Source organism: Lepisma saccharinum, chromosome 9 (assembly GCF_977018435.1).
Source record: "Lepisma saccharinum chromosome 9, izLepSacc3.1, whole genome shotgun sequence".
Classification (NCBI taxonomy): domain Eukaryota; kingdom Metazoa; phylum Arthropoda; class Insecta; order Zygentoma; family Lepismatidae; genus Lepisma; species Lepisma saccharinum.
The window spans coordinates 1178918-1456526 of NC_139237.1; the positions used below are offsets into that span (position 1 = coordinate 1178918).

The 277609-nt window shown below is 38.6% G+C and overlaps 2 protein-coding genes across 3 annotated transcripts; both read right to left on the minus strand.

Annotated features, from left to right (window-relative positions):
• Positions 1 to 62902: 62902 nt before the first annotated feature.
• Positions 62903 to 63355, minus strand: LOC145992303 (uncharacterized). The gene has a single exon (XM_083128686.1). It carries the CDS (start codon positions 63353 to 63355, stop codon positions 62903 to 62905), a length of 453 nt encoding a protein of 150 aa, XP_082984812.1.
• Positions 63356 to 72868: 9513 nt separating this feature from the next.
• On the minus strand, positions 72869 to 242796 carry LOC145991974 (uncharacterized). 2 transcript variants are annotated; one of them, XM_083127967.1, is made up of 4 exons: positions 242504 to 242796; positions 222529 to 222690; positions 172918 to 173366; positions 72869 to 73724 (listed from the first exon to the last, which is right to left on the minus strand). In XM_083127967.1, the coding sequence occupies exons 1-4, from the start codon at positions 242672 to 242674 to the stop codon at positions 73193 to 73195; spliced, it is 1314 nt and encodes a 437-aa protein (XP_082984093.1). In that variant the 5' UTR covers positions 242675 to 242796; the 3' UTR covers positions 72869 to 73192. The 2 variants fall into 2 exon arrangements, with proteins under 2 accessions (XP_082984093.1, XP_082984092.1); XM_083127966.1 differs by lacking the exon at positions 72869 to 73724 and adding an exon at positions 139978 to 142105.
• Positions 242797 to 277609: the final 34813 nt, after the last annotated feature.

Here is a 277609-nt window from a genome sequence, read left to right on the forward strand (position 1 = left end):
TGGAACATGAAATTACGTACATGTACGGTCAGAACCGTATAGTTGGTAACGATGCCGCTGCCCAAAGGATAGACCGTCTAGTCTGGTGCACGGAACGTGGTATTTGGTCAGAAGAGCAGTGAGGCTGTGTTTTCTTCTCAGACGATTCCAGGTTTTGTCTGCAAAGTGATTCACATCCTCTCTTCGTCCAGAGAGAACCTGGCATTCAGGCCAACATCATTGAAATGGACCATTTTTACGGAGGTGATGGTGTCACGGAATGGAGTGGCATCATATTGGGGCATGTATGTCTGTCTCTCTTCATACGTTCGAAAGAGTACCTTTAACCCTGCGTTGGTCGACATGTTAGCTATGCATTAACATTGAAATTAATCTGCTTATACATCTGTTGTAAAATACGAAAGCTCTTTGAGATGCAGTGTAGCTGTCTTTTGTTTTGTTAAGGGTGGAGTGTTCCCTTCCGTTATTAGAAGCTGTGCTCTGATATTGTCAACAATTGTCAGATGTTAGCGTGATGCTCACGTGTCGACCAACCGCGGGACCTTTTTTTTCTCGTGGATTTTATTGGTCTTCTTGTGTTTAAGTAACTTTTTTCATGATGGGCAATACTCATATATTGCAATGGTTAATGGACGATAGAGACTATAAAGGTGTAGATGAAGAACAGTGCGATATTCTTGATGCAGAAGATAGTGATGTAGAGCAGCCTGGCTTAAGTGATCATGAGAGCAATAGTGAAGTATCAGCCGACGAAGATAAGGATCAAACTCAAGGAATGGTTCATGGGCCACAGTACACTTGACCTGACGAAACATCAATGTGGAATATTCGCATAATTAACAAGAAAAGATATTGAGAACCCCTCCCAAAAAAAAAATCAATGAAATTTGAAAAAAAAATGGAGGTGCTAGCGTCGTGCTAACATGTCGACCATCGATGTTACTCAGACATCAGTTGACCAATGCCTGGTTAATAGCTCTGCCATAGCGGGAGATCAGTCTGCAACAATACGTTCGATTGTTCATGCATACAGCGGAAGCAGGATTCCTGTTTATTGATGACAACACATGACCACATCGAGTCGATGACTATCTGGAAACAGAAGATATCAAGCGTTTTGAATGGCAGTCTGTTTCCTTGCTTATTCAGAAGCACATACTTGGACGACGCATTGCTGGATGTCAGCCAACTCCGCGGACTATTTAAGGGTGCAGGACTGCTTTCGTGGAAGAATGGAATTCCATACGACAAAACAGCGAGCAGTACGCCTACACTCTGTACTGCATGGCTTACCATTCGGGGTTACCACAGCATTTTAGTACCACCGAAACTCTGCAATGTGGCATGTGGTGTTTATTGTTCATTAGCTCTATGCCATTGTTTCTGTTCATTGTTATTACCATTATAGAAGGTTGTATGGTGATAGCTTTGTTAATGTTTCTCTACGCATTTGGAACAGTTTTATTTTACACACAAAAAAACGTTGCGAAAACATCCTTAATATTTGGACTACAGTCTACAGCAGTATGATTTTTTAATGATAATGTAATACACAATTAGCCAAGTAATGGCTGATAGTGTATGTACAGGGTTTTTTGAAAACGGGCACCGTTCAAAATCGGAAATATATGTTCGGTGCTTTGATTTGATGGACTGTTTGCTAATATGAATACTCTGCATTATAAAATTATTCTTTATGTATTATACATATTTATGGCACACACATCATAACTATAACGTTGTTCTATTTAATTATTTTACTTCCGTTGTTTGAATTTTGAAATAATAAATAACCGCTCAATATACCATAATGTTAAATATCCAACAGAACACAAAAGTAAATAATTCCAAATACGCATTTTGAACTTCTTCTGGCAAAACCTTTTTTTTTCGTTTTTTTAAAAATATAAATCAGACATATTTGATATTACATTGTATTCATTTAGCTACAAATTTCTATTACAGTCCCATTTGTGTCATGAATGTCTAATTCCGGTGTTGTGGAGAATATCGTTTTTGCCCCCACTCAAGGTAATATGGTAGTTTGTGTACATTGAAAGACAAGGGCGGCGCCAGAGGTATGCGAAGGGCTGTTTGTGCACCCCTCAATTTTATTCCGCACCTCATTTTCAAAATCTATTTCCAGCCTAAAATAATGTTTACTTTTTACAGAGAAGAAACTTTGGGATAACCAAAATATCTTCTTGTAACGAAACATTTGTTTAAAGAGGCGATAAACTAATGATTGTTCATGAGTACTAAATGCTGTTTAGTGAACCAAAGAATTTCTTTGTTAAAAATTATTAACTTTAGTAAATGCTGCTATGTTTCTTTTTGTATACTAGCTTGACCAAACGTGTTTTGTTAATTCAACCAAATCATCTATTTCTGTGTTGCAGTATCATTTACCGGTAGGTTTTGACTTATGCAAACCTTTGAGAGTATAATATTAAGTATTCAAGATTGATTGATTGATTGTTTTTCTTTATTTTACGTCCCTCTTTGTGCCACCTTTGGCTAATTTGCGAAGATGGGGATGAGTGAGGACATGATGAAATTGATGAATGGACATTTACAAACATCCATGCCCAGGCCAGGAAAGGAACCCGGGACTCCTGGCATCGTAGCGTGATGTGCTAACCACTCTGCCACGTTGTCCGACAAGTATTCAGGAGACTCTACTGTGATTGTATACTACAGCCATTGCTATAAATCTGAAGCGGAGGCCACATGTACTTCTGTGTACATGTTGAGGTCAAAGCATGCAAGCAAAAAGGAATCAAGTCATTAGCATATTTTCATATGTTCCTAATGAAAGTTGATTGGTAATTGATGTAGTGGCTAAAGCATACATGTATGTTTCATTTTTCTTTTATCTTGAACATGGCACCCCCTAAATTTCATTCCGCACCCCCTCAGCACCCTTAGTTGGTTAATCCTGGCCAGTGACGGCGCCAGGGAAATGTGACTGTGGGGGGCGAAAGAATATTGTAGGGAGGCAGTACATTAAAATGCCAAAAACACTACATATATGTATTATATATATATATTACTTAATTTTTTATTATTATTATTATTCAACCATTCCAGTTAATCGTGTAGCTGCTCGCAATGCTGCCAATGAAAATATGGAAATAAATAGCAAAAATAATGAAGAAGTGGAAATACATAGTGATAATAGTGATGAAGATGATATTGATCAAGAACATCAACTTGGAGGACAAAAGCCAGGTAATGTAAACTGTTTCAGTTGCTGCCATGTTAAAGACATTATGTCAACATTGATCTCGACAGTGCAGAATTTAAGTGATCAAATTCAATCTCTTAAAGCCGAAGTGATTGTATTGAAGGAACAGAATGAAGAACTAATGAAAACAGAAGAAAAAAGGATTCTACAAAACACTTATACACACGTAATTCAAACGAATCTTCCGAAAGAAAAACAAAACACAATTGGAATGCCCTGCAGTACTCCTTTTTTACCTTTATGTAGCTCACAAAACTCACACAGATAAGGGATCCGATGTACCAAAAACACTCCTCAAGCTTCGACCTTGGAAATTGTAAACAAACAGGTGAACATGAAAAAATCAGTGCAAGGTCAGAATCCATCTACTAGGTTAGCAGTGCAACGCAATGCTTTTCCTCAGAGAGCTCTATTTGTAACTTGACTTCATCCTGAAGTTTTAAATACTGACCTTCAGCAATACATTGCTGAAACTTCTTCCGTAAACAAAATGGTATGTACAAGGCTGAAAACTAAATGCGACTCTTCTTTTCATGTAGCTATTTCCCAGAATGACTATGATGTACTATTCGATGAAAATATCTGGCCTAAAGGGGTATTAGTAACAAGGTTTTATGGCGAATTGAAAAATGACAATATAGTTGCCAACAAAAATAATAATGTATCTGTTACAAATAGTAACAGTAAGTCTGGAGAAAACTCAACTTCAAAAAACTAAGCGGTACTTCAGTTAGTAAGTGTTTTTATCAGAATGCTAGAGGAATTAACACCAAATTTGAAACATTAGTAAATAATATAAATATTGAAAATTATGATATAATTTTTCTTATAGAGAGTTGGTGTAAACAAGATAGAGATTATTTTATAGATTTAGATCCAATGTATAGAAAAGATAGAAATCTGGATTTAAACAAACAGAAATGTGGTGGTGGTGGTGGTGGTGGTTGTCTTTTATTTATTAAAAACAAGGTTCAGTTTATGATTTTGGAATCACCTTTTACAGAATTAGATGTAATATGGGTAAAATTACTGTCTAATAATTCTGATCCAACCATAATAGGATTGCATTACTTGCATCAAGAGATGTTAATGAAACACAATATTTTTAGTTGGAGATTTTAATGCTGGTGGAATTGACTGGGCTACTGGAAATTTGTATTGCTCTAATTATTATATTAAAAGGAAGGCTGAAAAAAATTGTTGAAATCGCAACTTTCAAATCTAGTTCAGCACAATGTATCGTATGAACCTTCACTATAGACTGATGGGGGAGGAAGATCATAATCTACACACACAAATATATATGTATAATTTTTATGATATGGATATTTTTTATTATGTATAAGCTTTTGTTTAGTTTTTGATCTATATTATAATAAATCAAATAGAATTTATAATTTTATTTGACTTGCATTCTTGTTTTAGTTATCTTGTGTGCATATTGCTATTAGTGTAGATATGTTAATGAAATAATTATTTCTGTGTTTTCGATATTATTCTTATTAAAGTACATAAGAAGTCAATACTAATTGCTTATATTTTGTTATAACAACAACTCTGCCCCCAATAAATTTTTGGTGGGGGATTTTTGAAGCCAAGATTGCTGGTGGGGGAGGAATCCCCCTGTCCCCACCAGGATTTCGCAATCTGCCCGGCACATGCACTGTGTTAAACCTTATCTATGAGGCGCATGTAAAAATAAAGGAGCCGATAATTTTTTACGTGGGGTTGGCAACACTGATGAAGTTGGGCATGCGCAGGAGCATGCCCCAGTATTCAATCAGTGCTTTCAACAGAGATAGAATCGTCAGAGTGGGGTTGCATACGTGCGAGTAGTAGTAAGGTGAAATGGCTGTTGTAATACAAAATCCCCGCAAAATGTGAAGTGAGATCTGTCATATGATTTCTGAATGCCAAAGGACAGAATGCAGCTCACATCTATTGGGAGTTGTGTGCCATTTATGGACTGACAGTGATGAGAGTAGTAGATAGTAAATGTATGTCCCACCGCAACCCTGATTTTTTGACCTCTAAGAAAACCGCACCAAAACCTCAAAAACTCACTTTCTCTCCACGTTCCGCGCCTCATTTATTGCGCTGACGATGTTTCACAGCGCAGAAAAGCAGTGATGAGTAAATGCACTTTCTCATCCTTGAAGGATGAATGAACCTTATTGTAATTTTCCAAGTCCGGGACCAATGTTTATATATCGTGAGCTTTGTAAACCTCTCGGGAACGATGTGATCTCTCTGCCACACGCGCGCGCGCGTGCCTCTCATTATTTCTGTATTGTGACGCAAACAAACAAATAATAATTGTTTTTTTTTAGGATTCCTGGCCCCTATAACCCCGCCAGGGTGCGTGGTGCCCAACCCAAAAAGGTTCTAACGGCTGCGGTTAGATAACCACACCTCTGTAGAGTTTCACGTGTTTTTTTTTTCTCTCCATGAAACTCTACAGAGGACCTCCGTAATGCATGCAACGTGTACTAACGACTCTAGTGTTATTTGATGTTGTATTTTTGATATAGAGTTTTATTTGTGAGATAGATAAAAAAATTATGTTTATTATAATATTTTCTTGATGAAGATGGAGAATATGTGTGTGTGTGTTACAAATAAAGTTGCATGCTTTTTTTTCTAGTGTGTGTATGTGTATGTGTGTTTTGATGTTCGACAGCATCTGAAACGATAAAGTTAAAAAAAAAGTATTTTATTGTTAATTTTCTCATGTAAAAAAACAACAACAAATTTTGTGCAAATTCTGATTGTCTCGTGCTATAGTGCAAAAAAAAAAAAACTGATGAAAAAAGACATTGTAACTGATCTGAAGTGGTGAAATTGATATTGTAACTGATCTGAACTAGTGAAATTCGTATTATCATTGTGCTAGTACAAATTCTTATTGTAACTGATTATGCAAGAAAAAAATGTTAAACCTGTTAAAACTGCTCTGTGACCCTCTCGTTCTTCACGTCGTGGATGAAAGGCTTCTCTGCAATCAGGATGACGCTGCAGACGGTGTCCTCGGGCAGGGCGTCGTGGAACTCGCAGACGACCTTGATGTTGGTGCGATCATTGACCACGACCTGCTTCCGCTTCGTCGTGTTGATGACGGTCATGGGTCTGTGGGTTTTGAATTCGCTGGGCGTGTAGTACATGTCCACGCTTCCCTCGGTCACGCGCTTGTAAGCAGAGTACGCTTCGTAAAGTTTGAGGTAATCGTCTTTGGTCATGTCGAGGATGTAATTCTCGCGCGGGAACACTTCGTTCCTACCATTCTTGAGATAAACGTTCTTGATCTTGCAGTCGTCGAATTTGCTGGAATCTTTTTCCTGATTCTTGTCCCTCCCGGTCTGAAAGAGCACTACGACGAAATCTGGCATGTCGAACTGTATGTTGTTGAACTGCGTCGTCACGTCGAATTCCATGTGACTTCCAGACGCTAATTTTTGCACGCACTGGTAACCGTGAAAGTGAATCGGCACCTGCGGACTCTTCAAGATCTCCGCTTTGTACTTGAGGGCGTAATTCGTCTCGTATTCCACCACCGGCATTCTCAACTCCATGCTCCGGATGACGCACTTGGCTGCTTCGGGTAAAGTGTTGGCTATCGGCGTACCGTCTGCATTCAAGTTGGTGTATCGCATCAGTGCGTCGTTGTCGTTGGCAGATCTTCGAAAGCTGATCCTCAGTCCTCCCTTCCACATGATCTCCTTGTAGTCAGAGAAGAATCCCGGAAACAGACGCATGGGAAAGAGCACCGTGTGACTTCTCGTCGATATTTTGGTCCCCGCTTCGAATCCTCCCGCTTGATAGTATGCTGCCTCACCTCCACCTGCGAGAACAGGTGAGGTACGAAGTTGTCCACGAGTATCAAATTTGCTGCTGCGGGGAACGCGTCTCCGCTTTCCTTCTTCACCACGTCGAATTGAAGGTAAAGGTCCGCTCTGTGAGGATGAACGAACCCATCGCCTACGTCCACGTCGTATTCGATCTCCCGGTTCGCTTCGTTCAAATTGGCGAACGTGCGACGGTTGGGAGGAAAAGATTGCAATTCGTAACTTTCGATTTGTTCCATTTTTTTTTCACTATGTGTGTTATTTATTATACGTTGATCTCCAGGACGGCCGTCGTCGTTGCACCTGCGACATCCACCACCTCTCCTTTCTCGTTCGTCACCACCAACTCTATGTTGTCTATGCGGTTGCGACATACTGGAAAATAGATCGGCGAAGAGGGTGTGTAGATGATCGGTTCCATGAATTCGGAACTGGGTTTGAACGTGGCTATGATTCCCGTCTGCTTGTGACTTCCCAACAATCCGTCCGAGGATTTCGTGATCATGCCTTCCGCTACGTTGCAGTGAACGTTCAGAGTCTCTATGGCTAGAAATTTAGGAATGTTTGCTGCCGTGTGCTTGATGCCAGCTTCGAGTTTTGTGTCGTTCTCGAAACCTAAAAGTTCTCCCATGGTGCCCAGATCCACGGTCTCCGTAGCCGATACGATTTCCACTCTGTGCGTGACCGAATTTTGAGAAAGGTACGTGCCTTTGGGTAATTGAGCATGCAAAGTAGAAAGATTGTATTGACCTGGCGTGACGACGATCTGTTCGCTTCCGACGCTAATTTTGTTGTTGTGCTGCGTGACGTTAGGTATGAGATACATGCTGTAGAATGCACGCAGAGCTATGGATTTAGGATAGACGATGTCGTCGTGCAGCGCGAGTTTCAAGATCGAAGATTCGCTCGTGAGATGGAACACGCCCATCGTGATGCTGTTTCAGGTTCCACAGTGCTTTCTGGAAATCTTCCACCTGCGGCTTATTTATTTTAGAGAGAAACGCGAGCATGTAGAGGCAGAGATGACCGCAGTTCACGTCTCCGAAATTTTGAATGCGTTCGTCGTTGTAGTATATAGGTTTGTTCGTTTTCAGATAATGGACTAAATTTGTAGGTGGAACACCTCCGAAAGAATCGAAAACGAATGCTTTATTATTTGCGTTGTGGTAACATATCCAATGCGTGCCTGGATTTTCTTGACTGTCCAAGTTGACTACGCCGCATTCTCTTCTTTTAACGGTTGAAGGTAACGAGTCGGACATGAAAACTCCCCTGAAGTGTTTGATATGTAACGGTTTGATCAGAGATTCAATGTCTCGGTTGGTGAGTGCTGTTTCTTTTTTTTAAACTTCCTCAAGACGCCCTTCCCCCCTTTCTTCTCCATGGCCAGGTTGTGACGTTTCTGTTCTTCCAATTCCGCCTTGTTCTTCTTCGAGTCGATGACGGTTTTCGCGATGGCGGCGCTACCCCCAGCCAAACTTCCAACGGCCCCCAATGCTGCCAGGATGGCCGGGATGCTGAATATGAAATCTCCGATCTTTTGCTGTTTCCGCGAACGCTGCAACCGTCTCAATTGTGGTGTGCTGAGAAGTAATTTCATTCCGTGTCCTTTCGTCAAGCAAGAACGTTTCTTCTCGCGTTGTTTCTTGGTGAGTAAGCCATCCAGGGTACCTAGATTTTTTAGATTGGAGTATGGTATCTGGTACACGACACCCTTGGGCTTCATTTTTTTTTGATGCTATATGTTATCTGGGAAAGAGAACAACTTTTTTTTCCGTTAGGTTTACGATGTGTGTTATTTATATCGTCTCACTCAGAATAGGTGGCGATGTGTTATTTATATATATGTATTCTGGGAAAGAAAAAAAGTTTTTGCTTCGCCTAATGCTATCATGTGGTTTACAAGATCGACAGTTTCAATATTCGACGCGTACCAGTCTTCGGTAAATCTTCTTCTCCCCTGCCTCCACTCGTACAGCTCGTCTAACCTATCGTCAATTTTTTTGTTTGCGGCTCGAAAGAGAGTCTGTGGGGATCGGAACATTTTTTTCATTCCGCTTATTTCTCGGAGGTGATCCATTAAAATCATTTTGCACGGTGAACGAAATTCTGGCGTTACTTTACACAAGTCTATGAGTTTAGTTACATCCCAGTCGAACGTGAACGTAAATATTTTGTGCAACACTTCGGGAGGAAGTTGAGTTATACAAGTTGTCATATTTTTCATGGTATGTTATTTTATATATATATTCCGGGGGTGGGTGTCTGTGATTAAACAAATTCTATTACGTGCTTCGTTTTCTTACCAAGAAGTTCCTTTGTCCCCTTGTACACGATTTGAGTTTTGTTCTCGATTAAAATAGCTAGCTTCTCGTCGGATAACATGATAGCGTATCGATCTGGTAAAAATAGACTGTATTGTCCGTTGAGCAACAGACGCACCTTGGGACCATACTGGGTAGAAACAATTGAACCGGAAGTTATCGTGTAAGGTTTGTCGACTTCCAATTCCTGAATTTTTACATATTTGACTGATGAATTTAGCATTTGTTTTAATGCTTGGGCGTCTAGTGATTGTTTACTCATTTTATTTTTATTATAAGATGACAAACACAACTGGAGAGTTTTTTCACGTAGTGTTATTTATATACCGAAGAAAATTTTTTTTCACGGTTCGAGAATTTTTTTCATTTCTACACACCCCATCCAAATTCTTGTTTCGTGTTCATGGCGATGGTGGTGCAGAGTGCTGCAACTCTTTCACCCAAAGAAGCGTCTCTGCTGACGAATCTTTCGAAAGCGGCATGTTCCAATTTCTTGTCTGCTTCGTGACGTGCATCCAGATCGGTGCGAGTGTTGTTGTAAGCGATGTCGTAATTCATTGCATGCGGCGTCCAACGGATTCACACCCTTGTCTCCTCTCTCCAATCTTTTCTCGAGTTTGGTACCCGGTCCGCAGTACTGGTAGCCAGGTAAATGCATCTCGAAAGGTAACTTGTTGATGATGTCGTTCACGAGTCCCTTTCCTTCGGCCACGTTCCAGAATCTCGGAGGCAGCGTGTTGATAATTTTGATCAGGTAACCTATGCCCTTGTCGTCGTTCACGATGAAGTTGGAAAGTTTGGTGCTGATCATGTCCACGATGCCAACCTTCTCGTTATAAAAATTACGATTGCCTGCATTCTCTTCACCGGCTATCACCAACAATCGGTCTACGAGTTTCCTCACGTCGTCCACCCAAACGAATTCTTTGGGTAACGTGTTGTAGCGTTTGACGCCGCTTCCACTCTTCACCTCGTTCCAAATCGGTTTGATGAGATTCCTGTACTTCTCACCGCTGCTCGATTTCACCCTATTCTGCGAGGCATCGTTGTTCTGGTACATGGCATCCGTCATGGTTAGAATTTCCCTGTAACTCTGGTAATCTTCGTCGGTGTAATCTTTCGGCTGCTTTTTGGCAACGAGTTCCCACAGTCCCACCGTACCCGAATACCTGGTCCAACTATTCTTATCGCCTAAATTAACTTTAATGTCGTTGCCTTCGAAGGTGACTTTCGATTTCCCAATCTTCCAAACCACACCCTCGTTGGTTTCCATGCTCGGATACAATCCGAACACTTCATCCTTGTCGAATTTCCCCGTGCTCAGGTAGTCTCGTGCCAAAGGTCCCAACTCGATCTTATCCGAAGACGAAGAGGTACTGCTTATGGCTTGACGTCGTGCCGGTACGTCCTTCAGTTCGAACGGCGTCGAAGGAATGCTCGAAATGGGCGTGGGTACAGCGTAACTTTTAGCTGCAAGTGGTACGAGTTCGTTGATCAAATTTTTATTTTGTTCCGTGACACTTTTAATTTCTTTACCTAGACCGCTGATGGCATCGATCACAGGTTGATCCTGACGTTTCTTCTCTTCGTAGGATCCGCGATTCTCGGATTTCCAACCTTTGAATCGCTTCACTAGATATTCCCGCAACTTGAGATTGTCCTCTTCTTGAAATTGACGTTTCGACATTTTTCTATATACGTTGAAACGTTTCTGAAACGTCGAATTCTCAGCCTATACGTTCGGTTCTCGTAGTTTTCTTGCTGTCACCCGCTTGAGACTATCCACTTTTTCTAACACTCACTTTTTGTTGTAATGGTTATTTTATATATGCTTGTCAGACGTTTGAAAAAAAAGAACGTTTTTTCAAATTTTATTTTTTAGATTCTCGACCTTTGATTTTTTTTGGATTTTTTTCTTCTTGTTGCAAATCTGAAATTGTCCTCTTGTTAGCCTTTGAGACGTCTAGATAAACGTTTATTTTATTCCTATATTTTCCATGGTTTGCTTTTAGAGTCATGTCAATGGTCACGAATCCGAAATCGTCACTGTTCCAACAGTGGGAGCAGAATTTAGAAAATAGATTGTAATTCATGTCAGCCCCTACGTAATCATCGTGTGCGTGTTTTAAATTGGTGTGGTCTTGTCGAAACAAGCAAATAAAATTAGCATTATCGCGTAGCAGTTGTTTCGGAACCTTGGAAAAAGTTTGTGCCAGGTAGAAACAATCTAATCCTTTGTGACGTCCTCGAGTGAAAAAATTACGAATCTCGTTTTGATTTTCCAAGATCATGTCGTCGAACACCACAACGGAATTCTCGAGACAATCGTCCAGTGGAATGATTTCAGATGCGAAAGTTGCAATGCCCAGTCACTCGTACAGTTTCATAAGTTGCTGGTATTTCGGTTGTTCGAGACTTTTCGAAAATACGTAGAGGTGTCTGTTTTTACAGTCTAACCAATTGGGTGCGAGGATAAAATTATCAATGAGCAGTGTCGTCTTTCCGCACCCCGAAGGTCCTACGATCAGACACCGTATGCTGTCGGGGAGCAATTCGCCGTTCCTTTTTTCGTTCGATTTTCCGAATCAGGTAAACGTTTCACGACATTCCACGTAGTCATAGAATCACCTCGTTCGAATCGATCCAACTTGTGTCCGGAAGTCCCAGCCATTTCACCAAAAGTTTGTCACCTCTCTTACGCAAAACTTTTTCGATAAGGTACGTGTCGGGGTATTTAGTTTTAGAGAGTTCCTCCTCGTAGAAGCGCCCCAATAAAATTTCACCGCCACTGTCCTTTATTATATACGTGTGACGGTTCCCGGGTAAAACTCGAAACACGGTAAAAAGTTCCGTGCTCCAGTTTCGTGTGAAACCCCTGTCGAACGTTCGCTTCAATTTATTGATCCTCACCTGGTCTCCAATTTTGTATTTAGGTCTTTTTGTTGTGGGTGTGTACTTTGGACAGTAAACGGTAGAAATTAATCGCTGCTCGTCGGACTTGGTAACGTCAGCTGGCTTCATGCCTATCGTTCTGTGCACCGTGTGATTATAGTCGTTAACGAGTTCCGGAAGAATGGTGACCCACTTGTAGCTACCCTGAAGCGTGAAGCGTGACCACATGCGCGATTTCAGAGTCCGATTGAATCTTTCCACGATGCTGGCTTTGACGTCACTGAAGGTCGAGTAATGTTGAACGTCGTGTTTCCGAATAAACTTTTGGAATACGGCATTGTAGAATTCCTTCCCCTTGTCCGTGTGCAGAAACCGAGGTCGTCTGCCGCTTTCGCGAAAAATTAATTTGAATGCTTCCGTGACTAACGTTCCTGTTTTCGCCTTCAAAGGTAGAGCCCATGCGAATTTCGAAAATGTGTCTATGACGGTGAGGAGGTACTTGTTGCCCTTGTTCAATTTATGTACGTTTTTTAACTTGCCGCTACTCATCTCCACGAGGTCACTTTCCCAGAGGTCATCGATGCCCTTGGTTACCACCGCTAAACGTTCGTAGTTGCGGCGTGCAGGTTTATGCAATTCTTCGACGATGGCTTGCCTAGACATTTTTTAGAGATTACGTTTGAAGAGAAGCATGAGCGTGATGGGATTCAAAGAGGGTGGCACCTCGCTCGTGTTTTGAATGATGAATATTTTTAATTTCTTCGTTGATCAATTCCAAAGACGCCTGAAGCGTAGCGATGGTGGTTTGAATGTGTTCGAAATCTTGATAGGCCTCCAATTGAATTTTTATGTTCGCGACGCTTTTACTGATGACCTGCAGTTCGTCTGACGATGGTAGGTTCGTCATTGTATCTTCCAAAGTCTGTAACTTGGATTTAATTTCTTCCAACGTGCCGGTGAATTCTTCTTGTAATTTGGAAACGACGACATGCAAGCGTTCTACATCGATATCGTTCACGACGGTTTGAAGTTCAGAGAAATTCTTTTCAATTGAGGAAGTTCGTTCTTCGATTTCGAGTTTCAATTTTTCCAAATCTTCATTTTTCGATTGAAATTGCTGTAATTTGGCCAAATCATTTTGAAGCGAATCCACGCTCAACTGTATATTTTGAACGTTGTCGTAAGAAGGTACGTCAACCTAATTTTTTATGAGTGTTTTCAGTTCGGAATCAATTTTCAGAATAGGATCGAGACATTGCGTTTGGAGCGTAGCGATCTCCGACTCTAAACTTTTGTTTAAGGTCTCCTGCAAAGCGATCAAATCACTCCTCAACTTTTTAACTCGAATATCCAACATGAGAATTTCTTCTGCGTGGTCTACACGCTTGGTGTGGCCGAAAATGTCGTTAGGCATTTTGTTAACGGTTATTTATTATAGGATAGACGATTCGTAATTCTATGAAGAGAGGAATGAGTTTGTCGTAATCTCCTAGGAGTTCCACGTATAAACAATCTCCTGCAGACACATCGTAGGCCATGTTAGAAAGTACCTTGTCGTGCTTCATTCGAAAACTATTCTTGCCGGTAGAAATTTTGATTTTTCGCCCTTCGTTGTCCTGATTCACGGTGATCCGAAGTTTCCCGTCGATCGGAATTTCGTAAAAATGTAAATTGTTATTGAAGACGTAAAACATCTTGCCCACATCGTCATCCAATTTCGTCCATATGCTGTTGAGGTGAACGATCAGTAGACCGTTGAGTTTAGATAACACGGAAGGTAGATCTATCGTCGTGCGGTGTACAATTTTCATATTGGTTTGCTTTCGAAAGTCAAAAAGATTCATTGTCCCTTTGGTAGTTATTTTAAATAGAATTTCTATGGTGTGCCCCCCCTTGTAGATCGCAGCCATGCAATTCGAAAAAGACTCGAACATGTAATTATGTCATTAGATCACGATGAAGGAAAAAAAGTAAGAGTTGGATTTAATGAGCCTCGTTTAGAGCGAGCTTAACGACATAATAACAACTTCCAACTTTTCATCGCCCGAGGGCTTCCCTTTTCCTCTTTTCCTCCGTATGTTTTTGGAGAAAAGACAACGGACTTCATGGCTATGCGGTTACAGTTAACACACGTCACATTCGTTGCTTCCATTGCAGTGGCCCCACTCTCTCGTGTGGATTTGACAATCGAGAACACGTAACTTGTTGTCTCTGGCATCCAGTGCTACCTTGGTTACACGCGTCGTGTACAATTCGTGTAATTTATTCGCAATGCGATGATCGGTGCTAAGTTTTCTTTTACCTTGAAACAGGCATTCTTTGTAATCTTGCATAGTAAATTTGCTGGTACTTATTTTTCCTACCCCCTTCGCTTTCCTAATCTCCTCTTTTTCTGCAATCTTGAGGCAGTACATTTTGGCACGAAGCCCCGCAAATTCGCTGATGTAATTACCAGCCGCTTCGTCTTTGAACTTTCCTATGGTCATTTTATTTTCTGTCGAATGCAGGTGATGGCCTGATGGTAAGTAGCTAAAATCAAAAAGATGCTTCATCGAACTCAGATCATGTTCGAGGCTTGGTGTTTGGATTAGAAAAACGAAGCTATCCGTGTCAATGTAACATATTTCAATGTTATCTCCATAAAAGGCTTGAAACTGATCGTAATAGGATTGGTACATGTGCAATTTTGATAGTTCAAGGACGGTGGCACCTATGGCAATCGGCTTGTTGAGCATCACTTGCTTCTTGTTCTTCTCGACGAATATCAGATTCTCGTCGAAAATGGTGAAGTTTTTGAAGTAGGGGGACGCGACAATTTTCTCGAATTTATTTTCGTCCGTGACCAACGTTGCGTCGATGTAATTGCGCACGTTCTCCATCGTCTTGGCGTAGATGGCGTTATTGAATAGTTTGTACAGATCCTTGTCTGCAGGCGATGTTGATTGCGCTCTGCGTTGCGTGTTCTCTGCTATGTAGGGTTCGAGCCACTTGCTCTGTCGGAACTTTAATCCTCTATGTATTTTCTTCAGCTGCAAGCCGTGACTCACGTAAAATTGAAGGAGCCGGTAGTGCAAAACGTAATTCCTCTTGTTCTCCTCGCTTAGTATCAGTTTTGGCTCCTGTCCTCCAGGTGGCTTCTCTTTGGTGGGGGCCAGGGCCAATCCGTGATGTTTCTCGTGAAGCGTTTCGGGATAATCGAGATCCACTTCCAAGAAACAGCCCCATTCGTTATTTTCGCTCCAGTTGAGAAAATCCTCGCAGGAGAGTTCCTCTTCGGTCATCCACACGTAGTCGCTGATGGGAAGACACTGCGACATGGAATGCCCATACAAGTTGTTGACATCCCAGTAGACAATGTAGGTGTTGGGCTTCGATGCATCGTAACCAGGCGTATGAGGATTATTTGCGAGAGCATGGCGTCGGGGACATTGGACGATGCCACCGCGTATCGCACTCTCCATGAAGGCATACTGTTCCTTCTCTGCGATGAGTCCTAGTTCCACGTTGGTGTATTTCATCATAGATTCCCAAGTCAATCCCGGCGTCGTGAAGAAATACGCAGGATCCAACTTGTAGATCGCGATGCATCTCTTGCGAAACGACTCGAAAATGTCCATGAGAAGTGTCACGTCCAATTTGAGATAGAGATCGTGATAGTCGCGAAAAGTTTGGCAATTGAAGGCCGTCCACACACTACGAGCGTGTTCGTAGTCCTCTTCGGAACAGACGTCCTCCGTGAGATGAGAATAAAATGCCTCCCGGGGTGGAAGTTCCGTCTCGTCAAATTTGTCGAAATCGTTGACGTACTCGTAGGGGTAGACGCCCTTGCGACGCAACAGATTCAAATTCTCATCCCCCGAAAACATTTGCTTGGTGGCCACAAGATCTTCGTCGCCAAGTTGACTTGCAAGGGTGGCGAGGCTGGAGGACAGGAAATTGTAAGAGTCCAGGATTCTAACTTCCACACTTCCTCCTTCTTCGAGAGGGATCCACACTCTCACTGCAATATACTTCTCGCTCGTTCTAGGGATGATGCTGATTCGAGTCGTGATATTGTACAACTCTTTGATGAACAGATGCGTATCGTATTTTTCCGTGTAATGCAGATACACGGCAACGAAATGCGACTCCTTAATTTTAAGATTACACGAATTACAGATGGTGCTCAGGAATAATCCATTCTGATGGTCATGGTGTACGACCTTGTGATTTTCGGGGGTGAAAGCCTGGTTACACTCCGCGCATCTTGTCGCCGTGTCATGTCTCCGCTGTTGTTCCGTTGTCAGAGCAGGTGGAGAAACGTAAGGACCTTTCAGGCTGGGTACAAGTTCTCTCGCGCATTCCGCTATCTTCTTAACAAAATGTTTTGCCGCATCAGGTCCACAATACAAGATGACATCATTTAATTTTTCTCCGTAAATGGAGAAACTGCAAGGCTCGTGGTGAAAAATTTGTATTGTGCTTGAGGTAGAGGGATCAGGGTTGCAAGACGTCATGGGAATTTGGAAGCTTTCAAAGTCGGCATAAAGGACAACGGGATGGTGGAGAAGAGCCTGGTATTTCTGAAATTTCATCTTGGTTCCGGGTTCCGGCATGACATCTTCGGGTTCTGCATTCACGGAGCCAAAACACTTGTGCTGTTCTTTCATCTTCTTTCCCACGCGAAAAATTCTCAAACACCGATCGCAAATTTCGATCTTATCGCAATGCTTGCTCATCTGTCTTCCTACTAATCGTGAGAAATTCCGTATCAAACTATAACGGCCATCTACAAGCAAGAGTCGAATTACATTATTCTGGCTTCTAGCAGGTCTTAACACACAAATGTTGTCGCAATCGTCAACCCCAAACACAGAAATATCGAGATCTTCTCCTTTTTCCTCTCTATAGTTTTTTAAAAATTGATTGATCTTATTCAGGGGCACAGGATAGGAAATTCCTCTCATGACATTCTTGTATTTCTTCTCGTATCGTTTGTAATTGGACAGACGTTGGGGGTCATTATTATTAGCTGGGTGTAATGCGGCGATGACAGACCATAAGAAACTCTTCGCATCATTACTTTCTATGTTTAACACGCCTTTTTTTTTTAATGTCTGGTGCAACATTTTTTGTTTTTGTTTTTTGTGTGCTGCGTAACGGTTTGAAATTGCAGACTCGAAGCTGTAACATGTGGCTGCGACCGCAAAGACTCCATCCACTCCCACGTCCTTCAAAATCTTCTTGTTTTTGTCCCAGGTGCTCAAATAGCCGTGTCACAATCTCGTCAAGATCGTCGTGATTGCTCTCATGTAAGCCTTCGCACCCTACGTAAAAGCTGAAAGTGCTTGTCTCGGACGAGACAACTTTCTCATACAGCAGGGTCAAGACGAGATGAATTTTAACTGCAACATTAATGAGACAATCACGTAATTTATCAACTACCAGAGATTTCACATTGTCGAGGAAGGTGCTCGAGTCACATTTTTCGTCACTTCCAGATTTATACGTCATGATGCGTGCACTTTTATTCAAAGCACCGCCTTCATGCACATCAGTGCAAGATTTCTTTGCCGGGGGGACGACATCATGTTCCGGTAGACGACATTTTTTCAAATGCCTAGCAATATTAGGTTTAGAAACCAGCTTCGCACAGTTCCGACATGCCACTTTCCCGCAAAGACCGGAGGGGCCTGCTTGCGATTCCATATTTCTCTGTATATATACTCTGTTATTTATATACGTGAAATTTTTTGGGGTTTGTGGTGGTAGGGGAAAGCGCACTGAAACAGAAGGAAAAAAAAGCTGAAAAAATTGCTAGACATTTTTCCTTCCACAAAAATGCATATATGTATTAGACGCGAACAGCGTGTGTGTGTGTGTGTGTGTGTGTGTGTGTGTGTGTGTGTGTGCACTGTTGTAGGAGGTAAAAATATACGGCATGTGTGTGTGTGTGTCAATTTTTATGACTCCTCTGAATATGTGTGTGTGTGTCAGACGCGAAACAAAAAATAAATATATATATCATAAAAAAATAAAAACACACTTGAAAAACAACTTACCTTTCAAGAGAGAGACAGAATTAAAAAAAAACTTGTAGCTCACTGAAACTTCCACGATGGTATATGTATACTGTCAGACAAAACAATTAAGAATACTGAACTGCCACGATTGACGTTCACTATGATAATGATGTACAAAAGGAGAAACTGGTACGTTATATAGGAACCCCACCCACGCGACCCCTTGGTTAAAACACAATGTCCTAGCAATAAACCCCCGTTTTGACCGATTCACTCATGCATGTGTGTGTTGCCCTGGTACAAACGAACAATGCCATACTTCCTATTTTTTTTCAACAAAAGACTTTTTGATGCGCACAATATCCTGTGGGGGACAAAAATGGCAAATGAACAGGCGTTGACAGTTCCACCCATGCATGTTGTCGATCATTTCCTCAGACTCTTCCACGCCCGTCAGGGGTGATGTGGTTTTAAAAATTCCAAAACAGCAAGTTGACGAGCGTTTTTTGTTTCGATCCCAAAGGTTTTTGGCCAAACTCTAATTGCGTGAAACGGATGGCTCCGCTCTGTGAGAACCAACACGAAACTCAACCATGCTTGAAACGAGGCGTCCACCGGTTTCGTGCTTGTGATTCCATAAAAAAATAATACGCGAAAAGGTTAGAAAATTCCACATGCAGCAATGCAGCTTTTTTTTTTTTTTTTTTTTTGGTCGAGCACAATGTGGATAGATAATCTTCTAAAGCGGATGTTGTTGCTGTGCTCGCTTCCGCCGCATCCTTCTCTGATTGGATCGTTATCGCGGATGTGGATTCTTCGTTCATGACCGTGGAGGTGGAAGAAATAGATTCCCTTCTGGCGGAAGCGGATGCGAGCTGAATGGGTTCGGGGAGGAGTTGCCGTTGTTGTTCTAGCATTGGAGGGGTTGCCGAGGTGGGGTCGTTTGCTGCGGAAGCGGGTAGCATGGGCAATGCTGACGAAACAATCATTTCTTGCGCCCTCGAAAAAATAACATTGTCCTCCAATCGAGCGCACACGCTTGCAAGAAAGCCATAGCTTGCGAGCGAAACTGCGAATCGGTCCAGTATGCAGGTTCGGAGCAGAAAAAGCGAGTGATGTTTCGAAGCCACGAACGTTCGATTTCCGCATCACCCGCACACATCGCCTCCAAAAAGTTGCATCGTTCAACGACGACGATAGTTTCGGAAACGGTTGCAAGATGCTTCGCAGGTTGCGCGAAAACAATTCCATCTCGGACGACGGACTTTCTGGTTCTTGCCGTGCAAGCCCCGGAAAGGTCAACGTTTGGGGCGATGCTCTCAACCTATCGAAAATCGATTTCAATTTTTCTCTCCCACTCTCGAGCGACATTCGATATTTTTGGGATTCTTTCTTCTCGAACGTTTTGCAGAAAATTTGGATCGCTTTGAAAAAGCGTTTGGTCCGTGATGAAGACGTTGCGTTGAGCGATGGAACACAATTTCTCTATAGGGGTTGAAAGATTCGTTCGACCTAGCGTGGCTATCCACGCAAACGTCAAAAATTGCGTGAACGCTTTGGGAGCTTCGCACAGGATTATCGATTTGTTTTTCATGGAATAATCTACGTAAGATTCCAGCATCGAGAACGAACAACGTTGATTAAATTTCTGGCAGCATTCGCAAATGGTTGGTGGGTTGGGCACCACGCACCCTGGCGGTGTTATAGGGGCCAGGAATCCTAAAAAAAAAACAATTATTATTTGTTTGTTTGCGTCACAATACAGAAATAATGAGAGGCACGCGCGCGCGCGTGTGGCAGAGAGATCACATCGTTCCCGAGAGGTTTACAAAGCTCACGATATAAACATTGGTCCCGGACTTGGAAAATTACGATAAGGTGCATTCATCCTTGAAGGATGAGAAAGTGCATTTACTCATCACTGCTTTTCTGCGCTGTGAAACATCGTCAGCGCAATAAATGAGGCGCGGAACGTGGAGAGAAAGTGAGTTTTTGAGGTTTTGGTGCGGTTTTCTTAGAGGTCAAAAAATCAGGGTTGCGGTGGGACATACATTTACTATCTACTGATGAGTGAAGGGAAAGTCAGGCAATGGTGCAGAGAGTTTTGGGAAGGGCATTCAAATGTCCTTGACGATGAGCGTAGCGGAAGGCCTAATGTTCAGATGGACGATCTGGTGGAACACGTTAACAAGAAAGTGTGTTCCAATCGCCAGTTCACAATATCTGAACTCGCCAAAGAGTTTCCAGAAGTGTCTGCGAAAACAGTGCATCGAATTGTGACTGACAACCTGGGGTATCACAAACTGTGTGCGAGGTGGGTACCAAAAATGCTGACAGACGCTCAGAAAGAACAAAGAAGGACAGCTGCACATGTTTTTTTGGCCCGCTGGGGGGAGGATGGGGATGATCTGTTTTCGCACATAGTGGTGGGGGATGAAACGTGGATATTTTACATCACTGGGGAGTCGAAGCAGCAATGAATGCAATGGCGGCACTCTGGTTCTCCTAAAGCGAAGAAATTCAAACAAACACCATCAGTTCACAAAATCATGAATCATGGCAACCGTGTTTTGGTACCAAAAGGGTGTGATTTTTGTGGAATTCTTGGAACCAGGATGAACAATTACAGCAGAGGTGTATTGCGAAACAGTGAATAATCTGCAACGTGCCATTCAAAATCGGCGGAGAGGAATGCTACGCTTTGGAATTTTTCTGATCCATGACAACGCCAGCCCACACATAGCTGCTCGTACTGTTGAAACAATTGAAAGATTTCGATGGGAACTATTCAATCATCCCCCTTACAGCCCCGACCTTGCCCCAGCGATTTCTTTCTTTTTCTTAACCTGAAAAAGTGGCTTGCATCGAAATGTTTCAGAGACAGTGACGTGCTCAAGACATCAGTTCTGGACTGGCTGCACTCTCAGGCGGCAGATATTTACGCAGAGGGTATACGGAAGCTTGTGCCACGCTATTAGAAATGTCTGGAGGTTAATGGTGACTACGTCGAAAAATAGCCAAGGTATGTACTTGTTTATCAATCACAATAAATTTCTTCTTCTATCATTTTCTTGTTTTTTAAATAATGTCGGTCCTTTTTTTTTTTTGACATATGCATTGTATAAAGGGAAAGTAAACTGTCCCTGCCCCCACCATCCCCTAGTTTTAGAACCCAATTGCCGCCACTAACTGCATATTCACAATTGCCTCTAACGAATTAGCTTTGCAATTACTAATATAACAAAATATATGGAATTATGTGGAAATACTCTTGATTACAAGCTAGCAATGAATAACATTTGTTACCAGTTTGTGCAGTTAATAACATAACTTTATTTCGAAAACACATTAAGCCTTGTTTCCATGATAACCAAAAATTCAATATGCTGACCAAGGCAGAATTTATTTTAAAATATAAATTCTGCCTTGGTTAGCATATTGAGTTATTGTTTATTTTGAATGTTAGCAGATGAACTAGAATATAGAAGTCCTATTGTTTCAGGTGACGTCTCTCAAAGCTGAGAAAGTGCTTAAATGCAATGGCTTTCAAATTGTGGATCAGCAGCAGCAGTTTCTAGTAATACCTGGTGATTCATTTGCAGAGAATAGAATGTTGAATGAGGAACCATATCAGGATTCATATTTATGGCATTTTTATAAGTTTGAATCTGGCACAGGAAATAGAGAAGGTGAATTACTAATAGAATAGTAGATTGAAAGGAAACTAGTTTATATTTCAAGACTGCAGCCATTCATTCTTAGCCTCCCCCCGCCCCATACCACCATCATAATGTATTAAATTGTGGCTACTAACCAGGAATTCCTTGAATTCTGGGAAATCTTGAGTGAATCGTGCTTGAATTTTTCTCCGTAGACTTGAAAAATGACAACTTTTATTAATTAAAATCCCATTGAATTTATGCATATTTAAAAATGGCCAGAAGTAAGTTTTCAGTTTAGCTTTCATTTTTATCGATGAAGGAAAAGCAAGCTGCATGGAAAATAAAACCAAATTCTCCCAATTCGTTTACGTAATGTCCTTTGCAGAACAATATATCTGACAAACGGAGGATTATTGCAAGATAAGATACCTTGAAATCCATTAGCATAATTAGTTTCAAATTCTTATACAATTAACAATTAATTGTAGATATCCTGTAACATTGTTACTTTTTTTTGTAGATGTGTTTCGAGTCTGAGTATGTGAATGGCAAATATAAACTTCGCACCTTAAATTAAATATTTTAAATATATATACCCCTTTCATTGAATTGAATTAGATCTTTTGGATACATTGAGATTACACAGAGCCTTTATATTATTAATTTTGTGTGTGTGTGTTTGTTGGGGTGGGGGGTGATAGACAGTAATATGTAAGGTTGAAATAAAAAAGACATCTGCTTGTACCCTTGAATTTTTTAAACTTGGACTTGAAAGCCAGGAATTATACAGGGACCGGCAGAAAAAGCTGACTGTTTTCATATGTGTATATAAATAAAACAATTAATGTAGTGCAAGGTTTAATAATCAAAATTGCTACAAGATAATTGCCATTTACAGTGCTTACATAATTTTTCTTTGTTTTGCAAATTGTGTCTGATAAATGATCACCATTCCTTATACATTCATAAAGCCTTGCCCTCATTCGGAATTGCTGCTGTTTTGTTGCGAATAGCAAATAGCTAACTTGAGATCACCAATTGTTATTCAAATGTTTCAAAAATGGTATTTACCTTTAACACAATTGGATTTTTGTGTAAATTCTTTGAACTGCAGATTGGGGGGAATGCTCATTGGCTTCGTCGCTCAATGCCATTTCAGTTAAGATGGAGCAGTGGACTGCGTGACGCCGTGCTTTTGTGTTAGAAGCATATTTTAAAAATTGTGAGTCCGTTGCCCAAACCCAATGATGGTTTCAAAGGGAGTTCCATGTCGATCCTCATGGCTGTGTACCCAGTCAGAATACGATATTGCTTTGGGTCAGAACTTTTTGAGATACAGGGTCAAGCCTGAAAAACAATCTCAATGGGCATGGTCCAGGAAATGTTTCTGGATCTGACGATGTGTGATTATTTCCTCTGGGGCTACTTCAAATCAAAAGTGTTTGTTGAAAGACCTCACACAATTGGTGATATCAAGTTAGCTATTCGCAACAAAATAGCGGCATTTCCAAATGAAATGCTCGTGAGGGCAACTTCCAACTTAAAGGCAAGGCTTCATGAATGTGTAAGGAATGGAGGTTTATGATTTATTGGACACAATTTTCAAAACAAAGAAAAATTAATGTAAGCACTGTAAATGGCAATTATTTTTGTAGCAATTTTGATTATTAAACCTTGAATTACATCAATTGTTTTATATATACACATATTTCAAAACCATCAGCGTTTTCTGCCGGTCCTTGTACTTGAATTTTATCATGATCACATGGTCCTAGAGTAGCCACACTGTTAATCTAAACATTTCTTTCTTACATCTTTTATTTTAGTTTTGTTTAATGTATGTACTTGTCACAAGTGTGTTAGCAATTTGTGCAAAATGAGGTAGTTCAACTTTTACTCTGTCCTGGGAATCTGTGGAGAGTGAACGAAAAAAATTCTCCGTGCCAGTTGTGACTCGAGATGGCTTGACCAATGAATACGGGCAAGGGGAGAATAACGACTGCAGTTACCAGCCTTTGCAGGAGCATGTACTGCTTCAGCTCCACCCATTTGCTCTTTGCCCTTGTGCATAGCCTTGCTCCAGAGATTCCTGGGATGGAGCATGACTGTTGGGAATTCTGATGCATATGATTTGGGAGATTAAGATGAAGCACAAATGTATATATAACCATCAAAATAAAGTGAGAACAAAATCAATTGAGCACATTACAATCAACAAATATTAGTGAAATTCATGAAGCAGATACATGAATGGATTCACCTATGCAACAACCAGATGAGTTTATGAAATGCCTCAGGGTTTGAGATCTGACATCACTCTGAAATGTTTGGTAAAAAAAAAAAAATCCTAAACAGTATACAAGATATGGTTACATAGAACGATTATTATTTTATGTATACGGATAAAAGTAGTCAAACTACTTTCGGAGGTATGCGTTTATGCCCTGGTACCTGAAAATTAACCCAGGGCGTCAGTTCCGCGAATTTTCTATGGATTCCCTCACTTTTCTTTGATTCATCCTTTATTTACCATTTTTTATTACAATAATTCACTGTGACATAGGCAAGAATGCTCCAGTGTGAAGAACCAAATTTGTTCGATTTTCCTGAACAAAGTTGGTTTTACATCATTCTACAAGGTAAGAAGATTAAGATAAAGGTTAGAAATAGTAGGAAGTAAATAAGTGTTAGTGTTTAACATTAATATTATTTATGATCACAGATACGAAATTACATAAGTGTGTAATTGGGTGGGTAATGTTTTCTTAGGATAAGTTTTATTGTGTGTCGTGTGCATTAGTGTTGATGGATGAGATGAGGAATAGACATTAACACGATTTTATGAATGTTAAGCAGGGTCTATGTTCTAGCATGTTATGTTTGAGATAGTGAGAATATTATTGGCTTTGAGATGTAAGTATTAATACTAGGAAGGGATATGAAAGAGCGATTGGTGCTTGATACAGGATACTTGGTAACTCTCAAATTGCCACAAGTTGCAACACAGGATATAAATATTTACTCTGTACTCTACCAGCAAGGATACTGGTTCAGTGGGAGGGGCCCAGTTGATATGCAGAAGTAACTTACTTGCCAGCATTACTTTGAATACAACAATCTTCTTTCAAAGCATTATATATACACTTACAGAGCATAAATGTCTGTGGTGATGGTGACAGATTGTACACCCTCAAGAACCTTGAAAGTATTTGTTGAATGGGAAGATTGTGATTCATATGTTACTTGTGGTTTCCGCATGTTTAATTAACTTTTAGGCATCTCAAAACATCAAAATCTTTAGATTGGAAAAAAAAATAGAAATTTTCGAGAGTGTTCACTTGGTCACTAGTCCCATATTATCCACGCTGAAGAAGCTAGGGTTTGTTTTTATAAGTTTTTATTTATTACATTTAATGTTACAAATTTTTCTTTGAATAGTTTTTTTTTTACAAAATGAAAAGAGGATTGGGGTGGGGGGCAGCAAACTTTTCCAGATTCAACAAAGGTTTTACGAAATTAGATGTTTGGTTTTGTCAGATGTTGCATGACTTAGTTAAACTGAGTTCAAAGTAGCCCAAATATCTTGCATGAGGTGTGTCCCAAGGGGCAGTCAAGGCAGTTGACCCCTTGCCCTAAGGGCCAGAATGAACTGTAGTACCAGTATTGCAAACCTCCAGTTATTGTTTTAGGTTTACAAGACAGGTTTACACTACTCAATTGTAGCTCCCCAATTCATCATCATGATGGTGGGTGACCACCGATCCCATACACAGCCCAAATTCTCAGGAGAAAATGTTTTACCTTACACTGCACAGCATAGTGCAGAACATATTTGCCTTTTTTAGTTGTTTTTACCATACAATAGTAATGGTCATTGTGTTACAAAGGTGAAACAAGAAAAAAATTAGTTTCCGTTGATGTAGTTAAATGGAGATGTAACAAAGATGCCTTTAACACATGCCACCACACACTTCACAGGAGGAATAGCTGGGGGAATATAAAGAAGTGAAGCCCATCACCTCTATACACTACAAAAGAGATGCTCGTGCAGCCTTCTGTGCACCAATATTGCTTGCTGGAAACACTATCATGTCACATATCATGGCATTCCTATGAAAATATTCTAGCACAGTGGTTCCCAAGTGTGCCCCATGGCGTACAAAATATTTCTGAAATGAAAATATGTGTTAATTTTTTAACTTAAGCCAAGCAACCTAATCACACTAACAGAGTGTTGCAAGTGTTGGATAGGCCCACATTCTGACTTGGGCACAGTGGAAAAATCTTGAAACACTAAGGGCGCTGTGAAATGAAAAAGTTCTAGCATCTTTTTAGCCGATTCATATTGATGTATTAGTTTATCAGAAAATTGCCAATCCTTTTACAGAATTTATATGAATAATCATGGACGTCCACAGAATTTTTGCCATGGAGGGGCAAGCAAGGTATTTTTTTCCAGGGGAGGGAACGAGTAGGGTTACCAGGGGAATGTAAGACATGCTGTCCCAAAATGTAGGACGTTAAGTCAAAATGTAGGACACAAAACATTCTCAATAAATAATACACATTTCTATGGAGCACGTTAGAAAGTAGTTGAAAAATTACACTTTTCAGTTTTAAAAAAAATAATTCTTAATGAATTTTTAAATGCAAAATTTCAAGACTTGCAATCATACTAATCAATGCACCTCTTACTACATGATTTAAGTGGTACTTCTCTGAGGATACAATTTTTATCAAAATTTCAGGTTTAGTCAAACTATATTTGTGTTAGAGTGGACAGTCAAACTCTTTGAAATTATAGGGACCAGTAACAGACATTTAGACTTTATGAAAAAATAATTTCTCTCGTTAGTCTGTTGGGCTGATGGTAATAAAGTACTCTCTGAACATTTAAATTATGACCTGTAATGGCAAACAAATATTCAGCAATTACCGTAATTTAAAATTCGAGAAGTTTCATCTTGGGTAGTCTAAGTTCAATAACAGGGTGTCTACCAAAATAACACATCCAGAATTCTTGATGTCTTCTGGACTTTTCTAGACATTTTTCTCGTCTTTCTTAACGTTTATTTATCCAACCCCTACTTAGGTAAAATTGGAAATTAGTAATTAAGAAAATAAATATTTATTTATTGAAAACCCCTACCAAAGGGGCAGTTAAGATGAAAGCTGTAGCTGAATTTAAGAAGAGCATTAGATCTGCTGTCTCGTATTAATGCATCCTCAACTGTGTTCGGCAGACGAGCAAAGGCTTTGGCGTCTGTACTCAAGCCAGCATAATCTTATGTGGGGCTTGTGTCGGATGTCCCTATATGTTTGTGACTGTCCCTTCATCCATCTTATCTTACCGCCATTCATTATCATTTTCACGATTAACCAAAGGAACAGAAAAAAGTTAAGTAAAATAAACTAAATCAACCAATCAGTCATTATGATAACAAAAATTCTTGACCACAAAAATAATGTATTTCCTTTGTATTGACTTTTTGACCTATTTGTTGATTTCTTTACTTTTTCTTGACTACCATGACTTTCTTGACTGGTAGACACCCTGAATAACTTTGTTCTCTATACCCTGCTTTACAATCAAATTATATTGATTAAGAATGGCAACATCTTGTTCCATCAGTATAATCCCTAAGGCAAGAGATTCTGCTCAGGTATTATTTAACAGTGACATTATCAAAATGAGGTCCCAAAACTTTGTTCATTAAGTGCTTCCATTTTTCCGTATTTTTAATAGCAGGACAAACTTTTTTCTTTTTTGGGCAATGACTGAATCAAAATAAATTTCACCATTGAGTTTGGAAGCGCAGTCCATAGACTTGTGACTTGCATGATTTTTTTTCTGTTACCTACTTTCCTAATTAATATTATGTGACGCTCAAAATGTAGGACATTTATGATATTTTTCAAATTCCTCCAGGACGCCGGACATAAGGCTAAAATGTAGGACATGTCCGGGAAAATCCGGACGTCTGGTAACCCTAGGAACGAGGCACATTTTGACCCATAATAATATTGTCCCCTCTCCCCTCAAGAAACATTGCTTCAGTTTGAAGTTATCACGTTCCTGCAACACCCATGCAATATTTAACGTTGAATACTATGACTGAAATGAAATTATGTGTGAAATATGTACTTTTTGGTTGACTTTCATTTTCCAGTGGTGGTGTAGAGGCATGGCCCCTTCTTGCACCCCCTTCTGGACGTCCATGTGGATAGCCTTTCTTGGTTTTGCAATGGAAATATCTAAATTAATTTTTTGTCGGGTAAAAATTAGTCCTCAAGAGGGCAAATTAGGATTTCTTGCAAAACATTTGAAATTTTATGAGATCACTGTAATATTGGTTGTAGGTAAATTTTATATTGGTACTAGATTGGTTTTGATTAAATTTAATCCCTAAGAAATAATTCAGATATATAAAACTCATATTTTTTTTACTTTTTGCTTCATACACAATTCCATTGGAAGTTCTTATCATGTATAAGATTAGAAATAATGAATAGTTGAAAAATTATATTCATTAATATGCAAAATGATTGCAAATAAATATTCTATTCAAATTTCTTATGGTGTGAATTAAATTTAAAATGCCATCTCTTGAAATGAATACATGAAATTGTAACTAACATTGCATTATTTCCTCTCAGAGCTAAAATTGACTGGATTTAACAAAGTTGATTTTGAATGTGGTGCTGGAGTAACCAAATGGAAGACTCAGACAGTTGGTGGCACAGTCCATGTGGTTGCTCTCACCAAAGAAGTTCTTCAACTATGCAGCTATGTACCTGCAGAAGCTGATGATTACAAAACAAGTGAACTCTATGAAGGCAAGATATGATAAGAAGGTAAGATATGATAAGATTTATTTCATTCTGTTGACCATTGTATGGTGGTGGTTCTTTCACACATGGTATGGAACATGTCAGTACATTAGATTATAAATAAACAATTATTTTCAAATAGATACGAGGATATACAGTGCGTTTGTTTTGGCTCTGGGCCAAAATAGCATGTGACATGGCACAGACGCCAGCATTTTTGTCCTGTAACGTCTCTCTTATGTACCGTGCTTTCTCAGCCCAGAGTGAAAACAATCGCACTGCATGTATGGGAAGATATTATACGTAGCATTCAAATACAATTATTACATTATGCGAGGGTCACTATTTATATTTTGAGCCTAACAATGAAGAAACAGGAATTTGGCATTGAAAACTGCTTTATTGTTTTTCGAAGTATTCTCCTTTATGGTCAATACACTTTTGCATTCGTTCAAACCATTTGTCAAAGCAGTTTTCTCAATCTTCTTGAGACACCTCCATAATATGGTTTTTGAACACATCAAGGGCGTCTTCCGCCGACGAAAATCGTTGTCCACGCAATTTATTCTTGACATTCGGGAACAAGAAGAAGTCATTGGGTGCCAAATCAGGACTGTACGGCGGATGACCCATCAATTCGATTTTTTGACTGTTCATAAATTCGGTTGTTAGACGAGATGTGTGACAGCTGGCATTGTCTTCATGAAGAATGATCCGACGGCGTTTGTTTGTTTTCCGTATTTGACCGAAGACCTCTGGCAAACAAATTGTTGTGTTCCATTCAGAGTTGACCGTTCTACATTCCTCTAAAGGCACAGTTGCCACATGACCAGTTTTCCCAAAAAAACAGGCGACCATTTGTTTTGATGTGCTTCGAGCGCGAACAACTTTTGTTGGATTGGGTTCATCTTGAAACACCCATACAGTCGACTGCTGTTTCCGTTCCGGCTCATATGCATATATCCATGATTCGTCACCTGTTACAATCTTTTGAAGCACCACGATTGTATTTATTGAGCATTTTTTGCACTAATTGACGCGAGCGTCTTTTTGAGTTTTTGTCAAATTGTGTGGGATCCAACGAGAACATACCTTTCTCACAGCTAAATGATCATGTAATATTTTATATATGCTGGTGGAACTAATGCCTATGGTTGCCTCAATCTCACAGTATGTCACATGACGATCTTGCAGTATTAGGTTTTGCACAGCATCAATGTTTTCTTGAACAACAAGTGATTTTGGACAACCTTCGCGAATCTCGTCGGTGAGCGAATGGCGGCCACGATTAAATTCGTTATACCAGCGTTTCACAGTGGCAAAGGATGGGGCTTCATCGCCAAATGTGGAAGTAAGTTGATTGATGCACTCTTGTCTTGATAATCCACGTCGAAAATCGTAAAAAATCATCGCACAAAAATGTTCATGAGTTAATTCCATTTTATTGTTGTCGCGCAATCTCCAAGGCAACATAAACAACACAAATCAAGCTATTGACAAAACATTTGAAGTACGTTATGGTCAATAATGCCAGACGATTCCGTGCAAACGTCAAATCGCGCCTAACTTCAATCAGTGTTGCCAAGGCTCAAAATATAAATAGTGACCCTCATAATTGGTCTGATTAAGGATTCTTGGAGTCTCCTTGATTTTTCTAATGTTAGTTATTATGGAATGTTTACATTAATTTACTTACACATAATAGATGAAAATAATACTTAAATAGCCATGTCCTAGGAGTTCATCAAGCATGGTGCCATTTGCAGTGTGTCAGGTGCTATATTACATAATAAAACAATGACCTAATTAGTATTCTTTCACAAGCATTTTAAATGAGGTAGCTGACTGCATTGTTTTTAAGTCACTTGGAAGGTTATTGAAATGGTGACAAGCTGTGTATTTTGGTTCTTTCTCAAATAATGTGGTGTTGTGCGATTGTATTGTAAGGTTGCTGCCATTCCTCGTATAGTATTTATGTGAGCAGTTGTTACATCATCATCATTGGTGAAATTTCATTTCTTAATATGCAACTTGCCTGGCATAGGGGCCCCTGAAGTGTGACTCTAGGATGAGTGCCCCCCTGGTGCCCTCAAAACTCTGATTAGCAGTTAATTTGAAATCAACTAAATTTCTTTGAAAGTATGCAGCATCTTCAATCTGTATTTGTGGCTATATGATTTCTACACCATCTAAAATTGTTTGTCATCCTGTGTAAAATCAGTGTTGGTAAATATAAGTACCCGATGGTGTACTGTTAACATTGTCACCTTGTAATAACGAGGTCCTGGGTTTGATACCCATTGCAGCCGCATTTACATTGCACCATGGTTTGTATCTCACTTTAAACTATAGGTCCAGTCCCGATTAGCCTACCTTTGCATGCAGTGGACTTAAAACAAAATTCAAACAAACATACTAGATTCTTCTTTGTAGCTGATCAGTGGTGATTCATTCATTCTTAGTTTTGGACTTTTAACCAATGTGCTATTTTTAAAATACTAATATCAGCCTCCGAAACGTTGGTATTTTAAAAATAAAACACAGTGGTTAAAAGTCCAAAACTAAGAATGAATACTAGAGATTATACAAATTGTTTCATTAGCTATATTTTAACTTATCTGACATTGAAGTAATCACATTTTTTGTTTCTTTTTTTAAATTTAAGCCATGCTATAAATTTAGAAAAATGAAACTTCATGATCTCATAGCTGAAAGTATATAAAATCTGCATTTGAAAAATCAGCAATTTCATTCTCGTGGTTCTTAAAAGTGCAATTTTGAAACTTAACATCTTAATTTCACAACTGTACTCATTTCATATAAGTAAAAATATTCAATCTATTAAAATAGTGTATCAATACTAAGCAGTTTTCTTATTTTATGTAAAAAAGTAATTTTGTGCTAAACTTTCCATGCTAGCTCAGTTGGTGGAGCTGAAGCAGTACATGCTCCTGCAAAGGCAGGTGATGTGGACCAGGAATTTTTCCAGTCATTTCCCTGTTTCTGCATGGCGCTGAGGTCCACCTAACCTCATAAATTGGTACCTGGGGATTAAGGGCAGCTGGGCCTGATGCTGATCACATCATCCCAACTATGGCGGAGATCAAGAATATGTGGAGCTCTACACCTCCAAATCACCCTACATGCCTTGACTTTGGCCTAGTATTATGCTAAATACATTTCAGTTCTTCATTTTACTATGAAATTGTTCTTGATTTATTGTGTTTTTGCCCATAATTTTCATTACATGTTAATTCTTTCTCTTCAGAAATGATTGTGGATGTATCATTCACCTTGTTCAAAAGATGGAATGCCACAATAAGGTCAATGGAAGTAGTGATTGTGGTTGCTTTAGCTACTTCCAATACAGATCTGTTATGGCACACCATCAGTGAAAATAAATTGGTAAGCTCTTGATGTATTAACCATTATCTCCTGTTAATCATGTAGGAGGCACATCCAGAAAGTAAGTTTCCCTATTTTTTTTAAAAAAAACAACAACACAGTTTCAGGAAACCATTTATTGGCAACTGATACAGCAAAGGTTCAGCAATTTTTCAACATAGCAACCACCAGAATTGAGACACTTGTCATATCATGGTATCAACTTCTGGATCCCACTGTCGTAGAACTCTGCCGCCTGTGAATGGAACCAGCATGTGACAGATGTCTTCAGCTCTTCGTCAATGACAAAACGCTCAACGGAGGACAGGAATTTCTTGAGGTGCAAGAAAACGTGAAAATCGCTGGGAGCCAGATCAGGACTGTAAGGTGGATGATCAAACAACTCCCAGCCAAATTCCGTCAAAACAGCTGCTGTGCGCCGAGCCGTATGTGGATGAGCATTGTCATGGAGGAGCACAACACCTGCAGTAAGCATGCCACGCCTCTTGTTTTGAATGGCATGTCGCAATTTCCTTAGTGTTTCACAGTAATGGTCAGCATTCACCGTTTCACCTCTGGGGAGGAAGTCAATGAGCAAAATGCCCTTCCTGTCCCAAAACACGGTGCACATCACTTTCTGTACCGACAGCGTCTTTTTGAATTTCTTCTTGACCGGAGATCCACTATGCCACCAATGCATTGACTGCTGCTTGGTTTCCGGGGTGAAGTGCGAAATCCACGCCTCATCGCCCGTGACGATCCTGTCGAGGAAATCATCATACCGTCATCATGGTACCATTGCAGGAATGTCAGTGCTGCTCCTGAACGTTTCATTTTGTGTTCGGGTGTCAGGTTTTTCGGCACCCACCTGGCACACAATTTTTTGAACAGAAGGTGCTGCGTGACAATCTCATGAAACACGGATCGCGATATCTGCGGAAAAAGGCTACTCAACTCCGTAATCGTGAAGCGATGATTCTCTACGATGCGCTGTCGCACCAGCTCAACCAGATCATCAGTGATGAGGGACGGACGCCCACTGCGCTCTTCATCATGGACACTTTGACGACCTTCCGAAAACTGCTGACACCAGCGACGCACCATCTGCTTACTCATAATGTTCGGCCCATAGACCTCACAGAGCTGACGATGAATGTCAATTGGCGCAATGCTTTGTGCATTCAGGAACTTTATCACCGATCGAACCTCGCATGCAGTGGGAGAAGGAATACGAGCTTCCATTTCGGACCACTGCTGCCTCGCTACTGGCATGCGGCGGGAGAAGGAATACGAGCTTCCACTTCGGACCACTGCTGCCTCACTACTGGCGCCGGGCGGGATCTGTCCGCCTGGCATATGATTGATACGTCTTAGCTCTGCTGCGCATGCGCAATTTACGCGGCTCATTATGTTTACTTTCACTGGAAACATATAGAGAAACTTACTTTCTGGATGCACCTCGTATATATGAATCAATGTTAGTCAAACTAGTAAAAATACTAAGTTAAAAAAAAATTCCATTCTTTCTGCATATTTAATCACCAGATATATTTTCAAAGGAGCTTAAATAAATACAGTGAAATCTATTATATATTTTATGAGGGACCGAAGGAAAAAACTGTGTAACTGAGAAAATTGTATTATTGACAGATAATTACAATGGTAAAATTAGGTACATAAAGAAAGAAAAGTGCACCAAAGTTTGTTATATTCCACTAATCTGTTCTAAATCATAATCATCATCCTTCGCAGTTTCCTGCCTCTGGCAGAAGTCCAGCCTCTCCATTTTTTCCTGGTTTTCCACAACTCCTCTCTTTCTATGGTGTTCAAATCTTGTCCTCTTCTCCTAACACTCTCCACTATCTGCTCTTTCCACCGACATCTTGGTGTCCCCCTTGGCCTTATTCCCACTCCTTGTGCATTGTAAGCTCTTACTGGTAGTCTTTCTGCATCCATCCTCTTCATGTGTCACAACCATCTCATTTGTGCCTGAAGCTTCAACACACCCACTGTCTGTCAGATCTGCTCATTCATTATTCTTTCCCTTCTAGTCTTCCCCAATATACTCCTAAAAAATTTCATCTCCGCTGTGTGCATCTTTCTTTTGTCTCTCTCTGTCATTGTCAAAGTCTCTGCTCCGTACATAATTATTGGCACATAGTATGTGTTATATAATACCTTCTTACATTTCATAGGTACGTCCCTGTTCCATATTAATTTTCGAACACTTTGATATAGTCCACCACCCATTTGTCCTCTTCTGTTTACCTCCTCATCTATTCTTCCACTTTATCAATTATGCTTCCTAGATATTTGAAGCTCTCCACTTCCCTCAACTCGTCCATGTCAATTTTTATTCTTGGTTCATTTCTGAATCTGTTTCTTGTTGTTATTAGCACCTTGCTCTTTTCTGCACTGAATTTCATTCCTGCTCTTCTGATTTGCTCATTGTTCTAAATCATTAATGTAAATTCACAAAATCACAAGAAATAGACAGTGAAGGGGGAAGCAAGGGGGGTGCAAGCAAAGTTTACCCACTTAATCATATCAGTCAATTCCCTGCAAAAGACCATGTTAGAGATCAAGATATTTATCTCGATCTTCTGTTTCCCGTAACTCTAGTTTCTCACTTTATATGTTTTTCGAACCCTGCTGATATTAAAATTTGCAGGTAGCCTGTTCCGTATACCAGGCGACCTCTCCCTCCCCTCTCCCTTGCTTTTGCAGCAGTCTCAATCATTCATGGGCCTCCCCGATGGCACAGTGATAGCGTCGTTGCCTTGTAATCAAGGGGTCCCGGGTTCGATTCCCGGTGGAGGCACATAGTAGTTCGGATCCCACTTTAAATTGTAGGTCCAGTCCCGATTAGCCTTACTGTGCATAAAGTGGACTTAAAGCAACAAATCAATCCAATCAATCCAAATCAATCATTCACCATGCCATCTTGAACTTCTGCCTTACAATCAGGAACAAGCACATTATTTCCAAACCGATAGTTACTAAATGCTGCTTTCTCTCAGGTTTTAAAAGTTTGACTGAGGTGTCTCTCTTCTCCCTCCCTCCCACAAAAGCATGTGGATAATTGAGAACATGGCTAGTCAAACTTCTTTACCAATGCTTTTACGTAATCCTTCCCAGTAGATGGGAGAGGGGAAACTTTAGCTTGTGGAAACTTTTCCTTTCTTTTTGTTTACCAGATTGGCAATGGGGGTAAAAGTATAAAGGACATTTTTACATAGTCATCACAAAACTTGCCAAACGTCAGGGTCAATCTTTCAACCAGGAGGGGTAGGGGCACAATTTTTCTCAATATTGCCAATATTAAATGTTAAAGCTCACTATAGTACCATAGACCTTACTATGACTAACTAACTAACTCTCTGGCCTTCTTGAACCCGAAGGTTCATGGCTGCAGCAACACAGGCCTTCCATCTGTCTCTATCCTGAGCAAATCTATATACTCTTTTCATTCCCTACTCATTTCCTTTAGGTCCATCTCAACATTATCTCTCCATCTTAGTCTTGATCTTCCTATTAGTCTCTTACCATCAGGTTTCCCAACAGAAATCCTGTAAACTCTTCTTTCTTCTCCCATTCGTGCCACATGGCCTGCCCACCTAAGTCTTACTTAGGCCTGCTCACCTTACTATGACAAAATTCAAATTATGCTATCCCATACAATGGGATATTATAATTTACTCTTCTCTCTTCACCATGACCAACTGTCAGTGCCCGTGAGAAAACTTGAGTTCATGTAGCTGTTTTGCGAGCAAACATTGAAAAATTGAGTGTGCATGCATATTTTATTTGTTAAAAATTGCACAGTTGATATTTTTTCTCAATTTTTCCATAAACTAGATTGTTGATTATGGTAAAACACTTGGTTTTTCTCTTTGATTCTAAGATGCTACTGAAATATTTATTTTTATATTCTTGCATGTAATTTCTTAAAGAACCAAAGAATTTAACTTACTTAATCTCTTTTCAGCATAAACTCAGTATGACATGGCCGTTATACAAAGAAGTAACCTACGTGCAAGTACTTCAAGTGGACGACCAGGACAAGCTGCTAGTTATTACATCACCAACAGAGTTCCCAATGCTTACCAATGCCTATGTGTACGATTTTATTTTGAGTGAAGATGATCGTTCCCAGTTTTGGTAAGTGAATGTTCATCTAGTTACGTTAAATGGTAATTATGGCAATAAGAAAGTAGACATACCTGTGGCTGAACGCCAGATATGGTTGTATATTATATTCATACTTATGTACAGTGATGTAGCATGGTGTGGGCGACCGCCCAGGGCCTCATGCCTGATTGGGCCTCGCATCCCATGCATGGCCGGATTAAGATGAAATTGGGCCTGATGCTGTTGAATAATAGTAACTGTATAATAAGTAACGCTGTGTCTAGGCGTCCGAAATTGGGGCTCTAAATTTCATTCTAAGATTTATTTTCAGGTTAATATAGCAAAAGAAAACTGTTCCGCTTTCGGAAAATTCTCGTCTGTTTTCATCTGGGTCTATTTCAGGAATGGGCCTAATGCTGCAGCATCAATAGCACCCACCTTAATCCGTGCCTGATCCCATGGGGTTGATATGAAAAATGTAATAAATAGAAGTGAGAAAAATACATGGAAAAGGCTAATGTTTGTGGGAAATAAAATTAAAACATTGTTTTATATCTGGCTGTAAATTGTAGTTTGTTATAATTTGAATGAATAAGTCAAATCAGAGCCGTAACATGCAGGCAGGCTGGACCCTAAGACTAAGGGGCCCAAAAAATGTAAAATGATTGTTGTATTTCTCATATGAAACATTTACTAAAAAAATCACGATAATTTGCTTGCACATTTTTTTCATTTATTCTTTTCTTGAATACAAAGTTCTCTGCCTTGTCTTTTCTTATTTTTCTTCACCTTGCACTTCCAATTTTAATATTTTAACAATAAAGCACTTATAACTGCCACGGGGAAAGGTGTGAGGCATTTCAGATTTGTTGATATTGTGTCGATAAGCCAGCCTCACAGCTAGATATTTTGGCAGGGTTGTGGTTTAGCACCTCCCTCTTCCCCCACTCTACTTGCATTACTGATTTAAATATAATTTTCATCAGTAATTTACTATTATTATCTAATATTTAAATATGATATTTTGCTGACGTATCTTTATGATTTTCCATCTATTCACATTGAGATTTCAAATTTAAAGAATGGATTGGGGCCTCGCATTCTAATCTTGCCCAGGGCTTTGCGATATGTTGTTATGCCACTGGCATCACAGGCTGACCAAGATCTTGTTTTAGGTCTCTGAAATCAATCAGTAGAACTTTCTTACATATTTTACTCGAGGGTCTGTTCCTTCTGAGGGTAGTACAGTTCTCTTTGATAACTCAGCTACAAATATGAAGTTCTTAAAGCAAGCATATAAATTTCATCACTGATATCATCTGAACTAAGTGATAACGAACATTAGGCAATTTCATAAATGCTGCACTGCTACACTTCCAACTTACTTGCTTTTTTAATCACACAATTTGAAAGTAACTCAGTTAACTCTTGCGTAAGACATTATATATGAGAATCCAGACCAACGGAAATGTTGCAAAATAGAATAATAGGGAACATAAATTAGAATTAATCTTGGTATAGGGAACATTGGTGGAAAAAAATGATTGAGAAGATGAAAATACCTTGCAGAAGTACATGAAGATGCATTGCTGAAATATACATTGCTTCAAGTTTATCAATTTTATGACTATGTCTATACAGCTGCTTCTATGGTTAAGTCTGTCATTTCTACCCTTCATAAAGGACAAACATATTTCCCTCCCATCCAGTCTCCAAGTCATGGGTGACACCCAAATAACAAGCTCTTCCATGTTGGGTTGCATTTTGCAAACTGAGGTAAAGGTCCCGTGCATATAGCACAGTGCCATGAAAGCACATTTAGGGTATGTGGGGGTAGGGCCCCACATATTTTCAATCTCTGTCATTTTGGAGGTGTGATCAGCACCATGCTCCAGCCACCTTTACCCCCAAAGGTTTGTCCCAAGCTATCCATTGACTTGAGGCTGGGTGAGCCCCAGAGCCACTTTCTGTGGAGGCGAAGACAGAAAAATTCAGACCTTTTATCACCCACCCTGAGAATCGAACCTGTGCCTCCTGTGGTGTAACCAGACACCCTACTGAGTAGACCACTGTGGCAAACTAATGAGGCTTTTGACATCTGGACCTGCATTCAGTAAAATTCTCTGAGAGACTTGTGTGTTGTCTATTTGTGTTTGTGACTGTCCGTTCATCAATTTCACTCGTCACCATTTATTCTGGTCATTTCAATTAGACAAAAGGCCCAGAAAAATGACATAAAATAATCAATCCAAATCATATTTTACAACTACAAAATATTGACAAAAACTAAAGGGGCAGAATTATCACTTTGCCTAGAATCAGCATTTGACCCTGCATCCAACATGAGGTGCTGATCCTAGGCAGTCTGATAATTCTGCCCACCTCTGGTTTTTGCTAATATTTTGTAATTGCACTTAGAACCACGGTGGTCTAGTCAATAGGGTGTTTTACTGCCATGCGGGAGACCCTGGTTCAATTCCAGGAGTGGGTGATTTAAGATCTAAATTTTTATGCCCTTGTCCCCTGCATAAAGTGACTCTTGGGCTCACCCAGTCTTGAATCAATGGGCACCTTGGTGTGTGTGTGGGGGGGTAAAGGCAGCAAGAGCATGGTGCTGATCACATCACCTCCAAAATAGGGAAGATTGAGAATTTGTGTGGCCCTACTCCCACATCCCCTAAATATACCTTCATGGCACATTGATATATGCACAGGGAACTTTACCTCTTTTTTATCAAACATGAGGAAACATACTTGCACAGGTATTAGCGGTCAAGGTGGATATTTACATTGTGCACCTATGTATGTATAATACATAATTTTTTTTTTCGTCCTTCTAAACAGGCTCTCTCAAAAGCTGCTTATCAGTGGAGCAGTTTCAGCCGGTGTGTGTAACCTAGGAGAAGATGTGTTCTTGGCTTTACCACAACGCACTGTAGGGTTTGTTCAGATATTGAGATAAAACTCTAACTTGAAAATGTTCAGGTTCCTTCAGTACATTATAAGTCCAGGTGTTGCTGACGTTCAAGCATTCAGAGTTGGCTTCAAAATGTACCTTGCGATTGGTGGGAATGACCCAGTAGTGTACTGCTACCACAATGGTGAATTCCTGAAGGAGGAAAGCCCCCTGGACAACATACCTCAAGTGGAAAGGCTGCACTTTTTCTATGTAAACAACTTCAGGGATGACGTTTTACTGCTGGTTGAAACTGGAGACTCCTCAAATCCTATATAATTGGAGCAAAATATTTACAGACACTAATTTTGATGAATATTTTGAGCAACTTTTTACTATTACAATTTTCAAGTATTGGCATCAGTATTAGTTCATTGCAATGTAAGTAAATACAGTGTAACCCTATTTTACAATCCTGGATTTAACATTTTCCTGTATTATACATTTGTTCTTGATGGTCCCAACATAGTAAAATGTTTTTAAAAATTCCTCAATTTTACATTTTCCTGCATTTTAAGTTCTTTCTGCCTGGTCCCCTAAAAAACATAAAATCGAGGTTCCACTGTATACTGCTACCATTGATAAGTTGTATATGTTTGGAATGTAATCATAAGAGGTTTCTCCAGAGCTCAACATATCTAACCAATGGGAATCCATCACCCAAGTGAGCCAATCAGACGCCTTTACCTGAATCAATATTGTGCATATGTTTTCTGCCATACAATTTTCCCTTCATTCCATTCTCTGAAAATAAGAGCTTTGTCAGTTCCCAAAATATTAACCAGAAAAGCTTCAATTGATAAAATAAGGTAGCAAAAATTTGAAAAATATAATCCATTATGAAGTTTTTGGAACAATTAAGTTGGACGAAGTATCTGAAGAAGTTTTACTTGACTGCACTGTCATCCCATTTTTATTGATTTCTCCTTGCAGGTGCAGTTTTCCTTGATATTGAAGAATCAAGAATAGAAGCAAAGAAATATTTTTCAGGCACTCTGAAAGTAATGGGGAAATTGCATTTTGACAATATTTACGTGGAAACTGTAAATGGTATTCCAGTTGATTCCCTGCTTCAATGTGCAGTCAGGTACTTATAAATACACATGCAAATTAAGAGTTCAGAATCTAAAGTTTTAGTAATGACTTTATTAAAATTAGATAGTAGGAAATTTTTGAAGAGAGATGAAAGTATATTGAAAATAATTTGTACGGTTATTTTTTTTTTCTGTATAGTTGGGAACTGCATGTTTGCATCCATGTTACTCATTTCTTGAACATGAAAATTTAATTGTCAAAATTCTGATTGTTGCACCAACATTCTGTTCAGATAGGATTATTGTTGTGTGTGCAACTTTATCTGAACACACTTGTACTTTAATGTGAAATGGCCATGTAATACCATAGACAGATTAAGGGGGTGCTTATAAAGCTAACCATACATCTTAAATTAACATTTGTTATTTGATGCTCCGCATTAAACATAAAAATAAATGAATTTAAACAGTTTGCAACAGCATTGCTACAATAATGTTGATAATCTAGATTACAATATAAATAATACGAGTAACAAAATAATACTGATTAATTGAGTTGGTGTTTTAAGTCCACTTTATGCACAGTAAGGATAATCCTCATCATTCTGGGAGATCAGAGAGAGAGTTCATTTTCAGGTGACTCCAGCAATTCTAGAAGGATTGGCAAAGCTTTCTTATCCTACTCTGGACAAAGCACAGTGGCTGTAGGGAAGTATAGCAACAGAACTGTCATTTACAAAAAATATAATTAGTATTTTATGTTAAGTGGAGTCTAAGAACAAGGTTTTTTTGTGATGTCTCTTCCAAGATAAGCTTTTAAACACAATTTACTAATAATGTGTGCGTGTAATGTAACATATTGTAACATATGTGTACTAGTGGCTGGGAACAGTGCAGTGTGCACAAGATGCCCACCCACAGTAAGCTGTGTTGCTGTACGCACTTAGTTAATAAATAGGTTATTCAATGAACCTTGTTTATATCTGGAATACAATATAAAACATGGCGCAGTCGTGGAAAACTGACGGATTGGTGAAGCAGACAGTTTCCGAATGAAGTAAGTTGTGCAGTTTTGATGCATCGTCTAGACTGTAAGTTCCTGGCTGGGTAAAATTTCAGTGATGCCTACGTGACTTGCAAAGGCTACGAACATGGAGTCTGCAAAAGTGCCGAAGGAATTGGTGCTCTCTGGTAATTTGTGTGAGAATTGGCATCGCTTTAAACAGGCATTTCAAATTTACATGTTGGCTGCAGGCCATGAAGCGAAACCCAATAATGTTAAAGTGGCTACATTACTTAATGTGATTGGCGATGACGCAGTTGAGTTATTCAACACGTTTCAGTTATCAGAGGAGGATCAACGTAATTTTGAGTGTGTGCTGCAACAGTTTGAAAATTACGCAAATCCAAAAAAGAACGTAGTGGTGGAATGCTATGTTTTTAATTCTCGTACACAGGAGGAAAGTGAAAGTTTTGACAGTTTTGTCACAGATCTGAAGAAACTAGTTAAGTCTTGTAACTTTGAAGATCAGACAGATAGTGTTCTTCGTGATCGCATAGTCCTTGGTGTGTCAGATAAAACCCTGCAAGAACGAATGTTGCATGTAGGAGAACTGACGTTAGAGAAGGCAATATAAATGGGTTGTACTTCTGAAATTAGCAAGCAACAGGCTAGTAAAATTCAAAATAGAAGTACAGTATCACCTTCAGTAGCAACGGTGAAATTGCGTCAGGACACTCGTTCCAGTGAAGTAAATGGCAAGGGAGCCCTGAAGAAATTCGGAAGAAAACAATTACAAGGAAAGGAACAAGAATTCCTCTGCGAGAAGTGCAAGAGAAAGCATAAAAACGCATCATGTCCAGCATATGGCAAGCAGTGCAGGCAGTGTGGTGGCTATAATCATTTTGCAGTGGGATGCAAAATTAAGCAAGTGAAAAATGTGCAAATGCAACAACGAGAATTGAGCATGTCTGATAGTGAAAGTGATGTGCTAGGTGTAACATATGTAGCGAGTATTGATGGTGGCACTAAAATGAGTGCTCAAAGTGACACCAGTAAAGAATGGTTAGAAAAAGTTAAGGTAGAAAATGAAAATGTAGTATTCAAGCTGGATACAGGTGCTAAGGTCAATGTAATGCCAGGGAGAATGTTGAAACAAATCAAACCTAAGTGTAAAATGAAGCCTACAAGGATTTGTCCACTTGGAATCATAAATTTAAAGTGTAGGACTATATCTGCTAGTAGCAATTTAGATTTCATAATAATTAGAGATGAATATCGTCAGTGTATACCAATCCTACGTGCAAAGGCATGTGTAACACTAAATTTGGTACAAAGAGTACAGGTAAATTTGGTGCGTAATAATGAAACACATGAGTTTATTCAGAGTAATCAACGTGTTTGAAGGTGTACGCAATATAGTGGCACATTAAATATAGAGGTGGATGAACAGGTAATACCAGTTGCCAGGCCCCCAAGTAAGTTCCTCATGCAATAAGACCCAAGCTGAAACAGAGTTTGGAAAAACTTGAAAAACAAGGTATAATTTGTAAAGAAGAAGATCCACAAAATTGGGTTAGTAACTTAGTAATTATAGAAAAGCCTAATGGTTCTCTTCGTTTGTGTTTAGATCCGTAAGATCTGAACAAAGCCATAAAAAGAAATTTTGCTTTGATACCAACACTTGAGGAAGTAAGTACAAGGTTAAATAATAAGTCAATGTATAATGTGCTTGACTTAAAGGATGGCTTTTATCATGTAGAACTAAATGAGAAATCAAGTAAACTGTGTACTTTTAGCACACCGTTTGGGTGTTATAGATTTAAAAGAGTGGCGTTTGGTTTGGCACTGGCACCTGAAGTGTTTCAAAGAATTAACGAAAAAAAAAATTGGTGACATTCCTGGGGTTACAGTGTACTTTGATGACCTACTAATTGCAACAGAAAATGAAGAAAATTATGAAACTGGTACTGAAAAGAACAAGGAAGTTAAATGTAAAGTTTAATCCGTCAAAGGTACAGTACAAATTAGGTGAAGTTAAGTATTTTGGTCATGTCTTTAGTAAGAATGATATAAAAGCGGATCAGGAACAGATAAAAGCAATTCCGAATATTGAAGATCGCACAAATAAAAAGGAATTGCAAAGAATACTTGGTATGGTAAATTATCTGCATCAGTTTATACCTGGCATGTCTACATTAACAGCACCTTTAAGAGAACTTCTTAAAAGCAATGTTGCATGGCAGTGGTTGCCAAAACACAGTAAAGCATTACAAGAGTTGAAAAATAAAGTGTCATCAATTCCAGTTTTGGCTATATGTGATGCTAGAAAAGAAATTGTTATTCAGTGTAATACGTCAAGTGAAGGTTTGGGGTCCTGCTTAATGCAAGAGGCAAACCAGTGGCATATGCTTCGCGTAGTCTCACCGAAGCAGAGAAATCTTATGCTCAGATTGAAAAAGAGATGTTGGCTATAATATTTTCGGTTGAAAAGTTCCATTATTATGTATATGGTAGGAAGGTAATATTACATACTGATCACAAACCATTAGTCTCAATAATGAAGAAACAGGTGGCAAGTGTGATGTCTAACAGATTACAAAGAATGAAAGTAAGATTATTAAAATACAGTCTTAATGTAATGTATCTTCCAAGGTAAAAACATGCATATAGCAGATTTATTGTCAAGGTCATATCTAAAGGGGAATAGCCCAAGTGATCCATTTTTGTCTGAAGTTGTACATACTGTAACTAAACACTTGCAAATAAGTGATTCAAGAAAGGAAGAATTTGTTGAGTTCACAAAAAGTGATCCAGTGTTATGTAAATTAATAGACTATCATGTAAATGGATGGCCTGAAGTTGTATTATAAGTTCCATAGTGAAATTCATGTGGAGGAAGGATTGGTGTTTTTAGGTCATAAGGTAATTGTTCCGCTGGGTTTAAGAAGCAAAATATTGTCATTGTTGCATGAAGGTCACTTTGAAATAGTCAAAACTAAATTGAAAGCCAGAAAAATAGTCTACTGGCCAGGATTCACATCAGACATTGAAAACTTAATTTTAAAATGTAAGGTATGTGAAAAGTTTCAAAGAGCTAATTGTAAAGAATCGCTGATATCACATTCAATTCCAGAAGTACCTCTTGAGAAAGTAGGTATAGATATTTTGGAGTTTGCAGGTACATCTTATTTAGCGCTTATGGACTATTTTTCTAAGTGGTTGGAAGTATTGAAACTCCAAAATAAAACTGCAGTCGAGGTAATTGATAAGCTGAAAGTTATATTCACAACACATGGAATCCCACAGGTAGTTTATCTGTGATAACATGCCATTTAGCTCATATGAATGCAAAACTTTTGCAAGGAGTTGGGATTTTAATTTTGTAACTAGTAGTCCAAGGTATCCTAGATCCAAAGGGGTTGGCAGAAAAGGCAGTTGGAATAGCAAAGAGTATGTTAAGGAGATGTCATGAGAAGGGCTCAGACATTCTGTTCGCTATAATGGAATATAGACATTCTCCTATTTTAGGGTTAGATGTAACACCAGCTCGATTGTTAATGAGCAGGAGAGTAAGAACACGTTTACCAATTAGCAAGGAGCTACTTAAGCCTGAGGTACAATCAAATGTTACAAAATTACTGGCACAAAAACAAAGTAAAGCTAAATTTTATTATGATCGATCTGCACATAACAGACCTAATGTTCATTCAAATGAAAATTGTTTGATTCGCAAAGATAAGGTATGGGTGCCAGGACAAGTGGTACATAGTCATGTATCTCCTAGGTCCTACGTCGTCAAGGATGAAAATAACCAGCTTCTTCGAAGAGACAAGTTGCATTTAAGAAAATCATGTAATCCACCCACATTTAGTAGTAAACAAAAATACGTTAGAGTATTCAAATTGGTCTACTTACGCAAGTGAGTATGTATTCTTATGTGGACGACGTTTCGGAAGCTTTACTGCTTCCTTCCTCAGGTTGTCGATTTCAGCTCGGAATATCAAGCCATGTCAGAGAAGTGTCATGTAAGGATACTGGGAGAAAGGTTCGGGTTAAAAACACTTCATAGTGCTTGACCTATACAGAATTAAAACCACTTTGCTAAAAACCCCTTAAAACTCACAATAAAACATGTAAAACCACCGCTACGGTAAACTGGAGTGGCCGTTGAGAGCCTAAACTCCCTGTCAAGGTGAAGCGAGCGGGCAGATGGCGCCGTGCAGCGGAGTGGTACTTCCCCTCCCACGAGAGATCCCTCCCCTCTCTTTTTCTTCCCCTCGTCACCAATCCAAGGAGAATTCCCGTTCCACCTCGGCTGCTTTCCTTACTTCCGATGTGACATGGAAGCCCATCGGGGCTCTTTTATTATTCAAATTGTCCCACTTCTTAAAAAAGCTAATCCATACGTCATCTAAATTGCCCTCGTCCCGGTTCAGTTTATTTCTGTGTCCCGCGCATATCAATGCCGTTTCGTACACGTTCCTATCCAATTTACTATTGCTTTTTTTGATAACCTCTCTTTTTATTATTCTATGCCCACTGTTTATTATATGCTCTGCAAGCCCCATTTTCGGGTCCCTTTCTTTGATGTTCTTATCATGTTCGCCCCATCTAATACGCATGCTCCGACCGGTTTGTCCAATATATTCCATCCCGCAATTGCATTCAATCCTATACACCCCTTTTTGTTCATCAGGGTTATCTCGAATTTTTACCCCCCTCTTATAATCCGTGAAATGCTTTTCAATATTTCTAGGTGCTCTCGTCCCGCATTTCACACCGTACTTTTTCACTGTTTTTTCAATTTTCTCAGTGAGCCCTTTACAGTAAGGTATCCCAACATAGTTAACTTTACTATCCAACCCTCCCTCCTCTTTTTCCTCCTTTTCTACTCTGCTATCAGAATCGGGGTTCCCCTTTGAAATACTCTTCCTTGCTCTCCTAGCTAACACGTTCATTTCATATTCGGAAAATCCATTCTTCATTCCTACCTCTATTATCCACGATATTTCCTTTTCTTTTTCTACCGCATTATTGCATAACCTCTCAGCCCTTATGAAAAAGTTTAAATAAACATTCGATTTGACCCTACTTGAATGTTCCGATGCCTTATTAATATAAAGACTGCCTGCCAGGGGTTTGTGAAACACCCCTGTCTTTATCCCCTTTTCAGTTTTGGTAATACTTAGGTCCAGGTAGTTGATTTTACCTTCCACCGAATTCTCCCTAGTGAAGCTTATTCTGTACTCTTGTTTTCCTAACTCCACAAAAACAGTGTTAAGATCTTTTTCTTTTCCAACTACAAGGATATCGTCCACATACCTACAGTAATATTTTATGTCTACTCCCACCCTTTCCATAACCGCTTTTTCTAAGTAATGCAAGAAAATGTTTGCCGCAAAACCCGATATCGGGTTGCCCATCGCTAACCCTTCTTTCTGTCGAAAAATCTTATCGTTTACGCGGAAATATATATAGGTCAAGCACTATGACGTGTTTTTAACCCGAACCTTTCTCCCAGTATCCTTACATGACACGTCTCTGACATGGCTTGATATTCCGAGCTGAAATCGACAACCTGAGGAAGGAAGCAGTAAAGCTTCCGAAACGTCGTCCACATAAGAATACATACTCACTTGCGTAAGTAGACCAATTTGAATACTCTAACGTATTTTTGTTTATAGATAGTGAGTAACACGCACGTAACCAATATGTTATTTAGTAGTAATATGTTAGATGGTGATTTGGAAAGTATCAACACTGAAACAAATGCAGGTACACAGAGAAATTCTGAATCACATAAAACAAATGAAAATACACAGAGAAATTCTGAATCACACAACTCAGTTGACAATAGAATAATTAATGTACAAAGTGAGTCTTACACAACAAGATCTGGTAGAAGAATAAATAAACCAAAAAAAATTAAGGACTATATCACATAAAATCTATAATGATTTATTTTATGTTTAGTCAGTATTGTAAAATAATAAAAAGGGAGATGTAACATATTGTAACATATGTACACCAGTGGCTGGCAACAGTGCAGTGTGCAAAAGTAAGCTGTGTTGCTGTACGTACTTAGTTAATAAATAGGTTATTCAATGAACCTTGTTTGTATCTGGAATACAATATAAAACTTGTAAGATGTATGAAATGTCAAAAATTTTTGTAAATTGTTAATTTTTTTATCTCATTTGACTTATTAGATTAGATAATCTCCAGAGAATTAGTGGTAGAAAAACACTGACTACATTAACAGAAGAACTACAAATGAACACAAGAAATGCAATTGATAGCAAGAAACTCTTGTTCAGTAATGAAGATTGTGAAATTTGTGGTAACATGGTCTACAAGAAATACTTGAACATGCAAGGAGACGTTGCCTTATTTGAGGGTGGAAAAATACAAGGCATGGGCACTTCACCAGATATACTTGGCCCAGATACAACGTTCAGTAAGTACATTGATTTTTCTATATTTTTAAATGTTGCACACTTTTCTTGGATATAAATTGAAATTGCACTAGCCTGCTCTTTTTGTTGTTTATTTACTTATTTATTTATTAGTTTAATTTATTTTGCTTCTCTGCCACTTTTGGCTAATCGTGAAGATGAGTGATGATATGATGAAATTGAATAAGGAACACAAACGCCACCCATGCCAAGGCTGGGATTTGAACCCAGGACCCTTGGCATCGTAGCATGCTGTGATAACCACTCCACTGCAGAGGCCAGCCCTCCTCTGTAAGCAGAGGCGTGGCATGTATGTGGCCAATGTTACCACAGGTAACAGCAAAATGTAAAGAATTAAAAAGTTGTTTCAATACGTTAACGAACTTTTTAGACCTCTGCAAAAATAATGAATGAATGTCATCATAAATTGTATGGAGGCTTTTGTACATTGTATCAAAAAGAATAAGGTTTCAGAAAGAGAAGAAGTACCTGAGACTCTAATAAACTATTTTTATGTTCTTTGGTACAACGAATTGATGATTGAAATATATATTCAAAACAATCTTGGTCACACATTGACATTTTAAATAAGTTCGGTTACTCCTTATGTATTTGATGTTGAAAACTACCTATTGTAATTGTAAATTTATTTCACATTGTAAATGAACCATTGTTATTTTTATGTATTGTAAGATAACCATTCTGATATTGTACACCTTATATATATATCCATATTATCAATTGTAAATAAAACATTTGTAAATTTTCAAAATCTTTTATTTCTTGTACTTATTACAATAGAAATTGTATATCTTCCAGACATATTCAACTGCACAGTTTTTTTTACATTTTGACATTTGCTATGTTCTTTGAATTTCTCTGAAGTCTTTTTCACACTATCCAACTTTGGACATTCAAGTTCTTCGATGTTACGTACAGATATTTTACCCATACGTTTATCTCCAAGTAATTTTTCCAACCATTTTACTTTCTCCGTACCTTTGACGTACATTTCCTGATTCACAAGAACAAAATATAAAAGGTCTCCTAATTTCTCATATGGTAGCTACCCATCTACCCCGTTGAGACTGTGTTTGTTGGTACAGAGCCAGTAATAATCTCAACTTCTTTCCACACAAATTCTCCTTCTGCTCCTCGAAGACCCTGAATGTCCAAAAACAAACATCAATTTTGTTCAACATATGTAAGCTTGTAAGCCAAAATAAGCTTTTACTAGAAATGTATGTGCATGTTGCTTACACACGATTACCAATCGCTGGTGATTTATGTATACATACATGTGAATGGTAGGCTAACTTCATGCACTGAAATTGTTTTTTCACTGGGAGATGGAACTGCTGCTGGCATGAAAACCAGGAAATCAAAAATAACACTTGGTTTTCTTTACTGCACTGCTATATGTACTGGAATATAACCTTGTAAAACACTGTTGATGTGTGACTGCATAGCACACAAAGTTCATAACCTTGACTGGTTTAGTTCCTGTTCTTGCAAGTGTCTAAAGGAGTGTTCTGGCTTTAGACATGAGAAATGATATTTCACACATAAAAAAGGAGTATCATGTATAAGAAGTGTTCTTATCATGCTAGCATAGCTGAGGTTGGTGTAAAATGTGCATGAAATGTTGTCACTTGGTGTGTTTCATCTTGGTGCAAATAAAATGAATGCTTGGATGCTCACATGATAAAAGGCTTGTATATGAGCATATGTGCATGAAAAGCACATTTACCAAAACGTGTTTAGGAATACTGTAGAATCAGACTGCTTATAAGAATTATTTGCTTGTAATTGAATATTCATATTGGTGCACTTTGTAACAACAGTAAAAACATGATCAATTTGGGAAGGGGGTCATGTATTTTCCTGAACAAAACCATATTTGTTCATTCTTCTTTTCTTGTTATTCTTGAGCAGTGATTGGGAAAGGGAACTGTAGAATTGTAGTCCGTTGTGGGAAATTTTCTTCTTCTTATGACAATGTGGAAAATATTTGTAGCTAGCACTTGGTGGTTGGCAAAACTGCTTTCATGTGTTGTAGTGCATGTTAATAAAAGCTATATGCATTCGTTTCTTCTTGCTGCTTGTGTGCATGATAAGAGAACTGGCTGGCATGCATCGTATGAAGCGTGACACATGGTGAAAGGCTAGCATATGTAAAAGTGTTCTTCTCCATGGTGCATGACCAGGTTACTGCAGAGACATGGCAAAATCCGGTCTCCAGTCAAAGTGCAGATGTTGAATGACTTAACATTATGGTTGCCGAGGAAACTGGTACATAATAAAATTATTTAGATTTTGCATACCTTTATTTATCATAACTTCTTTACTTTTAAATATCGTTCCAAGTCTTCGATCAGCATAATTATTGTTCATGTTGTAAAGTTGAGGTTGAGAAGATTTCCAAGAATAAAAGTTTCTTGATGTCCCTGATTCCTCATCTCTTAGATTGGCCAGCACCTCATATCTGTTACCTGTTGTAATTGCTGAACTTGGAGCTTGTACTAAGTATGATTTAAATAAGCAGGCATCAAGGCAAAAACAACAACACATGGAAATAACAATGTGTGGTTTCTATTTTAACAATTGTAAATCAATTTAGGAAGCAGAGGTTAGTGGTTCGTTCAAGCAATTTTCAGCGAAAAGCAGGGCCGCCGTTAGGGGTGTGCAACGTGTGCCACCGCACAGAGCCTTGCACTTTGAGGGGCCTTGCGCTTCCAAATCAGTTATTTGTTCATTTTTTGTGCAAGCGCAATTGCACTTGAATAGAAGGAAGAAAAACATAATAGTTGTAAAAATTTCGTCATAACAAAGTTGTATTTCTGGTAACAGACAACTCTATCCCCTCTTGTCAAGCCACCAGTGAAAATTTGCCAACAAGTAACAATGATCCATTTGTGACTCCACCTTTCCCTGATTTCCTGCCTGTGCCTAATGTTCGACAAGTAACCATCAAAAAATGGTTACTTGTCTGGAAACTGAGGGACAACAAATTTGAGGGGGTGCCGCTCCACAAAAAGACTAAAACAAGAGTCGGCATCAAAGCCTTGAAGGACTGCTGCGTTCTTTACTACAACCCCTTGTGTTTACAACCGCAGCTGGGTGTCTTTAACGGCAAGATGAAATCATCTACAAAGTGTCTGATACTCCTAGTGCAAAGCACGTAACGCTCTTGTTTTCGAGAATAATGAGTAGAGGTACGGATTTGTAGTCAGCAAAAAACTCTGAATCAAGTAGGAAAATAGGCACTCAAAGGATCAAAAATGCATTTCTCTGATTTTTTGTTTGATTGTGGTGACGATGATGAATGGTGGTTAGATGAAATTAGGAGAAAGTTATTTTATATTAAAGAAATAAATTTAAGAGTACCTATCATTGTGAAGAGGGCTCTCGCGAAGTCTACTGGTTAGCTCTTTAGATTTTGGTGTGAGTGGTCCCGGGTTCGATTCCCAGTACAAACTCTCAAAATTTCGGTGTTAACCCAGCATCGTGAGAACAATGAAGGGGTTACTTGAAAAGAAGCAGTAGTGGGCTCCAGTCTCAAAAGCCAGAGAATAGCGGCGATGGGAGGATTCAATGCACTCACCACGAGTCACACAAACAAAAGCTGATTGGCAGGCTGTGCTCCTAAGACATGGAGTTGTTTGTAGCAGCATTACTGTGAAGAATTTCAAAATTATAGATAAGTGCAATTCCTATGCTTCACTCCTATCATCCCATTTTTTAATTCCTACCATTCAAATATCTAATTCTCAAAATATGCACTCGCTCGAATCCTAGCGTGGGCTTAGATGTTCCTTTGTGAGTGTCCGTTCTTCAATTTTATATAACCGTCATTCATGCTCATTGTTACGATTTAACTAAAGAAACGTAGGCATAAATATTGTTTGAGAACAGTCCCATTGCTGGCACAATCAATAATTTGCATGTCAATTTTATGCACTGAAGTGTGACTGTTTACAAGAATTTATTTGATTTTAGCTTTTCTGCATGTATAGTAATTTCCCAATTTTTTAGGCAAGCAATTCGCAACACAGGATTGCGTTAATCTTTAGTCCCTTATTTGGTGATATTCCAAGCACTTCAGATTGTAAATAGTGCTTGTAAAACAATGAACGGCAAATTTGGAATTTGCCACGTCAAATTTCTTCTCAATAATTTTTTGAAACTTCTCATCAGAAGGAAACAGGAAAACATGTTTTTATGAGTACTTCATATTTATTGCCTCTCAAACCCTCCCAGAGATGGAACGTTTCCAGATTTTACAACCATGCCAAAGTGTCAACAAATTTCAAGTCATTCTTGTTTCAAAACAAGTTGTTTGACACAGTAGTGCATGCGGGTGTGTAGAATCGTGATTATAGGAATGTGTAGGGAATGGGACAAATTTCGTAAATTTGAATCTGGCTGGATTCTAAAAGGCTAAAAAAAGAAGGAAAAAAGGATGTGTTTTTAAAAAGTCAGAAGGAAGCCTTCGAGAAATTTTTGCTGCCTGCAAATACAGTTTCAATTTCAAATTTTGCCACGATAAACAGAAATAATGTAAATACACTTGACGTCAAGAGTCTTAGTGTTAGTGTTGATGGTGGTGTTACGGAGAGTGTTCGTGATATAGTCCAAGTCGTGTGTAGCAGGGGCAGCGGTGACCTTAAATGCAGCTTGTCTGTGAACCAGGTGCCAAAAATAGGAACTATTTGCAAGGAGGAGTACGTTTCATGTTCATCTTCTGAGCCAGATGACAGATTGCCTCTGCTTTTAGATCCAGGTGAGTGGCCGTCCGTTTTAAACAGTTCCGAATTTGATTCAATCATTCAAAAGGACCCTAATCACAACATAAATCATGATTACCCAATTAGTGGTGATAATCGACAATTTTCACCTGGACATTATAAGCATGTTATGCAAAATGGGGAAACGGTCGGCGGAAGGTGGTTGGTGTACTCGAAGAGGAAAGCTAAGATTTTCTGTTTTTGTTGTAAGCTATTTGGGTACAAGGGTGGGGGGTATGCTGGCAAATGAAGGCTTCGATGATTGGAGGCATTTATCTATCGACTACAAAACCATAAAATATCAGAAAGTCACATTTAATGCCTTGAAAAATGAACCGAATGTGAACTTAGACTGCATAAAAACATAACTATTGATGAGCAACAGGGTCTGTTGATTTCACAGTAAAAGTAGCACCAGCATGAGGTCTTGAAACGAATACTGTATGTCATTAAATATTTGGCAGAGCATAATCGTGCAATACGGGGCCTGGGGCATATAAACTATTCGCAGGTTGTATATTTTTTTCTTCTTCAATTTTTGTTCCTTAGTGTGAAGTACAGTTTCCCTTCAAAATCATAATGTAAACACTATTAAGTTACATTTTCATTTGGTTTTCATTCTGATGTATACAGCCTCCCCGATGGCACAGTGGTAGTGTTGTTGCCTTGTAATCAAGGGGTCGCAGGTTCGATACACTGTAGAGGCACATAGTGGTTCGGATCCCACTTTAAACTGTAGGTCCAGTCCTGATTAGCCTTACTGTGCATAAAGTGGACTTAAAACACCAAATCAATACATCAACAATAAACAATCAAATCATTCTGATGTATGTCGTTACCTTATAATCAAGAAGTCTTAGGTTTTATACCAGGTGGAGGCACATGGTACACTGGTTCGGATCCCACTTTAAACTGTAGGTCCAGTACCGATTAACTTCTCTGGGCATAAACTGGACTTAAAACAATAAATAAATGAATCTATCAATCTGATGTACCCCTAGTATGACGTTCATTATATTTAATTGCAAAAACTGATATGTTCAATATCATATTGTTATTTTAACTGAAAAGTAACAATATTTAATCATATCCAATAACATAATTGTTTTCTTTACTTTTCATTGATTTTGCATTGAACTTTAAACTCAACACTCAAAAATGTACCATGATGACCTTCTCCTGAAAGAAACACACATTTAATACTAAATACGTATTTCATAAAAAATAATTGTGTTCAAAGAGTTGCCACACAAAAGGACCTGGGCTTCATATTTGACGAGAAACTTTCCTTTTCTGAGCACATCTCTACAGTCACAAGGCATGCCCCTCAAATTCAGATAGACTAAATTCCGTCCTACATTTCTTCCTGGCCATTGTTCGACACCGAATTCCGTCCACAAAACACTTGCAAAAGTCCATCCTCCTGCAAATGTTAAATATCCAAACTCCTCAAGAGAGACATAGACTGGCGGACCATATATTTCTACATAAAATAGTGAATGGCAACATCAGAAGTGACCGCCTTCTTCAGGAAATTCACTTTCGTGTGCCTGCCCGCTCAACAAGAAGCACTCAACTTTTTGCTTCTCAGAAGCCGAGATTGTGCCTCATCCAGCACTCTCTGTTCCATAGACTACCTAGTAATCTAGGAAGCGAAATAGACATTTTTGAAAATCTGGACCGGTTTAGAAGAAAGTTAGCTAAAAGTATGTAAGTCTCTTAACCACATGTAATTTTTCTATGTTATTATTTTTGTTGTATTATGTTATTATTTTTTTGTCCTTATGTTTTATAAACTCGTTCCAATGTAAAATGGCTAACGCTGTATTTGGAATCTTCTATTAAATAAATAAATAAATAATAAATAAATTATATTTTCATATATTTCATTCTAAAAGTAAACAAACAATATATGTTAAGTATATTTCATACAAATATTGGGAACACAATCTTTATGTAGTAGCTACTTTCCTTATGATTTTAATAATTTTGGATATGTTTAAGTATGTTACATCAGATAAGTTACTTAATTGGGAGCAACAGTATCCTATAAACTCGTAAAAAAATGAACACAAACTATTATTTTTATTTAGCACAATATCCCCTGGAGCGCGGGCCCTTGGGCAAGTGCCTGAGTTGCCACCCCCTAAGGCCGGCTCTGGCTGTCATGATCCCATTTTCGTATTTAGTGTGTTTTCTCGCAGATGAAATAAATATCAGCAAGGAGGATATATTTACAGCACATGTCTGCAAACACACAGGATAAAATATTTCTTTTCTAGGACTTGTATTGCTAAAACAGCAAAAGTCATGAAGAAAAGTTGGTTGCCAAATTTTATATTTTATTGGTGCTAAACGGCAATACTGTGAACACGCGCTCGTGCTTAACAATATGCAATAATTACACAATTCTAAGAACCAGGCTGGCGTTAGAGAAGAATTTTACGAGAAACGGATGTTATCGATATTTTAACATTACATAATACAAGGGCCTCACGGATATATTTCACACAGGGCCTCGCGTTCCCTAATGGCGGCCCTGGTGAAAAGCATCAGATCACACCAAACCGACCTCTGGTATCCCCATAATTTTGATAACTTAGATCTCTACTATCTTTTTCCCTATTTACCTTGAGTTTCACTTTTAAATTCTCCTATCATAGCTATCCTTAGGTTAGCTATGCAAAATGTTGGAAACAGAATATATAGATCTCTGAAGTAACAGAATCTATAACTACATATGCACATGTATATATTTGCGTGGATGAAATTACACTGTTCAGATAAAAGAAACTCGAGCACAAATTATGTTTCACTCAATGTGGATTGTTTAACAGCACATTAAGTTTGGAAGTCAGCCAGTAATTTATTAAATGCAAGTAAAAAAAAATAGCATTATTCACTAGTTGTTTTGGGCTATTTTATGCTACATAGAGTTGTTGACAATGATAGTAGCATATGTTATACTGGAAAAAATTATTTGTGTCATCTTTGCAAGTAAATTTCACAAAAATGTTAAGTCAGAACTTGGGACATGTCACATTGCTTTGGACGTGGGGTATTTTCTAATACATTCTAAAAACTAGGCATATTTATCTAGTCAATGTCGAATGTGGGAATCAAATTAATTTTGTAAACACATGTACTTATGAATAAACAAGTGAAATGCTTGGTACTGCATAAAAAACAAAATTCAGAAACAATAACATAATCTTCGACGTGGAGTATATTTTACCCCAGCCCATACACAACCATGCAATGTTACAGTCAATAGTGAATAATCAACTGATAGGAAGGTACTCAGCAATGTTCCTTTGATGGTGACAGTGGAATTAATGTAGAATGTGAAAAAGGCTGTGGTACAACCTACCCCACATCCAAGCTTATGGGTTAATTATTCATTTCCCCCATACAACCCTGCAATTTAACACTCGCCCCCCCCCCCCTCCTCGGGCCATTATGTTATTCAGCAAATTACTTTTTTCCCCACAATTTTATAATGGAAGATTTCTCATCCTGCATCATTTTCAGATAACAGTAATCATTGTTTGGAATGACACAGCAGTATTAATCAATTGTTGCACCCTTCTGTAGGACTAGCAATACATCCAGCACCAACTTTGTTGCTTGAGAATAAGTACTACACTATGTGCTGTTTCTTATTTTATTTAAGAGAGGCATGTTCATGGCAACACTGTTTACCTAACTACATAATGTACGTTAACCATTCAATGCCACGATGGTCCACCTAACTGACAGACTCATATTTTTCATGGAAAATTCCTGGATGCACGCACCTATGCTTAAAACCACCGCCTGCTGGATTCCAGTTGCTCGCTCCCTCTAACATGCCTGGTTGTTCTTGCTGAAATCCATTGTCCAGAGCGTATACAGGTAGGGTCAAATTTAGCTGCTAGAAGGTTGTGGATAGAGTTGTAAACAATGGGAAACGATGCACGAGAAGTTTCGTTTTATTAATTTATAGGGCTGAAAATGCTATATTGTTGCATACCTTTGTGTAAGGCACAGCGTGGAGAACCTTATGATTTCACGAACACCATCGGACATTGAAGGAAGTGCATACCAAATGGTTGAAAGTCATGTTCAGAGAAAGAAGAAAGAGAGGAACAGAATGGATTCCTCCTGACCACACTGTTGTTAGCAGCTTGCATTTCACCAATAGGGAAGATTGCAAAATAAAGATGCTGAAGGCTGGTTCTGTGCTAAGAGTTTCCCCCCAATATCCATCATACAAGCAACCACCAAGGAAGAAAGCCAGTAGATCATTGAAATCGCCCTTCCTTGACGGCAAATCATCTCCCAATTTCAGTACAAAAATTGGTATATGCATAAATTCTAAATATTTGTATACAATTCTAGTGTAAATTAAATTCATATACAATAAAATTTACTTTCATCATGAACTAGTCATGAGCTTATAACTTGTTCCTAAACCACGTTCGATCCCAACCTCACTTATATAAATGTTTCGTTATTATCTTTCATCTATCTAATAAGTTCATGGCTTCTATTTCTATATTAGTTATTTTACGCTGCTTTCAGTCTAATCGCGACGACAAGGATGGATGATGGAGCAATGAAGTAGATAAGGGACGAACAGAAATCCATGCATTAACCAGGATTTGAACTCAGGACCCCCACTGTTGTAGAATGTTACGATCCCCACTCCGACACAGAGGCCGGCGTAATTTCATCATAATTGTTGGAAGTGGAAGATCCGTATTCATTTCACGGAGCGTATGTTTCTTGTGATTGTTTCGTCCATAAGAGTATTGCAATCCACAAGATTAAATTAAAAACCCACGGAAAATAAACAAATTAAAAACGAACTGATTTTGGTGCTTTCTGTTCCCTTATTTCACGTTGCTCTCCTGCCATTTTGACAATGAAGTGAATGATGATTACATGAAATTGATAAAGCAGCATTCAACTGATGAGGAAAGAAACCTTGATACAGCACAGCTCTCATTACAATCAGAACTACATGATTACGTTCACACAGGAACTCGCCATCTCAAGTCAGGTACATATCTAGAAATATATATATATCGAGAGGAATTTGAACCAAACGTCTCACATATTATTATAATAATAATAAAATTTATAACTAATAGCTTAACAAGATTAATATTCCATTAATATTATTATTGTTATCATTAAACAGGCCAATATATAACAATAGTTATTACTGTTATCAGTGTTTCTTTTTCTGCTGGAGATTTCTACTGTTTTCAAATGTCTTCTACTGTGTACTGTGAAATGTATTGAAATCCTATTTAACATCTACTGTACTCTACAGTAGGACGACTGTACTGAAAAAACAAAGTATATAATAATGCATAATGCTTGCTATAATATATTATAAAATCATTTACTGACTCCAAAAATAGACAAATTAATTCTTGACACCATATTTAAAGTGATTTTGAAGTGAATTAGAAAAAAAAAGTACATGAACTGAATTTCTGCTGTTTTTCTAATGAATACTACTGCAGTCAGATATATCTTAATGAATAAGTTACTATGATACTTTCTTAAGAAATAACTCAACGTTAATGCAGCTAGTAGTTTGGATCATATCAGTTGATTTTTTTTCCAGCATGAAATTTCCATGGTTATTATTATATCTATGTTATTCAATTGCAGAAAGGAGCCATCTTTTGATCAACGTAGTGAACAGTGTTTGCTTGTTTTGGTTTTTCAAGCATTGAGGGTCAGGTCTTCATTTAAACTAATTTGTTGCTGCTTTCCTGTGCATATAGGAAAAACAATATGTTAATTTATGTATAAAAGAGTATGTTTTCAATTTTCTACAAGTGCGTTAACCACAATGAAGCTACACACTTAAAAACGTGTTCACTATATTTGATTTCATTGTTGTGTGAACGCATTCCTAAGTAGCAAGTTTCACATGCTTTACCATACATTAATTTTAGTTGTTTATACGTTTTTTTCCATTGCATTTTCAGTTGTATAGATAAGAAAATTTTCATTACTGACAAGAATACTGTTTCAGACAGCAATATACTGACCAGAATAAAAGATTTTAGTTGTGCAAATATATTACTGAAAACATTATGAGTACAGTTCAACTACTTAAGATAGTTGGACTACCAAAACCAGTAGAAAACATTAGCAGTACAGTTCATCTACTGAAAACAGTAGAAACAGTTGGGCTACTAAAAACAGTAGAATACAACATTATAGTTCATCTACTGAAAACAGTAGATGTTTCAAAACACTCATTGATATACTGAAAACAGTAGACAGAATTTTCAGTAGGGAAGATTCCAATATTCTTCAAGTTGACTAATTAATATTTCTGTGTTGTTTTGTTATTGTGTTCATTACATGTGGTATGTTCATAAATCATGCATTCACACACACACACGCACCCCCACCCCCCACTTTTCTCATTAAAATAAGATATTTTTTTGTAAAAAGGTGTGGGTATGGCATACCATTGCGTATCTCCAGAAAGGGCACTGTTGTTGTTGTTATTATTATTATTATTATTATTATTATTGCATGAGAAGGTATTATTCATTATCTAGCTCTAAGGCCACTAAAATTTCTATAAAGCTAAAGCCTATAAACCCTACAAAAGAAAATAATATAAAAGATAAATGGATATTTATTATTATTATTTTATTGAAGTTTGATTAACACCTCTTAACCTTATTTAGTGTGCATTTTTTTGTAAACAAAGATAAGATTATTCATGAATCGCATACTGTGATAAATAATTGTTGAAAATGTTACAAACATACCAACTGTGGGCTCCCTATTGCAAAATATTGAGTTGCTATCTTTTATGTATTTAAGGCGACACCAAATTCTATTCTTGAATTGATCACTGCTGCCTTTCTATTTGAATGAAAGAAGTATATAATTTCAAATATATTATTATTACTTATGTTAAAGCCACATATTTAGTGTTAAAAGGCACAATTACCCTTTAAATTACTATGTCTCAAAAGTTCAGCAGCCGGACAGAGATAGCGTGGTAGTCTAGCATCTAGCAGCAAAATCTTGCGATGCTGTATACGCGATTTCCAGCTGAATGACCAGGCATGAAAAACAGTGATGAGCGAACAGGACCCAGCAGGCTGTGCTTAAAACAAATACAACTTTATTGAAGTTTTTGACATCTGACTTTCTTCCATTGCTCACCTTCTCTGCAACTATTTGGTTTGATTATAACCATAGGCATATATATGCGGGACATCTCGATCCTCATCAGAAACAAAACCTCATGTAAGACTATCAGTGTACAAAAAAAAAAATCCTGAGACCTCCAGCCTCAATGGATTACAGATTGAGAAAAAAATGAACCAAGAACGTACTTCATTTTTCAAGAGTTGTGGTTTGACCTATTGGGTTCCTCTCAAAATGTATATCACACAATTTAAATACAGGGTAAGTCAAAATGATGGATCCGATTTCAGACATTTATTCTGTGAAATATAATAAACAAATGTTATTGTGAGACATGTGCTAAGAAAGGTAAACTGTCAAAGTTTTTTTCAAACAAATCACAAGTGTTCTATGCGAGCACCTCGCGTAACACGACACACATCAAGCCGATAGTCTATCTCCTGCCAAACCTTGTGTAGCATTTTGCGGTCAATATCATCCATTGTTGTTGGAAGTGGTGGTACGTAAACATGATCCTCGACAAAACCCCACATGAAGAAATCAGATGGGGTCAAGTCGGGGGAACGAGGTGGCCAATAAAGGAGAGGTTGATCCTCCGGAGATGCACGGCCTATCCAACATTGTTCCAATGCCCCATTGAGATGGTCCCGAACGTTGCCATGGCAATGCGCAGGGGCATCATCCAATTGGAGAATGAAATCTGCGCTATCCTCTGCAAGCTGTGGAAGGAGCCATAGTTGCAGCATATCAAGGAAAACAAGTCCTGTCATGGTACGTTCATGGAAGAAAAAGTGCCCATAAATCTTTCCATGGTAAATGGCACAAAACGCATTCACTTTGGGAGAATCACTTTCGTGTTCCACAAATTCATGGGGGTTAGCAGTTCTCCAAATTCTTACATTGTGTCTATTCACTTTCCCTGAAAGGTAAAAAGTTGCTTTTCACTGTAAATTAACCTCTCAGAGAATCAATCCGTTTCCATTAATGTGGGGAAATGAGCACAGAAGGACGTGTGCAAAGCAAAATAAGTGTCTTTTAAGGCTTGAACTAGTTGCAAGCGGTAGGGTTTCATTTGTAAACGTTTCCGCAAAACTCGCCAGACAGTTTTGTGTGGAAGTTCAAGTTCTCTCGCTGCCCGGTAGGTGGACTTTTGTGGACTCCGCATGAAACATGTGCGCACTCGTTCCACTGTCTCTTCCTCAGTCGACGGACGGCCAGTCGATTTTCGTTTTCAGATGCAGCCTGAATCTCTGAAATGTTCATAACACTTACGAATGGCCTTCCCCATAGGTGGTTCTCTCTGATATTTGGTACGGAAATGCCGTTGCACACTAATCACAGACTTGTTCACATGATAATCAAGCACACAGAAAGATCTCTGTTCTCCAGTCAACGCCATTTTCCTGCTCGCTGCTGACTCCTAGTGGTAGAAAGTGGAAACACTTCGCGGAAACTAAACTTTGAAAGTTAACCTTTTGAAGCACATGTCTCACAATAACATATGTTTATTAGATTTCACAGAATAAATTTCTGTAATCGGGTCCATCATTTTGACTTACCCTGTATAAATAGTGCCAGTTACAATGAAAGGAAAACTTATATGTATTCTCCGCTTAAAGAGACCTATAGAATGACTTTAAAATTCTTAAGAAATGATCTAAAAATATTTTTTGCTCTGATAATGAAAGCTGGATTTTTCAAAAATCATAACGTTCTGCTAGGAACGTGGGATCAAACCAGGAACCTTAACCATCCTGGTGGGTGATGTAACTCAAGGTATCATTCCTCCTCTATAATATGATCACTCACCCCTTGCAGATAGCTTGATGGTAATGGGGGAGAGGTTAATTATACACACTTAGAAATGGCAAAATACAACCACTTGGATTCTATACCTTCAAGTCTGGATCGAACATGGTTGAAATAGGATAACACCTGTCTAATCACCAATGATGTAGATCCTTGCAGAAAAGCTCTCAGAGTAAGCCTGTACTTGATCGCTCAATCTCTCCTGTTGGTTCTTGTTCTAATACCAAAGACAAAATACCTCTCTCCACCCGTTGCTCTCTGTTTTGTTCCTTTCCCTGTCTCCCTGGTCATTGCCCTGCAATACTCGCTGATCAGCGACTTAATTGCCAATAATCCAGGAAGGTTTGTTAACTACTGACATGGCATTCCTTGAATGCCTGAGAGCGCAACGGCTGGTGATTGAGTTTATGAACTCTGGTTTGATACAATTCTCTATTTTAAGGAGATTAATAAGGAATTACAAGAGAGTAGTTAAATAATTTGATAAAACATAAAACCCATTGAAGTAAGACTTGAAGCTTTCCTCCTGGCGACGAATGACGAAAAGATTCTCTTGGGCTATCGACCAGGTGAGTTGTGGAAATGATTCCAAGCTTTCGAGAGCTAATGTCACTCTCATCTTCAGGGTAGAATTGCAGTTCTGAGCATCAATCCATGGAGGGGGATCCATGTCAAGATGGTGGAACAATTGGGTGGCATGTCTGCTGCATGCACTCTTTTGGTTAACTAACACTAACCAAGCTGGCTCCAGTTCGAGTCCCGTGTTGCGATTAAGATTATCTTTCTCTTCATGATTGGCTATTGCTTCCTTGATGTTTGAAGTTTTGGCTATGATTTCTGTGTTGTTGAAATCTGGTCTATGTCCCTCGTTGATTGAATGTTCTGCTAGTCCCGACTTTTCACGATGGAAATACTTGATGGAGCTTTGGTGTTCTTTACAGCACTGTTCTATTGTCCTACCCATTTGCCCAATGCATGCTTTCCTGCATTTACAGGTAATACGTAAACTCCCATGTTTTGAGCCCTAACTCGTCCTTGAGGTTGCATGGTAGGCTTCTGATCTTCAGAGGTGGTTTGTGAATGGTTTTTATGTCATTTTCTTGAGAATTCGGCTTATAACTCCGGAGAGATTTCTGATATAAGGAAGGATGGCTATCTTCTGTTCAGCCTTCTTCCGGTTCCCTGGAGTGTCTGTCCCCTGATGTGTCCAGATTCCCTGCTGTGTCTGAATTCCCTGATGTGTTGAGATTACCTGATGTGTCAGGATTCCCTGATGTGCTGGTCTTCTTGGACAGTACTCGTTTTAATGTTTTGTTAATGTTGTGTTCCGAGTACCCATTCTGTTTGAAAGCTGTGCAAAGATGCTATATTTGTTCTGGTAGATTCTCCGTGTCGCTGATGGAGATGGCCCAGTGAAATAAAGTAGAGAGTACTGTAGCTTGTTGAGCGGGTAGTGAAAACTGTTGGCATTGAGATATAGATCGGTGTGAGTAGGTTTCCAGTATACACTGTGTCCCAAGGATCCGTCTGGCTTGTGTTTGATGAGAATATCCAGGAATGGCAGGCTGTTGTTCTTCTGTCTCCATGGTGAACTTGATATTTGGCTGAAGAGTTTCTTTACTGTGCAGCCAGAGGATGAAGGTGTCGTTGACATATTTGTAGAAGGCGGCGGGTTTCAACGAAGCTGTGTGCAGGGCTTCGTGCTCAAAGTTTTCCATGAAAAAATTGGCTATGGCAGGCGAGAGTGGGGAGCCCATTGCCACACTATTGGTTTGTTCGTAGTACTGTCCACCATAGCTGAAGTAGGTAGAGGTCATTGTGTGTTTGAACAGCCTGATGGTTTCTGATGTGAAGTGGCATTCTAATAATTCCAGTGAATCTTGAGTGGTACTTTGGTGAAGAGTGACACTACGTCGAAGCTGACTAAGATGTCATCTGTAGGGATGGCCAGATCCGGATCCTGGCGGATCCGAAATCCGGATCCGGTTGGTTCCAGATCCTAAGGATCCGGATCCAAAAATTTTTCGGATCCGGATCCGGTATTTTCAGATCCAGATCCGGATCCGGTACTTTCTGATCCGGATCCAGAACTTTCGGATCCGGATCCAGAACTTTCGGATCAGGATCCAGAACTTTCGGATCAGGATCCAGAACTTTCGGATCCGGATCCGTTTTGCCATCCCAGATGCGCTTCTTTGGAAAGTAAGAATCTGCTTATACCATATTGTTACCTGCTAATACACACACACACACACACACACACACACACACACACACACACACACACACACACACACACATACATATATATATATATGGTGTGTGCGCGCGCGTGGGCGATTTGTAATTAATTAATACACTTACAAGGGAGGTCTAAGTCTCCCCCTCCGATTTCCATGAAATTTGACAGGTGTATAGAGAGGCCCTATGCCCCCTGTTTCTTCCTATGCCATATTTACGTGGTTTCGGGGTCACATCCCCATTTCAATTTCTCCTCATCTTGACATTTGAGTGGGTTTTGCCCTGTAAGACCGTTTTTTAGCTGAAACAAAAAATAAAACACGTATTTCTTCCTTTGGGCCCCACTATACACCTGCCAAGTTTCATGGAAATCGGAGGGGGACACATAGGTCAAATGCCCACTTAAATTTGTCCTCATATTGAAATTTGAAGGGGTGTTGCCCCCTAAAACAGTTTTTTAGCCGAAACAAAAAAAAACACGTATATCTTCATTTGGGCCCGTTTATACACACACCTGCCAAATATCATGGAAGTCGGAGGGGGACACAGGGGTCAGATCCTCATTTCATGACATTTGAGGGGGTTTTGCCCCCTAAAACAGTTTTTTAGCTGAAACAAAAAAAACACGTATTTCTTCCTTTGGGCCCCTCTATACACCTGCCAAGTTTCATGGAAATCGGAGGGGGACACAGGGGTCAGATCCCCACTTCAATTTGTCCTCATCTTGACATTTGAGGGGATTTTGCCCCCTAAAACCGTTTTTTAGCTGAAACAAAAAAAACACGTATTTCTTCCTTTGGGCCCGGTTATACACACACCTGCCAAGTATCATGGAAATCGGAAGGGGACACAGGGGTCAGATCCTCATTTCTTGACATTTGAGGGGGTTTTGCCCCCTAAAACAGTTTTTTAGCTGAAACAAAAAAACACGTATTTCTTCCTTTGGGCCCCTCTATACACCTGCCAAGTATCATGGAAATCGGAGGGACACAGGGGTCAGATCCTCACTTCAATTTGTCCTCATCATGACATTTGAGGGGGTTTTGCCCCCTAAAACCGTTTTTTAGCTGAAACAAAAAAAACACGTATTTCTTCCTTTGGGCCCGTTTATACACACACCTGCCAAGTATCATGGAAATCGGAGGGGGACACAGGGGTCAGATCCCCACTTCAATTTGTCCTCATCTTGACATTTAAGGGGGTATTGTCCCCTAAAACAGTTTTTTAGCTGAAACAAAAAACACATATTTCTTCCATTGGGCCCCACTATATACCTGCCAAGTTTCATGGAAATCGGAGGGACACAGGGGTCAGATCCCCACTTCAATTTGTCCTCATCTTGACATTTGAGGTGGTTTTAACCCTAAAACTGTTTTTTAGCTGAAACAAAAAAACACGTATTTCTTTCTTTGGGCCCGACTATATGCCTGCCAAGTTTCGTGGAAATCGGAGGGGGACACTTAGATAACCTCCCTTCTTAGTCTTACACTTTGCAATTATATAACACTGCATATATTATAATGTTTTATTTTAATTTGCAAAACTGTAACTGTAGAACCATTGCATAATTTTTGTATAACATTTCTATCTTGTTATATGTGTTAAAGGTTTCATCCTGGAATGGCATGTCTGACATTTATGTGTGTTTTCATTTCCAATACATTCGAATGAATACATATTCGTTTCAATGGCATTTACAAAATCACCTCTGACATTTTATGTTAAACAAGTAAGATTATTTTTGTGCACGAGTGTGTTAGCCGATGCGTAGCAAAATATTTTAGGAACAACACTTGAAAAAAAAAATTGTAGGACTAACTAATGAAAAATTTCTTTGTAATCTAAAATCATAATACCTTTTAAGGTGTGGTAATATTATAATGGGATTGAGATAGTTCCGATCCGAATTGGATCCGGATCCGAAACTTTCAGACCCGGATCTGGATCCGGAATTTTCGGATCCGGAACTCTCGGATCCGGATCCAGATCCAAAACTTTCAGACCCAGATCCGGATCCGAAACTTTCAGACCCGGATCCGGATCCGAGACTTTGAAACCTGGATCTGGATCCGGAATTTTCGGATCCGGATCCAGATCCGTAACTTTTGGATCCGGATCCATTTGGCCATCCCTAGTCATCTGGTGATGTTCTGATCTGCTGAAGCATCTTGATGAATTCTGTAGAGTTTTTCACATGGTGTTCACATTTCCGTATGAGTGGTTGAAGCTGGGCTGTCAGGAATTTGGCGAGTCTATACGTTGGGCATCCAATGGCGCTGATAATCAGTCTTAATGGCACTGCAGACTTATGTATTTTGGGGAGTCCGTTTAGTTGTGGCGGTATCGTTCGGTGTCAGTTTGTCCTGAATCAGTTTTGGAAAAGATGTTTTCTTCAAAAGTGCTCTGGTCCCCCTTTCAAGCACTGTCAAGTAAATTAAATTATGTAAATATGCATATAAATAGTGTTTCTGAGTGGGTTTATAAATCTCACAATTTGAGTATTTAACACAAATTGTAGAAAATTCAACCTTGGGAAACATAATAACATGCTCCAGCTGTATGGCCGATTCAATTATTGTTCCACGAGACATTACAGAACCCTAGCTAGAAATCCTTAAGCTAAGGGCGATAATATAATACGGTTAATTTTTCACTCACTCCTCCCCCCACTTTCTTGGGCTGAATATAATTATTTTAGTAACCCATAACAATAATAACATGGATTTTATCTTCAGTGCAAATTTAACTTGTTAAAGTAAAATTTATTTGTGACAAGAATTTAGAAATGCGGATTATATATATTTTTGTTCCCAATGATGCACCTGCTTTAAATTAAGCAGTATATCAACACTGAGCATTACATTTTAAGAAGTGATGTTATTTATGAATGTCGAGAATATCGCTTATGTCTTGTAATGCAGCTATAGTATAAAACTTCACATTCACCTCAGTAAACTGCTAAAGACATGTTCTTGCAACACATCATTGCAAGTAAAGCGAGGAAGAAAATTTTTTACATCTATTTCTTTACAGGCTTTCAAGAATATTAATCTAATGGGGTTTATTTTTTGTAATCGTATATCCAGCCAATACAATAGCAGTAACTCCCCCCCCCCCCACTTGAATAGTCTGCCCCTGGGCTCCCATGAAATTTGTTACGCCCCTGGTGCAACAAGAAGTTATCACAAGATTGATCACAGATAGTATGAAAATGGACGATAATCGCTACTACAAAGTAAGACCTATTTTTGAACTTTTTAATAAAAATTTAAAAACAATTGAAATGTCTAAATATCTCAGTATTGATGACAGCTTGATTCCCAACTATACGTTCAACAAAGCAGTTTATTCGCTGTAAGGCAATTCATTTTAGTTTCAAATTGTAGTGTTTGGCTACTTCAAAAGGGCATATTTTGCATACTGAGCCACACAGATTTGAACGCAACAGCTTTGAGTCAGAGACCTGATTTAGTTTTGGGTCTGACTGAAGATAGTGAAGTAAGAGTTGTACAGCATAGTATATGACAGTCTCTTACAAACATACATTTATTGGAAAAATCTGAAGAAGAAACTGCTGGTACAAACAATGGCAAAGATAATAGTAGACCTCACAGCGAAGTGGGTTAGAAACCCTGCATGCTTCAGGGCAGCTTTGATAAGCCACCTGAATTGTCTCGAGCTATACCAGGTTGTGGGCGATCTTTAATCCTCAAGGCCATTCTGCAAAGCGAATGCCAGAAGAGGTTGTGTGGATTTTCTGGGTGATGATAAATGGATGTTTTCTGTTTTCGTTATTTTAAGTTGCTTTGCTACCTTTGGAATTTGAATGACGAATAGAGTGATTTGATGAACTGAAAAACCAACCCCATGGCAAATTGGTTAGTGTAACATGCTTCAAAGTTGAATAGCTGGGTTTAGAGCCTTGTCTTCATCCCACCTCTACCTATCACATCTTTAATCTTTATCATCACAATTAAAGGAGACTGGTAGAACAATGGAGTGAAATAACAAAAATCTAACCTTTGGTGTAGGCTTCTGAGTTTGAAGCATTGTTGTTTCGTCAATCAATAGCAACGATAGACCGTGAGAGTGAAATGAAATAATTCCTATTTTCTAATGAATATTAACAAGAGAAGAGCAATAAGTATTTATCGTATTTTTAGCAAAAAACTAATTTCCAGTCTGTGGTGATAATGAACTCTATATAATGTCCGAAATATGTTTAAAATAAATTTATGTTAATCCATGCATGTAACCCATTACGGAGGGCCTTCACGATGATGTAGTGATAACGTCAAGCCTTGCAATCAAGGGGCCCTGGGTTCAATACCTGGTGGAGACACACAAAGGTTTGGATCCCATTTTATTCTGTAGGCCCAGTTCCAATTAGCCTATCTGTGCATAAAATGGACTTGCAACAAAAACCCAAACTAATTAAGAACTTATCGTAAAATGCTACCTATATCAAGAATGGTAACAAAGAAAATGATTTCGCAAAACAACAATATGCAAAGCACCTTAAATCCTCACTGGCTTACAACGTGATACTATTCGTCACATAATAATTATTATTTGAGACTTCAAACTCTGACATTTGCAGAAATTTGCAGTCTTGAAATTCATTGTTTCTCCCAATGATTAGGGCTTTTCTTTGCTTTGCATTGCTCTGGCTTGCTCAGTCGCTATCTTTGTGTGAGCTTAGATTAAATATATCTTACCTATCAGCTCTTAATTCACCTTTTTCACATATATATTTTTTTATTGTTTAGCGTCGCTTTTCTGCCACTTTTGGGCAATCGCAACAATGAAGATTAGTGAACATATGATAAATAGAACATTAAAAAATAACACCAATGACCAGGCTGGTATTCGAACCTGGAACCCCTGACGTAAATGCATCTAGTGCCACACAATTAGGTAATTTTCACATAGAAACTTACGTTTACACACCTCTTCCTTACATATGTATTTCGTTTTACCTGCTGCTCTTCTCTTATGGTCAATACTAACCCTCATTTCAGGTTTATCTCATGTTTGTATCTATTGCTTTATAGTGAATGATAATCCTATTAAGCCTCGTAAATCTTATTCTGAAGAAAACCCTGTTAGAGGATTATGTGTGTAGTGTTATTCATAATACAGCGTGAGCACAAAAACACTCCCTGGTTTCAAGATGTCATAAAATTAATAGTTACTTGAATATTTTGATAAAATTGATATCCAAAGCTCAGTTAATATCTTTCTTTTCAGAATCGCTAGTTGTGAATTAGGTACCTAGAGGGCAGTAACATCGAAAATGGCGTTCACTCCGCAGCAAAGAAGCTGGTGCATGTTAGAATTTGCCAAAACAAGCAGTGTTGTGAGAGTGCAGTGTGCATTTAAACAGAAGTTTAATGTTGATCCACCTACACACAAATCCATTCTGCAGTGGCATAAAACATTTGTTGAGAGAGGATGTATTTGTGATCAAAGAAAATAACATTCTGGCCGACCGTCCATCTCTGAGGAAATTGTGGAACGTGTGCGAGAAGCCTTTGTACGCAGTCCCAGAAAATCAACATGTCAAGCCAGCAGGCAGTTGCAGCTGCCACAAACTACCGTAAGCAAGATTTTACGGAAGCATTTGCATTTTCACCCATACCGGCTGCAATTGGTTCAAAAGATATCCACAAGACTAGGTAAAGCAACGTGAGTTTTGCGAGACTATCCACACTTTAATGGAGGACGATGAAACCTTTCTGACAAATATCATTTTTAGTCATGAGGCAACCTTCCATTTGAGTGGAAAAGTGAACAGGCATAATGTTAGGATCTGGGGAAGCAAGCATCTGCATGCCACTCTTGAAGTGGAATGTGACTCACCCAAGGCGAATGTTTTTTGTGTAGTGTCAGAGCGTCGAGCGTATGGTCCGTTCTTCTTTGAGGGGGCAACAATCACAGGTGAAAGCTACTTAACAATGCTACGTGACTGGTTAATTCCTCAACTTGCTGCAGAGAGACTACATTCTACAACAAGATGGAGGGCCCCCACACTGGTATCAATATGTATGCAGCTTTCTGAATGACAACCTCCCACACCGTTGGATAGGACGAGCTGGACCCAATGATCAAAATCTATGCAAGTGGCCCCCACGATCATCAGACATGACAGTTTGTGACTTTTTCCTTTGGGGGTTCGTGAAGGACCAGGTCTATGTACTTCCACTACCCACAACCTTGAATCATCTTCAGGAATGCATCAGTACAGCTGTCAACTTCATCACACTCGGATACGCTTGAGAAGGTGTGGTTGGAGCTGGATTATCGTCTCGATGTTTCCCACGTAACAGGTGACACGCACATTGAGCATTTGTAATTCCAATGAACACCACGAAAACTTTATGAGTTTTTACAACTACTGTGAACATTTCTGTAGAATACTACTTTTGGTATTAAAGTTATACCCTTTCAAAACCAGGGAGTGTTTTTGTGCTCACGCTGTATATAATAAAGTCTGCTTTGGACAGCATTTTTAATGTATTTAATGAGAATTGCATTTTCATTTCGTGTTGAGGCACATTTTCGTCACCCAGATTTTGCATTTAAAAAATGTAGGTCAAAAATATATTAGTCATTGTGAATTCGAGTCAATTAAAACATTTTGCGTTGTTGCGAGATTAACTATTAGGATAAAATTTGGACATAATGAATGTAAGTAGAGAAAATGCAACTTGTATATCAAATTTGTCATGTCCAAATGATCTCCGAAAGTAGTGATTAGTACATGCTGGCCACTGTGGCAGAGTGGTTAGCACATCGCGCTATGATGCCAGGGGTCTCGGGTTCAAATCATGGCCTGGGCATGAATGTTTGTGAGTGTCCATTCATCAATTTCATCATATCATCACTCATTCATCCTCATCCTAGCAAATTAGCCAAAAGTGGCACAAGAAGCAAAGTAAAATAAAGCAATTCAATCATTCAATTCAAGTATAGATCATGATTGTATCTGGTATATGAACGAGATGTGTCCCTCCTCTCAAACAATGCGTGGCTTGTCCCCACCGAATAAGTGTGGATTAATGTCACTTATTAATTAATTGTCCGGAAGCAGGTATTAGGCATGAACAGAACACAAAATACTCCTGAGGAATTACAAATGTTATAAGCCAGTTCATGGCAGGGAGTTATTGACGGTCTTCCCCAAGCTATCTGCTCTAGATTCCGGGTTCGAGTCCTGGTCTGGCAATTTGTTTTTTAAGTGTTCCTTCATTGATTTAATCTGATTATCATCAATCTTCGATGTTGCGATTAATTATAAAAGTGACATAAAAGCCAAGCAAAACAAGCCCAAATAAAAATAATTGTAAAATGACTACAATGTCAGAACTACATTTCAAGAATAAAATGCGAGCAAAAGATTCATCTTCAAACAGGCATTTGGGGAAAATTGTGTAGACAGACATCATGCTCCCGAAAGCTGCCAATCCACGTATAGCATGACCTTCGATACTGGAGTTGTGCTTTTCAGGAAAGTTTGCTCGACGCTCCTCAAGCATCTTATGAAGAGTGCTTCGGAGTTCACAGCATTGCCAACTTATTTTCCATCTGGAAAATCTTTTTCCTCCTATTTAATTTGCTGTTGGATGTACATGAACTTTCAAAGATAATTGTTTGCAGTTAGTACCAAATTATCATGGAAATGGATGCAAGAAAACATGAGGGAAAATGAAATTTGTGTGCACAGAGGATATTTTTCTGGTAAAGTGGAGGAATGACAAATCATTGACTGTCATCAACAATGAAATTGAAAAATTCCTATTCAAAAAGCACAGAGACAGAGTATCTGCTACCTGTTGAAGTATGTGCCGAATTATGGAACTTTGTATAAATTTGTTTAGAGCAAACTTCTTGGAACTTTGGCATGTTGTAGATAACAAGAGCTAGAAAGATTGTTTTGAAATGGGTGTATACAAACAAAATAATAAGAAAAATGAAAAAGTACAATTGTAATTAAAAATTTTATGGTTGCAGGAAAATCTGCCAGACTGTAATGAAGGTAAATAATCAATGTTTCAACAGATAATTGCTTTATTATCCTTATTTGGACCTCAACAATGACATTTCAAAAAAAGAATTTTGAAAAATAGACCAAAAGGTATTTTGGCGTTATGCTCATTCCCAATAAGCCAAAGCTGATAATCTGAAGTGATGAACCATTGAGTGAATTTAAAAACAAGTTTATTTGCTACCATACCTACATGATATCCACATCACAAGATCATTTTTCGAGTGTTGAATGCAAGTATTCAGCAACTTCCAATGGAAAAGGAGTTACGTGTGGTTGATGCCAAGTCTCAAGTGCCTGCAGAAGTAATAGCACGACGAGCCATTGTCCAAAATGCAGTTTACTCTGCTGCAGTAGCTGTATAGGTAGTTCCAAATGTGAATATAATTTCCACGATGCAAAGAAGATATAGGTCAAGTTCAGATTGAGTGGAATCTCGCTGCAGAAGCTAGAAGGCATATATGTCATGTTGAATTAATGGGTGTTCAGAAACCAAAGTCAATAACTCATTTAATAAAAAAAAAAAAAATATTCAAACCTTTACAACAGGGAGACAATGCTGAGACAATCAAGCTAGAATTTTGAAACATTTGGAATTCCTGAAACATGTGTAACAGTCTTCATTCTCAGAATTGCAGCTCACCCCCGAACCCTCCATTCACTTCTGCTGTCCTCTTTCCAGGGTTGTTCCTGGTTCAGCCTGAAAATTCCGTTACGATTTTCCAAAATTCATTTCAGGCCTTTAAATTCCCTGTTAGATAAGGGTTTAATTCTGCTTCACAGGAGTTCAAACATGGGACCTCCACTACTGTAGATGTTACGTTCACAATCCTCCACCCAGTCCCATAAAACACATGCATTTCAGAAAAGGAACTTCTTCATAAGCTCTTACCAATCATGTAAAATGTGTGCTATGTGGCCAGCAAAATACAGGAGTTAAGTTGCAAACATTTCATTTAAAGTGCTGTTGATTGCTCCACATATGATTTCACTGTCAAAGTTTCTGGAATTAATAAACAATCTGGAGATGTACACTTATCTGATTATTTCTTCAATGAATTTGTCTCTCTGGTCATCTTCATCATTACAATTCGCTTGCAGAAGTAGAAAATGCCATTAAATAAACAACATATAAACAAACAATATGTTTTGCAGAGATCATGCAGAACACTTAACCAATGCAGACATAGCTTTACCTGGACATTGCAATGAATATGAAAGCTCTACAACAGTGTTCATAAAATGCTATAGTGTAAACATCTGTGATATATTTTTTAAAAATAACATATACATTTACTGACATAAGCAAGTGAAATACGAGATAGAACTTTCTCATCACTACTTTTCTTGGCACAGAGGCTAAATCCTATGTTGCATGTGTTAGTCGAAAGTGCATGCTCAGTTCTTCTTCTTTAGCAAACGCTTTACTGCACACGTTGCACAAGAAAGGTTTCTGATCATGAATTTTCAAATGTACCTTCAAATCGGACCTCGTACGGAAAAGCTTATCACAAACTGAACACACATATGGTTTCTCTCCAGTGTGAATCCGAGAATGTATATTCAAGTGCCCTTTCTGTCTAAAAGCTTTGTTGCACGACGAACACACATACGGCTTTGCTCCACTGTGAACTCTTATGTGAACTTTAAGATTATAACTGGAAGCGAATGTTTTCTTGCATTCTCTGCAGTTGTAAGGCTGTTCGTAAATAGAGGAGATGATGGATTCTTTTGTTGCCGATTTTTTACAAGTTGTCCGATTTTTCACCCGAGAACTTCCAGAACTATTCGACTGAATGGTTTGTCTACTTTCACCTGAGGTTAGCGCTTCTCCAAACTGATTTCCATCAGGGACCATGGATCCTCCTAATATGGCTTCAACAGTCTCTAAAACACATCTGAAAAAGAAACGTAATAACTTATCAGAAACTGTATATTGCTTTTTGCTCACACGCATATAACTGAAAGCTGTTCATTAGTGAGAATTGAAGAGTTTCTTCTAAAATCAGGAGTGCATTAAAATATACAGTAATACACTCCACGGCAAAAAAGAATCGCCCCCTAGTAATGAAGTGTAAAAATTTTCTTGCACTGTTGGAACTGTTTCACTAAGCATTTTCATCCTTTATGCCAATTTAGTTTCCTTCAAAATATCAACTTTCTTTCTATTGTTTCAAGTACGTTTACAGAAGTTTGGGGGCATCCATCCTTATTTATTCTAAAACAATGAATTGTTGGCACCTTTTAACAATGGATTTTCACACTTGATCCAAATTTATTCTCCTTCTGACATTGTTAAAAGGTGCCAACAATAGTTGACCAAGCCTCATTGTTGGAAAATAAGTAAAGATGGATGCTCCCAAACTGCCGTAAACGTGGATGAAACAGTGCAGATAGTTGAGATTAGGAAGTTCAATAAATTTGGATGAAGTGTGAAAATCCATTGTTATAAGGTGCCAACAATGGAGGAGCAAGATTCATTGTTGGAGAACAAGTAAAGATGGATGCTCCCAAACTGGTTTCAACATACATCAAACAATGCAGAAAGTTGAGATTCAGAAGGAGAATAAATTTCGATACAGTGTGAAAATCCATTGTTAGAATATGCCAACAATGGAAGAGCTTCATTGTTTTAGAATAAGTAAAGAAGGATGCCCCCAAACTGCCGTAAACATACATGAAATAATAGAAAGTAAGCTGATATTTTGTAGGAAACTAAACAATAGTGGAAGGCAATAAAGGCCATAAAACTTAATTTAATCAACTAACCACTTTCTTTCTTGATTTCTTCAATATCACCTTCATTGTAAGTAAGCAAAATATCAGAATATCAGAAAATGTTAAAGTTACGTACAGTATGTACAATTGTCAAAATAATTACAAAACAAATAAAACATACTTCTTGAAAGAAAATATTAGGTTTTATCACTAAGGGGTGATTCATTTTTTTGCTGCGGAGTGTAGTAATAGTGTGGTGTGATACGTTTACAATCAACCCATCTTTACTATGACCATACTAACTTACTTCATAAATCTTGCATGCCCCTTAAAAATAAAGCATGTTCAACCAAACAAAAAAACAAAAACTTGGGTCTCCTAAAACTCCTAATCACACAATATTATGTGTCTGAAATAAACACAAATCTATACTATGGACTTGTGTACCCATACCTAGTATATTGCATAATAGCATGGGGAGGAGCTGCGCAGGAATACACTCAAAGATTGCTTATTCTACAGAAAAGAGCAATACAGTATATGTTCAAAATACCAATTGGAAACTCATGTAGAGATTTATTCAGAGAAAATAAAATTATGACCATATATTTCCTATATATTTATAAAGTAATTGAATATGTAGTAAAACACCGTAAATTAGATAAAAATTTGACCGTCCATCAGCACAACACACATCAAAAAGAGAACTTCCACATGCAAGCACACAGACTTGCTCTTTCAGACAAATCACCTCATGTTGCAAGAATAAAATACCATAAACTTCCCACACACATCAAACAAATTACAGAAACTCACAAGAAACTGAAAGCAATGAATCAGTATTTAACAGATATACTTCTATATAATCTCAATGAATTTCAATAGTTAAACTGGATTAGTAAATTGAAGAATTTAAATTCTTTTGATATTGTATGTCTCCTATATTTGGATTTTCTCTTTTACAAGTTTAGTATGTGACACTTATAACTGTTTATGTTTAACCCATATGATTTATTTGTATATTTGTGTTTGCATTTTGTTCTTTTCATTGTAATGCTACTCCATTTGTAATATTTAGTATTGTATGATGTTTTCCACACCTACAGAAATAAAGAATTTATTATTATTAAAAAATAAATACATAACGTTTTCCACTAAATAACATGACTTTGCCTGTGTTTCGGTCCCTTTAAACAATTTGTGAGCAAAAAACCGCCTCTTGTATGAAGAATAGCTCAGTAAAATTGAATAACCAGACACGTACTTCATACAAAATCTTTTGCGTAAACTAAAGGTAAGTTGCTAGTTAAATGGGCAGGTTTGACAAGCACATCAAACCATGGGATCAACGCAAGAAGCGTAATAACATAATATGGGACATGGTGAAGAGGAAGAGATACAGAATGCCAATCTAGAAAAATGAAGAGTATCTTCTTGACAACATTTGTTGTCTCATTATTGGCATGTCAGGCTGTGGCAAAACAAATAACTGTTCGACAAGAAACCTACTCCCTTCTCATTGGTTCGACTGGAAGAACAAAAATCTGTATGTAGGGGGGGGGGGTGGACTATGGGGAAAATGGGCATGTGGGAAATATGGGCACACAGTGTATGCTGTGTTTGGTGAAAAAAATCATTTGTAGGTTGGCAACATCGGTGGAGTCTTTATTGTCACTTGTAACTGCATACTCATCTGAGCTAGCGAATATAAGCATTCTGGACTTGTTGGAAGAGAAGTACTTCTCGAAAGTGCACTAAAAAATTCAGCTGATGTTATTGTTGACTACTAGGAGTTAAGATCTGAGCAGAATATTACTTGAGGTAATGATCTGTGTATGCAGTAACAAAAAGCTAGAACAATGGTTCACACATTACGAATTGGATCATAGTGTTGTGCCTCATCCTAATACAGTAGCAACTTACCAAAAAGTTCGCAATTCGGAGGAAATTGAGCACAGCAATTCAGTGTGATATGAGCACTTCAGAAAGATGATCTTCTGAGCCACGGAATCTTTTCGAAACCTCAGAAACTGCCAAAGCATTGTATTACTCATGTCCCTTCACAATCCATAACATAATCACATAGTATTCCATTAACAGATGCGTATAACGACTCAGTCAGTGCCCACCCTGTATGCAAACTTTGGTATTGTGGTGAGTGGATTTGTTGTCACCTTTGTTCCTTGTGGTACCATAATAATTGTGGTCAGTGCCCCTCCACTTTTTGTTACTTTTGCCCTCGCACTGTGCTAAACCATATCTATCAAGGGCAAGTAAAGTGTTCTTGCCCCCCCCCCCCCCATACTTTTGGCACCACTAATTGTATGGTACAGAAAGAATTGCATTTCATCTGCCCTACTTGTAAGGAAGATGAGGAAATTTGAGGTCTGGAGGACATGTTTATGACCATAGGCGTGCGCAGACCCTCTGATTAAGGGGGAAAAAACTTGAAAATTCAGTTGGAGAAAGAAAAACCTCATTCCCTCACTGTTTTATTGTATTGATGGGTACTAAAATAGGGATGTATATACTATGTGTCCGGAAACACCGAATATCACTCTATTAGAAGAATTCTAGCTTCTGTGGCACAAAAGTTTTCCCCTCCCCCTTGGTTCAGACTAATTTACATATAAACATAATTTCATACAGCAGATTCGAAACAACTACACATAATTTATTCACTTCCAATGTGTGACCAATTTATTCTGCGATCACACAGGTGTAACACAACTAGGTTAACGAATAAAATGCGGGAGTCTTAATAAGTAAATTTGCTGGAGAATGAAGTGAGATAGTGAAATCACATTGGGAATAAACCCGGTGTAGTTGCTGGGAACTTTAGTCATCTTGAAAATACTTTATTTTTCAAATAAGATAATATTGTTTAAGGGGAACAGTGTCAATTACGCACCAGTTGTGCATTTATTTCAATATCGTCGGAATGGGCACAACTACTAAAGAAACAAGAGAGTATGAATTTCTTAAGGTGATTATCAAGTTGGACAAGATGTTTGAAAAATATGATCAATAAGTATTTACATAACCCTATGTATTTATTCCTTATGGGAAATCAACTTCAATGACAAGTTATGGGTAATCAAAAGGAAGTTTCGACTTTTCCTATCACTAAAACATAGTTCAACGTGTACTTTTTCCGTCCATGTACTATTGTATGTCATTGGATGTTTGATATTCCCGACAGAACGAATAAAATAATGGTCCGATAAGCATTATGCATTGCCTCCTACAGCCATCCTGGCAGTGTTGCCAAACCTAATGTGTATAAAAAAGTTAAATTTAACTTTAAATAGAGCTAAAGTTGACATTCAAGGAACTAGATTAACGAAGTCTGCATAAAGTACCTCCTAGGGTAATATTAGGTGTCAGAGGGGTGGGTTGCTTTAACTTTAAAGTGATGACAATTTATTCTACGTTTTCACCGCCAAGATCTGGCAACATCACCTATCTCAATAATCCACCAATGGTTGCATGAAATTGGAAATAAAGGAATCCTGGATAACAATATTATGTCATCTTCACGTCACCTAGGGCACTATAAAAAAACAGTTGAGGAGGTAAGAGGGGGGTGGGGCAATGCAGCCAATATAACAATATCACATCATATGAGAAATATTTACTCATGGCAAAAGTTGGTCTTTGTGGGCCAGTGGGCCTGAGCCAGTGATGACATCATAGTGGTGCAGGGGGTGGTGACACAGTTCAAAGACAAGCAAGTGAATGAAAGAGCCAGATCTGGTTCCAAAAGAGCAAAGCTGGCAACAGTGCTTGGCAGCTGCTGCAGAGAGAATGACTTGGGGGAAATTGTTCCTCTCCCCCTTAATAACGATAATAAGATTTCTTTACACTAAATTTCCAAGTGAGAGTATTAATAGAGGCAACTGCCCCTTTTGCCCCCCCCCCCCCCCATGTGCACGGCTATGTTTATGATATGCATTCTTTCAGTGCTTTCCTGTGACTAATTGTTATGTGTAAATGTCTTTAAATGTATTTATCAAACATAATTGCCCATATTTCCCACCGGTGTGCTCACATTACCCCACCAGTAGGCGTAATATGGGTTTTGCAGTCTGTTGTTTGTGCATTTGTTGTTCCTTTACAGAAAGAGATACTACCAGAATTGGTTTCAATTAGAATGAATTGCTTTCTATTGGATGCTTAATAATAAAGGTATCAGAATGAATTCCAGATACAGTGTAAAGACTGATCTTCATTTTGCAATATGAAACTTATTTTTATTTCATTAAATATCTTAATTATTAGTAATTTTTCTTAAGGTGGTCGGTCATATTTCCCCACTTCCAATATTCCTTTAGAAGTTTAGAGCATTCCAAATACCAACAAACAATTGTTGAAATTGTAAGATGAGTTAGGCATCCGACTTACAAACTCTTCACGAATGTGTGGCAAACCTCGTTGTAGTGTTCAATGACATGATTTTAGAAAACAAAAACAAAATTCTTAACGCGTTTCTCTGCATTCAATTTAAGGCAAAATGAGACTTCCAAAGTTTCGAGGCTAGTGTTGCACTCAAAACACGATCCGCCATGTTAATATGTCATTATTTGAAGTGGGAGATAGTCATGAGCTAGAAGTTTGAGTTTTTTTTAGTTGAGTATACAGTCATGTACAATGAGCAACCCCCTGTCAATGCAGTGCAAGACATTGCAATATTTTCCATCAGACTGAAGTTCATGGCCTTCCCACCAGGTGGTAATCTCTGCAGTGATATTTTTGGATTAATTTATTCTCAAACACATACTTCTTTCTGCTGCCTCCAAACTTGTAAAAAAGCTTCCCAGCCGGAAATGTCTATTTGTTCCAATTGAAGTTTGAATTAGTTTAAATTAGAATGAATTGGATCCTATTGTATGTCCAATAGTAAAAGGTATCAGAATGAATTCGGATCAATCAGAATCTCAACTGTAGCCAAATGGAAATGCAGGACAGTTTCCAATTGGTGAATTGTATCCAATTGTAAGTTTGTGTATATTGTAAAATCAATATATTATAAATTAATTTATTGACTCAAGCATAGGTACTTTGATTCTTAACACTACATTTCCTGTGATTTAGAAGTTCATTGGAAAAACAGCACACTTGAAGTGAATGTCTTCTGAATTCTAATGCATACTACTAAAATCAGATTTATCTTAATGAATAAGCAAAAATAACTCTTTCTTAAGAACTAACTCAACCTTATAGGAGCTAGTAGTTGGAATTTTAGTAGTATTATTAGTAGTTCGTATTAGTTCTTGTTTTTTTTTCAATAAGGAATTACCATGGTTATTCTTATGTCTGTGCAATGCAATTGGAAAAATGAGCAATACTTTGATAAACTTAGTCAACCTCGACAGTGTCTTGTTTGTTTATAACTTTTTCAAGTGTTGTTCGTCAGATTCTTTGTTTAACCTAATTTTTTTGCTGTTTTCACATGTATATAGGAAGAAAAATATTTCAATTTGGAACTGAAACAGTATGTTTTTCAATTTTCAATAAGTGCGTTAAACACAATGAAGCTACAGACTTACAAAATTTGTTCATATATTTGAAAAAAAAAAATGTATGTGACAGTATTCCTAAGTAGGAAATTGCACATGCTTTAGCAGATATTTATTTTAGTTGCTTTATATAATTTCTCCATTGCATTTACAATTGTATAGATAAGAATTTTTAATTACTTATAACAGTAGTGTTTTTATATAGGAATATACTGAAATCAATAAAATACTTTCCAATAGAACACAATTCATTACATTTGACACATTGGTCGCGATAGAGTGTCTAAAAACTCATATTGGCTATCGGAACCAATTGGAAACATTTCCAGCTGGGAATTGCAATGAAGATATTTTACTTCTACTTATAATATCAAAGGTGAGCCACAGTAGCTCAGTCGTCACCATGCAAGATCCCCAGCGAGGTACAACTGGTACTTTTTCCAACTGTTCAAGTGGCTTCGGTGCTCACCCAGCGTCATATTAAGTTGGTACCTGGAGGAAACTCTGGGGGGTTCAGGTGGCCAAGGGCATGGTGCTGATCACATCAGTCCCACCTTGGGCCGTGATCAAGAAAATGTGAGGCCCTTACTCCACACCCCCTATACATTTTCATGGCATGGTGCAAAGCACAGGGGAACACTATACTTTTTTATATATATAATATCAAAGTCAACTGCATATCCCGAAAAATGCACTGATTTTGTAAAATCTGTACCTGTTGTCTGTATTTCAGATTTTCTAAAAACTTTCTCCAGTGCTATATTAAACAAAAGACAAGCGAATGCATCACTTTGCTTTACACCATGATTAGTACAGAAAAAGTCTGATATATCTGATTGTACTCTAACAACGCACAGAACTTTAGCCAAAGACACTTTGACTAGCCTTATTAACTTCTATGGATATTGAAATCAACCATTGCTTAAATAATTCCTCTCTGTTAATGCCATCATATGCTGCCCTAAAGTCAATGAGCAAATGATATGTGTGAACATGGAATTCCAGGCATTTCTCCAATATTTGTCTCAGAACAAATATTTGCTCTGATGATGAGGTTTTCTCTGGATATCAACCAGGTGATTTCCAGATAGGTTCCTGAGCTTTAAACAGCTAACATCACTCTCATCTACAGAGACAAAGTCTACGAGATGAGAGTGACGTTAGCTCTCAAAAGCTCAAAAGCCTCTATTTGGTAATCACCTGGTTGGTATCCAGAGAAAACCCCTTCATCATTTGCTGCCACGAAAGCTTTAAGAATTAAATATTTGCTCTGTTGTTGACTTTCCAGGCCATAATCCACACTGATGTCTTCCAATGTTACTTTCCACATAGGGCAGTAGTCTTTCATGTAAAATATTAGAGAAAATCTTCTATCCACTACTTAACAAATTAACACCCCTGTAATTCCCTTATTCCAGTCTTCTGGATTTTTTTTCTTCATTCCATACAGTGACTAACAGCTCATGTACCTTTCTTATCATGTCATTTCTGGCATTTTTTCACATCTCTGTTTGTGTACCTTATCTACCCAGGTGCCTTTACATTCCTTAGTTTCTTCACAGCTTTTTTAACCTTGTTTATTGTAGGTGATTCCACATCTTCCAGGTTAGTGTCTGTAAAGGGTATTGTGTCATCCTCTTCCAAAGGCAAATCATCAACTGCCTCCCCAGTATCTTTTTGTCCTCCTAATAATTCACAAAAAAAAGTCCACCCACCAGGTGCAGTTCTGCAATTAGGTGATGTTCCCCATATCCATTATGTATATAAAAAGAACAAATATAATGATATGCTCGTTTGCAATGCTTGTATTTGCTGTGCTGCAAGCAGGCTTCATCTGAGCTAAGATGGCTTTGGGTGAAACTCGGCAACATAGCAACAGTCACATTCTGGCTGCGGACTTCCTGCCTCACTGCTTTAACATCATCCCTACATTCAGAGCTGTGGGAGAGGTTGGGGGGGAGGGGGGTCATGGGTGTTTTCATTGCAAATGGTCACAATATCGCTGGGACCCAACACTTGGGGGTGCTGTTTTTGGTTTCCTGCTAGAAGGTGGTTGGGTCCATTTTCCGTAGCTTATCGAACAAAATGAATGGGAAGGAACTTGGGAAGGAGGCGGGGAAGTCTTGTCAAGGTTCGATGCACTTTGAAAAGTTTTTATGAACTAGTGTTACTTAGCGAGTTCTTTAATGACGAGTTACCGTGCGCGTGAAAATAAAGCAAAATGAATCAGGTCAGATATTGCAAAGTCAATTTTTAAATCACTAAGAACGATTGTTAGCCAAATAATTAGGCCAGCCAAGACCAGAGCTTTGCCTAAATTAAGTGTTCAAAGATTAAGATAAAGAAAAGAATGTACAACAGAAAATTTAATATAAATGAAAAGTGGGAATGGATATGCAGTGTCCTGTAGCAAATTCCCTTTTGTTAGTTTTCGGTGCATTTTATTCAATGCAAAAGACACATTGACTGAGAAATTTGCTACAGCCGAGAATAGAACTGATACACAAGAAATATTATAACAAGGTAAACTTTTCTAAAGTATTACATATTTTTAATTATATATTAAATGCCACTGGTATGACTTCCATTAGTTCTAAGATATAGCCTATATTTTGAATGTGCACTGCCCCTTGCAGACCCCACAAACTGCCACTGCCACCCACCTATTCAAAATTCTTGGCTGTTCATTTATTAAGGACCCGACCCATCTTTATCTTTACATGCATTCAATCTACATTTGAAACTTTTTGTTCAGAATTATTTTTGGTGTAGAATTTTTAAATATCCTGTTTACTTTTTTAAATTCTCCACTTTACCTAGTTACTTCTTCCTGAACACTCTTCTTTCTTTCCTTCATGAACAGTTTTCCCAAACCTTCGTTTAACTCCATATTCCTCTACAGAGCTCCTTGTAACACTTCTCTGAAACATTCTTCTCCTCTGTTACTTTCTCACATTACATTTCTCTTCCGGGATTGTTCCCATCTAAGAACGTTTTCTTTCTGACACATTCCCAATTCATTCTATACATTGCCTCCACTGCTCGTTTACATCACTTCCATGTCAACTTTCTGGTACTATTCCCAATCTCACATTTACCTCTTCTTTAAACTGATCTACTATTTCTTGTTTTTTCAGTCCTTCTACATTAAACATTCTTAACCTTTTCCCTTTACAATTTCTTACTCCCAACTCTTGCTAGAACAAGGAAGTGGTCAGAATCAATATTAGCTCCCCAATAACTCCTTACATCCAAACTGTGTCTTTTGTCTATTAAAACAGGATCTATCTGGTTATATGTATTGCGATCAGAGAATTTTCAGGTCATTCTATGAATCCTTTTGTGATTAAAAAATTCGAAGATACTACCATATTCCTAGATGCATCAAAATCAATCCCACACATTCAATTATCATTTGTTGCATCATGCAAACTAAATTTCGCAATCACTGGATGGTACTCCTTCTCATGGCCAAATTGTGCATTAAAATATCGAATTACAATTTTAGCATCATGCATCGGGCATTTATCACAAAATCTCTCAAGCTCTAAAAAGAAACCACTTTTTACTTTATCACTAGAAACAGCACAGTTAGAGCATGTATATTAATAATACTATAATTAAAAGAATGTCCTTTGATATGAAGATAGTATAATATGGGGTTAACACCTTTAAATCCTGTAACCAAATTTGTTATCCTCTTACTAACAACAAACCCAGTTTCAAACGTATGTTCCATTTCATGACAGCTATAGTATAGTGAACATGTTATTTTCTCAAAATACCATTTTCCAGCCCATCTGATCTCTTGTAATGCTGCCACATCAACATTTCATTTCTTTAGTTGGTCTGCTAAAGCATCCTGTACAATGACTGTACATTCCAAGATGCAATCCTCAAATCGTTCACCTTTCTACAGTTTCCAGGTCGATTCCAATTAGACAGTCCAGCTCTTATTTCTTGTGGCTTTTCAATGAAATCAGTTTAACACTAGGGCCAGGTAATTTGCTATCGAGGTTCTCTTCCCGTAGCCTTTGGGGTACCATTCCCACCTGCAAGGCACCAGTGCTGCTTTTTAGTGCCCCAGGTATTTTATTTCCCAGGTATATTTGCACCTTACCTGGTGGGTCCTCCCCTATCTACCACCTGGGGAGGCGACCAATGGGGGTTCCCAGCAACCCCACATGGAAGACATGAAACCTAACATCACAAATTTTAGATGTGCAAGAAACAAATCAAAATAAATAAATAAATAATAATTGGCACTCCAAGGCGGCCTCCATCCCCTCCCCAACAGAAATTTCTGGTTTCACCCTTGGACATGCTTGAGGCAAGGTTGTGTTTCGTTACCCTCTGCATTATTTGTTTTTCCATCATTTCTCACATCCTTGGTATACTTTCCATTGGGTCACTGAATGCTTATCTTGCAATGTTTTACAACATGTGATCACTTGGTGGTTTAGGAGATGTGTTCCTTGCAACACTGACACAAAACCATTTCATAGCAGGAAGAAATATCACAGATGGGATCAAATGTTATGTTGCATGGCCAGCATAGGTGGCAAAATGGGCTTTTGGAATGTTCGTAGTGGTAAAATGACACACAAATGATAAAAATGACCAAGTTGTCTGTTTTAATGTCCAATATATATTTCTATGGTCACCATTTTAATGACACCCTGTATTTTACCTAGTACTGACAGCATACTAAGTGTGGACCACTTAGGTACTCTAGAAAGATGAACATTTCCATACGAGGTGTCTTGCAAGTATTGTGTTCCAACCAAACATGGGTAATGGGTGAAGGGCATAAGAAATTGAAAGCAACTATAATTGCCTATTTCCCATGTAGATGGTGCTGCAAAACTGAGGATCCTTCGGATTTTATGCAGAGATAGTAGAAATGGTAGGAAAAAGTAATTTAAATTTTGTAGAAAATATAATTATTGGTTACCCTTGCATAATTCTTGTTTTTATTTGAAAACAAGAGTATTTTGGTGATGGTATTTCTTTTAAATTCTTTTGTGGTTAATCAATTCTTCTCACAAAGAACACCCAGGCCCAAGCATGGAAAGTAGTCAAGTGGTCAAAATTACTGGTTTAAATGAACAAAATAATAAACAACTGACCAAATACTGACAAATTATGGACCTATTTAATTACACCATATCATTATTCGTCATCCCAAATATAAAAGTGGGGATTTCATTTTTTGGAAACTATTATCTGCCCTCCACCATACCCATAGCCAGCCATAGCACATCTTTTTATTGATGGAAAGACAATGTTTTTATTGAAGTAATTCATGAAGCTTTCCTGGTGACGAATGATAAAAAGATTCTCTCGGGCAATCAACCAGGTGAGTTGTGGAAAGGATTCCAAGCTTTCAAGAGCTATGTCTCTGTCATCTTGAAGTAGCATTAGCTCTCGAAAGCTTGGAATCCTTTCCACAAGTCACCTGGTTGATAGCCCGAGAGAATCTTTTCATCAATGTTTTTATTATTGTACAAAATTTTTCAAGGGAAATAAAGCTTTGTTTAAAAAAATAGTGTATAGCAGATATTTCAAATAAAAACAAATGTATTTACTTTGTTTTTGGCTTCTTGTTGAAAAAATATTATTAATAAATTCTTTTGTTTCCCTATAGTTTTCTGAAATTCATCAGCATGCATTCTTTTCTTCTTCTCTTCTTTCATTTCTTTCTCTCCTCCTTCTAGTATGAACTGTGCCATTTAGACTCTCACCATAGCTGTTTCTTCAGCAGCCTTCTTCACTTAGAATGCTCTTCTCATTCTGTTCTTGCATCAAATTCTCCAGTTTCTTCCCTTCCCTTGAATACTTTTCTTTTCACTGCCTCTCCTCATCAGCCTTTTATAATTCCCTTGCCTTTTTCCTTTTGTTTCTTTCTTTCTCCCATGCTCCTTGTCTTTAATAGCACACCGTTTATCAAAATGCTGATCGTAATGAGCATGAGTTCCTCTTGCCATCTGCAAGAACTCCTGGGTGATATTAAATAAGTATTCCTTGATCTCACATACACAGGGACATATTTAGAGAGGGAGTCCAGGGGGAACAGAACCAATCCCCACCTCGAAAGACTTATGAAGTCCAAAGACAAATAAGCAAAATACACTTTTACTGACGTATAATATGAAGTTGGTATAATTGTGGAGAACTTTCATAAAGATGGATTAGATGGTGATTGTACACCTTTTGCATTGGAACTGCCTGTAAAAATTAATGCATACCACTACTAATCATAATGCACATAAAAGTATAGATAATTTTTTTTACTTATATCAGCTGAACCTACTAACAACCTTTCTAATATTAGATAAATAACCCATTTTTTAAAAAAAATTGACATTAATTTCTTTTGTAGGTAGGCTGTTTTTATACAAATGTTAGTGGCATGAAGTAGATAATGAATACATGGTGTTGCATCTCTATTCTTATATCGTCTTCTTACGTGTTCCTGTAATAATAGCTATAATTATTGTTTCTTGGCCTATTATAATATTATTAATAATAATACACACATTAATCTTATTAATTCTCTGAATGTTACTGACAATAGTTACCATTGTCTAGTATTTTTAACTATACTTATTCTAATATTACATTTCAAAAGAGCATTCTTTGCACATAGAATTCAATACAACAACAAAACAGTACTACACAATGAATCAAATTGAAATTGAGAAAAAATAATAATCAGCCTTCATAGCAATAGGCCAAAGACCCTATAAGTCATCTATCCCACGGTATTATTCAACCAAATATGGTTCCCTCTCCTCAAATATCAGAATTAGTAATATAAGTGGAGGAAAAAGTTGTACAGAAAAGAAATCATATCACTAGGATGTATTAATGGAGTGAGAAAATAAAAAAAAAATACAAATGTGAGTCATGCAACCAAAAATACTGACTTTACTGACCATTTAAAAAAAACAACAACTCAACTTTCAGATTGAGATGAAAAAACTGTCTTTCACTGACTTTACTGACCAATTTCCTCCCCTGGCCAGAACTTGAACCTGAGAACTTCAGTGGTGAAATCAAAAGCCTACCACTGAGCCAGCAAGTAGTGATGCACGACATGAGCAGCTCACATGTCTCTGCAAGAGATGTTACTAACTTTAGCGGTTTTCTTATAATATAGCCTATCTGAACCAACTATGTCAGTGATTCCTGATGTAGTCATCAACTAAGGAGCATTTATCCATTACTTTTCTCTGAAGATTTAATTAAATCAATCACACAAACAATGTTTTTCCAACAAAAAAACAAATTCCACAGAAGCAGCAAAACTGTTAGCCTTGTTGCTTTCTCTGATACGTCTTTATTCAGACACAAAGTTCCACAGTGCAGAAATTCTTCCATCTATATTCTAGAATTCAAAAACAATTTATTTCCAATTTAATGTCTCGGTCATCTCTTTCGTCACAACTGTTGGTTACAACATTGTTTGTGTGATTGATTTAATTGTGAAGAATGCTCAGGAGGGGGAAGATGGAAATATTATATCATGGATATATTTGTTTTTCTAATTTCTAAAAATGCTCGACAGTATGAAACGCATGTCCCATCTAGAAAAGACTCGGTGTCGCAAGAAAAGAGACCACTGCACAGTGGACAAAGATTCTTGTAAGGGAAATACTTTAGAAATATGGACTCAAGATGAAAAATTAGTAAATTCATTTGTACTTGAAGTTTGAAACTATGTAACCTTCAAAAGTGTATAATTAATATTATTTTTTCTTTTATCTCATGATTTAAGAAATGACACACATATTCAGCACTTGAAGTGAAAATTGTCAAGTGAAGGGGTCAGGGTTGGCCTGGGTGTGCCCAGCCCAGTTTTCACCATGTTTTTCTTTTCTTCAGAAAACCCCACCTTGAAAAACCCACCACAAAACCCACTCAAAATGTGTTTTTCTTTTCAGAAAATGTTATAAATTATTGCTTTAAATAATTGTGAGGTTCTAGAATTGTCAACAGTTTGAGAAAACTTGTAAAATAAAGTCAAGCTTATGGTACTCAAAATAATTAATGTGGTACAAATCACAGCAGGTTTTTCAGGATATTTTTCTCAAATCATGCTAGAAATGGACTTTTAACAGAAATAATAAGAACATATATCAAAGCAACAAAAAATCAAAAGGGTCTGAAATATTTAGATAAAACATTGAACGAACAAAGCTTATAATTTTGAAATGTGGTAGCACTTTAGATACCAGTCACTTCTGTATGTGGGCAAGCCACATAGTTTCGCCTGTGATGATCAACTTTTACAATAAATTTTTCCATGTATAAAACATTACAAAGGAGAATTGAATACATTTTATTGAAATGGTGTGAAAGTAGAATAAAGTTAACTGTGGTATAATTAAATCAAACTTTCAAATGATTTATTTCATTTCTCAAAATTTAGTATGTGTGCAAATGTTCTGTTTTCTTCCCAATGCCTTGCACTGAGACAGTGACCCCTCCCTCCAGTTAAGTGTATTGATTGAACATTATTGGTTGCTTGTACATGTAGTACACTGCTCGCCATTAAAATTGCAACACCCAGAAGGAAATGAGATAGAAACACGAAACTTGGCAAACATGTAGGTCATAATAAGATAAGAAAATGATTACAGTTAGAGCTCGGTGGTGTGACATGTGACACGTAGAACATGGTTGCATAACCCCAAGGAGCTAGTAGCGTGTACAGCCTCCACGGGCGGCAATAACTACTACAACACGGCGAGGCATGGACAGAATGAGTCTATCAATGTCTGCTTGCGGTATGGCGTCCCAAGCGGCTTCCACACGGTGCCAGAGGTCTTCAACATTACGTGCCGGAAACCTGAGTTGGGCCAGCCGGCGACCCACCATGGACCAGACATGTTCAATTGGCGACATATCCGGCGAACGTGCTGGCCAAGGAAGCAGGGGCACGTGCTTAGCTTCCATAAATGCGAGGACATTCATTGCAACATGGGGGCACACGTTATCCTGTTGAAAAGTGGCATTATGCAGTGCATAGATTAATGGGACAGCAACAGGGGTGAGAACCTGTGTGATGTACCGTTGGCTATTCAATGTCCCTTGAATGCGTACGAGACGCGAACGAACACCTATGGCAATGGCACCCCATACCATGATACCCAATGAAGGCCCTGTGTGATGATGCATGATGCAGGCATCATGAAGCCTAGTGCCATGGTGCCACCACACGCGTGTACATCCATCATGATGTTGTATACAGAAGCGGGATTCATCAGAGAACACTACAGCATTCCACTCCGCCATCCATGCACGACGGTCTTGGCACCATCTCAGACGCAAACGCCTATGCTCTAGTGTCAGAGGAATCATCAACAGTGGGCGCCGGGAAAACATTCCCCGGTTCGCCAAACGATGAAGCACGGTTCGTGGGGACACTGGACGTTGTAAAACATCCCGTACTTCATGCAGAATCCTCGTTGATGTGGCCATTCTGTCTGTAAGGGACATGCGTATCAGACGTCTGTCCTCTCGTTCCGTCGTCCAACGCGGACGTTGTGAACCTCTACGTCGCACTACAGTGCCTTCCTGGACCCACTGGTTTCATACACGGATCACTGTGGATGCATTCCGTCCTACACGGGCACCGATCTCACGGTAGGATAATCTGCATTCACGGTATGCAACAATTTGGCCACGATCGAACTGGGAAACCTGCTGGAATCGCTGCCGTATTCGACGACGTGGCATTGCTAACCGATTTTAACACACTACACTCACGACCATGCACTTTCACTGCTCTTCTGCACCTATCTGACCTGCTACAGGTACCACTTACCAGATGGCGTGGCAGGCGCACATGACGCATGACGGCCTTGAACACCTAATAATTTCCTTCTGCACCTCTCCTCTACACACTGTGCACATTTCGTCCGATTCTGATTACTCCTTCTGGGTGTTGCATTTTTAATGGCGAGCAGTTTATAAATGTTATTTGTGGTTAGGAGCTCTATAGCCAAGAAGTCGAGCACTCTCATAATCTACCAAAATTTCATTTTTCCTTAAAAATAGGGGGCATGGGGTACTCAAGTAAATAATCATAATCCTAATCTTTATTCATACGTTGATCCATTTTTTATGGGTATGGATGTTGTCAGATACATGAAAATACAAGATATGTTATACAAGCAATTACAGTAAAAGAACAAAAGATTTTTACATGATGCACATATGTGATGAGAAATAAAAAATAAATTGTACATTACATTCACAATACTAAAAACAATGATATATATATAAAGTACATGCATAACTTTCTTTTATTTTTTAAAAAATTAGGGTTACATTGTTCCTTCTATGGCATTATTACATTTATTTGTCTACTTGATATTTGTACCCAATCTAATTTATAGTTCATTAATGTCATACACTGCTCTATCTGTGAGGTATTTTTTTGATTAGCTGCAATTTTTTCTTTAAGGGAGTGATATTTTTTAGCCAAGAGGAAAGGTTGTTGTGGAATTTTATACCTGCAGAATGTGGTGGTCTGTCTGTCAGAGTTAATCTGTTAGTCTGGATATGGAAGTCTTGTCTTTGTCTTGTATTATGTCTATGAATTTCTTCATTTCTTAATTGTGTCTTGCCCGACCCTGTGGCCGAGTGGTTAGCACATCGCGCTGCGATGCCAAGGGTCCCGGGTTCGAATCCCAGTCGGGCTTGGTTGTTTGTGAATGTCCATTCATCAATTTCATCATTTCATCACTCATCCCCATCTTCACAAATTAGCCAAGAGGCACAAAACTGGAAGTAAAATAAACTAAATCAATCAATCAATCAATCAATTAATTGTGTCTTGTCATTAAGTACGTAGAAAATAGATTTATAAACATAGAGCGAGTATACAGTCATAATTTTGTATTTAAGTCTAACAGACCTTTTCTGTAGTGTGAACACTCTTTTTGTATGTCCATGAGCTGCCCCTCCCCAAGCTGTAATACAGTATTCTAAGTGAGGATAAATAAGACTATAATACAGGTTCATATTGATTTCCTTAATATTATACTGTGAAGGGATTTTCAAGAGATAAAGATTTTTTGTGAGTTTTTCACAGATATAGTCAATATGATATGCCCAATTTAATTTATGAATTTTACATGGTTAGCATAGTATAATATTTTATTCTCATCTAAATAAACCATCAAGTTATCAAATTTCTTCTTGTTGCCAGGGTTAAAAATCATGAAATTTGTTTTTTGATGGTTTACATTTAGGCTATTAGTGTTCAAGTACTGGGTTATTTGATTAATTGAGATGCAAGTCTAAATTTCTAATTGTTCTTTTGTTTTTGCCCTACATATTATGTTGGTGTCATCTGCATAGGTGATAGTTTGAGTCATGTTGTTCTTCGGTATGTCATTGATGTAAATAATAAATAATAATGGACCAAGTATAGATCCTTGAGGGACACCTAACTTTGACGATTTGTAGCTGGAGTATAAGGTTTTAATAGATTAATTATCTACGTGCTCAATTTGAGTGCATTGTATTCGATCAGAGAGAAATGATTAAATTAAGTTAAATGTGCCACCCTGGATACCTAAACTATACAGTTTATGCATAAGTGTGTTGTGGTTGAGAGAGTCAAATGCTTTGGACAGATCTAGAAATACTGTGCTTGGAGTTTCATTTTCCTCCAAGGCTTTAGTAATTATTTTTATAAACTGTACACTTGCAGAATTGGTTGATTTTTCTTTTTGAAAACCATGCCGATATTCATTTGCAATATTACATTTGGAGCAAAAATCATGGAATTTATTGGAGATTATTTTTTTGAGAATTTTGGAGAAGGGTGAATTAATTGCTATTGGTCTGTAATTTAAGGGGTCTGTTTTAAGCCCCTTTTTGTACATCGGTTTTATGACGCTCTTTTTAAGATCTTTGGGAATATACGATTTCTTATTGATTAGTTTATAGCAAATTGTAGAGGCAGGAGTAGACAGGGTGTACATTTTTTTACTATCTACTTATTTATTCTATCATAGAGTTTTGAATTGCATTAGTGTGTCGTCCCGAATTTTCACTATGTTTTGTTTCCAAACTAGTGTTGGGTTGTTATTCACAAGACAGTTATTGAATATTGTTGCTATGCTTTCTGGATCTTTTACCTCAGTTCCATTTATAGCTAGTGAGATATTTTCTTTATCTTTTTTGTTATTTTCCCCTCATTGCTTGTGCAGTATATCCCATATGATTTTAGATTTATTGCTATTGCCATTTTATTTTTTGTGATAAATGGCGGGCTTTCTCAGATTTGATTAATTTTTCATACTCTTTTTTTCTTACTTTTATAAGTTTTTTCTTTGGTAGCTATGAATTTGCCATGAATACTCTTTACTTCAAATTTTTTTTGCAGAATTTTGTTTGTGACCCAATTTTTATTTTATTTAAATATATATATTTCTTTTTTAGAGGACATGCAACATTTAGATAATACACGAGTGTGTTTATTAAATTTTCCCAATTTTTTTTCAGTAGTATCTGATTGGTACACATCTGTCCATTCTTCTTCTGTTAGAAGATAAAATAAATATCTGATATTATCTTCATTAATATTTCTGCATTCTATTGCATATCTTTTTGTTATACGTGTGTCTATAAAGTCACTTAACATTTGAATGAACTAAGGACAAATCTTTTCTTTTTTCCAAGTGATCTGATAGAATGAACTCTATAGAAGAGAGAATAGCTGTTGTTTGTGCTCGTCTGCGTGGAATGACGTATGAACAGGTGCGGACAGACTTCACTCAGAAATTCAGAAAACCAGGCTCCACCAGGCTGGCTATTAAGAACCTGGTCAACAAATTCAAGTGAATAGGTAGTGTCGAGGATGAAGAACGTCCTGGTAGGCCAGCCTTAACTCCACAAATTGTGGAAAATGTACAGGATGCGAATACGCGTAGCCCCACCGCATCGACCACGCGACTCAGTATCCATAATCCCAGCATCTACCAACTGTGGCTCATAGCACGGTGGATTGGGGCACAGCAAGCTTCTTAATGAAGCAACAGGATGGGGCACCACCTCATCTTGATATAATCGTTCATGATCACCTAAACGAAGTTTTCACCGGTAGATGGATTGGCCGTGTCTCGCAATGGGGAGTTGCCCCCCCTCCTCGATCTGACCCCATTTTATCAAGTGTAAGGCGTATGGGGCGAGGATCCACAGCATAGCCCAGTTGAAACATTGCTATGTTGGAGAAGGTGTTTCGGGCTGTGGTGGATTGTTAGCATATGTGCCTAGACTTGAGGGGTGGTCACATTGAGTTATACTGATTTTGTGTCCTACTGTCATATATGTTTCAGTAAGGTAAAAAGGTAAAGTGCTCCACTGTGCATAGCACCATGCCATGAAGGCGTATAGGGGGTGTGGGGGTAATGCCCCACACTTTCTTGATCCGGTCGTGAGTGGGGGTGATGTGATCAGCACCATGCCCCTGACTGCCTTTACCCCCCAGGGTTTCCCCCAGGTACCCATGTTATTCGACACTGGGTGGGCACAGGGGCCACTTCCGTTAGAAAAGTTCCCGGATTTGAACCGGCCGGGGATCGAACCCGGGACCTTTAGCATGGTAGTCAGACGCGTTACCGTTTCAGTACATATTGTATTTTGTACCATAAATCCTTATCATGCAAAAATGTTAAGTGACTTTATAGACACCTTGTATTATGGTTTGTGAGCAGGTTTATTTGCATTAGTTGTGCTGTGTGGTCGGATATTAGATTGTGGATCACCTCTGCTTTTATCATGTCAGTAGACATGTTAGTGCTAATGTGATCAAGGTGTAAAACTCTATAACAAGCTGCCAGAGGAATTCAAGAATCATAATCCAACCAAATTTAAAATAACAGTAAAAAGCTTGCTTATGAAGTATTTGTTTTATAGCACAGAGGAGTACTTGGATCATATTTTTCATTAATAGACATAACCTTTGATTTTTCTTCTATTTTTTAAGTTATTCTATACTCTTTTATACTTTTTAATATGCTTAAGTATGTGTTAATTCCTTTGTACTCAAAATCATACATGTAATTAACCTATCCCATATCATAGTGCTATTTGTACTTATAAGATAAAGTTAATGAAAAGGAATCATATCATATCCAGTGACGTGCAATGAGGAGTAGCTAGTCTAGCAGAGATAGATCAATCTATCTCACATCTCTAATTATTTTCAAATCACAATATTCATTATCTTGAAGTCTCAGTTCATATGCAACATTTCTTTCCACACGCTTCTCGTCCCTTGATGTGATCAGCTGGCAAGGCTGAATACCCTAGCTGGCTGGCTCTTCTTCCGCCTTACCAGTTCCAGGTATAGACAACCGGCTGAAGCAAAAGGGAAGATTTCTGCCTGTACCTCTCTTGCCCCCTAACCCCCCGCTCCCATGGTTGAAAGCCCGTGGTTTCAGGTCCTCCATCTATCTCCTATAGGACAGATAGGGGATTGGTTTCCCTTCGATTCCTTTGTAAATCCCTTAAAGAACTCAGGGGAAAATTTTCTGCAGTACTTATGTTCTCTGTATTTACACAACCTTTTAAACGTTGTACAATATTATGTATAATATGGGATGTAGTTTTATTTGTATATGAATGGGAACGTACTTGTATTATGTGCAGACAAAAATGTTATGGTTTCTTTTCTTTGTTTCAAATATGGAATATATAATGATTAAATAACAAATATTTGCTCATGCTCTCTCTCGCTCTTGTTTTAGTAGTGTTTTATTTAAATATTCTAATAAGTTGGCCTCCAATAAAAAAAAATTGGGTAAGTTAAACAGTCATGAATACGGATGTATTAATTTGGGCGAGAAAACACGCATTCTAATTGTTGTTGTTGGTTTGGTTTATCTTACTTCACCTTTCTGCCACATTTGGTTATCGCGAAAATGAGGATGAGTGATGATATAATGAAATTGATGAAGGGACCTCACAAAGAACAATTCAGGCCGGGATTCGAACCCGTGACGAGCGCGCATTCTTGTTCCTATGTGTTGTACTCTGCAGTGAATAATGAAATAATTTGGAATGTAAAGTGTATCCCAGAACTAAAAAAGCCAAATGAATATGGTTGAAGAAACTACAAAAAAGTGTGTTTTGTTACCTGTTCATCCCCTCTAATATATTTAATTTTTGCCACCTTCCATCACTTTTTTTAGCTGTATAGATTTAATGGCGATAAGTAGCTAATGAGCTTATGGAAGTCACGAGGGACAATCATAAACAGAGAACTCTGGACTCCTGATTTCACAGTGCCCTGCAGATGCACTGGGAGGAAATTATTTGTATTTTCTTTTTCCTTTCTTTATCGTTGCTTTTCCATCACTTTACCTAACTTCTGCCATGACGATGAACGTTGATTAAATTAAACGGATGAAAAGTGGTTACAAAGGAACACTCATGCACAGGCCAGGGCTCGATCCTGGATCCTTCAGTAACGAGATCGTGATATGAAGAAATTAGGGATATCAAGCAATGCAATTTTTTTGGAAAAACGTTAATCATATGCAAATATGGTGTTTCAAAAATCCAATTGAAATTTACGTCCCACTGAGTAAATACGCAGTTTGCTTTACCGATACCCAAGTATCCGAATAGTTAGAGCTTTCCACTCATCCTTGTTGTCGGCCGACCTATGTGGGGGAGTGCAAGTGGCCCCGGATTGGTACCAGGTGGACGCTCATAGTGGTTTGGATCCCACTTTAAACTGTGGGTACAGTTCTGATTAGCTTTTATGTACATAAAGTGAACTTAACACCAAATCAACCAACCGCGGGGTAGTGATTATCACTGCACGCTATGACACCAGGAGTTCCGGGTTCGAACACCGACCTCGGCATGGGTGTTTTTTGTGTTTGTCTCTTCATTAATTGTATTGTACCATCTTCGCGATTAACCAAATGTGACAGCGACACTAAGTAGCAGAAATCAAATCACTGATTGATTATTTCATTTGGTTTGTTTTACTTCGATTTTCCTACACTTTTAGCTAAGGTGGTACGATAAAATTGATGAAGGGACAAACACAAATAACACCCATGCCCAGGTCGTGGTTCGAACCCGGGATCTCTGACTTAATAGTCAAATCAACGTGTTTTGGATTTTCGAAAGAGGATGGGATTAACACGTGCTTCTTTTCAGTAGTCCTTCCTCATTTTGAAATCCTTTCCTTTCTTTGACGTTCTATTTTTAGGAATACTAGACCCTAAAGGGGGAGGGGGATTATGACCCACACCACCTCCCTTGGGCATGCCACTGATTGCTACCCCAAGTGTCGACATCACCCCACGTCACTGGTCATATCATATCATATCATATCATATCAGACTGTCTCGTGACTGTTAAACTAATGTAGTAGCAGTGTCATATTGTTTAATTGATTGAAATGAAAATTTTGTACATTTTCGGGGAGGGGACCCACATATATTCGAGGGTATGTGTTAATTCCTTTGTACTCAAAATTATACATGTAATTTTATTTTATACTCTTTATACTTTTTAATATGCTTAAGTATGTGTTAATTCCTTTGTACTCAAAATTACGCATGTACTGGACCTATCTCATATCATAGTGCTATTTGTACTAATATGATCAAGTGGATGGAAATAAATCCTATCTGATCTTATCTATAAGAGTTTCAATAGTGTGTGTTATCCTGGTGGGTTTTTTACAATTTGATTAAGCCCATGAGATTTAAGAAGATCTATATACACTTTACTTTTTGTGTTGCTTTGAAGGAGATCAATATTTATGTCACCTAGAATAATGATCTTGCAATTTGACAGTGTTAGCCCTTGTAACACAACATCTAATTTTGAGAGAAAATCATTGATATGCAGCTTGGGGATCTATATAATGTTATTATTGTATAAATATGATTACTTATATTAACTTCAATTCCAGCAGCTTCAAATACCATTTCGTTGCATAATGGTTGAAGCCACTTAATCTCTTTAGTCCTTGTCAGGCTAATTTTTGTATATAGGGCAATACCTCCACTTTTGTGTTCCTCCCTGGTAAATTTTGATACGAAGCTATATCCTTCTAGAGTGTAAAATTGTGATTCATCCTCGGTGAGACTAAATTCAATCAATGTCAGAATGTCAGGTTGGAATTCATGTAAGGATAATTCTATGAGATCTATTTTATTGGTGACAGATTGTACATTATTGTGCATAATTGTCAGAAGAGAGTTACTTGTCATTAGATTTTGCATATTTTCATTATTTACTTACTTGCAATATTGAGTCTGGGTGTGTTAGCATTTTTTGCATGTGATGGGGAGGTATTTGGTGTGGATTGTATTTGATTACGATGGTTGATTGGGTTATTTTTCACCTTTACAAATATTTTATCTTTTGCAATAAAAAATCATCATTAAATTTTTTTGGAATCCGCCTTTCCCTTGTTGATGTACGTGGAGTATTTTTCATTGAACTTTCGAGGTTAGGTTGGTTGATAACATTACAGAGCACATCACACAACTTTACTTTCCACTTTTCCTTTGAGAGACAGAATTGATTCACTTTCACAATCACTATTTGGGCAAGGCAAATCTGTAGACACTTTTTCTTTCTTCTTGAGACTATCATGTTCTCTGGCAATGGACACCTGTACTTCACTTTTTGGGGGATTATTGTCATTCCAGTGGAGGGGGATGGCCTCAAGGGTGAAGTGATTATTTTCTTTCCAACCTTGTTGAAGTACATGCCTCGATTTGTATGGAAGGCTCTATCCACTGTATGTAGTTCAAGAATTCTTGACTTTTGAAACTGCTTGGCCTTGATGGTTTTCTTTTTGTTAGTTCTATTTATTGCATTTATTGCTCAATGAGGTCATGGTGGTGGGGGATGGTTGCAACAATTACATACATGTTCTAGTTTGTCTGTGAGAGTTTTAATTACATTGTTTCCGTCATTCCTGGTGATGAGAAAATTACGACATGGTTGTTTGATCCTAGTTTTTTAGTGTCCTTCAGGAGAGTGCTTGTCACTTCAAGTGACATAGCACCAGGCTTCACACTACCACTACACAATTTATTTGAATCAAGTATACTGATAATTGGTGCTAGGTTTCATCCATGGCTGTCTCCAAATATAGCATTTTTTTCATTCTTGGGTCTGAAGCATTGCAGTTTTTTTCTCGTTGAGATTTCTGGAAGGAAGGACGAAAATTACTTTCAGTCACCGTGACCTGGCTTCTTGGATTTGTTCTCTTTCGTTTGTTTTCTTGCCTTTGTGTTGTATATCGTTTTGTATCGCATTGCTTCTTCTTATTTCTACGCTTTCATTTCTTAATATTCCAAAAAGGTTGGGATACTGAAACGAGTTGACTGGTGAGTAACTTGTGTCTCGGCTGAGTGCCGAATGGTTTCTAGTTTTCGCTTTGCGTGTTGATTTTACCACTTGGCTCCAGATAACTTCTCGTTGTGCAGCGTGTTGTGTGTACTGTCTCTTATTTTCAATGCATACTTATACTGTCATATTCTGACCATTTTTATTACATTTTTAATCCTTTTTATGGACTTCAATTTCGAGCTTTGTGTATAAAACTTTCAGGAGCTTTGTGACATTACTTGCACTGTAAATTCCCAATAAAATTATCGAAACATAATGCATGATTTAGGGAGAGCATGAGTGGGGTGGATGGGCAAAAAAAGAAAAGTCATCTATTTAGCGACCATGATAACATGTTTCCGCAGCTACAAAACTTGACAGACTACAATGGTATTTACACGTGAGTGAAACTGAACAATGTGTTTCAAGATGGTGAATGAAAAACTGATTTTCCTCATGTTGCATGCACGCTCTATACCATGTTCTCTTTCCCCACAGAACTCTCTACAATGCATTTTTGGAGTATAAGGAACTAAACTCAGTCATTGTAGATAATCTGTCGGTCTGCAATTTTAAAGTAAAACTTTTAAAATTATATTTCATAGTTTAGGAGAGGAGTGGTGTTAAAATCGCAAACATACATTTGGCCATAAATGTAAAGCTTTTGAGTTGCACTTTTTAGAGTTACAAGATAACTTAAAGGATTGTTGTCATATTGTATTTGAGAAAAGTTTGTCACCATGTTTAAAGATGGGGGATGACAGACTGATTTAACATGTTTTGCCAGAGCTTTAAGTTATGCAAATATTTGAGGTTGGATTTTCATAGATTAAGAAAACCAAGTCTCAGCTACGTTAGGACATTACTTGAGCTTGAAGTTCTTAATAAAAACTCTGTAATATAGCGTGTGTGGGTTAGGAAGAGTTGGGGAAAGTTGCCAAATTTGAGACCACGATATCTGTAGCAAATTTAGAGTTCTTAAGCTGAAATTCATGTCGCAAGTAGGTACACCCAGGGAATGATTTTATTTTGCATTTGCATTTGTTGAAAGCATTTGAAGATGGTGGATGAAAAATGATTTTTAATATTCTGAGATAGCTCCAAATTCTAATGCCACTTTCAAATATCTGCCTAAACTACATTTTTGGACATTAAGATAAGATACTTAAATATTTTAGGGCATTTCTTAAGCTATAGCTTGACAAATAATTTTTTTTAACAATATAGTGCATATATGTTGGGATCCAAATGGGGGCCACTAATGTTTTGTCCATGGAAACTGTTAGTTTCACAGCAACCAGATATTTTGGAGGATGGATACAGTATTCCATGTGGATGAAATCAGTCAAGACAATTAAATATGTCAGCCTTAAAATTTTTGCATGGCTAATACACGGAGGAGATATTTAAACTTGAAACATTCACAAAAATAATGGGAAAACACAACTGTGAAGAAACGTATTGAAGCAGATTTTAAAGTGTGTGTGCAGCTACCATATGTTGTATAGTAGGTAAGGGTAAAGTTTCCTGTGCATATAGCACCATGCCATGAAGGCACATACAGGGGATATGGGGAAAAGGCATGACATATTCTTCATCTTGGCCATTTTGGAGGTGATGTGATCACAACCAAACTCCGGCTGCCTTTACCCCTAAGATGCATTGATTTGAGACTGGGTGAGTTCCAGAGCTGCTTTATGCAGGAACAAGACTACAAAAATTCCGACCTTACATCACTCACCCCAAGATTCGAACCTGGGTTTTCTGCATGGCAGTCAGCCAGCCTGTCTACTTTTTTTTTTACATTTGTAATAAAAGTAATATAACTAAGCAGTAGTATCCCCTTTTATCATTCTATTTTCTCAATTTTCACACACATCAATTTTCTCTATTTTCTTTGTAATATCATTGAGACAAACACAAACATCCACATCTGAACCAGGATTCGAACCCGTGAGCCCTGGCATTGCAGAATGCTGTGCAGAGCTAACCACTCTACCACGGAGGTTGACTAAACCACCACAGCTATCAAGTATTATAGTATTGCAAATGCGCAACCCTGGGAACTGATCATAGATCTATTAACTGTTAAGCCATCCAGCAAGAGTAGAATCAAACAATTGGTCAAATTTTTCAGAACATAGAATTTTAGATGTATTAATCATTTGTCCTGCACTGCGGCTGTGTGGTCATGCTTTGGGCTCCGGCTATGGAACGTGTGCAGGTTTGAGTCTCCTGAGATTTCGTCTTGTGAATGAGACTGGTGAACACTCACCATCATGATTAAATTGGGGAGCTACGAATGAGTAGCGTAACCCGGTCATGAAAACCTACGACGATGACTGGTGGTTCATCGTGCTGACCACACTTCACCCCGTAACTGGTTGTATGATCTCCCACCTCAGAGTAGGATCAGGTGGGAGTGCGGCCGACTGTCGGTAGGTAGGCCTGGACCCTCAATGATCTGCTGCGGCACGGGTTATGTCTGTTTTTAGTTTCATCATTTCAAGGTGTGTGATCTTGATTGTAAATTCTTAACTATGTTAACAGAAAATATTAAATAGTTTTTGATTCAGTGAACTAAAACAATACAAATTGAATGTTCCAATATATTACTATCAGGAAAAAATGATTTCATTTTTAAAATATATGTATTTATAAACATAACCTGAAACACCCCAATAAAACAGTTTTGCCTGGGTTTCATCAGGTTTTATCTGGAAAAAAAAACCCACCTGGGTTGGGTTTTTCGAAAAAAACCAGGCAAAATGCCAACCTTGGAGGGGTGCTTTGATCTTTCTAGCTGGGGGATAACATCCCCTCTCACCTCAAGCACTCTTCGATTTTGATTTTAAGTCCATTTTATGCAAAGATATGCTAATAGGGACACAACGTACAGTTTAGAATTTAAAGTGGGGTCCAAACTACTATGTGTCTCCATGGGGTTAAGAAACCCAACATCCCATTGATTAAAAGCCAACAATGTTACCACCTTACCATTGGTGGTTATTATACAGGGTGTCCCTAAATATACTTTACAACTTTGATGTCATACAGCACATAAAGAAACATACCATGCCCCATTTGATTTACATGCATAAAGTTTTATTGCATATTAGTTAACTTCAACATGCGCACCTCTGATGGTACATACAACATGTAATCAAAATTCCAACTCTGTCTATACGCTATACAGCATATTCCTGTTAACTGTGGCAATGGCAGCTCTTATTCTAGCCTTCAAATCATCAAGATCAGTGACAGGAGTTCTGTACACTGTGTCTTTGACATAGTCCCACAAAAAGAAGACCAGGGGTGTAATTTCAGGGGATCTAGAAAGCCAAGCAATTGGACCATCTGTTCCAATCCTGTCCAGGACATCTCCCACTTCTAGACCCAGTGTGATGGTGCATCATCTTATTCAATACCTGACAACAACAACAACAAAACTTTAGGCGTTGGTGAATCATATTTCCCTATGACAATTACAAGTTGTGCTGTATGACATCAAAGTTGTAAAGTACAATTTGGGACACGATGTATTTATACATCATAACTATGAAATTTGTTATGCCCAGAAATGACATTTGGCTGAAAGATATAAACTAAATTATAGGTAGTAATATTGAATTCTTTACTTTCAAGAATAAATTCAGAATTTTTCAACTTCTTAGTTGATCATCCTAAAATTTTCTAAGTTCACACTTCATAAACTTAGCAACATGACACTTTAGCAGCAGTTGAGAGTAACTTGAGACAGGTTTCTCAAGTAGACGAAATATTCTGTGGTGAAAGATTTACAATCTCACACATTCAGTGAAATTATAAAATATAAACTGCTTATATTCTACACAACCAAACAGATATTGTAAATTGGATTAAGAATATTGGAGAATTTTTAAGATTCTGCATGCTTGATTTGAAATCAGATAAACATGTGAGGTTTTAGCAGATAGAGCCAAATTTCTAAGGAGTTTAGGCAACACATAATTTACAATATTACAATAATCTACAAAGGGGCAGGGAAATCAAAATATTTGGATTTCGGTTTGCTTATTTCACTTTGCATTTCTGCCACTTTTGGCTAATCGCGAAGTTGATGATGAGTGATAATATGATGAAAGGAACACTCACAAACACAAGACAGTCAATTCCATTCTTGTAGAAGGTTGTCAGCTGCTGAAAGATCCACAACCTGACCCAGTCACATATGTCCTTGTCCAAGTAAAACCAGTGTTCACTAATGTATATCTTCAGGCTGCCAAAAATATGAGAATAACATGGGGAAAGTTCTGTGCTCTAGGGGTAGATGTTGAAGTGTTTCCAAGTCAAATCCCAAATTCCTTATCAGATTGGAAGTGTGGGGATGGGTGTTGTCATGTAGAAGGATGATGACACACATTCTTCTTGGAATCTCTTGTACCACTCCAGCACATGTGAACTTGACGTGCAGTGTTTACCATGCACAATATTTATTTATTTATTTTTATTTATTTATTCCTTGTTTTGGATGGCGAAGTTAAGGCATAAGCCTTTTCTTCCACTTAACCATCTCCATTTTACATTTTATAAATTGATTTTTATAGCTAACTGTTTGCGACATATATAAAAACTAAGAATATTAAGATACCAAAACAAACAAAAAATGCAAGAAAAATAAGAGAAAAACATGCAAAAAAAAATAAAAACAGAAAAATACATACACACTACGAAAAGTAAAAAAAATTACACAAAACATAAACACACACACAACAAACATACTCAAATTACAGAAAACGTCGATGGGTGGTGGTCCTATAAGTTTACACGAAGGTTTAATTTTATTTCCCTGTTTTCAGTACTGGTAAGTTGACTCCAGAAGATGATTTTTTAATTTTGAATTGAATTGGCCGAGGGAAGAAGAGTTTCTTATGTCATTAGGGAGGTCGTTCCACGCTTTGGTGGCAGTGACCGTTAAGGAATTTCCATAAAACGTTGTCTTGTGGGAGGGGATGGCCAGCAGAGATTTGGCTCTAGAATGGGTGGCAAAGGTGTGTGCTGAACTTAGGGGTTGAAATCGATAAAGTAGGTAGTACGGCTCTCGTGAGTTTACTATTTTGTAGAGCGCTGTAAGAGCGTGAAAGCGGCGGCGAGTGGAAAGGTCGAACCAGCCTAGGTTCTTGAAAGCCGGGGTCAGGTGGTCAAAAAATTTGATATTATAAATGTAGCGCACACATGCATTTTGTATTCGCTGTAGACGTCTTGCTAGTTCACCGTTGAGGTCAAGTCACAGTAGTCTATTTGAGACAGAAGTAACAACTCTACGAGTGTTTTCTTTACCTCTTGCGGTAAAATGTTTTTAAGGCATTACAGCAAGTGTAATGCTGCATAGGATCTTTTGCATATGAGCTTCACATGGTAACTACAAGTGAGGTTCTCGTCTACAACGACTTCCAGGTCTTTGACCGAAACCGACAATGAAATGGGGTTTCCTTCGACAAGAATGTCAGGGATAGAGGACTTCTCTGTTGTGGAAATGAGCTGACATGAGCCAATTAAAATACATTTCGTTTTCTCAGCATTTACTCGCAGACCGTTTGCCTGAGACCTCTTGCGGACGTTCATAATATCAGCGTTTAGGCTTTTATGTATGAGATCTGACTCCACCATTCATTACTCTGGATTTATCGTTCCCTAAAACAAGCATACATCTTCTGAAAAAAATTCTGCCTCAATGGAGAATTAATATTGTAAGTATCTTTGATCAAAGCAAGCATGCTACTTCTACTCCAAGTAGCTCACATTAACATAAGCAGCCAGTATGAAAGACTCAAATGCACACACAATGTAACATCTACAATTTCATGGCAATCCTTACTTTGAAGACAGTCAGTAAAATGCTTGTTTGAGCCCTGGGGCTATGAGTGCTCCTATATTTAACATGGGGTCAATTGGACAGCTCGAGGAATGCTTTCATAATTCTTTCTACCTGGGGGATATCAACCCCCTGCATCCCCTTTTGTAATTGGTATTGGTGTGCATATTTCAAACTTTGATTAGAAAGTTTTTTCTTGGAGGTGGGAAGCAGTGCTCGAAGTGGAAATTGCTAGCTGAGGGATTTTTACTTGACCTTGAGGCTAGCTGGGGACATGATACTGTGTTTTAACTAGAGTCCCTGGATAATATCTGATAGCAGTCAACATTGCGGGACTCTAGTTTAAACATGGGGATAATGTGACTGCTGGGGAGAGTGAAGAAGGTGTTTGACACAGTATCCAGGTGCATTACTAATGTGTCAACACAGAATTATGACTTTGAAAAATGTATTACTTTATCCATTCCACAAAACTATATTGTGTTAATAGGAAGAACAAAAAAATATGAATGTATGTTAACAAATATGTGAAAATATGAACCTGATGTTTAAATAAATATAATTGAAGTGGGAGAATGCACTAGGAAAACAGTGGTATATTCTAAAAAATTGACCTAATTTACCACAATAATTCTTATTTATTGTATGTATTTCTTATGTATTGATTAGATATAAAAGAAATAAAACACCAAGTAGTATAATTGATGCTATAGCTGGGACAACAAATGATGAGCCCCTCTCAGGCAGAATTGGCCAAACTTAAAACAAGCTCAACATGCCCATATGAGCTTTTTGCTCAAGTGTAGCACCCTGTCTAATCCAAGATTTTTGTAAAAATGCCCTCGGGAATTTCCCGAAACTACAGTGTACAAATGATGAGCCCCCTCAGATTGATTTGCCTACACTTATAAAAGGCACTTCTGTGAGATTGTTGTCCATAAATTTGATAAAAATATGCCCCTCCTGATATTTTTTTTGGCTACATTTAAAACTAGGCCAAACGTATTAACACCCACACACACCCACACCCACCCACACATATTTACTTCCGGTCCACTTCCCGGTTCACTTCCGGTCCACTTCCGGTTTGCCTACTTCCGGTCCACTTCCGGCCCACTTGTGGCTTATTTCTGAGCACAGCTCTGTTAGAGATAGGGATATTATATAAATTTAAAAATTATTTTATTCTTCACAAACAAATCTCATCTAACAATTCCATAACAGTTCCATGCTCAGCTCTGTGTCTGTGTGAGGCAAGCACAGCTCTGTTAGAGATAGGGATATTAAGTATAAATTTAAAAATTCACAAACAAATGTCATCTAACAATTCCATAACAGTTCCATGCTCAGCTCTGTGTCTGTGTGAGGCAAGCACAGCTCTGTAGGAATATTAAGTATAGATTTTAAAATTATTTCATTCTTCACAAACAAATCTCATCTAACAATTCCATAACAGTTCCATGCTCAGCTCTGTGTCTGTGTGAGGCAAGCACAGCTCTGTTAGAGATAGGGATATTGAGTATTGAAACATCTAGAAATTATTTCATTCTTCTAGAGCTCAGCTCTGTGTCTGTGTGGGGATTTGTACCTAATAACATCAAAACAACACAGCTCTGTTAGAGACAGAATATTCAATTCCATATCTATAACATCTCTGTGTAATTCCATAACAGTTCCATGCTCAGCTCTGTGTCTATGTAGAGCAAAACAGCACAGCTCTGTTAGAGATAGGTATATTATATAAATTTAAAAATTATTTCATTCTTCACAAACAAATCTCATCTAACAATTCCATAACAGTTCCATGCTCAGCTCTGTGCCTGTGTGAGGCAAGCACAGCTCTGTTAGAGATAGGGATAATAAGTATAAATTTAAAAATTATTTCATTCTTCACAAACAAATCTCATCTAACAATTCCATAACAGTTCCACGCTCAGCTCTGTGTCTGTGTGAGGCAAGCACAGCTCTGTAGGAATATTAAGTATAGATTTAAAAATTATTTCATTCTTCACAACTAACAATTCTTTAACAGTTCCTTGCTCAGCTCTGTGTCTGTGTGGGATTTGTACAGCAACATAGCTTTGTTAGAGACAGAGTAGATGGGTATAAATATTATTTCATTCAATTCTTCACATTTATATCCATAACATCTTTGTGTCAGTACAGCACAGCTCTGTTAGATATTGAGTATAGATCTATTGGAAATTATTTCATTCTTCACAAACAAATCTCATCTAACAATTCCATGCTCAGCTCTGTGTCTGTGTGGGGATTTGTACCTAATAACATCAGTACAGCACAGCTCTGTTAGAGCTATAACATCTCTGTGTAATTCCATAACAGTTCAATGCTCAGCTCTGTGTCTGTGTGGGATTTGTACAGCAACATAGCTTTGTTAGAGACAGAGTAGATGGGTATAAATATTATTTCATTTAATTCTTCACCTCTATATCCATAACAGCTCTGTTAGAGATAGGGATATTAAGTATAAATTTAAAAATTCACAAACAAATCTTATCTAACAATTCCATAACAGTTCCATGCTCAGCTCTGTGTCTGTGTGAGGCAAGCACAGCTCTGAGGGAATATTAAGTATAGATTTTAAAATTATTTCATTCTTCACAAACAAATCTCATCTAATAATTCCATAACAGTTCCATGCTCAGCTCTGTGTCTGTGTGAGGCAAGCACAGCTCTGTTAGAGATAGGGATATTGAGTATTGAAACATCTAGAAATTATTTTATTCTTCTCAAGCTCAGCTCTGTGTCTGTGTGGGTATTTGTACCTAATAACATCAAAACAACACAGCTCTGTTAGAGACAGAATATTCAATTCCATATCTATAACATCTCTGTGTAATTCCATAACAGTTCCATGCTCAGCTCTGTGTCTATGTAGAGCAAAACAGCACAGCTCTGTTAGAGATAGGTATAGTATATAAATTTAAAAATTATTTCATTCTTCACAAACAAATCTCATCTAACAAATCCATAACAGTTCCATGCTCAGCTCTGTGTCTGCGTGAGGCAAGCACAGCTCTGTTAGAGATAGGGATATTAAGTATAAATTTAAAAATTATTTTATTCTTCACAAACAAATCTCATCTAACAATTCCATAACAGTTCCATGCTCAGCTCTGTGTCTGTGTGGGATTTGTACAGCAACATAGCTTTGTTAGAGATTCATTCAATTCTTCACCTTCATATCCATAACAGCTCTGTGTTTATAATAGAAAGGAATATTGAGTGCATCTAACAATTCCTGCCCATAACAGTTCCATGTTGTAGAAATATCAGCAAGGCTCTATGTCTGTGAGATTTGAAACCTTGTTCCCAATCAGTTCCAAGCTGTACAGCTCTGTGTCTGTGAGATTTGAAACCTGTTCCTGTACAGCTCTGAGAATTTTCATAGTGCCTAATAATATCAGCACAGCTCAGTTAGAATCGCATCTAACAAATATCAAGAATTTGTACCTAATTACAGTAGCACAGGGATAGGGATAATAAGTATAGACTATTGATATAGAAATTATTTTATTCTTCAATCTTATTCATAACAGTTCTATGCTCCTATGTGTCTGAGCAACATCAGTACAGCACAGCTCTGTTAATTAATATCTATTGAAACATGTGTCTGTGCGGGGATTTGTACCTAAGTATAGCTATTATTGAGTATAGAAATATTATATCTAGAACCATTTTCTGTGTCTGTGCAGGGATTTGTACTTAATAACATCAGTACAGCATTGCTCTGTTAGAGTATAGATTTATATTATTATTGAAACATCTCTTCACAAACAATCTCATCTAACAATTCTATAACAGTTCCGCTCAGCTCTGTGTCTGTGCGGGGATAAACGTCAGTACAGCACAGCTCTGTTGCTCATCTTTTCAGCTCTGTGTCTGTGCAGGGATTTGTACCTAATAACATCAGTACAGCACAGCTCTGTTAGAGTATAGATTTAATTATATTATTATTGAAACATCTAGAAATTATTCTTCAAACAAATATCATCTAACAATTCCATAACAATTCCATGCTCAGCTCTGTTGCTCATCTTTTCAGCTCTGTGTCTGTGCAGGGATTTGTACCTAATAACATCAGTACAGCACAGCTCTGTTAGAGTATAGATTTAATTATATTATTATTGAAACATCTAGAAATTATTCTTCCTAACAATTCCATAACAATTCCATGCTCAGCTCTGTGTCTGTGCGGGGATTTGTACCTAATAACATCAGTACAGCACAGCTCTGTTAGAGATAGGGATATTGAGTATAGATTTAATTATTGAAACATCTAGAAATTATTTCATTCTTCACAAACAAATCTCATCTAACAATTCCATGCTCAGGTCTGTGTCTGTGCGAGGATATGTACCTAATAACATAAGTACAGCATAGCTCTGTTAGAGACATTTAATTCTTCATATTTATATCCATAACAGCTCTGTATCTGTGTGAGGCAAGCACAGCTCTGTTAGAGATAGGGATATTGAGTATTGAAACATCTAGAAATTATTTCATTCTTCACAAACAAATCTCATCTAACAATTCCATGCTCAGCTCTGTGTCTGTGTGGGGATTTGTACCTAATAACATCAAAACAACACAGCTCTGTTAGAGACAGAATATTCAATTCTTCACATCCATATCCATAACATCTCTGTGTAATTCCATGACAGTTCCATGCTCAGCTCTGTGTCTATGTAGAGCAAAACTGTTAGAGATAGGGATATTAAGTATAAATTTAAAAATTATTTCATTCTTTACAAACAAATCTCATCTAATAGTTCCATAATAGTTCCATGCTCAGCTCTGTGTCTGTGTGAGGCAAGCACAGCTCTGTTACATGATAGGAATATTAAGTATAGATTTAAATTTCATTCTTCACAAAAAAATCTCATCTAATAATTCCATAACAGTTCCATGCTCAGCTCTGTGTCTGTGTGGGATTTGTACAGCAACATAGCTTTGTTAGAGACAGAGTAGATGGGTATAAATATTATTTCTTTCAATTCCTCACCTCCATATCCATAACAGCTCTGTGAAATTTATTCTTCACATCTAACAATTCCATAACAGTTCCATGCTCAGCTGTGTGTCTGTGTGGGATTTGTACAGCAACATAGCTTTGTTAGAGACAGAGTAGATGGGTATAAATATTATTTCATTCCATTCCTCACCTCCATATCCATAACAGCTCTGTGAAATTTATTCTTCACATCTAACAATTCCATAACAGTTCCATGCTCAGCTGTGTGTCTGTGTGGGATTTGTACAGCAACATAGCTTTGTTAGAGACAGAGTAGATGGGTATAAATTTTATTTCATTCAATTCTTCACCTCCATATCCATAACAGCTCTGTGAAATTTATTCTTCACATCTAACAATTCCCATAACAGTTTCATGCTCAGCAAGGCTCTGTGTCTGTGTAGATAGGGATAATAATATTTCATTCCTTCATAACAGTTCCTGTGTCTGTGTGGGATTTGTACAGAGCCCAGCTCTGAGATAGGGACTAACAGTTAGGGTATAATTAATTCTTCACATCTATTGAGTGTCTAGATGTTATTTCATCCCTATGCCATGACAGTTTCAACTCTGTATTTGTATGGAATTTAAAACTTGTCTGAAAAGTGGCAATCAATGCCCATTGTTTCTATATAAACGTTTCAACGTACTCTTTGTCCATGTCTCTAACAAAGCTATGTTGCTGTACAAATCCCACACAGACACAGAGCTGAGCATGGAACTGTTATGGAATTGTTAGATGAGATTTGTTTGTGAAGAATGAAATTTAAATCTATACTTAATATTGATATATTTAACAGAGCTGTGCTTGCCTTCAACGTACGTTGAAACGTTTATATAGAAACAATGGGCATTGATTGCCACTTTTCAGACAAGTTTTAAATTCCATACAAATACAGAGTTGAAACTGTCATGGCATAGGGATGAAATAACATCTAGACACTCAATAGATGTGAAGAATTAATTATACCCTAACTGTTAGTCCCTATCTCAGAGCTGTGCTCTGTACAAATCCCACACAGACACAGGAACTGTTATGAAGGAATGAAATATTATTATCCCTATCTACAGAGACACAGAGCCTTGCTGAGCATGAAACTGTTATGGGAATTGTTAGATGTGAAGAATAAATTTCACAGAGCTGTTATGGATATGGAGGTGAAGAATTGAAAGAAATAATATTTATACCCATCTACTCTGTCTCTAACAAAGCTATGTTGCTGTACAAATCCCACACAGACACAGAGCTGAGCATGGAACTGTTATGGAATTGTTAGATGAGATTTGTTTGTGAAGAATGAAATTTATATCTATACTTAATATTGATATATTTAACAGAGCTGTGCTTGCCTCACACAGACACAGAGCTGAGCATGGAACTGTTATGGAATTGTTAGATGAGATTTGTTTGTGAAGAATGAAATTTAAATCTATACTTAATATTCCTATCATGTAACAGAGCTGTGCTTGCCTCACACAGACACAGAGATGTTATGGATATGGATGTGAAGAATTGAATATTCTGTCTCTAACAGAGCTGTGCTGTTTTGATGTTATTAGGTACAAATCCCCACACAGACACAGAGCTGAGCATGGAACTGTTATGGAATTGTTAGATGAGATTTGTTTGTGAAGATCTTTAACAGAGCTGTGCTTGCCTTACACAGACACAGAGCTGAGCATGGAAGTGTTATGGAATTACACAGAGATGTTATGGATATGGATGTGAAGAATTGAATATTCTGTCTCTAACAGAGCTGTGTTGTTTTGATATTATTAGGTACAAATCCCCACACAGACACAGAGCTGAACATGGAACTGTTATGGAATTGTTAGATGAGATTTGTTTGTGAAGATCTTTAACAGAGCTGTGCTTGCCTCACACAGACACAGAGCTGAGCATGGAACTGTTATGGAATTGTTAGATGAGATTTGTTTGTGAAGAATGAAATTTAAATCTATACTTAATATTCCTATCATGTAACAGAGCTGTGCTTGCCTCACACAGACACAGAGCTGAGCATGGAACTGTTAGATGAGATTTGTTTGTGAAGAATGAAATAATTTTTAAATTTATACTTAATATCCCTATCTCTAACAGTTTTGCTCTACATAGACACAGAGCTGAACATGGAACTGTAATGGAATTACACAGAGATGTTATGGATATGGATGTGAAGAATTGAATATTCTGTCTCTAACAGAGCTGTGCTGTTTTGATGTTATTAGGTACAAATCCCCACACAGACACAGAGCTGAGCATGGAACTGTTATGGAATTGTTAGATGAGATTTGTTTGTGAAGATCTTTAACAGAGCTGTGCTTGCCTTACACAGACACAGAGCTGAGCATGGAACTGTTATGGAATTACACAGAGATGTTATGGATATGGGTGTGAAGAATTGAATATTCTGTCTCTAACAGAGCTGTGTTGTTTTGATATTATTAGGTACAAATCCCCACACAGACACAGAGCTGAACATGGAACTGTTATGGAATTGTTAGATGAGATTTGTTTGTGAAGATCTTTAACAGAGCTGTGCTTGCCTCACACAGACACAGAGCTGAGCATGGAACTGTTATGGAATTGTTAGATGAGATTTGTTTGTGAAGAATGAAATAATTTTTAAATTTATACTTAATATCCCTATCTCTAACAGAGCTGTGCTGTTTTGCTCTACATAGACACAGAGCTGAGCATGGAACTGTTATGGAATTGTGAAGAATTGAATATTCTGTCTCTAACAGAGCTGTGTTGTTTTGATGTTATTAGGTACAAATCCCCACACAGACACAGAGCTGAGCATGGAATTGTTAGATGAGATTTGTTTGTGAAGAATGAAATAATTTCTAGATGTTTCAATAATTAAATCTATACTCAATATCCCTATCTCTAACAGAGCTGTGCTGTACTGACACACAGACACAGAGATGTTATGGATATAAATATGAAGAATTAAATGTCTCTAACAGAGCTGTGCTGTACTGATGTTATTAGGTACAAATCCCCGCACAGACACAGAGCTGAGCATGGAATTGTTATGGAATTGTTAGATGATATTTGTTTGAAGAATAATTTCTAGATGTTTCAATAATTAAATCTATACTCAATATCCCTATCTCTAACAGAGCTGTGCTGTACTGATGTTATTAGGTACAAATCCCCGCACAGACACAGAGCTGAGCATGGAATTGTTATGGAATTGTTAGGAAGAATAATTTCTAGATGTTTCAATAATAATATAATTAAATCTATACTCTAACAGAGCTGTGCTGTACTGATGTTATTAGGTACAAATCCCTGCACAGACACAGAGCTGAAAAGATGAGCAACAGAGCTGAGCATGGAATTGTTATGGAATTGTTAGATGATATTTGTTTGAAGAATAATTTCTAGATGTTTCAATAATAATATAATTAAATCTATACTCTAACAGAGCTGTGCTGTACTGATGTTATTAGGTACAAATCCCTGCACAGACACAGAGCTGAAAAGATGAGCAACAGAGCTGTGCTGTACTGATGTTTATCCCCGCACAGACACAGAGCTGAGCGGAACTGTTATAGAATTGTTAGATGAGATTGTTTGTGAAGAGATGTTTCAATAATAATATAAATCTATACTCTAACAGAGCAATGCTGTACTGATGTTATTAAGTACAAATCCCTGCACAGACACAGAAAATGGTTCTAGATATAATAATTCTATACTCAATAATAGCTATACTAAGGTACAAATCCCCGCACAGACACATGTTTCAATAGATATTAATTAACAGAGCTGTGCTGTACTGATGTTGCTCAGACACATAGGAGCATAGAACTGTTATGAATAAGATTGAAAAATAAAATAATTTCTATATCAATAGTCTATACTTATTATCCCTATCCCTGTGCTACTGTAATTAGGTACAAATCCTTGATATTTGTTAGATGCGATCCTAACTGAGCTGTGCTGATATTATTAGGCACTATGAAAATTCTCACAGAGCTGTACAGGAACAGGTTTCAAATCTCACAGACACAGAGCTGTACAGCTTGGAACTGATTGGGAACAAGGTTTCAAATCTCACAGACACAGAGCCTTGCTGATATTTCTACAACATGGAACTGTTATGGGCAGGAATTGTTAGATGCACTCAATATTCCTATCTATTATAAACACAGAGCTGTTATGGATATGGAGGTGAAGAATTGAATGAATCTCTAACAAAGCTATGTTGCTGTACAAATCCCACACAGACACAGAGCTGAGCATGGAACTGTTATGGAATTGTTAGATGAGATTTGTTTGTGAAGAATAAAATAATTTTTAAATTTATACTTAATATCCCTATCTCTAACAGAGCTGTGCTTGCCTCACACAGACACAGAGCTGAGCATGGAACTGTTATGGATTTGTTAGATGAGATTTGTTTGTGAAGAATGAAATAATTTTTAAATTTATATAATATACCTATCTCTAACAGAGCTGAGCTGTTTTGCTCTACATAGACACAGAGCTGAGCATGGAACTGTTATGGAATTACACAGAGATGTTATAGATATGGAATTGAATATTCTGTCACCAGGCAATTAACAAGCACCACCACTTATTAAAGGACAAAGTAATGGTATCTAGTAATAGAAATTATCCCAATCTGCGATCGAACAACACCAACAGTATCCGAGTACCAAAATGTAACAAGACAAGATACGGATCAAAATCCCTGTCATCACTGGCAAGTAAAGCGTGGAATCAACTGCCTGTAAATTGCAGAAAGGAGAGAAATTTGGCCACATTTAAACAACAGATTAGGACATTAATTTATGAATACTGACACTGTGCCTATTCTACCTCATTTCTTCCTTCATAAAACGTAGCTGCAAAAAATGTTTATTTTAGTCTATTTCTTATATTTTTCAATTATATAAATTTATAATATTCCATTGTATGTATACTTATAAACAAATAGCATAACTGTATATTAATTCATGTAGGGCAAAAAGCTGTTTTTGTTGTTCGGAATCAATGTAAAAAAAATGTAAGCTTAATTGTAACCCTACTTTAATAATAATAAATAATAATAATAATAATAATAACAGAGCTGTGTTGTTTTGATGTTATTAGGTACAAATCCCCACACAGACACAGAGCTGAGCTTGAGAAGAATAAAATAATTTCTAGATGTTTCAATACTCAATATCCCTATCTCTAACAGAGCTGTGCTTGCCTCACACAGACACAGAGCTGAGCATGGAACTGTTATGGAATTGTTAGATGAGATTTGTTTGTGAAGAATGAAATAATTTTAAAATCTATACTTAATATTCCTACAGAGCTGTGCTTGCCTCACACAGACACAGAGCTGAGCATGGAACTGTTATGGAATTGTTAGATGACATTTGTTTGTGAATTTTTAAATTTATACTTAATATCCCTATCTCTAACAGAGCTGTGCTTGCCTCACACAGACACAGAGCTGAGCATGGAACTGTTATGGAATTGTTAGATGAGATTTGTTTGTGAAGAATAAAATAATTTTTAAATTTATATAATATCCCTATCTCTAACAGAGCTGTGCTCAGAAATAAGCCACAAGTGGGCCGGAAGTGGACCGGAAGTAGGCAAACCGGAAGTGGACCGGAAGTGAACCGGAAGTGGACCGGAAGTGGACCAGAAGTAAATATGTGTGGGTGTGGGTGGGTGTGGGTGTGTGTGGGTGTTAATACGTTTGGCCTAGTTTTAAGTGTAGCCAAAAAAAATATCAAGAGGGGCATATTTTTATCAAATTTATGGACAACAATCTCACAGAAGTGCCTTTTATAAGTGTAGGCAAATCAATCTGAGGGGGCTCATCGTTTGTACACTGTAGTTTCGGGAAATTCCCGAGGGCATTTTTACAAAAATCTTGGATTAGACAGGGTGCTACACTTGAGCAAAAAGCTCATATGGGCATGTTGAGCTTGTTTTAAGTGTGGTCAATTCTGCCTGAGAGGGGCTCATCATTTGTTGTCCCAGCTATAGCATTAATTATACTACTCAGTCATGAAAGTAAAGCAAACACAGAAGTCCGACAACTTAAAATTTTCCGGTAATATCTACATACATGAAAAAAGGTGGTTTACCAGCAGTTTAGTTTAGTTTAGTTAAGTTAAGTTTATTTGTGTCCAAGGACTACCGGTGTGTACAAATTACTGTACATGGTAATATAGGACATGTCAATACTTACATTACAATGCAATACTACATTAAGAGATTTTACAAATACAAAATACATAGCCAAAAATTGTAAAAAATTGGGTCTTACTGTGGTATTATATCAAAATCATATTACATGAGAAGATATAGAACATTACAGCCTACTTCTAGGTGATACTAATTATCCACCCTCATTTGACATTTAAATTTACAAGAATAATATGTGATTATACTACATTATATACATTTTGTCTTATGTAATAGTCGCTTCCATGTATTCAGGTATAGAATAAAAAAACATGCTTCAGAAGCATTGACTTTATCTTGTGCTTGAATATCAATAATTTTGGTTCTTTCCTCACATCTTGTGGTAGTTTATTGTAGAGATCTATGGAAGAGTTTAAGGGACCTTTCTTACATAAGTTAAGGCGGTAGTGTTTTATGTGAAGTTTGTCTTTATTTCTTGTGTTTAGGCCATGTATTTCCTCATTTGTGGCAAAGTTGGAAATATTTTGCCTAACATAAATTAAGCATTCATAAATGTATATGCAGGGGAGAGTTAACACATTAAGTTTATGGAAAAGAGTTCTACATGAATAAGTTTTCTTTACTCCAGCTATGATTCTTATAGCTCTTTTTTTAAGCATAAAAAGGACATTTGAGTGGCCCTTGTTACCCCAAACCATAATACCGTATCTTAGTAAAGCATCAAAGTTTGCCATATAAAGGCACTTTACAGTTTGGGTGCTTGAGATGTCTACCATTTCTCGAAGAGCATAGCACACACTACTTAATTTTGATGGTAGCGTGTTTATGTGTTCTGTATAGCTACAGTGTTCATCCTGAATGAAACCCAGAAATACACCACTGCAGGAAAATATAGATAAGAATTCCCCTGCATCCATTTCATTGACATCATGTTGAACAACAGAAGCATTCCATCAGCTATCTCCAAAGCTCAGGCCTAACAATTTCTACTTCAGGCACTGGCACTAATAGAACTGTCATATTGCATCATACTTCAAACTGCTTACCCACATCAACATGAGTAACTTGGTATAAACGGGTCATGTTCACTTGCAAGCTGAATGGTTGATGGTTCAAATCTCCACCATGTCAAAGCCTTTTTCATGAGGTATACGGCATCAGAGGTAAGTTTTCTAGACTGCTTCGAAATTGCTATAGATTTCTCTGCACTTCAGATGGTGAGAGGACAGGTAGAGAATTGTATAATTTGCAGAAGGTGGAAAAAAGTCATGGCAACTATATTTTTTCTCAAAGTTAAATGGAGGTACCACAATATGATTGTATGCCTTGGAGAATATGGCACCTGCAGTATGCGGACACGTCACTAGATGGCAGCATGATGAATGGCAACTGCACACAGGGTAATTCATTGTCAAGTCAGCCGCCATTCCACGGCATGGACAGCGATCGTGTAGTTCTTTGGGAAAGAAATGGCAGAGAATGCCACAGGGAGTTGGTGGAAACTGTGGGGAATAGTGCCCTACCATATTATGTGCCTCTTTTGTTCCTGCAATGCTAATGCATGCTTTCTGACTTGTAAACGCATGTGGAACGATGCTGTCATTAAGGATGTTTTACTTGCTTTCCTATCCTACACCGTTTCTTCAACAGCATCCCTTAGGATACAGTTTCATCTCATCCAGTGGCCCAATCAATATCATTTTCTCTTCATGATTATCTCCCCAGCAGTGATCTCTTTTCCCCAATTCTTCCTAGCACTGTTTCATTTCTCACTTTTTCAGTTGCTCCATTCGTCTCCATAACCACATTTCTTCCAGTCGCTCATTCTCACTTCTTCTCAGTGTCCATGTTTTCGTACCACACAGAACTACACTCCATACAAAGTATTTCATTAGGCTTTCCTTCACTTATTTGTTCATAGATCCACAGAAAATATTTTTCTTTCTATTGAAAGCTTCCTTCACCATTGCTATTCTTACTTTTATTTCTTGACTGCATTTCATATCATTGCTTATGATGCAACCAACTTGTTCGATTCTCTACCTCTGGTACTCACTTTGGCCTTTCTCGATTTTCTTCCGATCACCATTGCTTTTGTCTTGTTCACATTTATTTTCATCCCAGACTGTTCACAGTGGGTATTCAAGTACACAAGTACCATACAAGGAATAATGTCACTTCAGTCCGCACCTCCAATGCAAAAAGTGGAGTAAGAGACCAAGATTTACATCTATACAATAAACTACCACGGAAAATAAAAAATAACAATATCATGAAATTTAGGAAAACGGTAAATAAGATATTAATGGATCATATATTTTACAATACTGAGGACGTCTTGAACCATGAATTTCATAAAAAGTAACATGATATGATCAATCTTTCCTTCTGATCTATGCAAGAGTATTTTTTTTTTTAATTTGCTTTCAGAAATTAAACATGTGGTTTATGTAGTGTGACTTTTTTCCTTCTCCACATTTATTTTCTATTTGATATTTTCTTTATTATTGTCACAAGCAGTGGTGTGCCTAGGGGGGGTTGGTGTCAGTTATAACACCCCCCCCCATTTTGCCCTAAAAAAAGAACATCAAATGCAGGAAAAGATGGCAAAATGAGCGTTGACTATTAAAAAATGTATACCTAACCCCCTCCTTTCAAAAATCCTGGGCACACCACTGGTCACAAGATATAAGAACAATAAACAGTCAATAAACAGAAATTTATGATAATATTAGTTTATGGATTCAAAAAATGTAATATTTGGAACTTTATGTGTTTCCACTATGTAAAAAATTAATGTAAAGGTATACAGTAATCAATGTTATAAACTTTTGTAAATTTTGACCTGTCCTATATCATTGTACTTATTGTACTGTGTATGATTTAGTGGATGGAATCAATCAATCATTTCGGCTGGCATGATATTTATGATCCTTTCATTTTCTGCCTTCAGGGCCATGTCATATGCAAATTGTATAAAAGACATTTTCCTTCCTTCTACTCCCTTGCTCTGGGAACATTTTTTAACTATTTCCTGTAAATAGATGTGGAATAATGTGGGGGAAAGGCAGCAGCCTTGTCGTACCCCTATTCCAATTTCACTTACTTCCCAGGCTCATATCTTCTCCTATTCTCACTTTTACATGTAGTTTCATATATAGGTTGCAGATAAGCCACCTTTCCTTCCAATCTACACCAACATTCTTCAGGATTCTCTTGTATTATAATATATTATTACTACACTTCATACTTGGGATATATAAAATGCATGTGTTCACTTAACACTAAAAACAAACAGGAGAGGATGGGTTTGAACCTGCAATCTCTTGTTCTTGACAAAATGAGGAAGAACAAGAGTGTTGATGTTCTACACACATTAAAACACAATGATGTTTGTGAAAACAACCACATGCCCAAGTTTTGGACACATTTTCATGACAAATCATTGAAAATAGACTGTGAAGTTATTGTAATGCGTAGTTTGTAAAACATGTTTACTTTTTGTCAAATTCATGCAACAAGATTGAACAGGGATGGTTCTAAGCTGTAAGTGGAGTCTTAATGACTGGCAGGATTTGTGTTGCCACAGGAAATCAAACCCAGATGCAAAGTGTATTCTAACAATTGATCATATTTTACGTATAATTATTTATGTTAACACATACAACATACAATGGCTGCGGTGGCTCAGTCGGTAACATGTTTGACTACCATGCTAAAGATTCCAGATTCGATCCCCAACCGGTTCAAATCCGGGAACTTTTCTAACGTTGGAAGTGGCCCCGGTGCCCACCCAGCATCGAATGACATGGGTACCTGGGGGAAACCCTGGGGGGTAAAGGTGGTCAGGGGTATGATGCTGATCACATCACCCCCACTCACGACCGGATCAAGAAAGTGTGAGGCAGTACCCCCACACCCCCTATATGCCTTCATGGCATGGTGCTAAGCACAGGGGAGCACTTTACCTTTATCTTTACACAGGGGAGCACTTTACCTTTACCTTTACACATACGATCAGTTCTTCATTTTCTATCACTCTATTTTTATAAATATTTCAATTGCATAGAATTGCAACTAATCTTCATTATTTTCACATTCCATTTACCAATTTGTAAATTTTAGTATCGAAGAATTATAGCCTGAAAAATAATTGCATGAAATATAAATGCACTGCTCAGGCAAAACAGAAGATATTACTTTCTTCAATCTGTTTTGGTGTACTGGTGCAGTGTTCCGCAACCGGTGTGCCGCGGCACACTAGTGTGCCGTCACAAGGTGAAAGGTGTGATGCGAACTTTTACCTACTATTGTAATATTGTAAGAAATAAATTGTCGATTTTAAATAAGAAGGTGCTTGTTTATTCTTGCTGATAACTGTTATATTTTCATAGAAATTAAATTTTAACTTATTTACTCAATATTGTTATAGTTTGATCATCTTATATGTATTCTCGCCTGTAATATTGTAACGGTTTGATGGGTTACAGGCAGCAAGCTTTGTGTTCACCGCATAGAAAGCCGCGTAAGACTTTTAGCAAGCCTTTTAGCGGCCCGCACCAATCATACAATAGAGCTATTCAAGCGAGTTCTTTGTTTGTAACACTGCATCTTTTGTGTATGGCTGGCTGTTTTGTGCCTGTTTGTCGGCGCTTCTTAAACTTTATTGCTCTTTTCCTTCACCGAAGGATCCACACATTGTCAGACAATAATTACAGTATTTTAGTTCAGTTCTATCACAGCTGTGCTCTGCAGTAGTGCGAATATTGGATTGCTACACCAGTCTTACTATTTTCTTTTTTCGATATGGATAAGTTCCTTGTACGGAGTAGTCCATCCTCGAGTGCAAGTAGTGAAACCATCGAGCCCGAAAAAAAGAAACAGAAAGTAGTTCACCGGCAATATAGTGACAACTATTTATTGTAAGGGTTTTTTTGGTGTGGTGACAAAACGTGCCCAATCCCTGAGTGTGTTGTGTGTGGTTAAAAACTAAGTAATGCTGCTATGGTTCCCAGTAAATTAAAACGACATTTGTCAACAAAATATTCCTCTCTGTTAAGTAAAGATGTAAATTACTTTCTTCGGTTGTTGGAACAAAATAAAAAACAAGTGACGCTCAAGACTACGTCGGTATGTGTTTCACAAAAAGGAAAGGAAGCTAGCGATAAGGTAGCCGCACTTATTGCAAAGGCCAAAAACCCACACACAATAGCAGAAATGTTGTTAATGCCCGCGTGTAAAGAAATGGTAAAAATAGTCCTGGGTTCAGAAGGTAAAAGGTTAAGTGCTCCCCTGTGCATAGCACCACGCCATGAAGGCGTATAGGGGGTGTGGGGGTAACGCCCCACACTTTCTTGATCTGGTCGTGAGTGGGGGTGATGTGATCAGCATCACGCCCCTGACCGCCTTTACCCCCCAGGGTTTCCCCCAGGGTTTCCCCCAGGTACCCATGTTATTCGACGCTGGGTGGGCGCCGGGGCCGCTTCCACTGTTAGAAAAGTTCCCGGATTTGAACCGGCCGGGGATCGAACCCGGGACCTTGAGCATGGTAGTCAGACGCGTTACCGACTGAGCCACCGTGGTTCAAAAGCTGCTACTGAAATTTCGAAAATTGATCTCTATGATGACACAATCAGCCGCCGAGTTAGTGACATCGAAGACATTATGAAGGATAAAATAAAGAGCAGTCGAAAGTTCTCACTTCAGATCGACGAGTCCACCGATATTGGCGGTCACGCACAAATTCTTTCCTACATAAGGTATGTTGATGGGGATGTAATTGCAAGTATTTTTTTTTTTTTTTTCTTTTGCAAAGAACTACCCGAGTGAGAAGAAATATTTCGTATGACTAATGAATATGTGGTCCGTAATGAATTAACGTGGGAGGACTGTGTTAGTGTTTGTACAGACGGATCCTCTTCTATAACAGGCCGAGTGAAAGGATTCGTGGGTAAAGTACGCGAAGTAAATCCTAACTTACGAACCGACCATTGTCTCATTCACCGTGAAGCCATTGTTGCTAAGTCTTTGCCATCTCCTCTGAAAATTGTGATGGACGAAGTAGTAAAAGTCGTGAACTTCATCAAATCACGGCCCCTAAATATGCGGCTTTTTAACGTTTTGTGTCAAGAAATGGGATCAGAGCACACTACACTTCTGCTACATACAGAAGTACGATGGTTTAATCAAGGTAAAGTGTTAACGTGAATGTTTCAACTTAAAGAGGAGGTACTTTCATTTTTTACTATTAAGGGGCATGAGTATGCGGATTTATTTGCAGATGATGAATGGGTATCTAAGTTGGCACATCTTTCTGATATTTTCGTACACTTGAATGAACTAAACAGAAAAATGCAAACTAGAAACGAAAATATTCTGACTAGTATGGATAAGATTCAAGGATTTATTAATAAGATGAACTTGTGGATACAGGCAATTGAAAATGGATCGTGAGAGATGTTCCAAACTGTATGGCCCCTTGCTGACGATAACAAGGTGTTGATGGACTTAATTAAAAAAAACATTTAGTACTCTTGCAGCAGACTTTCAAAAAATATTTTGAGGAGAGCGTTGAAGATTTTGACAGTTCGTGATCCATTCAGTATGGATTCGAAATATCTTCCGAAAAATTTATGATTACAAGAGGAACTGGCAGATTTGAAAGGAGACAAAACATTGAAATTAAAATTTTTCGATGTGCCTTTGGATACATTTTGGTTGTCAATAAGCAGTGAATACCCGGCTATCTCCGAGATGGCAGTTAATGTGATATTACCATTTTCAACTACTTATTTGTGTGAACTTGGCTTCTCGACGTTGACTGAAATTAAAACATCAAAAAGAGAGAGACTTAAATCCATCGATGAAGAAATGAGGCTTGCATTGTCAACAATTCCGCCACCAATCAGCCGTCTGTGTGCAGCTAAGCAGTATCACATTGAAGGTATGAGTAGAGTTATTTACTTTAAAATTCGTATTAGAAATGTGTATTTTCTACAGTGAATTAAAGTTAATAAATTTTTAATAAATGCAAAAGTCTATTCATGTTTTATAATAATAATAATAATAATAACAACAATGATAATAATAATAATTGATTACATAACGACGTAATATTTCGTAATTATATTAAGATTCATATGATTTTGAGGGGACAGACATTTTGGTGTGCCGTGTTGAGTCTAGGCCCGTCTGGGGTGTGCCGTGAGTAAAAAAAAGGTTGCGGAACACTGTACTTGTGGACCATGAGCTCAGAAAAACAAAATTATATATTTGATGCCTACATGCAAAGTACCATTATTTTTTTTCTGTCAGTATTAGATTGAATGCCTTTACACTATGAAAAGGACTTAAAACAAATACATAGGTTTTTGGTGAGATTATCAGAGATATAGTCAGTATACCATGCCAAATTTAAATCACACAATGATTAATAATATAAATTTTACATGTTTAACATACTCTATTTCATTTTCATGTAAGTAGACCATAAAGTTATGAAAGTTCTTGTTGCGAGGGTTAATAATCATGAAGTTTGTTTCTTGATGATTTACATTAAAGCTACTAATATTTAAGTACTGGGCTATTTGATTCAGGGAGATATATGTTTTAGCCCTACATATTATGTTATTGGCATGGATGATAGTTTTCGTAACATTGTTCTTCAGTATGTCATTGATGTAAAGGATGAATAACAATAGACCCTTTAGGGGCAGCTAATTTTTAATGATTTAAAACTGGAGTAAAAGGTTTTAACAGTCTATGTGCTGAATTTGGGTGCATTGTATTCTATCAGAAAGAAATGACTTATTTTGGTTAAATGTGTCACCTCATATACCTAGTCTGTACAATTTATGGATGAGTGTGTTACTTATGTTATAAGTGTGTGGTTAAGTCACATGCTTTCGACAAATCTAGAAATACTGTGCTTGGAATTTCATTTTTCTCCAAGGCTTCAGCAATTATTTTATTAAATTGTACAGTTGCTAAATTTATTGAGTTATCTCTTTGAAAACCATATTGATATTGATTTATAATATAACCTTTGTCTGGAAAGTTTCAAGACAGAGGCTATAATTGGAAGTAGAATCATAATTAATTAGGAATCAGTTTTGCAGAAGATGATATGGTTGATGAAGGTCTTCCTGTGACCTTGAAAGGGTTTTCATGAAATTCCATCAGGTAGCCAGGTAGTGCATAGTATCACAGGTGTCTTTGCTGCAGTGGTATTGTGTTCTTGGTGACGATAGAGCATGAATGTGCAAATCGAGCAGCGTGTGAACACAAAGTTTCGTGTGTGACAGCCATTGAAATCTGGAATTTTTTCCAGCAGGCGTATGGTGAGAAGTCTTTATCAAGAGCACTTGTGTCACAAGTGTTTTGTGAATGCCAGGGAGTCGGTGGAGGATGAGCCTCACTCCGGGCTTGCCATCAACAACACATACTGGTGACAATGTGGAGTGTATAAGGAACAGGCTACGTGAGGACCGCCATGTCATTGTACACTTACTACCAGAGACATGCCATGAGATTTTATGGTATGATTTGGGGAAAAGGAAAGTTAACTCATGAATCGTCTCTCACTCACTCACAGAAGAGCAGAAGAAACGCCGAGCATCAGTGGCTGCACAGCCATTGGAAATGACAAAGTGATCCCACCTTTGTGTGGCACATCATTACCGAGGATTAAACATGGTGTTGTGAATTCGACCCACTAACCAAGAGACAAAGTGCTTGGTCACCAGCATCAAGAAAGGCCAAGAGGCAACCATCAAAAAACAAAACATTGTTGATTGCTTTCTTCGACACCAGAAGCATTGTCCACCATGAATATGTGACTCAGGGTGAATTAATTAGACCAGCCACAGAAAACAGGAAGCTTAAGGAGCAGGCATATGGCGAGAAGTCTTTATCAAGAGCGAGTGGGCTGAAATATTTTTGGTAGGTAATTAAATTATAACGACCTGATCTATGAGCTTCAGGAGAATGGTTTCTCTTGCATAACTGACAATATGCAACCACACACTGCTGTCTCTTTCAAGGATTTTATGGCAAAACAAAAAATTACAGCTCTTCCACACCCTCCATACTCCTCTAATATGTTTCAGTGTGACACATTACTCTTTCCATGGTTGAAGAGGGCACACTTGAAGGGGACATGGCATAGAGGTATTGCAACTATCCAGGCAGCTGGGACAGTTGAGCTAGGCAGCATTCCAGAAGAGGCTTTCCCTGCATCTTACCAGAACCTGCAGAAGCATTGCCATATTTGTGTCAATGCCTGAGGGGACTACTTTGAAGGTACCAAGGACAAATAATTGGTGAGTACAATATTTTTGTAGTTATTTTATCAGTCTCTAAACTTTCCAGAGAAAAGTTGTATTAAATTTGGAGCAAAACTCATGACTTTTATTGGAGATTATTATTTCAGGTGTTTTGGATAAGGATGGGAATAAACCATTTATTATTGATGAGTATAGAGTAAATTATAGAGGCAGAAGTAGACAGTTTGCACATTTTTATTATTACATGGTTATACCAACCATCAATATCATATGGTATCTTGTTATTTTGGGAATTAATAATTTTTTCAACATCATTAATACTCATTTCTTCTAGGATGATATAGTTTGAATGATATTTGCATATCAAACCAAATTTTCACCATATTTCATTTTCTGTAGTTGTTGTTGTTGATTTGGTGTTTTAAGTCCACTTTATGCACAGTAAGGTGAATCGGGACTGGACCTACAGTTTAAAGTGGGATCCGAACCACTATGAGCCTCCACCGCATCATACAACCTTAGTGACAATGAAGTTCGACCAGTCACAAATATAGGAGTGCATTGTGAAAGAAGGAGAACACATGCATATGCTGAACATATTTTATTCAGCAGGCTACATGGAACAAAGGAAAACATAAATTTCCGCTGCAACGCAGCAATGTATGGTGCCACACAAAATAAAACATTTTCGTCCATCTACACGTGACATCGAAGTTCGACCACTGTTAGAGGGGATCCTGTTTACCATGGTGTGACGCCGCACCGTCGGCGAAAAACTGTGGCAATGCATCGGGGCATGCTGCGGACGAGTCGTTCAAGGTATTCCACATCGATGCGGTGCCATTCCTCCTGCAGGCAGGCGATAAGAGCAGCCACTGTCGTGGGTCCCCTCTGTTGCACACGTCGCTTAAGAACATGCCACACATTCTCAATGGGCGAGAGGTTGGGACTCGATGGTGGCCATGGCAGAGTTTGCCCATGATGGTTAGTCAACCATTCTCTTGTCAGCCGCGCTGTATGAGGCATGGCATTGTCGTGTTGCAAGATGAGACGCCGCCTGTGGAACAGGTGCCTTCGCACTGTGGGAAGATGCCGCTCCAGTATGCGTGTATAGGCGTGTGCATTCACAATGCCCTCACAGACGTGTAGTGGGCCAACCCCAGATGCCGTCATGCATCCCCATACCATCACTGACGCAGGTTTCTGTACCCGACGTGCATAACATTTTGCTTCATTCTGTTCCTCCTTCCGACAAATGACTGTTTTCCGTATTTTCCCGTACAAAACATTGAAAATGGATTCGTCCGTCCACAAAACCCTGTTCCACTGTCAAAATGTCCATCCCCGGTACATTCGTGCCCACCGTAGTCGATTGCCTTTATTCAACATGGAAAGGAAGGGTTTACGTTTCGCCTTGTACACTCGGTAACCGCATCGCTGTAGGTAACGGCGAATGGTTCTGGTTGACACTTCAATGTGAAAGCGTTCTCGAGTTCACAGTCGTAATTCGGCCACAGAAACATGATTGTTGGTCTGGATATAGCACCTAAATATCCGAAGGTCACGCACGCTCAGCAGGCGTTTTCGACCGGGGTCCTTACCTGGCTCTGTAGTACCCGTATTTTGGTGGTGTTTGATGATGCAGTGGACGGTTGACTTGGGTAAGTTCAGTTGGCACCCTATTTCCCGTTCACTGAGTCCATCCCGTTGCAACTCCACCAGTTCTTCTCCTCACGGTGTTGTCAATAGGTTTGCCCCTGGCCATGGTGATGATGCACTGCGGTTCCTTGGTGCACAGCACGCGCTTATATATGGCGGACTCCCTTATTCCGTGATGTCATGCTTCCGTCGAATGCGCCACTATCTGGAATTTTCCGTATGGGTCTGGTGCCTGGTCGAAGTTCAATGTCACGCGTATAGTTCCCCGTTTTTGTTCTTTACGTGACCTTGGGTGCAACATGCTGGGATCACTATTCTTGCCTGCTCATACGCTACACGCCACATGGAACACCACTATCTCTAATTAGTATACAGGGTTATGAAACGCTAACAAAAAATAGAACCAAGAAAAACTGTGGCGGAATTGTAGTTTTTCATAAATCTAACTTAACTGTTCGAAGAATAGAGACGAAGGTAAATACTGAAGGCATCGAAACATTAACTTTGATTCTGAAGTACATCAATAAACAGTTTGGTGTATGTTCCATATACAGACCGCCCAATGTCCCATACACAAAACTTACATTGTTCGAAGAATTAATATCTGAAATATAGCCACTAGTTGATAATCTCTTCCTGTTAGGAGATGTAAACTGCGATTATCTTACCCCGAATAAACCAGAAACACAGTTTTTAAGATCGATTTTTGATTCATTTGGTCTAACGCAAATAGTTAATAAACCAACCCGTATCACCGAAAAAAGTAAAACGCTGCTTGACATCATAGCCGTCGACAATACAGAATTACTGTTTAAAACTGACGTCACTGTCCCAATCGGTAAATCAGACCACTGCGTTGCGTACGCTGATTTCTTGTTGCAGAAACCGGAACCTCAAGCTAGTTACGTTTATTGTAGAAATTTTAATACCTTCAACGAAGAAATTTTTGCAAAAGATATAACTGATGTAGATTGCTCAAAGCTTTACTCACTTGATGATGTTAATAATAAAGTGGAGTTTTTGACCTCAAATATACAAAATGTTTTTGACATGCACGCACTTATAAAAATCGTAAAACACAATAAGAAAAATGCACCGTGGATCACCAGTAATGTTAAATTGTTGATGCGAATCAGAGATAACGCGCTACGAAAGTTCAAACGTTCAAACAATCCAAGCGACTGGCAACAATATAAAGAACTCCGGAACTTTACAACAACTGTCATAAGACAAGAAAAGAAATGTTATCTTACCTTCAAATTTGGCGGGAAAAATTTAAACCGGCGAGAAACGTGGAATGAGTTGAAACAATTGGGTATTGTTAACAATAAAAGTCTCACGATAATACATTCTCGCTCATAAGTACCATTGAAGATTTAGATGCTGTTAATGACCATTTTGGTAAAATTTGCAATGAATCTGAAATTCCTCCTCCACTTAAGGCTCAGCAAATAAAGCATTTCGAGAACAAAACCTGTTCCACCGCTGAACAATATTTTAACTTTACTGAGGTAACTGAAAAAATGTACATAAAACTATTTATAGCATATGCTCAAATAGTTTTAGAGTAGATGGTATCAGCACTAAAATGCTCAAACTTTCTTTGCCTTATGTTTTATCTCCGCTAACGCACGTCATTAACTCCTCTCTTTCCAGTGGCGTCTTTCCTGAAATGTGGAAAGAAGCACGAATCCTGCCACTTCAGAAAAAGCAGGTCGCCACTTCTTACAATGACTTTAGGCCTATCAGTCTTTTGCCTGTGCTATCTAAAGTACTCGAAAAAATAGTGCATTCGCAGACGTTAAACTACGTTAACACGAATAATTTACTGCCCCCACTGCAATCCGGATTTCGTGAGAAACACAGCACAGCAACTGCTCTTGCTAAAGTTGTGGATGATATTCTCTATGCCATTGACAAACAGCAAGTCACTATTTTAGTACTTCTGGATCTTAGTAAGGCTTTTGACACGGTGCAGCATGATTTATTATTAGCCAAACTTAAATATTACAAGTTTTCTCCTTCAACGTTAAACTGGTTTCAAACATATCTATTTAACAGACGTCAAAGGGTCGTATTACATAATTCACTATCTCACGTGTCTCAACCTATAACGCTGAAAGCAGGTGTGCCGCAAGGATCGATATTAGGCCCCCTCTTCTTCACCCTTTACACTGCAGATTTGCAGCAAGTCATAAAATTCTTCACTCCTCATTTTTACGCAGACGATACCCAATTATATTTCTCAGATCATTACGGTTCGTTGGAACATAAGCTTCAGTCACTAAATTCTGACTTGAACATTGTCAGTAACTGGTGTGTATCTAACGGTCTTAAAATAAATCCAGAAAAATCCACTTTCATGATCATTGGTTCTAATTATTCAAGGTCCTTAATTAAAAATATTAAGATCGAGCTCAAAATAAACAATTTGCCCATTGTCAGGAATAACACTGCTAAAAATCTTGGTCTGATTTTTAACGAAATTTTTGATTGGACAGAACATGTAAAGACGCAATGTAGGAAAGCTTATGGAACACTTAGGAATCTGAATCGTTTCCGTGACTTCCTCCCTGCAGAATGCAAGCTAAGACTCATCCAAGCATTAATCTACCCTTTGTTCGACTATTGTGATAATGTTTACGGCTCTCAACTCTCGCAAAAACTCAGTAAAAAAATACAAATGGTGCAAAATGCCTGCTTCCGATACATTTTTCAAGTAAAAAGATCCGATCATATTTTTCCATTCTTAAATAATAATCAGGTTCTTACCATGGCAAACAGAAGGAAGTTGCACTATCTCTGTTTCATACGCCGCATACTGACAGAAGGTAAACCGCAGTACCTGTTTGAGAAGATGCATTCCCGTAGGGAAATCCATCAGTATGCTACCCGTAAGAGGAACAACTTCGATTTACCCCATCACTCTACCATGGCCTACAAATCATCTTTCTCCTTTTCGGCTCCCAAAGCATGGAATGCATTGCCTGCAAATATCGCTAGTGTAAACAACCCATTATATTTCAAAGGTAAAATAAAAGATCTGCTGTTAATGGAACAATGGCAGAGTCAGGGCACATACTGAAGGTATCAAGTCACTCACTAAAAGGAATTGTATTATTGTATTATTATTACTATTGTCTTTTGTATTTCTAGTTACACTTTTTTGTGTGTGTGCAACTAATTCCTATGTATTTTTTTCTTTTCTTTCTTCATTTATTATTATTATTATTATTTTTTACGTTTAGCTTACTGCTCCATAAGTTTATATCATCTCATATGTATTATCATATTGACAAGGGTTAGATGGCAGAGCAGCCCATGGCTGAATAAAGAAATTTTTTTATTATTATTATTATTATTATGCATCACTTCTGCGGGTCACCCATTCCACCGCCTATGCCTCTGTGCATTTAATCGCGTATTCCTTTCTGGTCGAACTTCATTGTCACCAAGGTTGTATTTCATTTGTGATTCAGTGTTTGTGATATCATTCAGAAGAGTGTTATTGAATATTGTTGCTATTGTTTGAAGGTCTTTTACGTCAGAAACATTCTTAGCTAGAGACAAAAAATAGCAATGGAAAAGGATTATTCGATTATTGGAATCTGGCTACTTAGAACGTTTGAGGAATTAATGGAAAATGTGAGGAAATAACACAGAAATTACATTGAGTGAATTGTTGTTTTAAGTTCGCTTTATGCACAGAAAGGCTAATCGGGCCTGGACCGACAGTTTAAAGTTGGATCCGAACCAGTATGTGCCTCCACCGGGTATCGAACCCAGGACCCCTTGATTACAAGGTGATAACGCTACCACTGCACCATCGAGGAATTAGAGATATGTCAAAAATATGAAAGTATTTGCCGATTTATTCAGTAATTGAAAAGCCACAAAGAGCTAAATGAGGAATTGGTATTAATGAAAAATGGAAAAAGAAAATAATCGCTTATTCTTCGATAAATGACAGAATAGTAATGTTGCATCTCAAAATAGGAAGAAATAAACAGTGATAGGAGTGTATGCTCCTACAACTGGAAACAAAAGAGAAATAGAATTTTACAACAAACTACAAGTTGTAATAGGTAACATAAACAAAAATTACCAGATAATAATATCTGGGGATTTAAATGCAAGGATTGGGATAGAAACAATTGAAAATTTAATAGGGGCTCATGGTGAAGCAGTAATAAATAAAAATAGAGTTTACCTATGAGAATTCTGTACACACAACAAACCACAAATAACTAATTCCTGTTTTAGACATAAAGATTGGTATATTCATTAATGAAAAATGGAAAAAAAGTAATAACTTATTCTTGGATAAATGACAGAATAGTAAAAACTTTACATGGCCTTATCACGAGTCACAATCAACAATCAATTATACAATAGGCAATAAGAAAATTTGAACCCAAATGACAAAAACAAGAGTATACAGAGGGGCACATTTGAACAAGGACCATTTTCTTTTATTAAGTAAAATTAAGACATCAAAGCCTTACCTTGTAGAGAAAACTGCAAAAGAAATACAACAAAATAAGTTTAAGGTCCAACTTTTAAAACAAGAAAGCATAAGGAAATTATACAAGGATAGATGAGCAACACATTTGAAACCAAGAGTGGGGACTGTTGAGATCGATCTTTGTAAATCAGTAAAGAAGGCTTCATATGGATGTATCGGCACACAAAAAATTAGATATAAAAACCACCGAAAAATATGAAATGAGGAAATCCAAGAGGATATTGGTAATAAGAAGCTGCATATCTGAAATGGATCAATTCTGAAGACATAGGATTGATTGATTTGATGCTTTAAGTCCAGTTTATGCATAGTAAGGCTAATCAGGACTGGACCTACAGTTTTTAGTGGGAACCAAACCACTATTTGCCTTCACCAGACATCGAACCTGGGACCCTTGATTACAAGGCAACAATGCTACCACTGTGCCATCGGAAAGGCCCTCTGGGGACATAGATCATAGAATTAAATACATACGGTAAAGAGTAATAGTCAGGAAATTGCTATTAAAATTACATCACGAAAGTTGGGAAAGCTTCATAAAAAATTGGAAAGGGATGTCACAAGGAGCCCAAAGATATGATATTTCAAAGTGTTTCAATGGCTAAAGGAAGATTGTTCAGACAGGGTAGCCAGAACTGGAACTACAGCTGCGAAGTGGAAACAATATTTTTTTTTCAATTATTATACAAGGAGGAGGAAACACACTACTTCTACTTCTGTAACAGAATAATATAATGGAATTTCTATAAATGAAGTCATGAATGCAATAAGGAACATGAAAAATAGGAACAGTGGAACTAATGAAATATGGTGAGGAAAAAAACATAATAGACTGGTTGAATTGTTAAATATCATCTTGGCACATGAAAAAATACTTAAAGATTGGAAAACATCATTAGTAATACCTATCCACAAAAAAAGGAGAAAAAATAAATGCTCAAATTATGGAGGATCTCATTTACAGCATACAAAATATATGCAGAAATTTTAAAATAAAAATTAAAGAAAATAGCAGAAGAGAAAATTGGAGAAGAGCAATGTGGTTTTCGAAAGGGTTGCTCATTATAGATGCTATATTTGTACTGAAGCAATTAATCGATAAAGAAAGGAATTTAATTGTCCACTTTATGTATTATTTTTGGATTCTGAAAAGGCATATGACTGAGATAAATTATGGGAAGCCTTAGAACATTATCAAGTCCCAAATAATTTAGTAAATGCAATAAAATAAATATATGAAGCTACAATAGTGAAAATCAACATAGATCATGGAAGAACAATGGAAACCTTTGAAATAAATCAAGGCTGTTGTCTTTCTCCATTATTATTTGTTCTGTACCATGATAAAATAATTCACGAGTGGATATATTTAAAGCCTTGAGGAATATGTATTGAGGGACATACAATACAACAAACAGTAATATTTGCAGATGACCAGATATTGATGGCAGCAAGTGAAGATGATCTACAAAGGCCTGTTTTGAATTGATTCTTACAAATTGTAACATGAAAATTTCAGAGAATAAAGCAAAGTCAATGGCAATAAATGATAAATAACTTCCTACAGTGAAAAAAGTAAAAACAATAAAAAAATTGAACAAGTTCCAAACTTAGTATATAGGGAAGCCATATTTTACAGTTCGAACACCAAAAGGTGTTGAGAAAAATTTAATAGAATACAATAGATTAAATGGAATTTGAAAATAAATTTTGGGAAACAAATGAGAAAAGAAATGCAAATTGGATACCCTAACATAATTTAAAAACCGACTCTTCTGTGTGGTAGCAAATGTTGGACTTTTCATCAACATGATAAAACTAGAATAAATTTTTCACAAGTGAGATTTTTGTGGTGTTGAAGTCGTGTAACCTTACGAGACAAAATTAGAAGTGAAGAAATCTGAAATAAATGGAAAATTGAAGCAACGGTGGAAGAAATTTAAAAAATATCAGTTCAAGTGGAATCAACATATTCTGAGGATGCGAAGAAAATTATTAAATTACAGGCCAAAAGGAAAAAAGAAATGTAGGAATAACATATCGACGATGGAATGATTAAATTTTGTAGTTGCAGAACGGGCTTAGAGATAAAAGAAATGCTAAGGAAACTGTCTCTTCTTCTTCTTCTTCCTCTTGGAAGTCTGGGTAATCAACCTCTCCCATATCATTCTAGACTTATTGCTATAATTTTTTATTTTTTGTGATAAATGGTAGCTTTTTCACATTTAATTAATTTTTCATATTATTTTTTTCTTGCTTTTATACATGTTATTGTAAATTTTCTCCTTGGTATCTATGAATTTGTCATGGATGTTTTTCAGCTCAAATTTTGTTTGTAATCAATGCTTTGCTTTTTTAATATAAATATCTTTAGGTAATATATGAGTGTGTTATTAGATATCTCCATTTCTTTGTAGTATCTAATTGGCATACTTGTTTGTTTGAATGGTATGCTTGTATCAATTCTTCTTTTAGTAGCAGATAAGAGATATATTTGATATTTTCTTCCTTAATATTTTTACATTCTATTTTGTATATCTTGTTACACTATCCTTTGTGGGCACATTTAAGGCATATTAGTGCTATGTGGTCTATCAGTGTCAGTACTGAGTGTTATCCTTATTAAAAAAAATAATTTGAGAGAAAGATTTTAGAAGATCAGTATACTCTGTACATTTTTTATTGTTTTGAAAGAGATCAATATTAATGTTACCTAGAATGATTACATTATAATTTGACAATGTTAGCCTAACTTTAGAAAAAAATCATTGCTTGGGGATCGATATAAGGTTGTTATTGTCAAAATATGATTCATCATCATCCTTTGCTGTTTCCTGTCTCTGACTGGGTCGGCATAGAAGTCAAGCCTCTCCATTTGTTCCTGGTCTCCACCACTCCTCTTTCCACGGTATTCCAATCTTGTTCTCCTCTCCTAACACTCTCCACTATCTGCTTTATGATTATTTATATTAATTTCAATCCCAGCTGCTTCAAATACAATTTCATTGCACAATTGTTGAACAACTTCATCTGTTTATTCCCTGCACTTTTCTGTTCTTCTTTGAGACCAAGTCATATCCTTCTAGGGTGTAAAACTGTGATTCATCTTCAGTAAGACCAAATTCAGTTTATGTCAAAATGTCAGGTTGAATTTCTTGTAAAGATCTACTTTGTTAGTGGCAGATTGTATTGTGCATAATTGTCAGGAGAGAGTTATTTCTGTTAAGGGAAATATCAGTATTTACTTTCATCCACAGGCCTATACGATCTGATAAGTAAACTTTATTAAATATTCCTATTTCACAGCAAGATTTATCTAAATTTGTTAAAATATTGTCTAAACATTAATCTAGTCTTGTTGGTTTATCACTTGCACAATGATAGTCAAGTGATCTTGATACATTCAGAAGGTACCGTGCGTTCATTTCGATCTTCAGCCGAGAGATCAGGACAAGCATGTCGGGCGAAGCTGAGAAAGATGCGGACATTTGCTGCCTGTAATGCCCGCTTATTTTTCTGGACACACGCATACATTTATATAAATATTGCAAAACGAGCACTAACCTATGTTATAACACGCAAAAGTTCTCCTGCAGGAAGTTCTGCCCTTATATACACAAATAAATACGCTTTAGAAGCGATGTTAAGAGACACAGATAATAAAACATTTTAATCATAGTTTTGACCAGTAACGTCCTGCTTAAGTTTATATCCTTGAAAGAGTTTTCTGTCGACGGGGATCGTTTGGAGGTTTCGAATGTGCAACACTGTATCAAGATTACGCTGCAAACGAAACCGTTAAAAGTCAATGGTTTTCGTGAGCTTCCTTGCAATCCGAAATCTACGAGCTCGAGTTCTTTGTTCCTTCGCGACTAGTTGAAGACAAGAGCTGTGAATATAGTGGCGAGCAGATGTAAACCAAGAGTGTGTTAGATTTGTACTGTGCGCAAGAGTGTTATTCTTGGTTACTTGCCGTTACTTGTTTGTGTTATTGCAGTGTGTATTATGTGTATTGTGTCAGTGAGACGATTGGAATGCCAGCCGCAAGGTTCACGTTAGAACAAAGAATGTTTATGTATGACACTTACGTGAAAACAGACTCCTGTCGAGACGTGTGTAGGCAATTTGTACAGAACTTCCCAGGCGTTTCACCTCCACATAGAGATACGGTTAGACATCTTGTCCTTAAATTACGAGAAACTGGATCGTTAAAGCAAAACTCGATGAAATTGGTGCAGCGTTAGAACGTTCTCCAAACAAACCTCTACGCCGTGTTTCACAGGAGATGGCCGTGTCAAAATCATCAGCACATACAGCCACTAAGCTACTAAAATTAAAACCGTACTCTTATAACACAGGTTAGTGCTCGTTTTGCAATATTTATATAAATGTCTACATATGTCCATAAAAATAAGCGGGCATTACAGGCCGCAAACGTCGGCATCTCAGTCAGCGCCGCCCGCCACGCTTCTCCCGATCTCTCGGCTGAAGATCGAAATGAATGCACGGTATAATTGCTTAGGGGTGGCATGTGGGACGTCAATATTGATGTCCTCAAGGATTACTATTTTGTGTTTACTAAATTCCTTGTCAAGGTGCAAGATAAGGTTTTGTAAATGCTCAATAAAAAAAAATCTATGCTACTTTCAGATATTTGATAAACGGAGATGAAAATTGTTCATAAATATGGTAGTAGTGCTGCAAGAACTTTGAAATACCTTTCTACACAAAACTTACTGACATCTAAAACTGAGAAATTAATTCTTCTTTGTAGCTGATCAGTGGTGATTAATTCATTCTTAGTTTTGGACTTTTAACCACTGTGTTATTTTTAAAATTACTAACATTCAGAGGCTGATGCTGTCTCCATCTTCAGGGTAGTGTGTAATCTACTAAATCATAGTTTAGTCCCTGAACACATGATGTGTTTGGGGAAGGTGTCTATATAGAGAGTGAGAATAAATGGTTGCCCTGGAGGATTATTCTTGGTGGCCAAGGCTCCACCTCGTCTGCCGGTCACAAAGATCTTTTGTACATGAAGTTGCCAGGAAGAATTAATTATAAGTAGCCCAGACTCCACTTCGTCTGGTGGTCACGTCAAGACCTGTTTTTCTATGTAGGCTGCCAGGGAGGATTATATTGTGGTGGCACTGAAGGAGTATTACAATTTTGGGGTTGATTTCCACAGTATCAATCCTTTGACAAGGTGGAGCCGGAGCCACCGCAACATAATCCTCCCTGGCAGCCTACATAGAAAAACATGTCTTGAGGTGACCACCGTGATTTAGTAGATTACACACTACCCTGAAGACGGAGACAGAATCAGCCTCCAAAATGTTGGTATTTTAAAAATAACACAGTGGTTAAAAGTCCAAAACTAAGAATGAGAAATTAATATCTTAATTTTCATTGATACATAATGATACCTCTCCATGATCCATGCTCGATCTGCAGTAACCAGTCAAAGCCTAAAACCTGATGGTACACACATTTGTAATTCTTCATTCCAAAGCCAATGTTCATTAATACTTAGGATTAATTATTATTATTATAATCTCAATATTTTCATTCATGTTGGGGGAATAAAATATGCAGTTGTATAATAAATACGTAACTGAGTTACTAATTTTTTTCCATAAGAAATACTTATAAAGATTCCATTAATTTTGGTGTTCCCTGCAAACATTTTCTTGGGAACTTGTTGCTTCACTGCTGGGCTGGCTCCTGGTTTCTGTCGTTTCCCTGCATGCTGCTAGAAGTGTTAGTGTAGCAAGTTTGTTCGCTATGTTTCAGATTTTGCTGTATCAGGAGCCAAACATGATGAACTTGACCACTGTCAATGTTTAGTTCATGCAGAAAGTGCTTAATCCTATGAATTTCTTTGATTTTGGTGCCAATTAGTGTGTGCAATGTATGACTGACTGAAACTTTTTTCACCATGTACTTGTTGAACTTGAGGTGCCTTGCTAGTATGGTAGTTGGCTGGGATTTTCTTGCATCTGACAAGTGCTGTTGCATATGTTCGGTGATGGCTCTGATTGATCTGCAAATATAATGCAAATTGCACTCACACTGGGCGTCACACCCTCCTGGTGGGAGGAAATATCATGTGTGTTTGATTAGAGCATTGGTTTGTGTGCTACTTTGATGTTGAGCAGTCTCAGGATTTTGGCAAGGTGGTTGGATGTGGTATAGTGGAAAGGGAAGGCAATAAATTTCATTTCATTGTTGCTTGTTTGTTGGTGATGATTAGGATGTCACCCCTGCATCCCTGCTTTGCTGCACCATGTTGAGAGTTGATGCACTGTGTATCCATTCTTAAATCCTGTCTCCATGATTATGGAAATTTCTTTGCTTTAACCACAATATTCTTTTCAATGACTGCTTATGGACAGCGATCATCCACCATATCATATATCATATATCATATATCAGTATGGAAAAAATGGGAGAGGGCCTACATATCAGCCCGGAATGCAATCACACCTTCTGACCTGAACAAGACTGCCAAAGTAACATTCCCAGAAACCCCATTCCCCTTCCCATACTTATGTCCCCCCCCAACACCCATGCCATCATATCACTCACAGTATTTGACAAGCCTGTTGAGTGAACCACATTTTTCTGCATCATCTATACTTCGATTTGGATCTGGCAACTTTGCAAGTTGAACTCACACTTTCGTTTCTGCCATTTTCCTTTTCTCTACAACTGAAGATGCAGCCTGCGTCTGCGAAAATTTAAACTCTTCCTCAGTCTGGTGAGCTACATAACGAATGAGAAGGAAATAGGAGACACTCATCAGACATTGGAAAGGTCTAAATGTTTGCAGCCTCATATTGTATCTTCAGTTGCAGATACCAGTGTAGTATATATTTTCATAATCCGAGAAGTGCAATGTCACCTCAGTGGCCCCATGTGCTGCATTGTCAGCTCAATGTCACCACTGAAAGTTCCAAGATTGAATCCTGTGAATAGCTTCACCAATTTCATCCAGTCACAATGCTCCCTCATCATCACAATTAACAAAAGTGGTAGAAAAGTGATGAAAAAGAAGGAAAATACAAATACAAAGCATCTGAAATGCTTTTATAATTTGACTCCCATTTTCAAAATTCCCCTGCACATACTATTTGTCATCATTTATGGAACCTTTTGTAACACATCATCATTAACAAATAACAATTTTTGAGTTTGCGAATGGAGTGATGAAGAAACCTTCGACTAAATCTATTCCCTGGCACACGGCATTAACACTAGGAGGACGGTGATTTCCTAGCTACCAATTAGGACTAACCCATCATTTTGACAGTTTTTCCTTTCAATGTTTTCCACTGCTCTTATTCTGAGTGTAAAACAACTTCAGCGTTACTTTATTTTTCATTTTGACATCATTGTAACAAATTCTCACAAATTCTGCCTCCTACAATGGATAATTCATAAGGAATAAATAGTTAGGGCTGTGTTATTCATGTTCAGTTAAATCATAGATTACAACCATTAGATTTTAATTAATCAAAATCACCAGAGACATGTACCATGAGAGAGACCCGGGTTCGATGTTCAATCCCCAGCAGGGGAGAACCGGGATTTTCCCCAGCTGTTCAAGTGGCTCCAGCACCCACCCAGCATTGTATAAAGTGGGTACCTGTAGGAAACTCTGGAGGGTAAAGGCGGCCAGGGTGTGGTGCTAATCACATCATCCCCACTTTCGACCGTGATCAAGAAAGTGTGCGACACCCCTTATACGCCTTCATGGCATGGTGCAAAGCACAGGGGAGCACAACAGAGGCATAAGAGCATCAAATACAAGTATAGTACACCTGTCAAATACCAGGTCCACACATGCACTTCTTGCAGTGCATACAGATCTTCCCTTTGCAGCCTCCTGTCTGGCTGCTCAGGAGAGCACTGATTGGCCTGCAAGGGATGATTTCTTTTCGTCACAGAAGGTGTAGCCAATTCTTCTGAAATAATTTAACAATGAAATCTCTGCAAGAGATTTTATCTTTGTATAAAATCCAGAAGTTGATGGCTGCAATATCCAAAACTTTGAAGAACATGTGCATCGGCAATCTTCTGCATTGAAAGTTCACCTCATGGAGGCAGCCATTTCGTCTGAACTAAAATTCAACTTGAAAATGCATCTTTTAGGTGAGCAACACTGAGCAATATTTTTTTTTTTTTTTGAATTTGAATTTAAATTTTTGAGTGCGTCAGCACTTAGGCTCTTTTGCACTCGCCACATTATATGGGGTCCAGCCCCTTACCTTAACTAAAATAGAAAAAAACGCAGTGTTGTGTTACAAAAACGTTAAAATTTTCTGACTTCTGTTAAAAGCTGAGGCTATAGAGGGGCACTCAGCACACACACAAGGACAAAAAACAGGACAACCCACACAAAATTATACTGGCGATAGGGCCAGTTGCCAGAGCCTCGTTCTTCTGCAAAAAGCCATCCAGGGTGTACTATGTGGAAGTGAGGTTGATATTTGGGTACTGAGCAATATTTAACATAGGTTCACTTGCACATTCAATCTGCTATTGCTTACAGACATAACTACCCAAAAACTGCACCCCTTGAAATGATAATACTTATAGTAGTGATTCTTTGGTGGTGGGATAAAAGTTTAACTTTTTCTAGAAGTGCAGAACACTAATATTTATTTAAAGTCACAGAACATGGAAGCCATGGAGTAAAATTAACATTGTCAAAAATGTAATATAATTGAAAGTCACCCATAAAAATGACAGGCCTGTCCTCCTGGTGTTAACGTAACAAGATACCATTACATTCACTGGATTCAATGTTTTTTTATTGTTCTTCTATTCTCTTACAACTTCTTCCTTCACTTGTTTGGTGCTGTTTTGTTTCCCGTTTTATATTTTTGGCTCTGACTAACACGCACACACACAAACACCCACACCCACACTCACTCTCTCTCTTAGGCTTCAAACTTTTCTGGTGCTTAATTGAAACTAGCATATGAAGGCAAGTAAATATATTTTATGCACTGAAATCTCTAAAAAATGTACACTCCATGAGGAATCGTATTTCCTAAAGGAGGAAAACTACATTCTGCTTGGCATACATACAGGGCTTTGATGTGCTCTGAGGTTGGAAACACTGTCGATTTCCTCAATCTGATGTGATATGATTCAAGCATGACTGACATGGGAAGAGCTGTTTCTTCTTATGCACGTTAATACATAAATCTCTGCTGCAAATTTAACTTGTCTCGGAGAATAGTTACAATTTGACTGTTAACATGGCCTATTCTGTCAATTACATGAAAGCATGTAAATATAATTTTATGCACAGAAATCTCTAAAAAATCATGACTTGAAGTTGTGTCTGTGTATGCATGTGTGTATATATACATATATGTGGTGCAATCTAAAAGTTCAGGGAATTGGCTCATAGTTCCTCCAGGATAACTTCAAAACACCAATGCACTGCCATCTTCAAAGTAATCCCCTTGGGCAATCATACACTTTTGCCAGCTCTGGAAGAGCTGTTAGAAGCAGTGATAGAAGCAATATTTTGCAACCTCCTGTAATGCCTTCTGTGATGCTGGTTTCACCTCAGTTTCTAACATGAAATGATGCCCCACTAGGTGGGTTTTTATTTTGGCAGAAAGGTAAAAATTGCAAATGGGGGAGGGGGACTGTCCAAGTCCAGTGAATAGGTGGGATGTTTCAGCACAGACATTCTGTGTGTGGCCATAAACTCAGTGGTGAGTATAGACCGGTGGTCAGGCACATTATCATGGAGAAGATACAATAGTCCACTTTGCCACATCTTAGGCTGCTTACGGTGGATGGATCTCCCCAAATTACATAAAACTTCCACATGGAGCTCCTTGTTTACTGTTCTGACTTCTGGAATGAATTCTGAATTGACAATTTCTTGAGAATCAAAGAAAAACATGAGAACGCGAGAATCAAGATTGAAGAAAATCTGCCAGGATTGAAGCAGAGGGAAAGTCATGCTCGTGGTTTTCTTTCATGGCCAAACATGGAACGTCTGTGCTAGAACATCCCACCTATTCACTGGACTTATCTGCCTGTGACTTCTACCTTCTCCCCCAGATGAAAACTCCCTCTAAACAGGCGTGGTTTCATGTCAGAAGCTGAAGTGAAAGCAACATCGCAGGAGACATTACAGGAGGTTGCAAAACATGAATCCGAGCTCTGCTTCCAACAGCTTTACCAGAGCTGACAAAAGTGATCACTCCCAAGGGGATTACTTTGAAGGTATTTGTGCAGGAGTGTTTTGAAGCCATCATAGTAAGGAACTATGAGTTGAGTCCCCAAACATTTGGATTGTACTATATATAACATTATCAATCTGTACACAATATAAAAATGTGATGCATGTTGTTGAAATTATATGTAGTATGTAATAGTGTGGTGTAATGTAATTTCAGTCATGTCTCTTATGTAACACAAGGCCATGCTATTGGATGGAGCAGCTGCCAACAGACTTCAATAGCATAGCCACATGTTCTTTCAATAATATTCCACCATTAGAAATATTTTTTATCTACGAGGTATGTGGGAGAAGTAAGTGTGCAATCAACTCCTGTTCACTGTAGAAACCATTGGAGCACAAATGACACATGTAAGGCTTCTGAACATGAATTCTCAGGTGCCTCATTAAAGATGTCTGCTGTCTGAAGGACGAGTCACACACTGGACACACAAATGGCTTCAGACCGGTGTGAATCCTTGAATGTATATCCAGATTTCCCTTCTGAGTAAATGCCTTGTTGCATGTTGCACACACATAAGGTTTCTCTCCACTGTGGACTCGCATGTGGATTTGGAGCCTAGCTTTGCAATCAAACACTTTCTCACACACGTTGCAAACAACAAGACGAGTTGAAGTGCTTGCTGATTCACCACTTGTTGTGGATTTCCTTTTATTTCCACTTTCCTTCATTACAGAATCAACTTCTGTAAATTCTATGGAGCACTGGGGCTGAGTAGTAGGTTCTGATGTAGCTGTATGAAAGTTTCTGTTTAATTCTAAAATTGATCTCCCATGGTGTGAAGAATCCTTGTTCCCTGTAACTTCCTGCACCTTAGTATCATCTGCCATCATATCTTTCAATGCAAATCTGCAAGGAAATTTAAGATTTCATTACAAAGATATATATTTAAAAGAGAAACGGAATAAGTTGTTTCAAAAATACTAGTTCTGCGGGCAATTAATTTATAAATATTTGGTTCTCATTTTTGCACAGCACTTTCAAGTATACTCACAATCAAAAATAAAGGATAAAGTCTGCATTCAAGTTACAGTAGAAATGGACCAAAATGTACAGAGTAATAACTAGAGGAGGAGGGGGAGGGGGTGCAGTGACATTGTCAGTGTCCAAACGAAAGAAAGTATGTGCAGTATTTCAACAGGCTTCAACAAAACAACAAATCAGTGGAATCTGGTATCGTGTGAAGTGTCTTGCGAGAAAATGATCTGTGCATGCATTTTCTTCAGCCACAGACCAGAAACGGGTTTTTTAATAAAAAAATATTCTACTTGATTAGCACCTGTGGCCACTGCAGTACAAACGTAATAGCAGTATTATACAGATTCAATTCAAAACATATAAATTAATACATTAAATCTGCATGCACATTGATTCTGATGCATACACAATTCCAAAATTATATTGCATACATGAACGACTAACAAACAAAATGACTCATCATGTCATGTCACTTTGTGACTCGTGCTGCATTCTGTCATGTCGGATCTGGTGCGTGGCTGGTGCACAGAGGATACCATAAGTTTGTCTAAATTTGCTTGGAGTCCACTTAATGCTCAATTCATGGGAGACATTCTACAAAGGCTCTAATCAACAGGGTGTCTGTCGTTCATGAAGTGTTGCCAGGTTGTAGATTATGGACCACACTTACTTCAGTAAATACTTCCCAACACACGATCGTGTAATTTCTGGTCTTCAGCACAATTGACATGTCACTTCATATTTGCTCATAATCTCATAATCATTTCTCCTTTACATGATACATTCAGATGTGAAACTTGGTCCCTTACATTGAAAGAGGAACATAAATTGAGAGTATTTGAAAATAAGATCCTTAGGAAAATCTTTGGACCTAAAAGGGATGAGGAGACAGGTGGGTGGAGAAGGTTACATAATTTAGAACTACATAATTTGTATTCATGTCCAGATATTATTAGAATAATTAAATCAAGAAGACTTAGGAGGGCAGGCCATGTGGCACGAATGGGACAGGAAAGAGGAGTTCACAGGATTCTTGTTGGGAAACCTGATGGTAAGAGACCTGTAGGAAGGCTAAGACGAAGATGGAGGGACAACGTTGAGATGGACCTAAGGGAAATCGGTAGGGATGGAAAAGAGTATATAGAACTTGCTCAAGATAGGGAATGATGGAAGGCCTGTGTTGCTGCAGCCATGAACCTTCAGGTTTAAGAAGGCTAGGGAGTTAGTTAGTTATGATACATTCAGAGAAATCTTTCTTCAACTCACAAATGTTTTCCAATGATACATAAGAATTTTTCACACGGTATGAAAGAAAACAAAAAAATGGCCTTCTGCCACTTTTGGCTAATAGTGATGATGAGAACGAGGGATGATATGATGAAACTGATGAAGACTCACTCACAAAGAACAGCCAGACCAGATTTGAACACGGGACCCTTAGTGTTGTAGCATGCAGTGCTAACAACTCTGCCAGGGGGGTTGGTGCATGTCCAATTGAATGTATCACATAGAGCTGGTCACTCTAAGTTTCAGTTATTCTATATTAACAGAAATTCATTGATTAGGGAAGGCTGGTGAGGACTTTAGTTGTTATCCGTAAAGGAGAAATCAGGTCTCATTGCACCCCATTGCAGCTGGAGTGGTATTATGGTATTTCTGATCTCCTATTTTGCTGTTGAGACAAATGGAGGTTGTATCGGAGACTCACATGATACCAGCCCATACCTAAAGGCCTGCACAAGACCTGGAGCAGACCCGTTCGCGAGACATCGCTCCTGAAATGCCATGCAACCTGCGCAACACCCTCGCTTGAGCAGCTTGTATGCCCACCTGCACAGATCGTTCCTGGCAGGCATTGTAGGCCCGCCGGGTACCCGCAGTCTTATGATATCTAGTAGGTCTCAGTTCGTTCTTTCCATCAACTGCAGACCCCTCCCTCTGCATGACGTAGTTGCTTCGAGTAGAAACTGCACCTGGCCCACACCGTTCTGCAGTGTTGCCAACTGCAATAGATTTTCAGTACTTACAAAAGGGAACTCGAAGCTTCGTAAGCCACATCACCAATGAAATGAGATTTACGAATGTTGCTACCCCCCTCCCCCCCCACACACACATTGAAATAGGTTTTCCGTGGCACAGGATCCATAAGTATATGTCGTAAACAACCAATATACGTATATATAGTGATATAGGACAGGACTGAAACATGTCACGTTCGACGCTGAGGTCGCGAGTCGAACAACACACTGTTCTACTGCGAACACCAGGGCCGTAGCCAGCCAGGGCCATTGCCGTTACCCTCGTTTGGGGGGTAGGGCCAAGTACTTGGATAAACGTGCCAACAAGAACAATCACAATAATAGTAATAAAGTAGCATGAAAGGCAATATAATCCTCATAAATCACGCAAAAAGGGGGTAGAAGTCGGTTCTCACGCGCATTTGTGTTGAAACAGAGGATTAGACATATTTTTTTTCAACACGTCAATTTCACATTAGCTAATAATGGAAAACAAGCACACAAACTGTTTTTGAAAGAAAGAAAGTGCATGATAAATGCATTCCGAATGTACAGACATATGGCATGTAAAATTTCCATCTACAATATTTTCTTTTCACATGGACCGACGTATTACATAATCAATTCATCCAACTCGTAACAAACCAACATTAATAGCAAATAATATCACGGGCCGCCATAGCATTCTCTGTTTTAAAACTTTTCTCACTTAGATCGTTCGGCGCTCAGGGCCGACTCCCGCTACCCCTTTGCTACGGCATTGAACTTGATGAGACTGGATAATATTTTATAATATATTTCTACTTTCATAAAATTTGAAATCAAGGGGTTGCAATTACCCCTCCATTCCCCCTCTGCAGGTGCCCTTGGCCGTCTGGAAGGAAAATGCAAGAAAAATATGAAAATTAATTCCATCTTGAGTACCCTTTAGCCCTGCTACTCTTAAATTCTGCTAGTCTGTTTTTTCTTGTACTTTAATGTTTGACCCCCACCCTGACCCTTCCGCTAGACTTAATTTCCGTCCAAGCTTGTGAGCAATGCACCCTACCCCCTCTGGTTGCGCCACTGCGTGCCTGGTTAAGGCACCGTGCAATGAAAAGCAATTAGTTTTCAGTGAGGAGATTTTTGTTTGCTCGATCATTCATTTCAATAAATGAAGCTGTAATACTGCGTGCATTTCCTGGCAATAAGATAAAAACTGCTTACGCTGAACTGAAATCGCTAAGAATATAAATTCTCCTTGGAGGAGAGAGCTCCTCCTAGGACCTCGTAGGATTTACGAGCTACGTAAGTAGGCAACACTGGCTGAAGCTGTCCACGTGGTGATGAAACACCTGGAGCGACACGCTGCCGGAGGGCTGTTTCCTTCCAGCAGGTTTTGCAGGCGCCCGGGTCTTGTTGAATGCCCAGTTACCTTGTAAGCGCAGAGCGCCTGGAAGACGAAGAACCCGGGTAAAGACGCAAGTCGACTCGTTGCCGTGGGCAGGCGAGCAGGTATACCTGTCCTCGCGGCAAGCGGGCAGTGGGTAGGTAAAATGCAGATTATGCTGGCCTCTACCCATACCAACTATCATATCAATTCAAAAATCTAGAGATGGTTAAGTGGAAGAAAAGGCCTGTGTCTTAACTTCATCATCAAAAACAATAAATAAATAAATATACTTATCACCTACAGTAGGAAAAACATATTCAAAGATATTCCAAGGTTTTGTACCATGTTCAACATGCTCTGTAGGTGAAGACAATATGGTAATCACCCTCCAGATCAAATACGGAATTGTGTGCACTAAGTTATGCGAGTTCTTCAATGGGTTACGGTCAATTGAATGTGTGTTGAGTTGCCCTCTTGCAGTCATCTGCACAGGATATACTAGGAAGCAGTAATTATTCCTGTTGTTGCTGGAAAGTTCCTGGTAAGGACATATGCTGAACTGCCACTGTCCTCCAGGGCAATTCTTAGACGTCATGTGTTGATGAATCAGCTGACACTTCTTTTTTATTTTAAACTCTTCCACACTTCAGGAATGATATTTTGCAAGATTTAGTTCCTCAGACTAAGCCAGCAGTGGTCGAACCATCATCAAATGTTCAATATGGATTCATTCATTTGGTGTAAAGCACCATGTTATCACAGAACATCACATAAGTGCACTATCTTGCACCATTTACAAGTGATGCGTCATTCCTACAAATACTATGAAAGAGGAAAGAGAGTGTTTCAATGACGAATCACTTTTGTGTTATGCAACATATTGTCGTTATTCAGAATCATTATTAATTTTTATAATATCATGTATGTCTCAAATTTCACAGGGAAAAACATGGAAGTGATGTTATTTCTTAAATGGCTGGATTATATTTCCTTGAAATTACTCCATTGAAAACTGCATGACAGAGAATGAGACAAAATTTATATCTTTTGAGAATTTTGATGTGACTCAGCTTAGTATCAAATGTTTCCTTTGCATTTCTTCTATGAAGACATTGTTATTTCAGCTGCTTTGTAGGGGACAAACATTTTCATGAGAAATAGACCAGTTGAGTTCTGGAAATATTTTTGAAACTTTCCAGAACTAACTGCACTCAATGATTGACAGCGATATTCAAGGCTTAGTAAAATCTAAATATATAACCTTAATCGTACAATTTTCACACACACACACACACACACACACACACACACACACACACACACACACACACACACAAAAAAATAGAAGTCAGCTTTTCAACTAACATGACCAGGGAAAGGTAAGAAAGAAGATCTTTACTGAAAGACTGTTGATTTGCTATCCTAAAAATCCCCCATTAACAACCACCCCTTTTTTCCATTTTTTTTTAAAAAAAGGATATTTCATCAAACAGATAAATCTGCATTACTTCAATTATTCAATCCACACAGGAAACATGATGGTGCAAAAATATCTGCCTTTCATTAGAGTACAACACATGTTACAGACACATTTCTCAGAATTTGTCCTAGTCTACCATTATAGGCACAGATTTCCATCCAAGGGCTGTTCGCTGGAGGATAGGTTTTAGGTAATGCTTGTAATAAGCAAAATAAGCAACTGAATCTTGCCCCACACAAAATCGTAGTCAGACACCTTGATTATAAGGAATCACAATTAACCACCAGCATTTGGAAGTAAGTAGTTAGTTGTAATGCAGTTACAAGCAACACCCTGATGACAGACAGGCACCTGTAAATATCTGAAATTGGGACATTGTTTTGCACTCTAAAATGCAATGTTACAATTGCAAAAAGGGGTTGTACACGGTCTGGAGAGAAAAGTGTACAGTGCATGTACAGTCAAGGACACTTCTGGATTGCAATGATCCCATTGAATTGCCCTACAATGAAATCGTTACAATCCAGAAGTGTCCGTGACTCTACATATGGATGAATTCTGGATGAATATATGTAAAAACACATGTCAAAGATATTTTAATATACCTATCAAGAGCATGTGTTATACAGACATATAAGCCAACCCATGGGCACTTCAGAACATATGAAAACTTAAGAATCACGTAAGGATACAACAAACACAATGAACTCCCATAGTGTGACAAACCACATTACTGTTAAATAGCTCAATTGAACTCAAAGGTCATCCACAGCGAGATTGTCAGTCCAGCACTCAATGTGCTCAGCTACCAAAGGGATGAAAGAACAAAACAATTAAAAACATGTCTCTCCCACTGGTTTTAAAGTGAGCATTCTGAGACACTTAAACACTTCGCTTCTGCTAACCCAGCCATGAAAATATGCAATAACACATAGGCCTAATACAAGGTGAAATGATGATTTATGTCAGTCAATGGGATGTTCATTTACTGGTAATCAAGAAGAATTGTTTACACTAGAAAGAAGGTCCACATTTGTAATATTTTTTCTAATGAACCAAAGAGCTTAGTGAAGTATTTGACAATTTTATGTTTCAAGCAGGACCAAATCTGGTTATACAAAAGCAAGTTGGCTACAGTGATTATCATGTGAAAGAAGCAACTTGTTGCCGCTAAAGCCATTCCCACCCCAACAATAGATCAGCAGCAACTAACTACAGAGTTTTAAGCCCTGCACTGACCATGTGCATTAAAGCACAAAAGAATAAAATGGCCAGAACTACACATTTTCCATTTTTAATTTTTTTGTGTATGAAATTCGTGAAGGTTGTAGTCCCACTCATGTGTGCTCGGCTCACATGAGTTCACTATACATGCCAGGTTTATCCAAATGATATTAATAGATTTCTGATTAATTTCATACAAATTTCCTCGTCGCACTTTTTCGTGGTTATATTATAGATATTGAATTTTTCTATTTATTTTGACATTAGTTTCGTTCATTTAAAAGCTTTTCCTATGCAAATTAAAGTAAGTTATATAATGAATACATGCTATTAAATCTCTATTTACACCATTTTCCTTTTTATATAATAATAAGAATTGTTATTAATTATATATATTTTCTAGATATCATTATTATTCTTATTATTACTATATATCATTCTTGAAGTGTACAATCAACTGCAATTATATCAGTGGGAATGACAACTGATGTACGGCATAGTGTGCTCAAGGGCAACTTTGAAAAAGCACCTGAATTGCCTCGAGTTGAATCAGGAAATGTCCAAGCTTTAGTCCCCAAGGCCATTCTGCAAAGCCAATGGCAAAAGAGTTTTGTGTGTGGATTTGGTGAGAAGGAAACTGCTGGAATTGTTTTCAGTTTTCATTATTATCTCTGGAAGTTGAATGATGAGCAGATTAATTTGATGAGCAAACGAATAAAAAATCTGAATGCCATGACAATTTGGTTAACATAAAATCCTGTGAAGTCCAATATCTGGGGTTAGAACCTGAACCAGAAAATAAGGACATGTCATTGTCTTTACCACACCTCCATAATCTATCACATTTTCATCTTTATCAATCGATTAACCGAGAGTGGTAGAACAGTAACGTGAAATAACAAATATAGAGCCTTCGGTATTACCTTTGAGTTTAAAGCAGACTTCAATCATTAGTGACAATAGAATGTTAAAGTAAAATGAAATGCCTCTTATTTTCTAAGAAATAACAACACAAGAAGAGTGACAGATATTTCTTGTATTTTGGATTTTCTGTGAAAGTAATTTCTAATCTGTGCTGTAATTAAACCACCATTAATCCAGTGTAAACGTAGAGCCATGGAATATGATGTATAGAAATTGACTTAGTTGCTTCTTTGAGCTTGTTTAGTACACTTGATAGTGAAAAGGCTAATTGGAACTGGACCTACAGTTTAAAATGGGATTTGTGCCTCCACCAGGTATTGAACCTGCCCCCCCCCCCCTGATTACAAGGTGACAGCACAAACACTATGCCATCCGGGAGGCCCCAGATTTAAATGTAAGTTCTAATATTGGATTTGATTATTGGTAAGGGGTTGAAGTTTCACACTGTTGATATAATTCCCCCTGGCACTTTACAGGTCTTGACGTGACCAGCAGACGTGATGGAGCCTTCGTCACTGGAAATAATCCTCCAAGGCAGCTGATTTTACACCCTACGTATTAGATGCCATCCCCAAACACACCATGCGTACAGGGACTGAACAATGATTCACTAGATATACATACTACCCTGAGGACGGAGGCAGAATCAGCCTCCAAAACGTAAGTACTGAAATACTTAATGCAGTGGTTAAAAGTCCAAAAACTCAAGATGAATGAATCACCACTGATCAGCTACAAAGAAGATGTTGAAAGGAGCTTGCAACTTTCACATACAATTTTTTTTGTCTTTCTATCATCACATTTCTGCTACTTTTGGCTAATTGTGATGATGAAGGGACATTCACAAAGAGCACCAATGCCCAGGCCAGGAATCGAAACCGCATTCCCTGGCATCATAGAATGCTGTGCTAACCACTCTGCCATGGAGGTTGGTAATTTCATATAGAAACTGACACATCTTCCTTACTTATTTATTTTACCTACTGCACTTCCTGCCACTCTCTCACAGTGAATACTATCCCCCCCCACCCCCTGTTTCAAGTTTAGCTCATAATTAATGCTATCGCTTTGTAGTGAATGAGTATTGCATTCATTTTGTGCTGAGACACAAATTGAGGATATGAAAGACATAATGAATCTGAGTAGACAAAATTCTACTTGCAGATCATACCGACTGATCTCTGCATGTAGTGTTCAGCACATCACACCTCAAGAATATGGCCATTGTAGTTTCTGGGATGTGAGCAAGATGTGCCCCTCACCACTTAACAAAATGGAGATTGTCAACAAGTATCCACAGAACGAATTTTGGATCTTATGTCACTCAGGAAGTAAGTGTCCAAAAAATATTCATTTGGCATGAATGGAACAAAAAAAACTTCTTAGTAATGTAATGATTTTGATTTTCCTTATAAATAAACATCCAAATCATTGTTACAATCGCATCACGAGTTCCAGCATTGCTGCTTGCTTTCCACACCTAGTGCAAAATTCATAGTTCATTTCTCCTCTGCCAGGGCGCAGCAGCTTCTTTTGTTTTACCCAGTGCTGCAAACACGAACATAGCTTAACAGCTTGAACAGTCACAGCCAAGCTACAGTAGTACTCACAGTACATATGACAGTATCAATTTGTAAGATTAGGCGTGTGGCCTAATAGTGTAATTGTGGTACCTTGAACTGTGTTTTGCACCACGTTGCTTGCAGAACTGTGCCTTGCATAGTAGAATGCAGATATCGTCAAAAACACAAGTACACGAACATACGAGGGTGAATCAGGAATTTCTTTTGTACGGTCATGGAAAGTGTGGTACAGCCCTGTGGTCTTGTGGTGATGATGGAGGTGTGAATAGAATTTGTTCCCTTCCTGGAGTCCTTGCCAACTCTCCACGTCAGTCAGATGCTATGGTAGTGCTCCCGCGATCGTGAAAACTTGGGCTACCAAAAAATCGACTCCTGGAAAGTGCTAAGGCTGTTTATCAGACCAAACAATGTGGAACACCCATCAGAAATATTCTGCTGCTTCATGACAACACCAGACCTCACACAGTTGCTGAAACACATGACAAACTGGAGGAAATTCATTGGATGCCACTTGAATATCCTCCATATATCCAGACTTATCCCCCTCTGACTACCATTTACTTGTTTGTGCCACTGAAAGAAGCATTGGAAGGTAAGCAGTTTGAGGATGATGGAGGAGTGAAGGAGTTGATGTGCACATGTCCATCGACTTTCTGGGAAAATGGGATTGAAAAACTCTCTATCCGCTGGCAAAAGTGCATTTCAGTTGCAGGAAGCTATGTAGTAAAGTAATGCATTTGTTTTGTATGTGTATTTTGTTTCAATAAATTATGAAAAATAAATTCCCATTTATATTTGATTCACCCTTGTAACTTTGTGGTAAGTTCAGTCGTTCAGGCATGTGAGAGACCCAGGTTCGATCCCCGGCAGGGAGAATCGGAATTTTTTCCAGCTGTTCAAGTGGCTTCAGTGCCCACCCAGCATCGTATAAAGTGGGTACCTGGAGGAAACTCTGGGAGGTAAAAGCAGAATGGGGCGTGGTGCTGATCACATTACCCCCACCTTCAGCCGTGATCAAGAACGTGTGAGGCCCTAACCCCACACCCCCTATACGTCTTCATGGCATGGTGCAAAGCACAGGGGAGCACTTTACCTTTTTTACCTTGTAACTTTGCAGTGTCCAATATAATCTAGACCTACGCAAGCATTTGTGAAATTTATGTAACCAAATGGTTAAACATTCATAGCAATGGAATTAGTTTGTTACATGGTACAACTGCTATTGAAATGGCTGCTATTGAAACGTTGCGGTTGCGGTATCTCAGAATAGTACTTGACTGCAACATACCGGGTTCGACGTTGTGACGGGGAACATTATTCAGTTTTACCCATGATGTTAGCTCTTTTCTAGCCGGAGATATGATGTTCTTATACACTCAGGGTTCGGGTATATATACAGCATGTTTCTAAATGAATGGTGCGGTTATAAAAATTAATAATAAATCTATTTATTACCTTACACGGGTAAAACCTACACCGTAAGCAGTGGCAACTGTCCAAGTTTCTGATCCATTATTCACAATCCTTCAATATGCACACCATTGGTCACACGACACACATCGACGGGGTAATCAAATTCATTCCATACTCGCTGTAGATCGTCCACCGTGATGGCTTGCAGTGCATTAGTTATCCGTTCACAAACTTCCTCCAGGGACACGGGCATTGGTGGTACATAAACTTTGTCTTTAACAAACCCCCAAAGAAAGAAATCGCATGGTGTTAAATCCGGCGAACGGGGTGGCCAGGGTAGAAGGTTGGTGTCTTCTTTTGTAGCACGTCCAATCCAGCGATGGTGAAGAACACGATTAAGAACCTCTCTCACATTCCTGTGAAAATGGGGCGGAGCACCGTCAAGTTGCAAAATGTAATCATCGTAATTGGTGTTAAGCTGGGGTAACAACCAGATTTCCAACATGTCTAGAAATGATTCACCGGTGACTGTTGCTTCTTCGAAGAAAAATTGGCCGTGAACTTGCTCCCGGGAAACCGCACAGAAAACGTTCACTTTTGGAGAGTCACGCTGATGCTCTATCTGGGTATGTGGTTTCTCGCTTCCCCAGATACAGACATTGTGTTTGTTCACCTTGCCACTTACATGGAAAATGGCCTCGTCACTGAAGATGAGTCTTTCTACAAAACCATCTTCTTCTTCCATTTTCAACTGCATCTCTTCACAGAATTCACGCCTTTTAACTTTGTCTGTTGGTTTAAGGGCCTGCACTATTCGCAGTTTGTACGGTTTAAAACATAGTCGCTTACGCAACACCTCTTCCACACTGTATTCTTTGGCAAGTCCAATTCTCTGCTTGCTTTATTAAGTGACTTCCGAGGACTTAGCTGAAACGCCTGGCGCACTCTTTCAACGTTTTCATCGGACACTCGAGGTCGACCAGAACTCTTCCCTATACACAAGCATCCAGTTTCCACGAACTGTCGGTACCACCGATTTATGTTAATCTTGTGTGGTGGGTCTTTCCTAAACCGTGCACGAAACTCATGTTGCACTGTTACCACAGATCTGGACACCTCAAAACGGAGCACACAGAAAGCCTTTTCCTGTTGCGATGCCATCTCGGAACTAACGCTCGCTGCGGAAACTGACTGACTCGGAATTGACGATGCAGCCCCGCAGCAAGCATGACAAGCAAACAGCAGGTAGCGCATCAAAAACTTGGACAGTTGCCACTGCTTACGGTGTAGGTTTTACCCGTGTAAGGTAATTAATAGATTTATTATTAATTTTTATAACTGCACCATTCATTTATAAACACGTGTATACGTATATAATGAAAGTCAGCTTTGACTTAACCAGTTTATTACACTGGGGTGAAATTAGATATTCGCACAAAAACAAACTCACACTATCTCCTGATAAGATTTCACTGCACTTTGTCCCTCTTGAAGTTCTAGGTTCGAATCTCCTCTGCAGACATCTTGAAGAGGGAGGACAGGGACCATTCAATTTTTACTCCAGTGGGGAATAAGGAACCTTATTTTTCTTTTAGGGCATTGGGTCACCACTGTGCTGACATGGGGACAATAGGGCATTAATTAAATGACTCAAGGAACATTTAATTCTGCTTTTCTAGTAAAGAGTAATATCAACAAGCAAAAATAAATTTACTATAAGCTTATAATAGATAAAGCTTAGTTAACGTTATTTACTCTAATTAATTACTTGAATAATGCTAAGTTGAAGACAGTAATTAAACACTGCTTATTTTTCCCTTAATGAAAAATTAACTAACGATGAACATCACCCTTCGTATTATCTACCTGGTAGGCCAAGAAATATTGCTATCGCTCGTATAATCTACCACAGTAGGCCAAAAGATGATGTCATTTCTGCATCGACTGTTGTGAAATGTATAATCTAATAGTAGGCCAAAGAATACGGATACCCTTCGTATAATCTACTAGTAGGCCGTCTCCCAACGGTAATTATATTCATGAGCTAAACCGTAGCTTAAAACAATGCGTATGTTCTACCTGGTAGGCTGAGAAATATTGCTACCTCTCGTATAATCTACCAGAGTAGGCCACACTGTAAGAAGCCTTCTTGTATCCCTAAGCACCCGTGTGCTTGCAATGCTGGACTATTTGCGGGAGCAGAGCTCGACCATGAGTCGTCGAAGAGTCAACACAGAACTGACTGGCCGGGGCAGCATCACTGCTTATATACAATTCCGAGCACAGCGTAAGCACCTCTAGTGGATTCTCGTGAACTACGAGAGCACTGCTTAACATGAGGTGCCATCTATAAAGATTAACAATGAACTATTTGAACAATAACGCTCCCTAGTGAGATATGGTAGAACTACTCGTACGTTCTATACCAAGCATAGCAGTGAAATCCTATGCAGAAGCGATAACAAAACCGATAAGATTATACAATGCTATTCGACAATGACAATAAAAAGAACAAATGTGTAACTTGTGGCGATCTCGCAGGATCGTTACACCTTCGATTGAAATCCTTTTTGATTTAAAATTTAAATCTAATCTCTTTGTGGCAGAATTAGCATCCCATCAGAGACACCATAGTTATTCATTATTCATGTTTTTGCAATTGAGTTACATTTAACTATACCATCGATGCTCCAAATCAGTTATTGTTAGCTAGAGAATCATGTAAAGTTGGAGTGTCATATGGTCGTGGCCACGGTGACTCAGTCGGTAACGCGTCTGACTACCATGCTCAAGGTCCCAGGTTCGATCCCCGGCCGGTTCAAATCCGGGAACTTTTCTAACCTTGAAAGTGGCTCCGGCGCCCACCCAGCGTCGAATAACATGGGTACCTGGGGGAAACCCTGGGGGGTAAAGGCGGTCAGGGGCATGGTGCTGATCACATCACCCCCACTCGTGGCCGGATCAAGAAAGTGTGGGGCGTTACCCCCACACCCCCTATATGCCTTCATGGCGTGGTGCTAAGCACAGGGGAACACTTTACTTTTTTAACGTATTGATAACGGGGATGAAACTTACCTGGGGTAGGTAAGAATGTAGTTATTGACATGTAAAGTAGCCACTAATTCTGTACTTCAAGTTAAAATGCATTTTTTGCATTTTACGCATTCATAGAATTAAACTTGTTTATGTCTATTCACTTCTGTACCACGTATTTGTAATTTAATATACCTATATATAAATCAAAGAAGGAGAAAGGAAACACTCACCAGACAGTGGAAAAGATTCGTCTCTTTCTTCTTACTCCGAAGATGCTACGATAAAATTAGCGAAAAATCGAATTTTTTCCACTGTCTGGTGAGTGTTTTCTTTCTCCTTCTTTGATTTTTAATTAGCCCTTTTGGCCCTCCTTGCTTTTATCCATATATATATATATATATATATATATATATATATATATATACACAGGGTGGTCCAAAAGTCCCGGAATGATCACATATCGTGAGAAATACACATCGAATCGGAAAACGAAAGAATACATGTTTAATAAGTGAAAGAAAGCTATTCAATGATATCACACTTGATTCAGGGCAGGGGGCAAGTGTGAAAATTTTAAATGAAAACCCCCATTCTGTATTGTAGAATCGGAAGGAGGACTTCATTCCGAGTCCAACGAGCTATCAACCATTCTCCTAGCTCAATTAGGAACATTGCCTTTACATGCGATGTACATTGACTTGAGAGATCTTCCACATTTCTACCCTGCAATATGACTGTTTTCTTTTCAAACCACTTCCACTGCCAATGTTTTGCAACTGTTTTCTGCCTGAAATGTTCTTGGAAACAATTCAGGCATTTTCAGTTGCTTTCACTGCCTGCTTTTTCCGAAAATTTTCACTAGGGCAGTTACTTTTTGGAGAAACTCTAACTGTTACAAGGTAACAAAGTTACCTTTTTGCAAAGAAGTAACACTAACAATAGTTAGTTTTACAGTTGCCCCACTAAGACACATAAATTGTTAACCTGAAAACTTGTAATGTGGGGAAATAACTAAATTCAGCAACTCTATTTCCAATTATGTGTCTTCTGTGGATGATAAACGAAATATTTTTGTGAATCGCCTAAAGCAAGCAAGTTTGGCTTTGTTGCATGCTAATTTAGAACACACATTTCTAAATGTGTACAAAGACTAGATTGTTGTTTCCAGTGGAATGATCCATTCATTTGGAACATGGTTTTTGATTTGATTTGCTTTATTTTACTTCACTTTTTGTGCCACTTTTGGCTAATTTGCGAAGATGGGGATGAGTGATGATATGATGAAATTGATGAATGGACACTCACAAAGATCCATGTCCAGGCCAGGATTCGAACCCGGGAATTGGAACATGGTAGTCAAGCTAGAAAGAGTCGCTGTGTAATATGAGAAAAAATTAATGTATATGGAGAGTATAACAACATGAATATCATTCAAACAATGCTGACGCCTTGTTCCACCACTATTTGTTGCTTATTATATAATATTATGTACCAGAAACATTAATAAAAAACATTTAAGTCGTCAAACATATTTTATTACGAATAATGATGGTTGAGTGTGTGTTACTTGTTGCAAGGCAATTTCCAACAGAAAGTAACTGTAAAAGTTACTTACAGTTACTTTTCAAGTAACAGTAACTATAACTGAGTTATTTTATAGTGACTTACAGTAAAGTACTGTAACTCAATTACTTTAAAGTAACTTTCCAAACACTGTTAAGCACTAAATGAGCCGCAGTGGTCCACATGGGAGATTTGGCTTCCACTTAGGGTGGTGACATAAAATGAGGAACTTTCCAACCTTGTCCCTGCCTAAAATGGCTCTGGGATTCACTGAGTCTCTAAAAAATGGATACATGAGGGGAGGGGGGAAGGCAGCTGGAGCATATTCCTAATCACACCACCTCAAAAAATAAATGAGATTATGAATGTGTGGGATCCTACCTCCACATCCACCTATGAGCAATGAGCACAGGGAACTTTTACCTTTTAATCTGTGAACCACGTTGTTATCACCCCCCCCCCAGCCCCCTTGCTGACTGTGTAATTCTACTGTACAAAATATTTTCGGACATTCAATAAAAGAAAAGGTGATTGAAAGTAAGTGGTTCCAACTTATATTGGCCTGCGGGATCCAGACGCTGTCAATAGTTTTTCATTGTTACTATAAATTTGCTACTATAATTCATGGTCGAGTGCTTACTGAAATCAGTAAATAACAGATTACGTAAGGATCCATTGTTGGTGTGCACTTCATTCATCTCTCCTGCTGCTAGTCAGGTGGATTGTGTTCGTCGTTTCCAAGAAGGGAGACGGTCAGACCAGTTGATCTGTCATGCAACACGGTGCCAACAATGAACAGGTGTCCATTTTCGTGGGTGAGGGAGGAGTTGGGTTAATCAAGCATAACTCATAAGGAAAGCATCAGTTGTAGCTAGTTTGGGTTTACAAAACATTGGTATAACGTGGTTGTGGCTTCCTCAGTGTTATTTATCAAGGATAAATTTGTAATGAAGTGACCACAGGAGGACAATACTCTCACACAGTGTTCAAATACTGTGGATTTAAATACAGTTCAGAAATCGGCTATTAATAACTTTTCAAAATTCATGGAAGGACAAACATCCAATGATTTTTACAATTAAAAAGCATGTAGTTCTTAAAGTATGCAAGGAAGCTAATGATAATAAATTATTATGCTACAATAAATACAATTTTGAGACAATCATTGAAAATGATTCAAGTGAATGATCACCTCACTGGAAATAATGCTTGTTCAACTAAAGGAAAAGTTTCAGAATGCTAACAAAGAGAGTGGAGAAATCTATTGCCTTCCAGCTGGAGTTTGAGGCATATAAGTTGATGGTGGAAATGACAGGAGTAAACTGTCCACTTCATACACATGGAATAGAGGCTTTCAAGTCCACTTTTATGCCCAGAAAGCCTAATCGAGACTGGACCTACAGTTTACAGTGGGATCTGAAACACTATGTACCTTCACCGCACTTTATCATCATGTTATGATGTGAAGACTATAATTTTGCCTTGCAGGAGAAGCTTCTTATTTGAGGGCAAGTGAAGATGAAGTGGACCTGAAGGAAATTGATAAGAATAATTGGATGATTAAAAGTTGATTGATATTGCCCAGGGGAGGGACAGATGGAAAACACATGTTGCTTTGGTGATATGCCTCCAGGTTTAGGAATGCCAGGGAGTTACTCAACTGAAGATGCACACTTTGTTATCATTTCTGATTTTCTCTCACCTCTCTCACCTCACAGTGGTTTTATAATACTTTTTAATGTGGTAAGCTAAATTTCTAATGCCAAAGATATGAAATATTAATATTATTATATTATTGTAATGGAGCTCCTGCTCACTATGAAAGAAGTTCAATATGTCGACTTAGTGCATCATGAAGATAACTTTGGGATACACCTCGTTCATTGATAGATTAGGAGGGACTCTCAAGAGTGTTACAGCCCATGCAAGCTTACAGAGACCTTGCATTTCCAAAGCAAAACACCTCAATAAATATTCGCCTGGGCAAAACACAAAATTAACAGAATGACCATCTTTTGTGAGATAATCTAAAATTGTGAAAAACAAAAATAACGTTCAAATAGATTTTACCATGCAACATATATTCAAGGAATGAGATCATTCTATACAGCAGTTAAGACAACACATCCACATCTCGTCCCACAAAGAGCATAGCTAAAAATATGGAAAGAATGACGTATAAATTCGTAATGACAGCATATGAGTTTGAGTTTTTAAGTTCACTTTATGCACAGATGGGCTAATCGGGACTGACCTACAGTTTAAAAAAGGATCTGAACCACTATGTCTCTCCACCACGTATCAAACCCAGGAATCCTTGATTACAATGCGATGACGTTACCACTATGCCATTGGGGAGGCCCCTTAATAACAGCATAGAAACAAGCCAATAATCAAATGAAATATCTTGTACCTCTATGGTAGATATATACATCCTTTAGCATGAAACAAATGAAAAGTCGCAGCATAGGCTCAATGCGGTTCACTTCATTGCTGGTGCAGGACAAGTTTCAATCTCATTTTTCTATCTTATATGGAAAAACACAACGATAAGACCAGTCGAAAAAGGAATGATGGTAGCATATTCAAAAATGTGAAAAATCGATTGGGGTGTTTTGAGCTGTTGGTTTTGGAGCAAAGCAACACTGTGTACCAAAAAACATCAAAATTGGTGACTATAAGGTCAACTCCCGAATTGACTCCTTTATTATACATTAAACATAAAATAAGATTTGTATTGAGATTTTGATAGTGTTGAGTGACCAGTGAATATACTCAAACCATTGTGATTTTTCTTTGGGAGAAGTATCTTTGAAGAGAGGAACACAATGAATAACATGCATATGAAAGGCTTTAACTTTTTTTTTTATCTTTTTTTTAGACTAGCCTAAGTACAGACATGGACACTTCTGGGTTGCAGTGATCCACTCAACTTCTAATGGAATTGCTACAACCAAGAAGTGTCTGTGATTGTACACACTGCCCACCCCTCCCCCGCCATCATAATTTTTTCATAGTATTTCAGCTAATCACCCTTCCTACGAGGACCGTGCAGCAACTTCCCTTACATCATCACTTTTAAACATGAAGGTAAAGTTTGTGACATAGCGATTAATTTACGCTATCTCACATACTAAAATATGAACTGGCTTTATGTAATAAACCAAGTTCTCATTCCCGCCATCAGGTGTCTCTGCACCTGACAGCTCCAAGCGCACCTGCCACCTAGCGGCATTTAGAGGAACCTTTTGCATTGAGGTTATTTCCTCAATTTCCTGCTGCAGTTCCTGCACAGAAGCAAAGGGGAAAAAAAGCATTAACAGCTGGATCATCTTGACCAGCCGTGCTACGTGATGCCTTGCATGGTACTTCAGGTTTTTGACCTGTGTGCCAGCCACAATCTACCATGTGGGTTGAGAACGTTACATCACGGAACTTTAGGTAATATATATAACCATTGTTATTTCCAATGAACATTTTTGTGTTGCAAGTGCGTAGCCACGAACGTGAGGACAAGAACGATTACGTATCCCTGTTAAATAGTACTTTTCTTGCTGACGTAACATATGTTATATAAATTCCACGAGGACTGTTCGTTACTCTCCGACTTAACGTTAATAGCGCTTGTTCATGAAATGAATCATACTTTTTGCATTAATTTATGAACGCTATTATTGAACCTGATTATTAATGATTTAATAAAGACATGAATAAAGAACTTTGGAAACTAATGTGCACATAGGAATCTCTATTCGAGCGAAACAATATGTGGTGTTTTGACTATGCACGAACAAATTGTGAACTTATTTTTCCGTGAACCACGAAAACTCTAAAAATAGTAAAAGTTCAACAGGATAACGAAGCATGAACAGAGACAATGAAAATTGTGGATAGACGTCTGGTTACGTAAATCAAATTTTCCCTTTGTTGAATCCCTATTAGTAATATATTGAACAATTCCCAGCAGTAGCATCATATATAAGCTATTGGAATTTAATAGCAGTAGATAAGTAAGAGTTTCAATGTACAAAAAGAATGTGAGAACTATTAAGATGAAAGCGATTTTTGATGCGCTTGTTTTAACACATTTGAAACTGAGAGTGGGTTTCTTTTCAAGTTGCAATTGCATGGTGCAGTGCATCAAATATTCATTCGAATGCTTTGTAGTGTATAAATGAACTCACAGAACGAGTGCAATAATGTCTTGCATGCATCAGAGCATACAAAAAAAAAAGACCAAAAAAAAATAGATTTCTATCATTGTTAAAACTAAAAATGTAATGCATACTGTTAATTGTTTAAAATCGTTGTAATTTATAGAAACCAATGATTGAGTTGTTCTTAGCTGTTGTTGTTCAACGAAACCCCAATTAATAAATAGGTCATGTTGTTAATGTATACGTCTAACTTATTGAATGAAATACCATTCCGTTTTTACACATTTTTAAGATGTACGTCGAGTGTTAGCAATACTAAGGCTACACATTTGCAATTAGTAATCTAGTGCATCATGGTTAATAGGATTAACAATTCTCCGAGTCCATAAGAATTATGTTTTGTTTAATGAACATGTACATTTCGGAAATGTGTGTTGGTCACAAGCATGTGCAATTATTTCTCAGTAATTGACAAGACGTAAATAAAAGACAAATAGACATTAAGTAGGGGGTGCATATATATAATTGGTTGGGAGAAATTCTAATAAGATTGCAATTTAAATATAATGGGTGCTTGTGCATGTCTGTTCGGTCCCCATTTGTAGGGCATGCTTCATTCTTGTTGGCGTGAATAAGACTAGTACACTCCTAGCTATTGTGTTCGGCAAGAATGAGGCAAAATTTGTATGTTGTGCATGCTTGTCTAGGGTCTTAGTAAATATCCTGTTGAATGTTTGACATCTTTCACGAACTGCATGCTTTCCAATTATTTATCGGAGCGTTCAACATATGGAACACTAGCCACGCATCACAACACAAGTTCCTCCAAATATATCCCTTAATGGGACTTGTGTTGTGATTGTTCCTTCATCTTATCATCATTCATCCTCATCTTCACAAAACTGGCAAAACCAAATCATTCATTTATTCACCTCCACATGGAAGCAATTAACATGCCATTTCTTGAAAACTACATGTGATAATTCAGATCAATCTCTTTTCTTCATTTATATACATATGAAGGTGGCTCATTCCATGTCAAATCAACCTATAATAATTATTTTTGAACCTAAAATGTTCAGATTTTTTAGATTTCTTGATTATACATTGCACCTATCAAGAGGACAAAAACTGCCAAATTTCAGATTTTTTCGGCTCTTTGTTTTTGAGTTATTGACTTTCAAAAAATTAAAAATCCCAAAATTTGATGACATTTTGAAATCTTTAAACAGCTGTAGATCAAAAACTATTTGACCTAGAGTGTCATTCTCTTCTGCTTTTAATGGGCTTTAATTTGAAATGCAACACCAGCGCGATATTTCAATTTTGTAATTTTTAAAAAACTTGAAAAGAAGTATTTTTGAAAATCTCAAAAACACCATTTTTAATTTTTTTGAAAAAAATATATGATTTGAAGACATCAATTGACTATTTGTGTGCAAAATTTCATAATGGGATGGAAATTGGTTCCTATGGAAATTACATTTTTGTATTGTGTGCGAAATTTGCTAAATTTGTTGACTTCCATGTTATAACCAACCACAACTATGTGCTGAGTGGTCAATGTTGAAGTCTTCATATTAGTCTATTTTATATTTTTTGGACTACAAATAACATGAAAATACCTAAATTTATCATTTTAATATCAGGTAAGCAAATTGAAAAATGTACGAGGGGAAATCATTAAATAACAGGAATCTTATTCTAAACTTAATGGATATTTAAGCACAACAAAATTTGTGTTTCCTCACTCAAAAAGGTTCTTTAGCAACATGCCATAAAGTTGTCGTGACAATCAAGCAGTATACGCCTGTGCAGTAGCTCTTACAGCATGGCCCCTCCACTGTTGACTTGCACCGTAGAAGAGCAACAAAGTGTTATTCATTTTTTGTGCTTAGAGGAAGTGAAACCTTTTAATATTTACAGCAGAATGAAGGTTCAGTATGGATACAATTGTTTAATTCAGGGGAGAGTGTCTGATTGTGTGGAAAGATTTAAAGATGGCAGACGAAACGTCAGTGATGAACACTGGAGTGGGAGGCCAGTTTGCATGGCAACTAAGGCAGTGAAACTGAAACAGCAGATCGATCAATGAATCTGTTCATTTAGTACACTCTCTCGTGACTTAAACAATTGTCTTCGTATTGAACCTTTATTCTTCTGTAGATTTCAGCACAGGCGTGCGCACTCTCTCTATTAGGGGGAAAGGAAGCCTTGATGAAAGTTCATTTGGAGAACGAAAAACTTGATTTCACCTTACTGTTTTATTGTATTGATGGGTATGGAACAAGGGCGTATATAGAGTGTGTCCGGAACAACTGAAAATCACTGTATTCCCCCTAATTTACATATGAACATGGTTTCATACAGCAGATTCAAAACAACTTCACATAATTTATTCATTTCCAACAGTGACGACCATTGCTCCCTCACCTTTTGCCCCTAATCTACGTATAACCTCTTAATGCTAAGACTTGTCTACAAATAAAAAGTAAACTGTTCCTTGCCCTCTCCACACTTTTGTCACCCAATCGCTTCTACTGATTTCTAATATATGGGCAATTTATCTTGCAAACACATAGGCAATAAAACTAACAAATAAACTGTATACGAGTGTTAATAACAAGAAATTTGCTACAGAACGAAGTTGGATAGTTCAATTACATAGGAAATAATGCATCTGACGTAGTTGCTGGGAACTTTTGTCGGCTTGAAAATTATGTAAAGAACATAATATTGTTTAATAACGGTGAAAAGATTCCTCTGCACTGAATTGTTAAGCAAGAGTATTAGAGGGGACAATTGCCACCTCTTGCCCTCCCGTGCGCATGTCTTTGGATTTCAGAAAGTTCCACTCCCCCTGACCACAAAAACTAATAACACTTCGTTGCTATTCTACGGTGCAAGTCAACAGTGGAGCGGCCATGCTGTAAGAGCTACTGCACAGGCGCATACTGCTTGATCGTCACGACAACTTTATGGCATGTTGCTAAGGAACCTTTTTGAGTGCCGAAACACAAATTTTTATTGTGCATATATCTCCATTAAGTTTAGAATAAAATTCCTGTTATTTAATGACTTCCCCTTGTACAAAATTCAAATATCACACTGGTTTTGCATTTCTAATAAAAGCCCATTAAAAGCAGAAGAGAATGAGACCAATTTGAGCTCTCTAGGTCAAATAGTTTTTGATCTACAGCTGTTTAAAGATTTCAAAATGTCATCAAATTTTGGGATTTTTTGAAAGTCAATAACTCAAAAACTATGAGCCGAAAAAATCTGAAATTTGGCAGTTTTCATCAACTTTACTGGTACTACCACTGCACCAAAAATTATCAATTTCTGAGATGTCAAGGTTCAGACCCCGGTTGATTTGGCATGGAATGATCCAGGTATGACGTGCTGGAATGACAAAACAATACTGGGTGTTTCATAAGTAATTGATTCAGGGGTTACAATAATTTATTGCAAGTAAACTATTAAACTTACGTTAATGAAACCAGTTTAGAACAATTGAGAAACGCAAGCAGTTTGTGCAAGTATGTTTTGTTAAGCTGAGAGATCATATCTCTGCTGCTAGGCAACACTCATACCACCCCCATCATTCACAGTGTTTTGTTCAATGTTTTGGTCCCCACGATCACTGGACCTTACACCATGTAACTTCTTTTTGTGGGGTTTCATCAAAGACAGGGTATTCATCTCACTGATGCCATGTGATATAAGAGCCCTAAGGGAGTGTATCATCACAGCGATAGACACTATCGACAGACCCATGTGGATGCGAGTGTGGCAAGAACTAGACTATCATGTTGATGTGTGCCTTGTCACCCGTGGTTCACACATTGAACATTATTTGGTGTACGAAAAAACTGTTTGAGTTCCTCGTTCATTCTGGACTGGTCTAATTAACGTAAGTTCAAAACTTTACTTGCAATAAATTTTCGTAATGACTCAATTATTTATAAGACACCCAGTATATCCATTTCTACTATTATTAACAACTGCAATTTGAAATTATTGATTTTTCCCTCACCACATTATGGGTTAGATCATATAAATTTACTCTTGAACAACCACTTTGATGATATATTTTACTCTTATATGTAATAATGAAAACAAAAGAACTTGTTCACAATGTACAATAACACTGTGTAACAAATTTATAACTTTTTTCTCTTTCCGAAATGAATGCAACTGTTTCCAATAGAACTTGTCACACTGATTACAGTGGTGTAACTGAAATTCCTGTATCAGCCTCCGATTTCGAGAAGTAATATTTGAAAATTTTATTATGTAATGTAAATGCTATGCTATTTGGAGCACTGACGACATGGGATGTAACGAAGAATGAAACTAAAAGTAATTAGTTTTTGAAATTACAGAGTACAAGAAGCAAAGATTACATGACGACAATGCTATCGATCTGCATAAATACCAGCACCGAAATATATACCCTGCTCGACCTCTGTCCCACATCCCTAGCCGCTCCCTTATCCCACCCTGAGCCAAAGGTACCTACGTAAACGCCTAAATAAAATTAACATCAATTCAAGAACTACAAGTATATATTATGAACAAAATATGTTATGTATTATGAACAAAATATGTTATGTATTACACCAATAGGTATCAGAAGTAACAATACAGATCAAATTAAGTAATGTACATACATCCAAGGATGGAAAGGATGATACATAAAGTAACATGTATAAAGATGTTCAAGGTAGTCTTATCGGCGCTTCCGTTTGTACTGAGCACCCTCATTTTCTCGTTTCAAGCTCCAACAATAGTCAGCTAACATAGTAATCCCACACTTTCCCTTGTACCTTTCTTCCAAGATACGAATGGTCTGATGAAATCGTTCACCATGTTCATCTGATACTGCACCTAAGTTTTCTGGGAAGAAGTCTAAGTGACTGTGTAGATAATGAAGCTTTAGGGACATGTGACAACCCATTGCATGAAAGCTCAGTAGCAGCTCTTCTACAAGTTCGGCATAATGTTCAGATTTTCGGTTTCCAAGGAAATTTTTTATCACATTCTTCAGTGCAACCCACGCTCTTTTCTCGTTTTCATCTTTCTTGTGGGCCAGTGTTTCTCTTTCACCCTGCTATCCCATTCACACAGAAAACAACAGTGTTTTGTATATCCTGACTGCATTCCCAAAAGCAGACCAAGAACCTTAAAATCAGCACAAATGTGCCAAGGATGATCCGCATACTTCATTCTGTCAAGCAAGAGCTTCATATTTTGGTATGATTCTTTCATAGCTACAGCATAGGTGACTGGAATAGCAGGGTGACTATTGCCATTGTGTAATAACACAGGTTTAAGACTGAATTTCGAAGAATCAATAAATAAACGCCATTGATTCATGTCATACTCAATGTTTAATGCAGTCATAAGTCCACACACATCTGAACAGTTCACCAAACCTTCCTGACAACTGAAAAAATTCACTAGATCACTTCCACGACAGCGATGCATTGTTACTTTTGTGTCCTTTCCCAAAAGGTTCCAACCTTGTAGTCTGGAAGCTAATAGTTCAGCCTGTGATTTGGACAATTGCAGATCTCTCACGAGATCATTTAGTTCTGCTTGGCATATTATATGCGGTTCCTTTGCGTTCCCCACATACACAGGATCTTCACTTCCTTCACTTTCGGATTCACGTTCAGTATCACAGTCACTCAACGTCCAAGCATTTGGTGGCACAGGAACAGGTAACTCATTACAGTGTGGAACAGGCCTAATAGCAGAAGGTTGATTGACTTGTTTGTTTTTGCGGTTATTCCACGAATGTTTGTTAAACAAAAGTAAATTCTCTTGTGGCTCACGCCACACCATTGGCACGGCAAATGGCATTGCCTTGTGTGTTCCATTCAACCATCCCCGAAGGTTCACAGCACACGATTTACAACACACGTGCGGAGCCCATTTTTTATCCTGGTCCCCGATTTTGCAGGAAAAGTACAATTCATAAGCCTTTTTCACAGCAGGTGTCACGTGAATAACATTGGACTTAACAGTCACTCTTCCACATATGTAACAGAACTTGTTTGGGTTATTTACACAACGTCTAGGCATGATTTACAGTAAAGATACATCAAACACATATAATGTCAGAACCGGAGATACTTGTCACATCCGAACAGGAATATGTAACAGTCACATGTAGCAACAAACTGAAATCTTTGTGCTGCAAGTCCAGCTTTCAGTACCTTCTGAGCAGTACATTAACACTGTGTGAACTCATACAAGAGTTCTCGGAACAGACAAACATCCAGAACAACAATGAATAACAACACACAAACTCACTCTCAATAATGTACCACCGGCTTCCGATACGGATTTTCACGCAGTGTTGCAACTCCACAAGGGGAAGTGTTGCCACCTTGAAAGAAGGAAATTTCATATTTTAAAAATACCTTTTTTCCCATTTGCGGGAAAATGGAGGCTGATACAAACAAATAAAGTAGTGCTCCTACATCAGGGTACCAAGGGATATTATGGTCACTACATACCATCCAGGAAAGAAAACCTTTGTTACACAATTGGAGGTCCAGCAGGAAACGACACATTTTCAAAATTTTCTGAAAATGACAATTCTCTACATTTCCCTTTCTTTTTACAAAATTGGGAGACAGTTATTGCATGTCCTCAAAGAGTGGTCTTTCGTCATGCTTCTTTAGAAGCTTGGTCCATCCTGCATCCATAAAATCATTACTAGAAGCAATTTTTCATAATGTTTTTCGATAAGTTGGCAACACTGCCTTCCTCGTACATAGTTTATTGAGGAACTGGCCTTGCAGAGGTATATACATCTTTCGGTCTTTTGCAACTTCACGTGAAAATGAGGTGTAACAATTTTGCAAAAAGAGATAAGACCCTGAACTCATATAAGATCAAACTGATTTTCCTGTGCTCTATGTAGCACAACACATGGGGACTTGCGAGTTGCAAAATATTCAGATTTTAGATTTTTGTTTTTGAACAAATGGTTCACTTCAGGAGTTATGGGAATTGAACTATCATATGTTTTCTTAGATTTTTGCACAGATAGGCTAATCAGAGCTGGACCTACAGTTTCAAGTGGAACTATCATATGTGTAATGAGAAAAAGGTACTAGAGCAAAGAGCAAGGTGCTCATTCAATCGAAAAAAATATGTGAATTTTTGTATTAAATGCCTGAGAAGTAAATGATAACTATTTTTAATAATTAAATTCTTAACTAAAAATTTCAATGAGGGGAAACTGATTACTTAATAACTAACTGCATAGGATATCACTATGTTTCTTTCAATTTTATTCAAATGCACATTAAATGTAAAGCTGGTATCAATGCTTTTCTAAGCTCATGCTCATTTCACTAGGCATATGCTTTCTCCTAAAAATCTCAATTAGCCACTCTTCTTCATTCGTTAAATTTCCCATTTTCTCAACATACATGCATTAAATTAGAAATAATATCTTTGGCAAGTGTTACATCTCCCTTCAGTATATATCAAGCACTCAAAGACAATTGGCCTGAATACACAAATAAATGCACGTGAGATTTCTTACAAATATACTCTGCAATCTGCACAAATCTGCTCCAAATGAGGCTGTCCCTAAGTGTTTGCAATACCTAAAACAGTGGGGTTTCAGACGATCCTTAAATAAGACATAGGAAGCATAATATAGAGCATCCAAGAAAGTCACGCAACTCAGATTTTAAACATATGTAACATCTGTACAAAAAGCGATAGAGACATGAACCTTGCACTGGCTATTAACTTGTCTAAGTGGATATTTTTTAAATGTTAAAAAGAAAATCAGGCTATACATGAACAGTTCAGTGTGGGGAAACCTTTACAGGGTGGCTACTCTAGGACCATGATAAAATTCAAGTATGATTCCCGTTTTTCAAGGAGAACTTTCCAAAAATTCAAATTCCCAGCACCTCGACCAGGAGACTTAGTAGGGAGCTTGGGATTCCGCAAACCACTGTGTGGAGAACTCTCCGTTAGAAGCTGAAGAAACATGCATACCACATCCAGATTGTGCATAAGCTTGAAGCTGAGGACTATGCAGCCAAAGAAGCTGTGTGTCACGACCTGCTACAGGCTGTGTAAAATGACAATTTGATGCAGAATGTCCTGTTCAGTGATGAAGGGAATGTGTGGTTGGGGATAATGAGGTCGAAGGTCCATGTTCACTGAAGCAACTGTGACCGGACACACATACCTCAATATGTTGGAACTTTTTGTGGATCCCCAGTTGATATTCGATGGGATTATGGATACTGTTGTTTTTCAACAGGATGGGGAGCCACCTCATTTTTCCCTAATTGTTCGGGACTACCTGATTCGTGTTTTTCCTGGTAGATGGATTGGTCATGGCATGCCAAGGTTGTGGGCTCCCCGCTCACCAGATCTGACTCCCTTAGACCTTTTTGCCTGGACGTCAAGTCTCAGGTTTACCAGGTGAAGATCCAGAGCATTCAACAATTCAAACAACAGATTCGGGGCACAGCTGCTGAAGATTACACCCATTATCCTGGAGAGAGTTTTTCGCTGGGGGTTGTCTCTCAACGTGCAAGGTGGTCAAGTTGAAATGTATTGAAATGTATTGATTCTTTGTGCTGTTGTGGCGTATGTTTCAGTACAATTGCATACATTATCTGGTAGCATCACTTCTCCATGCTATCACACAGACTATGAACCCTGTTTTATGTTACACACTATTATGTATAGCTTCCTGAACAAGGTTGTTAGAATAAAATGACATTAGGTGAGGTAGAAGAAACATTTTTCTGGACAACTAGTTGGGTAAAATGGGGTACCCATATGAAACGAAGTAAATTTGAGGTCTAATGCAAAACTTTGTTACAAAAAGTTTTAGAAAGAACAAAAGCCAAGATAACTATGAAAAATACAGTAAGGAAGTATATTTTTGTTCTTTTTAGCATCTACCCTAATGATAATCTCTTGTACTCAATGTAAACACTTAATAAACAACATAATATCACAGATTTGTCTGAGAATTAAGCATAGGCTTAGTAGGTGAAACACATTTCAATACTTGTCGGTGACATTCAAAAAGGGGGATGACCCCATTTTGAACTACCCTCAACATTCCCATTTAAGCAGACAGATGTAAGATAACCTATCAAGCAGTATGTGAAAGTCAAACTTAAAACTGGAAGAATCAATGTTGTACTTACCAAAATTTAATGTTCAAAGGTGGTGGCTTGATAAGACCCAACACAGTATGCAGGCAAAACTGAAACTTTTTCCACAAAAACTTGAAAACTTTGTAGAAAAAAGAAGGAACAAACAGGCTGCCACATGAATGACTCGATTCAAACTGGCCAGGAATGGTAGTGCCACGTTGGGTTGGGTCCCAGGTAGAAGCATTAAACAGTGAGAAATTGAATGTCCCCATTTGGACGACTCTCCCCTACTATATACTACAGACAACTGAACCATTTAATTATACTGAGGTCCCAGGTTAAATGCTCGGAGGAGGCACATAGTGTTAATATCCCACTTTAAACTGTTGGTCCAATTCCAATTAGACTCTATGTGCATAAAATTGGACTTAAAAAAACTCATTTAATTAAAAGGTTTTTAAAAAATCCTTCACAGTCTTTATAATTATCCTGTACATTACATTTCATCATGATTTATCCAAGTTAAATTTGGATACTATCGAAAGCTTGTGGGTCAAAATTCCAATCAACTCATATATACACTTCATTATAGGGGCATTTGTTAATATTAATTAGCATTCCATTTTTTCACACCATATGGCCATTCTCTGAAGACTATTTGGTAACTTTAAAACATCTGAACCACTTTTAATTTGCCTAAATACTTTTAGGTCATAAGCATATAAGAGTAGAGTCAATTCATGATATCATTAATAAAAAATTCCAAGAAAACTGATCGAAAAGGAAATCAATATCCTAAGACATTTTCCATCCTCAGAAGTAGAGGCTTTAACTCTAAAAATTCTATTCATTATGTTCGTCTAAGTTTTGCACCCTCTCACTAAATCAAAAGCTTTTGATTAATCTATAAATAAGATTTTACAGAATCTATTAAAACTAAAAGATTTGTAACCATATCTTTTATAAATGCACACTGATTAAAATGAATTGTGAGATTCTCTTAGTAATCATAAAATATTACTGGAATTGGATGTGGGGAGGAGTATCGACAGTCTTCAAATTAGCATCTGATTTTGAGATAATTAAAACTGAGTATGACAAAGCATGACAATAAGGAAACAAAATTTACTGTCTTCAAACGCATATGCAGGAAAAAACAGTTCATTGGATATTTTTTTTTTAAATACTCGGAACCTCCATTACCCTCGCCAGAACACTCATCCCATCCCTCGGATCCGTATCTAATATATAGAAACTTCGAACACAACTTGAAACTTTCACGCCTAGAAGAGAGAGATATTCTCATTACTGCACTGAGACTACTAGTCAGGAAGAAGCATAGCAAGGGCAAAACTATTACCTTCCCCATACCAGAAGCAGTGGACAGGATAACGTTAAAAACTTACAACCTTCCTACCGACACAGAGGAGCTGCTCCGGTTAACCGAGACAGCTTTCGGATGTTGCGGAGTCCCTGGTACTTGACGATGTTTATGCAGACTTTGTAAGGGCACACGGGAGGATGGAGTTCATAGCAACAAACGAATGGCCCCGATGCCACCAATTAGTACGGCACTCATAGATAACGACAAGATACGCGTTGCACAGATCAACACCAGAAGAAGCAAGCTTGCAACACTTGAAACAATCAATTACTGCAAAGAGCAAGACATTGACATAATTCTCATGCAAGAAACATACACATCCAAAAACAAAATTCCCTACATACCACTCAACGTTCACACAATTCAGGACCGCAATCAAACCATGCCAGCAATAATTAACCTAAACAGAAATCTAACAATCACCAAAATAACACAATTTTGTGACACACACATGGTCCGAGCATGGTTCTTGGATCCTAATAAATAGTTATTTTCAATTCAGCCATGACATAGACCCATATCTGGAAAAAATCGATCTGATCTGCAATGCGTACAAAAACTACAAGTCAGTCAATGTCTCATTGTTGGCATCACACTTTATATCTTATATATACTTTCAGAACAGTGAAGTTGTCCATGCTGCAAAAAAGTAAACAATGGCCAGTGTTGTCTGCATGTTTTGTGCTCCACACAAATAATTTCTATTAAAGACATAGACTTTCAGCATGCAGATTCAACATATATTTTACAACTCTGGTGTGTAAAAGCAGCTACAAATTATAACTATGTAACCTGCATTTGAACTAAAGTATTTTCAGACTAAACAAAGGTCAATTGTAAGTAAATATCTGAGTTTATAGTAATTCTTGAAACTATAGTACTCCCTCTGTCCCATAATTATAGTCTGGTATGCCAAAATGGTAGTACAGGAATGACAGACGAAGTGGCAGACGGAGAGCACAATTTGTACTGATCCTTGAGTAGTAACATTGTATAACTCATTCCCTTGTTTCATGTTCTTCTTCTGTATACACCAATGTCACAGTTTGAATATCAGGCAATTATTATGAGACAACAAACAAAGGTGTACCGGACAATAATTATGGGACAGAGGGAGTAAAACAGAAGTCCAAACAGGATGAATAAGAGATTGGTTTCAACTCATATCCAGCCTTGCCACTGGAACCTAGTATTTTTGCTGCCATGTTTGTTTTTTCCACTTCACTCAATCACGTTCATGTACGCATCAATGAATTTTGACCCCAGAAAATGTACTTCTATCCAAGAAGAAGTAGATGAGTTTTGAGGAAATGTGGTTGAACTATTGTCATACTCAGTTTCATTTTTGTGAAAATATTGGCATGCACTTACCTTTCTTCTTTGGCAGCTGGCTCTTCACTTTGAATTCTCAGTTCAGTCGTTTTCACTATTTCAGGTACAATGTCACCGTCACTGTCTTCAAATGCACTAACACCAAACTGTGGATTGTCACGAGTAGAATCAAAATGCACACTTCCCTCCAGTCCCGTTGCACTTGCACGAGCACCAGTCTGCACAAGGTGGTCAGAGGAGCTGGCGCAAACATCAACCCTCATCTGCTCCTCCATTGGCTCAGATTTAACGGCCATCGAGGGTATTTGCTGCCAAGAGCTTCCCATTGTCTCTTCGGGAGGAGGAACATCTCTGGGTTCAGTCTTTATTGAGCAACTCACAAAGTCAGGGGTTGGCTCCTGTGGTGAGGATGAACATGATTCACTAAATTCTAACTTCTGGTTGCTGCCTGGTTTCATGCATGGTGCTGAAGGTGAGGCACTGGAAGACTGCAAAGATATTGTACATGCACTTAAGTTGTGCTCTAATTTAAAACAGAAGAAAAATATATTAATCTATCTATATATATAAAAGTGGATGTATATGTGTGTGTGTGTGTTTTTTTGTTCAGGCATAACTCTCGAACGCCTGGAGCAATTTCAACCAAACTTGGTACACATATCATTTGTAATCTGGAATGAAATACTGTGGGGGTAAGACACTCCTGGCACCCCTAGGGGTAGGGAGTGGGAAGGGGGTGACATTTAAAAATAATTTAAAACTACCAATGTGGAATCCATAGCATTCGTAGTTGCTAAGCTAATTGGTGACATTCACGATCACATTTAAAATTAGTGACATTCTACACTATAGTTAGAATTCATTACTTTCCTGTCTAATAGAAGATTTGGATAAATAAATACCCAGGCAACATCGGTCGCATGACAAAGGAAAGGGGTTCAAAATTACATCATCTGAACCTCAAAAGAAAATGCTAGAGGAGGAAAGAAACAGGGTGGATAAAATCATGATTCTTATTTTAAAAAAAACAAAAAAAAACACGCATTCTGCACCATTTATATTTTTTTACTGAGTTTTTGCGAGAGTTGAGGACCGTAAACATTATCACAATAGTCGAACAAAGGGTAGATTAATGCTTGGATGAGTCTTAGCTTGCATTCTGCAGGGAGGAAGTCATGGAAACGATTCAGATTCCTGAGTGTTCCATAAGCTTTCCTACATTGCATCTTTACATGTTCTGTCCAATCAAAAACTTTGTCAAAATTCAGACCACGAATTTTAGCAGTGTTATTCCTGACAATGAGCAAAATATTTATTTTGAGCTCGATCTTAATATTATTAATTAATGACCTTGAATAATTAGAACCAATGATCAAGAAAGCGGATTTTTCTGGATTTATTTTAAGACCGTTAGATACACACCCCAGTTACTGACAACGTTCAAGTCAGAATTTAGTGACTGAAACTTATGTTCCAACGAAGCATAATGACCTGAGAAATATAACTGGGTATTGTCTGTATAAAAATGTAGAATGAAGAATTTTATTACTTGCTGCAAATCTGCAGTGTAAAGGGTGAAGAGGAGGGGTCCTAATATCGATGCTTGTGGCACGCCTGCTTTTAGCATTATAGGCTGAGACACATGAGATGGTGAATTATGTAATATGACCCATTGATGTCTGTTAAATAGATATGCTTGAAACCAGTTTTATGTTGAAGGAGAAAACTTGTAATATTTAAGTTTGGCTAATAATAAATCATACTGCACTGTGTCAAAAGCCTTACCGAGATCCAGAAGTACTAAAATAGTGACTTGCTGTTTATCAATGGCATAGAGAATATCATCCACAACTTTAGCAAGAGCAGTGGCTGTGCTGTGTTTCTCACGAAATCTGGATTGCAGCGGTAGAAGTAAATTATTCGTGTTAACATAGTTTAACATCTGTGAATAAATTTTCTCAAGTACTTTAGATAGCACAGGCAAAGAATGAATAAGCCTAAAGTCATTGTAAGAAGTGGCCATCTGCTTTTTCTGTAGTGGCAGGATTCGTGCTTCTTTCCACTTTTCAGGAAACATGCCACTGGAAAGAGAGGATTTCATGTCGTGCGTTAGCGGAGATAATACGGATAAGGGTTGCCCAAATGAAAGTGAGACTCTTGGTTTTTTCTGTAATGATTCATTGGTTGGAATATATGAACATGCAGGAAGTAAAAGCAATCCATGGGTGACATATCCTCTACACATAGTCACCTTGTCTGTTCAAGCAAGTGTCACAAAGGTATGGATACCCTGAGCAAAGAACATCCGTGATTGACTGCGGAACCAATCCTCAACAGCGTCATGGACCTCAGCATCGTTGGCAAACCGGCTGCCCTTCAGATGTTTTCTTTAGTGAGCCGAAGATTTGGCAGTCGCAGGGCGAGAGATTGGGGCTCTAGGGAGGATGATCGAGAACTCTCAGGGTAAATACCCCAGCAGATCACGGCACACCTTCTGCCTTCAAAAATTGAATTACTGCTCACTGGGTCCGTTTGGACTAATCCATGTTGTGAATGTGCTTTTGCACATGTAAACACACTACGCTGTCAGACCATACCAGGTATGCATACGATGTATGCTTTCATACATACAATGCCACCTACCACAGCAAACACAAAGCTATGATGCTACGACAAAAGTCTTAGTTTCATTTGGGTAACCTTTATACGTAAGTGGCAGAACCAAACCAAACCACTATGTGCCTCCACCAGGTATGGGACCTGGGACCCATTCAGATTGATCTAGTACACCATAAAAGGGTAATTAAATACTGCTGGATCCAATTTTACTGTGAATTTATGATTTGAATTCTTCATGGAAATATAATGTCAAGACATAGACATGTGCTACAGGAACCTGCAGACATTTTTTTTTTTTACAAACATTGCACTTTTTCTTGTTGCCCACAACAACACTGTTCCAGAAACATGCTTCATTTGTTCTGATGGTTGTAAGCCATTTGGCATTACTAATTTCTTGCTGTTTTCCTGTGCATATAGGAAAAACAATATGTTAATTTATGTATAAAAGAGTATGTTTTTCAATTTTCTACAAGTGCATTAACCACAATGAAGCTACACACTTAAAAACGTGTTTGCTATATTTGATTTCATTGTTGTGTGAACGCATTCCTAAGTAGCAAGTTCCACATGCTTTACCATACATTAATTTTAGTTGTTTATACAATTTTTCCATTGCATTTTCAGTTGTATAGACAAGAAAATTTTCATTACTGACAAGAGCACTGTTTTCAGACAGCAATATACTGAACAGAATAAAATATGTTAGTTGTACAATTATATTACTGAAAACATTAAGAGTACAGTTCAACTACTTAAGATAGTAGGACTACCAAAAACAGTAGAAACATTAGCAGTACAGTTCATCTACTGAAAACAGTAGATGTTTCAAAACACCCATTGATCTACTGAAAAGAGTAGACATAATTTTCAGTAGGGAACAACAAGTTTAAAGAAAAGCCATAAGATACTAGGACCATGCACCTAAAACTGATGAAAAAAATCATGTTTTTGGTCCTTTATGAGGGCCACTATTTATATTTTGAGCCTTGGCAACACTGATTGAAGTTAGGCATGATTTGACGTTTGCACGGAATCGTCTGGCATTATTGACCATAACGTACTTCAAATGTTTTGTCAATAGCTTGATTTGTGTTGTTTATGTTGCCTTGGAGATTGCACAACAACAATAAAATGGAATTAACTCGTGAATATTTTCGTGTGATGATTTTTTACGATTTTCGACGTGGATTATCAAGACAAGAGTGCATCGATCAACTTACTTCCACATTTGGCGATGAAGCTCCATCCTTTGCCACTGTGAAACGCTGGTATAACGAATTTAATCGTGACCGCCATTCGCTCACCGACGAGATTCGCGAAGGTCATCCAAAATCAGTTGTTGTTCAAGAAAACATTGATGCTGTGCAAAACCTAATACTGCAAGATCGTCATGTGACATACTGTGTGATTGAGGCAACCATAGGCATTAGTTCCACCAGAATATATAAAATATTACATGATCCTTTAGCTGTGAGAAAGGTATGTTCTCGTTGGATCCCACACAATTTGACAAAAACTCAAAAAGACGCTCGCGTCAATTGGTGCAAACAAATGCTCAATAAATACAATCGTGGTGCTTCAAAAGACGTATATAAGATTGTAACAGGTGACAAATCATGGATATATGCATATGAGCCAGAACGTAAACAGCAGTCGACTGTATGGGTGTTTCAAGATGAACCCAATCCAACAAAAGTTGTTCGCACTCGAAGCACATCGAAACAAATGGTCGCCTGTTTTTTCGGGAAAACTGTCATGTGGCAACTGTGCCTTTAGAGGAACGTAGAACGTTCAACTCTGGATGGTACACAACAATTTGTTTGCCAGAGGTCTTCGGTCAAATACGGAAAACAAACAAACGCCGTCGGATCATTCTTCATCAAGACAATGCCACACATTGACACACATCTCGTCTAACAACAGACTTTATGAACAGTCAAAAAATCGAATTGAAGGGTCATCCGCCGTACAGTCCTGATTTGGCACCCAATGACTTCTTCTTGTTCCCAAACGTCAAGAATAAATTGCGTGAACAACGATTTTCGTCGGCGGAAGACGCCGTTGATGCGTTCAAAAACCATATTATGGAGGTGTCTCAAGAAGATTGGAAAAACTGCTTTGACAAATGGTTCGAACGAATGCAAAAGTGTATTGACCATAAAGGAGAATACTTCGAAAAACAATAAAGCAGTTTTCAATGCCAAATTCCTGTTTTTTCATTGTTAGGCTCAAAATATAAATAGTGACCCTCGTATTATCTTACAAAATGTGAATAAAAAATTTTATCTGCCAAAAATTTTGTGCCTCAAAACTTTTGTAAGAATTCTTAAAATTTCATTTTCATAAATAGTACAACTAGAATAGTTCATCATCATAACTAGGGAGTGATTTTTTGGTTATTTGCCTTTTCTATCTCTTTGGCGTATTTGTATCATGTTCTTTCTAATACATTAACACATTTTTATAGTGACACTGAATGCGTACTTTATATAATCTTGCCTAAAGTTGACTTTTTGGTATTTTTACTTATTCCTTCTTTGTTTCCCTACATTCATCTTCCAAAGTATATTATAGAAGCTACTTTCTTAGGCTGCACTTATATTTACAACTTGTCACAAATGCAAGGGGTGACAGAACCTGTCACACTTCTATGTTCATCAGATGCACGCTGGCCCCTGTGGTGGAGTGGTTACCACACCACGCTACGATGCCAGGGGTCCCGAGTTCCAATCCCAGCCTCGGCATGGATGTTTGCGAGCGTCCATTCAACAATTTCATCATGTTATCATTCATCCCAATCTTCGCAAATTAGCCAACTGTGGCACAAAAGGCAAAGTAAAATAAAGCAAATCAATCAATCAATCGTCAGATGCAACTCAGATCTTTTTGGGAAAGAGAATTTTAAAATTCATCAAGATATTGTCTCATCCCTGAGCTTGTATATTACAAAATGCCCAAAGATTAAAAACACATAGACAAGAAATGGATTTTTATTTTAATATGATGTTTTATATTTAGCATCACTTTTATACCATTTTTCGCTAATTGTGACAACGAGGGTGCATGATGATGTGAAGAAATTAGGGAAGGGGCACTCACAAAGAACACCCATGCCAAATCTGGATTTGAACCCGGGATACCTGGCATCGTAGCATGGTGTACTAACCTCTATACCACAGAGGTTCGCAGACAACTAACGGAAAACATAAATGCTGTGTAAGGGTCAATTGTCAAGCTCCTGGTTCATCTGGTTAAGAAAGGATGACTCAAGAGGGGGAAGAAGGAAGGGCAGCTTAACACTCTCAGCAAACAATATGCATTTTTCTGTGGAATGTATACATACACAGAGTGTTCAAAAAAAACTTCTACAAAGTTTAGGTGCTGATAGATATCATATGAACAAGTAACTTTTCCTCAAAAACATTACCTTGAAAATGCACTGCTGAATTTTCTGTGAGATTCTACATGCCTTGATCTATTTTTTCACATAGTTTCCATGGTTATTTTAATTTTTCATAACTAAGGCTCAGAGGTTGATGAAATTTTTTTTTTTCTGAGGCTTAAAAACAATGCTAAATTTGATATTAGTTAGTTTCCCTTCAGTTAGAACCAGAAAAAACTGTCTTTATTTTGCATTTTTTAGCCTTGTTTGGCTTTAGGTCATTTTCATTATTTTTTGCCATTTTTTGCCATTTTTCAGGATTGTTTTTCTCCTCCCCTGTTGTTTCATGAATTTTAGATGCATTTACTAGCAAAACTTACATATTTAAATTTCTTGGCATGGTCCTTTTAGCAAATTCGCCATTAATCGAAAATACGGTTAATGGAAAAGGACAATAATAGTCTTAACTGAAATTTTTGGCAATGGACTAAAATACTTTGTGTGAAGCCTATTTTGAGGTTCCGTTGCTGGATACTATTATCGCTTTAATCTGTAGTTTTACAGACAAATTAATCACAATATTATAAAATTAATTAAATAAAATAGTAATAATATTTTATAAAAATATTATAAAATTATATTCCGACGTACGCGAAACACAACTGTATTTTCAAGTGCAGTATCGTGGAAGGCCCACTCTGAAAGGAGATGAATGATTTATACAGAAAAACCTTGAGGTATATTTTTTAAAAAAATATATATAAAATAACAAAAACCAGAGGTACTTATTTGCTTTTTTCCCCTTTACTTCAGTAGTTTAAACCACTAAAAAACAGGTTTTATCGAATAATTCAACTACTCTCTTGTAATTTATTAAAAAAATAAACTTTTCATTTTCAGAGCAAAAATTATTTTTGGGTCATTTTTCAACAATTTTAAGGTCATTCTATGGGTCATCTTTTGAATTCATCAACTTACAAACTTACGATGAGCTTTTGTAGACCCCCTCATAGAAGTCAGCCAGTTGCAAGGCAAGCCATTCCCCAACTTCCATCCTCACTTCTTCATCACTGCCGAAATGCTTGCCCTGAGGAACTTCTTAAGATGCCAGAAGAAGTGGTAGTCATTGGGTGCAAGGTCTGGGTTGTAAGGAGGATGAGACAATTGTTCCCAGCTAAATGGTGCAATGTGATTTACCATTTGACGATTGGTGTGAGGCCTCGCATTGTCATGAAGCAGCAAAACCCTGGATGACAGCAGGCTGCAGTGTTTATTCTGAATTGCATGCTGCATTTTCTTCAAGGTCAGACAATACACAGCTGAGTTTACTGTTCTCTCTTGCGACATGAAATCCACTAGCAAAACACCATGTCTGTCCCAAAACATGGTTGCCATCATCTTGCATGGTGATACTGTCTGTTTGAATTTAACTTTAGTAGGAGATGATATGTGTCATCACTCCATCGACTGCTGCTTGAATTCAGGAGTCACGTGCGACTCGTGTGTCTTTTACCCTGTGATGATGTGGTCCAACAATTCATCATTTTCCTCCTGGTTTTGGGTCAAAAATGTCAGACCATTGACCAAACTGCTTTTGTTGGTTCCTTAGAAAGCATATTCTGAACCCACCAAGAGCACAAGTTCCTGAAGTCCAAGGTTTCAGACACAATTTTGTACAACACTGACCTTGACATTTGCGTAAATTCCAATGACAGCATGGAGAGTGTGAATTGTCTGTTTTAATGGATTTTGGTGTGTCATTATGCTTGCCTGTCCTTGAATATTCTCATTTAGTCACTTTTCAATCGCTCATTGCATTGAAGCCATACACTTCACAAATGTGACAATGAAGTTCTGCTGCTGCCAAGAACAGGATCACTATTCCCACACTGTGGTCATGCAGTTTACGGTGCCATGCTTTGGGCTCTAGCTACGGGATGCACCCAGGTTCGAGTCTCCTGGGGGAAGTATAACAACATTTCTCCTGATATTTCAGCCAGTGTATGGGACCGGTGGGCACTCACCATTGTGAGGAAATTGGGGAGCTACAAATGAGTAGCGTAACCCAGTCATGAAAATCTACAAGAACGACAGGGGGTTCATCATGCTGACCACAAATCAGCACCAAGAAACTGGTTGGATGATATCCCACCTCGGCAGTCCGTAGTTAGCCCCTGGCCCTCACAAGCTGTTGTACCATGGATTATTATTATTATTAATAATAAGAGCCAGATCACTGACCGTATCTCACAGTCAATGGGCAGCTCGATTGTCTTAAACATTGTAATCACACAGTACAAAGTGCACCCACTGGCAACGTGGCTCCAAATGGTATTTGCTTCTGTGTAAGGGATGCTGGGAGTCTTCCGTGCGCATGTGCAGTACTAGGCCTCCATGGGATATAACAAGTTATTAGCAGACAAACCTTCCTTAAAAATTGCTCCTTGCACGTTGGGTATTTTGTACCCTTGGCCTCGTAACACTTTGCTATGTATTTCTTACATGTGCACTGTAGACACCAATCCAGAGGTTGCTTTGTACAGTCACGGACACTTCTCTGTTATAACAATTCCATTAACTTTCAATGGAATTGTTACAACCCAGAAGTGTCCATGACTGTACCATACCTTCAAAGCTGAAGAGATAACAGACAATTGTGGATGATATCAATGAAAATACAGATATTCTGAGAATGGGCCATTCTGTTAGAGCTACAGAAAGAATACAAATATGCATGAGTGCAGCTTCAGAGAGTTAGAAACTATGCATTTGATGTATGGAGCAGCACAAGGAGTGGCCATCAGCTCAGAGGATATATCAGGAATGATTCACAGAGAGGTCATTACCATACCACTCAACATTTACAGTAATTAATCGGAGACTCAGGGAATCAGGGGCGTTTGGATTACAGAAGTATGACAACAGAAGATGGTGAAGTGATCGGGCACCACATTTTGAACAGGAAGTGCTACGAGTTTCCACGATAACCCTGAGACCAGAACAAGAGCTGCTGGCCATGAGTTTGGAGTGAATTATCAGTTAGTGTGGAGAGTTGTTCAGAATGGACTTCACCCTTGTTACTATCAGAAGAAGCATGCAATGAGGTCAACAACATTTTAGGAATCGTGTTCGATTCGTGATCTGGTTTAGATTGCCCAAGTTTCCTTCAAGAGTCTTCTTCCCCGATGAGGCAATCTTCAGATGGGAAGGCATATATAACAGACAAAATAGCCATATGGGGAAGAAGAAATCCTTATACATACTTCACACATAGGTATCAACAATGTTACAGTGCGAATGTGTTGGCAGGTATCATTAATGGCAATTTATTGGTTTGAGTTGATGTTTTAAGTCCACTTTGTGCACAGAAATGCTAATCGGGACTGGACCTACAGTTTAAAGTGGAATCCGAACCACTATGTGCCTCCACAAGGTATCGAACCCGAGACCCCTTGATTACAAGGCAACGACACAATCACTGCTCCATCGGGGAGGCCCCTAATGACAATTTAATTCATCCCTATTTACTTCCTGATAGGGCAAATGAGAAGGTGTGTCTTCATACTTTGAACGAGCAGCTTGAAGATGTTCGGTTAAACATGAGACAGAGAATTTGGTTTCATAACGTTACACCAAGCATATCCTTATATTTGAGGCTTAAGTTCAATGCACTTTTCTGCATTTCATGTTCCCATTGGATCGCTTTCGGTGGAGTAGAAGTCCACTTAATGCACAGTAAGGCTAATCGAGACTGAACCTACAGTTTAAAGTGGGATCCGAACCACTATGTGCCTCCACCAGGTATCAAAAGTGAAACACCTTGATTACAAGGTGACAACACTACCACTGCACCATCGGGAAGGCCGTAGCAATTTGAAGACCATGCCATGTTCAAGTTCTGTAAACTCCCAGATCTCGTGGCACATATTGCAACTGCCAGTGCCACAATACATGAAAAAAATAGATTCTCGGAACAGTTACATAATCTTTAATACGTTATTGCAGATTGTGCTTTAATTTGATTTGAGCTTTGTTATTTAGCGAACAATTTCTACCACTTTCGGCCAATTGCGCTGATGATTGATTGATTGAAATATTTTTTGGAGTGCACCAACACTTGGGTTATTTGCGCCCATCACACCCTTAAACAAGCTAAAATCAACATGTGTCTCTGAGAACGAAAATCTCCTTACCTATTAGGCCTCCCCGATGGCGCAGTGGTTGCGTCGTCGCCTTGCAATCAAGGGGTCCTGGGTTCGATTCCCGGTGGAGCCACATAGTGGTTCGGATCCCACTTTAAACTGTAGGTCCAGTCCCGATTAGCCTTACTGTGCATAAAGTAGACTTAAAACAACCAATCAAGTCATCAAGTCTCCTTACCTATTGTGGTGACCAGATACTCCTTACCTATTGTGGTGAACAGATAATATCATTTATTTAATATTTGCTCACCACAGCTTCACTCTCCATTAGTGTGTGAGTGAAGTATTCAAGTCGCAAAAAAAAAAACTTTCACCTGCGTGCAAGGAATCTAATAGGTGCTGCTGCATCTGCCAGAAATCTTGTTTGGGCATGCATTACTCCAGTTACCTCAGCTGGGTGAGTTGCTTCCTTACATGGTTACACTCTCCCTCCCCATCATGTTGGCTTGATATTCATGGCACGTACATGGCAACGTGATGTTAGGGTTAACCTTGACGAAGTTTTCCAAGTCCACCTGGAAGTGCCTGTGTTGCGTAACAGGGTTGGGATCAGTTTAAGAGGAAAATCATCGAATGCTTCTTTGGACATAATTCAGATTTTTCTGTAGAGATTTTTGGAAGTTAAGTTTCATTAATGAGTCAGTTCATAATGTCACAAATCTGCACCTTGAAACAACTGTGACCAAAGTACCCTTTGATCAAGTTGTGAATTGGAGTGTAAATATGAGTGTACATAACTTTGTACATAACTTTTAATCTTGTGGAAATGGTTGTGTGAATGTGAAAGAGCATTCGATCAAGTCTGCAATTTATTATATTTGAGATTTGATGTTATAAATATATTTGTACAGATATTAATTTATATTTCGGCAGTATAATAACCCTTTGAATGTAATATTTATGAAGTGTATTATAATGTATCAAACATAGATTTTGAAATTTGTAACGGAATATTTGTTCATAACGAACAGAGGATTGAACGTACATTTTGAGAACTTCTACATGCCGAAATATTAGAGCCCCCACTGTTACGGTTATCTTTTAATTCATGTCAGTCTTATTTGTTGCATATTTGAATAGACCATTGAATTCCTTATACAGGGTGGCTACTCTAGGACCATGATAAAATTCAAGTATAATTCCCAGTTTTCAAGGCGAACTTTCCAAACATTCAAGCAGATGAATTCTCAATTTCAACCTTATGTATTACCGTCTCTCAACATCCACACACAAATATCTTAATAATATAAAGGGTCCATCCAAAACATCCAAAAATTATAATTCAATTAAACGGTATACGTAATATAATTAAAATATTTAATTTAAGGTGCTGAGTTTCTATTTACAATCAGAGGCGCAACCACAAATTTTTGTCTGAGCAGACAAGGAGAAAATGTCAGGATAAACGTACTAAATACTAATAATAATAGTGTTAATAATAATATTATTATAACATTATAATAATTATTATTATTATTGATTTGTTTTATTTTACTTCGCTTCTTGTGCCACGTTCGGCTAATTTGCGAAGATGGGGATGAGTGTTATGATGAAATTGATGAATGGACAGTCACAAACATCCATGCCCAAGCCAGGATTCGAACCCGCCGGGACCAACATTGTTGTTGTTATTATTATTATTAGTAGTGCTAGTAGTAGTATCAAAGACGTTATTATCCTCGTAAATTATGCAAAAAGGGGGTAGAAGTTGGTGCTAAAGCATTTGTGTTCGAACAAACGATTTCAATTATTTTTTCAACATATGGCACAGTATTTTGGATCACACATTAAACTGTAGGTCCAGTCCCGATTAGCCTTTCTGTGCATCAAGTGGACTTAAAACCACAAATCAATCAATCTATTTTACAACATGTTTTTCATTTAGATAGTTCGGCGCCCAGGGCCGACTCCTCACGCCTCCTAGCTATTGTTATAAACTTCACAAGTCTAAGAAAAGCAGGAATTACGAGTGAAGCGAGCAAGAAAATTTTACGAAAATAATTTTTATTTGCGTAAAATGTGAATAGGATTTGGATTAAAAAAGTTGTAATTTTTCACATCTATGAAGAAAAATTCAAGTAGAATTCACACATAATTCCTGGAGCCTATAATTCATGCATAATTCCCAGAATTCAAGGAATTCCCGGTGAGTAGCCACCCTGTTATACAGTAAAACCTCATTAATCTGGATCCTGATAAGCCGGACTTCACTTAATCTGGACAGGCAAAAAAAAAAAAAAAAAAAAGCAGAATGCAAGGTTTGGCTAGAAGTCAACAAGAGAACTTCCCAAAGAAAAGGCAGTCAACCAATGATGAAATTCTGTTTCCTGCAGACTTTGTACTATATAATGTATTTAGGCCTATGCCCTTTAAATACACCATAATAAACGTGTTTTGTTTCTATAAACGGAGTTTTAATGAACTTTCTACTGTTCTTTTAGGCTATTTCAGTTAATCCGGACTTTCGTTAAATCGGTCAACTTATCCCCCAATAGTCTGGATTAATGAGGTTTTACTGTATTTTCTTGAAGAAGTTGTTACATTAGTTAGTCTGATTACAATAAACTCACTTTAAACCATATTTCTGAACTGTGTCGAGTATTTATTTTTACAAAAGAGAATAGGGTGGAACTTTTCCCCCCGAACTGAATGAGTGAAAGTGATATCTGTGGTTCTTGCTTGATAGGAGACTCATAAAAAAGGAGATCTACATGAGTCTGCAAGTTTTTGACCAGTTTGCATGTTAACCCAGATTTTCCAGTGTGAGCAATAAGGTCTTCATTTCAGCGAGACCTCTGGAAATGGAAGTTTTCTCTATTTTGCGTATTGTAGAATAGTGCATGGTATGTAATATTTTTTTGGTACAAGGGAATTTTAAGTTTGAGACAGATTTTGTAATTTTGAATTTAGAAAAATTCCCTTTGTTTTTGAGCATGGTGCTGACTATTCTAGGTTACATTTTGCTACCAGTACTTATAGGATTTTTTGATTTGCAGCTTCCAAGGATTATATTGTACACAACTGAATGTCAACGTTATACAGGGTGAATGCAAAATCTCTATACATTTTAGTGATATCGTGACAAAATACATTTCTTCTGCATGTTATGTGAAGCACTGCTAACAGTAGAAGAAAAATCAGCCATTGTTTGTGCTCGTCTGCGGAAATGCAGAAAACCAGGCCCCACCAGGCTGGCTATCAAGAACCTGGTCAACAAATTCAAGCAAACTGGTAGTGGTGTGGATGAAGAACGTCCTGGTAGGCCAGCCATAACACCACAAATTGTGCAAAGTGTACAGGACGCGATCACACGTAGTTACCAACAGTGGCTCATAGTACGTGGATTGGGGGAACACAAAGCTCCTTACTGTACACCAACAGGATGGGGCACCACCCCATTTTGCCATCATCGTTCATGATCACCTGAACAAAGTTTCCACCGGTAGATGGATAGGTCGTGGAGCTGTTCCCTCCCCCTCGACCTGACCCCTTAAAATTGTATCAAGTCCTAGGTGTGTGAAGTGAAGACCCACAGCATAGCCCAGTTGAAACAATGCATCACGGCCGCAGTTGTTGAGATTACACCAGCAATGTTGAAGAAGGTGTTTCAGGCTGTGGTGGATTGCTGGCATCTATGCCTAGACTTGAGGGGTGATCACATTGAGTTGTATTGATTTTGTGTTGTACAGTGATATATGTTTCAGTACATATTGTATTTTCGGTACTACTTTACTATAGGTGTGACACCTAAAAATCATTTATTTCACACTTTTTTACATTGCTATCGTACTACTCTGGAATGCGGAACATTTCTTTAGGTGAAATAATGAATTTCTTAAGAAAATAATGTCTATTTCTTACATTCACGAGTACTTACTGTTACTCGTTATTTCGATTCTGTAACACACATTATGGCGATAGCGTACTGGTTCATCGTGCATTGTGAGTGTGTTTTGTCGATTTATGCAGTGTTGCAACCTTGTTCACCAAAAATAATAAACCCTGTTCATGCAGAAATGTATAGTGACTTTATAATCACTCTGTATATAAAGGGTATAAAGGCAAATCGGTTTGTGGATTTGAATTCTTGTATTTAACCAGTCCCTGCACCACTATTTTTGCATGAGTTCATAGTGACCCTAAGTGTAATATCGCTCATGGGAATCTTTCTTTTGACCTTACAGCTACACAAATAGGGCCTCCCCCATTGCACAGTGGTAGCGTCATTGCCTTGTAATCAAGGGATCCCAGGTTCGATACCCTGTGGAGGCACAAGTGGTTTGGATCCCACTTTAAACTATAGGTCCAGTCCCAATTAGCCTTACTGTGCATAAAGTCGACTTAAAACAGCAACTTGAACCAAACCAAACTGCTGCACAAATAGTACCAGAAGTAAGACAGTGTACAGTATTTGCTATTGCTATGAAAGGATTGTAGAAAACGTGCATTCGAACCTTGTCCATCTTCACCAGTGTAAAATACACTATGTAGAGGTGATAGTAGAATTAAGTAAAGAGCTTTCGACATTTGCTACCATTACACTAGTTAACACTAGAACAGCGGGAGGGGTCAAAATGACCCTGCACTTTTTCATTAATGTCTATCCCGGTTTTCTTATTTTTTCCTTGAAATTTTGTGACTTTTCATAATTCTTTTTCTTTTTAAGATGGTATATTGAAATATACAAAATATAATTTCTCTCTGTGAAATTTCACGTTATACCCCTAGAAAAGCAGGAGGGGTCCATTTGACCCCTGTAAGGTTTCATTTATTCCTGCTGCAATATCAGTGTTACGTTGCGGTTCCTGTGTCAGCCTGTCTTTAGCTTGTTCCCGCTTGTCACAGTTTACATGTCGCCATGTACCAGGAAGGACGTCTCCGAACATGCCACATCAAGTAGCAGTTTCTCATGATTAAGTGTTGCATATTCTGGAGTGTTCAGTTGTTGATTATAATACATAAAGCACAGAAAATAACATTAATTAAAAATATGCTCCCATTCTAAAATAATTAGAACTTTTAAATGCATTTCCTATGAGGAGTCAAAATGCCCCCTTTCACTATTCTAAGGGTATCAGCCCCTTCGCCGTTCTAGAGTAAAAATCTGAGGCTGAAGAGGGACACTCAGCAACATCTCAGGACAAAACATAGCCCTACAGAGGATCAGGTTGACCACTCGTCCAGATGCCAGAGCCTCCTTCGCCTGCAACATTGCAGTTACCAGAGGGTACTACGTAGAAGTGAGGTTGACATTTGGGGCCTTAAGGAAAAGAGATGTAATGATGAAACTGATAAAAGAACACTTGCAAAGAACATTCATGCCAAGGCAAATTTCATCGTACATAGAATAGGTCACCTCGATTATAAGATTTATCCCAAAACTTCACAAACTATTCCCAAAATATTACTTCTTCTCCGATCCAAATAAAGTTAGTCAAACCAAAGCTTTACTGTCAGAAACTCTAGTATTGCAGAGCACTTTTAACTTTCTTCAACCTTCAGTATCACTAAATTTTACATAAACATAAATACTTTGCTAAAAAAAATACTGTCAGGTTAGAAATTGAATGAACCTCATGCATACGTTATACACCAAACAGGTTACATAAACAAATACTGTAAATGTAAATAAACACACTGTAAAGGAACTAATTAAGCTAGCAACACAATAATATATGCACACATATATAGAACATCATAAGTTTTTTTTAGTGGTCTAGCTATTTATAATATTCAAGATAAATGTAGAATATTTATCTGTTCTGCAGACAATTGTGTTTATATTTGACTTGTTTTGAGAAGCATCAAAATCTGTAACATTCAGAATGAACCAAACATTTATTCATCACACAAATGATTTATGTTATTTATGATATTTGAATGTCTCAGAAATATTTCAAAAGATTAAAACTTAGGCATTAATATTCAATGTTACCAAAATACCAATTGCAGACAAAATAAAACAATGTTTTCGCCAATAAAGTCTCTGTAAACAAGTATTATTTCTTCTTGCACTGTTTCCTAAATAGTTCCAGTTATGCAATATTCATGGTGCAGCTTCAACATTTATGTTAAAATTCGTTTATGAAGTCACATGTTTACTATGATTATGCAGTACAATGTCAGAGTAAATACTTCAATGTACAGGGTGGTCCAAATGTCTTGTCACCCCTACATAACTATGTAATAACACAATAATCTAATACAGCATAAGGTATTCTAATAAACAGACACATTATGTTTATGCATCCACAATGTCAGTATAAGCACCATCATTTTCGTGTAATTGAGGGTGAAATGTAAATACACAACTTCAGTGAAACTAAGGGGGTGACAAGACATTTGGACCACTCTGTAGAGTAAATACTTGTATGCATATAAACATGAACTATTATTGCGCATTCTTTCATCAAAACCACAGGAGAGCAACCTCTTGCCTGTTAAGTCACTTAGCAAAATATTAAGTCACTAATCATGTACACTTTATTGGAAAATTATAACAAGAAGGTTTATATTTTATTTGAAATTGCAGATTCCACTCTATCTTTTCATATATTATCTTCTACTCGTTGCCCAAAGTGGCCATTCCCACGACACCCGACGTACATTAAATGTAAATTCACTGCTACCTTAACAGCTTGGGCCCAATGTTGACATTATGAGCAGGTTACTTACACCTACTTCCATAACTTTAGCGGTAGAAGCACACAAGTCACCTTTTCCACAGCTGATATTGCAATGTGTGTTTCGACACACACATTTTACACAGAGCGTGTGACACCTTTGAGAGTTGCAAATCAATCTGAACTATGTACACCTTTTGCACAATGCATGTATAGTGCTCAAAATTTGCAATTATTCTCTCTTTTTTTTCGAAATTTGCAAATAATCTCTAATTTTTTAAGTGCATCAACCTTTGCTCCTTCTTCCTCTTACAAAGCCAAAACAATCACTTGATCAAAACAATGTAGACATTTATTGGTAATTGTTTCACAGCTAAATAAACTGTCAACAATGTGGAAACAATCAGTGGGAAGTTAAGAAGTTTGTGTCTTGGCGAAAAAATCCCTGTGATGCAACTGTTCTCAACAAGGAGTGTGGAATATTTAGCGAAGTCCGCAAGTTCCATACATTTGTTGTACAACTTTAAAATCTGAATTAAAATTTACAAACACATAAATGGTTCATTTAGATAACATCATTACTTGGAGGAGTGCACGAATGCCATCTACTAAGCACCTACGTTACATTTCTAGTCAACATTAGTCAAGCAGAATGCACGTAACTGATAATTTAATATTATTGTTACATGGGATTTGAACCTCGGACTGTTAGCATCATAGTGTCCTGTGCTAAGTACTATGCCACAGGGGTCAGGAATTGTGCATTGAAGTAAGTCAAAATTTTGAGCATTTACTTTGAGATATGCAACTATCCTGAGTAAAAGTTACTTACTTGACTGAATATTACTCCCTGCAAACTCTATCATCAACATTCACAAACAAAGTTTCCCATCCACATATTGGTGTAATTATTTTACTTGCATGTGGGTATTTTATTTAATAATAATATTAATTTAGGTTTCTTTAAATGCTATTACCATATTTTCTGCGTCACATTCCTATTTGATGGCTTGCAGAACAAAATAGTTCTCCACAGTTTACATCCAAGTCTCAAATACTGTTACTGTAATTTATTCTGCATGTTTATTTCTATTTCATGTTGGATTTCTAGATTAATTGTGATGATTCAGATAAATTACAAAACAATGGAATAGATGGGACAACACATGTGGCTCATTTGAACTTTGAACCTAAGCTCCTGGATTCTAGCACCTAACATAAGCACTTTGCTATGGAGTCTGCTATCAGATTCAAGAGCAAAACAGACCTTTAACATGGAAAGCAACCTTTCTTATCAATTTATCAGGGTGGCTACAAACAAGCAGAAATGAAATTCCCTGACTTTTCCAGGTTTTCCAGGACAAAATTTACGTTTTTCCCTGACAATTACAAACTAAACTAAATCGATGTTTTTGGAAATGGAAATAATAAACCCATACAGATCCAGGTATGGATTTGTTAAATACCAATATTATCTTCTATGAAATTGACTTAATTTCTCTATTCTCTATGATTTGAATTCAAACTCCAAAATAGTGAATTTGGAAAATTATTACAATTCACAAGCTAGGGAAGGATTATGGAACTTTGTCATAAGCAGTAAGTTTAAAATAAAATACTTGATTATTTTTAAAGTTACGACTAAATGAGATTAGAGTGAAGAGTGATTGACTAAGAAATACATTTTGTAATTAATCAGTCTCTTTATCCATTCTCGGTATTATATGTTGATATTTCCACTGAGGTTTGGAACCCTCTGCTTGCAAAAACCATGAGTGCGGACTCATTTTTCAATGCATAAAGCTACTTCTCTCTTCTCTGTAAAGCAAACATCTTAACTCTTACATATAAGTGAAATAATTGAATTGTACAAAAGAAAGTGTCATATTTCCTTACATTATCAATGGGATTTCTGCTTCAGTACAGTATATACAAGTGAAGTACTGTGAAACTGACAACATGCAGTTATACCATTATTGCTGACAAAAAGGGTATGTAGGTATTAGAAATTTAAAGCAAGCAATTTATAGAATTGCATTGTATAGGTACCTGATTTAGCTAACCAAACATTAAAAAAGGAAAACTCTGTTAATAACAGCTTCTGAAAGTTTATATAGGAGGGGCGTCCTGAAAAAGCTCCAATGGTGCCTGTGCACAGCACTAGTGACCGGAGAGCGACACACATATACGGGCAGGAACAAGTGGCATGTAGCTGTAATCTGGTACAGTTGCAATGCAGCCGTTTTAGGACAGTTCTAGGTTAAAGATTGCAGCTGTCATACAGACTCCTACCGACTGCGATGTAGCCTACGTGTAGTAATCAGATTTTTGCACACTCAGAATTTGGCACAGAGCCACCGGCAATCGTGTGAGGTGTGCAGACCGGGCATCATGAGTGATAGTATGGTCAGACCATGGTGCAGACAATTCACAGGCCAATCGAATGTGCACAACCCCATACAGTTGAGTACAAGCGGGCCCTTTGCATCAATTCAGGTGAGAGATCTTAGGCCACTCCCTGTACAGCCCTGGCCTTGCATGTACCGACTTGCATCTCTTTGTTCAACTGAAGAGGTTTCTGGCAGGATTTGACAGCTACACTGTGATAGAAATAGTTTCAGTCTTTGCTGTGAGACACATATGCCATGGCATACAACATTTAGTGCCATGCTACAACAAATGCCAGAACAACTGTGGTGATTATGCTGAAAATTAGATTAGAACTTACTGTTACTAATGCAATTAATTACTTCTGATATTCTTGTTTTATTTATGGCTAATTGGTAGGGACCTTGATTTTTCTTTTTTCAAAATGCTGTATTCTATTTTTTACTATTCGGTGTTATTTTCCCCAATATTCACATTTTCATTTTAGCGCATTTTCTGGCAAATACCTGAAATCATACCTTCATGGTGTTTTTAAATTACTGTTTCAAATTGTAAGTCACATGGCCTACGCTTCTTCGTGAGAGTTTGGTATCTTGAAAGATATTTTGGGAAAGTTATTTTCCATACCCCTTTTTTAATTTTAAGGTAAGGATTTTAGATAATGGAATTTTCCCCGTATATACTGAAGGGTGAATAATGACCATAAGTGGCGACGCACCCAAAAAATTAAAATCAATCAATGTCACGTAACAGATACCGATATATTATGGCACCAAAAATTGGCATTATCTCTTTTTGACTTGTTAGTGTTACGTTTCCCAAAATTTGTGTTTTTGTTTTAGAACATTTTTCTGCCAAATATATCAAAACTTAATACTTCCATTGTGCTTTTAAACTATTATTTTAAATTGTAGGTCACATGGTCTACGTATTTTCGTGACAGTTTGATAAGTTGGAACAGATTTTTGAGGAAGTAAAATTAAAATGCTCCCCTGTGCTAGCACAAAGCCATGAAGGCATCTCGGGGGTGTGGAGTTAGAGCACCACACTTTCCTGATCACGACCGAAGGTGGGGGTGATGTGATCAGCACCACGCTACCTTTATCCCCCAAAGTTTCCTCTAGGTACCCGCTTGATACAATGCTGGGTGGGGGCCAGAGCAGTTTGAACAGGTGGAATAGATCCTGATTACCTGCAGGGAATCGACCCTGGGTCTCTCGAATGGTAGTCAGATGCCCTAACAACTGAGCTCCATTACTTCTAGCTCGACAAATGCTGATGGTACGCACTTAGCTTGGTAATTCAAAACACATCTCGTGCGACAAATACTGAAGATGTTAGAACCCTGCCATTTTGCTCTGTGATGCAAATTGTTTTGATAGAAGTTGAAAAAATCGTGGGAAATACATGATTTAATGTGGCTGTCGGAATTATTCCATGTATAACAAGCATTATACCAGGTGAGTTTTTTTAGCTTGACACAACAAAATATCTCGAAAAGTACGCATCTGAACAAAAAAAAGTTCTGAATGAAATTTGTTCATCTTGAAGAGGCTCCTCCAATGATGCCAAACTCCACCTCCACCCCACCTCCTGGGGGTGGGGTGAGGGGCAACTGTAAAATCTCAAATGGGGACCCCCATTTTTTATAGCAGATTCGGATTCTCCAGACCAAAATATGTAGGTTTTGTCTGAAACTGTTTTTTTTTTTTTTGGATTTGTGATAGCTGGTGCTGTAATCACAAAAAGTAAAATTTGGCGCAATTCTCGAGAAATACACTGTCCTCTTCGTCAGGCTTCGTGGCAGATTATTCGGTGTCTGTTTGACCAGGAAACAAGGTGTAATGGTTTGTAAGATAAAACATGAAACATGCTGGACAATCTGTTAAAAACAAGGTTAACCAATTATAAAACTGTAAAACGTTGAAGAAAGGAAATGTAGAGGAAAGATGGGTAAAGATGTTAAAAAAAATGGAAGAAGATAAAAACAAATAGGCTTTAATGTAACGAAAGAAATGACACGAGCGTTCATGATGATAGAGGAGATCAAAGGTGGAGGGATGACGTAATAATGCAGGAGTAGCGGGGAAAAGGAGGGGGAGGGAGAAAGCAAGTAGGCGGGGCCAGTACCAGCCATCGGCAGCACATCAGCAGCACAACATTAGCTGTGAAGACGACTAACTCGACGATCCATTCTGCGGAAGTGAGAGTGTTTATTTTCACATGGTCAAAGGTTTTTATGGAGCTTTGAAATGTTCAACATTTTACAGTTTTACAAGTGGTTAACAACATTTTGAACAGATTGCCGAGTATGTTTCAAGACTGCATGTTTTCTCCTAAAGACCATTTGACCTTGTTTCCTAGTCAAACAGACATGGCATAATCTGCCACGAAGCCTGAAGAAGAGGACGGAAGTAGTGTTTTTCTTCCTTCACTCCATTAGTGATTATAATGCAGGATATAATGTAAGAGAAAATTGAAATGGTGTACATTTATGGAGAAAGTGGCAGGAATACCAATGATGTTGTGATTCTTTATGCTCAATGTTTTCCAGACCGGGTGCGATCGCACGCTTCTTTTCGCAGAGTTGTTCAACAGTTCTCCACCGAGGGAACTATACAACCAAAAAAAAAAAAAAAAAAAAAAAAAGGAATCGCCGAAGAACAATTGCTGGAGAAAATAATGGAATTGCGTTATTAGCTGCAGTGGCTCATAACCCCCAAGTTAGTACTCGACAAATAAGTCGTGAATCGGGAATTTTGCAGACTACTGTGTGCCAAATACTGAAGCATAGAAAATATCATCTGTTTCATGTTTCGTTGCATCAAGAACTTCATGGCGATGATTTTCAGAACCAAGTGACATTCTGTCAATGGGTGCTTCAGCAAATACAAGGAGACCCCAATTTCTTTACTCGAGTTTTGTTCTCTGACGAGTCGACTTTTACAAACCACGGTACGATTAATCGACACAACATGCATTATTGGAATGTCGAAAATCCACATTGGTTACGCCAAGTTGAACATCAGCGCCATTGGAATGTAAATGTTTGGTGTGGAATAATTGGCGATAAACTTATTGGTAAATATTTTATCGATGGGAACTTAAATGGTGAGAAATATCGAAACTTCTTCCAGAATGAACTTCCAGTATTGCTTGCAGACCTTCCGTTAGACATGCGACAAACAATGTGGTTTCAACATGACGGTTGTCCAGCACATTATTCCGTTGCAGCACGGGAAGTATTAGATCGCGTGTATAACCGTCGATGGATCGGAAGAGGTGGACCAGTGTCTTGGCCTGCAAGATTGCCAGATCTTACTTCGCCTGACTTTTGTTTGTGAGGCTACGTGACGTTTATAATGAACTGCCAACAATGCGTGAGAACATGATTGAGTGAATCACCAATGCATGTCAAAAGATTATACCGGGCACACTTCTCAGTTGTGTCGAATCATTCCAAGTGTGGATAAATCAGTGTATCGAAGTGGGTGGTGACATTTTCGAGCACTTATTGTAAAATGATTATTAAAAACAAAGCACCCCGATGGTGAGAGGTGAGGGGACTCACCTAAAACAAGCACCCCGATGGTGACAGGCGAGGGGACTCACCTACAAAAGCACCCTGATGGGAACAAAATACTGCTATGTCCACGTCGTTGTTCCTGGGTTATGTTAAATGAAGTTTCTTATAAAAATTCACCATGCCTCACATCATTTTACTATTAAAAGTGCATTTTTTACCATTTCCGCAAATTTTTGGGATTACAGTGCCATCTATCACAAATCCACAAACAAGTTTAAGACAAAACCTACGTATTTTTGTCTGGAGAATCCGAATCTGCAATACAAAAAGGGGGTTCCCATTTGAGATTTTAAAGTTGCCCCTTGTCCCACCCCCAGGAGGTGGGGTGGGGTGGAGTTTGGCATCATTGGATGAGCCCCTTCGTGACGAACAAATTTCATTCAAAACTTTTTTTTTGATCAGATGCGTACTTTTCGAGATATTTCATTGTGTCAAGCTAAAAAACTCACCCAGTAGTTTACTCTTGAATAAAATGTTGGAAAACTTGCACGTTGTGTGTACACAAATATGGCACATTTTGATTCTTTAAGCCTACAAAGGACAAGAATGTCGGATTTCACTAAATTTTTTGTTGTTTTAGGACATTAAAAAAAAAAAAACCTAAAAATGCCAACAATTCAAATTTTTTATCCCAAAATCGCGTTATTTCGATATTTCGAACGGGCGAAAAATGTGTCCAGACATCAGTGCTCATTCTTAAACACAACTTCGCAGCAATTTACATATTTCACGGTTTTCATGTTTGTGAAAAATCAAGGTTCCTACTAATTGGAAATTACTTTCTGGTCAGCCCTCGTATAAATCAGTAGATGAAAAGTGAAAATTTAGCAGGGCTGGCAGAGAAAAGTCAATTCTTGAAGAAAGTGATTTGCTTTTATGATTGAATGATTCAAGTAAATATGATATTAAAATATTTACGTATTTATTATTAGTATTTTATTTTATAATATTGGACATTAACTTCACTCAGTGAGAAATTAATGACCATCTCTCATGAGTTTAAACAGATAGGACAGAGAGTGGCGTTAATTTCATTGCAATACTAGTGTTGCAGAAAATTTGAGGTTGGGTGCATGCACTTGCCAAAATTTTATAACATTCACCAATGCACATTTACGTTTCACTTTTTCATGATAGTATTCAATATATATCCTGTCTTGTTGGATTCTTCTCAATAAATAAGAATAGTGCAATGTCGTTGTGAACATATGTTAACTTGTGTAAAACCAGTAATACGTCAGGATGATGAAAGAAAACCTTAGTAAGCACTCTACATGAAATAAGGTTAAGTGAGCCAGAAGAGTAATAAAATTCCAGCCGCATATTTGCAGTCTAGAGCTCTTCTTGTTTATGCATGCGATTTTAGTTGGATGTTGCTGTCCGAAGACATCCAACAAAAGTCAATTCCATAAGAGTGACATGCATGCAATTTCTGTTGCATGTTGTAGTGCAATCGTATGTATCAATGGAGTCTATTTGTTTCCATGTTCCTTCAGTTTGTCCAACAAAATGCCTTACTACAACGTCCGACAACTCTCTCCCATCCCCTCCATCTGTTGACAGTTCTGCCCCCTTACTACTCCCATACGGACAAGAAGAAATGATAATTCAATGCATTTTCCACATAATATTTAGAGGCTTAACACATTTTTCTGCCGCTCTGGAAATTTCTCTCTCTCTCTCTCCTCCTGCCATCACTGGTTTCTGGCGCCGTGGTTGTGTTGTGCATAAAAGGGGCCTAAAAGTTGAGTCTGACACTTCCAGACTTTTTTTGACACCTCAAATTCCCTGACTTTTCCAGGTTTTCCAGGCTACAAATAACGAAAATAATTCACACAGTATAAGAACTTGCAGACTGCTGGTTAAAAAAAAAAAAAAAGGTAAAGTTCCCAGTGCATATAGCCCAGTGCCATGATGGCACGTTTAAGGGATGTGGTGGTAGACCCCAAACATTCTCGATCTCAGTCATTTTGGAGGTGATTTGATCAGCACCACAGTCTGGCTACCTTTATCCCACAGGGTTGGTCCCAGGTACCCACTGATTTGAGGCTGCGTGAGCCATGGAGCCACTTTATGTGGGGACAAGGCTGGAAATATTCCTACCTTAGATCACCCAACCCGGAAATCCATAGTTTCCAATTTGGTTCTTTATGTACTACTGTTATGTAATGAAAATAAAAGCAGCAGCCTTCATAGCAATGGCCCAATACCCTATAATTCATCCCAGTGTAGAATTCAAGAAAACATGGTCCTCATAACTTACAAATAGTAGCATACATGGAGGAAACAATAGTTGAGAATCCTGGGGTCACTGTGGAGTAGTTGGTTAGAGCTCTGAATTTGCAGTAAAATCACAGGTCTGTCATACGTTTGATTCCCACCACTAGGAAAAGAAATTTCACCTGAAGGTGAGAGAAGTGGTGTTCTCTTGAAACAGTGTTACAATAAGTATAGTTTAAAGCACTAGACAATGGCTAATGTCCAATTAACATTGCATGCTAATGTACAGGGTGGCTCAATAAGTCCCTTAACACCTGCGGTACAAGGTCACTGCAGCGCGAAAAGTGGAAATGGTGACGACCAATCGTTGCCAGGTCAAAGGGAAACCACATTGATGCCACCCGCATGGTTGATGGCCATGTTGATGTCCGCCATCTTGAAACCAACGTGAAAATTTTCAATGGAAAGGGGGTTGTACAACACATCAATGTGGGCTAGAATTTCACCAGGAAACCAACTGTGACATTTGTTTGCACCAAACTTTAATTGTTGCAGAGATAACGGTAAAACAAAAGTTATAACACATGTTCAATATGGTGTTCCTGTTGGGCAACACACGTGCAAATGTCTCTCCCATGACCTTACCATATTTTGCAGAACCTCAGGAGAGGTTTGGAGTTTTGTGAGTGGGCCCTAGGACAACTGCAACATAAGACAGCCTCGGTAACAAGATTCTGTTCAGTGATGAGGCCAATTTTTGTGTCGGGGGATGTGGGAAGCTAATGGTGTGGTGTGGTACTTGGGATTCCCGACTTGTTGGTCTATTTTTCATTGAGGGAAACTTAAATGCAGAGGGCTACTTGCTTCTGCTATGGGAGGAGATCTTACCATCCTTGAAGTCCGACGATGGGAGCTATCCTCAATGGTTCCAGCAAGATGGTGCCCCACCACACTATTGAATGATGGTCCGTCAGTACCTGGATCAAGCATTCCCTCACCACTGGATTGGTTGCCGAGGAGCCGTGGAATGGCCAGCACGCTCACCTGAACTGACACCATTGGACTTTTACCTCTGGGAACATCTGAAAGCCATGGTGTATGCTACGAAAATCAGGGATGCGGCCCATTTGCGCACATGCATAATGAATGCACGTGCATCTCCTGAGATTCTGCAGAATGTGGTAAGGTCATGGGAGAGACGTTTACATGTGTGTATTGCGCAACAGGGATGCCATAGTGAGCATGCGTTATAACATTTGTGGTACCGTTATCTCTGCAGTAATTAAAGTTAGGTGCAAACAAACGTAACAGTTGATTTCCTGGTGAAATTCTAACCCAATTGATGCGTCGCACGGCCCCCTTCCCATTTAAAATTTTTGTATTGGTTTCAAGATGGCCACCGACCGTGCAGGTGGCGACAATGCGGTTCCCCCTTGGCCTGGTAATGATAGGTCGTCACCATTTCCACGTTGCACGCTGCAGTGGCCTTGTACCGGGGGTGTTAACCCTGTAGAACCATTGTCACTAACATTCAGAGAATTATTCGATACCCGAGTATAATTTTCAAATAATAAATTGTTATAACATTGTAGTCTGTGTGTTATAAACAAGGCAGGCAACATATTTGCATCTGATCATTAATTGATTTCATCAACATCTGTCGCACATGTCTCTTGCGATCGTTGATATTTAGAGTTCCAGATTAAAATAAGAAAGGCTAGTTAGAGAGTCATCACAACACATTCCTTTAACGACAAATTATTCTCACGTAGCATTATAATACTTTAAAATGTCTTGTGACATTTGATATTTTTCTTATTTGACCTTCTTTCTAGATACAGAGGATGCAAAGAAGTTTTTTTGAAAAGTTGCAAGACTTTTCAAAGTGTCACACTTACACCAAAAAATCGGTGGAGTGTCTCTCTTCTTCAATTTCATGTACACACTATTCATTCTTATTGTTTGGGTTAACCTGGAGAGTGGGAAAAGTGACGTAGAGGTAAAAGTAAAGTTCCCCATGCCAAGTAGCACCTTGCCATGAAGGCACATTTAATTTAAGGGATATGGTGGAAGGACCCCACACATTCTCCATGTCAGTCATTTGGAGGTGATGTGATCAGCACCATGCTCTGGTCATCTTTACCCTCAGGGTTGCCCCCTGGATGAGCCTCAGAGCCGCTCTATGCAGAGACAAAGCCGGAAAAATTCCGCCTTTAGATCACCCATCCTGGGAATCGAACCTGGGTCTCCCGCATAGCTGCCAGACAAAAATCGTATAAAAATATGTGCAAATGCAATTATTAAATTAACGCTCATCAGCTATGTTCATGCTGTGCTGCCCATCATTCTTTGCCATTTGGAATAAAAAAAAGTTGCTCCAGAATTGGCCAATATCAACATTCACATAAAAGACTTGCAGAGAAAGGAAGACTACAAGAAGAAATTGTTGAATCCACAACCCTCCCTTGAATGTAAACAGAACAAATTCCACAGGGACTTTCACCTGTCTTTCCCAAGAACTCTACAGTCATCTTGTTCAAAAATAGCTCAGCATGATGATAATTCTCGTTTTAAAAATGCCAATTTTTCTTATCCCATGAGTTTGCAAGCAGGAATTGGAAATGAATGCTTTATTTTCATTTCCACACAGCAGTTATCAGGAAGTTACACGACTTCAAGAAGTTTGGTCACAGCATTCGCTTTGCCCATGCCTGTGATCTCGTCAATCATCTGCTTGCAAGGAAGCTGGAGGTTGTTTGTCCAGCATTTCTCGGAAAAACTAAAAGCGGAACTTTTTGTGCTGGCCTTCCAACATATCCCAGGAAAGGGTGAATGAACTTTTGAAAAGGACAAATGTTACTCTTGGCCATGCTTCTAAAGACTCAAAAACAATGATATCGGTGGAAAAATGGCAATTGATACTTACCAATACCAACACATCAGTATAGGCTCAGCCTTTGTTGTTACTGTGAAAGTGGTTCCTGCAAAAGTTGCCATGTATTGCAGCACAAGCCTGGTTGGAATGTTATATTTCAGGTCTCCAATGTTATGGAAAGGAGCAATTTAATGTTACAAAAATAACATTTTACGTTGCAATGCACTTCATGTTTCACCCATAAGCTTAATAACTGAGGTTGTGCAGCATTCGCTGACTAACCAAACACTTCTCCAGGGGGACATCTTTAATTAGAAGTTTTGGAATATCATGAACTTTTTTGTGTATGTCAAAAATTCAATTTTTGATATAATTTTTACTTAAGAATCAATCAATGTGGGCCTGCAAAAATAAATCATGCTAATGTCTGTGGATTTGTCCATTAACTTTCTGTGAAATAGAAACAAAGTCTTCGCCATATAAGAACATTATACCATATGTTACAACTGCATTTAAATGGAATATTTAGGAAAACATGGACTGGTTAATTGTAATGCTAATTGAAATTGGTAATCTTCCTCGAAGGCAGTGTGTGTTGAGTAACTCACGATATTGCTACAGAAGCAACAGGGTTCAAGGCCCATGTGAGAATTCCTTTGCGAGTGTCCTTGACTCCTTCATAAAGTTTGCCTAGTCACTAGGCCTATGACCTAAAATTTTACAAAATATGCACTTTAATTTGAAAAATATGCCCTTATAACTAGGCTGTTTCAAACATCAATATCTAACTTATGCTGAAATACTTTTATATAGTGTATATACTATTTTTAGTTCACTGTATGGACCCTGAGTTGCAATGCACAGTGAATACTTTCTGTAAATTTTCAATTAAAAATTAAAAAAGATTTTGCTGCAGTCCAAAAAGAAAAAAAAAACTTGAATGAACATGGGAGTAAGAACGAATCCACTTGGAAAATGACTGTATATTTCTTGAAAAAGCGAAAATATGCTGAATATGACCGAAAATCCATCAAAATATGCTTTATCACGTAGAAATGGCCAAATATGCCCTTAAAAAGCACTTTAATTCAATTAGTTTCTTCACCATATGAATTTCTATATATTTAGGGAACACATCACCCTTAGCCCTACTAATCACCATTTACCATCATCATTGCGATTAACTAAAACTAACAGAAAAGCAATATGCAAAATAAGAACAAAAGAAAATATTAGAAATTGTAATTGATATGCATGAGACTTAAATGGAAAATTCTTATTTAAAGTAAGCTCATTAAAAATGTTTTCTTTATTGGTGCAACTTTTTAACACAACAAAATTTATGATGGCAGGATAATATCTTATGTTACTATGAGAAGATCAGGTTGAAAGAAAAATCACGAGTCTTAAGTAATTAATTAATATTTAATTGCACTCAGCATTTACGTTTACACATGTAGAAACACACACACACACATTTGTGAATTATTATTTTAAGCCCAGTTTACGCATAGTTAGGCTAATCATCCTACAGTTTAAAGTGGAATCCGAACAACCATGCAATGTGCCTCCACTGGGTATGGAACCCGGGACCCCTTGATACAGATGTTTGTTTTGTATACATTACATAATATACATACAGTACACATAATACAAAATAACTTAACACTTAGCAAAATGACAAAAAATTAAATAAATAAGTAAATAAAAAATATATATCTCATATACATGTCAAGTATCCAGAAATATACTCAGGTTGAAAGACACAAAATACATGTGATCATGAGAATTAAATTACAATACTTTCATAATTTTGAACTTTTACTTTGTTCATCAGAATAAAACAAACCTGGCTCGTAATGTAGACTCGCAGTCATGGACATACCCAGACTTTTTTTCCAGGGGATTTGGGGCAATGCTTAATTTTAAATTATTTGAAAAGGAAGTAACATTTATTTTAATTTCCATGTAAAAAAGCACAATGAATGGAATGGAATTTTTCACCAATCATTTTCCAGGGGAGAGGGGTGATATGCCCATGCCTCCAGTAACAAAACAGCTACAATAAAAGGAATATAATAAAGATGTAAACGCTAGAAGTTGTTTTTTATGTGATCAATACAGATAAAAATACAATTTTCATTTCAATGACAAAACATGAACATTTTTTGAAATTGGAAAGATTTACACTATTTAAGTTCATACTATTGATACTTTTTGATAATAATTCACCAATTGATACATATATGTTTTCAAAATATTTCTACATCACCATTGAAATTTTTTGAAATTGAAATGTAGTGTGTTTACAAAAGGTCAGCTTCTGTAGTTGTAAGTAGCACATAACCTAAGAGAAAGCAATTATATAATATCACGTCTTTCTTATTTGAAATTTATCCATTTTTTAATAATAAAATAATGATAAACTTTTGGTTCATTTTCAAACGGAAGTTTATGTTCATGATAAATCCATTCCTCCCACCTGCCAAACTCAAAAAACTGAATGTGAACTGTAAGTACCCATGAAAAAGACTGCCAGCGCATGCAAATCAAAGGGGATGTCTCTTGCACTGATGCAGGCACTGAGATTGGGACCCACAGCAGCAAAATCTCAATGCGTATGCTAATAGAGCAGAAAGTAAAAGGCCCCCATCAACTAGCGCCTCCACGCATACAAGCGGAAGAAAAAGGAACCACATGACCTGCAGCAAGCCACTACATGCCTGACGGGCCACCAGTCAGTTGGCGAAATTGATCACGAACAAAAACTGCATGTAAAAATGAACCGTAAGTTTATTCGAGTGAACCTATCTCTACATAACCACCAATTATAACTCACACACAATGAACTTTAATGGGGGACTGAAGTTAAACAAAGAATGGAAGAAGATGTTGGAAAGAGTGGAAAGGACAAGAGAAAAAAAGGAGAGGAGAAGGAAGAAAAATGAAGGGAAAAGAGCGTGAGATTAAAAAGTCCAACCACATTCTATATGGAAGTGTTTAGCCTTTTAGGTGAAAGTAAAGTTGGAAAGTGAAAGTCATCTGCTAGAAAGTTCCAAACAATTTTCTAAATAGTCTGGAGGGAGTAATGTTTGTGTATATATATTACCCTTCTTGTTGTATCTGGTTACTTCTGTACTTGATACAGAGTCTGAAGAAGACCTTGCTAGAAGGTTGAAACGTTACGTTAGTTTATGTTTTTTAATAAAATAAATTACTGCCTTGGTCAGCATATTTAGTTTTTCATAACCACCAAATGGATATCATTAGATCAACGTAAAGCAATCATGACAGCAACTAGCCTAATTGTCCATGCTCCTTGGCATGGCCAGTTTTTGTCTGGGTATGCCCCCGAAATGGTAGGTGGTAGATGCGGCAGGTACGGCAGCCACATTGGCGAAGAGAAGCACTGAAGGTGTGCCATGAAGGTGTTAGAATGTAAAGAATGATATTGAATAAAATTTGAAAAAGTATCAAGAAGTGGTACAAATATAGGTAGAAGTAAAATGTATGAGATGAGTTGGGTTTTGTTATTGAGGTGATGAAGTGGGGATGCTTAGCCCTGGTACATGGCAGTTTTTGTTTGCAGAGGTACAAGGGATTTGATGATTTTTATGTGGTGCAAATGTCCTCGTGGATGCATATTTATATTTGACGAAGGAGGGGGTGTGGGGTTGATTAGCCCCAGGTAATAGCCTTTTCTTTGTTTGCCTAAGGATTGCAGGTGTTGGGGGTTTTAAGTTGAGAACTGAGGGTGGTTTGTCTGTGCAGAGCGGTCAGTTGTGTTATGTCTCAGGTGTCTGGGGGGTTAATTAGCCCTCCTGGTATGGCGTTTTTTGTTTGCCCAGAGGAATGAATTTCTTGTGAGGCAAGGGAGAGGAGAGGGGGTTGATTAGCCCCCTTAGTTGACATCTTTTGTTTGCCAGGAGAATAATTAGGGTTCATTTGTTGTCTGGTCATTAGGGTTTGTCTCGTCTGGTCTATAGGTGAGGGTCATTCAGTCTTGGGGTTTTATTATTCCAACGAAGAATCTGTATCCAGTTTCCAGTCGGAGTGAGAGTGCCCAGAGGATGGAATAGAGCCTGGCGAGTCGGATGCAGGCTTGCCGGCAGACGTTCTCTACATGGCACACAAATGTGAGCCGCTAATCTAGAATTAGAACTAGATATTTGGCCTGGTTTGTTGGGGGATGCCCATCCCTTGGAGCCAGAAAATGTGTTGTTGTTGCGGTCGGCGTGCTCCAAAGGTGACTGCTAAACTCTTTGTGGGATTGGGTTTAATTCGCCATTTGTTAGCCCACTCATCGAAGAGCCAGAGCTGGTCTCACATCTTGTCGTAGCAGGTGTAGAGATCTCTGTTGTTAAGAGAAACAAGGTGTTGTCCACAAACACTGCGGGGAAGATGTTTCTGGCTACAGGGATGTCTGCCGTGAAGATGGCGTAGAGGAGCAGGCCCAAGATGGAACCCTGCGAGACTCCCGCACACATGGGCACTGGTTCCGAGGTCGCACCCCGGTGGTGTACAATGGATGTGAGGTTGTATAGGTACAGTTTAATTAGGTGCAAATAACAATCCGGAAGCTGGAATTCATGAAGTTGATGCACAAGGTCCTCATGTCACACTTTGTCAAAGGCATTCTGTATGTCCAGAAAGATGCCCAGAGTGAACTGCATTCTGTTGGTGAAGTGTGTTATATGATCGCAAGAGTTGTGTGGCGGTACAGTGATGTGGTCGAAAAACCAAACTGATGCTGTGGGAGGATGTCCATTTCAGGCATGTGTTTCTTAAGCCTAAGATGTATGACCCTTTCACAGATTTTACTAACAAGGGAGGTTATCTAAGTGTCCCCTCCAATTTCCATGAAACTTTGCAGGTGTATAGAGGGTCCCAAAGGAAGAAATACGTGTTTTTTTGTTTTGGCTAGCTAGAAAACGGTTCTAGGGGGCAACTCTCCCCTCAAATGTCAATATATGAGAACAAATTGAAGTGGGGATCTGAATCCTGTATCCCTTTACGATTTCCATGAAAACTTGCAGGTGTATAGAGGGGCCCAAAGGAAGAAATACGTGTCTTTTTTTTTGTTTCAGCTAGAAAGCGGTTTTAGGGGGCAAAACCCCCTCAAATGTCAAGATGAGGACAAATTGAAGTGGGGATCTGACCCCTGTGTCCCCCTCCGATTTCCATGAAACTTTGTAGGTGTATAGAGGGGTCCTAAGGAAGAAATATGTGTTCTTTTGTTTCGGCTAGAAAACTGTTATAGGGGCAACCCCCCTCAAATGTCAAGATGAAGACAAATTGAAGTGGGGATCTGACCAGTGTGTCCCCCTCCGATTTACATGAAACTTTGCAGGTGTACGTGAGAGGGGCCGAAGAAATACGTGTTTTTTTGTTTAGGATAAATAGCGGTTTTAGGGGACAACCCCCCCCCCCCACCTCAAATGTTAAGATGAGGACAAATTGAAGTGGGAATCTGACCCCAAAACCACGTAAATATGGCATAGGAAGAACATGCACATATAATTGGAACACACACAGCACAGAACAGTAGGATTGATTGTGTCAAACGCAAGTGCTATCGTGAAGGACAATGGCGGTTGAAGTCCTGTGCTAATAGTACTGGCAGATACACAAGTGGAACATTTGATATATGAAGTGCATATCACTGGTAAACACAGCTCTGTGCTGTGTGTGTTCCAATTATATGTGCGTGTTCTTCCTATGCCATATTTAAGTGTTTTCGGGGTCAGATCCCCACTTCAATTTGTCCTCATCTTGACATTTGAGGGGGGGAGGGGTTCCCCTAAAACCGTTTTCTAGCCGAAACAAAAAAAAACACGTATTTCTTCCTTTGGGCCCCTCTATACACCTGCCAAGTTTCATGGAAATCGAAGGGGGACACTTAGATAACCTCCCTTGTAAGATGTGAAAGGAGGCTGATGGGTCAGTAGCTGGTAGTGTGGCGAGGATTCTTGCCAGGCTTGGGTATTACTGTCACTCGGGACGTCTTCCAGGAAATAAGACGTGAGGAGGATTGCATTGATTATTCCTGTGAAGAGCACTATGGCTTTCCGCGGTGCACGTTTGAGGGCCACCGGGGGGGACTGCATCGAGGCCAGGCGAGCAGTTCGCAGCGAGCCGTTGAATGTGTCCTGCGATCTCCCGGGGATTCGCAAGGCACGGCTGGGTGGTTGGCGGGGTTCTGTTTATTTGATTTGTTTCAAGTTCAACTGTTATATGGTGGGGGATTGGTATTTGTGGAGACGGATTGGGGAGGAACACTTCCCAAAGGTGATTCGTGCGAACATAGCCGCCTGTGTTTGGGGGCCTATCACCAGGCCGGCTGGTCCTGTGATGACCATGGTATAACTATCCGGTTTAGGTTTAGACCCGGCATGCACTACTTTCCAGAGTAGGGGGTCAGCTGTTAGAATATGGCCTCCCATTTTGCTGTAAAGGTCCGCTGGAGGTCATGTCGATATAACATGATTTCCATGCCGGGTTATTTGTTGTTTGCCACCCTTCCGGAATGTTCGTTTGGCGGCTAGTAGGAAGTGTAGCACAGCATCTTCGGCTTCCACTGGGTCGGGGTTCACTGTGGGGCATCTCGTATATCGCATGGCATCCTGGATTGATGTTGTTAGTATGGTTACTGCTGCTTCAATTTCGTCCAGTGTGTTCAGCAGTAGGCGGGAGTCAATTAACTGGTTTAGAAGCGGCATATAGGCATCCTAGTCATGATCTCGGGTGTTTTGCGGTGGGGAAGTCTGTGTAAGGACCCTGTGTAAGGACCCTATGCAACATGAGAGCGATGTCAGCATAGGGAGGGGTGATGATGCCTACCCTGGTATGTAGCACTACGTCCAGGGCATCGAGGTCGGTGCCAGATCTTCGGGGATAGTGTGTGGGGTCTCTTGGTGCACTTATTTCCAGGCTGGTTGTTGGTAGAGTACGGGCGAGTGCGTTTCCTGCATTGTTATTGTGCCGGGAGTTTCAGGAGTAATGTCTTGCATTGAGATAACCAAGAAATAACACATGTCGGCCGAGAGCTTCGAGTGTGTTGATATCTTGGTGGAGTAGCTGGTTGGGTGGGGTCTTGTAACAGGATGCAATTATGAAGGGGTCTCCGGGGGTGTGTATCTTGATTCCCATGGTTTCCATCTGTTGAAGTGGTGGCACTATCACTTCCTCAATTGGAAACTCCTATGCACGAGTATTGCTAGTCACTGCGTGGTGCATGAAGTCTGTCTTGTCTGTAAGGTTTAAAGTTGCAGATAGTGAAGGACATTCTCTGTTTAAGGAATGATTCTTGTACGCACATTACATCTATTCTGTGATTGGAAATATAGTTTTGGACCTCCAGGTGCTGTTTGTAGATGCCGGCGGCGGTGAATGTTGCGACACGTAAGGAGTGATGTATTGCCGTGCGTTTAAAAACAGCCATCATTGTGCATGTCGGCGAGCATTATAGTGATGATGGCTAATTTTTCGAACTGGTCGTTTGCTGTTTTTAGTTGTGGGGGCTGCCGGAAGGATTTGCGGGAGCATTTGGTGTAGGCTGGCTCCCGCGAAGCTTTTGAGGAAGGCAGAGAACGCCATGCCATCTTGTGTTTCACTGTCCGTTCTGGGTGTGTTGCAGGGTGGGCCTAGTTGGCTCTGCTGAATCCGCCCGTGGTGGATGCTGGTAGTGGTCTATGTTGCATGTTGCTGATCATGGCGGTTTTACTTTATTTGGAGTTTCAGCTTCGCAGGTTTGCCTCCGGGCTTCAATGTTGATGTTGTACTTGGCGGTTCTTGTTTTCATTGTTCTTTTGGTGACGCCGTGCAACTGTCGCAGGCGAGGCATTGTGAGATGGTGGTTAGCAGTGAAGAGTCGTCACCCTCCTTCCTAACGGTCACCCATCTGATTTTTGTCCCGGCGTGATGCTGCTTGACATTGAATATCGCCGAATAAGTCCAGTTCCTTACTGGAGACGAGGCATCTTGCGTGTTCTCCGAGCCAGTTGGACGTGTCCCAGTAGTTGTATTGTCAGGTTGTGGTGGTGCGACTGCTTAGCCCAGAACTTAATTTTCAGTAGTTGTAATGTCAGGTTGTGGTGGTGCGACTGCTTAGCCCAGAACTTAATTTTATCTTGCATCATGAATTCGTATAGCTTTTCCTGGTCAAGGTCTTCATGTATCTGTGCTGTTGATGTGAAGCGGTCGGCTCCATATATGATTCGCAGGCTCTATTTTGGACCTATTGTAATGCTTCTAGATGTCCTTTAGCACTGTGTAGCCATACTGTACAGGTGTAAGTGAGAAATGAGCGGATGACTTGCATGAATACCCTGATCCGTATACGAATGGGTAGAATCGGGCTACGGAAGACCGGAAACAGTTGTCCGATGCGCTGTGTTCCTCTGTTTGTTGTATCTTTCAGGTGTTTTTCGAAAGTGAGGTCGTAGTCCAGTGTGATGCCCAGATATTTAGCTGAATCTGCTTGAGGTATGTTACGTTGATGAAGTCTGAGTTGTGGGTTAAAGCGAGGCATGTTCTTAGTAAAGACCACCACTGAACTTTTATCTGGGTTGACCTTTATTCGCCATTTCGTCGTCCATCGTTCGTAGAGGCAAAGGTATCTTTGCATTAGGATTTCGCTGTAGATCCTGTTAACACTGGAGGAAAATATTGCCGTGTCATCTGCAAATACTGGGAGGGTGACAGAGGGCGGTGCTGGCATGTCAGCAGTGTACAGGGTGTGTAATAATGGTGAAATGCATGATCCCTGTGGAGCACCTGCGGTGATCGGTTTCAGGCTTGAAGTGTTTCGTTGTATAGAACAACAAATTCCCTGTTGTCCAAGAAAGAACGGAGAAGGTTCAGTTGATGATACATAGGCGATTGAGCTTGAAGAGAAGTCCCTCATGCCACACTCTGTCGAATGCCTTTTCGACATCGAGGAACACTCCCAGTGTTGTGACCTTCCTGTTGAAATTTATGGTGGCCATGTATACGACCCTCATTAGTTGGGTGACCGTACTGTGGTTGGGTTGGAAACCGTGCTGGAAGTCTGGTAAAAGCTGGGCTTGAGTGGTGAAGTCTTGTAGGCGATCTGCAAGCAGCCTCTTGAACACTTTTGAGACGTGACTGAGAAGACTGAAAGGTCTGTAACTAGCTGGAAATAAGGCGTTTTTCCGGCTTTTGAGGATGGGGCAGATGGTAGCCATCTTCCATTGTTGCGGGAAGTAGGCATTCAGTAGCATTGCATTGAAAATGCTTGTGATGTATACTATCATCTTCCTTGTGCCTTTCCTCAGGTCTTCTGGTATTATTTTGACCACTCCTGGCACACGGTGAGGGTTAATATGCAATATGACCCGCACAACTTGCCGTGGGTTGAATAGCTGCGGTGGCGGATCTTGTTGGTTGATCTGTGGGAAGTTCGAGATCCACTTTTCTACAACTTCTATTGTTCTATCATCGAACGGCCATGGATTCAGTGATAGTTGGTCTTGGTAGTGGTTTGCTAGTTTTACAACCTGTTGTTTGGGGTCAAACTGTATCCCCATCGCTGTATGTAGAACAGGTGTAAGGTGTGTCTTCCATTTCCCTTGCAGATTACTTGTAATTTGCCAGAATGAGGATGGCTTTCCCTGAGTTTCCTGCAGCACTTTGTTCCACTTGTCTTCAAGCACTCTGGTGGTGTGGCGACGTATTTGTCGTTGCAGTTTGTCTTGCAGTCTCTTGTAATGTTGCTGCCGAGATGTCTGAAACTTGCGGTGTGCCCATCTTTTGGCTCTGATGAGCAGGTGTAGATGAGGATCGTCCTTTTTAATGACTTCACCAGGAGGTAGGTATATAGAAATTCTTCTTTTTGCCTCTCAGATGGCTGCAGTTAACCGATCCACCGCTGCTTCTATCTCCTCAGGTGAATGAATAACATCATGCAGGTTGATGTTTCCATCTGTACTGATTGCAATCAGTGGTGCAGACTTTTCCTTGTGTTTTCTCCCTCGTTAGCAAGTTGTGAGAGTGGGTGAATAAGATCTGCTCGTGATCGGACTCCAAGGCTGATTATCACAGAGGGTTCAGCTTCAAGCTGTAGTCCTTTTGTTAATACGACGTCCAGGACATCTGGTCGGCCTTGGATCTTCAGGTAGTGAGTAGGGAGCTTGGACCACGAACCCGATATTTCCTGCAGCTGATGAAGTGCTCTCCCAGCGTTATTAGCAGTTCTTGAATGCCAGTCTGGGTGTTTGGCATTAAGGTCTCCTGCCAGGATGACTTTTTGCCCCAAATTAAAGACTGCACGAAAGTCTGCATCTTCGATACGTGCTGGTGGGCGTGCGTATGCTGATAAGATGATGAAACTCGACTGTGGAGTGTATATTTCCACAGCGAGCGCTTCCAGGTGAATGAGATTTGGTACTTGGATCTGACGAGCTGGTATGTTTGATTTCACGAGGAGGAGAAGTCCCCTTGCTTCTTGTAGTTCTGTCAAGTCTGTAGACTGCGTAGTTGGAATGTTTGAATTGCTGCTGGCTGTTGAGATGGGTTTCGTTGTTGAGTATGACTTGTGGATTATGCTCTGTGATGAAATGTTGTAGGAGGTGTCTTTGATGCCATAGGCCATCCACGTTCTATAAACATATGGAAATCTGATCTTGGAGTATTGTTGTTTTAGCGTTCGCCATGGAGGAGCATTTCCATGAGAACCTCGATCATGGCAGTTACTTTCCCTGGCCCCTCCGGTGCAGCAGCTATCCGGCAAAGGACGTTTTTGATTGCAGGTAAGAACTTTTTGAAGTAGTAAAAAGTGAATATGGACTGAAGATCATCATGTAGATTCATCTCAGCAGTTGGAGTGGTACTTGCAGATATTTCTATGTTGTTGATCTGGTTTTTTACCACTGCGATCATTTCTGGCTCGGCTGGAAGACGTTGTTGCGAGTTCCGAGGAGCCGGTGGAGTGTACTTCTTTTTGGCCTGCAGGGAAGAGCCTCCGCGCTCCTTCACTGTTTGGTGAGTTTTGATTGGTGGAATTTCTGGCTGTTTTTGTGCCTTAGAAGGGCCATTTTTGGAATCTTCTTTCCTCCTTTCCTCTCTTTGGAATAGTTGTGGAGCGGGCCGGGCAGCCTTTGGTGGTGTTAGAGCTGCTCTAGGCTGAGTTGCTGGTGAAATTCCTTGGATGTCAGTGTCCGGCCTTTTTGGAAGTGGTCGGAAGTCCTTAGGATTTGGCGGTGGTGGTGCCAGTCTTGACTTCTGAGTTCCTGAAGAGCCCGAGTTGCGTGCAGCTTTCATTGCCTTGATGACTGGGCACCCACGATAGCTGGCTGGGATGGTTTTCTCCGGAGCATAAGGCACATTTAGGCATGAATTTGTCTCCCTTCTTTAGACATTCGTTGGTGAAATGGTCCTCAGCATACTTCACGCAGCATGAATTGGCGAAGCAGGTCTCTGATCCGTGCCTGAGACGCTAACATCTGTAACATTGTAACAGGAATTGTGCTCTGTAAGGCTCGACTGTGGTCCTGTTGTAGACAATGGCATCTAACTTGGAGAACTCTTTCCTGTTTCCTTCCCTGGAAAGGACTACCAGGAAAAGTGGAATGGGTATATGTGCTGTGGTATTCCCGTGACATGCCCGTTTGGTCAGAATGTTGATGCGTTTTACTGGAAAACCCGTTTTGGTGAGGTCTTCTCTGAGATCTTCTATCGGCGTATAAACCGGTAGCCCTCTGATTACACCTTTGTCGGCCCCTCTTGTGAATACCTGCTGCCATTTGCAAGGAGTTGACGTCATGGAACATTCTGACACGGAAGACTTCTTTGTTCTGGCATTGGATGGTAATACAAGAAGCTGTATGTTTGACTGACGGTCTTGCTGTAAGGTCGTGTACTATTTGAGCCATTGTTGCATACTTGTTCTGTATTTCGTAAAGAAAGATAGTGATGTTGGAGTTTTATTTGCTTAATTTTCCCCCTTATTTGCTGTAGAGGCATCTTCCTTCTTCTGCAGAGGTTCGAAGGTGTTGTGTAAGGGCAAGTTTTGCATTTTACGCACCTTGACTAGACGTACTGTGCATTTCGGGTATTGGAAATCATCAGTGTCAGGTATGATATCGCCATCTGTATCTGATGATGACGAGTCTGGGTGATTTCTCTTGGCGTGGGAAGGTGGTGATTCGTCCATCTCCATTTCGTTGGTTGGTCGTACTGTGTCTCCTGAAAGTGGAGACGTTTGAAAAAGCTCTTGGGTGGAGTAAGAGCTTGAGTTTGGCTGCTCTGGAAACACATCTTCTTGAGATCCAGGCGGTTTCTTTGCTTTCATCGATGCTGACATTTTGTCTTCTTGTCGGTCTGCACTCTGAAAAATCCGAAGATAGTAACAGAGTTAGGTGAAAAGATAGTGGTCTAGCTGCCAGGGATGGGGTTTTGTATCCACGCGCGGACCGGTGGGAAAACTATTACTTGCAGAGAGCACCTGCGTTTTCACAGGGCACGCAAGCCTGGCAGCCCAGGGTTCTCTGCGTATGGTGACCAGAAATAGGGGGATTGGCACTCGCCGTTGTCCCGAGGGTCCACGCTTGGTGAGAAATCTCACTTCTTCTACCTGGTAACCCATGCTTAGGAGTTCCTAGGTGATTTCATCTGTTGCTTGTTGGTTCGTCCAGTGCCATGTTGCGTATCACGGCCCATATGGGTTTGGGCATCCAAGGCATTCCAGACACACACTGAATGTTATTTTGCGTACAAAAGGCGATGGTCTTTTCATAGGCAGGATTAGTTTGGAACTCCATGCATACGCCGTCCCTGGTGTGACGCACAAACGGCTTCTCATTAACGGCTCGTCCTATACTTGTGACAAAATTGTATTTGTTTTGTATTCCGTACACATCAATTACAGGTGGTTTGGGAGTGTTGTTGCCCCTCGGGAGTTGGGAGTCATCACTACGCAGGTTGTTATTGTCCTCCATATCCATATTATCAAGGGTCGTGAAGGGGTTGTTTATAGGTATTTCCTGGGTAGGAGAAACTGGATGGGAGGAGGGGGCGACTTTGGATACTGAAAGTCATCCTCAAGCATTGGATCTGCTTCAGTGGAGGCAGGGGAGAAACTGCGTTTATGGATTTTATTGTCCTTGGAAGAGGATGTTTTTGTTAGGGAAGTCAGGTGTTGTCTCTGGGATTTTTCCATTAGAGATATCTGTGGTGGTTTACGGACTATTTTATGGGCAACCTTGCCTGGATTCCTGGTAGCATGAGGTTTGGATGTGGGTGTTTGTCCTTTTGGATGGGAGAAGGATTTAATTTGAGCCATTGGTGTTTGCTGCGAGGATTCAATAATGTTTGTGAATATTGGGGATGAGGCGGTGTCAGGGGAAACACTCATCTGGTCTTTAACATATGTTCGTAGGAAATCAAGGCTTGCACTTGCGCTTCCGAGCTGCCAGCAGGGAATTTTGCTCCCGACACTTCGGTCACCATGAGCCAATGCAGGGGAAGCCGGTGCCAGATGGATGCTGGGAGCTTGTGGCTGTGCGATTTGATTGGTTGAGTCACTCAAGGTTGCTGACGTTGGACTCGGATCGACGGCTGCCGTCGAGGTGGCAGGGGCACGTGCTAGAGTTGACGATGTTGGACTCTGTGCAATGGCTGCAGGTGCCGAGGTGGATGGACACGTGTGAGAGGATGAGCCACAGTGGCCTGGTGGGAGCGGCTTGTACTCCGCTTGCAGTTTTGATTTGCTGGTGGTACTTTCGCGATCACGCATTTGGAGCCAACAGGTTTGCGCTTCGCGAGCAGCTTTCGGCCACGAACACTGGACTGGGCTACAGGGCCTCAGGAGGCACTGTCACACGGCACTTCAGTCTGTGATAGGCCGACGCATACTCAAACTGTTTCAGTGAGGGTGGTTAGTTCCTGTCGCTTTATTGTGATTTATTTACTACTGTGCACTCAATCTGTGGTTTCTACACACCACAAAACTTCTTCCGATGTGTTCTGGCGAGCGAGCGGTAGTAGTATATTGTAGTCATGATAGAAGTTTCGTCTTTACGTAGACTTGACTTTGTGAAGATGGTGATGTAGGGATGAAGACTCGAGCTTGAAATTATTTTGTGAGGAAGGGAAGATATTTGTCATCGCTGCAACTACCGCAGCAGTGACGTACTTGTTGGTAAAGATGCAAAAAGAGAGGTTTTGGCCCGAGTTTGTGGGCGAGTGTGTGGAAGAAAGAAGGCAATGGATTGTTCCCTTGCTGGGCCTTTTTCGGCCTGGAGGTTTGTCCTCCGAATGTGTATGTATGGCAGATACGGCTGTCCCAAAGGTGGTGCAAAGCACTGAAAGTGTGCTCTGAATGTGGGGATGATGTGAGAGGGGATGGGTACGAAAAGAAGTAAAGTGGGTGAGAAACATGTCTCTCTTGGGTTGATGTTGTCTCGATAGGTGCGAGGAGAGGGGTTATTTAGCCCCAGGTCTTGACGTTTTTTATTTGTCAAGGGATGGGGAGATTTTGAAAGTGTTTGTTTTTGAGAAGGGTGTCTCTCTTGGCAATGAGGTTTTTTAGGAGAAGGAAGTTGTGGGGTTGATTAGCCTCACGTCATGGCATTTTTTGATTGCCGAGAGGGATATATGAGATTTGTAAGTAAGTGTTTCAATCGTATGTTAAGTCAAGGTTGTTTTGTCGGGATTGATTGTGTGGTGTCCGTCCATGTAATTGTGTGTCGTATGTTAATACAGGGGGGGATTGATTAGCCCCCGGGTGTGGCATTTTTTGTCTGCACATGGGGTAGAAGGAGAAGTGAAATGGAGATATTTTGCTCATCTTCAGGGGGTGGAGGAAGGAGGTTGATTAGCCCCCGGGTGTGGCATGTTTTTGTTTGCCTTAGGTTCAGGGTGTGCATCAGTAGTGGAAGGGTTTGTCCCATCTTGTCTGTAGTTGGGGGTTACTACATCTTGGTGTCTTATTAGTTCATCTTAGTATTAGTGTCCGTCCTTTTCTACTCACCTCCGGATTTGTATGGTGGATGAGGCTGTGCCAGAATGTCCTTGTTGTCATCTTGGCTTGAAGATGTAGTGGGTCCAGGTCCAGATCTTCGTGAATTTGAGTGATGCAGACGTCCCTCGGGTATGCCCCTATTATGCAGGCAGCTTTGTTTTAGATGACTTGAAGTCTGTAGAAAGTCGTAGGTGCTACTTGGTGCCAGGCTGGAATTCCATACAGTAGTATTGGCTGTAGAAGTGTAGCCAGGTTTCGATTGTAAGGGAAAGGGCACGCAAGATGGAGTAAAGCCCTTCTAGTCGTGCGCTGGCTCACCAGCAAACGTCTTCAACGTGGCAGGCATAGGTGAGCCGTCGGTCTAGTGTTAAGTCTAAGTTTTTGGCGTGAGTAGCGTGTGCAATTTCAGTTCCCTGTAGCTGTAGGGTTCGCTGTTGATTGTGGCATCGTGCACCGTAGATTACAGCGACACTCTTGGTGGGGTTGGGTTTTATTCTCCACTTGTTTGTCCACTCCTCGTATAGCCTAAGTTGGTCTCTCATTGTTTGGTAGCACACATACAGGTCTCTGTTGCTGGTTGTAAATAAGGTGTCATCTGCGTATACAGCTGGGAATATGTTGTTCAAGATGGGGACGTCCGTCGTGAATGTTGCGTATAATATTGGGGCAAGAATCGATCCTAGTGGTACTCCGACATGCACTGTCGTAGGTTCAGAACTGGCTCCGAGGTGATGCACAATGAAGGTTCTACGTCGAAGATATTTGTGGATGAGATGTATGTAGCAGTCTGGAAATTGAAATTCATGTAATCTGTGCACTAGACCGACATGCCATACCTTATCGAATGCGTTCTGAATGTCAAGAAAGATGCCCAGGGTGTAATGCCTGCGATTAGCATGTAGGCTAAGATGGTCTACTACGCATGCAAGCTGCGCGGTGGTGCTGTGTTGTGGTCTGAAGCTGAATAGATGATTAGGTAGAAAGGTAGAATGTTCATTGCCGCTACATGCTCGTGTAATCTGTGGTTAATTTCCCTTTTACAACTTTTACTTAGATGGGACAGTAAACTGATGGGCCGGTAACTGTTCAGGTTGCATGGGTTTTTCCCCTGTCTTGGGATCATCACTACCCTGGACATCTTCCATTGTTCAGGGAAGTGCGATGTCAGTAGTATGGCATTAACAATTCTAGTTAGTAACACAATAGCTGCCGGGGGAATGGAGTCTAGACTGGGCACGCTGCGTGTTGCAAGTTTGCGGATGTGTCCAGACACTTCACGGGGATTCGTGAGTCACGGCCGGTAGGCAGGTGGCATCAGGAGTAGCCGGTTAGTTTCATGTACTATCACTTGGTGTTGTGGGTTTGGTGTTTTCGGCAGATGTGTGGGAGTAAACACTTCACTGAGATGCGCTGCAAAGATATCTGCTTGGTCTTGCGGTGTTATCGCAATGCCATTCGGTCCGTTAAGTACAGTTGTGTGACTGTCAGGTTTTGGGCATGTCACTTTTCAAACAATGCTCCAGAACTCACCACTGTGTGTGTTTGTGTGGGGGGGGGGGGGGTATTGTGCGGAATGTTGTTTCCCATTTTTCTGTAACTGCACGTTGTAAGTGGTTTTTCACATGACAGGCCATGCTGTTGAAACGGGCTTTCCAGGTTGGGTGATATGTAGCCTGCCATCGCCTCCTGAAAGTCCTTATTGCGACTAGCAGGAATTGTAGAAGTGGGTCGTTTGCATGTTCTGGTATTTGGTTCACTTGGAGGTGCTGCATATAGCGCATAGCATCCTGCATGGAGGTGGTGAACGTAGTTATTGCTGCATCTATTTCTGCTGGATTGCGTGCAGGCATCCGTGGTTCTATTGTCTGGTTGAGGAGTTGTGTGTATGCATCCCAATCGTAGTCCCGTATGTTGGGAGGTGGTAACGTGTGTGTAATAACACAGTGTGAGATGACCACTTGGACCGGTACGTGGTCTGAGTCCAGCATGATTTCAGCAAACGGGGGTGTGATAATTCCCACCCCGGTGTGGAGCACCACATCTAGCACATCGGGGAAGGCACCGGGCCATCTGGGGTTGTGTGTTGGGACCAAGAGGGCGGTAATTTCCAGATTGGTATTACGTACAATGCAGGCCAGGGTTCTCCCGGCATTGTTAGTATGTCTAGAGTTCCAGGTATGGTGTTTTGCATTCAGGTTGTCCACTAGCAGTATGTGTCTTCCGAGTGATTCCAGGGTGTTGATATCCTATTGTTCTATTTGATTGTTAGGTGGTTTATAGCAGGAGGCGATAATGAGAGGATCGCCCGGGGTGTGAAGTTTAATCACCACTAACTCAAGTTGCTGGAGAGGTGGAATTGTCAGTTCTGTTGATGGGAAGCTACGGATTACTAGGATGGCAAGTCCTCCACGTAGCGCATTTAATTGGTCTTTTCAGTAGATTTTGTAGTTTCAAAGCGTGAATGATAGATGTGGCTTTAAAAATGTTTCTTGAAGACACATAATATCTATTTTTTGGTTGGTAAGGTAGTCTGTGTTCTAATTTTTGGTTTGAAATGCCGCTGGCGTTGAACGTCGCGATCCATATGGAGTGGTGAATGGCTGTGCGGTTAGAAACAACCATCTTTATGCATATCTGCCAACATTATTGTATTTATGGCCAGTTTCTCGAACTGGTCGTTCGCTGATTTAAGTTGTGGGCTGCCGTTAGTAAGTGAGGGAGCATGTGATGGAGATTCGCAACCGCAAAGCTCTGGAGGAAAATTGAGAATGGCATCTCGTCAGTTGTTGCACTGCCTGTTCTTGGTGTGTTGCGAGGTTGAGTCGGGGGGGCGGGGCCTGTTGTGTGCTCTCCGCTCTTCACTGGTCAGCTGCGGGTGAGGTTCTGGCTACCTGGGAAACGGTTTTCTGTCCGTGCGGACCGGCGTGAAAACTGCTGCTGGTAGGGGGTTCTTGCATCTTAGCGGGAGGTGCTGGCCTGACTGGCCGAGACTGGGTGAAGGAACTGGTGGCAGCACGAGGTTCCGTACTGGGGGTTGTGGGTTCACGTCCATGAACAGTGTCCGCAAAGGAGCTGGTACCCTGTAATGATCGAAAACCCGGCAGGCACGAAAGCTAGCGGGATGTTCTCCGCCGCAGTTCACGCACTTGCATGGGTCTTCTCGTTCTGGTTTTTCGCACTCGCGGGACAAGTGGTTGCCGGCGCAACGAACACATCACGGTGCGACAAAGCATTTGCATGCCTGGTGTCCAACCCTTTGGAACCAAAAGCACTGGAAGATCCCCTTGCTGCGATATTCTTCTACAACAATCTTGTTCTTTAGGATGGACCATTCATGAAAACTGTGATTTTGGCGCCGGGTGCCTTGTCGAATGGTAACTAAGAATAGGGGTACTGGCACACGAGGTTGGCCTGGTGGGCCACGCTTGGTGAGGAGGCGTACCTCTTCAACTGGGTATCCCATGCTTTCCAATTCCTCTTTTAGCTCATCGATGGGTTAATCGAGCGCAAGAAACCGGATCATCCCTTGATCGGTTTTGGTGTTCGGGTCATGCCAGAATTGTATATTATGTTGGGTGCAGAAGGCAACAGTCTTGTCGTAGGCAGGAATGGTTGTAAATTCCATACGTACTCAGTCTCTGGTATGGCACATGAAAGGTTTTTCTTGAACTGCACGTGCGATACTTGTGACGAAGTTATATTTATTTTGAATTCCATAGACATGGATTATTGGTGGCTTGTAGGTTTTAGGACCACTTGGAGGTGGGGGTACCACAACACCTGGGTTGGCGTCGTCTTCCATTTCAATGTAATCAAGGGTAGTGAAGGTGTTGGTTATGAGAATTTCCTGTAAAGGAGAGACTGGTCGTGAAGAAGGTGCTACCTTCTTTGGGTATTTAAATTCGTCCTCTAACATGGGATCGTTTTCAGGTGTGGTGAAAGGAGAGAAACTGCGTTTCTGTGTGGTTGTAGCCTTAGAAGGGCCTGGATTTGGCAGGGATGTCAGGTGTTGGTTGAGTGTTTTCTCCATGGGAGGAATTTGCATTCGTTTTTAAGGGAGGCGTGAGCAATCTTGTTTTGCTTGCCTGTAGCGTAAAGGTTAGTTGTGAACACTTTTCCATTTTGGTGGGGAATTAGTTTATCTGGTGGCATTGGTTGTGATGATTCAATAATGTGTGAATTACTTGGGAACTACGCGGTGTCAGGAGTACCACACCACTCACTCACGTGGTCTTTAACATGGGAGAGGAGAAACTGTAAGCTTGCACTCGTGCTGTCAGGCTTCCAGCTGGGAAGCGCACTCCCGATGTCTCGGTCTCCGTGGGCAGATGCCGGGGTGGCCAGTGATAGTCGGATGTTGCTGCGACCTTGTGGTTGTGTATTCTGATTGGCTGAGCAACTGTGAGGAGATGACGTGGAACTCGTGTTGATGGCTGTTGGCACCGAGATGGTGAAAAAAGAAAGAAAGAAGGAACCCCCCCCCCCCAAAGGGCTCGCGGGGGTGAGTGGCGCCCGATCTGAGTCAACCGGTGACTGCCCTCGAAGGTGCAGATCTCGCTTAAGACGTTGATGCACTCTTGAGTACATCATAGTCCCATGTTCAATATTTTGCTTAGGTGCAGTCTTTCCTTCAGAATAGATCCAGTCAAGCCGGATTTCTCCCTTTGGGAAGCCTCCATTCATGCTTGGCATGCACTAGTATGCTAACTACCTACATGACATCGAGATTTGTTTAAACCTGGTTTCAATCTTGTAAAGAGATTTTTACCAGGCGGCGAAAATAGAATAGGTGGGTGAAAAAACTACAAACTAGGAAGAGAACAAAGAGAAGGGAAGCTCCCGAGGGTAAAAAAAAAGTAAACTTGTAAAACCTCGGCTGCGTCTAGTATACAAAGCTTCGTCTCGATTCTGATGTGCAAAAAAAAACCACGTAAAAGGGAGGTAAAAAAACACACATCCTATGGGTTGCTATCCTTAATGGAGCCGTGATGCGGCAGGTAGGATCAGGAGTTGGAAGGTATGGGTGTTTTTGGCTACAAGTAGCTGTTCAAGTCTTGTGTTAGTAGGACCTACTCATGCACACGTTGATTCTCAGGTTATTGGTTCTGTAGGGGTACCTGGGGGGTTATTTATTATTCTTCTGACGCTCAAACCTTGGAGGAGAATTAACGGTGCGTGGGGAACTACTGTTTCTTTTTGAGGTAGTTGGAAAAAACTCCCCCCAGAGATTGATTTCTGGGCCGCGAGGCACTCTGACTCCCCGGGCTCTCCCCGGTAGAGCAGGATAAATCCCAAGCTAGCACCCAGTTCTCTCTTCCCAGATCCTTATGTCGGAGGTGGTCGCCTTATTGTCATTGGCGGTAATTCCATAGAACGCTCAGAGGTCTCTTGTGCTTGTATCGCATTCACGGGTACGTGCCTAGATTTCTGATCAGTTCGTTGTAAATTTGGTTTATCTTATTCTATAGCTTGGTCATGATTTTATAGTTGAATTCTTTGATTTTCAAGTCAAGGGTGAATCCAAGATATTTGACGTGTTTCTGCCAAGGTATGTTGACCCCTTCCAGAGTGATTTCCGGTGGGAGGGGTTGCCTTTTCTTGGCGAACATAATCGCCTCCGTCTTATGGGCGTTAATCTTGAAAACAGCATGATATTTCAGATTCTATTTCATTAGTATACACATGAAGATAAGACATACTCAAATTACAAAACAATATATCCATTGTTATATTGTTAACAAGTAAACTTTGAAAAAGTGCTTTGCTTCCCTGCGAGTATTATGTTATAATATTGGTATATTATTTCCCTTGCAGTCTACAGTTCTTACAAGCAAATAAACACAATTTCTGCTGTTTATTTATTTACTTATAATTATTCAAACTAAAAATAAATGTCTGACGAAGGAAGCATGTGTTCTCCCAAAACATAACAGCAAAAATTGTGTTTATATGCTTGTAAGAACTGTAGACTGCGAGACATAATTCTACAATGCAAGCAATACATATATACAAGAAAAACTGCATCTAGTATACGAGCATTATGGGATGGACCTTACAAATCAGCTACAACACGTCAACCATCACTATTTTCTGGTACAATTAACTTTTACTTGTAATAATGAAAACAAAATAACACAACAATGAGGGATCCAGGGGAAAAGGCCCAATTTTCAAAATTTTCTAAAAACTGGGGTTGCATAATTTTTTTTTTCTTCTTCAAAATTTGGGGACTGATATTACATATCCTCAAAATTGGTCTTTTGTCGTGCTTCCATCTAAATTTGGTCCATTCACCATCCATAGGATCAGTGCTAGAAGCAAAATTCTGCAAATTTGTTTCAGTAAGTTGGCAACACTGCTGCTCCTATGCATTATTATTATTATTATTATTATTATTATTACTATTTTATCCAAGAAGTACCATGGTTGTAGAATTCTACCAGTGCTACATACTACATTTTTTCGTTCATGTTGGTCAATTGCAGTGGGCACAAGAGCATGCCGAATACTGTTTTTTTTCTCTCTTTCAATTGATTTTCATCTTCTATTAACAGTAGAATGTATAAATTTCACCTCCGCTAAAAGCCCTGTCTTTCCAAAAGAAAACAAAACAGATTTCATTTTTCTACGACAATTAGTTCCCGATCTATGAGTTCTTTGTACACTGCGCAAGTTTGAAATGTGCAAGCTTGAAAAGTTACCATCCAGAGAGGCAATCCACATGTGCAGGGCTCCATCTGCTAAAGGTTAAACACAACATAATTGTGCTTACCTTACAGCCTTGCTCCTTTTGGTTGCATTCCTCCGCTAGTAAGATGTAGTTGGTGAGGAGATTCTCTGACTCATGGCACATGTCTCGGAAGTCCTGGAAGTTATCCAGTCTGTCTATGCATGGCATGCACACAAACTTTGGTAGGCTGTCATCTTTGGTAACCTGTTGGAAGGACCAATGAAAAACTAATCAGCACTAACATATTAAGCAAATATTATACAGTATTTGGTAGAATTATATTCTTTTCCTGTATACCTGCGAGCAACTTCATTTTAAAACTGTTACCATATTTTTTTATATTTTCAAATTTTGAATTTTTGGCCTTGGTGGAATATGAATGGTTCTAAGAAGTACAAAAGGAGCATTTTCATGGCTCTGTGTGTCATTTAAAAGCAGTGATAATCGAAGAAAAGCACAACTAGTTTTTCAAAAGCCTGATGTTTTAAAAATAGCACAATTTGGAACTTGTTCAGTTCTCTTCAAATGAAGTTTTAAATGCTATGCAAGAATAGCAAATACGCTTCAACTTGGTCACGAAGAACCACCAAAATGAAAAGTTCCTCTACTTCATATTTTCATGCAACGTTGGAAATACAGTCTCATATCTTCTTGGCTCTGCACGATCCATCAATTGCACAGTGATCAAATGTGGTCAGTCTGTGATGAAACTTGAAAAAAAAAAAATCAACTATGGCCTCTTTCCTAGAAAGCATGCTCCTGAATTAGACAAATTATTCACTCATACTCCCAACATTGTGTCCATGCATTACTTACTTCCAGAGTTTAAAAATATACTCAATGAGAAGCAACTTACAAGGATTGTATTAATGGAATGGAGAGGAAAATTGCTTCCCTCCAAGGCACTTAACCAAAACTAAATAAAAAAATTACAAAAATAAGAAATATAAATATCTCCCCTTAATGTCTAAAATTAATCTCCCTTACGTCCAAAATTAAGCGATCAGACCTTTTATGTCCAAAAATCAAGTGACCCTCTCGATGTGAATAAAACTTAGATTGACAAAAACAATACCTTCTCTTCCCGGGTTGATGGTCTAAAATGAATCCATTTTCGCTGCTAACAATTTAAAATAAGCCTTCAATGAATCAAGCAAGCAACAGTTAAAACACAAACTCTCACAACCCAAGATCAATATTCCACCAATGTTTACTGGCAGGGTATGGACCGAGTCTTTCAGGCACAGTCCACCCACTGAGAAAGTATTTTTGGTAATGAATAATATCTGGATAGCTGACAAGTCCAAATGAACTCCAAAAAACATGTGACAATCACAGATTTTAAGTTTACTTAAACATGCTCTGAATTTTATGACCTATTTTGAAAAACAGGACATTGCAGACCCTAAGCCTAAGGGGCACTAAAAAGTAAAAATTCTCATCGTATTTTTCATGTGAAACATTTATGCAAAAATTAATGATAATTTGCTTCGACATTTTTACCCATTTAATCTTTTCTAGAATAAAAAGCACTTTTTCTTGTATTCTCTTATTTCTCTTGACCTCGCACTCCCGATTTTAATAAGTTAACAATAATGCACCTCCAACTGCCATGAAGCAAGTGTGAGTTTGATGTCATGATGCTTGCGTTGTTTCCTTCCTTCCTACAGCAAGCCTGCACCCAGGATTTTTTGGAGGGGTTTGGGGGTCTGATCACAAAATGTGGAACAAATGGAAGATCCGAAATGCTGTTGGATTGATTGAGTTAGGTTATTTTAACTCAAAGGATAAAGGAACACTCACAAGGAACACCCATGCCCAGCTCGTAGCACATTGTGATAACCACTCCAACACAGTGGTCAGCGAAATGCTGTTGGAGTATTAGATGTGACTGCACCAATGTTATGGTAGTATTGCAGCTAGTGCTAAGTGTACACCCAACGGCAAAAATAATATGTCCATTACTAGTTCTAGTTTCATTCAGTCTGTTTTCCACAGTGACTGATGAAAATGGGTTGAAATAAAAACGCCTCTATACACATGTCAACATTAGCTTTGCATCAACAGAATTCCATCCCTTACAACACAAGATGTAGAATAAAAAACAGAATGAAAATAGAGCTGATGAACAATTTGCCGACTTTTATCTTTGCTATTGGCTATACAATTGTAGAGTTGCAATGTTATGGTCCAAAGTAATGGAAAAATCAATTCACCGATAGACCCCTCCCCTCCGCGATTCAGCAACACAGTTCCTTACAGACAAAGGTTGTCACATGGTGTACAGATTGGTGCTTATTATTTGCATTTAATTCTCAGAAGTATTCAAATTGAACGTGTTTTGCAAATTAACAATGTTTTCATTTTTCAAAAATTACGTTACACCAGCACCATTGAACAGCCATGATAATTCTATGCTTAGAAAATAAATGTATAATTTTAATTTTAAAATTTATAAATTAAATTATACGTATTAGCAATTATTATTAAAATGAAGAACATATCTAAATGTGAGTTAACCAAGAAAGAAGGAACATTTTTGCAATGCAACTGCAGTTTGAAAAAGGTTGTGTCTGTCCCGAACAAATCGGAATATCTTGTAGACTTGCATCAATGGCTATAAAATAAAAAAAATATTCAATGTTGCAGATTTCTAGAGCCTGCCTTTCTCCCCAAACAACCCATTCACATATTCAAGGATGAAATCAAAATTCTTGCAATATCTGACAAATCGTCAATGTAATTTTTCTCAGGTTTCTGTATGTTCACATTATAATATTTCGTAGTGGGTATATCCACATGAAGTGATACAACATTGTTGCTTGACCAATTTTAAAAAAGTATATTTTTTATGTGGTGTGAGCCTCATATGTTGACAGTTCAGAACCACTGTTATTTTATATTTACTATCACCGATTTGAAGATGGAGGGCATTTTTTTATCATGGCACGCGTCATTTTCTCCATTTGTAAGCATCAGCGGCAACTTTTTTTCTCAGCTCTGGTAAGTCCTAGGACAAAGAGACAAAATATGTGATGTTAAGCACATTATAGGCTACAATTATATTTGCGTATAATATCCTCAATATTATTCCTTTATAATACGTACATAAGTCAAAATTGTGTATCCTAATCGCTTAAAATGTCATTTTTGGACATTTTATTTAGGGGGAAGGCAGTTTGTTTAACACTTAATTTTTTTTTGTGGAAGTTCCTGTGTACCAATAGAGTGTATCAAAATTATTTGAAGCTTGAGAATTTAATCCTTTTTTTTCTACAGGGTCATAAACATGTACTTTTTGTTAAAAAAATCCAAGTTCAGGGTTAAATATCTCTGGTAGGCAGTTGTTTAAAAATCTGAAATTTGTACACAATACAGTACTCCATGATAAGTAACTTCAGTAAAAATTTTGAGTTTGAGATTCAATTGGTTTAAGAGATACAAAATGTGTTAAAAAAAATCAATATTTTGCATTAAATATGGTATTCCTAATTTAATTTCTTATTAACATTTTGTGTTAAAATTCTGCAAACTGTAATTTGGAATGTCAATCAACAACATTACAATCCTGAAATGGATCTGCAATAAAGTATATATATGAGGGCATGGTGAAAAGTAAAGCTTCCTAATTTTTTTTTTTTTTTTGTTACCTTCTAAACGCATTTTGGATTTTGATGACCTCCATCAGTTGCATTACATGACCTTCCACTTCATTCTCTCATGTACACTGAGAGAGCTTCAGCTGGGGTTTCCATTATGAGCATGAACAGCCCAATATCGCACAGTACTGATGTCTACGCATTCATCCCCATGAAGTGCCTTCAGTCTCAGATTAATGTCAATTTGTAGCACATTTTCTGCGGTTAGCAACTCGATCATGGCACACTACTTCAGGCACTCCACTATACCTGCCGCAAAATTAGTTTGGTATTGACGCTTGTGAAGCACGTGGAGAAAGTGGGTCTACGTCACTGCGGGAGGGTGGGTTGCTGGCATGCGAGCCAATCAAAATCTTCCCAGTGCTTCACTCGAGCCCTGGTTACCTAGCAACAGAAAACGTTTATCTCGGTGTTGCTGCTTATCGGGTGATTCTTCCTGCAAGCAGTGTTCATGTTGTTGGGAGAGGACGTGTTGTTTGTTTGTTGGGTTGCTGTGATACTTTAACCGGTCCGTTTGTTTAGTGTTTATTGAATTTAGAGTATTTTTTGTTGTATATAGTGTGTTATTTTTCTTGTACATAATTTTCTGTGTTTTGCTTGAGTATGTCGTGTGCTTGTGTGAAGAATGTCAAGCACAGGAGGCAATACTCGAGATGACAATGTACCAAAGAGGCCATTCACTAAAAGGAGAATAATTCCTCTCAAAGGCCAAACACGGTAGATAATTTGTTCTGAGCGCAAATAATTTGAGCAAGAGAAAAACAATGGGGGTCCAATCATTTCTGTAAATAAAGTTCTGGACAGGACTGCTGCTGCTGTTGGCGTGTCTAAGAACACTATTGTTACATAGGGAAAGAAAAATATAATGTGATGGAAATAAATAAATGTGAGGTTTCAAAACTGGAAACCCCAGGAAAAAAGAGGAATATCAGTAAACGCGTGACAAATTTAGATACCTTTCAGCAAGATGCTAATCGTCGCCATACTTACTCTTATTATAGGAGAAAAGATCATCCCGCTGTTGGGAAACTGCACATTTGGTTGAAAAATTCGGGACTTTATCAAGGTGGGAAAACATCTTTAAGGACAGTCATAAAATCTCTGGGATTCTCATCCAAAAAAATTAATGGACGCAAAATAAAGTAAAGTATGGAGGCATATGGGGATGTGGAGGTAGAGCTCCACACATTCTCGACCTAGGCCATATTATGGAGGTGATGTGGTGATGTGGTTCACCAACCGCCTTTACCCCAGGTTTAACCCAGGTACTCGCTTGGGCTGAATCGACCCCGAAGCCACTCGGGATATTTGATTGATTGAATGATTGATTTGTTGTTTTAAGTCCACTTTATGCACAGGAAGGCTAATCGGGACTGGACCTACAGTTTAAAGTGGGATCCGAACCACTGTACCATGTGCCTCCACCGGGTATCGAACCCGGGACCCCTTGATTACAAGGTGACGACATTACAACTACGCCATCGGGGAGTCCTGCTAGGGATATTTGAAAAAGTTCCACAAACCACCAGTCAGACACCCCACCAACTGGACTTTGTGCAATTCTGTTGCGGTATAATTGAAAGATTGGCAGACTTTAACGGCGACTTCGAAAAGAAATGATTATATTGAAAGTGTATATATTCAATATTTTCAGAATGGATTGAAAAGGTAACCTGTAAACAATGCTCGTTTCGTTAATTCGTTCATGTTTTAAGGGAAATGGATCTAAAGAGAGAAAACAATAACACATTTAATCATTGTTGTTGTCATCGTTGTTATCCCGTTTTCCTCGAAACACAATAACACATTTCATCATTGTTGTTCCTTCTCATAACACGTTTTCCTCGACACAGCGTCAGACTGCTGCACTGCATACTGTACCGCACGATATGGCAACATCGTGACGCGTGTTCGTTCAGCTCTCAATACCAAACTAATTTTGCGGCAGGTATAACATTGCATGGTTACATGCTGCCATTTTCCTTGCAATAGTTCAGCACCCCTTGGTGATAGAAGTTTGAAACCTTCAATGGAGAAGCGGGAACGTCCTACAAGTGCAATGTATGGTTGCTCAAAATCCAAAATGCATTTACAAGGTATATATATATATATATATATATATATATATGAACCTTAAGTTCAGCAGGCCCTCATATATATATACTTTATTTATTGCACATCCAATTCAGGATTGTAATGTTGTTGATTGACATTCCAAATTACAGTTTGCAGAATTTTAATACAAAATATTGATTTTTTTTAACGCGTTTTGTATCTCTTAAACCAATTGAATCTCAAACTCAACATTTTTAATGAAGTTACTAATCATTTATTTATTTATTTATTAACGCCTTGTTTTAAATGGCGGAGTTAAGGCCGTACAAAGCCTTTTCTTCCACTCAACCATACACATAAAATTACACATTATTATATTATACACAAAGTACATTAAGTAATTTCACATTATACTCATACACACAAGTCTTAACGTCCTGAATATAACACACAAAATACAAAATATATATGATATTGGAACGCAAAATTTAAAATTGTATAGAAGTAATTACAAAGTATTTTAAGAATTAATGCACTTGCATATGCCCTTTGGTCTGCTTGACAGGGAAAGATCTAACGAGAATTCTGAAGAGAGTGGCGAACACGTCTGCTAAAGGAAGCGATGGAGCTTACTGTTCTAGTGCTTTCTGGCAACTGATTCTTACAGCTGATACGGAGAAAGAGTTGGAAAAGAAGTTTGATCTGTGGATAGGGATAGAGAGAACTGAGGAGCTGCGTGATCTGGTGTCGCGATCGTGAAATTCGTCAAGAAATTGGAAGCGAGAGAGGAGTTAGGAAGGTGACTTGAGGTTGAGAACTTTGTAATGTAAAATCAGTGTGTGCAACATTCGTCTTTCTTGCATACGTAGCCACCCCAATTTGAGAAAATAAGGTGATAGGTGGTCCCAATATTTTAAATTAAAAATGTATCTTACGCAGGCATTTTGAACACTCTGCAGACGTCTAGCTGACTCACCTGTTAAGCCGGAATATGCTACGCCACAATAATCTAATTGGCATAAAACTAGGGACTGACATAGTTTGGCATTGATAGAGGTGGGGAGGAACTTGCCCCTGCGTCTTATAGAATACAGAGATGCGAAGGCTTTTCTACACGCCGAACTTGTGTGATGTGACCATGATAAATTTCCGTCTAATACAATTCCCAGATCTTTAACAGTTTGGTTAAATGGAATGTGAGTCGAATCTACAAGAATGGAAGGCTGAATGTTAAGATCTACGTAACGTTTCAGTTTATCGAAAGCAATCAAAATTGCTTGTGTTTTATTAGGGTTAATATACATGCCATTGTCTAGCGACCAGTTAACAATCCTTTCTATATCTTCACTAACCTTGAAAATGCCATCGCTTAAGAGTGGCCTGGAGGTTGGCATGAAAGTAGTTTCCTGGCCCGATGCGATACAGACACACCTAGCGACATATCAGAGGACTAGGAAGAGAACCTTCCTCCCTTCACCACCCCCTCTCCTCCGCGTGACTCCCGCAGTGAGGTTTCCAGGAAAAGGACACCCACCTGTTTCTTTTCATTCTGGTTTCGGAGGCTAAAATTTCTCCACTGGCAAAGCAATTCGCATTTCACTGCTTGCTGGCTGACTCTTGCTTGGAACGAGAAGAGTGGCAGGCTCCCGAGACAGAACCTTCATCGCTGAAGTTTTGATTGAATAAATTTGGTTGATTACAGTGGCTACTATAATTATGTTGAATTTTCTTGTTGAGGTTAGAATTATCAATTGAGAGTAAAGAAGGAGGTAGAGAATATCAGTTGAAAGAAAGTATTTTTTTTAAGGGGGTGTTCTTTTATACAAAATCGATATATAATAATAATGATAATAATAAGGCAAGAATTAGTAACAATTATTATTTCAACTATTAACGATTCGAGTCCCTATTAGAGATGGGCAGGAGCGAAACTACCTGGAATTTAAAAAGGGGAAACGTGGACATGCGTAATAACATATGGAAAAACTGAAAAGGAGAAAGACGGACAAAACAATGTAACAAAATGTACAGTAGTAACAAAGATGTCAGGAAACAATAGTATAATATTGAACATACACTTTGATGAAGTAGTTTTCTTTGTTATGATCTGAATTAAGTCCCTTTGCACAGTTCTCATCGTTGGAGTTCACAGCAGCTTTAATCGGCCAAGATTGATTGATTTTGTTTATTTTACTTCGCCTTTCTGCCACTCTTGGCTAATGATGATATGATGTAATCGATGAAGAGACGCTCACGAAGGACACGTATGCCCAGACCGGATTCGAACCCGGAACCACTGGCGTCGTAGCGAAAGGAGATAAATACTCCACCACGGGGCCGGCTAATCGGTCTAGGGTGGGGACAAACTCTCAGTGGTGATGGGAATCCCCTGTGGAAACATATGACCAGTTCCTGCATCACATTAGTTGCTTTCTCCTATTGTGATTTTTCCCAATGTTAATTGATTGCTTCCCAAGTGAAATTTCAGTCCAACTAATGATAGTATGATCTTCAAGGTCAGCACTATACGTGTTATGAAGAATTCGAAGTAATAATTTGTCAAGTTAGAAAGTCAGCAAAAATTATGTTTTTATACTAAATTTTACATTAATTGAAGATTTGCAAAGAAACAGTAAACCTTTTTGTTGGTTGATTGATTTAGTGTTTCAAGTCCACTTTATGCACAGTAAGGCTAAGAGGGACTGGACCTACAGTTTAAAGTTGAATCCGAACCACTACGTGCCTCCACCGGGTATCGAACCTTGAACCCCTTGATTACAAGGCGGCGACACTACCACTGCACCATCGGGGAGGCCAGTGTAAACCTTTTCGTAATCATTCCACTAAAAAAACAGATGTTTCTGTAAGAGCCACATCAAGTTTGTTTGGAAGTAGTGATGTTCTATGACTGACACACACACACACACACACACACACACACACACACACACACACACACACACACACACACACACACATATATCTCCTCAACAGGTCCTATAGACCAGCAATGTCAAACTCAATTCGTGAGTAGGGCCGCATAACGATAATGTCAAAACTATCCGGGCCACACATCTAGAACCCCAACACCTTAAAATCCAGAACCAAGGGGGCCGAAGGGAGGGGGGGATTCCAGTGATTATTATTGCAGCATCGATATGTAAATTATATAGACCTCCCCCCATATTTTTTCATGGTTATAGTATTTTACATGTTACTTTCGAGTATAAATTGGTTACAATTGTAACTGTTTGTTTGCAATTATAGTTTCGTTTCGCACAGATTTCACTGTTTTTTTTAACAAGCTTCTCAAAAGTGTGCAATAAGTTTTTTGTTAGCATGAAACTCTTAATGCAGACAACAAATGTTTTGTCAGTCATTCTTGATCATTCGGCTGTTTCATTAATCTTCATTATGGAAAACAACTTTTCACCAAGGCAAGTGCAACCAAAATTAATAAAATTTCTACAGCAAAATAGCTTATTCGAGGATCCTGCTATGGGAGATATAAGAAAAATCAAGGATAGCCCACCTATTCGAGTTGCATTGCAATTAAATAAGTTCCATTCGAAGTCAGGACTTGCACACGCAGCATCAAAAGAAAAGGGAGCAGAGCAGAACAAGATTATTGCCCTTCGCACCCTCTGAAGTCTTGAAACCTGTTTCCAACTTCATCACGTAGTATTTTTACTGTGGACAAATATTCCTGTCATTCCTAGTATTCCTGAGAAGTTGGGAAGGACAAATTATAACTTTATTAAAAAGTTTTAATATAACGGAAGACTGTAACTTTGCAAAATGACCTCCACTTCCTTCAAAATATCAGCCCTTGTGTCACGGGGAGGAATCATTCAAGTAGTTTTACTGTCATATCGAGATAAGAATCGCATCCACGAATTCACGGTAAATATGCTCTGCTTCTCTACACTCAAACATACACAAACGCATGGCCTTCCTGCTTTCTTGGTTTCTTGCCTGGGAAAGAGGCAATAAATCAAGCTGTGACAGCTACGGGACCTTCTGACGAGGGGACGGAACCCAGCTGTGCAGAGAATTAAAACACCCGCGCGAACTAGACCTCCCGTCAACCTGGGGCAATTTTCGAACAGAGACATCTAGTGGCCAAGTGGCGAACTATCATAAATGAAATTCGGCTGAAGCGGCCGTATCTTTCGCCGTCGATAATACATGACATTTTTAAACAATCATTTTGGGCTGTGCAAGTGACTTTTGAAAGAAAAGCCCTCCCTAGCTTAGTCATAGAAGGATTGAGCATTACGTTAGTATGCATCATAATGGCCATTTTCGTTGGTGCTACCCACAAATCCTATAACCATTCTTTGCTTATTTACGTATTTCCTTATGGGAAATTGAAAAAAAATAATGGAATTTGTGCACATTTATCGAACTGAAATTGCATAAATGTGTCATGTACTCAAAGTTTCATAAAGTAAGTTCACATCTACTGCGTGTTTTCCGGCAAATTTTTGTCCTAAAACGTTATATTCAACAAAATGCAAAAAAGCCCATGTTAAATTTAAGCACTTTTCACGGCGACCTTCGCCAAACTCCACCTCCCTCTTAACATTACTGGGGATGCAGAATAGTACAACTGAAGGTCATCGGCATACAGGTGATAAAGGCAGTGTTTTAATATATTTGGCAGGTCATTAATGTATAAAGAAAATAATAAAGGGCCGAGTATGCTTCCTTGCGGAACGCCACAAGTGATCTCAGATAGCGCCGAGCACTTGCCATCATAAACCACCCTTTGTTTACGTCCAGTTAAGTAGGATTTGACCCAGCCGGTTGCAGAGGTGGTGAAATGTAAAAAAATATTTTAGCTTGGAATTGAGAATATCATGGTCGAGTGACTGCAATGCTTTTGTGTAGTCCAATAAAACTAAAACTGTCGCCTGTCTGCAGTCCATAGCTTGTCTGACGTCGTCGGTTATGTGAGTCATGGCGGTGCTAGTGCTGTGATTAGGTCTAAATCCCGACTGAAACAGAACTTCATTTGTATGTCGGCTGATTTGGTCGTGAGCAATGCATTCTAATGCTTTCGATAGCGTGGGAAGAATACTGATAGGTCGGAAATTGTCAATGGAAGTGGCGGGGTCAGTCTTGGCGAGAGGAAGAACGTGTGCAATTTTCCACTTATCTGGAGAAATACCATAGCGGAGAGAAAGATTAAAAATGTCAGTGATGTATGGCAATACATGAGGTAAAATCATCTTTATTAGTCGCAATGGGAGGTTGTCGGCTCCTTCAGAACCAGATTTGATCCGACTGATTGCGGTTGCAACTTGGAACTCATACACTGGGTTAAAACTAAACTCTATCATTTCTGTTTTGTGGTTTGCTATAGTTCTAATAGTAACATTTTTAGCATCGTTATTCATTGAATTAGAGAGAGAAATATGTATTTAATTCATAAAGGGACGAAACACGAGTGGGATCTACGTTACGTTTCACTCCTAGCCCTAGTTTCCTTAAATGATTCCATAGCATTCGGGGGTTGCCTTGCATATTTAATAATTCATAAGAAAGCCTCCTCTTTGTGTTGCGCATGGCCTGATTACATCGATTTCTCAACACGCGGTAGTTATTAAAACTATTTAAAGTATTTGGAGATTTGAGGCGGTTGTCAGATTTAAACCTGCGGTGAGCCGAATCGCGCTCTGCCATAAGTGCGAGAATGCTGTCGGTCATCCAGGGGGAAGCAGGCTGCATGACGCATTTTTTGTTTAGTGGAGCATGTTTGTCGAAAAAGGTGTAAGATTAGACTATTTAATTCATTAAGCTTATCGTTAATATTAGTGAAGCTGTATATTGAATTCCATGGGGTTCTTGTAGCATCTTCGTTTAGTGAAGCGAGGTTAATTTTCTTTAAATCGCGGTATTCAATTATGTTTGGCTTGGATTTCGGAACATTGAGCGAGTAAGCAACGTAAATAAGGTCATGGAACGAGAGACCGCAGGCGCTTGTTTGTCCATGTTTGGTGATTCGAGACCAGTCTCCTGTTAAGATTACGTCTAGCCAAGAATGCGAGGTGGCCATGTGGAAGGTAGGATCGAGCTTCAAAATATTTAGATTGTAAGAAGAGATAGCAGCACGGAATTTATTTACTTCAGGTTTGTCAGTTTCTAAATGAAAGTTCAGATCGCCCAGTAATAATACATGCGAGTACATGGGAATGAGTTTAGCCAGTTCCTCTTCATCATTTACAAAGCACGTTCCAGGTGGACGGTACGCAACAGCCAGCAGTAGCTTCTGTTTGTTGATGGTAAGTTCCAGGAAAAGATATTCTGTCATTCGTGCATAGTTACCGTCAGATTTAGCCACAACCACCGCGTTAATATCCTCCCTTATCAGTGCTATCACCCCGCCACCTCGTTTCCCCCAACCTGTCATTTCGGAAGACGTTGTAGCCTCTCAAGGAGACCATGCTGGAGGGTGTGAGGGGATTAAGCCACAAGATACAAGAATGCAGTGGAGATTCAGGGGGGGAGAAAATAACTTTGAAGCTATCGAGGTGCGCTTTGATGCTCTGTGCATTCACATGTGACACCAACAGTGAGTTCGGACAACTCTTCAGCTCGTTTCCGAGAATTTCGGCTGTGCTGACCGCGGGGAGCGGAGTGCCAGGGCAATTAACAGAGCGACGACCCTCTTCAGAATTTCGTCCACTGTCACACAGATGCGTTGTTGCCAGATTAGCCATTTTTAGAATTGAGGTTTAACGAACAGAAACAAGATGGGAGAAGAAACATTAGCATACCAAAATTAAATTTAGAATTATTACTTACCCTGTCAAGCAGAATAGCATGGAGGAAAGCATCAGGGAATGACACACAAACGCACATTAAAAAATGATAACATAAACAAGAACCCGGACAAAAAACCCACATGATTTGAACACATCACACACACAATTATTCATACACAGCGTATCATAACGACAAGAGTCACATATGCTCTTCATTACACTTCATACTCAGTTCGCGTTGCACCACCATCTCAAAGGAGAACGTCAAGATCCTCGGGGGAAGATATGAGGTAGCGACGACTTCCGTGAGATGGGAAAATGCACCCGTCTTGGCTCCAGGCATTGCGTGTCCCTATATGCGATCCTTTGCCACCTGCAAAACCCTCTGTCTGTAGGGGGTTAGCAACTCTGTAATTAATAGGGACAAGTTCTTTAGCATATTCTTTGACTACCAAACCTTGTTCCTGGAGCGGTAGCTTACAAATTTCACTATGATGGGACGTTTTCCCGATCTCAAGACTTCCGCAGACGATCTTTTCGGAGGGCCAAGCCTGTGGCACCGGTCAACGTGCTCGAGCTTGATGTGCTGCAAGTGAAAAAAGTCTGGAGCACGATGCTGTCCATGTCTCCGTTGGTGGTTTCGGGGACCCCATGCAGCAAAATGCAGTTCCTCCTAGAGTACTGTGCTAGGTCATCTATTTCAATGGTGTTCTTCTGTATCTGCTTGTCCATGCTGTCTAGGTCTCGCCGCAGCACTGTCATGGAGTCGCTCGTCGATCTCTCAAATTCCACAAACTCTTCTCTGAGGTTCAGGAGTGACTTGCGGAGGTAAGCATCTTCTTGCACCGATCCATGGTTGTTTAGCAACTCATCAAGCCGTTGCTGGAATGCTTCCATACTTTTGCCTATTTCTTCCACACGGTGAAGCTATTGACCTGGCGGAAGATGTGGCAACGTACAGCGGTGGAGAATAGAATGCCAGGCTAGCTGAGGGGTGAAAGCGCGGAGCTCTATTCAAGCACGTCCATCCACTACAACTGTGGAGTTGTATTGTGTGCAAATTTCAGATTTTTAAACAACTCCCCACCAGATATTTAACCCTGATCTTGTTTTTTTTTTTAACAAAAAGTACATGTTTATGACCCTGTAGAAAAAAAAGGATTAAAGTCCCAACTTCAAATAATTTTGATACACTCTATAGGTACACAGGAACTTCCACAAAAAAAATTCAAGTGTTAAACAAACTGCCTTCCCCCTAAATAAAATGTCCAAAAATGACATTTTGAGCGATTAGGATACACAATTTTGACTTATGTACGTATTATAAAGGAATAATATTGAGGATATTATACGCAAATATAATTGTAGACTATAATGTGCTTAACATCACATATTTTGTCTCATTGTCCTAGGACTTACCAGAGCTGAGAAAAAAAGTTGCCGCTGATGCTTACGAATGGAGAAAATGACGCGTGCCATGATAAAAAATTGCCCTCCATCTTCAAATCGGTGATAGTAAATATAAAATAACAGTGGTTCTGAACTGTCAACATATGAGGTTCACACCACACAAAAAATATACTTTTTAAAAATGGTCAAGCAACCATGTTGTACCACTTCATATGAATTGACCCAGGAGAGAGGGCATGGCCCCTATGGCCCGACATCTGGGGATGGGCCTATCCTACAGCTTCAAACTTCAGCTCCCGGAAAACAGAAAGATATCTATAGGGTGAATGAAATTATTAATAATAATTTTTTTCAGTAATTTACTAATATTATCATTATTTAAGTATGATAAATTGCTGACGTGTCCCTGGAGATTTTGCACCACTTCACATTGAGATTTCAAATTTAAAGAACAGATGGGGCCTTGCATTCTAATTGCGCACAGGGCCTCGTGATATATTGTTATGCTACTGTCTACGAGCAATACATTACAATTATAGAATATGTTTTAGAGAGTGTTTAACATGAATGTATATTGTGCACTGCATGAAAGGCTAGAAGACTAATCGTGAAGACGAGGATGAGTGATGATATAATGAACAACACCAATGCTGAGGATGGGATTCAAACCCAGGACCCCAGGCATCGTAGCGAACTGTGCTAACTACTACACCAAGGAGGTTGAAAATTAAGGCTGACATCAGTGCATAGACACAGGTGTTTCTAATTTTTCTTATTTGATGAAAGGAATTCAATAAGAAACCCCGATGCAACACTCAGAACTTTCGGTGAATAAATTACTAGTCGCTCACCCAATATGCTTGCCTACCGAGGCAGCTATGCATGTTTATATTTTGTTTCACAAGTGATGGTGATAATGGTGAAAATATAACCAACACGAGGTTATCACTATAACTTGACTCAGACCACGAATAGAAGCTGGAACGTTTTGTAACAACTTTCAAAATTGGTATTTGGGATAAACAAGGATTCATTTACCTAGTTTTGTTTCATTGCTAAGGGCTCAACACGTCTCTCCTTTTGCTCAATGCATTACTTTATGTCACTTCTCAATCTCTTAGCTAAATCACGACAATGAGAATGAATGAAGTGAATGATAGGATAACCACAATGATACATCCATGCCTTCATCACAGTTTGACTTGAAACAACAAAAAAAATAATAATAATAAAGGGATTGAATCTTTTTTAAAAAAAGGTTTTCCTACATACATATTGCCTACATATCTTGGTGTAGTTTTAATCTTTTTTCTTATCATTAAATAGGGATTATTGATCCAGTAAACAAATTGATATGCACACACACACACACGCACGTGCATGCATGCCTAAGGTAAAGCACACATCCCGATGGCATAGTGGTAATGTTGCCTTGTAATCAAGGGGACTCTGGTACGTTGAGTTGTTGCTATAAGTCCACTTTATGCACAGTGAGGCTAATCAGGACGGGACCTAGTTTAAAGTGATCTCACTTTAAACTGTAGGCCCAGTCGCTATTAACTTCCTTTATATAAAGCAATCTGTCGGGACAAGTTGCACCGCTTTTCTACGTTTTTAGGCTAATTGTGATGATGAAGGTGAATGATGATTATGTCAAATGGAGTAAGGAATACTTATTAAGAACACCTATACCCAGCTTGGATTTGAACCTGGAACTATGAAGGTGGCAGAGAGTGATTACACCTTGATCCACCCAGAGGTCAGTTCAAATTAAATAATTTAATTCTGGTACATCAGATTAACAGATTTAAACATAATATAGGGTGCAGCACGAAAAACTAGCCCCGTTCCAATCAGTATACAACATGTACAGTACATTGGAAATAATAATTAAACATGTACTTACTGTTTACAATAGATGTTGAAATTGGTCACCACTAACCTGAAGACACATTTGCGTATGGGATAACATGTTTCACAGGACAGCTTGCAGTTCCACATGTACACTTTGTATACTAATCGGAACTGGGCTAGTGCCGCACACTGTATATTGCCATTTCCCAAGTTATTTTGCACAAGACTGTAAAACAGTGGTGTTAAGTTATTTATAAATATTCACATGTCATTTCTTATATTCCTGTACACTTGTCTACGTTAGCTACCGAGTGTTGATTGTATTTATCCTTCTCCTGAAGAAATAGCCATCCAATTGTTCGCAAAGCCCAATTTATGGCAATCTTTATATTGCATTTGCCCTTATACCTACTAAAAATGGTTTACATTCCCCAGATGGAAGTTCTGGATAAACTCCTGGATGTGACGTCTGAATACGTTCACCTGCAACTCACGACGCTTGAACTTTCAGGTCAGAAGCACGCACCACTTGCAACTTACGGGGTTTTAGGACAAAATTCACTGTCTGTACAAAGCAGTGGGGTTTCTATAATATCTACACACACACTGCACACATTCAGAAATATCTTCTAGAAATATAATTATGTAGGAACTCATTGAAAAATGTTAACAACTTAATAATGCTATGAGTACTAAACCTAACACACAAATTTAACGTTCTAGCCATGAGATTGGATTAAAATATTCATACTGAACTGATATCATTGAATTATGAAGTACTTTATGGGGCTCAAATTCCATTTGTTTTATTGCGATTTCAAGCTACTTATGCATTTTTTTCATGGTTCAATTTCGCTTTACGTCTGTTAACACACACAGCGGAGTTTTAGCGATTACTTACTGTGTGTTTCCTTCACACTGTTTTCACTTCCATGTACTTCTATATAATTCTGTACTTGCCAACAGCCATTCGGTTCGTTTACTTATCGCTCAATGTGATGGCAACTTTGCATTCTGATGTCAGACGAAGAATGCCTACATTGTTAGGTTAGGTCGGTAACAGATCGTTATATTGGAGACACATTTCTTCATTTTTACAGAAGAAACTACTTACATAAATGAGTTTCTCCAAGCTTTGTAACGTTCGTGGAGGTATTTTCTTTCATCGTGGAATCTATTAGACTGGCAAATCATATATTTTTCAAGACTAATATCCCACCGACGCACAATTGACATGCTTCCAGTAACCGATGACGTAACCCACTGTCTGTTTCACTCCTTTTTTTTTTTTTTTTTTTTTTTACTATGCTTGCATAACCCAACCAAACCTAACCTAACCTTATGGAAATGGTTCGTGGGGCTATCCATCAACTACCATGCATAATGGTTCGTGGAGCTATTCGTGAATGGTTCATGGGGCTATCCGTCAATGGTTCATGGGGCTATCCATCAGCTACCCGTGCATAATGTATAATTTCCACCGGTGACAAACACGATAGTAGGTATTTTTCGGTGAAGAAGGTTGACACACTGCATACCCACAACGTGAGTCAAGATGTGTCCGCCACATTGTGTGTTCCAGAAGCAAAGAAAGGAATAAAAAAAATCACTCTGTATGTGTATGTGTTTTCGTGTAAAAAGCATAATGGCACCTTGAACTATGTTCCGCAATACATAATTGATAAGCACGAACCATGCGAAACACAAAATATTCGATTTAAATGTGTCTCCGATATAATGAACAGTTACCAGTTAGGTCTGTTAGGTTTGTTTCTCTTAGCACAAATACACTGTAAATGCATTACTTATGCTAAGAGAACTAAACCTAACAATCCTAACCTAAGACCTTAGTCCACAACAATGAAAGCATTTCTGGTGACCTCAGAACACAAGGTTGTAGTCACATTGTGCAATAAGGGAGTCATGCATGCGAAATGGGGAGTTTTGCACAAGGTACCTCAAACATCTTATTTTAGCCCATAAATTGCATTGTTTCAAAATGAAAAATGTGCTTATGAGTTTCAGAAAGATTCCAATTTACTTCTGCATTCATTCTCACTAGTCCACGATAATTACTGTCGCATCTATCAATGGAGAATGCATTGTCCATGGAAAGCCCGCATGTTTGCAAAAGGTAATTTTAGGGGCTTTTCTCCAACATAAATAACATTTTTTTGAAATCTAAATGGTGATCATTACTTTAAGGAAGGTTCAAATTTTGTGTGACAATGATTGCCAAAATTCTACGATAATTAGTCTATCTGCTAGGACAATTTGAAAATATCATAAAACAATCAGAACGGTTACCCAAAAGTGTATTACGTGTGCGATTCTTTAAAAATGTAGCAAATTTTTACTTCATTTGTCTGTGAAAAACATAGGCTACAGATGCTAGTAACTTTTATTGGTAAAATGTGCAAATTATGTGCATTCACAAACATCTCAAGCTTAATGTCATTAAAAACAATGGTAACAGTATGGTATAGTGAAAACACATTTCACTCGTTTATTTCATAATTATTTACATTTGTACTTACCTGTTATGCATAGTGGAACATTTTTGAACGTGGGATTTTCCTTTTTTCACTGAAAAAAAAAAGTAATTTTTCACATTACAAGTATTTGTTGGGTAAATATGCGATAACGGCCGGACACCTTTAACTCATTTATTTCCTTAATTTTACCACTGGTACTTACCTATTTTGCCTTGCGGAACAATCTTTAAGGTGAAGTTATGCCTTTTTCCATAAAATACTGTCAACTTTTCATATTACGATTGATTATTCGTCTTACTTGTTCCGCTCCTGTAATAGACAATATGGCGTGCACTCGTAATGGATCATCGCGCGTCATGATGCGCCAGCTTGTGTTTTGTTGATTTTCAGTGCCCAAGCAGTGTTTCAAACCTTCATGACGGAAAATTACAAACTATTTCGATTTTTTTTTTCATGTTTACCTCCACAAACCATGCACGTTAGCCCCAAAAACCGTCCACGGCTAGCCCCACAAACCATTCACACAAGGTTAGGTTAGGTTCCATTAGCACTCATTTCACCCCTAAATTCATCGAAAAAAGAAAGTGCGGCAAAAATAGAAATTTTCGTAAAAAGAAGGCACGTTTGGAAACACTGCAGAGATCGCGTGACTTTCAACACTCTCGCCATCTGCACGCACACAATGGAAACAACAGCATAATGTGGCAGGCAATGCCAATTTCTTACGTAAAAAGTGATTAATTCTTGTTCGGCAGCATTAAACTACGAAGTTTTTACTTTCCGTGAAAGAAAATACCTCCAAGAACGTCCAGAATGCTAAAGAAACTCATTTCAGTAAGTACTTTCTCCTGTAAATTTGAAGAAATCCGTCCGGACGATATCGCATATTTACCATTTATTGTTCGTTGCTAATTCGCTTTCATTCCACACAATCTTGACTCACGTTGTCTATCGTCAGCTGATATGCAGTGTTTTCAAACTTATTAACCGAAAAATGCCACACAAACTATTCACAGAAGGTTTTTAAGCGAAAATTGATCCACAAACCATTCACAAAAGGTGAGGTTAGGCAAACATAGAAAATTAAATTGGAAAAAAAAAACGCTCACACATCATCTTGTAAAACTACCGTGGGTTACATAATCGAACGCATGGAACATTTGATTCACGTAGTCGACGGTAATGGTGGCAAGAGCTATCGTGCATCGGAAATACATTAATGTCGAAAAATACATGATTTACTGGCGGAATAAGTTGAAGGAAGGGAGAAAACACTTTCACGAGCTTCCTAAAGTCTACAGAAATTCAGTTCCATACGTAGTTTCTCCTGTAAATTTGAAGAAATGTGTTTTCACTATACCATACTGTTACCAAAAACAATAATAATTTCCATGTTAATTCATTTTGTTATTTACATGGAGTAGGACCACATTTCCCCAATACCTCTGTGCCCTGTACACACATGAAGTAGATGGCAGCAGCAGCCTGTATCCAAAATGACAGTAAACTAATGATTGCTCATAAAGAAAGAAATATATAAGTGTGTGTGGAAGGATATCGTTCTCCAGAAAACACACAGTAGCTACGTAATCACTTAGACTCTGAAAGTATGTGTAACACAGGCACAAATAGAAATCGAACAATGTAAAAAATGCCCGTGTGCCATGATTAATTCTGAACTAAACATTCGAAACTTGGGCCATAACAAATTTCACTTGTCACGCCATCATTATTCAAATTACTGCACACTGTGATAATTCAAAATATTACGTACGATGAGTGACACGCAGTTCAGTATTTTCCTTGGAATGTCCCTCTGTAGTCCTTCATGAAAAATATCGATTTTTAAACTTGTCTTCTTCAAACAAAGTCTGCATAATGTTTCGAAATCTTTCCCAATTTGCTGAGACGGTCCTGATAATTTTGGACTCATTTTTCCAAACATCAGTTTCACAAATCTATATTGCGCCTTTGGCAAAATTTATAGTACAAAAGACATTTAAGATGTAAACCGCAGTTTTAATTCAAAATGTTTCACCACGAAATAGTAATAAACTTGGTGAACTTTTGTTTATATATAAACACGGGATTCAACTAAATGACTACCACTAGAATGCACAGTAAAAGCAGACGGAAGAAGACCCTATTTATTACTTAAAATTCATTGAGATTGCTCAAAATTTATAAAATAATCATTTTATTCAAACTTTAATTAGACAAGACACCAATTTAGAAACAGAGCTCAAATTTCCCAATGATCTTCTGCATATTTCTCCAATGGGTAAATTGACAAATAATAATAGACTCTCATGGAGGTCTCACTTATCGCACCAGCATCTAGAGTCGTTTTCACGTTCAGAAGACACAATGGGCTCTTATGGACAATGCTTTTCTTATGGGAAATACGAGCGCGCTGTTGTGAAATTTCTCGATTTACAAATTTAGCTTACGTAAAATCGGTACCTGCAGTTTTGCAGGAAATTTTGTAGAGAATACGATGGTGAGCACAAAAAAGTGGTAACTTGTTTACATATTTTTAGATAAATTAAAAACGCAAATTTTCTGTGAATTTTTTTTTACATTGTTTTCATTCCTAACGTTGAAACATGCCGTAAAATTGAAGCATTCATTATGAAAAAAATTGACACTGTTTTTTAATTGTCATAGGTGACGGTGGTACTCAGAATTTATCAATACTTTAAAGCATATTTGCATTAAAAAATATTCAAATAAAATATGTGGAGATTTTTTATATTTGTGCAGTAGAAAATGTCGTCGCTGGCCATTTTTTGTTCTGTAATTCCAAGTAAAAACTTCCAGCGACAAAGTTGTAAAGAAAATAATGAAATTATTTTTTATAACCACTCAAAGGTTCCCAGAAATATTACTTCCATGTTTGGAGTTTCTTTTTAAACCGAACCGCGCTACTTTAATTTAATAATTGCCAATTATTTCCAATGCTGCTGTTGTGAGCAACATTAGTGCTGTCGCAAATACACGTTGTTTTTGTTTACATTACTGTCGACATTAATACTGAAATGATGATCACCTTTGATTCAGTTTCCAACGTCCACATAAATTCATAGACAATAATGAATTTATATATATATATGTAACACATTACCATATCTCAATCTTATTCTATGAAATAATTACAGAGAAAGGCGAATGAATATTAAATGCGCCTGTGTATTAAATTAAATCTAATGGCAAAATGACATGCTAAAGAACTGTAATGTTCACAGTATAATATTAATATTAATAATTACATATTATTATCATTATATACATAAAATATGTAACACCTACATTGTGAAGGAAGCTCATCATTTCCCGGCGACATGAGCTGGCGCTGTATTGGCAACACTGTACGGTTTCTCCATAAGCGCCGTTGGCATATTTGCGGATCCCACTCAGTTCAGCATAGGAGGAACAATTCTTGCTCCCGATTGGTCGACTTTGCGGAAGTGACCTAACACTTGTCTTCTGCTGGTATTTTGAAAGCAAGACACGTATTCTGTAGCCACACGATGTATTTGTTGAAAATGTAGCCTAATGAGAATTGTAAAATGTACACTATTTTCTAAAAAAAATAATGAAAATGCGTATTTTTATTCTGATGGTACGTTCATCGAAAGGTAACTGTAGCTACTAGAAAATAAAATCCATTCATTTAAATCGTAAAGTTAATCTTTAAATTTTCCAACTTAGTGAAGCTTTGTAAGCAAAATAATTCTTGTACGTCCTTTGATTTCAGTTTCATTTTTCTATATGCGAGAGAGAAAGCAACATAGGTATACTTGGAATATTTTATCAATGAGTAGTACTGTAAATTACTGGAATAATGCCTGCTTCTGGCAAATTTAAATAATTTGCAATTCCCATGCCAACACACATAAATGAAATCAATTGATTACAAGGTTCAATGTAAATCGTGAGATGGTACGTACATAATTATTTGTACATTTTTTCAGGAAAAAAATCAGCGGCTTCAAAATATTTATAGAATAAAAATTGGGTACTTGTTTACTATACTTCGGACACATTTATTTATTTTTACAGAAGAAACTACTTACCGTAATAAGTTCCTGTAGCATTGTCGAACATCGGGAAGGTGTTTTGTGTGATGTGGGAATGTTTCATAGCTGAAATTCATGTTGTTCGTTGAAAATTAATTCTCCGACGGAGAATAGCTAGCCCCACGAACCATTGGCACGTGGATAGGTTAGTTCTGTTAGGTTAGGAAACAGTTAAAATTTGGTGTCATGTTAGTATCAGGATCTAGAAATTGGAAATAATTGCGAACCATTGGCGCTAGCCCCACGAACCATTGGCGCGTGGTTAGGTTAGTTCTGTTAGGTTAGGAAACATAGTTCGAATTTCATCAAAACAACGTTGATACACCTTCAGGAATGTTCCGCGAAGCAGATACGTAAGTACGAATGTCAAAAATTGACGAAACGAAAAAATTAGAGGTGTCCGAAGGATAGTAAATTTTTACTGAAACTTCAAGAGATAACATGCTCTACAGACCAATAAACTTCATTATACATTCTTCATATATTTACATATGACTTAACTTTGCTTCATGAAGAGGCTAAATTAAGTTTACTCATGTGTTCCAGTCAAGTGGTCAGGAGTGGCATGTAGAATTGTTTCTACATGTAACCACTGACTTAAGTGTTTGTATGTGCCTATGTTTCAGAGACTGGTTCTGTCTCACTCTTACATGGGACAACATGGAAGCAAATACAGTACACTACCCAGAAAACGGGAGCAGAACCAGTTTCTGAAACATTGGCACATATGGAAACTAAAGAGAGACTTCACACTAAAATGATGTGTCACTTGGAATGAATAGCAACAATTCACACTGATCTACTGCACAAGCCACCATTAGATTGTCTCATCCTCAATTGACACATGTTGCTTCAGTGTAAAAAATATCCCTAAAAAAACAAGCAATGCAAAGTCACAACCAACTTTGTCTTGGTTGTTTTAATGGTGTTAATATGTGATGTAAAATACAACCTTTCTGAAATAAATTCCCCATACCCGTCCGTAGCTTCCATCACAAGGAACAATGCCTATCCATCCTGAATGCCCTTTTCCACAGGGCAGTAACCTAAAAGGTCATAGTGCCCATCTCAAAGCACATCATCTCCCAGTCGTGAATATTCTCGCCTGCAAGGTCGACACACACACACACACAGAAAGTTGGTATCTATATTTATTTTCTACATCTCTTGCAAACCAGAAGAAACATGCATGCCTAGTCCAGGATTGAAAGTCAGCATTCCTGGTTTCACAGTGCAGAATAGAAGAAACAGGATGCCAAATACAATTTGTTGGTATTACAAACTTATGTATTGTTTAACTGCTTGCTCTTCTAATGCACTGATTTCTAGTGCTGCTTGTAGACCCTTCATGACCAATGCTTTAAGTGGTTTCAGTCAATAGCCAGAATGTCAACCATAAATGAATAACATGAATACTACTACTAATGATGACAATAATAATGGTATTGTTGTTATTATTGCATACAAAGTAAATATAAACAAACTATCACATCTGTTACTTCAGAAAATTTAAGTTGTCATTTGGATTATAAAAGAGAGCACTTGCCCAAGTATAATATTTTTTTCAAAATTTCCGCACTGCTCACTGACGAAAGACAAATTTAGTACAAGAACTTTCTCTTCATCTATTGTTTGCAAAAAATAATGTAACAATGGACAGACTTTTGTAGTGTAGTAAATAAATAAAATGGATGACCGGCAGGAACTGAGTTCTGGCACAAAAGTGATTTACCAGAATGGAGTTCCAGCTCACTTTAAGCCCTGTTCATGACATGGCATTGTAAAGGACTTTCTAGATTTGTATGCATCCATCATTGGTTTCAAATTTGAAGCATTATGCTTAAGTAAGAAAAACATGTTTCTCTAACAAAAGAGGAGCATTTGCACTACTTTCATTTACAACCTAACAAGACTGTTGCATGACTGTATTTAATCCAGGATCACTTGTGTCTATAATTGTTACAAGTGCTCAAAATGGCGGGTAACATGGAAAATTTTCCATAAAGCATCCCTCAGTTTGTATAATTTGCACACGCATCTTCCCACCTACTGCATTGTTTCCATGTTGGTTATACAAGCACCCTTCTATCCCCAAGCATTCCACCAGCCGAGATAGGAATTTCCACTTCAAGCATTTATGATAGGGAGACTCGGGAGGACCACTAGTGGCAAGATATTTTCTATCTTATTTTCCATCAATCTTTGTTCCTATGATTACAATTATTATGAATGGGAATGAACGGCAATTTATAGTAGATTCGATTGCTGAATATATTAGGTGATCACATTTCAAAAGTGTCACTGAAATTCCCAGGTTTGAGTCCCAACCTGTTCATAGATGTTCTTCATGGGTATGTCTTCATCAATTTCATCCAATAATCACTTATCCTCATCATGATTAGCCAAAATGACACAAGAAGAGAAATTAAATAACAATACCACAATAATTTGAAGGTAATAAAGGGTGTTCCGTATAGGATGCCGAATTTGAATCGAGTGCTATTGTTTTGTTTCAAGGTTGGCAGACCTGTTCTTACCAAGTTGGTATCTGTTGTTATGCCGATTAATGTAGCCTCAATTGTTCTGGTTACGATATGGAACTCCATGAAAAATTACCGCAACGAGTGATCTCTTTGCACGGTGCCCAGGAATGGCCGGCAAAGTCATGTGATTTCTTCTTATGAGGGTTTGTGAAATCACAGGTGTACACCAACAAACCACAAACCCTTTTGGAACTGAAGGCGAAAATCATACGGGTGATTGGAGGCATCAGGACAGACATCTGTGAGAGGGTTATCAATAATTTTGTGGAGAGTATAAAAAATGCATGCATACTCAGTAGGGGTGGACATATGTCCGACATTGTTTTTCATACATAAATGGGAGATGTTACTGCTTACATATATGTGAAATATAACTATTTTCATGACATTTTCCCTATTTTTATTTAATTTTCTAATTTGGCATCCTATACAGAACACACATATACATGTACACCCAACAGCAAAAGAAACAGTAGGCGAATTGTCAACCACCATTTTCATTCGGTCTGAATTACACAATGTGATGAAGACGAATTGAAATAATGACTTCAATAAGCAGAGAACAATGCCTGCTTCGAACCAACGTAGTTTCATTCCTTAAAACAACACAGGATATAGAATAAAGAAGTAATGAAAATGGCAGTGGACAATTTGCCTACCATTATCTTTGCCGTTGACTGTACATGTAATGTATATGTATCACTAGTAACAATCTACCAGCTGCGACCACATGCTATATAAGCAAAGAACAAAAAGATGTAGAACTAAGTAAACTTTTCCCCAAAAATATTATAATGTTTAAGAAGAGTGGACGTACATTTTATGCATAAGTGAAAGTCTCAAGAGTAGCACACTTCAGGTTGCACTTATTTTTGGTTGTTTTTTAGTTTTGTTAGTGTGAATTGGAATAAGGGTATGGGGAATTAATTATTTTATTGGGTTATATTTATCAAAGTGTGAACATAAGAAATTTCAAGGTGACTAAAATTAGCATTTTAAGTTAGATATACACTTATACTAAAATTCTAACAGACATAGACACAATCACCAAAGCAGCTGAAATGTTAACATTTTATCCACCCCTTGACAAATGACCATCCTTATTAACACACCCAAAGAACATGAGATGGAACCCTTTAACTGGTTTATTGGACTTTGCATACATGACCCCCTGTAGTTTATCTTTATTTCTTCATTTGGTTTCACTTTGTTTATTTTACGACACTTTTATCCACAACTTTTATTTTACGACACTTTTATCCACAACTTTGGCTAATCACGAAGGTGGAGATGAATGATGATAAGATGAGAGCGATGAAGGGATCATCACAAACACATATGGATGACACAAAAACAAACTCCTGGAAACATATACCTGTTATCACATATTTTAAAGTTTAATTGTTTGGTTTGCAATAACAAATTTCTTCACTCTGCAAATGCATACCAAATGAAATCAGTAAAAAAATCAGAAGTTTATTGAAAATCAAAGTTCTTGTCTTTGTTAATTTAAAAATATTGACTGGATTTAATGAGATCTGTCAAATGTAGTTTATATATATTTGGAAATAGATTAGTTTTTCCAATGACTGCTTTTTTATTTGCACAATTTATGACATCGTTTGTAAACAAAATACCATTCTTCTTCTAATGTTAGTTTGGTATGATATATTTAACCATAATATTCAAAATGAAGAGCATGCCTAATTTAGAAATTGAAACCAGACTTGAATACCACACTGTTAAAACAGATAATGAATAGAATAAATATATCCATTGCGGCAGTTTATCTGGCAATGGCTATGGTAACATGAATGGAATGCTGTTTAAACCTTAATCATATTTTATACTTTGTACTTTATATTTCCTACCACCTACGTGGCCATGCATGGTGAGCAGTCAAATCACAGCCTCGCTACCAAACTTCCCTTGCTCGAGATCTAGCCTGCAGATGGAAGTTACTTTGTATTCCTTAATCTATTTCATGTGATCACCATTCCATCTTCATCACCACTATTTGCCAAAAGCAACAGAAAATCATTATCTAGTAAAAAAATTGAAACTACAATGCATTTATGTTCCCTATCTGTATTGTGACTGTGACCAAAAAATGTTAAATACTGAAATACACAATGAACACACATTAAGAAAAAATCATGTCTTATATTTGTTGAGAATTGTAAGGAAGAATTCCTGGCTTCAGCCCACAGTGGAAGAAACAACTCGCCTAATGCGATTTGGTAGTGCACCATTAAACTTAAACTCTTATTATGCACCATTTCATGTAGACATGCACACAACTTGAATGGGCATTGTCTAGGTATAAAAATATAATATTTTTTAGTGGTTTTTATTTTTCCTGCAATGTGTCCTCTGGTTTCCCAGAACTTTTTCAAGCTTACATCAAAATTAAATAAACACACACACATGGCTAGCCATTCTACACTTCTACATAGTGTGCTACGCTGTGTATCAGAAGAACTTTCCATGTACAATTTTTTCACATCAAAACATAAGTGATGTTTATTTTTTTTTTACTTAGAATTAAATAACAAATCTCGGTAATTATGTGATATCGCCCAAACACCTCTCACTCGTTTATTTCGTTAATTTTAGCATTGACACTTACCTATTCTGCATTGCGGAAGATTCTTTAAGGTGAAGTTATGCCTTTTCCCATAAAATAGTGTCAACTGTTAATATTACGAGTCATTATTTGTCTTCCTTGTTCCGCTTGGGTAACAGACAATATGGCATGCACCCGTCATGGATCATCACGCGTCGTGCTCGTATTTTGTCGATTTGGAGTGGGTATGCAGTGTCTCAACCTTCTTAACTGAAAAATACCTACTTTTGTGTTCATTATGTCATCACAAACTATTGACGGATAGCCCCAAAAATTATTCACGATAGCCCGATGAACCCTTGACAGATAGCCCCAAAAACCATTCACGATAGCCCCACGAACCATTTCCGGCAAGGTTAGGTTAGCATAGTTAAACAAAAAAAGAAAAAAATTCATAGAAAAAAGGCACGTTTGGAAATACTGGCGAGACCGCGTGACTTTCGACGCTCGCGCCATCTGCAGGTAGGCCTACATAATGGAAACAACGGCATAATGTTGTCGCTTTACAGAAAATGCAAGTTCCTTACATAAAAAGTGATTATTTCTGTTCTGCAGTATTCTATAATGAAGTTTTCAGTTTCCGCGAAAGAAAATACTTCGAAGAACTTTGACAATGCTACAGAAACTGATTTCAGTAAGTAGTTTCTCCTGTAAATTTGAAGAAATCTGTTCGGGCGATATCACATATTTACCCAAAGCTCCCCACAAACATGCATGAACTGAAGCTAAAACCACCTATCAGTTAAACAGGCATATACTGAACAAATTAGCAAATTGCTTTTTCCAAACTTCAAGCTTACTTCTGCACACATTTCCAATATTCTAAATGAAGTGACCAGGTTTCTAAGCTGCACATGTGCATAATCTACCTAACCTGGCCTGTTATATGCATAAGTGTACTCTTTAGTTGTTAGCATGTATCAAGCTTACGTCAGTTTGCATTTATTTTCGTTTGGGTGACAAGTACTTCTACTTCTGCCTACTTCTGCACACCATGGATTTGGAAAAAATACCACAAGGTGTTCCGACATTCACTGCTACTGCTAATATGTCAATTGACATAGGTACGAATGTGTACTTAACACATTCCCAAATACTTTTGTTGTTAGGTTAGACAGGTCAGGTTTTGAGTTATTAGCGTTAAAAATACTTCTGTAAATACTTCCAATACCTGATAATCATAATGTGATTTGTGGTATTCAGCACTTTCCACTGTCCCATATGTTATTCTCAGAAACTGGTGAAAATAGCTCCACAAGCTATCCTCACAACCTGGTGACAGTAGCCTCATATACTATTCTCACCACCTGGTGAAAATAGTCACGACCTATGTAAATGCATTTTCCACCCTTCTATACAAAATTGTTAAAATGATTACACAGTCAAAACTTAGACGCATTTTAGTGCACGAAAGAAATATTTAAAGGATAAAATTAAAGTTATCAAGAATACTGCTTCGTACTTAACAACGTTTTTTATTTTCTGCACATTACACCATTACAATATTTCTCTGCTGTACGAAACTAAAATTTAAAAGGTGATAAAGAATATCATGGTTCACTTCAAATGTCTAAGTTTTCGCTCGAGTTGATTTTTTTTAAAATACATACAGATATCCTTCTCGCTTTCATTTGCTCTTAACTCCACTAGCACTATAGCTAATTATATCTCCTGTTTACAGTACGAAAGTGACTTTTTTTTGCACACACTACACACAATTTCCACCGCTGTTACATTAATGTTATAATATATTTTTAATGCACACACTTCCGCATTTTCGTTGTTTATCAATTCGCATTATCCATTCAATTGTTTTTGTGTTGGTGTGACGTCACATCCGCAAAATCAGCCAACAGGAGAGGAGAATCAAATCGCCTATGCTGAACTGAGTGGGATTGGCATATATGCGCGCCGTTGTGTCTTCTGAACGTGAAAACGACAATAGTAACTTTGCTTTCTGACGTCAGCGCGGAATCACGCGTAACTGGAATGCCAGTAGGTACAACCAGGGAGGTGCAGTCTGGCGTTCGGAAAAGTTCGGAACCATTCGTAAACCTCCACGGATGACGTCAGACACAGGACATGTCAAAGACGAGCACAAGCAACGGCATAGAAATTCATATATACTTCTTCCGTGTATTTGGAAATAAATTTGTCTTAAAAATCGATTGAATGTTCTAGCGTGTGTGTGTAAGTAAATGAAGGGCCAGGGGGAAAAACGATGAATGTTCATTCGAGACAATTTGCCAGGAAATGAAAAACAAAGTATTTCTTTCCATAAGAACGTTAATATATGCCAAAATAATAATGCGTTTTTCAGGCACTTCTCATCGTTTCCCAACCAAGGCCGTTCTCATTCTTATAGTACAGCTTCTGAACTATCAGATGGCGTTGCGATCTCAAAATGGGCGAAAAATCGACATTCATCGTTTTTCCCCCTGGCCCTTCAAATGTATATGTATAGAGCAGACTATATCTAGTAAACTGTGTCGCCGAAGGTTAACTATCAATATAATTAACATGTAATGAAAAGCGGGAAAGCCGGCTCGGGGGTGGAGCAGAGGTCTATTCAGAATTTTCTCTTTTAGGGGTGTAAGTTCGTGTTTATGGGGGGTGAAAAGGTATACTTAGAGCCAAAATAACCACAAAGTTGTCCTTTTTTAAAAACTGTGTGGAGTGTTAGGGCGAAGTTAGTGAATAAATCACTGGGGCCGAGACATTACAATATCAAAATACCAAAATGTAAATACAAATGAAAGAAAATATACTACCATGCACAAGTTAAAATTAATTGATAAATGTGACTTACCATGTCCAGGAAAGAAGCATTAACAAAACGCCAGGAAATACACAAAAAGCACACACACTGCACTGCGCACATGTAGCAAACATAAATAATCCAAACACTATTGTTATTTCACTTCACACTCTGTTCACGCTTCATTTCAGAGTCTGGATAGATGGCTTTTTATATCCCGTGAAGCATCAACACACACAAAATATTGAGTACTTGTTTCTCATTTGTTCTCAAAGTCAAATATGCATTAATGCAAATTAGATCACAAGTTCCCGCTCCAAAGTTAGTCGTGCCTGACTACAGGTTGGCATTAATTAGATAACAACCATTTTTTACCTTTCTTGAGCAGACTTCGATTGTGTTTAATTTTCGAATTTAAATGCCTGATACGAATGTATGTCCGAGTTTTGACAAATAAATCTATAATTTCCTTCTTTATCATAGCAAACCTGAAAAGTAATAATTTCCTCATTGCTTTCATTACTCCACATTCCCTGCTTAAATCACCAGGAGGATTGTATAAACAAAATGCATTTTCCATTTGTTCAATGATTTGGAAAAATTCTTCAGTAGGTTTATACAGTCCACCACGCGACACTATGTCAACCCATTTTTTCTCTTTTTGACGAACGGGAGGAAGACTGTCCGTACGAGAACCCAAATCTTTATCTAAATGCCGACACTTTTGCGCAATGAAACCTGCGATATAATATAAACCTTCCTTGGAACAGTCGTGGGCTTCGTTGTCACTGCACTCTGTTGGAAACTGGAGTTCGCTGCCATCGGTGTTATTCTTCGTCTTTGATTCGCCTTCCTCTTTGTCAAGTAAAAGGTCAGACACCATCGTACTAAAAACACTATTGTATGTCCTATACTGTGTAATTCATCATTCTCGCACTGATCCCTGGTTGGCATTTTTAGGGGAAGTTGTCCTATATTCACTCCTAACAACAGCAACCTAAGTCGGTTTTTAAATTCTGTAGGGAGAGGGTGATCATAGAAACCTCCCATGCCACGAAGACGCGAGAAAAGATTTTCAATTACATCCTGATTCAACCTTGCAGTCAGTAAAAAATTCATATTGTGTTTCTGTTTCATATCCTGATAGAGCCCAAATAATGCGTTGATAGATTGTATCATTCCTTGCTGAAAAGGCAACAATTTTCCACGTCCTTTCACGCGAACACTTTCGATGACCTGCTTCATTTCATTTAACACCTTGGTTTGATGTCCAAGATGCACTCCAAAAGCACTTTTTAATTTAACATCAAAATTCTCTTTAACATATGAATTCATTATGTCAAACCAGTTGTTAATTAATGCGAAAAATTCTGCACTTTCAACTTCATTTGGGAATAAATAACATATAGCACTGCTTGTCCTTCTAGAAAATAACTGAGCGGCATAGAATACTCTTTGTCTCTCGCGACCTGATACGCAAATGTGTGCATCCGTTATCGATAAAGGCAAATGAAGTTCACTTTCATTTTTATCTAACACTGACTGTATGACTTTTTTTGTTACGACATTCTGCGATGGCAAGACTAAACCTTTATCAATAAAATGGTTTCTTAGCAATTTAAGCATGTGTGGAGTATCTGCAAATACCCAAATGTTCCGTCCCTTATCATTCGGATTCACAAACGAAGGATGACTCGAAGCAACACCTAATTCTCGCCAAACCCTTATATTTCCACCTCCCAAGTCGGAAACACACGCAACAACTTCATAGCCCGCACTTTGCACTGCTGATATTACTAAATATAAGATATCCTTAGTCATTTGTGTGTCGAAGTTGTAGTATACAGTTTGTTTCCATGGGGCGTACAACCCGCGAACCAGAATGACCTGTAAAAAAAAAAAAAAAAAAACTTTCTAAAATCTTGTCATTAAAATGTTGAGTTTCGAGCAATAATTACGGTATTAATACTTGATAATAATCTCATTATGAACTACTAATAAATTTAGTACTTCATCCAGATAACACAGTCTATCGAGATGTGTCTTTCCAAATTTTAATATGTATTTTTCATTCTTAATTATGCTATGTAACACTTTTTTAAGGACTTTAAAGTAGTTTACTTCTATTAGAAAAACTTCAGTCAAAAAATTAACGCTGAGTTTTGGTGAACACACCCTAGCAATTTTATTCATATTTTACCTTATATCTTTTCACATTTCCAACACAGTAAGAATACACACGCGCGCACACGCTAACGCAAGATAGAAAAAGATGAAGGTTGCAGCGGAAAAACTCCGCAGTCAATGATGAATGATTTGGATTGATTTGGTGTTTTAAGTCCACTTTATGCACAGTAAGGCTAATCGGGACTGGACCTACAGTTTAAAGTGGGATCCTAACCACTATGTGCCTCCACCGGGAATCAAACCAGGGACCACTTGATTGAAAGGTGACGACTCCAGAACTGCGCCATCGGAAAGGCTCTCAATGATGAATGAATGAAAATGATTACTTGCTCATTCGTTATGCTAGAATTTGACTTCTGTTACGTTCTAACATTATATAAATAACTTGTTAATTCTACTTGTAAGTAAAGTAATAAATTATTTACCTGTGCATTCTTGAACGGTCCCATGACAGTGTCACTCTCAGCATCGTACGCAACTTTGGAGTATATATTCATTTCGTCGAAGCATAATACGCAGCACTTTTGGTGTGGTTGAAGTGATTCTCCATAACTCTTCATAACATCAATAACACTTTTCAGAAGGCCTGGTCTACACTTGAAACTTTTTGTCCAGTGACGCAAAGTGGAAATGCTTGGAAGAGGGATTTTCATATTTTTCCTCATGTAAGTGTAAGCTTTTCTTGACACATGCCTAAGTGCTAATGCACTTACAATATCACTTCTCGACCACAGTTTCGGTCTGCTTTTGTGGTTAAGAAGACATTCGATTTGGTTGGAGGAAAACACTGGTCGAAGAATTTCCCTTACTTTCTTAGACACATTGAAAGCAGATTGCTTTGATTTGTGAAGTTTTACTAACTGTTGCCTCAAACTTTTATTGCTAATTTGTAAATTCTTCACTTTATGTAATAAACGATTGCATTGTTTCTTTACTTTGTTTACTTTCTTAGCACTTTCATCATGTAGTGTCTGCAGTTTCTTTATTTGTTCTTCAGCACATTTTAATTTCTTTGTCAGCGTTTCGAACTCACTATCTTGTTGCAGATTGGATATATTTCCAGTACTCAAAGTCTCTGAATTATGTGCCATGCAAATTCTTTTGCGAGGAGACAACTCTTCAAGTTTTTCCAATGCTCGCTTTCTAATCTGACGTTTATTGGCACGTCCACTTCGATCAATTATGTCATTTGGCTGTTGCACACTACTACAATTCACCACACAACCAGGCAAATTTAAACTTGGTACAGCGTTTTTATTAAGTTGCGGTCTACAGGCAATGCTCAGCAGTTCTGCTTTTAAGTTCCGTTCGTAATCAGCATCCAGAAAATGCGATGAGCACACTGTCGCTGTTTTGGCGTTAACAGGATCTAACCTCTTACACTTTGAAACCCATATCTTGCACGTAATCGGATCCTTTGGGAACGAAAAGTAGCTTACACCTACAGTATTTCTTGCGTTGTTCGGGCACAAAGCAACAGCACAATTGCACGGCATCTTCCTTAAATGTTATTGTTGTTGCAAAAAAAAAAAAAATCTCCACTATCACACAAGCTACAGAAAAAGGAAAAACAAGGCACTTTCACACTCTCTCGCACAAATGCAGATCCTATAACCAGCGGAAAGGTCAGTGACAGAGTCACCCCTGTCCTGTGAGTGACGTCAGGGTTGGGACCGCCCACAACCCTCTTTTTTCAGCTTCGGGAGGGAAGACTGCGCTACTTTCTCAACTATATATATACTTACTTTGAGTAGGTATGCCGCATGGTGAAATGACAAACAGGTGGATGCATGCGCATGGTTCTCAGCCATTACGTCAGAGCTCTGACGTCAACATAGTGGCCACAGACAGGAGACGGGGTGCTTTTCAGAGGGTGACAAGTGGAGTTTCCGGTTTTGTTCTTTTCTGTATAGCATTGAACTGAATGTTTCTTTCTTTTTTTGTTGTCTTGAGTTGTTGTTTTAAGTCCACTTTATGCACAGTAAGGCTAATCGGGACTGGACCTACAGTTTAAAGTGGGATCCGAACAACTTGTGCCTCCATCGGGTATCGAACCCGGGACCCCTTGATTACAAGGCGACGACAAATAGGTATTGGCTTGCAGGCGGAAGAAGAAATTAAACCTCAGAAATGGTAGTGATTATCTATATATATATATATATATATACACACACACACACACATGTGCATATATTATGTGCATGTACTATGTGCTTTCACGTATCACATTTTAAGTTGCTTTTCTGCCTACTTGGGATAATTGTGGCGATAAGACTTGATGGTCATATGAAATTTGATCAAGGGACAAACACAAGTACTCTTACCCAGTTCAGGATTCGAACCCGGTAACTTCCGTGGCAATATCGCGAGTCAAGAACCCGGTGCCCTCAGTCACCGAAGCGACTCACGTATATGTATATATGCAGTCTAATGTGTTGATATATTTATGTATATGTATGTATACGTATTATACATATGTGTGCAATATAGGGTTATTAATGCAGCCTATGTTATATGTTCTTTCGTGCTTCAAATTTATTTCTAAGTTCCCCGTCCATATAGTACCGTACCATGAAGTCACATTTTAGAGGATGAGGGGGTAGGGACCCACACACAGGGGTGCCCACAGGGGGGATTATGATGCAGGCTGCGCCATCGAGATTTGGGGGGGGAGCGATTTTTTCCCTTCAAATAATATAAAATTCCACATTTATATATTTTTCCAAAATATATGTAAAAATTTTACACCTCAAATGAACCATATTTAATCCTATTAGATGAAGAAAAGAAAGTGTTTAAAGGATATTATCGAAGTTAAGGGGGAGAGAAATATCCAGCTCCAAAATATTAAGCTTTATTTTACACGTGGATTCTGGGGGGGGTCTGAATTAAACGTTGGAGGGACAGTATCCAACTCTAGGTATTAGATTTTGGCGGGTATTTTAGTTAGAGGGGGATTGAGCATTAAATTGGGGGAGGTATCCAATTCTTGTGTATTACTATTGTCTTAGACTGTTGCGAAATTCTTGTGTGGAGACTAAGAATTAATGTTTTGGAGGAGGCAATATCCACTCTTCAATATCAACAGTAAGTCTAAAATTGGCTTGGAAATGATGGTGGAAGGATTGAGTATTAAATTTAAAGGGTGGGGGGATAAGAAGCTTTTGATAATGTGTTAAATCTTAGGTTGTCAAGGGATTTCTGTAGTGGAGACAGTGAGTTCTAACGTTAAATTTTGGAGACTGTAATTAGCAACGTTTAGGACCCGAACGTGCCAAAAGAGAAGCTAGAAAAGACTAATTATCTCGGGATCATAAGAAAGTATTTATACCCCATTAAATTTATATTCTTGAAAGCCTGCAAAGAAATGGATGTAAAAATTTTCTTGCTCGCTTCACTCGCAATAATATGTTGCAAGGACGCGTGTTTGTTTGGCGGTTTACTCAGGTGAATGTGAAGTTTTATACTATAGGTGCATTACAAGACATAAGATATTCTCGATATTCATTAATAACATGACTCAATACTTAGGGTTGGTATACTGCTTAATTTAAAGCAGGTGCATCATTTGTAACAAAAATATATCGAATCCGCATTTCTAATTTTTGTCACAGGAAAATTTTACTTTAACGAGTTAAATTTGCACTGAAGATAAAATCCGCGTAATTTTTGTCATGGGTTACTAATATAAATATATTTACCCCAAGAAAATGGGGGGTGGGGGTGGGGTGAGTTCTTTGAAAGAGGAACCGTATTATATTATCTCCCTGAGCTTTACTTTGTGGGGATTACTATATGGTTTGAGTGCGCGAATAATATAATTTGGGGGGACGCATGACATGATTTGGGGTTAATTGCGTCATTGACCGGGGGGGATGGGCACCCCTGTCCCCAAACATTTTCGATATCGGCCATTTTGGAGGTGATGTAATCAGTACCACGCTACAGCCGTCTTTACCCCCCTTCCCCCAAGTACCCATTTATTTAAGGCTGGGTGAGCTACAGAACCGCTTTATGCGGGTACAAGCCCGGAAATATTCTGAACTTAGATCACTCACCCCGGGAATCTAAGCCGGGTCTCCCGCGTACCAGTCAGATCCCCTACCGACTATTAAAATATATTGTACACTCTATGTTCTCCTTGAAGAAAATCAGGTACATGAAGATACGCAACAAGTTGCATTACCCGAAATATTCAAACTGAGAATAAAAATAATAATAATAGTAAATATGATCCCAATATTATGTCTATTTATGAGATTGGGCCTCCTCCACCGGATGGATCAAAGAATGAGGTATTTAGACTTCGATCTGTTAATAACGTCTAACCGCGGCAGCTGGCACTAATTTAGCCGGACAAATACTATTAAAGATTAAAATCCTGTAATCTAACTGGTTCTGCACATTATACACATAGAAATGCTCAGGAGGTGGACTCCACTATTTCATATCTTGGTGCAGTGACCGGATCACCACTATAGGTTCAGAGAATGTATCACTGTACCAAGAGGATCGAACCCACGTTCCGTATGGAAATTACAACTTATCCATCCGAATTATGGCTGTTTCTTGTCTGTGAAGTGAAGAATATAATATTTTTTTTCGCTTTACTTTGATTACTTTTACTGTCGACAACCAGCCTGTGCAGCTGTAATGAGAGTAACACTACACGGAAATAGGTTTCCAGTGCTTGATTTCTGTCTAGATACGAATGTGATTCTTTAATGTTGTTATTTAGCTTATCTGTTACTTTTGGCTAATCGCGAAGGCATGGATGAGTGATAACTGGATGAAGTTTATGAAGGATAACTAACAAAGAACATCCATGCCCAGGCCGGAATTCGAACCCGTGACCTTTGACGCCACAGCGAGCTTTGCTAATCACTCCGCCACGGAGGCCGGTAGGTACAAATTTATGAAGAAATTGAAAAAAAACTTGTATGGTACCGTACATATTTTCTTGCTATGTAAATAATGTTAAAGGACTTTAATGTTGTTTTGTACTGTTAAAGATTTGTAAAAGCTTATCAATTTTCCATAAAATTCCTGCACTTCATTTGTTCGAACAAGCAGCATAGGTAACAATAACAAATTCTTCAGAAAAATAAATTTAAAAGCTGAATTTTCCATTTACATATTGCTTTTCCATTGTAATTTCTAATGCGTACTTTCTCCTTCGATTCTACTCATGTGGTTGCAATAGCGTACCGAATACTTTGGGGGAAGCTAAAGCTGGACACTATTTTACCTGTAGGAAATGCTTGTAAAATTATCAAGTACAAATGAATTTCCCCAACCCCTTTCTTTTTCTGTGTGTTTTCTAGCTCTTAGAAAATCAGATAACAAGTGTAATGGGATTCAATACGCTAATATGAAAGAATTAAAACTACTTTTCAAATGTAAGAGAGGTAGTCAGAATTGTGATAGTATGGTTAAAACTTGAATTTGCATTTTCCAAAAACAAAGAAGAAGAAGAAGAAGAAGAAATAAAGGTAAGACTATCATGATGACGAGAATTAATTATGATACATGAAATCCATGAGAGAACACTCTGAATGGAGTGCCCAAGTCTGGACTGGATGTCGAAGCCTTCGCTAAGTGTGACACTCAACATGCTTGGACACGAAGGTTTCTGTGTGTATAAGACTAATAGAAAACACAGAAGAAAGCTATGCACTAGGCTCATGCTGACCAGTAAGGCTGAAAAGCGATTTATTACTAAACAACATTTTATCACAACATTGCATTTGATATTTGCAACATACCCACATTCTTAACTATTCCCTTAATTCTTTCTCATTTTTTTTGGCTCGTGCATTTGGGGGGTCGCAACCCCATTACGCCCAGTAGTAACACACCGCCGTATACCAGGTTTTGTGCCCTGAGGGCATATTTGTTCGTGTTTTAAGGTGATTTAAGGAGTTGAAATTCCTGGAATTGTGGGTGTGGTTTTGAATGTGGGAGACTGGAATGGGGGAGGGGAAGAGGGGTCGGTAGAGTAATTGCTTTATGAGAAAGGAGATGGGGGAATCTCGTTAAACATGTTCACCTTGTGTGGAGAAGACGTGTGAAAGATGTTTCCTGTGTAGGATGCCATGGAGGAAGAACAAAAAGATAAAAGCGCCTGGGAAGCCTGAGGCATATTTGTTTTGAATGTGCGTGTTTCTTGTGACTTTAATGAGTTGAAATTCCTGGAAGTGGGTGTGAGTAGAATAGAATAGAATTTATTTCCAGTATGAGCCTTACAGCTATACATACCATACAAGTTAAAAATTTTCGTGCACTTTCCTTACACCCTTCCTCCTTTTAGACTGCTTCCACCTTCACACTGCTTGGGAGTTCACACACACTATTTCACTTCAAATCTTTCCCTATACTTGCACTGTTACCTGAGTGGTTCCTAAATTTTCTCAAATATACTTATTACTTTATTTATTTGGTACCCTCCCCCCTTTCACACATGTTCGCTGTCCCCACTGAGCTTCTTTGCTCTCTTTACCCAGGCGTAGTGTAGGAAAGTTCCCAGATTCCGTATTTGCGCCTCCCCCCCTCTCGGTCTCTCCCTCCTAATAACGCTTGTCATTATATTCTCAATGTTATCTTCATTTATTTCCCTGATATATTTTTGTCTTGCCTCCCCTGTTTCTTTACACTGAAGGAGAATGTGAAATTTCGTCTCGTCTTCGCCGCATAACGGGCATTCTACGCTCCCGTCCTCCCGTTTAAGTCTAACTTGTGCCCATCCCCCCAGTCTGAACCAGGCCAATCCTGACCTTTCTTTTGCCCCACACAAATCTACGTAGTTCCTCCTTCCCCATTCTCGATCCGTATCTACTATTTTCGCCGATGTTAACGATATTTTTGCGTCGCATTCTGCCAAAATTTTCTGTTTGGTAATATCTTCCAGCCTGGCACGTATGGCCCCTAGCATCTGCATATCAATTCTCCCCTCTATTCCCTCTTCCCACACCCATCCTAGCCCTATACTGTATAATTCCGTCTTTATTTTTGCTACCCATTGCCTCCCATTACCCCCCCTTATCTGTGATTGTACACAGAGTTTCTTCAAATTTCCCCCCTCCATGGTGATCAGTTTTGCCCAGTATTTAATGCTCCTCATTTTGGCATCCACTTCCTCTCTTAATTTTCCCATTTCCCTAAGTGCCCCACATGTTGGCGTACCCCTCCCTACTCCTAGCCCTTGTTTTAGTAATCTAGACTGTACGACGTTTACGGTTTCCCCTCCCTCCCAGACCCATAGTTCGATGCCATAAAATAGTGTTGCCTTACCTGTGGCCTCGTAGACCCCCTCCAGAATTTTGATTGGAATATTTGGTACTTTGTATTTTATTTTCCTTGTTTTCTCTAACGCAAACATTGCTTTACATTTATTCCTGTGTACGTGCCTTGCCCACCTACCCGTCATTGTCATCACCATGCCTAAATAATCGTACTGTTTCACCCTATCGACACTTGTCTCTCCGTATTTCCATTGTTCATCCTTACCAAATACGTACCCGTTCTTAAATACCATTATTTTGGTCTTCTTCATATTTACTCGCATGGCCCATTTCCCGCAATACCCGTGTAACGTGTCTAGACCGTTCTGTAGACCTGCTGTTGTGTTCGAAATCAGTACCAGGTCGTCTGCGTATAACAAAAGTGGTACCTTTACGTCGGATATCGTTGGTGGATCCGTGTCCCTCTGCGTTATTTCCTCCACGATATCGTTGATGAAGAGGATAAACAGCAGAGGGGAGAGAACGCACCCCTGCTTCACCCCCAGTATTGATTCATTTGCCCCTGTTACGCCCTCATTCCCGCACTTTACGCAAAACTTAACTTTTTCATATGCCGCTTGGAGAGCTCTGATCATTCTGGCGGATACCCCAACGTCCCACAATTTTGCCCACAACATTTGCCTGTTTACCGTGTCAAAAGCCTTTTCGAAGTCGACGTAGCAGCAATATAATTTCCCCCTTTTGACCCCTAGTTTTTCTTGTATCAATGTCTGCAATAAAAGTACATTGTCTATTGTCTGATAATTTTTCCGAAATCCAGCTTGCAGAGGAGAAAGAACATCAAAAATTTCGCACCATTTTTGTAATCGTCTATATAATATCTGGCAGTACACTTTGTTCAGTACGGACAGTAATGAGACCCCCCTGTAATTGTTAGGATTGCTTTTTTCCCCTTTACCCTTGTAGATGGGGCAAATGATGGTATCCGACCATTTTTCCGGAAACAGCCCCTTCCGGTAGAGCCCATTCATAATTTCCCTGCCCATTTTCGCCATTAGTGAATTTTTATTTGTGCCCTTTATAATCTCAGCGGTTAAGCCATCCCTGCCTGCCGCCTTCCCGTTTATTAACGTGTTGATTGCTAGAGAGTATTCATTGTCCGTTACCTCCTCATCTAGAATTGGTACGAAGGTGCCCAAGTAATTTCCATCGTTGCCAGGTGTATTTATTTCTCCCTCCCTTGTTCCCATTATTCCCTTAAAGTGTCGTTCCCACGTTTCGGGAGTAATCTCCGCCTCCGTGTACTCCTTCCCTCTTAAGTTCCGGATTATTCTCCATAGCTGTGCTGCGTCTCGCTGTTGCACGGCCTCCTCTATCGCCTTAACCCTTCCCTCCTCCCATTTCCCCCTTTCCCTCTCCAGTATCGTAGCGTATAGTTTCCGCTGTGCTACATATGATACTCTATTTGCCTCGTTGCTGAGTAATTTGAATTTTTTCAGAGCCTGTGTCATTGCTTTTTTCTGAATTTTGCATGTATCATTATACCATCCTCCCTTTTGAGTTTTCCCTCCCCCCCGCTCATCCTGTATCATGTGCCTGGCTGCCCTCTCAATGCAATGGTAGTATAATTTTAATGCTTGAAGTACATCCCCCTCGGTTAGTAAATTCAACATTTGGTTCGACATTAGCTCTGAAATTTTGTCGATTAATGTATCTGAAAATTCCCGAGAACCCTCCTCCTTCCATCGGTACCTCCGAACTGCTTCGGGGGCAGCGCCGCCTGTTGCCCCTCCCCTGCTCCTCTCGTTCATATTTCCTTCCCTCCCTCCATAGTTCAGGGTTGCTATTAACGGAAGATGTTTGCTCTTTTCTGGGATGGGGGAGCGGAAAACATGTTTAATGTGTAAAACTTTGTTCTTTTTTCTTATTTTAGTAGTTCCTGGAATCCGTGAGAGTTTTGTCGGTCATTAATTGAAAAGAAGATGACGGTTGAGAAGAAAAGGGAACTGTTATGAAATTCTTTGAATTGTTGAGCGGTGTGTTTCAAATGGGTAGAGGTTAAATTGCTTAAATATGTTTAACGGAAAACGTGACGTAGAAAAAGAAGGTATAAATAGAAGGGACATAAGATAATAGGAACATGTGAGGATGGATGTGTGCGGTACAAGACTGTCTGATAATGGCGTGAATTTCTACGAGAGCAGCTACGAGGAGTTCTGGGAACTTGTTAGATCTTGCGGCGATCTGGACAACGATCGAACGGCACTGCATCGGCTGCTTGGTTATTTCCCGTTTCTGTATGTAGCGATACCTGAATCCCCCTGGTGTGGATGTTACCTGTTCAACGAATTAGGAGAAAAGGAGTTCTTTATCACTGAGAGACGTTGAAGGAGATAGAAGAGAGGAAAAGAAGAGCGGACGAGAGAACAGGATTTCCAAGTCACGGGTGTATGGGCGAACTACGTCGCAGGAAGGAAGAGGACAAGATCAACGAAGCTTTGAAGCAGAGAGTGAAAGAGTGGATTTCCTTGTTGGCAGACAGAAATTCCTTGTGGTGCTCTGGCTGTGATCGTCCATTGTTACGTAAATTGGCAGGACATCCTTGTTTCCCTGTGCTTCCTCACGAAGGTTTCGGTGTTCGCAGACGGCTGTTCCCCGACGATCCTGAGGATATTCTGGCTGTACCTTTATCGCCGATACCAAGGACGCCATCACCTACAGTATCCGATTGTTTTCGTTTTTACGTCGTATGATAGTATTTACTTACCACGATTGCTGGACTCGCCCCGAACCGTATGTCATCAATTACCTATCAGTGAATTCGAGATATAGAACGTACAGAAAGTAGCCTATAGGATTACGTCAGACTCCGGAAGAATTAGTGACTGCAGGATTTTACTATTCAGGCGTTAGCGACAGAGTATTATGTTTTCATTGTTCGTACGGACTTTGCGATTGGACATCCAAAGATTGTCCGATTCTAGGACATTACCTGTTGATACCCCATTGTCCTTTTATACAGAGTGTTGCGGCGTTACATCGTAACTCAAAGAGTTGCAAGTATTGCGACAGTGTAGAACCTCAACTAACTAACTAACTAACTCTCTAGCCTTCTTAAACCTGAAGGTTCATGGCTGCAGCAACACAGGCCTTCCATCTTTCCCTATCTTGAGCAAGTTCTATATACTCTTTTCCATCCCCACCGATTTCCCTTAGGTCCATCTCAACATTGTCCCTCCATCTTCGTCTTGGCCTTCCTACAGGTCTCTTACCATCAGGTTTCCCAATAAGAATCCTGTAAACTCCTCTTTCCTCTCCCATTCGTGCCACATGGCCTGCCCACCTAAGTCTTCTTGATTTAATTATTCTAATAATATCTGGACATGAATATAAATTATGTAGTTCTAAATTATGTAACCTTCTCCACTCACCTGTCTCCTCATCCCTTTTAGGTCCAAATATTTTCCTAAGGATCTTATTTTCAAATACTCTCAATTTATGTTCCTCTTTCAATGTAAGGGACCAAGTTTCACATCCACATAATAATACAGGCAAAATTACTGTTTTGTATATTTTAACTTTTAGTTTCTTAGATATTAAACGAGAAGACAAAAGTTTATGAAGAGAGAAGTAACATGCATTTCCTGAATTAGGCCTACTTTTTATTTCCTCTTTAATATAATTTTCATTTGTTAATATTACTCCTAAGTATTTGAATTTGGAAACTGGTTCAAACGAGTTGTTATCAATAATTAGATTTTGATTATTACCTAACACTTGGTTTCGGCCTGTAAGCATATATTTAGTTTTCTCTTTGTTAACTTCCAAACCTATCTCTTTAGCAGTTTTGAAAAATATTTTAGCATTATTCTTAATTGTATTCACATCATCCCCCAGTAAGTCTACATCATCTGCATATGCTAACAACTGAGTCACACCATTTAATTTTAGTCCGTCCTTCTTTAGTTTCTTTTACCTTCCTAACAGCATATTCTAAGGCAAAATTAAAGAGCAATGGAGATAATGCATCTCCTTGTTTTAACCCATCATGAATTGTAAATTTGTCAGACATGTTAATACCCACACGAATTTTACTTTCTGTTTCACTGGTGCATATTTTTATCATACTAACAAGGTTCTTAGGTATTCCAAACTCTACTAATATATTATATAATTTATCTCTTTTGACAAAATCATATGCTTTTTTGAAATCGATGAATAGCTGATGGACATTTTGATTATATTCCCACTTTTTTTCAAGTGTCTGTCTAATGTGAAAAATTTGATCTGTAGTTGATCTGTTACGTTTAAATCCACATTGATAATCATCTATAATTTCATTAGCATATGGTGTTAGTCTTGTTAAAAGAATGTTAGACAATATTTTGTATGTTGTTGAGAGTAGAGAAATTCCACGGTAATTATTGCAGTTCATTTTATCACCTTTTTAAAACACAGGAACAATTATGGATTCTTTCCACTGTTGAGGGATTTCTTCCTTATTCCATATTAAACAAATTAATTTATGAATTTGACATATTAATGAATTTCCACCATATTTAATTAACTCAGCTGGTATTAAACCAATGCCAGGTGCTTTGTTATTCTTTAGCCTTTTAATAGCATCTTTAACTTCAGTCAAGTTAGGTTCTGGAACTAAAGGTTCTGCTGTGTGTACTTCATTTACTTCTGATTTATCTCCTACATGGACATTTAAAAGGTCATTAAAGTAGTTCTTCCATCTATTTAGAATATCGCTTAGGTCAGCTAGAAAATCACCGTCTTTATCTTTTATCAAGTTTACTTTAGGTTGCCACCCCCTTCTAAACTCACTTACACCTTTATATAAATCTCTGATATTTTTATTTTTGCTGTTTGTTTCAATTTCGTTAATTTTGCTTTTCAAGTAATCTCTTTTTTTACTTCTAAACGTGCGGTTAACTTCTCGCTTTGTTCTATTATAATTGTTTAGATTTGTATGATCAGAGTTATTTAACCACCTAAGTCTAGCCTGATTTCTTATTTCTATTAGATTATGACATTCATTATGAAACCATGGCTTACTTTTTCTCGGTTTATGGTATCCTATACTTTCTTTAGCTGCTGATTCTATTGCATTACGTATGTGCTCCCAATTCTTATTTACGTCTGTTTCATTTATATTTTCATCATCATTTAAATCCTGCAAAACATCAAATCTATTTGACAGTTTAATTTGGTAATCCTTCTTAATTCTTTCATCAGTAAACTTTCCTGTATCTAAATTTAGAACTTTTACATTTTGTTGCTTATGATTTATCACTGAGAGTCTTTCTCTAAATTTAGCAATTACTAAATAATGGTCACTGGCACAGTCAGCACCTCTATGTGTACGAACGTCAATTATACTAGTATGCCTTCTCTTATCAATGAGAATATGATCTATCTGATTATGAGTTTTACCATCTGGAGAAGACCCGGTATATTTATGGATATCTTTATGTTTAAAAGTGGTACTTTTCACAATTAAATTCTTTGAGGTTGCAAAAGTAATCAATCTTATACCATTATCATTACTTAATTCATGAAGACTTTCTTTACCAATCGTGGGTTTAAATGTCTCTTCTTTGCCAATTTGTGCATTACAGTCACCTAACAGAATTTTCATATCATACTGAGAAAATTTATCAAAGACCTGTTCTAACTCTGTATAAAAATCATCTTTAGTATTATCATCTTTATCTTCCGTTGGTGCATGTATGTTTATTAAAATAATTTTACACCACCTACCCTGTAAAACTGCATATGATATCCTATCATTAATAAATTCTACTGTTTTAAGAGCCGATATAATTCTATTATTTATGAAAAAGCCTGTTCCAAAATTATGATTTTCAGTACCACCATAGAAAAAAGTATAATTTTTAGTTTTACAATTCCCTTCTCCTGGCCACCTAACTTCCTGGACAGCTACTACATCTAATTTATACTTAACTATCTCATTAACTGCACACTGAAATGCCCCAGGCCGGTAAAGGCTCAGAACATTCCAGGTGCCTAATTTAATATCCTTACTCCTAATGTAGATCTTATCCTTAGTCCAGGGACCTCCCAAAATAGTCCCCACCCGGAGATTCGAACGGGGGACTATTTTACCTCCGGAATATTTTACCTTGGGAACATCCATGGCCTTATATTGCTGTTTCTTGACACTTTTTTTTACAGTGCAGAGTTGTCAGCTCTACGCCTAACCCCCAATATGAATGGAGGAACTACTACACAAGACAAACACACCACAACTCCTACACAATATAAACACCACGACATTCTAACCCGACTGTCACTTTTATCATATTTGAGAAACCGGGGGCTTCATTTAGAATTACAGCATGATGCATATTGTATCCACCAATTTGAGTTGGCAACCCTGCCAGAATGCACATGCGCATGTGTGGCATACCTACATCCGTGAAGAGTTGGGAGTCGGGCAATTAATATACCATGGAGCGTTGACCGTTGCAGACTGTGGTGGAAGCCTTCATCCCGACACTGGGCACTGCGGCGGAACAATGAACATTGCCATGCACCTGTTCCAGACACTCACGGCATTCTTAGGTGGGTTAGATGCTGGAAAGCCATGGATAATATGGTGAACCGTCATTCGCCATGTAGAACCTCAAACGTCCGATAAACCTAGTGTGGATTCTGTGACAGTGTGCAAAATATGTTTTGAGAATCCATGCAGTGTTGTAATTCTTCCGTGTCGACATTTTGTTTCTTGCGGATCCTGTGCTTCTCAATTGGACAAGTGTGCCGTGTGCCGGGGCAGCATTGAAGATACATTAACTGTTTTCACCTGTTGAACAAAATGGATGTTTGTTTTTTGGACGTTCAGGGTCTTCGAGGAGCAGAAGGAGAATTTGTGTGGAAAGAAGTCAGAATTTTAAAATTTCCTTTCGACAATGCATTTGACTGTTTAGTGAAATCTCCATATGGTTTATACTTTTTGAGAAAAGTATCGCCGAGTGAATTACTGGCTCCGTGCCAAGAAACACGGTCTTGACTGGGGAGATGGGTGGCTACCGGATGAGAAATTAGGAGACTTTTTATATTTTGTGCTTGTGAATCAGGAAGTGTACGTCAAAGGTACGGAGAAAGTAAAACGGTTGGAAAAATTACTTGGAGATAAACGTATGGGTAAAATCTCCGTACGTAACATCGAAGATCTTGAATGTCCAAAAAAAGATAGTGTGAAAAAGACTTCAGGAAGATGCAAAAAACATAGCAAATATGAAAATGTAAAAAAAAACTGTGCAGTTGAAAATGTCTATTGTAATAAGTACAAGAATTTCTTTTTTTGAAAATATACAAATATTTTATTTACAATCATTAATATAGGTTTACAATATCAGAATGGTTATTTTACAATACCTGGGGTTACAATAGATAAAAGAACAATGGTTGATTTACAATACATAAAATAACAATGGCTCATGTTCAATATGAAATACAAATGGATAATCGACAACATCAAATACATAAAAGTAACAGAACTTATTTACAATGTCAATGTGTGACCAAGATTGTTCTGAAGATATATTTCAATCATCAATTCCTTGTACCAAAGAGCAAAGAAATAGCTCATTAAATCGGGTACTTCTTTTCTTTGTGAAACCATATTTTTTTTATACAATATACAAAAGCCACCATTTGGGGTTGTAATTTATGATACCGTTCATTCATTAATTTTTGCAGAGGTCTAAAAAGTTTACACAAAAATAAGTGTAGTTCAGAGGCTGTGAAAGTAAAAGCATCCGGTGAATTATGTTGAAACATCGAGATACACCGTTTCCAGAACAAATTTACACCACTGACGGTGATATTTCCGGTAACCATATAAGAGAATCGTCGACCTGTTTCGACATAATTTAGTAAGTCCGATTTCAAAGCACACAGTTCTCTAATTTGTTTAGAATCGATGCGTACGGGTGATCTCCCCTGTTGCGAAAACTCCCATACTAAATTAAAAGGGGATTGCTTTTCGAATCCTGGCCTCCCCCATAGCGCAGTGGTAGCGTCATTGCCTTGTAATCAAGGGGTCCCGGGTTCGATACCCGGTGGAGGCACAAGTGGTTCGGATCCCACTTTAAACTGTAGGTCCAGTCTCGATTAGCCTTACTGTGCACAAAGTGGACTTAAAACAGCAACTCAAACCAAGCTTTTCGAATCCTATTGCCACATACTTGTTTTTTCTTTGTTCAGACTGTAGGTGAAGTCTTGTCTCCCCAAATGTAAAAATCGTCACGTGACCTCGCTAGATCGATACGTACTTCAACACCGTTGATCAGGTATTTAGGCTGGTGGAAGAAATCTATGTGAAGTTTTCCCATAAGTTCGACTACGGCTGACACTTCCGTAGGATTTCCGGTTGTCGGAACATACTGGAAAAAGTTTTTTTCTGGTGGTGAAACCTTTGTTGACGGCTGTGATTTTATCTTGATGTTCAGGTGTGTCCAAATACCACAAGGCATTTGTGAGATGTGTGTTTGCAGCATCGCTACCGTAATTGATAGCTGCTTCGAAGTATGATTTATATGCATAATTGTTATCGGCTGTTATTACAGCAATGCCGTTGAGAGTCGTTGTACATTGTGAAAATAGTGAATGGAGAAGATAATTTGCGACCCCACAGTTTTTTGTGAGCGCATTCTCGGTTTCGGAAGCACTCATGGGACTTCCATCCTGTTTGACCATTTGCGTTTGCAGACGGAGATAGGCAGATGCAAGATCGAGAAAATCGGTTCCTGCCCCTGGTATGACAAACTGGATTATACTCTGATTATCGATGGAAACAATAGGTTTGTAGGCGACCGTGTAATTTTTTTTGACATTTTGCTGAATAGGTTTTTTCCGTAAGAGGTCGAACTGCGAGATCATGCACGTGTTATCCTCCATCATTATCCAAAAATATATTTTCCTGCGGCCTTTTTGTGTGATTTTTCTTTTACGTGTTATCCTACATTTTGTAGTTTTTTTTCCTTTGTGCTTTAGATACGCGTTTTTTACGGACCGCCGATGTTCTAATAGGGGTGGATGAACGTTTTAACATCAACTGAGCAATTTTTGTTGCAGGTTTTGTTCTTATACCGGAACCTACCAGAGATTCGATTTTCTGTTGTGCTTTACTTTGAAGATTTTGACCCGCTTCACGTATCCGTTGACGAACAATAGTTTTCGGAGCTTGTTGGGTTGTCGCAATATCCGTGATAATGTTAGCGCCTGCTTTTAAATCTTCTTTTCCGATTGTTTTGCAGCACTCCAGAGAAGAGGTTTCACCATTCTAAAGAGTCCTGCGAGAAGAGAACCCAATCCTCTCCCTTTTTGAATTCTACTCGAACGGTAGATGGGTCCAATCCCTCCACGGATTTGATTACTGTAATATTCGGTCTGCGAATTCATGGTGATTCATCCGCTTTTCGGCATAGACTGAGAAAAATAACAGTCTACTGCTTTTTTAAAAGGACTTTGCTTTTCTACGAAAATGTAAAACAGAAATGGTGGGTGCGGAACCGTTTCTCAAAGGCAGAAAATTTCCTTTTCTATCGTACAACGCAATTTCTGTTGTTTCGAAAGAACCTTTATCCAGAGAAACGTAAGGAATCGGGCTGAATGTATGATGGGCTACGGGTACTGGGCAAAATGTATCTGTTCCCGAATATCGTTTTCAGGTAAGACGTAGAAGACGTATCATTTCTCCTCCGACCAATTGCTGTTTCACGAGATCTGAGTAAATCAATATATAGGGGTTTTTATCCACAACGTTATTGGACATTGCGTGCATAGAATAAATAGATTTCAATATGTCATATCGAAATTTAGCGTAGTCATCAGTCTCGTCTATGGGTGTAACAGTATTTGTTGGAGCACTGCCAGATTCAGGCTTTGGAACCCCTATCACAGACAGATGTTTGTACACAGCCTCTTTAAAGAAAAACCTGAGATGAGTAGGAACAGCGACGTTAGTAAGGTTTGTTTTCAGGAAATGAATCAAATCCTCTATTGTATATGTTGCTGCAGGAAAATAAAATGGTTGTTCGCTAATATAGAGTGTATTATCAGTAACAACAGAAGACCCCGACGAGTCCCATTGCGGTTCCAACAAAAAATGCCAGAATTTCTCGAGAACGGATATCCGTATTTCCAGGTTATCGGGGAGGGATTCTTCGATGGAAGGGATCAGGTCCTCAGCATTTGCATATGGCCTAACGGGAAAAGTTAACGTGCCAGAATCCGTTTCCAAAACATTATCGTATAGAGTTGAATAATGTAGTTCTGCTAATCCGACTTCCCACAATTCTGGAGACAGATCGATCCGTTTTGCAAGTTTTACGGTGAAATGGGTGAGCGTGTTGCTTGGAAAATATTCCTCCGATGCAGATGACGGGAGGTAAACATAGAAATTATCGTCCTTTCTCGCCAAATACAAAGAACTCACTGGATCGTAGTAACGTTATATTTTGATATAAATATGTTTTGGAAATTATTTTTCCGATAACTGTTTCACGGGCAATGCCTTGATCCACGAATCGAAACTAGGCGGATATCCGAGCCAGCGAACCAGGTATTCCAAATTTTTACCTTTTCCCCAGGTGTTTAAAATTTTATCAATTTTATACTCTTCGTCAGGATCCGAATAAACTTTTTGCAGTTCATGTTTGTAAAATGTACCTTTTACTGGTTCTTCATTTAAGTCGTCTAATATGTATACAGGTACAGGTGTTCGCTGAACAAGGGAGTGGATTCTGAAAAGTTATCGTGACCACGATTGTTCGTATCCCTTCTCGAAATGTCCTTTGACGACAGAGATTCGTACAATATCACCAACATTCAGATCTGAAGACGGCTGTGAGATATGTTTGTCGGGTTTGTTGAGCCATTTCCACACAACGTAAACATTTGTTTCGTTGACATCTCGAGGCGACATTCCTATGGAACTATGGATTGCTGTATTGTAACCTTCGAGAAGTTGCGGTAAAATATCTACGTAACGTCTTCTTTGTTTTGAGGTGAAATATTTCCACATTCGTTCTTTTAATGTTCTGTTTAAACGTTCCACTACACTTGCTTTCACAGGATAATTTGAAGCAGTCGAAAATTTTACATGTTCATTTTTAAAAACTTCTGGAATGTAGAATTTGTGAATTCTCTTCCTTGGTCGGTCAGTAGTGTGACAGGTTTTCGTCTGCTTTGTCCGAAAATAGTTTTGAAAGCTTCGGTTACCGACGTGCTTTTTTATTTTTTAGCGGTAATGCAAAGGCATATTTTGAAAATACATCGATCACTGTGAGAAGATATCTGTATCCATCGTTATGTTTTTGTATCGATGTCATGTCGTTGAGATCAGCTTCCCAAAGCATGTCTATGTTCCACACATTGTAATGATTTCGAGGAAATCTTTTTCTCGCCGGTTTGTGGAGAGTGTACGTTTCCTGGTGCTTCAACCATTATTTCACCGTATCGCGGGATATATTTTTATCCCGTACCGCGTTCCATAAACGATCTACCGATGAAAATGAAGCATGGTGTCGGGGATCGTAATATGTTTTGGTGAGAATTTTAGCGTCTTTTAACTTAGGGACTCCCATGACAGATCTCTCTGTCTACGGCTTTTTCTCAGAGGAACCAGCTTGTATGCGTCAGGTTTTCTCAGAAAAGGTGTAGTTTTCTGGAAACACGGACGGTTGCTTTCTTCTTCTTCTGTTTCTGTCGACGAGACGGTCCAGGGGTTACCGTTGGCCACGATGAGAACTTCAACGTCTTCGAATCTGTTAGTATTTTTTCCTGACGTTCGTCTATCAAATGATGTGCCGTAGATTGGTACTCATCGATGATATTTTGTAACTGATGACGTGTATTACGGGGTAATGTCTCTGCCAGGTTCGGAGGAAAATACGTCGATTCTGGTGAAATAGTAGAAGAACCGTCGTTATCTTGAACAATAGGAATCTGTAATGGTTCTTTGGATTTTCGACTCAACCATAAATACTCGTCCAGTTCCTTTCTGTAAAGACGCCATTTTTGATCGTCTGTTATATTTTTCATTTTTAGAATATCATCCATTTTCTTATCTAGAACAGATAACTTTTGGGTTACAGACGAGTCGGAACCGCGAATACGTGCTAACTGTTCCGGTGAAAGGACGATAATTTTTTTTGTAAGAAGATGTCATTTCTCAATGGGGAATGAGAGTACCGAGAAGACCCGATAACAAAGAGCCTAGAAGCATGGGTAGAAACCCACCTTTCTGAACAAGAAGTTTTCTTCGTTTTTCGATGTTCACTTTCGGTTTTACGAGGTTACGTAAGACCGTCTTGTAAGGTGTCAGACGACGTTTTGTGGATGCTTTAATTTTCACGTTCCCTTTTAAAACGTTCAGACAGCATTCGCTGATGAAACGAATTGTCTTTTTCGGAGCACTTTTCAATAACGATTTACGGATTTTGGTAGGTGAATTTTTCAACACGTGCAAGATAGATGAATGTCTCTTGAAAGAAGTCGAATGTCTATTCCTGTTAGAACGTGAATTGGTACGTGTCTTCTTCTTTTTCCTCATCTCGATGTTTTAAACATTCCTGAGGGAGGTATGTAGTAGAGTAATTCTGGTTAAAAATGTCTGTCTGATAACGTAAAGGATCCGGTGTTGACTGTGAAAGATCAATATACAAATAACTAAAAGGTTGCGTGGTAGCATCTATATATACTTTTTCGAGTTCCTTCATGTGATGAGGATGAAGTTGCCGTGCAAAGACAGTGAATTGGTTAATATCTCGTGGATTTTTAAAAATAAGAAAATGCTTCACGTTCAGCGAAATGTCACTGCAATTTTTTCCTTGATGAAAATGATTCTGTGTTATGAACACCACCGAAATGTTTTTGTGATGACTGCCTTTTGTGAAAAGGTCGGCAACTTTTTCTCCTTGGGCAACCACCATAAGATCGTCCAGGATTATGAGAGTGGGTTTTTTTCCGTTCCACGACTGCCAATCGATGATACATTTATGATATTGCACATCTCGAAGATTTTGAGGAATACTGTTTTCCTGATCGTAAGACCATATAATCTTCTTAATGGGTCCTTCAACGTGATGAACGATGGAGTCGACCAAGTTCGTCGCAAAGGTAGTTTTCCCACTTCCTGATGCCCCTGAAAGGATGGGAGAGTTTCGGGGACATTGTACCTTGAACAAAAACCTTCCAGTTTCTTATTCTACAAGGTTTCGAGAAGAATGGAGACCTGTAAGTCTGTAAATATATTTTATACCTAGCCTGCATAGGATGCAATGAAAAAATTAACATAGTACCCATTAGGACAGTAGAGAAGAAACTTTATATTTACTTCATGCAGAAACCATAAGGATACTAGAGATGTTCATCGTCGAAACAACGTTTCACCAACACCGGTTGGAACAGACGTGTTTCCGATATACTTATCACCTGGAATTGTTATGTTCTTCGAATTCTAAAAATATTGTCCACAACAACTTCAGATTTTTCATTTTTCACCATATCACACATTGTATGGAAATTCACCAATGTTGAAGTTGAAGCATTCAGTGTGATCCCTTTTACTTTGCATATATATTCGGGCTCTGAAGAGGGTTTACATATTTTCAAACTATAACTTTTGGTGCTGTCGAGACAAATTCTTCACACACAACATTCGAACCCAAGTCCGCTAATTCATCGGTGAGTTCCCCGAGAGCATCACCTACGTATTTGAGGATGGTATTCTATTCTGGGGCTATCAATGTAAATTACAGAATCGGTGTCACAGTAACATACTCTATCGTCCAATTTCTCCAGAAGGTCGTACAATTTAAGACGTGCGTGACATGTTGTGAATGCACCACTGGGGACACTTACTTTATCGTTTCTGGGGACAGCCTCTTCAACATGTTTCCAGTTTACCAGTACAGTGTCCTGGTTGATAAATATAACTAAGCTGATAATAATGTTCGGGTCGGTTATTTTATCAAGAAAATCTTTCGATTCTGTGATGTTGGCGGTTTGTGAAAAATTTTCCCTTTGACAGAACTTGCCCCACAAAGAATTCAGACATAGTTTTGCAAGGGTGCGTTTACCAGGGTTAACCTCATTGTTTTTTCATCCAACAAAATCCCTTCTCTCTCAAAATATTGTTGGATATATATTTGTTTATCCTCTTCTGTCTTACACCACAAAGGCCAACCACTTGCTTCTTGTTTGATTTTTAGAAACGTGTTCACATAACCCGTAAACAGGCCACCGGATTTGGTGATAGGGTTGTACACAGTTGTTTCATACTTCCACACTTCTGATACTGATAGTACAATGTAGCCTAAAGTGCTGGTTTTACGAACCTCTGCTATCACTCACGTCCCAGTCAGTGCACGTTGTTCTATAGAATGTTGACAGGTGCGTTCACACTTTAGTTGTAATCCACATTCTTTGCACAGAACAAACATTAGTCTGCTGTTCATTTTTGTAGATAAAACAGGATGGAGAAGTGTTTGAGGTGGAAGAACAGTAAATTTGATTAACCCTTCCATAGTTAATATTTCCGATACAGGAGGGATGGAATCTTCAAGAAAGATGGTAGGATGTCCTATTGGATAGACACAGTATTTGTTGACATAGGGGTAAAGACTCGTAAAATCGTAGTATTTCAACTGTTCATTTTCCTTGACTTTATAATAGGTTCTGATAGTCTCTACTCTCCCTCCATATAATGCATCCCATGGATTTAAAGGTGTGCATTGTACAACAGGATGTGTTGCTATGTATTTCTCAAGTAGCGGGTCAGTTTGTAATATCTTCTTGAATCACACTCCCACATGGTTTCAACGTTGTAACCTTCAGACTGTAGAACACTGATGCTGCAACATGTTGTTTCATACCTGAATGCCGCCGTGTTCACACGGTTGACGTATTTATTATTCTCTGTTCTACACCGTTGACCACTATTACCTCCAGATTCATCTTCTTCTTTTTCTTCTTCTTCTTCTTTGCTATTCTGGTTATCGTACTCGGGATACACGCTTCTGTTGGTGGATATACACCGTGGACATCCGTGAAACCAGCACCCCAAAAATTCGTAGCAGGTTTGCGTCTCTTCGTGGAACCCGTCTACTTTAAAACGTCCACCCAACACAAATTTTTCACGGGTCCTTCCACCATGGATGATCGTGATGTTATTTTGTTCTTCGACATATGTCAGCCATTTCAAGGCAGACTTCGACATTGTGTCGGCATGGTGGTATCCTCCTTGAGGAATTATACCTATACTATTACTAGGCATAAACAGTTGTCTGTAGATTAATGAACATACGGATGCTATTGTAATACACTTCTGGAGAATATCAATTTTGCTAATGTTAATAAAATCCTGTCTCAATTTTAAGCATCCCTGTCGCAATAGTGCCACATCC

Coding starts and splice junctions, on each gene's coding strand:
- LOC145991974 (XM_083127966.1), bottom strand. CDS start 242,674: ATGTTTGGAAAAATGAGTCCAAAATTATCAGGACCGTCTCAGCAAATT. Junction 173,367..222,528: donor AAAAGGAGCAAGGCTGTAAG/GTAAGCACAATT, acceptor ATATCTTTGCAG/TCTTCCAGTGCCTCACCTTC. Junction 142,106..172,917: donor CCAGCTGCCAAAGAAGAAAG/GTAAGTGCATGC, acceptor ATTTCCTTGCAG/ATTTGCATTGAAAGATATGA.
- LOC145992303 (XM_083128686.1), bottom strand. CDS start 63,355: ATGACCTCTACCTACTTCAGCTATGGTGGACAGTACTACGAACAAACC.